This window comes from Paroedura picta, chromosome 6, assembly GCF_049243985.1.
Source record: "Paroedura picta isolate Pp20150507F chromosome 6, Ppicta_v3.0, whole genome shotgun sequence".
In the NCBI taxonomy this organism is placed as follows: Eukaryota; Metazoa; Chordata; class Lepidosauria; order Squamata; family Gekkonidae; genus Paroedura; species Paroedura picta.
Window position 1 is genome coordinate 5,650,533 of NC_135374.1, and position 207,508 is coordinate 5,858,040.

Sequence of the window (207,508 nt, forward strand, 5' to 3'; positions counted from 1 at the left end):
ACATGGGACTGAGGTCCCTGTGGGTGAGCAAGTAGTTGTGAATTTCCTGAATTTTGAAGGGAGTTGGACTAGGTGACCCTGGAGGCCTCTTCCAACTCTAGAATTCTATGGTTCTCAAACAGACATTCAGGGGTGGTTGGCTGTTGCCTCCCTCCAAGACACACCTTGGGCATACTTTGGAGGTCTCCCACCTGAATGATCACCCAAGCTGACCCAGCTTCTGAGATCTTATGAGAATGGGCTAGTCTGGGCTATCACAGTTAGAGGGGGGGAGAAAAAGAGGGGGGAACTCAACCCCAAAATACACCGATAATGTTGCAAGGGTCAAGCTACCTCAAATAAAATATTGTCAACATATGCATTTCCTATATGGTATAAACAATGGTGAAGATTTAAATCCGAGTGGGAAGGAGCCATAGAGGCCATCTAGTCCAACCCCTTGCTCAGGGCAGGATCAGCCTCAAGCATCCAGGAGAAGGATCTGTCCAGCCGCTGCTTGAAGACGGCCAGTGAGGGGGAGCTCCCCACCTCCTTAGGCAGCCCCTTCCACGGCTGAATTAGACTCCTAGAATCCTAGAATGGGAAGGGGCCATGCAGGCCATCTAGTCCCACCCCCTGCTTAATGCAGGATCAGCCTCAAGCATCCAGGAGAAGGATCTGTCCAGCCGCTGCTTGAAGACCCCCAGTGAGGGGGAGCTCCCCACCTCCTTAGGCAGCCCCTTCCACTGCTGAACTAGACTCGTAGAATCCTAGAGTGGGAAGGGGCCATAGAGGCCATCTAGTCCCACCCCCTGCTCAGTGCAGGACCAGCCTCCAGCATCCAGGAGAAGGATCTGTCCAGCCGCTGCTTGAAGACGGCCAGTGAGGGGGAGCTCCCCACCTCCTTAGGCAGCCCCTTCCACTGCTGAACTAGACTCGTAGAATCCTAGAGTGGGAAGGGGCCATAGAGGCCATCTAGTCCCACCCCCTGCTCAGTGCAGGACCAGCCTCCAGCATCCAGGAGAAGGATCTGTCCAGCCGCTGCTTGAAGACCCCCAGTGAGGGGGAGCTCCCCACCTCCTTAGGCAGCCCCTTCCACTGCTGAACTAGACTCGTAGAATCCTAGAGTGGGAAGGGGCCATAGAGGCCATCTAGTCCCACCCCCTGCTCAGTGCAGGACCAGCCTCCAGCATCCAGGAGAAGGATCTGTCCAGCCGCTGCTTGAAGACGGCCAGTGAGGGGGAGCTCCCCACCTCCTTAGGCAGCCCATTCCACGGCTGAACTAGACTAACAGAATCCTAGAGTGGGAAGGGGCTATGGAGGTCATCCAGTCCCACCCCCTGCTCAGTGCAGGATCAGCCTCCAGCATCCAGGAGAAGGATCTGTCCAGCCGCTGCTTGAAGACTGCCAGTGAGGGGGAGCTCCCCACCTCCTTAGGCAGCCCCTTCCACTGCTGAACTAGACTCCTAGAATCCTAGAGTGGGAAGGGGCCATAGAGGCCATCTAGTCCCACCCCCTGCTCAGTGCAGGACCAGCCTCCAGCATCCAGGAGAAGGATCTGTCCAGCCGCTGCTTGAAGACGGCCAGTGAGGGGGAGCTCCCCACCTCCTTAGGCAGCCCATTCCACGGCTGAACTAGACTAACAGAATCCTAGAGTGGGAAGGGGCTATGGAGGTCATCCAGTCCCACCCCCTGCTCAGTGCAGGATCAGCCTCCAGCATCCAGGAGAAGGATCTGTCCAGCCGCTGCTTGAAGACGGCCAGTGAGGGGGAGCTCCCCACCTCCTTAGGCAGCCCATTCCACGGCAGAAACTACTCTGACTGTGAAAATTCTTTTCCTGATATCTAGCCAACACCGTTCTACACATAGTTTAAACCCATTCTTGCAGGTCCTGTCCTCTGCTGCCAATGAGAACCATTCCCTGCCCTCCTCTAGGAGACAACCTTTAAAAGGCTTAAGGATAGCAATCCTGTCCCTTCTCCGCCTTCTCTTCTCTAGGCTGAATGTCCCCAGGTCCCTCAGCCTTTCCTCGCAGGGCTTGGTCCCCTTGCCCTGGATCGTCCTCATTGTTGTCCTCAGCACCCTCTCCGTTTTGTCCATGTCCTTTCTGAAGTGAGGCCTCCAGAAATACACACAGGGCTCCAGGCCGGGTCTGGCCAACGCGGTACACAGCAGGACTGTGACTTCTTGCGATTTCAGTACAATGCCGCTGTTGATATGGCCCAAGACTGCGTTCGCCTACTTTGCCACCACATCGCACAGATATATGAATTACATCATAGGGTTGCCAAGCCGAAAATACATCTTAAAGTATTAGCAACAAGCTTCTGTACTTAGCAACTGGATGCATTTCCTTGAGTGTATTCTTCAAAACGAACTATTGTTCTTCACAAAGCCCTTGAAAAGGTGACTCCACCTTCATGATGACCATTGTTTTCTCGGAGAAAGTCACAAAAGAACTTTAAAAAGCGCTCTTCACAGAGGGCTTTGCAAAGTCACTTGATACCTAATGAGACAATTGTTTCCCTTGAAAAAAAAAATAAGCGCTTAAAAACAGGTTGCAGGCTTCCAGTTCTTTCCTCAGAAGTATGTTATTTGCTGTGCCAGGGAGTTGGATTTGAAATGCTTTTTCGTTTCTCTCCAAAGGTGTGCAGACCAAGGACGCCAGTCTCCAGCTGGAATTAGACCTGATCTCTACCCCGCTCTGAAGATGGCTGCTGTGAAGGGTAAACTCTCTGGCACGACCCCCTCATGCTCTCCCTCTCTTCCCCAAATTCCGCCCTCCCTGGCCTTCACCCTCCAGGAACTCCCCAACCTGTCCTGAACCTGGTTCTCCCAGCACTGCTCTGCTTAGATGAAGGTCACATGTCCATCCAACTTGCAGGAGGCTGTCGTGTCCCGATACTTTTTCAAAGCCGATTTACTGCTGGGTGCTCTTGCAGGCAAGGGGTTGGGCGTCCTAATGGGTGAATATAAAATGCCAAAAGGGCATCACTGGCAGAGGATTGTCATTTTGACATCGCAGAAACTGCAGGGTCTCTAACCCTGTCTTGACTGTTTTCCAATTAGCTAAGGGCAAACTCCTCTTTTGAAGGGATGTCGGTCTCCCTGCTCCCATCAGCAGTTTTCTCACCTGCCCTTTCTGACTTCCACTGATGCGGTTTCCTTGAGCCTTCTCTCTCTGGGCACGTCTTCCGAGGGCCGTTAGGGTGCTCTTGGTGGATCTGGATATTCAAAACGAAACAGCAAACGTGCATCATGTTGGAAAGGAAGGACTCTGCGCTGTCCCCGGCCTGCCAGCCTCCAAAGGGAAGCCGGAGATCTCTTGCTGATTGGTTAAGAGTGGAGCCCTCAAATCTGGAGAGCCGGGTTTGATTCCCCGCTCCTCCACATGCCGTCAGCTGGGAGACCTTGGGCAAGTTACAGTTCTCTTAGAGCTTGTTTTCCACAGAGCAGTTATTCCAGAGCTCTCTTGGCCTCACCTATCTCGCAAGGGAGAGGAAGGGGGATATAAAAACCAACTTGTTTCTTCTTGATCTCCAGGGGACAGTTCACAGCATCATACCTAGTGTTGGCAGCTCCATGTTGCCAAACACCTGGAGATTTTAGGGGCGGAGCTTGAGGAAGAAGAAGAAGAGCTATTTTGGTATTTCCCAACCCAGACCTGGCAACCCTATTGGGGTCTCTAGCATGGTGCCCACCACCAAGTGAATTTAGGAAGTGGGCGTGGCCAGACAGCGCTTTTCTCTTGCAAGTTGGCTACTGGACATCTGATTGGATGTGATGTGAGGCAGCCATTTTGCAGTGGCCATTTGTGGCTGAGCTGTCTCTGTCTGGCCATCAGGAGGGGAGGGGGAGGCAGGATTGCAAATCCAGGTTGGGAAAGTCTTGGGGAGTTGAGGCTGGGACCTGGGTGAGTGTATGTGGGGGGGGGATACAATGCCACCAAGTCTGCCCTCTCTCTGGAGATGAGCAATAACTCCAGGTCCCATCTGGAGGCTGGCATTCCTCAGCTGCGCCCATCATGCCATGACAGAATTCCAAATGTGCCCTCAGGATCAAAAGGGCCAGAAATACTGCTAGAGATTCTGCAGCATTCTGTGCTTTGAGAACTCTGTTAAACTAATATTCCTGCATGCAGAACTGATTGGACAATATTGCCAGGCTGAGCAGAATTAGGAGGCGAGTCGGGTTGGCAACCCTACCAATGCCCAAGCATCAAGGTGGGTTTTAAGGAGTTGGCATTTCTGTGCACGTGGCCGCAGGGCTGTTTTTAATCTCCCTCGCACCACCTGGGAGAGCAAACAATAAACCGGCGGCTAGCATGTCTCAATAAAGCATTTGAGTGCTACCAGGGGCAACATTTGCTGACATGTCTGGATCAGGTAGACACCCTGAGAAACGCGAAGGTTATGCCACCCAAAGATGTGAAAAGTAATCCGTTTCCCCCCAGGGAAATATGTCTGAAGCTAACTGTAGATCAAAAACATCCAGAATTTCAACAAAGGGGGCTATAGAATTTTCCCTGGGAACTTTTCAAAGACATTTGGGTTGGCTTAGACTCACAGAATCCTAGGGGGGGAAGGGGCCACACAGGCCATCTAGTCCCACCCCCTGCTCAGTGCAGGATCAGCCTCAAGCATCCAGGAGAAGGATCTGTCCAGCCGCTGCTTGAAGACGGCCAGTGAGGGGGAGCTCCCCACCTCCTTAGGCAGCCCCTTCCATGGCTGAACTAGACTCCTAGAATCCTAGAGTGGGAAGGGGTCATGCAGGTCATCTAGTCCCACCCCCTGCTCAGTGCAGGATCAGCCTCGAGCACCCAGGAGAAGGATCTGTCCAGCCATCTGAAGACCTTAAATCAAAAAACAGTGGAACGTGTTTGAAGAAGCTAAGCGCACAAAACAAACACCGTCAAAGTTCAAAGCAGCTCTATTTGACACATACTTACAACAATATATCCTTATCAGTGCATTAAATGCTGCTTGAAGACCACCAGAGAGGGGGAGCTTAAGGTAAAGGTAAAGGTATCTCCTGTGCAATCACCGAATCAAGTCTGACCCTTGGGGTGACACGCTCTAGCGTTTTTATGGCAGACTCAATACGGGGGTGGTTTGCCAGTACCTTCCCCAGTCATCACCGTTTACCTGCTTAACAACCTTCAACTTTTACAACCTTCACCTGCTTAAGCCCATATGATGTACAGAAGAATCATAGAATAACAGAATTGGGTCTGGGTCATCTAGTCCAACCCCCTGCAGTAGGCAGGATACGCCCAACCCTCTCGCTCACCCACTGTCACCTGCCACCCCCTTGAACCTTCACAGAATCAGCCTCTCCGTCAGATGGATATCCAGCCTCTGTTTACAAATCTCCAAAGATGGAGAACCCACCACCTCCCGAGGAAGCCTCTGCCACTGAGGAACCGCTCTAACTTCCAGATGTTTATATGGAATTTCTTTTGCATTAATTTTATCCCATTAGTTCTGGTCTGTCCCTTTAGGGCAAGAGAGAACAACTCTGCTCCATCTCTACATGGCGGCTTTTTAAACACTTGAAGATGGTTATCCGATCCCCTCTTAATATATTACTTCTTGCGCCTCCCTTGTTGCTTCGTCTAAAAATCTGCACAGGGAGTTAAATCCCAAATGGCTGGGCAAAAGCCTATCTGGGCCCGCCCTTTTTCTAAAAACCCTTGCAGGGTGCCAGGAACACATGCACCATGGCGGTGCCCACTGCCACTGGTTTTGGGGACCCCTGGATTATGGGAATCTGCACTTTTCTTTCCATTAGGTCTCTTTGAAATGGTTCTTCCTCGCTAGCCCAGGACAATTTCCCTCTCTAACCTCTGGGGAGGAGTCGTTTTTTTTTGTTTGCAGAATATTCTACCGCTCTTGCATCTATTTAGTACTCCTGGCATGAAATAAAATCCAGAGAGAAGCAGGAGGGGGGGGGGGAAGAGCACTCAGATTTCAACAGAGCACAGAGCACCTTTCCTTCCCCTGCGAGGAAACAAAAACAGAACAAAGTGAAGCATTTTGATTTTTACAGCAGAGCGAACTTGGTCTCCCTCGGTTCAGCTCCCTCCTCTTCTCAGGGGTATCCAGTTGCATCCGACGGAGTCTTTTAGACGGGAACAGCGGGAAGCTCTAAAACGAACTCTCCTGTGATCAAAAGCCCAGCTTCGGAAACTTTCTGTACGGGAGTTTCCCCAGGCAAGAAATACATGAAGTAACCTGCCACAGGTGTTCTGGTTTTGGATAGGTGTACTGGGAATCTGGAAGTCTGTACACGGAAGGGGGGAGAGAGATGTTTGGGGGGGATTTTTGTCGTCAAGTCAGGAGAGGACACGCAGTAATGGGTTTAAACTTCAAGTACAACGATATAGGCTAGATATCGGGAAAACATTTGTCACAGTCAGAGTAGTTCAGCAGTGGACTAGGCTGCCTAAGGAGGTGGTGAGCTTCCCCTCACTGGCAGTCTTCAAGCAAAGGTTGGATACACACTTTTCTTGGATGCTTTAGGATGCTCTGGGCTGATCCTGCGTTGAGCAGGGGGTTGGACTAGATGGCCTTTATGGCCCCTTCCAACTCTATGATTCTATGATTGTACGTCAGACTTATGGCTGCTGTGTAGCGTTTTCAAAGCAAGAGTTGTTCAGAGGTAGTTTGCTATTACCTGCCTCTGCATAGCCACCCTGGACTGCCTTAGCAGTTCTACCCTAGGCCAACCCTGTTTAGCTTCCAAGATCTGATGAGATTGAGCTAGCCAGGATACCTGGGATTGTAGTAAATCTCAGGTATGAAAAAGGAAGGGAGGGAGGGGAGGGGAGGGGAGGGAGCAAGGAAGCAAGGAAGGAGCTGCTTTTTCTACCTCGCTTTTCACTATCCAAGAATCCCAAAGCAGGTTTTTGTTTCTTCTCCCCACAAAAGCTACCCTGTGAGGTAGGTGAGGTTGAGAGAGTTCTAAGAGAGTTCTAAGCGCTGGGAGAACTGTGACTATCCCAAGGCTGCATGTGGAGGAGCGGGAAATCAAAAATGGTTCTCCAGATTAGAGTCCACTATACTACGAAGGAAGGAAGGAAGGAAGGAAGGAAGGAAGGAGGGAGGGAGGGAGGGAGGGAGGGAGGGAGGGAGGGAGGGAGGGAGGGAGGAAGGAAGGAAGGAAGGAAGGAAGGAAGGAAGGAAGGAAGGAAGGAAGGAAGGAAGGAAGGAAGGAAGGAAGGAAGGAAGGAAGGAAGGAAGGAAGGAAGGAAGGAAAGGCTATGCAGAGTTGCAGACAAAACTGAAAGAAGGCGAATGCCCATGCTGAGTCAGATCAGCAGACTTCTTAGCTCAGCGTTCTCTCTGTCAACAACAGCCAAGATGCCTTGGCCTGTTTTCAGACAAGGCAAGGGAACGATATTCACCCCCCATGAACCCCAAGGATGGCGTGGGGCACACTGTCTCGGAAAATAAGAGGCCTGTTCTCCGGCTGTCTCCAGCGGGCTAACTCCTCTCTATAGTTATGTCATTCCTTTACATGCCATTTGCCATCGTGGTCGCTGGGCCTCCAACTTGTGGCCAGGAGGGCCACAGGCAAATTATGTGTTAGCAAGACACTAACAACTCAGCATGTAGAGATTGGGATTGGGGGGGTGGGGGTGGGGGGTGGGATCAGGTTCCAGCCTTCATTCCCTTCTCTAATCGAGAACATCGCTTTCCTACCTTCCTGCAAAAGGAATCTGAAAGCCTAGTGCAGAAATGGGGGTGGGGAGTGTGTGTGTGTGTGTGTGGGGGGGGACCATTGTGTTTTATGGCCATGCCAGCCCGGCCAGCCATAATTAAAAGACTGCTGGTCAGCAGTTTCTTGCTGGAGAGCTGGTTATCAGTCACACCACTGGGCCAGATAGGCCAATTTGTAAATGAATGGCCTCGGAATTCTAAACTCTTCCCTTTGTGCTTAATTGGGAAGGATTTTTTCCCCCTGATTAGGCAAGGCAAAGGGTCTATATACAGCAGGGGTAGTCAAACTGCGGCCCTCCAGATGTCCATGGACTACAATTCCCAGGAGCCCCTGCCAGCGAATGCTGGCAGGGGCTCCTGGGAATTGTAGTCCATGGACATCTGGAGGGCCGCGGTTTGACTACCCCTGATATACAGTATATGTATATATTGAGAGGCTGGCATCCCTTGACCTCAGTGGGGTACAATGCCTTTGAGTTCACCCTTTAAGTCCCTGGTTCTCAATCTTCCTAGTGCTTGAATACAGTTCCTCATGTTGTGGTGACCCCCAACCATAAAATTAGGCAAGGGTTCTTTCACAGAGATTAAACCGGAACTGACCCATGGCGTGAAGATCCCTTGTTCAGGATTAGATATAAATTGTTTTTTTTCTCCCCGGGGTTTCTGCCTCTTGTCCCACCATGCCGATCTCGCTCTTTTCCGCTGCTCCAGACAGACAAACGCTCTCTCTCGATCTACCCCGCAAGGCTGTTGTGTGGATGGCGCCCCCCCCCCTGGCCAAGCTGCTTGCCCTGCTGCAACCCCTGTGAAAGGGTCATCCGACCCCCAAATTTAGAACCACAGCTCTAAAGCATCATTTTTGTAGGGGAACCAGTCTCTCTAGTCTGCAGATGAGCTGTAATTCCAGGTGATCCCCAAGTCCTACCTGGAGAGAATTCCACATTGCTTGAAGTACTTTCTCAAATCCACTGGCAATCCCTATACCAGATCACTGTACCAATTGGCGATCATTCTGGGTGTATACCGAAAAGGACCCATTGCCCTGGAGATAGATTTACGTGGGGAGCCACGTTGGTCTGCAGCCGCAGAACAAATTTAGAGTCCCAGGGGCAGCTTTAAAACCAACAAAGTTTTATTCAAGCTATGAGCGTTCGTGGGCACGCACACTTCCTCAGATACACTGTCATGGAATGTCTTTCAGTCTTTCTTTTTAATTCCCTGATTCTCTCAATCATTGGCTTCCATCACTGGAGTCAGCTGATTGTTGTGGGTTTTCCGGGCTGCCGGGCCACGGCCACACAATCTGGAAAACCCATAACAATCATAGAATCATAGAATCATAGAGTTGGAAGGGGCCACACAGGCCATCTAGTCCAACCCCCTGCTCAACGCAGGATCAGCCCAAAGCATCCTAAAGCATCCAAGAAAAGTGTGTATTACTGCGTGTCCTCTCCTCTGCAGCCAGCAGAAACAGCGTCCTGCCCTCCTCCAAGTGACAACCTTTCAAATACTTAAAGAGGGCTATCATGTCCCCTCTCAGCCTCCTTTTCTCCAGGCTGAACATTCCCAAGTCCCTCAACCAACTCCCTATCTTCTCCTTTTAACTCCCTAGAGTTTTTTTTTAACATGCAAATATTTCTATCTGCTTGTCAACAAAAATGAGGCTGAAATCCCAATACAATATAAGCCTTAGCCCTGCAAATCAGATTCCCAGGGAAAACCCAGACAAGGGTAGGGAAAGCTTTTCAGGGGCTCAGACCCTGAATGGCCAAACAAGGAGAACTGGAATATAAAGGAATGCAAATAGCTTTTGTTCATCCATGCAAAGCCCTTTGAAGAAGGGGGGAGGGGGAGGCAGGGATGATCAGTGGCATGAGAAAGGAGAAACGTGTCATTTAACAGGCCAGCAACAAATATATCCATAACTTTTTTACAGTCATGCCCCCAAATTTGCCAGTGATCAAACCGGCAAGTTAGAGAGGCCCAAGTTCTGAGCAGACCCTGTGGAGTCCGTTTCTGCAAAGGTATATAGGATTTCGGGTTGCCAACCTCCTTTGGCATTACAACTGTTGTCCAGGCGTTAGTTCCCCAGGAGACAATGACTGCTTTAGAGGGTGTATTTCACAGCATTATAATCCACTACCTCCAGGAATTCTCCAGCCTGGAGTTAACAACCAGTGATGGAACACACCGTTAGGCATTAGGAAGGTCAAATGCCATGGATGTTACTTCCAGAATGGGTATCTTTCACTGCCACAGTCTTTCTCAAGTATCTCTCTAGTTAGAAGAGAAGAAGAGCTGGTTCTTATATGCCGTGTTTCTCTATCTGAAGGAGTCTCAAAGTGGTTTAAAATTGCCTTCCCTTTCCTCTCCCCTCAACACCCTATGAGGGAGGGGAGGCTGAGAGAGCCTTGAGATTACGGAAGAAGAAGAGTTGGTTCTTATATGCCGCTTTTCTCTACCCGGAGGAGTCTCAAAGCGGCTAACAATTGCCTTCCCTTTCCTCTCCCCACAACAGACCCCCTGTGAGGTGGGTGAGGCTGAGAGAGCCCTGAGATTCCTGCTTGGTCAGAACAGCTTTATCAGGACTGTGATTAGCTCAAGGTCACCCAGCTGGTTGCATGTGTGGGAGCGGGGAATCAAACCTGACTTGCCAGGTTAGAAGCCACCACTATGAACAACTACACCAAGCAAACACAAGAAACATCTTTCTGTTTGGGGCCACCTGTTCATGAGGAAGCTTGGCTCCCGAACTCATGTAAGATTTCAAGTCTGGTTTGGCCCCATTTAGTGGTCTTGCTTCCCATCCTGGCCATTGGTGAGGGATGGAGGGGTGGTGGTGGTGGTAGGGGTTACCAGGTTGGAAAACTCCTCCCTGAGGGATCTCAGTGGGGTACAATGCTATAGAGCACCAAATCAGCCATTTTCTCCAAGGGAAACAATCTCCCTAGTGCAGAGATGAACTGAAATTCCAGGGGAGCTCCAGACCCCACCTGGAGGCTGACATCCCCGCCTCAGGGTCAGAAAAGAAGAGTTGGTTTTTATACCTAGCTTTTTCATTACCCAAAGGAATCTCAAAGTGGCTTACAGTCGCCTTCCCTTTCTCTTCCCACAAAACTTATGTGAGGTAGGTGAGACTGAGAGAGCTTGGACAAAGCTGAACAATGGGAACTGTGACTAGCCTAAGGTCACCCAACTGGCTGCATGTGGAGGAGCAGTGAATCAAACCTGGCTCACCAGATTAGAAGCTACCACTCTGAACGACTACACCAAGCAGACACAAGAAACCTCTTCCTGTTTGGGGCCACCTGTTCATGAGGAAGCTTGGCTCCCAAGCAAGCATAGGCCTTTGCCAACTCTGGGTTGGTAAATTCCTTAAGATTTAGGAGCCAGGTGGGATTCTGGAGATTTTGGGGGGGAGGGAATCACTTGGGCATGAAATTGGGGTGACTGTGGGTAGACAGGTAGTTGTGAGTATCCTGCATTGTGCAGGGAGTTGGACTAGATGACCCTGAAGGTCCCTTCCAACTATGATTCTATGAGCAGATCCTGAAGAAGGCAGGGTTTGCGGAGGAAAAGGGACCTCAGCCAGATGTCATGCCAGAAAGCCCACCTTTCAAAGCAAGCGTGTTCTCCTGGAAAGCTGATCTCTGTAGTTGGGTGAAGAGCTCTAACTCCAGGGGATCTCCAGGTCCCCCCTGGAGGCTGGCAACCCTAACTGTGGTGCCCATTTGCACACCGCTTTCTCCCCCCAGCTTGACTCAAGTGGCTGAGTCACCCAACTTGTGACTAACACCCTGGCTGGGAACAAACACCTTCTGTCCGGGAGGTCCGCTATTTTTACCGGAGGTGGAAGGATTTATCCTGGCCACCTTCCCGTCAAAATTGTCAGCCACTCACATGGGGCCTTACATAACCGAGCTGTTATTTGAAGTGTTATGTGATGGGGAGGAGGGTGCGAGCAGACCGGGGAGCGCATGTTTGTCTGTAAGTTGGAGGCGGCTGGATTGGTTCCTTTGTTTGCTGCCTGATTGCTCCTCGCAGGGCACTTAATAGGCCTCCAGTGGAGGGCTGTCGTTTGAGAGGCGCTGGGATATTGTTGGTTGGCTGCCATTTTCTTTCTTTCTCTTTTTAAAGAACCCAGAGCGATGCTTATGCGCTTGGCAAACGCGACCGGGGGACGACAATGGAATGCATTGTCTCCTGCCAGCCGTCTTTGTCTCACTCTGCCGCACCGGTCACGGTGGATTTGGTCACCAGAGTCTAAATAAAGTTAATGTGAGGACCAGGCCAGTTTGTGGACCGGCAGGTGGCCCAAAGCAGAGCAGCAGAGCGGCACGTATGGAAACCCTCATGTTCCAGGGGAACTGGCTGGCCCCTGGGTGAGACGGGAGGCTGGACTGGGTGGACCACTGATCTGACCCAGCAGGGCTCTTCTTCTGCTCTAATAAATCAGCCTCTCTGCCCTGTTTATGGCCCTGAAGACGAACTGGTTGGGTGCTGTATGAGGCAGGATGCTGGACTAGATGGGCCTTTCCTGGTCGGATCAAGGAGGACTCTTCTTAGGTTATTCTAGCGATTGGCTGGAAGCACAATTAACACAGCAATGGTGCACAACCAGACGAAGGAGTAGATGAAGGTTTCTTTAGGAATAGGAAAGGGGAGATGCAGAGAAAGGTTCCTAACTACATCTCTAGATGAGAGAGTGGGTTAGACCGATTGCCCTAAAATTAGCCATCTGGAGACAGACAAGGAATGATGCTTCACAGGAGAGAGAAGGTACTGTCCTCACTAGGGATGGGCAATTCGGTGAAGCCCCAAAATACTTATATCAAGGGTGAGTTGAGTACTTTAAGGGCTTATCTGAGCCGAATCACACATCCCATCAGTTTAAACCAGCCAAATCAGAGAAGTCCAAAGTGAGTGTCCTGCATAGTGCGGGGGGTTGGACTAGATGACCCAGGAGGTCCCTTCCAACACTGTGATCCTATGATTCCATTCGGGCTTTCTTTCAGCTGATGCCTGATTTGGCTGACTGAGCCAGACCCCCTGGCTCAATCAGCTCTTTGGCAAGGACTTTAAATCTCCCTCACAGACCCCTCTCAAGCTGCGGAGAGTGAACCCTTCCCGGCCTCAGAAAGGTCTGTTAGGGAAAGTCTTTGTGTAGCACAACCAACTGTTTGTGTACCCAATGGGTATAAGAAGTATGGTCTGATAATTAAACCAAACAGAGAGAAACAGACCTATCCATTTATTGGCAATACAATAAATATATCCATAAAGGAAAGAAACGTGTCCTTTTTTGTAGTTTTCCCTATCTGTTTATTCTGTAGGACTTCTGTCAAAACGGAATCCGGGTAATATCCGTTTTCAGTGAGATTCTTTCATCAGTGACAAGTCAATACAGACTGGTATCCCCATACCTATGTGAGCCTGTGGCCAGTATTATATTATTATAATATATATAAGGTTTATATTCTCGATACTTATAAAATTGATAAAAATATTGAAGACTCAGAGGACTTGTCACTGAGGAAAGAATCTCACTGAAAACGGATATTACCCGGATTCCGTTTTGACAGAAGTCCTACAGAATAAACAGATAAGAAAAACTACAAAAAAGGACACATTTCTTTCCTTTATGGATATATTTATTGTATTGAAGAAGAGTTGAAGAAGAAGAGTTGGTTCTTATATGCTGCTTTTCCCTACCCGAAGGAGGCTCAAAGCGGCTTACAGTCGCCTTCCCATTCCTCTCCCCACAACAGACACCCTGCGGGGTGGGTGAGGCTGAGAGAGCCCTGATATTCCTGCCCGGTCAGAACAGTTCTATCAGTGCCATGGCAAGCCCAAGGTCACCCAGCGGGCTGCATGTGGGGGAGCGCAGAATCGAACCCGGCATGCCAGATTAGAAGTCCGCACTCCTAACCTCTATACCAAACCAAATTGCCATTGGATAGGTCTGTTTCCCTCTGTTTTGTGTACCCAATGGGGACAACATTCTTCTGGGACCTCTCCTCCCAATGCATTCTGTGATTTCTTCTAAAGACTTCAGAATACATGTCATCCTGCTTCACAGTTCAGCCACCGACGGAATTTCCGTGGCGGTTTCTTGATACATAGATTTCGAGGGAAATGTGATTTTTATCTCAGACTCATGTCCAATTTCTGTGCTTTGTTCCTGAGAAAACACCGTCCCTCCTTTCTGCTTGTCACTTCTTGTGAGCCAGAAAGCCCGCAGGCAAAGAAAAGAGCAATGCATGTTATTTTCGACTGAGCCGAGGGAATATTGCTGGCTTGAGGAGAATTGGGGTATTAAAGAGCCCTGGGAGCTAAAACACTTCGATGTGATTGATATTTTGGAGTTCAGCCTGTTGAAGTTTCTGCCGTTTTGAAAGCTGCTGCAGACATTTCATCCATCTGCGTCTGTTTACCAGCTTTGGTAAATTTGCAGCTCCTAATGATTGGAACCTATTTATTCTTACCCGCAGCACAATCTGGGAGTTCGCGACTGCCTCTCTCGTCTCCTGTCGGCGGTGCGATGACTTCTAGCTTGCATTGTGTCCTGTGTGAATTCACAGCTCTCTCACCACAATGAATGATCATCTCCGGTGGCTTCAGATGCTAGCTGGAATCACATCTTCAGCTGTGGGGAGAGAGGAGGAGGAGGAGGAAGAGGAGGAGGGGGAGGAGGAGGAGGAGGAGGAAGAATTATTAATTTTTTATGTCCCGTTTTTCACTGCCTGGAGAAGTCTCAAAGTGGCTTATTTGCATGTGTGAACAAGCCAGTAATGCCCCGGCAAATTATAAACAGGCCAAACACTTACCAAAGGAATAGTTTGGGGTACCCACAGTAAGATGACCAGAAGAGAACATGGGGAACACCCTGCCTGAAGCAATATTTATTTTATTTTATTAAATTTATGCACCGCCCTTCCCCCGTGGCGCGGGGCGGTTTACAGTGAAATTTATTTATTTTTAGTTATTTTTATTTATTTATATTTATATACTGCCTTCCCTGAAGGCTCAGGGCAGTTTACAGAAAACGTTAGAAATGATACAAGAAACAATCCATAACATTAATACTACTAACTGATAATTGTAACAGTGGTAACACTACAAACAGGTCCAGGAGCAGAACGCATTGATGGATTTCGGGGAGGGAGGGAGGGGGGCAGGGGCCCTGCAGATGTTGTTGGTTAGGCCTGGTCTCAGCCAAATGCCTGGCGGAAGAGCTCCCTTTTGCAGGCCCTGCAGAACTGTTTTAGTTCCATCATGGTATAATGACAATCTATGGTGGAGGCCCACTAAAGAATTGGCAGGGCCCAAGCCTGAACCAAAGTTTCAGGAACAAGATTTTAAGCTACTGTTTCACTACACAGGGTCGGCTGGGTGCCATGTTAGGTGGAGATGGTAAACCCTGGCTGCAACCAAATGCTTGGTGGAAAAATCATAGAATCACAGAGTTAGAAAAGCTGGGTCAGAAGCACAGAAGTAGAGAGTTACTGTTATTATAAGAGCCGCTTTGAAAATTCCCTATTTATGTTTCTTTCTTTTTTTGCCTTCCGCATGCAGAGACAGAAGGAAGAATAGATGGCTCTAATCCGGTCCTCTGAGAACAAAAAGGCAGAGGAAGTTGGGGCAGACTCTGCGTTAATTACATTACAAATGAATTAAGCATGCAGAGAGGGATTAAATCAAACTGCACGGGCCCTCCAGCAACAAAGGACTGAATGAGAAAGCATCTACACCAGGGGTAGTCAACCTGTGGTCCTCCAGATGCAAACACTGGCAGGGGCTCATGGGAATTGTAGTCCGTGAACATCTGGAGGACCGCAAGTTGACTACCCCTGATCTACACTACTGGAGAAGATAACAATTTCTATCCCTGTCAAAGACACTCTGTAGGGGAGAAGAAGAAGAAGAAGAGTTGGTTCTTATATGCCGGTTTTCCCTACCCGAAGGAGGCTCAAAGCGGCTTACAGTCGCCTTCCCATTCCTCTCCCCACAACAGACACAGAAACGGCTGCGTACCAGGGCTGGTGAAAGCTTTCATTGCACAGAGACAATAAGCAACCTTTGCTCAGCCCCAGCACCGTTTCTCTGAGCTCAGCGCCAAATTATGTCATTCCAACCCCACCAATGTGATGGCATGAATCATGAAAGGGAGGAAAAAATCTGTTTATGAAAACACATAAATAGCATCGTGCTAATGGGACAGCTTGGTGTCGAGGTTGAAGAGTGGCAGACTCTAAGCCGGAGAGTCGGGTTTGAGTCCCCGCTCCTCCTCCACATGCAGCCAGCTTGATGACCTGGGGCCAATCACAGTTCTCTCAGAGCTGTTCTTGCCGAACAGTTCTCTCAGCCCCGCCTACCTCACTGGGTATCCTTTGCGGGGAGAGGGAGGGAAGGGAATTGTAAAACCATGTTGAGATTACAAAGGCCAGTTCCCCGGGAGAGAATGGATGCTTTGGGAGGTGGGCTGCATGGGCATTGCACCCCACTGAGTTTTCCATCCCCCCCAGGGTCCATCCCTAGAAGAAGAAGAGTTGGTTCTTATATGCCGCTTTTCTCTACCTGAAGGTGGCTCAAAGCGGCTTACAGTCTCCTTCTCTTTCCTCTCCCCACAACAGATTCCCTGTGAGGGAGGGGAGGCTGAGAGAGCCCTTAGATTACTGAAGAAGAAGAAGAGTTGGTTCTTATATGCCGCTTTTCTCTACTCAAAGGAGTCTCAAAGCGGCTTACAATCTCCTTCCCATTCCTCTCCCCACAACAGACACCCTGTGGGGTGGGTGAGGCTGAGAGAGCCCTGATATCACTGCTGGGTCAGAGCAGTTTTATCAGTGCTGTGGTGAGCCCAAGGCCACCCAGCTGGCTGCACGTGGGGAAGTGCAGAATCGAACCCGGCATGCCAGATGAGAAGTCCACTCTCCTAACCACTACACCAAACTGGCTCTAAATGCCCAGGAGATTCCCAACTGAAGCCACCACCCCCAATCTCCCACCAGTGGTCAGCGGAGCTCTGGCAACCAGAAACCCCACACTTATAGCCCAGAGTGATACCACCAAAGAAGATTTTCACCTTTTCTCCCCCTGGCAAAGATATCAACTGGGCCTAAGACAAGAGCAAAGAATTCATCATGGTTAACAAAGCCTGAGATTTACATACTGATGGGACATAGCAGATTAAGACTCCTCCCTTTTTCACCAATTCAGAATAGCCGAAGGACATTCATTGAGTGACTTTGTTATTATTTAAATTTCTATACCTCCCTCCCATAATGGCTCAGGGCGGGTTACCCCTATTTTGAAAAGCTAAAAAGTGAGCCTATTTCCCAACTGGCTACTTCAAACAAGGGAGCACTTTGACAAATCTCCTTTTCAGTAAACAATTTAAGTTGTTACTGCTGCTATTAACAAGGCAGGTTCCAACCCCTAAAGAGGACATTTCCATTAGCTAAAAAAAACCCCAAAAATGAAAGAGGATGGACAACCCAAAAAGAAGACATCCCCTCTAAAAATGGGATATCTGGAAACCCTGTGATTATAATTCTGAATTGTAATTCTGAATTCAGAATTGTAATTCTGAAGACTTTTCAAAGGAGAAAGGGGGGAGGAGGTGCAGGCACACACGTTTATAACCCTGAATTAAACTTTGGTAGTCTCTAAGAAATCTTTGGACTCTATTCTATTGCTTCAGACCAACATGGCTAACCGCTTGAATTGTGACCGCGTGTTTCATTGTGATATGTGATTCCTGATTGGTTTGTAGTCTCAAGAATCTTCCAGGAGGGCCATATCTCCTCTGTATTTTGTTTCTTATTTGGAATAGATTGGAATAGTAATGTAACATAACAAAGAGTGGAATGCATTGTCATTTGGAATGGTCAACGGGAAAGGGAAAGGGAGACACAATGCATAGTCAATTGTCCCGCCTTAAAGAAATGGATGCTGTAAAGTCACCTCCACATTTGGGAAGAGACAGGGTCTCAGTTAATTACTCTCAGCAGGGTCTCAGGGCAGGGTCTCAGTTAATTACTCTCAGCATTCCACAATTAAGGATATACCTGCCCATCAATCTCCGATTTTGATAGATTTATTTCCTTAAATCCTCACCACCACCAATTAAACCCAAACAAGTGTAGACCAGATAAGCTTGTTATTCCTGTTTGGTCCTTGAAACTGTTAAACATCTTCATTATGCTGTATGCTAATTTACTGCTCAACTTCTATATGGTAATTCCCGTTTCTTTGGAGGAAGAGGAAGAGGAAGAGGAAGAGGAAGAGTTGGTTCTTATATGCCCCTTTTCTCTACCAGGAGTTTCATAGCAGCTTACAATCCCCTTCCCTTTCCTCTCCCCACAACAGACACCCTGTGAGGGAGGTGAGGCTGAGAGAGCCCTGATATTACTGAAGAAGAAGAAGAGTTAGTTCTTAGATGCCACTTTTCTCTACCTAAAAGAGTCTCAAAGTGGCTAACAGTCACCTTCCCTCTCCTCTCCGCACAACAGACTCTCTATGAGGTAGGGGAGGCTGAGAGAGCCCTGATATTACTGCTTGGTCAGAACAGTTTTATCAGTGCTGTGGCAAGGCCAAAGTCACCCAGCCGGCTGCATGTTGGCGAGCGGGGAATCAAACCCGGCTCCCCAGATTAGAAGTCAGCGCTCCTAACCACTACACCATGCTGCATCTATGTTCCTGCACACAGAAGCTTACACCCAGAATTAAACTTTGTGGGTCTTAAAGGTGCCACTGGACTCCAACTTTGTTCTCTTGCTACGGACCAAGACAGCTGCCCATCCGAATCTCTGAAGTGTACATGCACACAAAAGCTTACACCCAGAATTAAACTTTGTTAGCCTTAAAGGTTGTTCTTTTGCTTCAGACCAACATGGCTACACACACCCTGATCTCTAAAGTGTGGGTACACCCAAAACCTTGAATCAAACTTGATTGGTCTGAAAGGCGCCCCTGGACTCCAACTTTAATCATGATACATTATTGAATCTTTGCTGGCCTCTAGTGGGAATGGATTGCATAGTTCTAACACCACACACAGCAACGGTGACAGATGTTCTAAGGGCCACGTCTGTTGGGACTGTCTGTGCCCAAATATTTTTAATTTTACAAAGGTTACCAGAGAGCCGAATTTAGTTTGGGATTTCAAGAAGCTTAGCAGTTTTCCAATTTAAATCTTCCCTGCAAGCTGCTATTTGCTCCATGCACATATCACATATTCAAGGTTATTTTACAGGTGGTGAAATGAGCTGACTCCCTCATGGGGTTTCTAAGGTAAGGAATGAACAGAGGTGACGTGCCACTACCTGCCACAGTTTACTTCTGGACTTCCTTGGTGGTGTCCCATCTAATTATTAACAGATCCACGTGACACTGTTAAAGGTAAAGGTAAAGGTATCCCCTGTGCAAGCACCAGGTCATGCCTGACCCTTGGGGTGACGCCCTCTAGCGTTTTCATGGCAGACTCAATACGGGGTGGTTTGCCAGTGCCTTCCCCAGTCATGACCGTTTACCCCCCAGCAAGCTGGGTGACACTGTTACTAGTAGTCTAATAGGCTACTAGTTAGATTAGTGGTTTTGAACCTGGGGGTTGGAACCCCTTTCACAGGGGTCTCAACAGGGCAAGCAGCTTGGCCGGGGCGAGGGCGCCATCCACGCAACACCCTTGCGGGGTAGATTGAGATAGAGCGTTCATCTGTCTGGAGCAGCAGAAATGAGCGATATTGGCATGGTGGGATTAGGCAGAACTGAACTGAGAAACCCCGAAAAAAACCCAATTTATATACAATCACGAACAAGGGATCTTCATGCCATTGGTCAGTTTCATTTTAATTTCTGTGAAAGAACCCTTGCATGATTTTATGGCTGGGGGTCACTGCAATATGAGGAACTGGATTAAAGGGTCGCAGCATTAGGAAGGCTGAGAACCACTGAGTTAGATAATATCAGAGTCCAGTGGCACCTTTAAGACCAACAAAGATTTATTCAAGGTGTGAGCTTTGGAGTGCAAGCACCCTTCCTCAGACTTGCAGTCGAAAGCTCATGCCTTGAATAAATCTTTGTGGTCTTAAAGGTGCCACTGGACTCTGATTTTGTTCTGTTGTGCTGCTTCAGACCAACATGACTACCCACTTGAAACTGAGTTGGTTAGTTAGCTAAAGAGACTACTAGTCTCTCCTCTTTCTCTACATGGTTGTCTCTTTCCATAATAAAACTATTTTATTCTTACGCAGCCTGGTGCTTCCCTCCAATCTCTTTCATATTTAAACTCTGTCCACAGATAACCCCTTCAAATGCCCATGCCTTTCGTGTATTTCATTGTTATCTACCAACGTATTTCAAAAGCCAGTGAATTGTTCAGAGTGCTTGACTCAGGAGGTCAGTCCAAAGGTTAGGGTATGCAACTCTAAGAATGCTTTCCTGGCAGTAAGCCCCACTGGATACAATGGGGCTGACTTCCGAGTAGACTGGATTAGGCTTACTGCCTATGTGACCTACCCTGCCACAAATTTTGTTAGTCTTTAAGGTGCTGCTGGACTTTTGCGCTTTTCTACCGCTACAAACATGGCTTCCAATCTTGATCTATCTCCATGGAAGGCACCACATTTGGCTGTACAGAATGGAAATCCTTCAGCCTTGTGATATAAGGACAGATGCACTCGTGTTCTTGCTGTGAGGAAATGAGCAGGGGCTCACAAAATGTCATTTATGCCTGCGTTTGCGTTCAGACTGTTCTATGTATTACCCCTGCAATGTTTTCTGTGGACTGCTCTGAGCCATATGGGAGGGCAGTATAAAAAATCTAATAAATAAATAAATAAAAAGCTCCTGGCCTCCCAAGAATGTTAGTCTTGTACAGAATAAGAATCTATCAGCCATGTGATAAAAGGATAGATGGACTCTCGTTCTAGCTATATCTGGAGAAGGGAGCAGTGATTCATGAAAGCTTGCTATGATTTTTGGAAGGCACTCCTGGACTCTTAATCTTTTCTACTGCTTTAGACAGAACAACACAACTATCCACCTTGACCTATCTCCATGGAAGGCACTCCATTTAGCCCTACAGAATGGGAATCCATCTTCCTTGTGTTATGGATCATGCAATGTAAAATTTACAAGTGATATAAAGACAGATGGACTCTCATTCCAGCTGTATCTGAGGAAGGGAGCGGGGACTCATGAAAGCTCCTTCCCTGTGACAGATTTCGTTCAGCTTGACAGTGCTGCAGGACTCTGGCTCTTTTCTACTGCTGCAGACAGTCTACAACAGGGGTAGTCAAACTGTAGCCCTCCAGATGTTCATGAACTACAATTCCCAGGAGCCCTTGCCAGCATTCGCTGGCGAATGCTGGCAAGGGCTCCTGGGAATTGTAGTCCATGGACATCTGGAGGGCCGCAGTTTGACTACCCCTAGTCTACAAGGGCTGCCCACCTCAATCTACGTCCAGAAATAAAAACTGGAGCTTTGCTAAATGACTTTCTGTGAGGGGAAGGGTAAACATGGTGAACACCCTGCAGGAAATGTATCCTGCCCCTTTCACAGACTACATAGCGTGATGTTTAGTCTTGTGCCCTGAAAAGCCTCAACAGCCCATTCCCTCAGGTGAAGACAAATTTTAAAATCTCCATCTCCTTCCCAAGCCTATTGCCCTGAGCATCTAAATAAAGTAGTCGTTCTCCCCTCCTCCCCCCCCCCCCGTCTTTGCAATGGTGAGATCCCAATAGACGGCGGGTTCCTTGACGGACGCTCCCACCGGAGCTTTCAGAGGGGAGCCTCTCCCGTTCGGACCTCTATTGGAACCTCCCTTGATTGGTCCCCTCTCACCACCACGTGACCGGCCCCCTTAACGCTCGCGGGCGAAAGCACGCGCGGCCGAGGGACATTTAAACGGCAACCGCCTCGTTCGCTTCGTTCGGCCGCGCCTGCGCAGTCCCTCCCTCGCCTATTCGCCTCTGATGGGGTCAAGAACTTAGTCAGGGATTGAGAGAGCGAAGTAGAAATGGGGAGAAAATGTGAAATGTCCCTTTCAAGAGGCCAGGAAGGGCTTCTTCACAAAATGGGGCTTGTTTCTTCCCCCTGTTAAAAAACAGGCCTTGAGTGCCCCCTTCCAGTGCTGAGGTCCTGTGGTTAGACACAAAAGGGGTTTACAATTATATCTTTGCTTAATAATAAGTCCTTAGCAAAGGGGGACTCTTTGCTAAATTGGTGGCTCTTAAAGGGCATGAAAATTGAGGGTTTGTGGAGGAGGGTTGTAGCCATTTACCCCAGGGGGCAGGGAATTAACCTGGTGGTAAAAAGGAAAGCTTAGTTTCTCTAAGTGACACGGAAGAACTAGGTGGATGTAGGAAATTATAATACTACAATAATAATTTTATTATTATGGTGTGGGGCGAGCCATTTAGCAAAGAGGTCAGGAAATTAAACTAACTGGGAAGAAAGGAGGCCTAGATTTCCAAAAAGATGCTCTGATCACATCCCGGAAGAAATAGGTGGATGTTAGAAATTATAATATAAAAATTGGTGGCTTGTTGGGAAGGGGTGTGTGTGTTGGAGCCAGTTACTAGAGAGGGGAGAAATATTAAACAGGGATGAAAGAAAACATAGTTTTACAAAATGATGCTCTGATCGCATCCCAGAAGAAATAGGCGGATGTTAGAAATTATATTAAAAGTAATATTTGGTGGTTTGTTTGGGGGGTGGGGTTGGAGCAACTTACCAGAGAGGAAAGAAAATTAAATTAGCTGATAAGAAAGGAAGCCTAGTTTTCCAAAATGATACTCTGATCACATCCCAGAAGAAATAGGATGTTAGAAATTATAACAGCTGTTTTACGTGAGGTGAATCGGACCGGCTTAGAAGGGACAGAAGATTTGACCTGCCTTATAAACAAGGAGGGTTAGCTTTCTCTGGGGATGTGATTCTCTCCCTATTAAAAAAAAAATTAGAGGGGACTTGATTCAAAAAGTGGGCAGTTTGGCCCTTGGGCAAAATAGGAATACTGTCAGTTGCCTTATTCTGACCCTTGATGTGTTTTGATTCATTTATTAGAGGCCTCCATGATAAGAGGGAGAATATAGGTTCGAAAATTGGTCTCGCATAGTGCGAAACCCAGAAATAAAAAGAGTCTTATTAAATAAAAGTGCTGCTTTTCATGCCCCTGAAGAACATAGCCATTGTTTTTTTGGCAAGAAGAAGCAATTCTGGCTGCCTTCATAAGAGTGGGATGCATAGAGGAAACTTTTTACCCCTAGCAGTGTTTAAATTCCTTTTTAAAAGGGATTTGGAAGTCTAATGCTAGAGCTTTGGATGCAGAACAGGAGAAAATATGACCCAGCTTCTGCCAACAGGAGGGAGCTTATAGATTCCCCTAAAAAGCAGGCAGGGGCGCAGGGGAGAATCTGACAGCAAGAGGAGCTAAGCAACGTTATTGGACCTTCCCGGACCGGCGTGAAAACGCAATAGCTGCAAAACATGCAGAGAGAGTCTGCCTGGTTCTTGCTCCAACTGGAGGCTATTATTGTCCTCTTGGCCACGGGGGGCCGGATCCAGACCCGCAAGCGTGTGACTCACTTGGAAACACGACTGTTCCTGCTGGAGATGTTGGCCACCTGGCAGCTGTGCGCCTGCTCCGGCCTGCTGCGCATGATGGTCGACGTGGAGCCCAAGCCACACTTCTACCTTGCCCACACGTATTCGTTCCACAGTCTCCATTACTACCTGACTTTGACGGAGAACACTTGCAACCCTGCCTGGACCTTGCTGTGTATCTTGCGGAAGGGTATTTCGGTGACGCTGGGGGAGCTGAAGATCGCCGCTCAGTTTGTCGGGGCCTTTCTAGCCGCGCTTCTCTTCTCCGGCAGCTGGGTGGAGGCGATCGACGGCGCTCCCTCTCAAACCGAAGACTGCAGCAGCCGCATTCAAACAACCATTGGCCAGGCGTTCCTTACGGAGCTTGCGGTCGCTGCCATAGTCCAGTTGAGCATGATGCAAATCCAGTCGCAAGAGTTCCGAGTTCAAGTCAATGCTCTTGCTGCTACCGTGACTGCCCTGGCATATGCAGGTTAGTTACCCATCTTCTCTTTGCTGTCAGGAACTTACGTATATACCAAACTGTTATTGGGCTTGAAATATGGCCCACCCAAAGAGGAGGTGTGTTTTAGTAGGTGAACAAGGGCCAGCCTCAATTTCCCTAACCCAGCTGACTTTGGTCTACTTTTCATAGTATCATAGAGTTGGAAGGTACCTCTTGGGTCATCTAGTCCAACCCCCTGCACCAAGCAGGACACCAACAACCCTATAGTTCAGTGGTCCCCAACCTTTTTCCGACTGGGGACCGGCGGGGCAACTGCTCCATGCGCGGCCGAATTTGCGCATGCGTGGCACATAGCAGGGTTTGAGCTTTCCATGAGTCACTGCTGAAGAACTGATCAGTGAATCACAAAATCTCTCACCTGGCTACAAATTTGAATAGCCTCAAAGGTGCTCCTGGACTCCAGCTCTTTATTGTTGCTACCATCAGACTAACCCAGCTACTCATTTTGTTATGTTCATTAGCCTTGAGATATAAGGACACATGGACTCTCATTCAAGCTGTATTTATTTGTTATTTATTGTAGGACATTTATGTACCACCCTCCCTTTCAGCTCAGGTGGTTTACAGTGAAATTTATGGTGTACTACAAAGAACATTAAGAGCCTCTTCTGGCGCAGAGTGGTAAGGCAGCAGAAATGTTGTCTGAAAGCTCTGCCCATGAGGCTGGGAGTTCAATCCTAGCAGCCGGCTCAAGGTTGACTCAGCCTTCCATCTTTCCGAGGTCGGTAAAATGAGTACCCAGCTTGCTGGGGGGTAAACGGTCATGACTGGGGAAGGCACTGGCAAACCACCCTGTATTGAGTCTGCCATGAAAACGCTAGAGGGCGTCACCCCAAGGGTAAGACATGACCTGGTGCTTGCACAGGGGATACCTTTACCTTTACAAAGAGCATTATTTTATTTATTTATTCATTCATTCATTTGTTTATTTATTAGACTTTTTACCCGCCACTCCCAACGGCTCGTGGTGGGACAAGGATAAAATCCCCAATAAATATCCCTTAAAACAACAGGCATAAAATACAACAGATAAAGGACAATAAAATGCGGCAAAAACCATAAAATTCCCACTTCTGTCCCCGAAAAGAAGACAAGGAGAACACATAATTTTTCTGACAGGTCATAACAATAGAATGTTTTAAACCACACTGTTACCAACCCTGAGTTACTCAGGAACGGAAGGCCACAAAAATAAAGTGTATTAATTAATTAATTATTATTATAACTCTTCTCTGGTTAACAAAGATCAATTCACCTGGAGAAAATGGCCACTTTGGGAGGTAGATTCTATGGCAAGGGTGGCCAAACCGTGGTTCTCCGGATGTCCTTGGACTGCAATTCCCACAAGCCCCTGTCTCATGCTGACAGGGGCTCATGGGAATTATAGGCCATAGACATCTGGAGAGCCACAGTTTGGCCACACCTGCTCTATGGCATCATACCCCACTGAAGCCCCTCCCCTTCCCACACCATCTCAGGCTCTGCATCCAAAATCTCCAGGTTATTTCCCACCTGGGAGCTGGCAATTCTAAGATCTGAAAAAAGGGCACAGATCAGAATCACACCTGCCAGTATAAGAAAGATATTGTTTCCAGGGGAAAGGGTTTAGGAGCCAACACCCAGGTGACTGGAACAAAATTATGCTCCTGTCCTTTGTAGATTTCCTATAGCACCTGCCTCACCTGTGTCAGCCAAGTGGCTCAAGAAAGAGAAGGTAATCAAGCTCTAAAAGGTGTGGGGAGATTTTATGGGAGGTTTAATAGGCAATACAGAAATGAAAAAAAAGAAGGAACTGTTACAAGGAAGGGACTGTAACTCTACTGGATCACAACAGAAACACAGAGCTGGAAGGGAGGTCAAGAGTCACCTAGTACAATGCGCTGCACAGTGCAAGAAATTAACTACTTTCCTCCCCAAAACCCAGTGACTCCTGCTCTATGCCCAGAGGAAGGCAAAATGCATCCAGGGTCCCTGGGCCAAAATTCCATCCTGAGCCAAAAGTGGCGATCAACAGGTCTCTGGGCATGTTAGAAATGGCCATGAGAGCCAAGCACTGGCTCATCCCTTCCTGCTGCCCCTCTCGTGATCTGCCATGTGCTTTTCTTGCAAAACAACTCGAGTTCAAGTTCCAGTTTAAAGGATCGAAGGTAGCAAGCAAAGCCCCTGATCTGGATGGCTCTATCTTGGAAGCTGTGGGGTCAGCCCTGGTTAGCGCTTGAATGGGAGATGACCAAGGATGTCCAGGGTTGCTACACAGAGGCAGGCAACGACAAACCAGCAGTGGTCATCTAGGGCAGGGGTAGTCAACCTGTGGTCCTCCAGATGTCCATGGACTACAATTCCCATGAGCCCCTGCCAGCAAATGCTGGCAGGGGCTCATGGGAATTGTCGTCCATGGACATCTGGAGGACCACAGGTTGACTACCCCTGATCTAGTGCCTTGAACACTCTTTGGGGTGGCCATACAGCTAGCTAAAACAGCTAGCTGGAAGTCCAGTAGTACCTTAGGCGCAAACAAGATATAACCTTTTGACGATCAAGGTTCTCTTCAGCAGACCACCTCTTGTTTGCATGTTGCTCTGACCTGGATGGCCCACGCTGGCTGGATCTTGTCAGAGCTGGAAAGCAAAGCCCTGGTTAGTCCAAGCCTTGGACGGAAGGACCGAGCCCTTGGACGGAAGGACGGAACCAGGACCAAAGCCCTGGTTAGTCCAAGCCTTGGACGGAGGACCAAGGCCAGGGTTGCTCCACAGAGGCAGCTTAATGGCAAAGCACCTCTGAGCGTTTCTTGCTTCAAAAACTCCATGCAGGGTCAACCATAAGTCAGTCGCGACTTCATGGCCACCCAAAAAAAGAAGCAGCAGCAAATAACCTTGGTGACTGTATCTAAAGGCTAGTGGGGGTGACTGCTGCTGGTGGGATTTGGGGTTTTGCATTTCCTGCGGTCGTGCCCTCTCGCTGACATCTTGAAAACCAGCCGAATGTATCTGGCATGCCATCCGTCTATTTCTGTCTCCCGGCGCGGAAATAATTTGGCCGAGCGCCCACTGCAAAGGCCACTCTGCCGGACACCCTGCCCTGAAGGATTACGAGCAGCTCTAGACCCTAACTTAAGAAAAAGAAATTCCTCTCCCCACAACAGACCCCCTGTGGGGTAGATGAGGCAGAGAGAGCCCTGACAGGACTGCTCTGTGAGAACAGATTTATCAGGGCTGTGACTAGCCCAAGGCCATCCAAGCTGGCTGTATGTGGAGGAGGAGCGGGGAATCAAACCCGCACTGCCAACCACTACAACCAAGCTGGCTCTTTTTACAAGGAGAACAAAATCCGAGCCCAACAGCAACTTTTATGCCAGGCGTGAGCCCACTTCCTCAGACAAGGAATTGGGAGCCACCAGAGTCCAGGAGGAAACGGGCAGTAAATCAGTGACAGCCTCAGGAAGATATCCAAACAATAGGCTTAGATTAGAAGACCTCTGCCTTGGTGGGCGACAGGGAGGGGGTCGGGTTGCCAACTCTAGGTTGGGAAAGCCCTGGAGGTTCGGGGGGTGGAGCCCGAGGAGGGCGGGGCCTGGAAGGAGGCGGGGCTCCGATGGGCGCAAGGCCCGCTCTCCGAAGTATCAGCCGCGATCCCGGGAGCTCTCCGGGCGCCGCCTGGAGGCGGGCCGGCCTAGGGAAGAGGCTCTGCCTCCGCCTCGAAGGGGCCCTGGTCTGCCGACCCGCCGCTCTCGCTTCTCCCCCTGCGGAAAGGCCCGGCTCCTCCTCCCGGGCCAGCCTCCAAGGGAGCCGGCGGTCTGGCGCACGCAGCCCGCCCGCCCGGAAGCTTCCCTTTCGCTCGGCTCAGCCGGCAGCCCGGGCCGCGCCGCCGCAGCATAGGCAGGGACCGCAGAGGGGAGGGAGAGGAGAAGAGCGGCGAGTGGATACGCCGCTTTCCCTTCCCCGAGCGGCTTACCAAGCCCCTCTCCCTCCGCAGCCCGCGAGGTAGGTGAGGCCCGGAGAGCTCGAAGAGAACGGTTCCGGAGAGAGCTCTGAGAGAACTGAGATTGGCCCCTGATCCCTCCTCCCAGCTGGCTGCGGGGGGAGGACCGGGGAATCAAGGCCGGCTTTCCAGATGAGAGACCAGGCTGGCGCTCAAGGTGACACGGAGCAGCCGGGGCAAAATCGGAGCGGCTCAGTCGGCCGGCAACAGCTGGGCGCAGCAAGGGTCTTGATCGTGCGGAGTTCGGAGCACCCCCTGCCTGGAGCCGGACTTGGGGGAAACGCGGGGATCGGGCCCCGGAGGAGGAGGAGGAGCGGGTCTCCTCCAGGGGAAGACGCCTCCTCTTCGTACTGGTGAAATTGAACGAATTTGCAGGAGGGTGGCCGAGATTAGGGTCCAGCAGCACCGGAGAGAGGAACGCAATTGGGGTGGGGGGCGAGAGAGAGGTTTGGAGCTCCAGTTTGTGGGTGGTCTGCCCAGGGATCCGGAGCTGGCACCTCTGCTGACCGTAGCCGGGAGACACTGGGGAGGGGAGCTGAAAGGCCCCAGACGGGCAACTCCAGTAGACTGGGAAGAACAAGCCTGGCAGAAGGAAACGTGAGACCCCCTGACACTCTCTGTCGAGGACTTTCAGCAGGGCGAGGGGGGAGCTGCCAACCCCCTCCCCCATCCAGGGGCTTGTGGTCTCCCGGGCGATGGGTGCTGCCAGGTCATAACTGAGGCTGGGCAGATGAAGGGCAGGCAGGGGTGGGGCTGCCAGGCCCTCCCCAGGGCGTCAGCATCCAGAGGGAGTGCAGAGGCGCTTCCAGGAGCACGCGGAGAAGGCCAAAGGGCCAGAGCACCGATGCCTCCCCAGGGGACCGAGAGAAGAACCCGAGCGGGCAGAAGGCTCTGAACCTCGCTCGATCTCTGCTCCCGGCCTCCCCAGCCATGGCCACCTACGAAACGTGCATCTCGCTCCTCGTGATGGGGGGCGCTATAGCCCTCACGGCTCTCTGCAGGCGCCTGGCCCGCCAGTCCCTGCGCCGCAGGCCGTCCCTTTCCTCCTTCGCCCAGGAGCTGACCGGCGCCTTTCAGATCGGCGCCTGCACCAGCGAGCTCTGCCTGCTGGCCGACCTGCCACCCAAGCCTCACGTGGCGCTGGCCCTCACCTACCTGTTCACCGCCTTCCACGGCATCTTGCTGCCCAGCAGCGTCAACAACCCCGCCAGCAGCTTCCAGCTTCTCATCAGCCACAAGAGCAAGAGCACGGTCAAGGCCTGGGGCATCCAGACGAGCGGTCAGTTCCTCGGCGCAGCCCTGGCGCACATCGGCATCCGGGCCGTCTGGGCCTTGGGGACCGTGCCCGCCCATTCAAGGGCGCTGCGGGCGGCCTGCAGCGGCCCGATCCAAACGACCGTCGCCAACGCTTTCATTCTGGAACTCGTCTTCTCCTTCGTGTTCCATCTGGCCGCGCTCAAATCGGAATCGATGGATCCCAAGGCCAGGGTCCATCTCCTTGCTTTGCTGATCACCTTTTTGGTATACCAAGGTTTGTTTTCCCCTCTTCTTCCTCCTCCTTTCAAACCAGGCTTCAGTGAGGCTTAACTACAGAGTCCTGCATCCTGCCCAATGGTTTATTTACCATTTCTCCAGTCTGGACTTTGCTGTAGCTAACAAGGCTTCCCCTCAATAGAAGCCTTGGCTGGAATTCATTGGATGGGTGGGTTGCCCCTCTGGCAGCCTAAATAGCACAACAGTGATTTATTTGGTTATTTAGTGTTGGATGCTACGCCTTCTGCCAAGGGAAATACAGCAAGAGCACTAGGCAAAATCCACAGTTTGTAATATTCACACACCTTGGAGCTGCCCTATAACAGGGGTAAGTCAACCTGTGGTCCTCCAGATGTCCATGGACTGCAATTCCCATGAGCCCCTGCCAGCAAATGCTGGCAGGGGCTCATGGGAATTGTAGTCCATGGACATCTGGAGGACCACAGGTTGACTGCCCCTGCCCTATAAGGCAGGGAGGGGCTCAGGGTGAAGCATCTGCTTGGTGTGCAGAAGGTCCCAGGTTAGAATCCTAGAGTTGGAAGGGACCTATAGAGTCATATAGTCTAACCCCCTGCACAAAGCAGGAACTCACGGTGACCTGCCCACCCAAGTGATTCCAATTTCATGCCCACATAATCCCCCCCCCCCAATCTCAAGAATCCAGCTTGGCTTGGAGGAAATTTACCTATTACCCCACAGTGGCCACCTGCAATTCCCTGGGTGTGCAAGGGAGGACAAACAATGGCACATCACTTCCTGCCTCACAATCTGCCTAAGTACATAAAATCAGCCTCTCTGTCAGATGGCTCTCCAGCCTCTGTTTAAAAACTTGCAAAGATGGAGAACCCACCACCTCCCGAGGAAGCCGGTTCCACTGAGAAACCGCTCTGTCAAGAACTTCTTCCGGAGGTTTAGACGGAATTTAGAATCATAGAGTTGGAAGGGACCTCCTGGGTCATCTAGTCCAACCCCCTGCAAGACACTCACATCCCAATCGCTCATCCACTGTTACCTGCCACCCCCTTGAGCCTTCCCAGAATCAGCCTCTGTTCATAACAGAGCCTCATAAACCTCCTGTGTGCCATCCCTAATCTCCATTCAAGAAGCAAACAGGACGCTTCCGGGAGACCGTCCCTAGCGGTTCACCTTTGGAATCTGAACCCATGGGGAGTTGGTTCAGAAACATCTGAGCAGCTTCTGCACACAAGGTATATCGATTGGACCTTGACGCTCTGGTTTCGTTTTCAGGGGGGCAACAGCAGGGGTGTGATCTTGCCTGTACTTTTTCCCGCCTTGCAATGTTCTTTTCGAGAGACGATGGCCGGAACTATGAACCGCATTCAAAAGAGGGCCGTATTAGGGCGTAATATTACTGGCTGTTTTATTTTCAGCCCCTTTCCTAATTAGCTTTGGCGTGGAGCTTGCTTTTTCTTTTCGTTATTGTCCCAATGTTCTGATTCGGCATAGAATCCTAGAGTTGGAAGGGGCCACGCAGGCCATCTAGTCCAACCCCCTGCTCTACAGGATCCGTGGAAGACAGCTTCATGCGTTCGCAACTGGCATAAACTTTTGAGTTGTAAATTGTTGATAGAGCCAGATGGATGGTCTGTCCGTAGCAGTAGAAAAAAGCAAGTCTAGCCTTAAAGACGAACAAAATTTGTGGCAGGGGAGGAGCTTTCCTGAGTCACTGCTCACGTCTTCAGCCGCGATTCACAAAAGCTCACACCCGGCCACAAATGTTGGCAATTTTTAAGTCGCTACTGGACTCTTGCTCTTTTCTACTACCGATAGATCAGTTATACTATCAGTGTTAGGTCTAGAATACTGTCTGGTATTATCATGGGGTTTTAACATCAGAGGGATAATCTGAAAGACAAAAAATGACGTGTTTATTGGTTTGTTTTGACAGGAGGGCATCTCACGGGGGCAATATTCAACCCAGCTCTGGCTTTCTGTTTGCACTTGAGTTGTTTTCTGGACAAATTCTGGAATTACACGCTGGTATACTGGGTAGCACCCTGCATAGGTAAGTTTATGCTTGTCTTTGAGCAAACCGTAACATCCTTGGATATGACTAACCCGGGGGAAATAACCGTACTTTAAACCAAAGTTCATGCCCAGGAGCACTTTTAAGACCAAAAAGCTTCATTCTGGGTATAAGCTTTCATGTGCAGGCACACTTCTGCAAACTCTATCTAAAAAAGCGTGTGTGCACGTGACAGCTTATATGCTTTGTTGGTCTTCAAGGTGCTATTCGATGCCACTTTTGTTCTGTTGCTTCAGACCAACATAACGATCCACCTGAACCTTACTTTAGACCAGGGGTGGCCAAACTCTGGTTCTCTGGATGTCCATGGACTACAATACAGTACTGGCAGGGGCTCATGGGTATTGAGGTCCATGGACATCCAGAGAGCCACAGTTTGGCTACCCCTGCTTTAGACTTTTAAAGGTAAAGGTAAAGGTATCCCCTGTGCAAGCACCGAGTCATGTCTGACCCTTGGGGTGACGCCCTCTAGCGTTTTCATGGCAGACTCAATACGGGGTGGTTTGCCAGTGCCTTCCCCAGTCATGACCGTTTACCCCCCAGCAAGCTGGGTACTCATTTTACCGACCTCGGAAGGATGGAAGGCTGAGTCGACCTTGAGCCGGCTGCTGGGATTGAACTCCCAGCCTCATGGGCAAAGCTTTCAGACGGCTGCATTACCACTCTGCACCACAAGAGGCTCTTTTTCTTTAGACTTTTACTGAAGACTATTCCTTCCCACCAGATCGTTCAAGCTGCTGCACTGAAATTTACTGCAGAGTATCCCGGAGACACATCAGTGAGCCATTGCCAGGAAATTACTCTAATTTAATTTCCCACTTGTATCCCGCCCTTCCCTATTGTCTCAGGGCGGCTCACAACCAATTCAGTACAGTAGAAAATACAATATAATTTTAAACATGGAATATAAATACAATCAAATTATAACATTTAAAATTTAAATTAAAAATACTAAAGCCAACAAGCTGCCTCCTCCTTACAGTGGTTATACGTCAGTGTGGTGTAGTACTTAAGAGTGGCAGCCTCTAATCTGGCAAGCCGGGTTTGACTCCCCGCTCCTCCGCGTGCAGCTAGCTGAGTGACCCTGGGCACATCACAGTCCTGTTAGAGCTGTTCTCACAGAGTAATTCCCGTACAGCTCCCTGTACCAATCTTATTTATTTATTTGTTTGTTTATTATATTTATATACCGCCCTCCCCACAGGCTCAGGGCAGTTTACATCAAAAAGGAACTGTAGAAATCACTCCGTTTATAATAATACAACAATGACAGTGTTGACAATGGGTGTGGAATCAGCATTTATATGTCTATATACTTATCCCTATATACCAAGCAGGACCCCATCTCAAACACATTACTCAGTCACTGAATCATGTCGGAAGGCACCTACAGGGTCATCTAGTCCAGCCCGCCTGCACAATGCAGGAACTAACAACTACCTGCCCACCCACAGTGACCCCAATTCCATGCCCAAGTGATCCTGGCACCAAAAATCTCCAGAATCCAGCTTGGCCTGGAGAGAATTCACCCACCATCCCACAGTGGTGATCAGCAATTCCCTGGGTCTGCAAGGAAGGAGCATAAGACACAAACACTGGAACATCCCTTCTCCTCCCCCCCCCTTCCCCTCAAATCAGGGAATTCTTTTAAAAACTTTTCCTTTTACCGTTTCAGGGTCCGTCTTGGTGGCTGTCGTGTGGGATGAAATCGTTCCGCACATACACAGCCATTTTAACTCTCAAGGGACTTGACAAAATCGATGCGGCCGTCTTCTACGTGGACAGAAGCGTGGACATTCACAGCGCTTACTTCAGCAACGTTCAAGCTGCTGCTCGGGGGACCTGATTTCAGGATTTACCTGGACGGCAACTGTTTGTGCCATTAAAGAAGAGACTTGCTCTTCTGAGTCCATTCGCATCTTTCTGACCTCACAAGGGAAGCTGCAGGGACCATTGGTTCACTTCACACTGGGCACCCCATTCTGTGGTCTATCTTCCAAAGCCACCTAAGAAAAAGGATACTTCTCATTGTCTTATACTTATGGTTGCGAAATGATGGTATGTTTTACTCTGCTCTGGTTCGGCCTCACTTGGGAGTCCTGTGTTCAGTTTTGGGCACTACAGTTGAAAAGGGATGTAGACAAACTGGAGTGCATCCAGAGGAGGGCCACAAAGATGGTGAGGGGTTTGGAGACCAAGTCGCATGAGGAAAGGTTGGGGGAGCTTGGTCTGTTTAGCCTGGAGAGAAGGTGACTGTGATAGAGTAGTCATCTTCAGGTCCTTGAAGGGCTATCATATAGAGCAGTGGTCCGCAACCTTTTTTAGGCTGCGGACCGGTGGGGGGGAGGGCGATCCAGGCGCTGCGCATGAGCAGCAGGTCTGCGCATGTGTTTGCGCCATGCACAGCCACGAACGTGCATGCGCGGCAGGTCTGCGCATGTGTTTGCCATGTGCTGCCACAAACGCGCATGTGTGGCACTTTTGCACATGTGCGTTTGCGCCGGCAGCTGCACTTCCCTCTCCCCTCCTCCCTCAAAAAGAAGCTTGCCGGGCCGCAAGCTAATGGGCCACTTTGCTTGTGGCCTGGGAAGTTTCTCACTGCGGGGGGGCGGGAAGAGGGAGCTGCGGCCCGGTACCAGGCCGCAGCCTGGTGGTTGGGGTCCACTGATATAGAGGATGGAGCAGAATTGTTTTCTGTTGCCCCAGAATTAGTGGGCTGAAATTATTTCAAAAGAATTTTCAGCTAAACACCCAGAAGAAGTTCCTGGCAGTTAGAGCAGTTCCTCAGGGTTCCGCAGGACGTGGTGGGTTCTCCTTCCTCGGAAGTTTTTAAGTAGAGGCTGGAGAGCCATATGACAGAAATGCTGATTCTGTGCATTTAGGCAGGTGGGGAGTGGGTGGGCAGAAGGGATTGTGTCTGAGCTTGGCTCTCGGGGGCCTTTCTTGCATGCCCAGGGAAATGCTGATCACCACTTTGGGATCAGAAGGCAAATTTCTTCCCGGGGGGGGGGCATCATCTGGGCTTGGCCTTGGGGTCACTGTGGGTGGGCAGGTAGTTGTGACTTTCCTGCATTCTGCAGGGGGGGGGGGTTGGACTAGATGACCCTGCAGGTTCCTTCCAACTCTACAATTCTATTCCTGGAGATTTGGGGGTGGGGGTAGGTGGAACCTGGGGAGGGCAGGGGCTTCAGCAGAGTATCCAAATTGGCCATTTTCTCAGGGGAACTCATCTTGGCTATCTAGAGATTGACTATAATAGGTGGGAGATCTTCCAAAGTCCATCTGTAGGTTGGCAAGCCAACTGATATGAACCAGCAATCCCCCCATAGCATTTTTCACCCCTCAGTTGTGCTAGCAAAGAATCAGCCTTCCATCACTTACCTGCACATTTCTGTGGTCCCTCCTCCTGCTGCAGAAGAATCACGTTGACACCTGTGGCTACAGAGGCCAACTTCAACGGGAGACTGGCGATCTGAGCCTTTTTATCCCACTTGAAACGTGAGATGGGTGTTGTAAAGAATGCTTGGAAAGGATGCCAGAAGATGAACAGGCGGCTAGTTGATTTCACCAAACCAAGCAGAAGAAAAAAAATCAAAGTATGGGCTTTCCAGTAAAGAAACTCAAAAACTCTGTCTTCTCTTCTGGAGCAAACGTAGAATATACATCAAATCTCATATGTGACTGTACAAAAAATTATAGCCGAGTCTCATATACAGGTTCACAAAGAAGTTCTGCCAAAACGGGTTCCGGATATTTTCCTCAGTGGCAAAAACCCCATACAAAACGTATTATTTTTCATCAGAAAAGTTGTCAGCTACCTTATAATATAAATCTGTCCCACGGCTCAAAATTTCACAGAGAAATCGCATTTGTCAGAAAGGCAGGCGGAAAACAGGGCAGAAAACTAGCATCTCGAGTGAGAAGATTCCTACGTCCCTTTCCGCTGTGCTGAATTTGTGAATGAATGGCAACCTCATGTTGTAATTTTCCCTTAAAGCGTGGAAGGAAACAGGAAGATTAAAACGTTATCCCACCGCTTTTTTGTTGGGGTTTTGAAGGGTAGGTTTACATCCATCCTTGTTTTCCCCATGAGTCCCTGCTTCAGATACCTGAAGAAGCAAGCAGAGACTCCCCACCCCTCACTTCCCAAGCGCTCATCTACCGCAGGGGGGTGGATTTATTTTCTCCTTGAAGAGGACGGAGGCAGAAACCCTCCTCCCTCCATCACTCTGATAGGTCACTGACATGGCAATCAAACCTCGGTGTGTAGGGGGAGGGGGAGAACTGTCCCAAGACCAGAGGAAAGAAAGCTGCAAAAACAGCCAAGCAGTACGATTTTAAAAAATTATATTTATTGAACCATTTTTGTTTGTATTTGTAACAAAGACACAAGAAGATTACCATCCCTGGGACATTACAGGTGGTGCGTCTAAGCCAAATGGACTGCTAAAGCCATGAGAGACCGGAACATTTGAGGGGCACCCTAATTCCGTGGAAAGGGGGGAGAGGTCATGATGCATTGATATTTGGAGCTCTAAGATGCTGCACATTTCTAGCTAGGCCACAAGTGTTTCCCTGGCTGCAGAAAAGCAGGCATAAAAAAAAATAGGGGGGGGGGAATTCTAGGACAATCTAGAATTCTGTTCTAAGTACAAGTTTGTTCCTTAACCTCTAGCACTCTGGTCCAAGGCTGCCGCTAATGGGCCATGATTAACCCACGTCGGGTCTTATGACCGTCTCATAAGAAAGAAAAAAAAAGCAACCCCACTTTATCAAAAGCATTTTTAACAGCGCATGTCTAAAAAGCATCGACAGGCCTGAGACTCTGCGTTTAGGCCACGAATAGAGAAAAAAGACCAGTCCCACGGAAACATCTTTCGTAGAATTCATTCCAGAAAGCTGGGAGAAGCATCTAAAAGGAACAAGATGAGGAGAATTAAGAACGTAAGAGAAGCCATGTTGGATCAGGCCAGTGGCTCATGTAGTCCAACACTGTGTCACACAGGGGCCAAAACCCAGGGGCCATCAGGAGGTCCACCAGTGGGGCCAGAAGCCTTCCCATTGTCCCTCAAGTGCCATGAAGACAGAGCAACCCTGACCTAGGGCCATCAGGAAACCCCAGAGATTCACAAAACCCTGGTTGAGAAAGCCTGGACCAGAAATACACGGCCATGTAACAAGTAGTGATTGCTGTCCCATATGAATTAAAAAACAATGATATTTCATGCAGCAGCGATACATTTGCCCCGGGTCTGCTAACCAAGACACTGAATGACAGAAGAGAGAGCCAGCTTGCCATCATGGTTAAGAGCGGCCGCTTCTAATCCGGAGAGCCGGGTTGGATTCCTTGCTCCTTCACATGGGCTAGACACAGTCCTGTTAGAGCCTTTCTTACAGAGCAGTTCTCTCAGAGCTCTCTCAGCCACACCTACCTCCCTGGGCGTCTGTTGTGGGGAGAGATGGGGAAGGTAATTCAGTGAGAAATTGAGAGTGAAATGGGGCATTCTCAGGAATTTGGATTCAGCCATGCTCCATCCCATGCAGTGTGCAGAGAAACCCCAAAAGATCACTCTGGCTTCCTTTTATATGCATTTTTTAAAAGTATTATTGCAGTCACTTGAGCAGAGGATTGCTTTAAAAAACACACACACAATCTGGGTGTTTTTCAGTCTGCTAATGAGCTAAAAGGCCTCAGGAAAAGATGAAAATTACTATCGAGAAGGGAGAGAAAACCAGAAACATTAACCTGAACTGCTGCCCAAGTCCTCCTCAGTGATCCACGTCCGCGTCTTCAAACTGCCCGGCCACGGCTGGTGACGAGGCGTCCACCTCCATGCTGTCTGGAAGCCGAAAGCAAAGAGAAGTGGGCAAACGGGCAAGCTGCAGAAGAACCTGCACCCCCTGCTGGCAGACGCCCGTCAGTCCAAGTACTCTGCTGTCGCCAGTCTGTAAGTGGCCCAGAAGGTCACTGTCTAAGCCTGGCCCGACCCCCATATGGAGGGATGGGGCCGCTGACACAGAAGCATCCCGACCAAGCTGTTGTTTAAGGGAAGCTGAATTTTTTGCCACCATGGATCATATGGGAGAGCCAGCTTGGTGCAGTTGTTAGGAGTGTGGACTTCTAATCTGGCGAGCCTGGTTTGATTCCCTCTCCCCCACATGCAGCCAGCTGGGTGACCTCGGGCTAGTCACAGCACTGATAAAACTGTTCTGACCAAGCAGGAATCTCAGGGCTCTCTCAGCCTCCCCCACCTCACCGGGTGTCTGTTGTGGGAGAGGAAAGGGAAGGCGACTGTAAGCAGCTTTGGGCCTCCTTTGGGTAGAGAAAAGCGGCATATAAGAACCAACTCTTCTTCTTCTTCAGTAATCTCAGGGGTCTCTCAGCCTCCCCTCCCTCACAGGGTGTCTGTTGTGGGGAGAGGAAGGGAAGGTGACTGTAAGCCGCTTTGAGCCTCCTTCAGGTAGAGAAAAGCGGCATATAAGAACCAACTCTTTTTCTTCTCCATATATTGCATTTTTGAATGGGGCTTTTATTGGGGTTTTCATTGTACTCGAGGATTGACGTTGTAACCCGCCACGAGCCACTTGTCGGGAGTGGCGGGAAATAAATCAAAAAAATAAATTAGGCAGGCTGAGCGGATCTTATGAAGAACCTGTTCTCTGATACCTGGATCAAGAAGGGATTCTTGGTGGAAGAGCCTCCCGCAAACATCTCCTGGGCTTTCTCAGTGACCGAAGCCAGCTGACCGGCTTTGCCGAGTCTGCCTCGGATGCCCTGGCGCTTCATTCCTGCATTCAGTGCAAGTGAGAGTCCTCACCTTCGAAGTCTCTGGCGGAGTCTTCTGTCCGGACCCCGGCCATGTGGTACTGAGAGCTGATCGACTGTGCCAGCATGCCCTCCAGCCTCTCCAGCGTAGCCTGGCCCTCAGCCGTCAGATGAGACAGGCCTTCTTCGTACGTGTAGAACGACGGGATGTCGCCCTGACCCCGCTCTGCAGAGGGGAGGGAGAAAAGTTCTTAGTCGGCAGGGGCCCACCACAGCAGCGCTGCTGCACACGACAGCAGGAGCTCTCAGGGACTCTGGGCCCCTGCAGCCAACCTGCACTGCTTTTTGCACAACTAGCACAAGTATTTAGAAGGCTGCCATGTAGGGGATGGAGCAGGGTTGTTCTCTCTTGCCCCAGAGGGACGGACCAGAACCAAAGGGTTGAAATTAATGCAATAGAAATTCCGTCTCAACATCCGGAAGAAGTTCCTGACGGTTAGGGCGGTTCCTCAGTGGAACAGGATTCCTTGGGAGGTGGTGGGTTCTCCATCTTTGGAGATTTTTAAGCATCTGACGGAGAGGCTGATTCTGTGAAGGTTCAAGGGAGTGGCAGGTGACAGTGGATGAGTGAGAGGGTTGTGAGTGTCCTGCACAGTGCAGGGGGTTGGACTAGATGACCCAGGAGGTCCCTTCCAACTCTAGGATTCTATGTTTCTAGCGGGAGGGGCCGTGGCCCAGTCGCAGAGCCTCTGCTTAGCATACAGAAGGTCCCCAGTTCAATCCCCGGCATCTCCAGTTTAAAAAGGACCCGTCAGGAAGTGATGGGAAAGACCTCAGCCCGAGACCCTGGAAAGCCACGGGGAAAGAGCCCCATGTAGGAAATATTGACTGGACCAAGGGGCTGGTTACCTGATGGAGTTCACTTCTCTGCCTCCTCTGGAATGCTTAAAACAGTAAGATTCAGTTCCAGTTGCACATGGTCCCTGGTCCTTCAAGACCAGTATTGTCTACTCAGATTGGCAGGGGCTCTCCAGGGTCCTTCCCATCCCCTCCTGCCTGGTCCTTTTTACTGGAGATCCCAAGGATTGAACCTAGGACCTTCTGCATGCCAAGCTCTGCCACTGAGCCATGACCTCTCTCTATGGCTTCCCAAGGTCTCAGGCTGAGGTCTCTCCCATCGCCTCCTGCCTGGTCCTTTCCACTGGAGTTTGAACCGGGGACCTTCCACCTGCCAAGTAGAGGCTCTACCGCTGAGCCACACTCCTTTAGAGACCAACAAGATTTCGTTCGGGGATATGAGTGTTTGAGAGCCGAAACCCACAAGCAAAGAGAGCTTTTATTCTGGAAAGCTTGCAACCTTAAAAACCTGTCCATCTCTGGGATGTTACTGGAACTGAATCTCGCTCCTCTCCTGCCACCCAACACAGCTTAATCTCAAAGCGGCAGAATTCTAGGTTCCAAATTCAAGCACCACATTGATACACACACGCGGTTTCAAGCAGGGTGAAATGCACACCAGGCAATTCAACGTCTGCCATTCAAATATCATTCTAAGGTTTCTGCGATGGCAGGGGTGGCCAGACGGTGGCCCTCCAGATGCCCATGGACTACAATGCCCATGAGCCCCTGCCAGCGACTAAGAGTACTGCTTCCACTCTCCGTGTCACCTGCGCAGAGAGATCCAGATGGGGAGCTGTGTCAGTCGCAGCAGTAGAAAAGACCAAAAGGCCAGGAGCACACCAAACAATTGTAGGAGGGTATGAGCTCTCATGAGAGCCTGAAGACTTCCAAAAGCTCCTCTCCCGCTGAAAATCGTGTTAGCCCTAAAGGTGCTCTTGGACGCTGGCTCTTCTCTGCTGCTGCAGACAGACGGACCCGGCTACTCCTCTCGAACTGTCTCCCCCGAAGGCACCTCATTTAGCCATGCAAAATGGGAATCCATCAGCCTTGTGATACAAGGAGAGATGGACTCCCATTCTCTCCGTCTCTGAAGCAGCGAGTCACAAAAACTCCTCCCCTGCCACAAATTTGGTTAGTCTTTTAAGGTACTGCCGGAGTCTTCTTTTCTACTGCTCCAGACAGAGTAACACGGCTACCCATCTTGACTAATCGCCATGGAAGGCGCGACGTATAAACGTACAGAATGGAAATCCTTCAAACTTGAGATAGAAGGACAGGTGGACTCGCATTCCAGCTGTATCTGAGGAAGTGAGCAGGGACTCACGAAAGCTCCTCCCCTACCACGATTTTTTTGTCTGATGAAGAGTGCTTGCACTTGAAAGCTCACGCCTTGAATAAATCTTTGTTGGTCTTAAAGGTGCCACTGGACTCTGATTTCACGATTTTTCTTGTTATTCTTGAAGGTGATCCTGGACTCCGGCTCTTTTCTACCGGAGATGGGGGAAACCCTGTCTAACTCGGTGCCCCTCCCCCCCAACACCAAGGGACTAGGATTTCTCACTGGTCAGTGTCAAGGCATTACAGTAACCCACTCTGCCGTGGGAAAAGCAGCTTATGACAGGGCACCAAGCGCTGATCTTGAGTGGTTGACCCAAATAGCTCCGAGCTCCTTGTGAGCGTGCCCAGAAGAATGGGAACGGACCATTTCTGTACTTTACTTTTGAGCTGCCAAGATTCCAAGGATCAGAACAGGTCTCTACTGAACACAAGGTATAGAGACCAAAGTCCCTTTTCAGAAGTAACTCTCTATGTTGCTACAGCCCAAGACTGCGTTTGCTTTCTTTGCCCCCGCATCACTCTCTAAGCTTTTATGAGCTGCAGGCACTCAAGGAGGTTAAAGGAAACAGATAAAGGACTACTAAAAAGATCCGTTTTGATTTCCCCCGCGTTTGCAGGGAGGACGCCAAGCAGCCAGTTCTGACAGCCCCGGGATAAACCCTGGAATGCCGACCGCCGACTAACCGTGGGCCTCGACGTCATACTCGTCGCCGTCGTAGTTGTTGTCGGAGTCTTCGTCTTCGGGATCCGGGTGCAGGGCTTGGCACTCGCACATCGCCGAGAACATGGCTTCCACTGGGTACAAAAACACACGGGCACAGGGTTGGTTGGCTCTCTGCCCTGGGCTGAGGGAGAGCCACGGGAAGGTCGCAGTTCCCTACTCACGGGCCGACTTGTCGCTGGGTATGAAGCGGAACTCCGAGATCGGCTCTAGCTCATCGTCGCTGTCGTCTTCCTCTTCCGGCTCCCCGTCGCCCACGGGGGCCTCTTTCGATTCTTCTGCTGAGGGATGGAAATTGAGACTCTCGGGTGAATGAAACCGGACATTTCCGGCTAGCTTCTTGGATGGATTAATAGGGGTCCTCAGGGCAAGGCACGGCAAGCTGGTGAGACGGCTTCAGTGGAAGCCCACACTGAGTCCTGAAAGCAGGGAATGGGGGGGAAGGGGTGGGCATGATCTCATCTAGCCCATCTCAGACAGACTTACAATCACCTTCCTCTCCACAACAAACACCCTGTGGGTAGGTAAACTCTGTGAGAACAGCTCTATCAGGACAGTGACTAGGCCAAGGTCACCCCGTTGGGCCAGTCACAGTTCTCTCAGGACTCTCTCAGCCACACCTGCCTCACAAAAAGGAGGGGAAGGAGATTGTCAGCTGCTTCAGGGCTCCTTAAGGTGGAGAAAAGCAAGGTAGACAAACCTACTCTTCCTGTGATTTTACGTTTCATTCTTCAAAGGTTAAGGGCCACACGTCCTTCTCGCCTCTTAGCCGCCCTCACGTCATCGAATCGAGCCACACCAAAGATGTCGGGGGTAGTAACGCACATAAGATCGCTGCGCTTTTCCTGCCCAGGTTAAGCTTGGAGGCAGGTTAGGCTTAAAACCACCCAGCAAATGTCTGTGCTTAAGCGATTTCCACCCAGAACTCCTCTGTGGCGGGATGATTCTATCGGACTGGCCAAGGAAAACGTACCTTCAAACTTTGCATTCACCATGACGTACAGATGTTCCCATGGATAGGCGTTCAGGTCCCTGGAGATGGCATGCAAGCTGATGATGGGGTAGTCCAGGCAGAAGCCGAGGCCAGAGTCCTCTATCCATGACAGACGGCTGAGGGGGAGAATGAGAGGAGAACACCGTTTTCACTTAGAAGCACAGTCTTTCACATTTCCCTTCCCGGTCAGGCTGCTGGAATGAGCTCCCTCCCTCTGAGAAAAGCAAGAGGCAAGGAGAATTAAGGCCTCAAGTCATTAATGTCTTATAGCCCACAGCAATCTTTACTTCCCTCCTCGGCTGACTCTTTGAGGCTGCATGAAATCCACAGCTTTATCTATTTAGAATGGAACAGAATCATAAGAGTTGGAAGGGACCATCCAGTCCCACCCCCTGCTCAATGCAGGATCAGCCTCTAGCTCCCCACCTCCTCAGGCAGCCCATTCCACGGCTGAACTAGACTCCTAGAATCCTAGAGTGGGAAGGGGCCATAGAGGCCATCTAGTCCCACCCCCTGCTCAATGCAGGATCAGCCTCCAGCATCCAGGAGAAGGATCTGTCCAACTGCTGCTTGAAGGCCGCCAGTGAGGAGAAGCTCCCCACCTCCCTAGGCAGCCCATTTTATGGCTGAACTACTGTGATTTTTTTCTCCAGATATCTAGGCAGTACTTTTCTAAAATGATTAAACACATTACTGGGAGTCCTCTGCTGCCCACAGGAACCGCTTCCTGTGGCAACCCTTCTGATACTTCAAGAAAGCCATCAGGCCCCCTCTCAACCTTCTCTTCCCCAGGCTGAACATTTCTATAATTTCCAGCCCACTTTTCTCCCAAAGGATTCAAAGCAGGTTTTTAGAACATGAAATGTAAGATACATGTGGAATAGCTTCAACAAATAAAAGCATTTAAAATATCCGGGTGTGAAAGGGGATGGGTGGAAAAGATCTCTTGAGAATGAACACCTGCATCTCTCTGAGGCTTATAAGTACATCTCCGCCTCTGTATTACTAGCCCTAAATCATTCGCCAATTTAAAAATGGTGACTACCATCAAAGAGCCTAGATCTCAGTGAGGTGTTTGGATAGTACCATTTCAAATTGCAAGGAGTGAATACCTTAGCATAGAGGAATGGTTTATCATCTGGCTGTCTCATGATGAGATGAGGGCAGGACACAAGAATAAATAGCTTTAAGAGGATTAGAGATTCCTGCAAGACAAGGCTTATCAAGGGACACTAGGCATGGTGACCGAGGGGATCCCCTCTGCACTAAAGCTTCTGAATATCAGAGCCAGACGACCTCGGCCTCTGTACTCTGCTGCTGGCCATCCAGAGAAACTGATCTAATCCAACAGGATTTCTTATGAAGGCTTCAGCCTCTCTGCCCTGTTGCTGACCCTCCAGAGCAGCCGTTCTCAACTTTTTTTTTACCATTGAGAAACCCCTGAAACATCCTTCAGGCATTCAGAAACCGCAGACGTGGTGCAATCCTGCAGAATACGGTTGGGAAGCAGAGCTGTGGCCATGCCTACCTGGAGCCTCTCCCCACCCCTCCAGGCCCATCACTGGCCTTTTTTGTCTGTGTTTGTGGGGGGGGAGGGGGGAGTTAAACAATAAAATCCTTCCAGGGCCATCAAGGAACCCCAGGGTTTCACAAAACCCTGGTTGAGAAAGCCTATTTCAGAGGAACTGAGTGGCCACTGTGCAGAGGTGAAAGGAAAAGGAGAAAGGCTCAGATGAGGTGGGGAAAGGCAACACGAGTGGGATGAGGGATGCGAGACTCTAAAGCAGGGGTAGTCAAACTGTGCCATGCCCGTGGACTACAATTCCCATGAGCCTCTGCCAGCGATTGCAGGCAGGGGCTCATGGGAACTGTAGTCCACGGACATCTGGAGGGCCGCAGTTTGACAAAGGGTTGGCCCAGGTGAAGAGGAGATGATGGAGAAGTGGCATGATTGCCAGGAAGGGAGGGAGAGGACAGTGGGGAGGCCTCCTCCAGCATCAGGAGGCTGGACTGGACGGACCCTCCCTGGTCCGGCCCAGCAGGGCTCTTCGGAGGGTCATTTCTGAGAACAGGCCTGGTGCAAGACCAGCCTCCCCAACCCCTGCAATAAGGTAATAAGGACCTCAGCAGCTAAGCAGGGCCAGTCCTTGGAAGGGAGACCCCCACGGAAGGCCGCCCCAACCCACCCCCCGCGCAGAGGGAGGCCGAGCCCCTTGGCGTGTAGGCCTCCTCCTCCTCCTCCTCTCCCTCCCTCCCTCCCGGGCCAGGCGGTCACCTCTCGGCGACGTAGAGGCATCCGGAGCCCAGGCCCCTCCCGCCCAGCACGGCCTCGGTGTCGGGTTGCCGCAGCCGGACCCCCTCGCCGGGCGGCGCGATCCGCTTCAGGAGGCTCATGGCGGGCGGAGGCGCCGAGATGCCCGCGGCCGCTTCTGGGCGGACCCGACCGGAAGTCGAGGCGGAAGCGCTCCCGTCACCATAGAGACGCCGGGCGGCAGCTGGCCGCTCTATGATCCCCACCGGCGACGTCATCACAGAGCGACGGCCCCCTTTCCCGATGGTCGCGCTCTCTCTCTCTCTCTATCGCCGCCTTCAGGCGAGGTGTTGCATTGCAGGGGAGGCCGCGCTCGGGGCTCGCGTGATGGGAAAGGGAACGCCCCCTCTTGGGGCGTCCCAGCATAGGCTGAGGGGTTGCCAACTCTGGGTTGGGAGTGGCCTGGAGGTGGGGAGGTGGAGCCTGTGGAGGGCGGGGCCCGGGGAGGGAGGGAGGGACTTCAATGGGTAGAGTGCCAAACCATCCATTGTCTGGGGTGGCCACCTTTGGGTTGGATGTGAGCTGGAGACTTTGGGGGTGCAGCCAGGGGTGGGCAGGTTTTCGGGTTGGGGAGGGACCTCAGTGGGTTACAACCCAAGGCAGTCATTTTTTCCAGGGGAACTGACTGCTTTTATCTGAAGGTGGACTCCCAATTCCAGGGGATTCACAGGTCCCGTCTGGAGGTTGGCATCTGTAGGCCACCCTACAAAGCTGCCGTTTTGTGCAGCGGAACTTGCTGGAAGAAGAGTTCCTTTTGATACCCTGCTTTTCACTGGCCGAAGGTGTCTCAAAGAGGCTAACAATAGCATTCCCTAGGTGGGGGCTGAGAGAGCTCTGACAGAACTGTGACTAGCTCAAGGTCACGCAGTAGGCCTCGTGTGCCACAAAGTGACCTACAATCACCTTCCTTTCCTCTCCCCACAACAGGTACCCCGTGAGACAGGTGGAGCTGAGAGAGCTCTGACAGAACCGACCGGCCCAAGATCACCCAGTAGGCTTGTGCCTCAAACTGGCTTACAATCACCTTCTCTTCCTCACCGTGGCCTGCTGTCATTCGTTCTTGATTTTCTCGAAGCCTGAAGAATGTTTTAGAGGCTTTGTAAAAAGCTTGAGAAAGGCTGACTTAGGCCGACTGCTAATTGGCAGGAAGGAATGAGCCAGTTTTCGGCTCTCGTGGCCCTTTCAAATGTGCAGCAAGTCAAATCATCCAGCACCACTGGGAATCAGCAAAATATTCTTGCACAGGAATGTCCTATATAATCAGTAAAAGGCCAGCCTCCCCACTGTAATACCAGAAAAGCCACCAGTTTGAGGCTTATTTTCGACAGCTACAGCTCAACAAAATCTTCTTCAAACAGGTTTTCTACAAGAGAACACAGCTGTTATTATAGAGTGCCTCAACATTCAAACAAGGTAAAACAGAATCCAGTTTAAAATAGTGCTCTCGAAGGCTGGAATAATGAATTCCTAGGGCATTGCTGCACCCGTTAAATGTAGCGAAATGCTTACCTTGCATAGTTGTTGTATTCTGGCCCCTTCATATGATGTTTCCAACATCCAGCATCTGGGCAGGAACTGGCTGGCTACATCCTCCATCGCATGAAGTGGATCCCCCAACCTATTTAGCACGAACTACAGGAGAGTAACCAGCAGAGGAAAGGTATGGAGGCTCAAATGTGCTAAAGGCGCCTGTCTCGTCCCGCCCTTGCACATCCTGTACTCCCTCTCCCTTGTTCCCGGGCATGGGAAGGTCTTTTTTAAAATTGCTAACATCCTGGAGCAACAAAGAGGCAGACAAGTGTGCAGCCACTGCCAGAAATAAAAGAATTTCTTCCCAAAGTTGTAATACAAAGCATGCCTCTCTAAAGTCCGTCGCCCCAGATCAGGAACGAGATTAATTTTTTTAAGTTATATGCATAGGCGTTTCAACGGAGAAGTATGAATTTAAAAAAATTAGGTATCATGGGACCTTTTAAGCGTGGAGAAAGGGGATTGGTTGCCTGGCTTGATTGACAGGTGGAAGACAATCGTGGGTAAAGCATGTTGCTCTCTTCCGCCATTTCCAGCAGCCCCTGTGGAGGGTCAGAAGTGGGAAAAGGTGGCAGACGTGAGACAGGAAGAAGGTGAGAAGGGGCCGGGAAGCACGATAATGTTTAGCGATCAAGAGAGTTCAAAATATATGTACAACGAAGTACGATGTCTAAAATTAAATTCAAACCCGCTTCCTAACTCCTACGAATCCACTTTGTTCTAGATGAACAATCCAACAAGCCGGTCAACCAAACCGAGATGCACATCAGAAGAGTCTGGCTCAAAGAGGGGGGTAACTTGAGAGGAACCCCGTAATAGGGGTAGGTAGGGGTCCTAGGTAGATAGTTGAGAAGCCCAGACCTCAGCCAAATGTCCAGTGGAAGAGCGCCATTTTGCAGGACCATTGCAACATTGAGAACTGCCACATTTCTGACGGCAGTTCATTCTACCAGGTCGGAGCCACGGCCAAAAAGGCCTTGCCTATCAAGGCCAGGCACACCTCATTGGGGGTGGGCATATACAGAGATTGTTTGACTGGTATTATATTCTACACCTTCCTATACTTTTTTGATTACATTGTTAACCTTTCGGACATGCCCCAGGGTAACGCCGGTCACCACTCTGGGGTCAGGAATGAATTTTCCTCTAGGTCAGACTGGCTCAGAGATCCTGCAAGGTTTTTTTGCCTTCCTCTGGGCATGGTCACTGGAGGAGCGAGAAGGGGAAAGGTAGTTGTGAATTTCCCGTATTGCAAAGGGGGTTGGACGAGAGGAGGTCCTTCCGGCCCTGTTGGAATTTTGACAGCGTGATGGGCACAGCCAGAAAAATGGTAGAGGCAGAGGCAGACAAACCCGGAACATTCTTGTTCTGTGGCAACAGCCACTACCCAAGCAATATTTTCTGAAATCAGCACAGCCAATCAAGTCTCCAAAGACCAATCAAAACAATCTCCAAAGACCAATCAAAAGCCGTTCCAACAACGGCTGTTGAGCACCAGAAAAAGGGCCCGTGGTGCCCATGGCCCTCCCCTAACCCCTACATCATACGGGCGTCTCCGACGGCTTATTTAAATGTTTTTTTTTATTATGACAATTTACATGTCATATTTATACGAAAGAAATGACAGTAGATATTATAAACAAACAAACAAAAAAAAAACATTATGAAAGAAAAGGAAAAAAAAAAAGTTACACAATTAGGCCTCCGGGCTATAAAAAGGGAGGTGGCCTAACTTATACACAAAGAGCTCCGACCAGACCGTAGTGAGACAACATTGAACATTTTCATTAACAAAAATATTGGCACCAGCCGTTAACATTTTTTTTTTAAACTTCATTTACAAGGAATACAGTATTTAAACAGTCATGTACTGCAAAGCAAAACACACCAGCCGTTCGTCAACTGCAGTCTGCCCCCTGGGCAAAGCCGAGGGCGGTAGGCCTCCCTGTCCCGAGTCACAACGCGTTGTGGTTTTCCATGCAAGTACAGTTCACTAGCGGGGGGCGGGGCGGGGCAGGGAAACCAAAGAAGGGGGTGGGGGAAAGCAATTCTAACTTTATGTACAACAAAGAAGACACTTCCGGCTTGTTCCCCACCACCACCGCCAAGATTTTTTCGTTCCCCCTACGCTCCTACGGGCCACTTTGTAGACAACATGGTCATTCGCATTAAAATCATCTCCCCTTTATGGGGGAAAAACCCATGAATGCGTACCCCTTGGCATGGATCGCACGAATTCTGACACCAGTGCAGAGATTGCTAAGCGCGCATTGGGTTGTGGAACGCAAAAGGTCGTGGCCTTTTGCCGACGTGAACACAACTCCCGTGCACAACGGTTTTCCGTAGGAAGCCGGCCCTCCCACGACCGCATTTGTAAAACCTACAGAGTCCCTGCTCTCCGAGCTGTCGCCGAATCGGGATTTTTGTTTTATTTTTAAAAACGAAAACAACGAATTTACGGGAAAGCACATTCTGCCGGGATTTTTGTCGCAACTGCAGTTGTTCAGGAAGCTTACCGGTGCTGTTGTGTTTTTTAAAAAAAGGATGCAATTGCGAGAGAGGGAAAACACTGCAGAAATTTGGGGCATTCCTCCGGGTTGGTTGCTCTCCCGCGCAAGGAATGTCTGTGCTGCCGTCCAGCAAGAGGGATGCTGGGGCGCTGTTTCAGAGGGTCACCATCTGCGAACTGTCATGGTGAATCGCATACCCAAGGGGAGGTTCTGCTAAAAAATGCTGAATGCTGGAGAGCAGGATGGGGAAGGGACAAAAGCCATCCCACCAGGGAAGGAGCGAATCAGAGGGTCGTTCATGCAAACCCTTAAAACCCACTTCTGTTAGAAGCCCTTCATCAGAATGCATCTTGGGCTCCCCTGAGCGAGACCAACACACCTCCAAGGCAAACAAACCTTTGACCCAGCATGTGTCATGGATCCACAGGTTTCGATCGGACTTCACATCAGTCTGGGAAGGGGGCAAAACATCAACCCACAAAGGCTCTCTGGGAAAAGCGCCATCGGGAGAGTTTTGAAACCTGTTCGAAACAGGGATCTCCCTCCCTCCGTGCGGATCAGGGAAAAGGTCTCGCGGCCGTTTGTCCCAGCTCGTCTGGAAGAACCAGCTTGACAAACGCGGATTCTAACACAGGGAAGTGAAACGGCGGCTGTGGCCATAAAGTGCAGCTGAGCGCTCACGGCATGGAGATAGCGCAAAATCCTGCTCCTGTTCGGTTACACTCGAGTCTCGCGGATTTCAGCATGCCGGATCCTGTCCTACCTAGTACATTCTGCTTCTGTTGACATTTTTCTTCATGAATCTGAATCTCCCTCTTTCTCAGATCTCTAGGTCAGAAGCCGGGCCTTTGTGCACCGCGGCAGTGTACACGTACCCTCCGTTAACTGACCGCTCTCTTATTATGATCGGCAAATCACCGATCCCCTGGCTGGGAGCTCACCGTTTCGTTCTGCTAACCTCCGGAGCCTTCCTCAGGAGCAAAGAGGCTTCCGCGGAGAAGGGCTGAGTCGGCAGAGAGCATTTTGCACAAGAGTGAGCAGAAAGGATCCAGACGATTCTAATATCTTCGAGATGAGGAACAGGCTGGGGAGGAGGAGGGCCCTGTTGGAGACTGGAACAGACCTTGGCTCCATGGGCAAAAGTGGGTGCCAGGCAGGAGCAGAGAAGGGGGTTTAAGGGGAAGAGACCTCGGATGAGAAAGGGAGAGATGCAAATGTCAGATACAGAAACACGAAGAAGACTTAAGTGAGCGAATGGGAAGGTTTTCCCTCTGGCTGCTTTGATAGTTTCAGAGGGTACCCGTGTTGGCCTGCAGTAGAAGAGCCAGTTTCAAGTCCAGTAGCCTCTTTGGGGCCAGTGAGATCGTAAGCTTGGGAGAGCCAAAACTCCCGTTATCAGATACGAGTCAGAATAGAAACCCCTATCCGATAAAGGAAACTTCGACTCTCAAAGATTCGTGCCTTGAAAATCTCATCGGTCTCTTTTTGTGCTCCTGGAATATAGCCTCCATTTACAAAGGAACAGAATTGAGGAAACGCCAGCTTTGCTTCTAAATGCCAAGCCAGGAGAAGAATGAAAAAAACACTACACTTTATACTCTGAATCAGGGGTAGTCAAACTGCGGCCCTCCAGATGTCCATGAACTACAATTCCCAGAAGCCCCTGCCAGCATTCGCTGGCAGGGGCTTCTGGGAATTGTAGTCCATGGACATCTGGAGGGCCGCAGTTTGACTACCCCTGCTCTGAATCAATCCAGTGGACCGAGAAGGCGGAGGAGAAACTCTGAAGCTGAGCGAGAGACTTGAGCAACAGCCTTACTCAGCGTGTAAGCCTTACTCCTTGCCTGCAAACGGCCAAAATGGCAGGGACTTCCCACAGTCCATTTTATGCCACGATGCCACATTGTTCCCTAGTGGAAATCCTGTCCCTGCATTTCAAGTACTCTGTCCTGCCCAACTCCATCTTTCCCAAGGCAATTACACGATGTTCAAATGGGTGTGTTCGGGGGTCTAAATTTGGGTTAGGGATTGAAACCCACCAGGTTGCTCAAGGGCCGAACCGGAGGGGCATGGTTCGGCTAATGTCGCCGATAAGACTTTGCCGTGCAGAAGCGAAAGAAAGAGAAACGCCGCTCTGCAAGTTACACCCAATTTGGGACTAGGTAACTTCAGGCTGGACGTGGTGGGTCACGGCTGTGAACCCTCCCTGTAAGGACTAAATAAGCATGCGCGGGAGAACGTTTCGGTCTGCTGCACACCAAATTACTTTCAGTGGAGAAGCCGAGAAAAAAACACACCTCCCGCTTAAGTGCACGAATCCTGAATTCAAGCTCCTCGTTCTGTGCTGGCTCGTGGAACTGGCACAAAAAACTCCAAATCAAAATGACAATTCACTGTACCCTCCAATGTGCTTTCAAAAACAAAGATGCAACTCGTGAAAAGTCTTACACCCTCCTTGTCTTTACAAGCAGATTAGAAGCTGAATGGTAAAGTCACAGTCTCTTTGGCCGAGCCTCAAAGCTGGGAATTAAAACTGCCTCAACCAGCACGTGCCTGAGATCAAGTTTCTATCCCACCTGCGTGAATAATTTAAGCTACGGATCCTCAAAGAGTAAAAAAATCTGATATATATGTTAAGTTACGGTGCAGGTTCCGAAGCCTGGCTTGAAAGACGGGCTGTGCGTTATTTGCGGCTGTCTTTTCATTTTCCTTCCTTGTTTCTGTGGCTGGGCGGGAGGGGGGACAGTCTGTTTCACACATGTTCTGCCCCCTCTAGTGGTCAATTCGATATTACATAATTTTATGCCCAGCATGTCTCACTGCCTATTTAAACTACTGATTTTTCTGCCGGACGTAAAGCAATGTTATATCGAATTGACATCTAGAACAAGGGGGGGATGAGACAGACAGACCCTGAAGGGACAGATACACACAAACATAGGAAAGAAACTCTTCGGAACAAGAAAGGCAAAAGACGTTTGACTCTACAATGTCATTAACAACAACACAAAATTAGGATGCAGCCCTACGCGCGTCAGCCTGGGGGCAGGCCTTACTTCTGAGCAAATATGAAAGGATTGGACTTAGCTGCACAAACACCTCTTAAGGTACCAAAGGCAAACTTCTCCCATCTTACACTTTGGGGGAGGGAATTAGCTGGATTGTGCCACTGAAAAGGAACAAGTTCCCAAAAGAGTAAAATAACAGCAAGGGCCTCTCACGTCGGTGGATACCACGCACTCTTATGATCGTGGCTCATAAGTCTCTCTTCTTCATTGTTAGATGTGGACCCATTTTCGGGGAAATATTGACAGCTGCAATGGACATATTCCAAAGCGGCTTATTTTATTGTCTTGACACAAAGGCTGACCAACCGAGAGGCCAAGGCAGACATCAAGCTAAGATGATACACAGACATGCAGCGTAGGCCTTAAAAGGCAGTGGCGGGATGACCCCTCTCCCCTGTGGACTGACCCTGCGGTAAGTTAGCCCCCCAGTCAAGAAAGGCAGGCCAAGGAAAGAACTTTTCTCTCTTTCATGAGTTCATAGTCCCAGGTGGAGACTGTTGGGAAAATGGTATGTCAGGGTGGGATGAATGGCTAAAACCCCCAGGACTACAGTGCCAAAACAAAGTTTAGGCCCCCTGTCCTTGGCTGCTTTTGAAGGTTAAGATACATATGCGGTATGGGGGGGGGTCCCCCCTAGCTGGGTTCCTAGGAAGCTTAAGACTACAAATCACAACAAAAGCAGCAAAGCACTGTGCAATTTTGGCAACCAACTCCATGAAATTCCACCTCGCGACCAGCCTTGTTCAACCCCAGATGAGGGTAATTATAAAGCATCTACCGCCCCTTCCTCTGTCAATCCAACAAGTACAGTCGCCTCCCTCTTCCACAAAACGGAAATCACACAGCGGTTCCGCTCACAGAGCTACTACTAAACTCACAGCACAGGAGGCAAAAGTTGGCTAAGAGAACTCGCCCCTCCAAGCTAAACAATGTAATTTTCTCCTCGGTCCAGGTCCCTTCCTCCCTTCCTCTTTCCAACGCGACCTCTGTCCTTGAGTTAATTCGGGCACACAGCGGCCACGCGATAGTCGTTCGGATCCTTTCGAACGCTAGCCTTAGTAAGCGACAGCCAGACGGTTGCGCCAGAAGGGAGACCCCGTAGTCTGCTCCAAGTTGAAAATAAATCTTGTTTGGCGGCGTGACGGGATCGGAGAAAATGCCCGAGAGCGTTATGACACGATCAGATACCGTCTCGCTCGCAGGAAACGCTGGCGTGATTAGATGAGGAAGCCAAAAGACTCAAATGGCCCAAACCTGATAAAGGAGCAGTTGCCTAGAACCTGGAATGGGAACAACCTTTGCCTAAAGCTTGGGGGCGGGGGAGAGAAAAGGAAGAGAGAAAGATTAAGGGCAGGGGTAGTCAAAATGCGGCCCTCCAGATGTCCATGGACTACAGTTCCCATGAGCCCCTGCCAGCGTTTGCTGGCAGGGGCTCATGGGAATTGTAGTCCATGGACATCTGGAGGGCCGCAGTTTGACTACCCCTGGTCTATAGTTTAAAAGCCACATTGCTGTTGAGTGCAAAGAGGATAGCTTTGAGCAGGGCTCAAACCCCACTGAAGAAAACGCCGAGCGATGCAGATTCATAGACTGACATTAGCTTGCTGGGATGACCGTTCACCACAAAAGAGCAACACTTTCCTTAAAGCTCTCTTGCCAAAAGAAGTTACTGCCTTGTGCAACGGCAGGATTCACACACAAGCCAGCGCTCAACCGTGGTTCGGGTCATAACTGCTTTGGACGCAGGTCTGGCTCCCCACCAGCAGAGCCCCCTCTGCCCTTCCCTTCCCACACTTCAAGGAGTGCTTAGGGGGACTGCTGAAAAGCTACGGGAACCATCTGCCCTTGCAAAGGATCTGAAAGGCAAATGAGTGGAAGAAGTAGGGAGGGGGGGCACTTAGTCGGGGTGGGGCAACTTGATTGGGAGGGTACAAACGTCTCTAAAACAAAGAAGATTCCTACGGCTGGAGAGTTCCCTGTAATGCTAACGTGGTAATGTTAAAGGGATACAAGGGGCTATGTTTGGAGGGGGGAATCACGGGGTTTCCTACACAGGGGTTTCGTACAGACCAAACGGAATCACAATTAAAAACAGAAGTGCTTTGCTACAGACAAATTCCTACCGATATAATGTGCAAGGGCAAAGGGGGGAGGAGCAACGGCGGGGAGGCAGAGAGAAAACTCTGACCCAAATGCCAGCAGCAAGCCTGATGCCACCCATTGCCAGCAACGGACTCGGCACCAGAATCAATCGGGAAAGAAACAAAATCGAAGGAGAGAGCGGTGTGACCGTTCCGGATCCCAAAGCTGTGTAAAGGCAGACTTCGACACACACGTACTCCCAAAATCTCAAACAGGTGTGAAGTGGGAAGCAAGAGGGTGGGTCAAACCCTTGCTCGCTCACTACGCACTGAACAAGAGGGGATACGAATGTCGGCCTGACGTTATGCTGACCGTCTCCAAGAACGGGGACACCTTCGTGACAAAGTGCTTTCTCCCAAAATGCTCCCTTTTCAACAGCATAGTCGCACAGGGTAGTTTTGTTGGGTGTGCGACGGGACAGTTAGATTCGGGTCCGGTAGTGCCTTAGAGACCGAACAGAATTTCCCATCATCAGATGCAAGTAGGAATGTAGGTCTCTATCCGACAAAGAGAGCTTGCACTCGATACTTGAGTCATATCCCGAATACTCTGGTCGGTCTCTCAGACGCTTCTGGACATGAATCAAGCTCTTCTAAAGCAGCTGGCCACGTGACAATCGTTTTAAAAAATGCATGCTAGACGCATAAGTGGCCTGCCAACTAACACGGACGCTCAGAAACGGTACGCTCTGACAGATGCGCGAAGTCAATCGCTCTAAGATACGTAAAACGCCTGCAGGAACAGAAAACCGCTAAGATGGAAAACGGGTTCCCCAATGAACTTCAATTTGAAGTAGATAACGAAGAGCGTAAAAGGGGAAAGGGCTTTTTAGTCGTCTTCGGCCGTGACTTTACGTAAGACCGCCGGGAGGGATCCGCTGCGAATCCTGACCCTTTCGTCGCCGAACGTGCACTTCCCTCCCGACAGACAACATACACGGATTATAACGAAAATAACAGGCCAGTTTAGGAACTCACCGCTACTGTGGTTGTCGAAACATCATGATAATACACTTCTTACTGTACCCAATTTATATTTTTAAAAGCTATTTTATTAGGGGAATTGTGAATTAAAAAGATACGAGAGTTCCCGCCCCCCTCTCTTCTGTGCTACCTCCACTTCTCTCCGGCTTGGGTAATCCTCGGGGTCGACGCAGGCTAATTTTCCAGGAAGGCAATTACTAAAAACGATCTATGGTAAGTTAACCGACGAGTCACAAAACTGCAACGGTGAAGATGGTTAAATTCTTCCCCCTCCCCTTTAAAACTTGCAGGTTAAAATTGTCATCTAAGTTGTGAACATTTAAATATAATATATATCTCGTATGAAAAAGTCAGAGGACAAGTGCTTGACCTGCACCCCTGCCCTCCCGTTTCCCCCCGTACACACCCCAGATTGCGGGCCGAGGCCGACCTGGAATGCTTTCTTCCCGTCCGCCCTCCGTTTCTTCCCAGACGTTTCTATGCACTCGTGAAATAGAAAGTCGAAAAATATACAAATCTCTCATTTACTACAAGGTCTCTCTGTGGATGAAGTTACGTAGGACCGGGGAACTGGACGAAGGAGTGGAGGGAAGAAGAGAATCAGAAGAGGGGAATTGAACAGTAATTATCTTCAAAAGAGCTGCAAAAAGGACCGGTCGCTTCACGGGAAAACGGGGAAGGGGCGGTCGGGGGACCCGGACTGCAGGACTGGTGAAACTCTGACTGCTAAAAAGTGATACTGTAGTGGAGAGTTTTCTAGGAAAAATAAAACACCTTTTAATAACTGGCCCGCTGGTATGAGCTACCGTGGAATAAATTAGCACAAAAAAAAAATGGAAGTCTTATAACTGTTCACTGTTACAGACGTAGTCGACGAGGTCCGTCACTCGCAAAAGCTCGTCCTCGTCTTCCTCCGGCCCTACCGCCTCTTGGCCCCCGCTTGTCCCATTGGGCGCTAAGCTGGCATTGGCTGTGCTGTCCTTGGGGGCGGGAGTCTTCTCGCCAGGCTTGCCAATCAAGTTCTCGATCGTTTTCCCGGGGCTCTGCCCGTTGGTGGAAGGCAAGTCCACCAGACTGTAGTCCAACGGGCTTTCGACTTTCCCGACGTTGTCGAAGTCGTCGTCCTCGTCGCTTTCTATCCGGTAGCAGGACTTCTTCGGGGCGTCTTGGGGTGCGCTGGGGGCCGCGGGCTTGCTGAGCGGGGTCGCCTTGCCCGTGTCGCTCTCGCCTTCGTCTTCGTCGTCCGTTTCGATCCGATTCAGCCGCTTCCGGATGGGCCGCCCGTCCTCTTCCTCGGAGTACTCGTCCGTGCTGTGGCTGCGTTTCTGAACTGACCTCTTGGACGCCTTAGCGGGCTTGTCATCTTCGGAGTCCTTGCTCACGTAGCTCTCTGCAAATAAACAGCAGACTCAGAGCCATTAACATCATCTGGAGACACCCATGGCCGTACTGTTTCCTCCCCTTCCTCCCCTTCAGGTGAGGCCAAATGGTGGTTCTCTAGATGTCCGTGGACTACAATTCCCATAATAGTACATCCTTACTACTTAGTGGCTCTAATATTTCAGTAGAGCGACTGTGGGAGGAGCGTGTCCAGAGCGTATACGGGCTCTGTTTCTGGCTGTCCACTCACCACTTCCAGCCAGACACCCTCCATGGGCTAATCCGGGAGTGCCTAGCAAAGATGGGCGTGTCCGGATTGGGCTGGCCCCTAGAATGCCCGCCCCCAAAAGGCAGCAACCTGGCCACCAAGAGGAAGCATCTCTGGCACCGTGGCCCGGCCACAGTTTGCCAGGTCACCAGTAGGCTGGGCAGCTGCAGAGGTGTCGGGGGACCCACAGCACAGGACCGGTGGCCCTCAACGTCAAGCGGCCCACCCACCACGAGCACGACGAGCAGGTAGGGCAACAGCGACAGCGAGGCCCACTGCTAGCACCTACTGCATTCCTGAGTGCAACGGGCTTTCTGCCTAGTAATCCCATAATTCCCGTAATTGTAGTCCACGGACATCTGGAGAAGCACCGGTTCACCAGCCCTGCTATACACGTTGGAGAACTAGCCATTCATAACCCAAAGAAAAATAGCAATCGACGGCAATCAAAGCTGACTGCTAAATTTGCCCACCACGCTTCTGCAGCAACTGATGCAAGAGGAAAGCTTGGAAATATAGAATCATAGAATCATAGAGTTGGAAGGGACATCCTGGGTCATCTAGTCCAACCCCCTGCACTATGCAGGACACTCACATCCCAATCACTCATCCACTGTCACCTGCTACCCCGTTGAACTTTCACAGAATCAGCCTCTCCAACCAAGGGTTGGATCACTCCACTGACGGGGGTGCTCTTCTCTGGTACTAAGGCTGAGAGGGCCCTGAGATTACTGAAGAAGAAGAAGAGTTGGTTCTTATATGCCGCTTTTCTCTACTGGAAGGAGTCTCAAAGGGGCTTCTAATCACCTTCCCTTTCCTCTCCCCACAACAGGCACCCTGTGAGGTAGCAGAGGCTGAGAGAGCCCTGAGATTCCTGCTCGGTCAGAACAGCTTTATCAAGGCTGTGGCGAGCCCAAGGTCACCCAGCTGGCTGCATGTTGGGGAGCAGGGAATCCAACCCAGCTCGCCAGATTAGAAGTCCGCACTCCTAACCACTACACCAAGCTTGCTGTCTTTCGATTCCCTGCTCCTCCACATGCAGCAGATGGGTGACCATGGGCTAGTCACAGACCTGGTAATGCTGTTCTGACCAAGCAGTCCAGTCAGAGCTCTCTCAGCCTCACCTCCCTCACAGCGTGCCCGTTGTGGGGAGAGGAAGGGAAGGCGTTTGTTAGCCTCTTTGAAACTCCTTCAGTTAAAAGTGGGGTATAAAAACAAGCTCTTCTTCTTCAAGAAAATACTAAGAGTTCAGGAGCTGACCAAATTTGTGGCAGGGGAAAAGCTTTCATGAGTAGTAGCTCACTTCTTCAGAAATCCAGTAGCACATTAAGGACGAACAAAATATTTGTCACAGAGGGTGAGCTTTTGCGAGTTCCCGCTCCCTTCCTCAGATACAACTAGAATGTGAGTCCATCAGTCCTTCTATCACAAGGAAGATGGATTTCTGTATGGCTAAATGGGGAGCCTTCCAGGGAGACCAATCAAAACGGAAGGCGTGTGAGTCTGTCTCTTGTGGCGCAGAGTGGTAAGGCAGCAGACACGCAGTCTGAAAGCTCTGCCTATGAGGCTGGGAGTTCACCCCAACAGCCGGCTCAAGGTCGACTCAGCCTTCCATCCTTCCGAGGTCGGTAAAATGAGTACCCTGCTCGCTGGGGGGTAAACTGTAATGACTGGGGAAGGCCCTGGCAAACCACCCCGTATTGAGTCTGCCAAGAAAACGCTGGAGGGCGTCACCCCAAGGGTCAGACATGACCTGGTGCTTGCCCAGGGGGTACCTTGACCTTTACCTTTAGCAGTAGAAAAGGGCAAGGGTCCAGGAGCACCTTCAAGACTAACAACGTTTGTAGCAGGGGAGAAGCTTTTCTCAGCATCTGCAGTAGAGAGAAGCGACTTATGCCACAAATTTTGTTAGTCTTGAAGGTGCTCCTGGACTCTTGCTTTTTTTATTACTGAGTAAATGAAACGTCAACAGGGGACTCTACAGTACTTGATAGTCTCTCTCTTTCTCTCTCTCTTGCTGTCTTAGGGTAAAGTCTACTAGGGCCTGAGCTCAGCTCTACCTACAGCTGTGTTGGAGGGGCGTCACAAAAACAAAAACCCTTGCTCAGCAACTCTGTCCTTCTGCCAGCGGATGGATAGAGTCAGACAAACATGTGCTTCTGTTCTGCTCCACGGGTAACTTTATTCAGCCAATTTTGAACACCTACCCAAGATCTTCCCCAAAGGAGAAAATCAAGGTGCTGCTTCAAGACGAAGACAGGCAAAGAACTCTCTGCACAGCTAAATTTTGCACGGCCGCCATGAAATTGCTTACTATGTACGTGGATCAGAACATTTCTCTCTGATCCAGAGTCATTTGTCACTGGCAACTTAAACTATGTTCTAAATATTGAATGTAACACTTAACGTTTTTATGTTGTCAGATCTTTTAAAATGTTTATAGCACTATTACTGTTTTTTCTCTTTTTAAATTGTCTTAGTTTTTAATTGCTTGTATTTTAATTTTAAAAGGTATGGCGCAGAGCGGTAAGGCAGCAGACATGCAGTCTGAAAGCTCTGCCCATGAGGCTGGGAGTTCGATCCCAGCAGCCGGCTCAAGGTTGACTCAGCCTTCCATCCTTCCGAGGTCGGTAAAATGAGTACCCAGCTTGCTGGGGGGTAAACGGTAATGACTGGGGAAGGCCCTGGCAAACCACCCCGTATTGAGTCTGCCAAGAAAACGCTGGAGGGCGTCACCCCAAGGGTCAGACATGACCTGGTGCTTGCCCAGGGGGTACCTTGACCTTTACCTTTAGCAGTAGAAAAGGGCAAGGGTCCAGGAGCACCTTCAAGACTAACAACGTTTGTAGCAGGGGAGAAGCTTTTCTCAGCATCTGCAGTAGAGAGAAGCGACTTATGCCACAAATTTTGTTAGTCTTGAAGGTGCTCCTGGACTCTTGCTTTTTTTATTACTGAGTAAATGAAACGTCAACAGGGGACTCTACAGTACTTGATAGTCTCTCTCTTTCTCTCTCTCTTGCTGTCTTAGGGTAAAGTCTACTAGGGCCTGAGCTCAGCTCTACCTACAGCTGTGTTGGAGGGGCGTCACAAAAACAAAAACCCTTGCTCAGCAACTCTGTCCTTCTGCCAGCGGATGGATAGAGTCAGACAAACATGTGCTTCTGTTCTGCTCCACGGGTAACTTTATTCAGCCAATTTTGAACACCTACCCAAGATCTTCCCCAAAGGAGAAAATCAAGGTGCTGCTTCAAGACGAAGACAGGCAAAGAACTCTCTGCACAGCTAAATTTTGCACGGCCGCCATGAAATTGCTTACTATGTACGTGGATCAGAACATTTCTCTCTGATCCAGAGTCATTTGTCACTGGCAACTTAAACTATGTTCTAAATATTGAATGTAACACTTAACGTTTTTATGTTGTCAGATCTTTTAAAATGTTTATAGCACTATTACTGTTTTTTCTCTTTTTAAATTGTCTTAGTTTTTAATTGCTTGTATTTTAATTTTAAAAGGTATGGCGCAGAGCGGTAAGGCAGCAGACATGCAGTCTGAAAGCTCTGCCCATGAGGCTGGGAGTTCGATCCCAGCAGCCGGCTCAAGGTTGACTCAGCCTTCCATCCTTCCGAGGTCGGTAAAATGAGTACCCAGCTTGCTGGGGGGTAAACGGTAATGACTGGGGAAGGCACTGGCAAACCACCCTGTATTGAGTCTGCCATGAAAACGCTGGAGGGCGTCACCCCAAGGGTCAGACATGACCCAGTGCTTGCACAGGGGAGACCTTTACCTTTTTATTTTAATTTTGGTCTGAATGGCCGTAAATTAATTTCGATTGATCCTAGGGCCTGAGCATGGGGCAAGGATTTATTTTACCTTCGCTCTCTGAACTGGAAAGCCTGCGCTTATGGACTCTTCTCAGCTCTTTCCCGTATCGGAAGCTCTTCTGAGAGCCGTCGCTTTCCGAATCCTCCTTGTAGTTGACTTGTCTCTTCTGGTTCCGCCGAGACCTCCTCCGCCGGGTCTCCAGGTAATCCTCGTCGCTGTATTCCGAAGAAGCGTCGCTCTCTGCTTGGCGAAGGGTGGGAGGGAGGAAGAGAAAGAACCGCGCAAGTTAAGGCTGTGCAGTGGGGGAACCCGGAGGTGCGGACCCCCTTCCCCAAGGGTAAATGTGGCCACTACCAGAGGGGTAATTCGGTCTTTCCAATTCGTTCCCAGTGGGAAAACACACTTCACGGCAGCGATGCCCAAACTGCGCTCTCCAGATGTCCGTGGACTACAATTCCCAGGAGCATGTGCTGGCAGGGGCTCGTGGGAATTGTAGTCCATGGACATCTGGAGAGTCATGGTTGGGCCACCTGTGCTGTAGAGTCATTGGATAGAAATTGACACCTGGTTGTTAGGGATGGGGGGTGGGCACTTAAAGTAGCATAGCACCCAGTTCACCAAGAACTTTGGTTCCCACAGGGTCGCACGTAAGAAAAAACACTGGCTTGTTGACGGAAACTTCCTCGGCTGCCACCTTGCAGTCTTGCCACCTGAAGACTAGAAGAGCCCTGCTGGATAAGACCATGGTCCATCTCATGCAGCCTCCCGTCTCACCCAGGGGCCAGCCAGTTCCTCTGCAGGGCCAGCCACAGGGCAGAGAGGCCGAGGCCTTCCCCTGAGAAGACCCTCAGAAGAGCCCTGCTGGGTCAGGCCAGGGAGGGTCCCTCCAGTCCAGCCTCCCGTCTCACCCAGGGGCCAGCCAGTTCCTCTGCAGGGCCAGCCACAGGGCACAGAGGCCGAGGCCTTCCCCTGAGAAGACCCTCAGAAGAGCCCTGCTGGGCCAGACCAGGGAGGGTCCCTCCAGTCCAGCCTCCCGTCTCACCCAGGGGCCAGCCAGTTCCTCTGCAGGGCCAGCCACAGGGCAGGGAGGCCGAGGCCTTCCCCTGAGAAGACCCTCAGGAGAGCCCTGCTGGGTCAGACCAGGGAGGGTCCCTCCAGTCCAGCCTCCCGTCTCACCCAGGGGCCAGCCAGTTCCTCTGCAGTGCCAGCCACAGGGCAGAGAGGCCGAGGCCTTCTCCTGACAAGACCCTCAGAAGAGCCCTGCTGGGTCAGGCCAGGGAGGGTCCCTCCAGTCCAGCCTCCCGTCTCACAGAGGGACCAACCAGTTCCCTGATAAGAACACAAGATGAACCCTGCTGGATTAGACCAGCTATCCATCCAGTCCAGCATCCCGTCCCACACAGTGGCCAGCCAATTTATCTGGATGGTCAAGAACAGGGCACAGAAGCTCCCAGCATCCCACCTCGGACAGTGGCCAACCTATTTCTCTGGATGGTCAACAGGGCAAGGCTTCATAAGAACATGAGAAGGGCCTTGCTGGATCAGACCAAGGGTCCATCTAGTCCAGCGTCCTGCCCCACATGGTGGCCAACCCGTTCCTCTGGAGATTGAACAACAGGGCATAGAGGCCAAGGCCTTCCCCTGATAGGGACACAAGAAGAATCCTGCTGGATCAGACAAGCAATCCATCTAGTCCAGCATCCCGTCCCACACAGTGGCCAACCAATTTATCTGGATGGTCAGCAACAGGGCCCAGAGGCTCAGATCTTCATAAGAACATGAAAAGAGCCATATTGGATCCGACCACTGATCTATCTAGCCCAGCATCCCACCTCGGACAGTGGCCAAACCGATTTCTCCGGATGGTCAACAGGGCAGGCCTTTGTAAGAACATGAGAAGGGCCTTGCTGGGTCCAGCATCCTTCCCCACACTGTGGCCAACCAGTCCCTCTGGAGATCGAACAACAGGGCACAGAGAGGCTGAGGCCTTCCTGTGATGCTAGTTCCTGACCCTCGGATTCAGCGTCTTTGAACGTGGAGTTTTCCCTGAGTCACCATGGCTCACATCCACCGAGAAACCTGGATCTGTCCAATCCCCCTTTAAAAGCCATCTAGGCCTGGGGCCCATCGCTACATCCTCTGGAAGCAAATTCCACATTCTTATCAGTTGTGGCGGAAAATTGTTTCTTCTACCCAACTGGACAGACTCGCTGGGGAGAAGGGCAAGATCCCTCAAACAAATGTGCTCCCTGTGCTGTATGCTCCTGCCTTCAGTAGTACATAACAGCTTCAGCCATTCAGCTGGGATTTCATACTGTGCGCCGAGAAGAATCCAGCGGGGCGTTTGTCATAGGGGATGGATGGCTAAAGAGGCATAAGCGGGGTCTATGTTGAACGAGGGAAGCTCCGGTACACCCTTTGGGTGCACGGCTTGGGATTTAAAGGGGCACAGGCTTGAAATGCCTTGATCAAGTCGTCCATGGGACATTTTGACCCTCCAACATGATGGCTGCCTTTAAGTGTGTGAAAGGTTGTTACTTAGAGGAAGGCAGGGAAAGGTTCCTGTTAGCAGCAGAGGAGAGAACTCGCAGGAATGGCTTTAAATTGCATGGAGAATGATATTGGCTAGATATCGGGATGGGGGGGGGGAATTCCACAGTCTGAGCAGTTCAGCCGTGGAATGGGCTGCCTAAAGAGATGGGGGGCTCCCCCTCAGTGGCAGTCTTCAAGTAGCGGCTGGACAGATCCTTCTCCTGGATGCTTGAGGTGGATCCAGCATTGGGCAGGGGGTGGGATAGATGGCCTGGATGGCCCCTTCCCACTCTAGGATTCTAGGAGTCTAGTTCAGCAGAGGAAAGGGCTTCCTCAGGAGGTGGGGAGCTCCCCCTCACTGGAGATCTTCAAGCAGTGGCTGGACAGATCCTTCTCCTGGATGCTGGAGGCTGATCCTGCACTGAGCAGGATCTGGGACTAGATGGCTTCTATGACCCCTTCCCACTCTAGGATTCTAGGAGTCTAGTTCAGCAGTGGAAGGGGCTGCCTAAGGAGGTGGGGAGCTCCCTTCACTGATGGTCTTCAAGCAGCGGCTGGACAGATCCATCTCCTGGATGCTTGAGGCTGATCCTGCACTGAGCAGAGGGTGGGACTAGATGGCCTGCATGGCCCCTTCCCACTCTAGGATTCTAGGAGTCTAGTTCAGCTGTGGAATGGGCTGCCTCAAGAGGTGGGGAGCTCCCCCTCACTGGTGGTCTTCAAGCAGCGGCTGGACAGAGACTTATCCTGGATGCTGATCCTGCATTCAGCAGGGGGTTGGCCTAGATAGCCTGTCTGGCCCCTTCCAACTTTACAGCTCTATGACAAGAAAACCCATCCGTATTTAAACCATTTACATCCAAGAAATTGCCAGCCATGTTTTTTTGTTGACCTTCCTTTATTGAACAGTCTGCCTTTCTCGTCAAAGACTCAAAGCAGATTACAACATTGGTAAAACAATGCAGGGGGGGGAAGTGTTAAAAAAAACCAAACAATATAAGATACACGGCGAACAATGCGACAACCAGGTTACAAAAACTAGAAAAACGATTCGGGGCGAACATGTTTGTACATACAGCAAAGAGTGCAATAAACTACAGCCAGGTCGGCCCGGTTGAAGGGCCCCTTTTGACCAATTCCGTTTGCTAAAGCCCTATTTCCTTTATGGTCAACAGCCTCTTATACAATTCCAACTGTCCCGTGCTGCCAGGCGAAAGGAGGGTGGGAGGTATGTGCTGACCCGGGGAGTTTTCCTGGGAATTGGGAGAAGCAGCTATTTACCGACACCAGTTTGTTCCAACTTTCTACTGGCGACAACAATCCCAGGATCAACAGGCCCCCAAGGCCTAGTCTTAGCTTGGGGGTTGGTGGCGGTCAGGAACTGGACAATCTGCCCTGAACTGGATAGTCCGGGTTAGCCAATCTCATTGGATCTTAAGCCGGTTCGGCCCTGGTTAAGGACTCGGAGGGAAAACGAACATGGAAATGTAGGATTTCTATGTCGCGGCAGGCAATACCAAACCACCTCGTGAAGTCTGTTGCCCTGCCTGGGCTAACCTCATCTCGGCAGATCTGGGAACCTAAGCAAAGTCAGCCCTGCAAGGAAGGCCACGGTTGCTATGGAGAGGCAGGCCATGGCAAACCCACCTCTGCATGCCTGTAGCCCTAACCTGGATGGCTCACCTGATCTCAGCAGATGTGGGAACCTATGCAAGGTCAGCCCTGGTTCATACGTGCACACCTCTCAGGGTCTCCTGCCTTGGAAATCCCATGATGGGTTGCCGTATAGGACCATAGAGTGAAGGAGTTGGAAGGGGCCTCCAGGGCCATCTAGTCCAGCCCCCTGCCCAATGCAGGATGCGCACCACGACCTGCCCGCCTGCAGTCGGCTGCAGCTTGCTCGATTGGAGGGTCTAGGCCAAATCCCTGCAGCTGGTGAAGCAGCAAGGAGGACGCCGAATTACCCAGAGGGCCGGCCAGCAGGTCTGGTTTGAGGAGGGGCGGACTCTGGGCGAAGGCCGAGCGCTCAGCTCCCCGGGCTCAGCCGCAGGCGGATGGAGGGTCCGACTTACCAGAGTCCCCGCTTACATTCTCCTCGGAGTCGTCCTCCTCGTCGTCTTCGGAGTAGCGCTTCCGGACCGTTTTCCTCCGCAGCCTCCGGCTCTGCCGCATGGGCCTGGGGTGGGGCCGCCGGGGCCGGCGCTGGCCGAAGTCCGCGTCGCTTTCGTCGTGGGACGGCTGGTCCTCCTCGCTTTCGTCCAGGGGGTCGTCCGAGACGACAAACTCGTCCTGAGACCTGCGAGGGCAGAAGGCCAGTGGGGGACAGCCTTAAAGACAGAGTGTTAGAAAAAAAAAAAAAAGACAGCTTGACGTGGTCCAAAGAGCACCAGCTCTCTCTCTCTCTCTCTCCTCTTGGGCTATGCCCACGGCGGACGATCTGCATGGAGAGGGAAGGGGAGATGGCAGGGTCCCTTCCTCTGACCCCACTTTGTGCTGTCGTCAAAATTCTGAAGGCGCCCCCCTGATTCGGTGTCAGAGCGGCGGGCTTTAATCTGGAGAGCCAGTTTGATCCCTTGCTCTGCCACAGGCAGCCAGCAGGGGGTCCCTGGGCTAGTCACAGTCCGGATAGAGCTCTCTCAGCCCCACCTACCTCACAGGGTGGCTGTTGTGCGGATAGGTAGGGAAGGTGAGCATAAACCGATCTGAGGCTCCATTTGGTAGTGAAAAGCGAGGTATAAAAATCAACTCATTCTCTTCTTTTTCAGAGTCCTTTTTTAATTTTTTTTATTTTTTGCTATATATTCCCTGTCATGTAAGAAGATCATAGTCTGACGAAGGGTGCTTGCACTCGAAAGATCATGCCTTGAATAAATCTTTGTTGGTCTTAAAGGTGCTACCGGACTCTGATTTTATTGTGCTACTTCAGACCAACACGGCTACTCATTTGAATCTCTTCTTCTTCATTTTGCCATCGTTTTTACTGTGTGTGTTCTTTTTATCCTTAAGTATTCTGCAGGAGGGACGAATTGTTTGGAGAGCTTGGGAGTATGGGGTTGTGAATAGGTTCATTTAGATCTCTGTGTAGGCTACGGGCGTTGGAAGGAGAAGAAGCTTTGGTACTATGTACCTAGCACTGTCCTCGGAGCCGCAGAGTCTGGGGGTTGGGGGTTCACACCTGGGCGTCACAAATATGCCTGGGAAAGTGGGGGGGGGGGGCATTGCATGATGTGAAGGTGAAGCTGACGGGGAACATATTGGCCTGTACAGGGATTGCAATTTAGCCTTAGCAAATTTAGCCTGAACCTTAATTTGTTTCTTTATTGCTTTTGCTAAAGATGACAAGCCAGCTGATTAGAGAAGCTGACTGGGGATGTGATGCTCAGAAAAGTTAAGAGACCCCTGCTTTAAAGCGATATTTAAGAGAGCAGTAATATTCCAGCCAGTTGGACTAGATGGCCTGTATGGCCCCTTCCAACTCTATGATTATATGATTCTATGACTAGATGGCCTGTGTGGCCCCTTCCAACTCTATGATTCTATGATTCTATGACTAGATGGCCTGTGTGGCCCCTTCCAACTCTATGATTCTATGATTCTATGACTAGATGGCCTGTGTGGCCCCTTCCAACTCTATGATTCTATGATCAGTATCAGGATCCTGACAATTCCACAGCGCAGACTTCATTTTACCAGCATTAAAAAAAAAACCTCCTTGCAACTTGAAAACTAGCATGCTGGAGAAGGCCAGAACCCTTTTTTCGCCTACAAGCTAGATTTCTAGAGGCAGAGGACTTGATCAAGGTACGGAGGGAACACTCAAATATGGGTTCTTCTACTGACAAATTATTACAATTCAGGAAGAATCACTGCGTGAACTTATGTATTCATAAATTCAAATTATGGGCCTCCCATTCTGCAGCAGACTCAGGACGGCTAATAGTAACAACAGGAATAAAAATAATAGGAAACTGCTAAAACTGATAAAGTCTATGAGTAGAGCACTTGAGAAGGGGGAGCGGGGTAGACTAGGAGGTCAACGTCGGAAGACACCCAGTGGAACAACTCAGTTTTACAAGCCCTGCAGGCCCCAGATCTCTGCTGGCATAGCGTTCCACCAGGTTGTGGCCAGGGTTGAAAAGGCCCTGGTAGATGAAAGGTGCATGTTCTGGGCCAGGGACCCCCCAGGAGGTTCACTGCTTGAACCTGTGAAGCTTTAATAGATGCATAGAGTTGGAAGGGACCCCTGGGTCATCTAGTCCAACCCCCTGCACTGTTATTCACAGCCCTCTCGCTCATCCACTGTCACCTGCCACCCCCTTGAGCCTTCACAGAATCAGCCTCTCCATCTGATGGCTCTCCAGCCTCTGTTTAAACATTTCCACCACCTCCCGAGGAAGCCTGTTCCACTGAGAAACCGCTCTGACTGTCAGGAACTTCTTCCGGAGGTTTAGATGGAATTTAGATTCATAGAGTTGGAAGGGACCTCCAAGGTCATCTAGCCCAACCCCCTGCACTGTGCAGGACACTCACAACCCTCTCGCTCATCCACTGACACCTGCCACCCCCTTGAACCTTCACAGAATCAGCCTCTCCATCTGATGGCTCTCCAGCCTCTGTTTAGAAACCTCCAAAGATGGAGAACCCACCCCCTCTTGAGGCAGTCTCCTAAATGTACAAACCCCGTTCTCAGAGCTGCTATGGCTCAGGACAATGTGGGGGTCGGGGAGGGGGGGGAGGGGATTCAGCCAGAGCCGAGCACTCTTAAAATCACAGCCCATTCAGCACCGCAGCACAGCCCGTGTCATTCTAATCAAGCCCTCGCCGCAATTAGCACAGACACTTCCGAAAGAAACCCCAAATCGACAGCATGTCTGAATTTTCCAGCCGAGGCTCAGCTCACGCCCCCCACAGCCCCTCCACGGCAGGCCGCTTCTTACCCCTCGCTGATCCTGAACTCGTCCTCGCTCTCTTCCTCGTCCAGGTTGCTGTCGCTGTCCAGGTCATTGAGCCGCCGCCGTTTCTTGCGCCGAGCGGCGGCCGCCCGGGGAGGCCTCTTGCTTTCCTTCCTCTCTTCCTCTAGGATGGTGGAAATGTCCTTGCCGCGATGCCCTGTGATGTTGGACATGTCTTTTCCTCGGCCGCCGCCTGTGCCCCGGGAGGAGGAGAGAGACGTCTTAGACTGGCCTGGCTCCCCACATTGCTGCACCCCATGCCCAATTATCCACTCGCTCCCGTCTGCCCGTCCGGTGGGCCTGTGTGGGAATACTTTATTCAACCGCCATCATTGTGAGCGAGTCACTGCTTATGGGTTTTTTAATGGGGAATTTTTATTTCATTTATTATATTTATATACCACCCTCCCTGGAGGCTCAGGGCGGTTTACATAAGAACAAGGAACAATACATAAAACGGTCTATAAAAACATGTGAATAACCTTATAATAATAATAACTAATAGTTGTAACCATATAACAATGCAACAGTATAAACAATATAAGAATACAACAGTGCAACAATGCAAACAGGTCCAGAGCATACTGAGGAGGGCGGGGGGGGGGGGGGGGGAACAGGGGCCCTTCGGTCGCTGTTGGTTCTGCCTGGTCTCAGCCAAATGCCTGGCGGAAGAGCTCCTTTTTGCAGGCCCTGCAGAACTGTTTAAAGGGTTTTAATGTATTGGTTTGTATTGAAATACTGTGAACCGCCATGAGCCGGTTTCCGAGAACGGTGGTCATACAAATCAAATAAACAAACAAACAAAACAACAACAACAATAATAAACAATTTCTGGTTTGGGGGGCCAATATCTGGGCATGGAATTGGGGCTGCTGCGGGTGGGAAGGTTTTTGTGAATTTCCTGCATTCTGCAGGGGGTTGGACTAGATGATCCTTGCGGTCCCTTCCAACTCTAGGATTCAGGCCTATCGAACTTTGTACCCCGGTCTTTTCACTGGCCGCTTCTTCATTCCCCCCCCCCCAAACCCAAGGCAGCGGAGAACATAAGCTTTGCGTTCCTGCAGCTGTAGAAATATCAGGACAGACGGATGTGTCTCTTTCTTCGGCATTACGAAACTTAAAGATCAGCAGCTTTCATTTAAAAGAGGACGGATAAGAGGACAGCTCCTCGGCCATTTGATCTTCTCACTAAAAGGTGTTCGAGGCTGAGCTCTGCGGAGTGGCGCAAAACCAGAGTCGAAGCAGGATCCAAACCTCGGTCTCCCCGATCTGAGTTCAGCTAGCTGGAATTCTGAATGGGTCGCATTTCGCTATGAGCAAGTCTCTAGATTGGGCGTTCTCAACCAGTTTTGTGAAACCCTGGGTTTTCTTGACGACCTTGGAAGTTAACAAATGTTAATATATTTTTAAAATGTGCTGGACATTTATTGGGTGATATGACCATAATATGCTCTTGGGCGGGGGTAGTCAAACTGCGGCCCTCCAGATATACAGGGACTACAATTCCCATGAGCCCCTACCAGTGTTTGCTGTTCATTTATTGGGTGATATGACCATATATGCTCATGCCAGGGGTAGTTAAACTGCGGCCCTTCAGATATCCATGGACTACAATTCCCACGAGCTCCTGGCTCATGGGAATTGTAGTCCATGGACATCTGGAGGGCGACCCATCTCAAAATAGCCAATGATGGGCCTGCATGGGTGGGAAGGGGAGGGGCTCCAGAGGGGGCGTGTACAAAGCCATGATTCCCATCTCTATTCTGCACGACCACGACGCTTCTGGGACTTCGCAAGGGCTGACGGATGTTTCAGGGGGTTCTCAACAGGAGAAAAATAAAAGTTGAGAAAGGACGTTCTGGGTTTTTAACTCCCGCAAGGGCGATATAAATAACTTAAGTGTCTCTTGCAATAGGATGGGGGAGGCGGCCGACCGAGTCAAGGTGACCCATCTGTTCAGCCCCGCAGCGGCCCAGTGAGACTTACCCCCTCCATCTGCTTCCTTTATGTCATCCTCGATCGCTTCGTCGATGGCTTCGTCGAATTCATCGAACCTTCCGGAAAGAGCGAGAAAGAGCGCGTGACGGTGGGTGCTGCCATTCCAATGCGTTTCAGGGAAAGGGTTTGGGATTCTCAAGGTGCAAGCGGAACGTTAGCCAAACGCTTCGTATCTGACAAACGGCAATTCTCGTTCGGCTTCCACACGGAGAGGGGGAGGGACATGCTGCCTCCTCCACGTTCTTTCTAGCTCTGCTTTCTACTACTGGAAGGTTTATGAAGTCTTTCCGGCATTGAAAGAGCTACGCTAAGACCAAGTATTCCTGTTATTGGTATTACGAGGCAGAAAAATGCACGTCGTCTTAGCTTTCCTATCAGACACTAGATCAGGGGTAGTCAAACTGATGTCCATGGACTACAATTCCCAGGAGCCCCCTGGGAATTGTAGTCCATGGACATCTGGAGGGCCGCAGTTTGACTACCCCTGCACTAGATGATCGGTGCGAATATTCACGGAATGAAGTTTCGCTCACGTGGTTTTTAACACTGAGCTGCTTGCTGGCTCTCCTAATTTGACGGAAATATCCTGCACCAAAATTGCACGTTGTAGTAATGGGGCTAAATCCAGGCTAAATTTTCCAAGGGCGGAATGGAACCCTTCTAACTGGAATAGGCTGCCTAAGGAGGTGGTGAGCTCCCCCTCACTGGCAGTCTTCAAGCAAAGGTTGGGTACACACTTTTCTTGGATGCTTTAGGATGCTTAGGGCTGATCCTGCGTTGAGCAGGGGGTTGGACTAGATGGTCTGTATGGCCCCTTCCAACTCTATGATTCTATGATCTATGATCTAACTCTTCCTACCCACTGGTCTGTACAAAAGGGTGGGGGAAGAACAGGAGATCTTGAGTGCTCGCCTGAGGGCCATCTGCAGAAGGGAAGGGGAGAAAATCCATTTAAATTGACAGTTTAGCCTGGATCCAACCCACTGACAGCAAGGGGGAAAGAAAACGAGAGGAAATCCATTTGCATCTCAAGCTCCTTGGACAACCATCCCGTTCCCAATTTGTTTTTTCAGGCCTCCTAGCATTCACACAATGTTGCCAATGTGTCATCCTACACTATTGCCTGTCAAAATTTGATCAGAATTCTAACACTCTATGAGTCTTTTATAGCAGGGGTAGTCAACCTGTGGTCCTCCAGATGTTCATGAACTACAATTCCCATGAACCCCTTCCAACATTTTCTGGCAGGGGCTCGTGGGAATTGTAGTCCATGAACATCTGGAGGATCACAGGTTGACTACCCCTGTTTTATAGCACATACGCCAGCAGGCCAGTTGGACCTGAATGGAGATCGAGGTACAAAAATCTGGGCAGGGACCATGCTCCTCCTCATCCTTCGCAAAGGGACACCCAACTGCTCTCTGGATGCCTCCAGCAGTAACCTGCGTTCCATACGACCCTGCGGAATGGGTGAGCAGGGCTGAGGTTGTATTAAATCTCTGCCAAAATCCATCAGACTTGTCTGTTCTTTCCTTGGTTCACGGTCGGCTTCGAAGCAGCTGAACCAAACGACGCCCCAAAGCAAAACAAAGGCAGATGCCACAAAGATCGGGGGAGGGATGGGGGACTGTTCACGGCCCTGCGGCTGAGCACAATGCATTTCGAGCGTCCTCCCCTCTCCCCCCCCCCCCGACGTGCCGCGACCCGTTCAAAGTGCTGCGCTTGCAGAACGGTTTAATCCCCCCCCCTCCTGGGAGGACGGCTGGATATCCGAGCGCGAGGAGGCGATTCTGCTGGCTCATCAATTTTGGCTCGCCTGTCGGGGATGTGACGACTCGCCTGTGAAAGCCAGCCCGCTGCTTCTTCGTAACCGCAGCCCGGCTTCTCGTGCAAGGACGACGGGGCGGGAGCTGGAGTTAATGAAGGTTATGCCGAGCATGGCGGAAACGGCCCGAGGTTTGCTGCCGCGCTGATTGTCAGACCGCTGTGCCAGAAGGAGCGCGGACACGCGCCGCCGACACAGACGCCAAAGTGTCATTTTGAAGGCAACCCTGGAGTATTCAGGGGTAAGGTACATTACCCGCATGTGGGTGTCAAAGCGCCATGAGTTTATTTTTAATGAAAAGCCCGCTCAGGAGGTTGAGATTTCAACCAAGGAGCAGTGCAAAGCAGGTAATTAACCCCTTCGCTGCTGGCTGTTTTTCGGAACAAAACTGCCGTCTCCCTGGGCTGGGTTCCAGATGCTACTTTTCCAGGGGTAACTGTTGTCACTCCTCTAAGCGCAGTTGCAGCCTCTCACAGAGATTTTTCATTCTCCAAAGTCATCTGCCTGGCTTCAACAAGAGCCAGGGCCTTTTCGATGGTGGCCCCAACCTGGTGGAATGAGCTCACCCTCAGAAAAGCCCTGCTGGGTCAGACCAGGGAGGGTCCCTCCAGATCAGCCTCCCGTCTCACCCAGGGGCCAGCCAGTTCCTCTGCAGGGCCAGCCACAGGGCAGAGAGGCCGAGGCCTTCCCCTGAGAAGACCCTCAGAGGAGCCCTGCTGGGTCAGACCAGGGAGGGTCCCTCCAATCCAGCCTCCCGTCTCACCCAGGGGCCAGCCAGTTCCTCTGCAGGGCCAGCCACAGGGCAGAGAGGCCGAGGCCTTCCCCTGAGAAGACCCTCAGAAGAGCCCTGCTGGGTCAGACCAGGGAGGGTCCATAGAGTCCAGCCTCCCGTCTCACCCAGGGGCCAGCCAGTTCCTCTGCAGAGCCAGCCACAGGGCAGAGAGGCCGAGGCCTTCCCCTGAGAAGACCCTCAGAAGAGCCCTGCTGGGTCAGGCCAGGGAGGGTCTCTCCAGTCCAGCCTCCCGTCTCACCCAGGGGCCAGCCAGTTCCTGTGCAGGGCCAGCCACAGGGCAGAGAGGCCGAGGCCTTCCCCTGAGAAGACCCTCAGAAGAGCCCTGCTGGGTCAGGCCAGGGAGGGTCCCTCCAGTCCAGCCTCCCGTCTCACCCAGGGGCCAGCCAGTTCCTCTGCAGGGCCAGCCACAGGGCAGAGAGGCCGAGGCCTTCCCCTGAGAAGACCCTCAGAAGAGCCCTGCTGGGTCAGGCCAGGGAGGGTCCCTCCAGTCCAGCCTCCCGTCTCACCCAGGGGCCAGCCAGTTCCTCTGCAGGGCCAGCCACAGGGCAGAGAGGCCGAGGCCTTCCCCTGAGAAGACCCTCAGAAGAGCCCTGCTGGGTCAGGCCAGGGAGGGTCCCTCCAGTCCAGCCTCCCGTCTCACCCAGGGGCCAGCCAGTTCCTCTGCAGGGCCAGCCACAGGGCAGAGAGGCCGAGGCCTTATCCTGAGAAGACCCTCAGAAGAGCCCTGCTGGGTCAGGCCAGGGAGGGTCTCTCCAGTCCAGCCTCCCGTCTCACCCAGGGGCCAGCCAGTTCCTCTGCAGGGCCAGCCACAGGGCAGAGAGGCCGAGGCCTTCCCCTGAGAAGACCCTCAGAAAAGCCCTGCTGGGTCAGGCCAGGGAGGGTCCCTCCAGTCCAGCCTCCCGTCTCACCCAGGGGCCAGCCAGTTCCTCTGCAGGGCCAGCCACAGGGCAGAGAGGCCGAGGCCTTCCCCTGAGAAGACCCTCAGAGGACCCTGCTGGGTCAGGCCAGGGAGGGTCCCCCCAGTCCAGCCTCCCATCTCACCCAGGGGCCAGCCAGTTCCTCTGCAGGGCCAGCCACAGGGCAGAGAGGCCGAGGCCTTCCCCTGAGAAGACCCTCAGAAGAGCCCTGCTGGGTCAGGCCAGGGAGGGTCCATCCAGTCCAGCCTCCTGTCTCACACAGGAGCCAAGCAGTTCCTCCAGAGCAGTGGTCCCCAACCTGCGTTCCGCAGCCTTGTGCCGGGCCGCGAAGGCCAGGGCGCCGGGGCGCGGTTCCCTATCCCTGCCCCGCCCCCGCAGTAAAAAACTTCCCAGGCTGCAAGGTTGTGGCTCGGGAAGCTTCTTTCTCCGGGAGGGCGGGGAGAGGGAATCAGGGCCGCACCGCGCATCGCGCTTGCGTGGCCCGGCCGCGCATGTGTACAATCGTGCTGCACAGCCGAAATTGCGCATGCGTGGCACTTTTGCGCACGCGCAAAACTGCAGCGCATGTGCAATTTCGGCCACGCAGCGCACATGTGTGTATGTACGGCCCACACATGCGTGCTGCGCGGGTGCGCATGTGCGCTGCGCGGGTGGGGCTGTTGCCCTGCCGGTCCCCAGCCAAAAAAAGTTTGGGAACCACTGCTCCAGAGCACAGAGGCAGAGGCCTTGCCCTGATGTTGCCTCCTGACTCTGGGATTCAAAGGATTCAGCTAGTAGCGTCTTATTCTCCATGAATCTATCTAATTCTCCTTTTAGCTGTCAATTCTTGTGGCCATCACTACCTCCTCTGACAGCAAATTAATGTTTTAATTACTCTTTGTGCAAATAAGTGTTTCTTTATTTTTCCACCCTGAACCTGCTATCCAGCAGGTTCACTGGATGCCCTTGTGTTCTATTATTCTGGAGAGCGAGAAACATTTAGCTTTCTCAACTCTCCATCCCATGCACAAATTTATGAACCTCTATCATTGTGCCCCCCCCCCTCCTTCCTGGTAATCTCTTTTCTGGACAGAAATGTCCCGGATATTTCAGCTTTTCCTCCTCCGGAAGGGGTTCCAACTCCCTCGCCCTCTAAACCCCCCCCCCAACTCTGTATTTTTCCCAGTTCTGTGAGGTCTTTTAGGCCAGGGGTAGTCAACCTGTGGTCCTCCAGATGTCCATGGACTACAATCCCCATGAGCCCCTGCCAGCATTTGCTGGCAGGGGCTCATGGGGATTGTAGTCTATGAACATCTGGAGGACCACAGGTTGACTACCCCTGCTTTAGGCAATAAAGTGATCAGAACGTTGCAAATGGGGCCGCCCTCTATGCAGGGGTATTACAATGTTGGCCGTTTTATTCTTCTTTGAATTTATTTTCCGCCACTCTCAGCAGAGCCGGCTCGTGTCGGGTTACAAGATAAAAATAAAATATGAAGCCCCCCTAAAACCCCCACTAAAATTACAACAATTACAGAAATAGGTAAAGGTATCCCCTGTGCAAGCACCGGGTCATGTCTGACCCCTGGGGTGACGCCCTCCAGCGTTTTCATGGCAGACTCTATACGGGGTGGTTTGCCAGTGCCTTCCCCAGTCATTACCATTTACCCGCCAGCAAGTGGGTACTCATTTTACCGACCTCGGAAGGATGGAAGGCTGAGTCGACCTTGAGCCGGCTGCTGGGATCGAACTTCCAGCCTCATGGCCAGAGCTTTCAGACTGCATGTCTGCTGCCTTACCACCCTGCGCCACAAGAGGCTCTTAATTGCAGAAATACAGAGTCTAATAACGAGTGTGGCCGCAAACCAACCCCCCACCTACCCCTGCTGGGGACTAGAGGAGAACTGCTGGTCATCACTGTTAAACAAATGTGGTCGAATACCTTCCTTTGGGGGGGGGCCCAAAGATCTCTCCGCACTGGCCCCGACCACAGATCTGAAAGCCTTTCTGAATCCCTTTTCTAAAAATCCCTAACGTAGAGTTTGCCCTTTTCACCGTAAACAAACCTCCCTTTTCTGCCACCTTCCATTTCCCCCCCTCTCCTAGGCACGGGGTGGGTGAGGATGGGTCTGGGGCCCCCACATTTTGCTCAGCCGCCAACACCTAGGGGGAAAAAACAGTTGAGTCGAACTGGATGCTTCCCATTATGGCAGAACAGTCGTCACTGTCTGACCAAGCTGCTTTTCATTTTGGGTGGATTCACCTTGAGTCTCGCCCAGGAAGGTGGGCTAAAAGTGGAGTGAATCATTTTTTTTTTAAACATTCAGAACTTTCACTTACCTATAGCTTATGCACTTCCTTTGCCGAGTCGATCTCCGTTCGAGCAATTTTGCCTTTGCTTTCTTGGAATCTTTCTTCTTTTCGTCTAGGCTTTCGGGGATTTCCGGCTCCTGTTTCGAGGTCAGACAAAAGGGTTAGGCGCAGCAACGTCTGCAGTTATCAGAGGGGGAAAAAAACCTTCTCTCTCTCTGACTGTCTGAGGCCTCCAGCCTTTATTCGGATGTAAGCGGTGGTGGAGAGAGCTGCACAATGCAAACTGCCCAGGCATCTAGCTGTGGCAAAGCCATGTTCTGCAGGGCTGAAAAGTAAACTAATGCTCATTTTTAAATGTACGTTCAGCCTGGAGAAGTTTGTGAGTGGACATAATGGCTGTCTTAAAGTCTTCGAAAGGCAATCGCTTAGAGGGCAGGGAAAGGTTCCTGTTGACAGCAGAGGAGAAGACCCGCAGGAATGGATTTAAACTACATGGAGAATGATATTGGCTAGATATCAGGGAGGAAAATTATCACAGTCAAGAGTAGTTCAGCAGAGGAAACAACTGCCTAAGGCGGTAGTTAGGTAGTTCCCCATTGCTGACAGTCTTCAAGTAGTAACATATGCATGCCGCACTTTCATAAACCAGAGTGGGGGAGATGCAAGCCAAAAAGGGGTGGGAAATTAAGATCTCTAGATCTAATTCAACTAAGAACCATAGAATCACTGAATAATAGAGTTGGAAGGGACCTGCTGGGTCATCTAGTCCAACCCCCTGCACTGTGCAGGACACCCACAACCCTCTGGCTCATCCACTGTCACTTGCCACCCCCTTGAGCCTTCCCAGAATCAGCCTCTCCGTCAGATGGCTACCCAGCCTCTGCCTAAAAATCTCCAAAGATGGGGAACCCACCACCTCCCGAGGAAGCCTGTTCCACTGAGGAACCGCTCTCACTGTCAGGAACTTCTTCCGGATGTTTAGATGGAATTTCTTTTGAATTCATTTCATTTCATCCCATTGGTTCTGATCCATCCCTCTGGGGCAAGAGAGAACAACTTACTTGTGGTGGAATGATGTTTTCGATACTAATCCCCACGTACACGAGGCGTTCTTTCCTTTGGAGAGGAGGGAGAGGAAGAGAAAAAAAAGACACCTTTAAATGGAGGTTCTTCACAATTTTGGTGGTTTCCAGGGATCGGCACCTTTCCTGACCTGTCTTTATTCTCTATTACAAGCACCTGTTCACATTTATATAGATTTACGAACAATTTTTACTCCAGCCTTATTCCAAAGTGCTCAAATCACCAAACAGGGTCCCTCTCCTTCCTATGGTGTCATTGTAAGGTATCGAGAAAGTACAATGGCCACAAACGCACCCAGCAAGCTTTGTAGCAAAGCAGTGTCAGGATCTGCCGGGTTGCCAGCCTCCTGCCGTGATCCTGTCCAGGCCAGGCCTCAATACCCCTTGTCATTCTGTGTACTGTCATCTGTCAGTGGGAAGTGGGCCTGGGAAAGTTAACTGACAGTAACTGGTTTTATTGCTTTGCATTGCTCACTTGCTTGTGTCATCTAATTGCAAATTTTCTCTTGGGAGGATGGAACTGTGGGAGAGGGGAGCTTGGACGTTATCCGTGAGGCTGGCCTTGAGTTGGCTTTGTGCTCTCTCTCCGGGAACAGAGCGAAGCCTGCTTGTTGTCAGTTGAGGGTGGGGTAGCTGGGGTCATATTGATCAGTGTGTTGCCTATCAAATCAGTTTCAGCAAGAATAATCACGAGCTTCATACCTCACTTTACCAACTTGCCAATAAGAGTATTATGCAGAACCTTATCAAACTTTTTGCTGAAATCAAGGTAAACTATGTCCACAGCATTCCCATGATCTAGAAAGGCAGTATCTTTCTCAAAAAAAATAAGAGAGTCTGACATGACTTGTTCTTGAGAAAGCCATGCTGACTCATAGTAATTACAGCCATCCCCTCTAGCTGCTCAAGGTCCAAATATCCGATGATTTGTTCCAGAATTTTGCCAGCTATAGATGTCAAAAAACTGCGTACGAAAGAGGGCTGGCCAAATGGAGTAATCCAAATTTTTTAAAAAATTGACCAATTGGCTGGTACAAAAATGTAATCTTTTTCCAGTTTATTTTGTAGATATTTAGCGTGCAAACATCAACCAAAACGGCTTCCGGACAAACACAACTTTTTTTTTTCAATGGCCTGCTTTCAAGGATGTTCTCTTCCTCAGTAATTTATTATCTAAAACTGATTATTACAAAGTATTAGTAAATATTTACATGTGTAATGTTTCCTTGAATTAAACCAGCAAATTAATAGGAATCCCCAGGTCTCTCCTGGAGGCTGGCATCCCTACCCTAACACTCCACTTTATGTTCATCCTGGAGAAGAGGAGGTGGACAGGGGGACACGATTTTTCGGAATTGTGGGTATGTGGGCAGAAAGGGATGGACCAGTGTGTGTCTCTTGTGGCCCTTCCTTGCATACCCAAGGTACTGCTAAGTGCCACTGTGGGATGGTGGATGAATTTCCCCCAGGCCAGGCTGGATTCTGGAGATTTTTGGTGGAGAGGGATCATTTTGGCATGGAACTGGGGTCACTGTGGATCGGCAGGTAGTTATGAGTTCCTGCATTGTGCAGGGGGTTGGACTTGTTGAAATGTTGTTTTAGCTGAGATGTTATTGTTATATTGTTCTCTGTAAATGTTCTATGTCTTATGTAAACCGCCCAGAGCCGTAGGGAAGGGCGGTATAAAAATCTAAATAGATGGATGGGTGGGTGGGTGGATGGGTGGGTGGGTGAATGGGTGGATGATGGATGGATGGATGGCCCTGGAGGTCCCTTCCAACTCTATGATTCTATGCCATCTTTAATAACCATCCCCAGAATGGTGTCTATTGGACCTGAAAAAAACCAACATACCTGAAAAGACCCAACATACACATTACACACCCCAAATTTACAGACATGGCTGAAAACAGACAGTCATTTGCAACCTTCTGACAGGAGGCCCTTTGAGCTACTCCAAATTCAACAAATGTGTTCTTCTCAGGAACGGAAATGTCTGATCAAACTGCCTCTCTGCAATCCTGGAATTCCACCCAAAATCTAGCAGAGACCTGGGAACAGCCGAATATAAATAAAGGTACTGCCCCGACAGCACCACGTCTCTTGTTTTTGTGGGACCACGTTGACAACTAAGGGGCCGGCCAAGGAAAGAGGAACAGATACCTTCGCTCTGCGCGTTCCTTCTTTTTCAAGACGACGTCCAGGTCCTGGAGCTGCTCCTCTAACTTTTCACAGAGTAATTTCTATGGGGAATCGAATAAACCAAAGCGGGCGTTAGTATAAGTGATCCAGCTAATCCCTTAATGTACACCCCTCCCCATTATCCCGCAAAGCAGAGGCAGATGCTGCCAGAAGAGAGCTGATGGTTGTCCAGACTGCCCACGCTCAGAGAAGAAAGGGCGTTACAATGCCGGAATGAGGAAACGCAACATACCATTTTGGAAAGCCAACATGTAATGTGGGATCGAGGCAAGGGAGTCCGTTGTAAGATAGGATGAGACTCCAGGGGTCACTTTAAGACCAACAAGATTTAAAGGGTAGATGCTCTTGAGCAAGCTGGAATAGAGGTCCCTATCTTTGACATTAGACCAGGGGTAGTCAACCTGTGGTCCTCCAGATGTTCATGGACTACAATTCCCATGAGCCCCTGCCAGCAAACGCTGGCAGGGACTCGTGGGAATTGTAGTCGATGAACATCTGGAGGACCACAGGTTGACTACCCCTGCACTAGACCACCAAGACCTCCAGGATTGGTGTAGTGGTTAGGAGTGCAGACTTCTAATCTGGTGAGCTGGGTTCAATTCTGCGCTCCCCCACATGCAGCTAGCTGGGCGATCTTGGTCTGGCCACAGCACTGATAAAACTGTTCTCACAGAGCAGTAATATCAGGGCTCTCTCAGCCTCACTTCCCTCACAGGGTGTCTGTTGTGGGGAGAGGAAAGGGAAGGCAACTGGAAACCGCTTTGAGCCTCCTTCGGGTAGAGAAAAGCAGCATCTAAGAACCAACTCTTCTTCTTCTTCAGTAATCTCAGGGCTCTCTCAGCCTCCCCTCCCTCGCAGGGTGTCTGTTGTGGGGAGAGGAACAGGAAGGCGCCTGGGAAGGCAGCTGTAAGCTCCTCCTCCTCCTCCCCCTCCTCCTCCTGTGTTCGCCAGTCTATGGACATAATGAAGCTGTCCAAACTCATATGGACCTATGAAACCGGCATTGTCTACTCCATCTTGGGGTCGCTCTCTGGGGTCTCAGGCACAAATCTTCCCCATCGCCTCCTGCCTGATCCTTTCACTTGGACATGCCGGAACCTTCTGCATGGCAAGCAGATGCTCTCCCACGAATCCACAGCCCCTCCCTATGGCAGGCGATTGAAGGAGGCCGAAGAACAGAAGGCTGAGGAAAGCCAAAGCACGTACCGTCGCCAACAATGGATAAATAAGGTCTAGAATTCACGGTTCTAAGGTGGCAAGAAGTCTGACTGGTACAGATGGCTTTCTGAAAGGGAGCCGATGAAGATATACAGAGGTGGCTGGTAGGGTGGAGGGTCATGAGTGCTCTTGCCCTCCCCCACCAACTAAAGGCCAGGATAAATTACGTAAAGTCTGAAGAAGAAGAAGAAGAAGGAGGAGGAGGAGGAGGAGGAGGAGGAGGAGGAGGAGGAGGGGGGAGGAGGAGAAGGAGGAGGAGGAGGGGGGAGGAGGAGGAGGAGGAGGAGGAGGAGGAGTCTTCAAGCAAAGGTTGGATACACACTTTTCTTGGGTGCTTTAGGATGCTTAGGGCTGATCCTGCGTTGAGCAGGGGGTGGGACTAGATGTCCTGCATGGCCCCTTCCAACTCTATGATTCTATTATTCTAGTTCAGCAGTGGAATAGGCTGCCTAAGGAGGTGGTGAGCTCCCCCTCACTGGCAGTCTTCAAGCAAAGTCTCGATACACACTTTTCTTGGATGCTTTAGGATACTTTGGGCTGATCCTGAGTTGAGCAGGGGGTGGGACTTATACACCGCTCTTCTCTACCAGAAGGAGTCTCAAAGCAGCTTCCAATCGCCTTCCCTTTTCTCTCCCCACAACAGACACCCTGTGAGGTGGGTGAGGCTGAGAGAGCCCTGAGATTACTGAAGAAGAAGAAGAGTTGGTTCTTATACACCACTCTTCTCTACCAGAAGGAGTCTCAAAGCGGCTTCCATTCGCCTTCCCTTTCCTCTCCCCACAACAGACACCCTGTGAGCCGCCATGAGCCGGCTTGTCTGGGAGTGGTGGGAAGAAACCCAAGAATAAATCAAAAATAAATAAACAAACACACAAATAAATACATAAATATCGTGACTTTAAACTGCAGTAAGCAGGCACGAGCCATTGGTCCACCAGTAGATAGATAAACACATAGACAGACAGAGAGCATGAGATGGGCCCGAGGCCATCCCGCAAGTATCCGCAGCAGAGTAGAGATTTGAACTTGGGCCTCTCAGATCCCAGCCCAACACCCTACCCACTGCGCTCAATTGCAACTGAGTTTAAATGTCGGGGAGGGGGGGAGGAAGAGGGGGAAAGGCGAAGGGTTTCTTTAAGAATCCAAGATGGAACCTACGTGTTGGCAAGGAGGGCAGAACCACTCTCCATCGGGAATGATCATCAGCGGAGGCCGGAGGCATGCGGTGTGGTAGCCGCTGTCACAGGAGTCGCACAAGAGGATCTGTGGAAACAGCGCAAGGGGTTAGCATCGTTGTACCCATGACGCACCTCACAAGTTGTCAAACGTTTTTTGTCAGACCCCTGAAATCTCACTGGCGGAATCTCGACACAGGGAATGGGAGAAGCGCTTGGCTTCATGAGCGCGTGTGCTGGAATCGACCCGACCCGCTCGAATTTTATTTCATTTTGAATATCTATACCGGCCAATCTCCCAACGCTGTGGCCAGTGACAACCACTGACACGGTGGGGAAACGGAGGCATCGGTTAAATCTGTCTGTTCTATTCCTGAGTCAGGACCCTTCCCCAAGGGATGGAGAGAGGCATTTGCACGAAGAGGGGCAGTGCTGAGGATCACTGGCTCGGGTCAGGTGTTATATAGAACAAACCGTGGTTTGCGTTAACCGATTGAGGACTCGACCAGCTTCCAAACATGCAGATAGATAGGAAGCCGCTATTAAGAAAGTCTTAATTTCTGGCTTGTCCCCAGAGGAGGATAACCTCAGGGTGCAGGTCAAGAAAGTAGCCAGCCAGGAGTTTTTCCACCTTTGCCAGGCTCGGCTACTAGCGCCCTACCTGTTCTCTGAACACCTGGCCGTGGTGATCCATGAGACAGTCACCTCCAGAACTGATTCCTGTAACTCGCTCTACGCAGGCCTGCCCCTGTCCCTGACCCGGAAATTTCAGCTGGTCCAAAATGCAGCTGCCGGGATCCTCACAGGAACATCCTGAAGGGCCCACATCCAGCCGGTGCTGAGGCAGCTGCATTGGTTGCCGGTTGCAGCCCAGATCAGGTTCAACGTTTTGGTTATGACTTTCCTGGCCCCTGCCTGATGGAATGAACTCCTGGAAGAGCTGCGGGCCCTGGGAGAGCTTCCCGCTTTCCGTAGGCCTTGCAAGACGGAGCTCTTCCGACAGGTCTATGGATGCAGCCAGTGCTAGAGAGAGATCAAATCCCCCCTTGGAAAGATATGCCACTACACTGTTACCGTCATTGATGTGGCCGGTGTTGTACTCCCTCTCTGCCCTGGCGAGGAGTCATTCCGTTATAGGAGGGCTCGTATCTTTTATTTTTGCCGCCATGTTGCTGTTCTAATTTCTGTAAACTGTTATGGGTTTGTAAATGGGGATTTTACTGGGGTTTTATTGTATTAGATCAGGGGTAGTCAAACTGCGGCCCTCCAGATGTCCATGGACTACAATTCCCAGAAGCCCCTGCCAGCGAATGCTGGCAGGGGCTTCTGGGAATTGTAGTCCATGGACATCTGGAGGGCCGCAGTTTGACTACCCCTGTATTAGATTGTCGTGTGACCCGCCACAAGCCGGCTTGCCGAGAGTGGCGGGTAATACATTGAATTAATAATAATAATAGTAATAGTAATGGTAATAATAATATCTGCAACATTCACCCTCAATGCTGCCAAATGCAGCTAGGGCACCGAGCTGCGGTTAGCACAAGCTGCGGTTTGTCCACTCGACTCCCATCACAGCGTAAATTCTGCTCTGCCCATCCAACCGGGAGCCACGGCTGGCTAAATCGGATGACATGCCAAACCACAGTTGATTTTCACTTAGCCGTGGTTTACACATGACCTGAGCCATTCCTTCGTTTTAAAAATCCCCAGAAGAGTGCATTGAAGTGGTGCTTGCAGAAGCAAACTTCTTTTTTTTAAATGTCATCTATTTCATTTATCTTCAGCTTCCTCTCCTACGGGGAGTCCAAGTGCTTGACAGTTCTCCAATTTGGTGTCATGGTTAAGAGCGGCGGCAGCGGGAATATAAAATTAATTCTGTTAAATTCTATTAAATTAGTAAACTGTGTCACAACATCCAAATACTGCCATATGTTTTGGCAAAGAATTATCATATGGCTGTATTTGGATGTTGTGACAGAGTTTACTAATTTAAATTTATATTCCCACTGTCATGATGGTAGGTCATAGTCTGAGGAAGAATGCTTGCACTCGAAAGCTCACGAATAAATCTTTGTTGGTCTTAAAGGTGCCACCGGACTCTGATTTTATTGTGTTGTGTTGTGGGGAAAGGAAGGGATGGTGATTGTAAGCTGCTTTGAGACTCCTTCTGGGAGAGAAAAGCAGCGTATAAGAACCAACTCTTCTTCTGCTTTCCTCCACTTTATCCTCACAACGACCCTGCAAGGTACTCTCAGCTGAGTGTGTGACTGGGCCCAAAGTCACCCAGAGAGTTTCCATGGCAGCGGGGGCGGGGTTTCAACTTGGGTGTCCCAGAACCTGGTCTGACACTAGCCCAGGCGTGGCCAAACTGTGGCTCTCCAGATATCTGTGGATTACCATGAACCCCTGCCAGCATGTTGCTCATGGCAACTGTAGTCCACCGACATCCAGAGAGTCTCAGTTTGGCCACCCCTGCTCTAGCATGAAACTTCAACCGCTATTATGCTGTACTGTCTCTTTCTTTTTGACCACCATTCTCCAACTCCAGGTCACCGTGCCGGGGAGACGGCCCCTCAAAAAACCAGTGGGGATTATGCCAAAACAAAAGGGTGCTAGGACATAGTTGCTTTAGGATGCTTTGGGCTGATCCTGCGTTGAGCAGGGGGTTGGACTAGATGGCCTGTATGGCCCCTTCCAACGCTATGATTCTATGACTAGATGGCCTGTGTGGCCCCTTCCAACTCTATGATTCTATGATTTTAGGACTAGATGGCCTGTGTGGCCCCCTCCAACTCTATGATTCTATGACTAGATGGCCTGTGTGGCCCCTTCCAACTCTATGATTCTATGATTCTATGACTAGATGGCCTGTGTGGCCCCTTCCAACTCTATGATTCTATGATTCTATGACTAGATGGCCTGTGTGGCCCCTTCCAACTCTATGATTCTATGATTCTATGACTAGATGGCCTGTGTGGCCCCTTCCAACTCTATGATTCTATGATTTTATGACTAGATGGCCTGTGTGGCCCCTTCCAACTCTATGATTCTATGATTCTATGACTAGATGGCCTGTGTGGCCCCTTCCAACTCTATGATTCTATGATTTTATGACTAGATGGCCTGTGTGGCCCCTTCCAACTCTATGATTCTATGATTCTATGACTAGATGGCCTGTGTGGCCCCTTCCAACTCTATGATTCTATGAATCTATGACTAGATGGCCTGTGTGGCCCCTTCCAACTCTATGATTCTATGAATCTATGACTAGATGGCCTGTATGGCCCCTTCCAACTCTATGATTCTATGATCCGAGTCTCGGCCTTCCCCCCGGTTTCACCGTTCCCAAAGCCAACAACCTACCAGCTCCGGGTGGTTCGGGAGGCCGCACTTCTTACACGGCTCGTCGTCCTCGGCCGGCGCCGGTTCTTCCTCCTCCTCCTCCTCCTCCTCCCCCTCCCTCTCCTCCTCCTCGGAGTTTTCTTCACTCTCCGACTCCTCACTTTCATCACCGCTCGAGTATCTCCACCTGCCCCGGGTTCTAGTCCCGGCCCACCGGACTTTATTGCGTTGTACAGCCTAGAAGTCCAGTGACAAGAAATAAACCCAATTGGCCCGTGGCTTCGGAAAAGAGAAAAAGTAAAACCAGAAATTTCGTTTTTCTTTGTTTTGTTTTTTTAAAAGTCGAGACTGTTTCATTTCGCTTCCCGGGTCAAGAGGCGTCATACTGCAAAGTTCAAATGCGGCCTTCGTCCCCCCGTGCACGGCTCACGCTAACGGCGACGTTATTTAAAACAGGGGCCCCCAGCAGGGCGCCTGTGGGCACCACGGGGCCTGCTAACACTTTCACTTGTGCCCGCCAAGTGCTTTCGGAAAGCGGGTAGGGCCAAGTGGGTCTTCTGCCCAGCAAGACTTTCTGACTGGTCACTGGAGATTAGATTGCCGTGCAGGTTTTTAAAGACCACAGGGCGACTGAAGGTAAGCTGCGGCAGCCTTCGTCCAGCTGGCTCCGCCTCCTGCAGCGGCCATTTTATAGCAGCCGCTTTGTGGCTCCGCCCGCCACGCTGTGTCCGAAATCCCAAGCTGCCCACAGGCTCAAAAGAGATGGGGTCCCCTGATTTAAAGCTTAACCAAACTATATGGGTTCACAAAACGGACGGAGGGTGGATCAAAATGAACGCTCTATGGCCGAGGATGCCAAACTGAGCTCTCCAGGTGCCCAGGGACTACAATTCCCATGAGCCCCTGCCAGCCCTGTGGCTCATGGGAACTGTAGTCTATGGACATCTGGAGAGCCACAGTTTGGGCCCCCACCCTGCCGTATGTACGGCTAATACGGGTCCCGAGTGGAATCAGTAATGACCACAAGACGGAAAGAAACCTGGTTTTACCTTGCCAGCCTTCGAGTTGACCTCCTTCTCTTGTTTTTTCGAGCCCTCTTTCTTCTCCTGCTTCTGAACCGGGGCCGGTTTGTCTTCCTCTTCCTCGCTCCGCTTCTTCTCGGGCTTCTGGTCCCGGGTCTCCACGACCTTAGGGGTCGGCTTCGATATCCGGGGAGACCTCCTCAAGATGCGGCCGATGCTGACCACCTCCTCTTTTCCCGACTCCTCCGCCCTGCATGGGGGAGGGTCCGTTTTCTTCCTGCTGGAGATTCGGATGGTGAGCTTGATGCCCTCTTTCTGCCTCTCGGAGGTGATTTCCCGGTTGTCCGTCAGAGAGCTCTCCTCTTCGGAGATCAGCTTATATTTGCACTTGCTCTTTACGGGCTCTTTTTTCGGCTCTGAAGGCTCCTCGACAGGACAAGGGGAGTGGTCTGATTTAGGCGCCTCTTTCTCCGCAGCCTCGGGTGCCTTCTGGGGCTTACGATCCTCCTCGGGTCCAGTTTTTATATCAGGGCTTCGAGGGCCGGCATCCTCTTTTTCGGCAACGGGTTTCTCCGAGGAGGGGGCTGGGGCAGGTGGAGGGGTCGCCCCTGCTCTTGTTACGTCGGGTTTCTCCCTGGGCTGATCTTTGCTTTTTGAGCCCTCCTCGCCCGAGGAGGAGGCAAGCAGCTCCTTGGGGGGAAACGTCTTTGGGGACTTCTCTAGGCGTTCCTCGGGTGGTATCAGTCCATCTTTTGCTTTCTGGGGCTCTTCGGATTTCTTGAGCGACCCGTCGGCGTTTGAAGGTGCTTCAGCGATCGCCACTGACGTCAAGTCTTCCTTTCCCGGAAGACCCGCTTCCTCCTTCGAAGGCACTTTAGGAGAAATCTCGACAGTCCTCCCCTCGACCTCCTTCCCCGTATGCAAAATGCTTCTCTCCACATGGCCAGTTCTTACAATGGTGCTCACAGGTTCCGGGACCTTGTCCCCACTCACGCCGTTCTTCTCCTTCGGCAAGCCGGTGGCGTCGTCCTTGGCGCCCGTGCAATGATCTAACTTGTTATTTGGCACTATCTTCTCGCAGCTGACTTCCCCGTTCACGAGGAACTTGCCGTCGGTGATCGTGGGGACCCTCTTGAAAGCCTCTTCTTCGGGCTTCCCTTCCTCCTTCAAGACATCCGCGGTCGGGGTGATGCACTTCCGCAAGGGCCCTTTCAGCGGGCTGTCGTAATCGTCGGTCAGCTTGATCTCCCGTTTTTTCAGCGGGATCTTGGCCTGCTGGTCGTTTTTCAGCTTCTCGCTTTCTTCCGGCGTTCTCTCGGTGACTTCCTGGGGAGTCTTGACGGCGACGCAGAAGGCGAGCCTCTCGGGCTCGTGAGCGGGTTTCTCCGCATTGCTGTTCAGGTCTTTCAAATCTTTTGGCTCGAGCTTGTTCTCCTTCACCTCCACTTTGACGGGCTTCACGTTTTCCTTGAAAGAGTCGCTTTCTTCTTTGGTCAGCGGCGTCTCCCCGTAGTTCTCCGACGGCCTCTCCAGCTTCACTATCACCGGCAGCTTTACGATCTCTCGGTCTTCCACCTTCTCTATTTTCATTGCGTTCTCCCCTTCCGGAGCTGCAGGTGGCGGAAGCGGCTCCGATCCCTTTGGTGCGTCTTCCTTTTTCTCCTCCTTTTCTTTTACCGATCCCTTGGGCGCTTCTTCTTTGATCTCTTCCTTTTCTTTTACCGATCCCTTCGGCGCGTCTTCCTTTTTCTCTTCCTTCTCTTTTACCGCGGTGTTTTCTGTTTTCAAAAAACGAAAACAAACAGCAGGGTTAGGACGATTGTCACACAGAACCTTCTTCTGCTTTCCCAAGGCTCGTGAGTATGCCCGGCACTGGTTGGTCTAATGCTCGATGTTTTGCCGAAGAAATGATTCAGATACTTTTAACGGTGCAAGCCGGCAAAAATAGGTTCGTTTTACACCATCTTAACTTTTGTTTGTTCTCCTAAACTCATGAAACTGTCTTATAACTGAATCAGATGCAGGGTCCACCAAGGTCAGTATCAGGGGTAGTCAAACCGCGGCCCTCCAGATGTCCATGGACTACAATTCCCATGAGCCCCTGCCAGCATTTGCTGGACATCTGGAAGGCCGCGGTTTGACTACCCCTGGTCAATATTGTCTACTCAGAATGGCAGCAGCTCAGAACGGCAGGATCTCTGGTCTTTCACATCACCTACTACCCGATCATGGCATCTGGCCCTCTCATTTCCTGGCAAATAGATGGGGAAGAAATGGAGATAGTGACAGATTTTATTTTCCTGGGCTCCAAGATCACTGCAGATGGGGACTGCAGCAAAGAAATTAAAAGACGCTTGCTCCTGGGGAGGAAAGCTATGGCAAATCTAGACGGCATCCTAAAAAGCAGAGACATCACCCTGCCAACAAAAGTGCGTTTAGTCAAGGCTATGGTATTCCCAGTTGCAATGTATGGCTGCGAAAGTTGGACCATAAGGAAGGCCGAGCATCAAAGAATTGAGGCTTTTGAACTCTGGTACTGGAGAAGACTCTTGCGAGTCCCTTGGACTGCAAGCCAACAAACCGGTCAGTCCTAGAGGAGATCAGCCCTGGCTGCTCCTTAGAAGGCCAGATCCTGAAGATGAAACTCAAATCCTTTGACCACCTCATGAGAAGGAAGGACTCCCTGGAGAAGAGCCTAATGCTGGGAGCGATCGAGGGCAAAAGAAGAAGGGGACGACAGAGAATGAGGTGGCTGGATGGAGTCACTGAAGCAGTCGGGGCAAGCTTAAATGGACACCGGGGAATGGTAGAAGACAGGAAGGCCTGGAGGATCATTGTCCATGGAGTCGCGATGGGTCGGACACGACTTCGCACATAACAACAACAATAACAACTACCCGATCCTTAACTGGAGATCAACGTTTGAGTCCATTGGCACCTTTGAGGCTGACCACGATGTATTCAAGGTATGAACCTTCATGTGGATGCACACTTCTTTGGATCTGAAGTGTATCTGAAGAAGTGTGAATGCACACGAAAGCGTGTACGCTGAGTAAGACTTTTGTTCCTCTTAAAGGTGCCACTGGAGTTTGGCTCTGCGGCTTCAGACCCGCATGGCGACCCACCTGAAATTAACTGGAGATCGAAATTGGGACCTTCTGCATGCTGAGCAGAAGGTCTACCACTGAGCCAGGAAACCTTCCCTCTCATCCTTTACCCTTTACTCTGCTCTGGTTCGGCCTCCCTTGGAGGCCTGGGTTCAGTTTTGGGCACCACAGCGGAAAAGGGATGTAGACAAACTGGAGCGTGTCCAGAGGAGGGCAACAAAGATGGTGAGGGGTTTGGAGACCAAGATGTGGGAGGAAAGGTTGGAGGAACTTGGAGAGGGGACGACTGAGCAGGGATCTGATCACCACCTTCAAGTATTTAAAAGGCGGCCATGTAGAGGACGGAGAAGAGTTGTTCTCTCTTGCCCCGGAGGGATGGACCGGAACGAATGGAATGAAATTAATGCAAAAGAAATCCTGTCTAAACCTCCGGAAGAAGTTCCTGACAGTCAGAGCAGTTTCTCAGTGGAACAGGCTTCCTCGGGAGGTGGTGGGTTCTCCATCTTTGGAGATTTTTAAACAGAGGCTGGAGAGCCATCTGACGGAGAGGCTGACTCTGTGAAGGCTCAAGGGGGTGGCAGGTGACAGTGGATGAGCGAGAGGGATGTGAGTGTCCTGCATAGTGCAGGGGGTTGGACTAGATGACCCAGGAGGCCCCTTCCAACTTTATGATTCTATGATTCTTATGACTTATGGTCAGGCAGTGCTGCTCACTAGAAATCCATCCTCCCTCCTCCCTTCTCATCTGTCAGTGATGTGACTAGGCAAACACAACATTCACTTGAGTGCTTTTCAAAGCTATTGGGGGGTGATGGCTTCTCGAGCAGACAGCAGTAAACCATTCAGGGCTGTAATATGACCTCTTTGGGGAACTTTGTTCCACTCGTGTTGGACGAAAGCTGAGCATGTTCTCCCCACGACCACCGTTCCAGAGGGTATTTATTTTAAGGCCCACCCACACCCAATCCTTCAGTACGAATCTGCCGGAATAGCAAGGCCCAGGGACGAAAAGCAGTGAGACCTTGGGCTGACGTTTCTTCTTCTTTTTTGGCCTCCTCGTCTTCGATGCACGGACTCTCTCGGGAGGAACTGTCCTGCTGCTGGTTTTTCAGTAGCGCGGGATCAATTTGTGCTTTCAGGAGTTCGAGGGTTTCAGCCAGCTCGTTGCGGCTTCTGGATGAAAAAGAAGGGTACAGCATGACATGCAATCAGACCCCTGGTGTATCAAGGTCTGTATGGTCCAGGGGTGTCCTAAATGTGGCTCTCCAGATGTCCATGGACTATAATTCCAGCACCATGCTGGCAGAGGCTTATGGGAACTGTAGTTCATGGACATCTGGAGAGACTCAGTTTGGCCACCCCTGATTTTTTATTGTTATTATTTAATTTTTAGACCGCCCTTCTCCAAATAGGTCTCAGGGCAGTTTACAACATAAATAGTTAAAACACCATAAAATCCCCATAAAAACCCCAATTAACATCAACAAGTCACATATAACATATAAGTGGCGGTGGTCACAATTCTGATCTTAGTTACCTGACTTCCCCCCAAATTCAGCCTGGTGGGGAAAATAATATTCAGAAGAGGGTGGCACCAATACAATAGATCTAACCATGATCTCGGTGTTAGAGATCTCAATATTGGAGGGGATCCTCCGATGGATTAGTGGGAGGGCTGCCCTGGCCTCAACCATATGCCTGGCGGAAGAGCTCCGTCTTACAGGCCCTGCGGAAAGCTGGTAGATCCCGCAGGGCCCTTAGCTCACCTGGGAGCTCATTCCACCAGGTTGGGGCCAGGACTGAAAAGGCCCTGGCCCTGGTCGAGGCCAGGCGAACATCCTGTGGGCCCGGGACAACCAATAAATTCATATCCGCAGAGCAGAGTGCCCTGCGGGGGGCATAAGCAACCAAGCGGTCCCGCAGGTAGATGGGACCCAGGCCCCGTATAGCCTTAAAGGTCAATACCAACACCTTGAATCTGATTCGGAAACAGACTGGTAACCAGTGCAGATGACGAAGCACCGGCTGAATGTGGGCCCTCAAAGGTGTTCTAGTGAGGACCCTGGCAGCCGCATTTTGGACCAGCTGTAACTTCCGAGTCAAAGACAAGGGAAGGCCCGAGTAGTCTATTTAGACTGGCAGGGACTCTCCAGGGCAGGGATAGTCAAACTGCGGCCCTCCAGATGTCCATGGACTACAATTCCCAGGAGCCCTTGCCAGCATTCGCCTTTTGTAACCTTTTCCCAGTGACTTAGCAAAATGGCAATGGGGTGGTCTTGTGGGACCTGCAAGGGGTTGGAGACCCCAGGCTATTGGTTTGACCTGAAAAGCATAATCTTTCCCTGCCTTCAATGAAATATTATAAAATCTCATGTACAGTATTTGCTGTTGTATAAGACTACTTTCCCCCCCTGAAAAACATGCCTCCAAGTGGGGGGGTCATCCTATACACCGGGTGCACTTCAGTTGGGATAGACAGAGCTGCCCATAGTGGCCCATAGTACTGTAATGTAATGTAACAAACTCTATATTTTGAGTGGAAATGTTGGGGGGGTCACCTTATAAGCCCAGTCGTCTTATACGCCGGCAAATACGGTAATTCTTTGTTTGACACACAGGCTTTTCTGGGACAAACCCCCTGTGTCATTTTGTTCTGCAGTTGAATAAAATTATAAAAGGTTTTTTCAATGTAGTGGTCACTCTGTTTGGGTGCTGCACACTAGGCAAACAATTCCAAAATGCCCAGACCAGACCCTGGGCTATCAGAGGTGGAGGGTGTAGATACAATACAACTGAACCTGAGGAAGGGCCATGATATCTCTAGCACTAGCACTGACTTTGACCAAAAACCTGGCAAAAAGAGCTTTGTTTTTACAGGCCCTGAGGAACTGAGATAATGCTAACATCATAATGCTAAAGGTAGCTGCCGGTTCAAACAGCTCAGGGACCATTTGGCTTAGACCAACAGCCTCTCCCTGCGGGCGTGTTACACGACGATTGTAAACAACGAAATACCTGACAATGCACTTCCACGAAGACCCGTCCTGATCGTCCTGCTCTTCTACGTACATCCGGACGTTATGCTCTTGGTCCAGTTGGTACCAGTACGTCAGCCCGTCCTTGTCTCTGCCGATCGGCTGAAGGCGCATGGTGTCCGCATCCTCCTCGTTGATGATGTTCTTGAATTTTAGATTGTCATCAAACTGGCACTCGCAAAGATACTGAGAGGAAAATGAGAAGAGTTGGTTCTTTTATGCCGCTTTTCTCTACCTGAAGCAGTCTCAAAGAGGCTTATAGTCACCTTCCCTTTCCTCTCCCCACAACAGACACCCTGTGAGGGAGGGGAGGCTGAGAGAGCCCTGAGATTACTGAAGAAGAAGAAGAAGAGTTGGTTCTTATATGCCGCTTTTCTCTACCCGACGGAGTCTCAAACCGGCTTAGTCGCCTTCCCTTTCCTCTCCCCGCAACAGACACCCTGTGAGGTGGGTGAAGCTCCCTGAGATTACTGAAGAAGAAGAATTGGTTCTTATATGCCGCTTTTCTCTACCCGAAGGAGTCTCAAAGAGGCTTCCAATCACCTTCCCTTTCCTCCGGGGAATGGTAGAGGACAGGAAGGCCTGGAGGATCATTGTCCACGGGGTCGCAATGGGTCGGACACGACTTCACAACTAACAACAACAACCAGGATCCAAAGTTTTTACACTGGAATAAGCATTCACAATGTGCTGTTCCTCCTCTTTGTGGGAAGAAAAAGAAGAAGAGTTTGTATTTATACCCCACTTTTCTCTACCTTAAGGTGTCACAAAGCAGTTTGCAATCTTCCTTCCCAAGGGTGTTTACCTTTAAAATTCCCAGCTTGCATTCAATGCTCATGTCAAGGTATCCTTTCTTCTCCATCTCCCAGGCCCAGGTGCTGTTGAATTCTTGACACATCTATAAGACAGGACCAAGGAGAGATTTGACAGGAGCAAGTGTACACCGAGCATATCTTTGAGAATTCAAAACAGCACATTGTATCAGGGTGTACTAAACTGAGACAAGGATGAATGGAGATTCCAGTGGCATCTTTAGGAGACAGGGATAAACATTTGCTCCGGAGGGACAGAGCAGAACCAATGGGATGAAATTAATCCAAAGGAAATTCCATCTAAACATCTGGAAGAAATTCCTGACAGTTAGATTGGTTTCTCAGTGAAACAGGCTTCCTTGGAAGGTGGTGGGTTCTCCATCCTTGGAAATGTTTAAACAGAGGCTGGATAGCCATCTGATGGAGAGGCTGATTCTGTGAAGGCTCAAGAGAGTGGCAGGTGACAGTGGATGAGCAAGAGGGTTGTGAGTGTCCTGCATAGTGCAGGGGGATGGAATAGATGACCCAGGACATCTCTTGCAATTCTATGATTCTAAATTCCGTGTAAACCTCCATTGAATAATATATATATCAGCCTTTGGCTCTTCAATATGGGGATGCTACTTGGCATTACTAGCATAGAGTTTGAATTTCACAATTTAAGGACATTCATAACATTCACATTCAAAAAGGTGAGGTAGAGCAGTGGTTCCCAACCTTTTTCAGGCTGGGGACCAGCGGCAGCAGGGAGGGAGAAAGTGCTGCGCAGTAAGACGTTTGCCGGGCCGCAATTTTGCAGCCTGGGAGATGTTTCTTACTGCGGGGGGGGGGGGGGGATCACCGAGGTAGAGTATGGGTTTACTTGAAATTGCTTTCAATTTTGTAAGATATTAATTTGGAGTATTTATATCTAGGACAACCACTGAGGAAGATATAGAACGAAGAACCTTTTATTTCATTTATTCTGTATAATTTTATGACATCTATAGTAGCCTGAAAAGCCTCTTATGTGCAGAGTGGTAAGGCAGCAGACATGCAATCTGAAAGCTCTGCCCATGAGGCTGGGAGTTCGATCCCAGCAGCCGGCTCAAGGTTGACTCAGCCTTCCCTCCTTCCGAGGTCGTAAAATGAGGACCCAGCTTGCTGGGGGGTAAACGGTAATGACTGGGGAAGGCACTGGCAAACCACCCCGTATTGAGTCTGCCATGAAAACGCTAGAGGGCGTCACCCCAAGGATCAGACATGACCCGGTGCTTGCACAGGGGATACCTTTACCTTTTATAGTAGCCTTGGGATAGTTTTTTTCTCTTGTATTGTCCTGGGGAGCTGCCTGAACGATGCAGGGATGTCTGTCAGACACTTACTGTCCTACCGTGGCCAGTTTTACTGCCAAGTCCGCCTGTCTTCTGGACTCTCACCAGCCCTCAATGCTGCAGCCTCAGCCTCTCAACCAGCAACCGACTTCTTCGTTGCTATTCATACATAACCCCATATCACGATATCGGAATGTCAGAACAGCGTTACCTTCATCAAATACTTTTCCCACCGGTCTGCGGTGACAGACTTCCCGATCTTCCTCATCAGTTTCAGATGGAGTTCTACCAGTTCTCGGGGAACTGTAAACGGCAGGGAAAGAAGAAACGAATTCAGTTCTAATGTCGTACAGGTATAACATTGTGCGAACCTGCCTGATGTTACAGCTTAAGGGCAACGAAAACCTTACAACTGCAAAGGAAAAGCAGAGGAGCCAGACTCAAGTCCGATAGGGTCTGAAGACAGCAATGAGATTTTTGTGTTATACGCTTTGGGAGCCTCTTGTGGCGCAGAGTGGTAAGGCAGCCGTCTGAAAGCTTTGCCCATGAGGCTGGGAGTTCGATCCCAGCAGCCGGCTCAAGGTTGACTCAGCCTTCCCTCCTTCCGAGGTCGGTAAAATGAGTACCCAGCTTGCTGCTGGGGGGTAAAACGGTAATAACTGGGGAAGACACTGGCAAACCACCCCGTATTGAGTCTGCCATGAAAACGCTAGAGGGCGTCACCCCAAGGGTCAGACATGACTCCGTGCTTGCACAGGGGGTACCTATACCTTTACGCTTTGGAAGGCCGAGCTACCTTTGTCAGAAGAGAAAACGGTAACTTCGGACGCTCTTCACAATTATGCTGCCTTGAACTGAAAGGGACTGGAAATGACTGTTAGTTGAGGGGAAGGTAGATCATCTGTCAAATTTCTCTTCCGTCTGTTCATCCCTGGAATTTATATGCTGCCCTTCCCCTAAGACTCAGGGTGGCTCACACAAATTGAAAGTGCAATATCTGTTCCACAATTTATTTCCGGTAAGACCGAGGAGAAGGAGGAGCGTGTCTCATGGCTTAAGTACCACTCAGCGCTTAACACCCACTCAGGGCGGCTGTCCCGCCCCTGAGTAGCTGTCAGAGAAGCTGGGGGTGTGGATGGATGGCTGTCCATCAACAGATACAGCTGGGTGTCATCAGCATATTGGTTATGCCCACGGATGTTAAGTCACATCGGACAGAGAATAGCTCCCTGCAGAACCCCGCATATTAGGGTGTGTCCCTGGGAGGGGATGGAATTCTTGGAAAGAATGCTGGACTAGACCCAGCAGGGTCCTTCTAACGTTCTTAAGCGACCCTACAGTTCTTGGTGGGATCCACCAGGTTGTTCCCAAAGTTCTAAAACAACACGCCAATTCCAGAGCAGCGCTACAAGGGTCAGTGATTCACCCATGATGATGTGATCCAGGGCAGGGGTAGTCAACCTGTGGTCCTCCAGATGTCCATAGACTACAATTCCCACGAGCCCCTGCCAGCGTTCGCTGGCAGGGGCTCGTGGGAATTGTAGTCCATGGACATCTGGAGGACCACAGGTTGACTACCCCTGATCCAGGGCACATGCTGCAACTCTGTAGCCTACAGAAAGAACCAGCGGAGCATGCAGGATCCAAGATGACCCAACTCTATGCTCGATGTTACCACATTCGACCCTCTTGTGCCCAGATGACACCAGGCACAGGCCAACAGCTTGCAGGTCATTAACGAAATGGCCCCGACCTCCATCACCCCCCCCCCCAACCTCCAACAGCGGGTTATTCTTTTGTTCGCGTCTCAACCAGAAATAAAATGGCGCCATCAGGAGGCAAAAAGCACTGCAACATCTACGTTGCGCAATCCCGAACCAAGGTTCCCGAAAGGAGGTGGATCCTAATGCGATCCAAGGACAGCAAGTAGGAGAGCTGGGGAAGTAACGCCTTCTTGATTCTCCCACCCAACTTATGAATTCCAGACCCCCCCCCCCCCAACAACCCCACACAGAGATATTTCCGAAATACTCCTGGGAACTGAAATGCTTTTGTCTTACAATAGGCCTCTTTCTTCATCCTCTACCCACCCTGCTGCTTAAGGTAGCTTTGTATTTTGGGGAAGGGTAGCACATGAATGAATGAATGAATGAATGAATGAATGAATGAATGAATGAATGAATGAATGAATGAATGAATGAATGAATGAATGAATGAATGAATGAATGAATGAACGAACGAACGAACGAACGAACGAACGAACATGGGTTTTTTAAGAATATCTGCCTAGCAAAGCTCATACCCATCACAGTCTCACCATTTTAAATCTCTGAGTTTAAGTCTGGCAGCATCTTAAGAGGCCGACGAAATTTCCCGGGGGTGAACTTTCAAGAATCAGTGAGCTTTGGCTCTCAAAAGCTCGTCCCTCCCAAAAACTCATGGATCTCTAAATTGTTACTGAATTCAAATAAGGCTATTCTGCTGCAGACCGACACAGCTACCCTCTGCAAACATTTAGAATCATAGACCTGGAAGGGGCCATACAGGACATCCAGTCCCACACCCTGCTCAGTGCGGGATCAGCCAAAAACATCCAGGATAAGTATCTATCCAGTCACTGACTAAAGACCACCAGTGAGGGGGGGCTCCCCACCTCTTTAGGCAGCCCATCCCACTGCTAAACTACTCGGGACTGTGAATATTTTTTCCTTGCTAGCTAGCCGGTATAATTCTACACGTCATTTAAACCAATTACTACGGGCCCTCTCTTCTGCTGCCAAGGGGAAACTTTCCCTGCCCTCCTCCAAGTGACAACCTTTCGGATACTTCAAGAAAGCCACCCTGTCCCCTCTCAGCCTCCTCTTCTCCAGGCTGAACCTTCCCAAGTCCTTCAGCCTTTCCCCCTAGGGCCTGGTCCCTAGCCCCGGATCATTCCCGGCGCTCTCCTCCGAACCCTCTCCATTTTGTCCAGCTCCTTTTTAAAGTGAGAACCTTTTGCTTTAAACTCCCCCTACACACACACACACACACACACACACACACACACACAGACACACAGACACACACACACCCTCCCCTTTCATAAAGCCCTGCATTGACTCCACCCGTCCGTCGGAAGGTGTGCAGGTACATACTTGCTCCTTGACATCAGCCCTTCCTGCTTCCCAATCCCTCTTAACCTAAATGCGGGCGTTTCTATCAGCTCCTGGCTCGGCTGGTCTTGTATCTGCTCGTTTGGTGAGATAGTGGGAGTAGAGGCAGGGGGGGGCGGGGTGCTTGTCGAAGAGGCCAGAAAGACATGGGATCTGAGACCGGAGGCTTCTTTTTAAGGAACTGGGTTGGAGAAGGAAAAGAGAAACACTGAGGAGGGGGAGGCTGTGCGGTGTGGGCAGAAAGGATCGCCTGCCTGCCCCCGGTCGGAAGGAGGAGTTGAATGCATTGGGAGGAAGCCAGGCTGCGAGGGGAGGGAGGCCGTGCCTGGCACAGATGCCACAGCGGGGAGAGGAGGAGGGGGAAGAGAGAGATGATGGGAGGGAGAGCAGCTACCAAGCAGGCAAAATTAGCCGACGGCTGGAGAGAGTGTCGCTAGGCAGAGAGATTCAGTAAGGACTGGCCTGAAGAGGAGGGAGCCGAAGCCACAAAGCAAAGTGCTGATTCTGGTTGTGCTTTGAGCCTGAGTCCTCCTTGACACAGGAAGCTGAGAAAGGGGCCACGGCCTGCAGGGGGAGCCCAGTGGGAAGTGGCTGCTTCGGGCAACAGTTCTAACCAGGGGTTTGGAGACCAAGATGTATGGAGCTTGGTCTGTTTAGCCTGGAGAGGAGACGACTGAGAGGGGATCTGATCACCATCTTCAAGTATTTAAAAGGCTGCCATGGAGAGGATGGAGCAGAGTTGTTGTCTCTTGCCCTGGAGGGACGGACCAGGACCATTGGGATGAAATGAATGCAAAAGAAATTCTGTCTAAACATCCGGAAGAAGTTCATGACAGCCAGAGCGGTTTCTCAGTGGAACAGGCTTCCTCGGAAGGTGGTGGGTTCTCCCTCTTTGGAGATTTTTACACAGAGGCTCCATCTGATAGAGAGGCTGATTCTGTGAAGGCTCAAGGGCGTGGCAGGTGACACTGGATGAGCGATGGGGTTGGGAGTGTCCTGCATAGTGCAGGGGGTTGGACTAGATGACCCAGGAGGTCCCTTCCAACTCTAGGATTCTACGATTCTATGAGTGCTGCCAATGGCTAGCCACCTCTGGCAGCAAATTTCACATACATTGCTATGTAAAATAATATTTCAGTTTGTCTGCCTTGGAACAACCTGCCCACCAGCTTCAATAGATGCCCTCAGGTTCTAGTCATTTTGGAGGGGGAGAAAATTTTATCTTGGCTTTCTCACCGCTTTGCATGATAGGATAAACGTATATCATGTCTTCCCCTCAGTCATCTCTCTGTACTAAACTGAAAAGTCCCCGATTCTTTTGGCTTTCTTCATAGGAAAAGTGCTACAACCCCCTCATTTCCTTGGTTGTTCTCCTCTGTCGGTTTTTCCGGCTCTGCAATTTTCTTTTTGAGAAACAGTGAATAGACATTCCTCCAGGGAACCTGCTCAAGGTGGATTATGAAACGAGACATAAAAATATAAAAGTTTATTCACATCCAACCTCTCAAAGCACAACAGAGCATCGAATCATCCTAAAACATGAAGCTGTTTGAAATAAGCATGCTGGAAAGCTATGCTCAAGTGATGCTCTGGTTCAGGTCTGGGGAAACAGAACCAATTTTATTTATTTGTTTTCTTAGATTTTTATACTGCCCTCCCATATGGCTCAGGGTGGTTTAGAAGGAGGAGGAGGAGGTTCTTATATGCCACTTTTCTCTACCCAAAGTGGCTTCCAATTCCCTTCCCTGTCCTCTCCCCTCAACAGACACCCTGGGAGGGAGGGGAGGCTGAGAGAGCCCTGAGATTACTGAAGGAGAAGAAGAGTTGGTTCTTATATGCCGCTTTTCTCTACCTAAAGGAGTCTCCAAGCAGCTTACATTTGCCTTCCCTTTCCTCTCCCCACAACAGACACCCTGTGAGGTAGGTGGGGCTGAGAGAGCTCTGAGATTCCGGAAGAAAACGAGCTGGTTCTTAGGTGCCGCTTTTCTCTCCCCGAAGGAGTCTCAAAGCAGCTTCCCTTTCCTCTCCCCACAACAGACGCCCTATGAGGTGGGTGAGGCTGAGAGAGTCCTAAGATTACTGCTCAGTCAGAATCGCTTTGTCAGCCCAAGGTCACCCAGTTGGTTGCACGTGGGGGAGCGTGGAATCGAACCCGGTCCACACTCCTACCCACTACACCAAGCTGTCTCTTGAAACTCATTACACGGAACCTTATAGACATATATCACAGTCATAGAATCATAGAATCATAGAGTTGGAAGGGGCCATCCAGGCCATCTAGTCCAACCCCCTGCTCAACGCACGATCAGCCCAAAGCATCCTAAAGCACCCAAGAAAAGTGTGTATCCAACCTTTGCTTGAAGACTGCCAATGAGGGGGAGCTCACCACCTCCTTAGGCAGCCCATAACATTATACATCAACAACAGTTCCAACAGCGGTTCTAAGATTAACAGATTTACAGCAGGTTCGACTGAACAATACTTTAACAGGAACAACTTTAACAGAGAGGTTAGATTGGTTCAGCCATGGAGGGGATACCTGAGGACCAGGGAACCTGTGAATGCTGTTGGGTTTGGTCGGTTTCGGGCGAATGCCTGGTGGAGGAGCTTCCTTTTGCAGGCCCTGCGGAATTGTGGGAGTTCCGTCAGGGCCCTGATCTCCTCGGGGAGCTCGTTCCACCAAGTGGGGACCAGGACCGAGAAGGCTCTGGCCCTGGTTGAGGTCCGACGTGCTTGTTTGGGGCCAGGGATCACCAGCTGGTTGGCAGCGGCAGAGCATAGGGCTCTTTGCGGGGGGGGGGGGGGTAGGCAGAGAGACAGTCTCTCAGGTACGCTTGGTGCAGACCGCGTATGGCCTTGAAGGGAATTACCAAGACCTTAAGCCTGATCCGGAACTCAATTGGGAGCCAGCTGCACTGTTGAAGTACAGGCTAGATGTGCACTCTCCGTGGCGTATTAGTGAGAATCCTGCCCACGCCGTTCTGAACCAGTTGTAGTTTCCGGATCAAGGATACGGGTAGGCCTGCGTAGAGCGAGCTGCAGAAGTCCAGTCTAGGGGTGACCATTGCATGGATCACTGGGCTAGGTGTTCCGGGGCCAAGTAGGGAGCTACTGTTTGGCCTGGTGTAGGTGGTAGGAAATCTACCATGCTACTCTCGTGACCTGGGTCTCCATGGAAAGGGAGGAAGACATCAAGGATCACACACCCAGGTTTCTGGCAGTGAGCTACTGTTAGTTGCACACCATCCAGGGCAGGAAGATGTGCTTCCTCGCTTGGTCCCTTCCTACCCAGGCACAGGACCTCCGTCTTTGAAGGGCTGAGCTTCAGACGATTCTGCTTGAGCCAACTCATCACTGCTTCCAGGCATCTGGCTAAGGATTCTGGGGGAGAATCAGGGGGGGTCGTCTATCAGGAGGAAGAGCTGGGTGTCATCTGCATATTGGTCATGTATAGAGGGACTGGGATACCAAGGTGGCAAGCACAATATCCAAAATAGACTTGAATCTTCTGTTATTTCTTTATTCTTTATAGTACAAAGCAGTCCCAACGTGTTTCGCCCACTGGCTTTGTCAAGGGACATTAGCTAGGAATTGTTGTTGTTAGGTGCGAAGGGACAGTGGGCGAAACGCGTTGGGACTGCTTTGTTCTATAAAGCAGGGATCCCCAACCTTTCTGAGGTCAGGGACCACCTCCGGGGGTGAGGGGAGAGCCGACGGCCCGGGTGCCGCGCACATGCGCGGCAGCTGCGCGCACATGTGGGACTCCACATGTGAGCTGATGACGGCTAGATACTCTCTCTCCTATTGCTACCTTCTGTCCGCAACCCTGGAGGAAGGAGATCAGCCATTTGAGGGCTGTCCCCCGTATCCCAGCATTGGCGAGGCGGTGAGCTAAGAGCTCGTGATCGACTGTGTCAAACGCTCCTGACAGATCTAATAGTACAAGCTGTGCTGACCCGCCTCGGTCCAGCTGGCGGCGGAGGTCGTCCGTCAGGGCAACTATCTCTGTTTCTACCCCATGGCCAGGCCGGACACCCGACTGAAATGGGTCCTCCAGGAATGCTGAGATTTGGTCCCCAGCAGCCTGTTCAACCAACTTCCCCCGAAACGCTAGATGCGAGACGGGGCGATAGTTGTCAGACTCCTGCAGGATGGATTTTTGAGCAACGGGTGCACCACTGCCTCTTTTAATCCTTCCGGGAATTCTCCCGCTGTGAGGGAGAAGCTGATTATTTCCCAGAGGGGGATCAAAGCCTGTCCAACCCCAACTGCCATGCCTCTGTGCAATGCCAGACATGCTTGCCTCCACCACAGACAGAGGGCGGGCCTTAGAGGCTCACAAAACATTCCGATTGGCCTCCGGTGACAGCCACTTCCCGGCCGTACCCACCGCTGTTTCTGAGAAACCAGGAAGCGCCCACAGGCTTGGCAAGTTTAGGAAGTCCAGTCCAAACTCGTCGCTCACAGCGCGATCCTAAACCACGCATCAAAATCCATGGACTCTGACAGACTTGGAAGGCCCTTACCTGGATGGCCCAGGCTAGCCTGACAACATCAGATCTCAGAATCTAAGCAAGGTTGGACCAGGCTAATATTTGGATGGGAGACCAGCAAGGAAGTAACGCAGATGCAGGCCGTGGCAAACAACCTCTGAACAGCTCTTCCCTGGCTCCCTTCACCTCGCTTTCCTCGCCAGCTCAGGACTCAAAGCAGCTTAGATAACCATTCTTCCCTCATCCCTCCTCTCACAACAACCACCCTGTGAGGTAGGCCAGGATGAGAGATAGCGACAGGCCGAAGGGCACACAGCCAGAGTCCTAGCTCACCACTCTAAGCCAGAGAGCTAACTTCCAGACAGCGTTTCCTTAAAAGAGCTGAAGGAGGAGGAAAACTCTGGAAGAAGAACTTTCAAGCGCAAAAACTGTCAATGCTTCTTTTTTAAAAACTGAGTTTCTAAAGGATCTATCAAACTCCTCCATTTCTGGGACGCTTGAACAGCACAATGAATTGCATTTCTGTTACTTCAATATGACCATTACTCACATATGCGGCTTATTTTCTTTTAAAGCATTAATGTACCAATTCTGTTCCAGACGCACTTGCTTCAGCATTTGTTCACACATATATTGATGTTGCTTGGACGCACCGTTTCCTCCGCTCTTGTGATAAATCTCTCACTTGAGGCTGAATAGTGAGTCTCGTGACCATCTCGCTAGGCAGCTAGCAAACCCTGAAAATATGTCGGATAATATAACGGCCCTTCCAAATGTGCTTGAGGGGCTGGGGAGTGTTCACATGGCGGGATCTCAAAAAAGCAAATGCACAACTGCACAAAACCAGCCACCCGTCTCTTGCTTGGCCAGGTTCAAAATGGGCTTGTCGGTGAGCCAAACTGAGAGATGACAGTAGCAGACTAAAATGAGGAACAAGGGATCTAAATTTTAGAGCAAAAGACGGGTGAGTACTACATTCTCCGAGTCCATAAGTGTGTCCCTAAAGTCACCCCCTACAGTGGGTTGTTTCCCCTAGTGAGAACGCATGTGGTATAGTCACAACCGTTCCTTCCTTTTCAGTATGATGACAAATGGAAGCGTGTCCAGAGGAGAGCAGCAAAGATGGGGAGGGGTTTGGAGACCAAGACGTAGGAGGAAAGGTTGGGGGAGCTTGGTCTGTTTAACCTGGAGAGGAGACGACTGAGAGGGGATCTGATAACCATCAAGTATTTAAAAGGCTGCCATGTGGAGGATGGAGCAGAATTGTTCTCTCTTGCCCCAGAGGGATGGATCAGGACCAATGGGATGAAATTAATGCAAAAGAAATTCCGTCTAAACCTCTGGAAGAAGTTCCTGACAGTCAGAGCGGTTTCTCAGTGGAAAAGGCTTCCTCGGGAGGTGGTGGGTTCTCCATCTTTGGAGATTTTTAAGCAGAGGCTGGAGAGCCATCTGACGGAGAGGCTGATTCTGTGAAGGCTCAAGGGGGTGGCAGGTTACAGTAGAGGAGTGAGAGAGTTGTGAGTGTCCTGCATAGTGCAGGGGGTTGGACTAGATGACCCAGGAGGTCCCTTCCAACTCTTTGATTCTATGATTCTAAATCCAAATTTACTGATGACAGTCTTGAGGCAGCTAACATAATTTAAAACCCATAATTTAAAGCATGTACCTGCGGAACCGCCTGATTGAATATACTCCCTGAAGGGCACAAGGCTCAGCCAATACAAACAGGATGGTAATCCGTGGCCCCTCTTCCTGGTGAAATGAGCTCCCAGAAGAGCTGCAGGCCTTTCAGTCCCATTTCGAAGGGCCTGTAAAACGGAGCTCTTCTGACAGGCAGTTGGTTGGGGCCGATAATCTAGTTGCATCTTCACTGTCCCCCTCCTGCGATAACCGCCCCCCCTGAAATAAAGATATAGACTAGAAATTATAATAGATTGGCGGGCAACGGAATTTTAAAGAAATGCTTATTTGATTTTATTGTTAAGTATTGCATTGATGGTTTTAATGTTTTTAACCCTACGTGATTTATCCTATGTTGCTAGCTGCCACAAGCTGGCCTTTGGGAGGGAATGAATGGGAGTAAATTGAATGAATGAATGAATGAATGAATGAATGAATGAATGAATGAATGAATGACCAAAAAATATAACAATATTTAAAGCCATTTGCAGTTTAAACAAAATTCCTAACCGGATGCTCCACCACCACCTCCCAAGAACCTGGGTTCAGATTCAATTTATTTCCCCAGGTGCACAGGGAGCAGGTCAGGGGGCCACTAGGTGGTGCTAACGCGCATGCGCAGAGCTGCTGCGCGTGCGTGTTTTTGCCAGCAGGGGGCGCAAACGCTGCTGCTTCAACAACAACAACAACAACAACAACAGGTTCTTATATGCCGCTTTTCTCTACCCGAAGGAGTCTCAATGATCTGTTCTGGTACTGAAGTAGAAAAGAGCCAGAGGCAAGGAGCGCCTTCAAGACTAACACAATTTGTGACTGGGGAAGAGCTTTCGTGAGTCGCTGCTCCGTCCTTTAGACACAGCTGAAGTCCATCAGTCCCCATATCGCAAGGTTGATGGAGCCCCATTTTGCGCAGCTAAACGGGGTGCCCTCCACGGAAACGGAGACGGATCCAGATGGGTAGCTGTGTCAGTTAGACTGCAGCAGCAGCAAAGAGTGAGAGTCCAGCGGCACCCTTCGAGTCAAACGAAGGTTGCAGACAGCGTAGGAGCTTCTCCCCTGACGCTCCACAAAAGCTCCTCCTCTGACACAAATTCTGTTTAAGTCTTTAAGGTGCCGCTGGACTACTGCTCTTTTCTACTCCTACCAGATTTGGTACTGCGCGAAGGGTCAAGCCGCCTTTCCTAAGGTTGTCCTGAGACCAATCCTGAGCACAGCTGAAGCAGGACAACGATGTTCCCAGGAGTGCTATGTGACTGTCAGACCCATGAGGAGGGGGGGGGAATGGGCTACTGGCTGTCTGTCCTAGAAGACCCTAAGGCAGGGGTTTCTTGATGCCCCTGGAAAGGTTTCCCAAATGGATGGGGGTTAATTCATTTTTAATAGATTTTTGAAAATCTGTTAAGTATTTATCAGCGAATGCTGGCAGGGGCTCATGGAAATTGTAGTCCGTGGACATCTGGAGGACCACAGGTTGACTACCCCTGTATCAGGTGATATGACCATATACGACCAGCCCACCCTCACCCCTATGGCCACTGATGAGCCTGGAGGGGGTGGGAAGAGGAGGGGCTCCGGGTGGGCGTGTCCACAGCTCTGCTTCCAAACCATATTCTGCACGATTGGGCGACTTCTGGGCTTTCTCAAAGCCTGAAGAAGGTTTCAGGGGTTTCTCAATGATGAAAAAGACGCGAAAGGCTAAGGGAATGCTTGCATCTTGCTAGGAGAACTTGTAGCACACTGCAGATGGCAATGTCACATTCGTTCTCCGAGTCCAGCTTGGGTTCATCATTAACCTCTTGTGACCTGCTGAACTCTGTCCAGATGGATGTCTAAGGAACGCTGCATCGGTGGGAAGGAAGAACTCCTGGTTAAGGTGGAAAGCTAGATCCTCACCAGTCTACCTGTTCATGGGTTTCACATGGCAGGCTACCGCTTTTCTTCTTTGCTTTGTGGGGGAAATGATATTGGGCTAATGTAAAAAAAAACTTCATTTGTCTAGAAAGCAGAGAAGCTTTATACAGTATCCCCAATCCCAAATGTTTCCAGGTTAAGGGGGAAATACTGTTCAAGCTAAATGACAAAGATGATCTGACTACTATGGTAAGAAGAGAAAGAAATTTTACTTACAGACAGAAGCACGTCTTACATGACACATTCATGTAGATACGTTTAACTTATTGTGAACAGATTCACTTCAAAAAAAGGTTTACTTGCTACAGCTTCAAGCAGCAGCTGGACAGATCCTTATCCTGGATGCTTGAGGCTGATCCTGCACTGAGCAGGAAGAAGAAGAGTTGGTTCTTAGATGCTGTTTTTCTCTACCCGAAGGAGGCTCATAGCGGCTTCCAATCGCCTTCCCTTTCCTCTACCCACAACAGACACCCTGGGAGGAGGGTGAAGCTGAGACAGCCCTGATATAACTGCTCAGACAGAACAGCACTAACAGGACTGTGACTAGACCAAGGTCACCCAGCTGGCTGCATGTGGGGGAGTGCAGAATCAAACCTGGCTCACCAGATTAGAAATCCGCACTCCTAACCACTACACCAAGCTGGTGTGGTGGGACTAGACGGCCGGTAAGGCCAGCTCTACGATTCCATGGTTCTACTCTCCAAAATTTCCAATTTTTCCATCAAAAACTTCCTCAAAAACAAAGCAAAATCACTCTCACATTTCTTCTGTTGTCGCCCCCTCCCAACCCGCGCATCTCTAACGTGGAACTCAAATGCAGCCTGTTCGCTTTCCAGAATACTGCAAATCCCTCCTAAATGTTCTTTTGCCTCAGATATCAGCACGGTGCTGCATCCAGGATTGCAATCCCAAAGGGTTGCAGAAGGATTCCTTTTTTTTTGTCATCCGCGTGCTCTGCAAGCAGTTCTGTCCCTGCTCGCCATGGATGACTGAACGAAGCTGTACAGACCTCTGTGCTGCTTTGGCAAAAGAAAAGAAAAATCTGAACAAAAAAAGACCCTTTCAAACTGGGCCACCCAGCCGCCTCCGAGATGCACATTTGAAAAACATAAAGGGGGCTTCACCGGTTCACCAGCATCCGAGTCGCAAACCACAAGGATTTATACCGCACGGTGGATGATTAATCCCAGCGCATCTTGAGATTCTTGCCTCCTGATGACAAGCACATAGAACTGGAGACGGGATTAGTCACCCACAACTTCTACACCTTGCTGGCTTTCCGATTCTGTTTTCCAGCAAGCACCGTCGGCACAAGGTGACCAGGACACCTTTCCTGGGAAGGGGTCTGACTGAAGCCTCCCGGCTTCAAATCTGTCTAATTCTTAAAGTGAACGCAGCAATGACCTGCTTGGAAGGAGGCGTCAGAGAACAAAGAAAGTAAAATTGCTCTGGGGAGAAAGTCTTGGGTACTATTCTCATTTCACTTGCAGGAGGCATTTCTGCTCCTGGGATAGAGAATGATAGAATCATATAGTTGGAAGGGACGTCCAGGGTCCAACCCTCTGCAGAATGCAGGAGATTCACAAGTACCTGCTTACCCACAGGGACCCACAATTCTGTCTGATTTTTAACAGCTTTTTCCTCCCACTATAGATAGAAGAAAATAAGAGAAGTCATATAGCAGGGGTAGTCAACCTGTGGTCCTCCAGATGTTCATGGACTACAATTCTCATGAACCCCTGCCAGCAAACGCTGGCAGGGGCTCATGGGAATTGTAGTCCATGGACATCTGGAGGACCACAGGTTGACTACCTCTGCCATATAGTATTAGGCCAGTGGCCCATCCAGTCTGACACTGTTAGGTAAAGGTATCCCCTGTGCAAGCACCGAGTCATGTCTGACCCTTGGGGTGACGTCCTCCAGCGTTTTCACGGCAGACTCAATACGGGGTGGTTTGCCAGTGCCTTCCCCAGTCATTACCGTTTACCCCCCAGCAGCAAGCTGGGTACTCATTTTACCGACCTCGGAAGGATGGAAGACTGAGTCAACCTTGAGCCGGCTGCTGGGATCGAACTCCCAGCCTTATGGGCAGAGCTGTCAGACGGCTGCCTTACCACTCTGCGCCTCAAGAGGCTCTGTCACTGTTACATAGGGGCCAAAACCCAGGTGCCATCAGGAGGCCCACCCGTGGGGCCACAGCGTAAGACATTCTCCCATTCTCGCCCCACAAGCACCAAGAATATATAGCATCGCTGCCCCAGATGGAACAAAGCTTCAGTCCAGTGGCACCTTTAAGACCAACAAGGTTTTATTCAAGGTATTTCATACAATCATAGACCAACAAGATTTTGCAAGTCCAAGCACTCTTCAAATCTTGTAGGTCTTCAAGGCCTTGAAACCACTTCCTGCCGTCCTCCAAGTGACCACCTTTCCAATATTTAAAGAAAGCCATCCTGTCTCCTCTCAGCCTCGGCTTCTCCAGTTTGAACCTCTCAAATCCTTCAGCTTTTCCTCCTAGGGCTTGGTTCCATCACTCTCCTCTGAATCATAGAGTTGGAAGGGACCTTATGGGTCATCTAGTCCAACCCCCTGCACTATGCAGGACACTCACATCCCAATCGCTCATCCACTGTCACCTGCAACCCCCTTGAGCCTTCACAGAATCAGCCTCTCAGTCAGATGGCTCTCCAGCCTCTGTTTAAAAATCTCCAAAGATGGAGAACCCACCACCTCCTGAGGAAGCCTGTTCCACTGAGAAACCGCTCTCACTGTCAGGAACTTCTTCCGGATGTTTAGATGGAATTTCTTTTGCATTAATTTCATTCCATTCGTTCCGGTCCGTCCCTCCAGGGCAAGAGAGAACAATTCTGCTCCATCCTCTACATGGCAGCCTTTTAAATACCAGGCTAAACAGACCAAGCTCCCCCAACCTTTCCTCCCACGTCTTGGTCTCCAAACCCCTCACCATCTTTGCTGCCCTCCTCTGGACACACTCCAGTTTGTCTACATCCCTCTTCAACTGGGGTGTCCAAAACTGAACACAGGACTCCAAGGGAGGCCGAACCAGAGCAGAGTAAAGCGGTACCATCACCTCCCGTGATCTGGACACGATACTTTTGGGAGGGGGTACAATTTTTCGAGAGTCAAAGCTTGTACACAAAAAAAAATGTATTGGTCCCTGAGGTTCTACTACGAACCAACACCAACAGGGTGTTCTACTATGAACCAACCAAGGGACCAAGCCCTATGAAGATAGGTTGAGGGACTTGGGAATGTTCAGCCTGGAGAAAAGGAGGTTGAGAGGGGACATGATAGCCCTCTTTAAGTATTTGAAAGGTTGTCACTTGGAGGAGGGAAGGATGCTGTTTCTGTTGGCTGCAGAGGAGAGGACACGCAGTAATGGGTTTAAACTTCAAGTACAACGATATAGGCTAGATATCAGGAAAAAAAATTCACAGTCAGAGTAGTTCAGCAGTGGAATAGGCTGCCTAAGGAGGTGGTGAGCTCCCCCTCACTGGCAGTCTTCAAGCAAAGGCTGGATACACACTTTTCTTGGATGCTTTAGGATGCTTAGGGCTGATCCTGTGTTGAGCAGGGGGTTGGACTAGATGGCCTCTATGGCCCCTTCCAACTTTCTATGATTCTAACACAGTTACCTTCTGAATCTGAAGATCGCGTGCATCAGAAAGCCAGAAAGGTAAAATGTACTTAGGATGGATTTATCTTGCTCTTTCTCCAGGGAACTTGGAACGACATCCTTCTGTTTCTCTGCCCACACACACGCACGTCTTACCAGCAAAACAACCATGTGACGCAGGTTAGGCTGAGATACAGAAAGTGGCCCAATGACACCCAACAAACTTCAGAGCAGAGTGGTTATTTATTATCACAATTATTTATTTACCGTATTTGCCGGCGTATAAGACGACTGGGTATATAAGACGACCCCCCAACATTTCCACTCAAAATATAGAGTTTGTTACATTACATTACAGTGCTATGGGCCACTATGGGCAGCTATGTCTATCCCAACTGAAGTGCACCCGGCGTATAGGACGACCCCCCCACTTGTAGGCATGTTTTTCAGGGGGGGAAAGTAGTCTTATACACCAGCAAATACTGTTATTTCATTTGTATACTGCTGTCTCATGCAGGCTCAGGGCGGGGTACATCAGTGGCAATACAATTATGCAAATTAACATGAAAACATTAAACTAAAAATTGCATCTTCCATTTAAATTCCATTCAGCCGTGTCATTATTATTATTAATAATAGTAACACTCCCCAGACCTACCATCTTGCAGTGGCTGACAACAAATAAAACATACAGTGAAACACATTTATTTGTTTCTTTTATATTTATACTTGTTTACCGCCACTCCCGGAACTAGCCGGCTTGCGGCGGTTTACGTAAAAACCCACGCAAAAACAATATACGCAACGGTCCAGATGGCGGCAAAAACTCGATCTGCAAGACGTCCCCACCCTCACCCCACTCACATAGCCAACAGCCTTCCAGGGGCCAGTTCCAGCGATAACTGGCTGATATGAAAATGTACACTAAAACAGGGGTCCTCAACCCCCGGTCCGTGACCCGGTACCGGGCCGCAAAGGCTATGGTACCGGGCCGCCGCAGTGAGAGGAGGGGGAAGAGGCAGGCACGGCCTCTGGCACGCCAGCAACGCAAACGCCCACGCGCAGAGCTGCCGCGCATGTGTGTTTGTGCCCCCTGCTGGCAAAAACGTGCACGTGCAGCAGCTCTGCGCATGCGCGTTAGCGCCACCTAGTGGCGAAAACGCGCATGTGCGGCAACTGCGCGTGCGCGTTTACGTGCAGCTAAGGCGGCCGGCCCGCCGGCTCTCTTCCACCCCCGGAGGCGGTCCCCGACTACAAGAAGGTTGGGGACCGCTGCACTAAAACATTTGAGACTCCTTCGGGCAGAGAAAAGTGGCATATAAGATCCAACTCTTCTTCTTCTTCTTCTACTGAACTGAGCTATCAATTGTAGTCAAAGACTCATTCTAAAATACGTACAACGGCAACATTAAAACAAACAGGAAAGGCTGCGCAAAAAGTATTAAAACAAGCAGAGAATGTTCATTAACTTACTATAGAACAAGGATGGGCTAGAGCAGCTGTACAAAATCTATCCGCTTTACCCGTGACCTGTGCATGGGCTGAGAGAAGGAAGGCAAATTCTCTCTCCACACTGCAAATCCTCACTTTTTCGAAGAAGGGGAGCGACAGGGATCTTTGCTGAGATCACAGTAAAAAGGGCAGGGCAGTAATAAATGCCCAGCAGTTTAAAACACTGCCCAGCGCCTTCCCCGAGGCCTGGGGAGCATTTTGAAGATCGGGGGGGGAGGAAAAATGTTCCCCAAGCCCCAAGGAAGGCGATCGCCTTCCCCGGGGCCTGGGGAGCTTTTTTGCAAATCGGGGGGGGGGGGAAACGCTCCCCAGGCCCCTAGCGCCCGCTGAATTTTTGTTTCAGCGGGCTTTACTACTAGTATAATAATAAATAATAAATAAATAACATACATGGGCAGGAACTATGTCGGCAGAAGGATGAAGGGCAGGAAAGTCTCCTGTCTCCCCTTCTTAACCGCAGCGGCCAAAGCTGTTTGGGCCACGAGGCTCCCACAACCAACAGCATTAGCTTTCGGAGGATCCTCGGGGGTTCTGGGCAAGGAAGACACAGGGAAGATTCACATCCACCCCTGAGCGCAAAGTTCAAAAGACACAACTTCATGTTCGACCCTCGAGCCTCCGGGGAGAGGCAAGTAATAAATTTAAATATAATAATAAAATAATATATATATAATAATAATAAAGCGGATGTCATTTTCAGGCAGGAGCAGCACCGTGAAAGAGTCCACACGTAACCATGCGCCTCTTTATGCCCTCCTCAGGTTTTCCCACAGCATGCTGACCAGTTCCTACCTATCCTCAAATATCTCCTGCTTTGGCAGCTACTACATGAAGCCAAATAAGCAAACAAACAAATTGATTTGTAGCCTGACCTTTCTAAAAAGTTCAGGGCGGGTAACAGTATAAAACAGACGATTCATCAGAATAAAATCACATCTTCAAATCACAAAAATACCTACAAAATTATACAGCTGCCACTAGTAAACTGATTTAAACTGGGGGGCGGGGTCAATTCGTTGAAGTTACTCGATTTCTGGATGGCTTTTCCCCTCCGGCCAGTTTAACTCCTGGGTAATGAACACAAATGAAAAACAGGTCCCTTCTAATATCCCTTCCACTCTTTTACCTAGAGGGACAGCTGCAACAGCTTCTTAACATTTCTCTAACAGTCCATAACAACATAATCATTACGAAACCACAATGGACGGATCCGTTACTGGCAGACTGCTTTAAAGACTGGGGAGGATTTGAACAGCTTGAAACTGTCTTGCCAACGAGATGCTTTGAAATAGACACACTCTTTCCCTCGATCTTTTGCGTTTTCTAAGTCAGTCTCCCAAGGAGCCCTGGGCTTCAAGTCTGCCAGTATTGATCACATCATTTGGTATCCATCCTCCCCCCATCCTGTTAGGCTGAGCATTCTACCAAAGCAGTGCTAAAAGCCCAGTCTAGCTTGAGCTCATCAGAGCTCAGAAGCTAAGCAAGGTCGGCCATGTTGACTATTTGGATGGGAAGACATGGAGTTCCAGGGCTGCTATGCAAAGGCAGTCAGTGGCAAAACACCTCTGTTGACTATTCCTCGGAAATCCCATGGGACCCGTCAGTTCTCCCAAACTCCCATACTTGAAAGCCTGTTTGGTGTAGTGGGCAAGAGTGGCGGCCTCGAATCTGGAGAACTGGACTTGGCTCCCTGCTCCTCCACATGCAACCAGCAGGTCCACTCACAGTTCTCTCACGTCTCTCTCAGCACTCCCTGCCTCTCTGCATGCCTGTTGCGGGGAGAGGATTGTAAGCCATCAAGAAACATATAAGGCCTGTTGGGTGACTGTGGGCCAATAATGGTTCTCTTAGAACTCTCTCAGCTTCACCTCCCTCACAGGGTGTCTGCTGCAGGGAGAGGAAGGGAAGCTGATTAGCCATTTTGAGACTCCTTCCAGTAGTAAAAAGCGGGATAGAAAAAAGCTCTTCTTTTTCTATCTCTTTGTTGACCTAGATGACCCAGACTAGCCCTATCATGTCAGATCTGGAAAGCTAAGCAGGGTTGGCCTTGGCCCGTATTTGGATGTGTGAGGAGGGCACCAAGTAAGTCCAGGGTTGCTGTGCAGAGGTGGGCAATGACAAACTACCTCTGCTCACCTCTTGCCTTGGAAACCCCATAAGGTGGATCCATGGCGTCACCATAAGTCCCTTGGGATTTGAAGGCACGCTTTAACACTCTACTGCTTCCGATTTATTCAGCTGCGCGCCCAAAATCTGTGGCTCCTGTCAAGCTAACAGCATCAACATTCAATAGTTTTTGCTACTCTGATGGTTAGAAAAAGAGATGGGCAAGCACGTGTATCGGAACTGTATCGAACTGGACTGTATCACCCTAAAAAATGCCTCGACAGAGTTGCAGACAAGGCCAGGAACGGCTGTGGCTCAGCAGCAGAGCATCCGCTTGGCACGCAGAAGGTCGCAGGTTCAACCCCTGGCACCTCCAGTTAAGGCTCAGATTCCAAGTGATGCAAAAAAAAACTTCTGCCTGAGAACCTGGAGAGCTATGGAGAGGGACCATGGCTCAGTGGTAGAGCCTCTGCTTTGTAAGCAGGACAAGAGTCAGTCCCAGAGCAGGTCTGCATCTTCCCTTCCCGGTTCTCTTTCAGGGCTATCCGGAGAGAAACTTGCTTGCCCATACCCCCTTTTATATCCATAAGGAAAAGGACTAGGTGTGTTAGCTTTTTAAAAAAATTAAAGCTGAAAATTCAGAGAGGGAGCATTACCCCCACATATCTCTCTGTAAGCAGGGGCCTGCAGCTCCCACTATCCATGTGTTATCTTCACTACGCTGTGGTACCAGTGCAGTTCATACAGCTCCCTTCCTGAAGAGCACATTGGAAGAACCACGTTGTAACGTGCCGTCCTTGCAGCTCCACTGCATCCTGGATGGGGGCTCTATTCCTCACCTCTGCCTTTATTTAGTCATATTTATTTGTTACCAAATTTCTAGACTGCTCCTACTGGCACTGCCCATATGGGGCAGTTTACAACATTGCTAAAATACAGTAACTATTAAGATCATTAAAACAATTAAAATGACTTAACTGCAAGGTTAACTGCAATCAACCAAACAGCTGGTGATTGCCCCAATTAGCTCTTTCGGTTTGGGCAGGCAATCAGAGCTGTTAGATTGCCCATTACTGTTTGTGTGTAGATTTGTCGGAACAGGCCTCTTCTGCTGGGCCTACAGTTAAGAGCTCTGTCTTGCAAGCCCTGCGGAAATGGGTCAGTTCTGTTAGGGCCCTAATGTTCTCGGGGGTTTGTTCCAAGTAGGGCCCAGGGCCACAAAAACGCTGGCCGTGGTAGAGACCAATCAGACCTCTTTTGGGATGGAGATTACAAGGGGATTTGCTGTTGCAGAGTGGAGTACCCCCCCCCCCCGGGGACATCTTCAGACGGTCAGTCCCTTAAATACGCGGGGCCCAGACTGCATGTGCCAGGCTTTCTCAACCAGGGTTTTGTGAAGGTCCTGGAAGAGTTTCCTGAATGGGTGGCAGTTAATTTTTAAAAAAATTGTTAAACATGTATTGGGTGATATGACAATCTATGGTCATATTGACCCACCAATCCCCAGTGGCCAATGATGGGCCTGGAGGGGGTGGGAAGGGGAGGGACCACAGGTGGAAGTGTCCACAGTTCTGCTTCCCAGCCATATTCTATGCAATCGCCCCACTTCTGGAGGTTCTTGAAACCTGAAGAATGTTTCAGGGGTTCCTCAAGGTTAAAAAGGTTGCGAAAGGCTGGCATATGAAAGGTAAGAACCAAAACCTTGAAGTGAACCCAGAAGTCTCCTGGGAGCCTTGCTTGGAAAGCACACACCTACCACGGCAGCCAGAGAGTAGAGGTAGACATGTAGTTGCTCGGATGACAGGAACACCTGGAACGCGTTCAGCCCCGACCATGAGCGGTACAGATGTTTTAAATTTAATTCCCAAAGTCTTTGCTTCTCCTGTTCTACATCATCCATTTAAAGTTATAAACAGCCGCACAATTCTATCGTTGACCTCGAGTGAACCAACAACGTTAAAGGTTGCTTCTGCAACTTTTGAAGATGGGTTCCTTAAAGCAGGACAGGCACGCGAGGGGGGGCAAAATAAGATTGGGCCTCCTACAGTGACTTAGCTACTAAGACTATAATGCTGCATCAGAGCTGAGCTCTCCCAAAATATAGCTGGCAGACCTGGGTGGGAGACGACTCACTGCATGTCATCCACATATAGCAACATCAAACTTTGCCAAAATTGTTTATATATACTTGGTTCATAGGCAAAGTTCTCAATAAATCCCTCAGATATAGCAGTCCCAGTCAGTTTACAGAATATGCCTAGCCTACCTCGCAAGGCGGTTGTGAGAATTTGGAGGAAAAGAGGAAAATGGATACAACTTTGGGTTCTCACTGGGAAGAAAAGCAGAGTTTCAACAAAGTCAATATTTAGTAAGCTGTACATCAGAGCCTAGAGCCAGCTTACTGGGCGTGGTGGCATATAAATCAAATAAATAAATATATAATAGATCCGGAGCTGCCTAAGTCAACACAAATGTCTCCAGTTGCCAACTCGGTCAAGATGAACTTGGGACTTTGTCCAACTAATCCTTACTGAATACATAAAGTTACCTTATAGAGTAGCGATCCCCAACATGTGGGCCGCGGACCACATGTTATTATTATTATTATTATTATTATTATTATTATTATTATTATTATTATTATTTCGATTTATTTCCCGCCACTCCCAAATGGCTCGCGGCGGGTTACAATGTCTTAAAAAACCCATTAAAACTCCCATTAAAAGACTTTAAAATGTCACAACATGGCAGCACAATAATAAGATCCCCTTCCTACCCCCCTTCCTAAAAAAAGGGGGGGGTGGAGGAGAAGGAGGTCAACGATGTTCAAGAAGCCCGGGGGAGAGCAGTCGATGTACCCCGGCAGCCCCAGCCTCAACCATAGACCTGGCGGAAGAGCTCCGTCTTGCAGGCCCTGCGGAACGTTAAAGGGTCCCGCAGGGCCCGCAGCTCACCCGGGAGCTCATTCTACCAGGTGGGGGCCAGGACCGAAAAGGCCCTGGCCCTGGTCGAGGCTAGGCGTGCATCCCTAGGGCCGGGAACGACCAGAAGATTCTCACTCGCAGAGCGCAGAGCCTCCTTCGACTAATTGGAGGTGGGCCCCGAAGGACGCCTTCTCCCCGGCCCTTTACTTCATCCTCCTCAGTCCTTTACAACACACTTCATTGTTGTGGCATATCTGTATCTTATTTTGAAGGGATGTTTAAACATTACCATAGCGTTCAGAGAGCGCTAGGGCAGTGGTTGAGAGTAGAGGAGTAAACTACCCCCCCCCCCCCGGACCTCAGTAAAAGGCGTTGAGTGGCCCCCGGTGATAAAAAGGTTGGGGACCACTGTTAAAGATAAAGGTAAAGGTATCCCCTGTGCAAGCACCGAGTCATGTCTGACCCTTGGGGTGACGCCCTCTAGAGTTTTCATGGCAGACTCAATACGGGGTGGTTTGCCAGTGCCTTCCCCAGTCATTACCGTTTTACCCCCCAGCAGCAAGCTGGGTACTCATTTTACTGACCTCGGAAGGATGGAAGGCTGAGTCAACCTTGAGCCGGCTGCTGGGATCGAACTCCCAGCCTCATGGGCAAAGTTTTCAGATGGCTGCCTTACCACTCTGCGCCACAAGAGGCTCATGGGAACCACTGTTATAGAAGATCAAATGTCTGTACTGTCTACTCAGACTAGCGGCTGTGCAAGGTTTCAGGAAGTGGTCTTGCACATCACCTACTGCCGGATCTTTTAATTGTGGATGCCAGTTTGCCACACGGCACAGGTAACCATGAAGGTGAACGCCCCCATGGGCTCCTGGAATTAGTTTCATCAAGTTCTGGTCCTTGGCCTATAGAGGCAAAAACAAGGCTGTTCATTTTGTGAACTTATCAGACACTGCGCTTCAGAAAGTTTCTTCAAGGCCAACTGTACAGGAAGCTAACATTTACCCTTATATGCTGCTTTGACATAGACATTCCAAAGACAGTGTGCAAAAATCAGCATAAAACAAAATGACTACAAGAGACTGAGGCAGAGGTTGTAACCCATGTACGAATGACCTTATGGAAAAGGATTCTGGATCAAAAACTGGATTTGGCCCACCGCTATAAAAGATAAGAACATAAGAATAGCCCTGCTGGATCAGACCAGTCCAGCATTGTGTCTCACACAGTGGCCAACCAGTGCCTGTGAACTAACAACAAGGCAGAGAGGCCAAGGCCTTCTCCTAATAAAAACCTCAGAAGAGACCTGCTTGATCAGACCAGTGGTCTATCTAGTCCAGCCTCCAGTCTCCCACAGGGGCCAGCCAGTTCCTCTGCAGGGCCAGCCACAGGGCAGAGGGGCCGAGGCCTTCCCCTGAGAAGACCCTCAGAAGAGCCCTGCTGGGTCAGACCAGGGAGGGTCCATCCATCTCACACAGGGGCCAACAACAGGGCAGAGAGGCCAAGGCCTTCCCCTGAAGTTTCGTCCTGGCTCTGGGATTCAGAGGGTGACTGCCTCTAAATGTGGAGGCTCCCTTTAGTCACCAGAGTCACTGAAAGTCCCATCTTGGATTAATCTAACCCCCTTTCACAGCCATTTGTGCCTGGGGCTGTCGCCATACCCTCTGGCAGCAAATCCCACATTTCAAACACAGGTCGTGTAACAAAGCATTTCCTTTTGCCCGCCTCGAATCTACTGCCCACCTAGTGCTTCATCGGGGGCTCTCTAGTTCTAATATTTTGGGAGAGGGAGAAAAGGTTCCCTCTCTAATTATGTCCAGCTCCACACGTGGTGCTTTGTGGAACACCGAAAGCAAAAGGCTGCCTTCAGGAGCTTATTATCCAAATCTAGGCTGGAAAAGAGCAAGCAGCCAAGGGAGGACGGAGAGGCAAGACGCCCAAGAGGCAGCCAAGATCCAGCAAAAGCCCAATTTGATCTTGATCCTCTTTCCTCACAGCCCTCACCCCCGTCCACAATTCCCATCCCAAGGAGCTCTTTCAAACTGGGAAACAACAGAAGACACAGCTGCTGGGTGGGGATGGGAGGGGGAGGCCAAAGGTGTTGTGCGCATTTAACATTGAGGCTTTGCACATTTGAACACACTTTCCTGAATGTGGCCAGGCCACACCAGAGTACCGGGGCGGGCTAGAGCAATCTGGAGAAACAGATTTCCTTCCAGCGGTGCATCCCCTTTTTATTTGTTCTGCCACAAGCCATAACACAGTTCAAAATTTTTAAAAAACGCTCCGGTCAAGTTGAAACGTGTAACGGAGGCCGGAGTGCTACAGTCTTATTTTGAGAATTCTCTGACGCATCCGGCCTTATCGTCTTTTCCGGTGAGCCTTGACTTCTCAAAATGTGACCAGGAGCTTTCATTCCATCATTTTAACTTCTAGGGCGATTTTCTCAATCAGGGTTTCATGATGGCCCCCGGAAGGCTTCCCCAAATGGGTGGAAGTTAATTCTTTTATGGCCATGTCGAACCGCCGACCCCGTCCCCAAATGGCCAATGATGGGCTTCCCAACCATATTCTACACCAGGGGTAGTCAAACTGCGGCCCTCCAGATGTCCATGGACTACAATTCCCATGAGCCCCTGCCAGCATTCGCTGGCAGGGGCTCATAGGAATTGTAGTCCATGGACATCTGGAGGGCCGCAGTTTGACTACCCCTGTTCTATACGATCGCACCACTTCTGCGGGTTCTGGAAGCCTGAAGAATGTTTTAGGAATTCCTCAATGGTGAAAAAGTTGAGAAAGGCCAGACTAGGAAGAGTTCGGGCTTCATTTGATCTAGAACCCACTTGGGACTTTTTGGTGGGCCACCGTATCTGCAAAACTCTCCTCCGACGACACAACTCAAGCAAACTGATTTTCATTTCAAGGCCTGCCTACCTGCCTTCATACAAACATTCTTCTGCCCACAGCCTGTTCCCAATAACCCCTTCCTTCAAAAGCCAAGAGGGTGTTGAGATAAAAGAAACACGGACTTTTCTAGGGCATCACCCTAATTCCAGATGCTTACTTGGTTTTCATTTAAACTGCTAATAACTTTTTCCAAAAAACTGCCTGGATCCTTAGCAGCCTATGAGTGTTCTTTTAAAGGCCTCTTTCTGCTGGCTGAAAGGTTCTTGTTAGTTGTTTAAAATAACTGTTTTACTCTACTAGATACACATGGAAGCTGCCTTGGAGCTCAATATTAACTAAAGAGGCTGTGCCCCAGGATTAATCTCTGTCCCCCTCTCTCTCACACACACACAAACACACACCCTATGACTCCTCAAAGAAACAACAGGCAACCGTAAGAAGCAGAAATATCTGAAATAAGGGGCAGTGACTCACGAATGCTCCTATCTGACCAGCTTGGTGAGGAGGTTAAGAGCAGCGGCTTCAAATCTGCAGAGCGGGCTTGGGTTCCCTGCTCCTCCACATGCAGCTAGCTGGATGACCTTGGGCTAGCCACAGTCCTGGTAGAGCTGTTCTCACAGAGCAGTTCTGTCAGAACTCTCTTGGCCCTACTTACCTCACAGGGTGTCTGTTGTGGGGCGAGGGCGGGAAGGCGATTGTAAACCGCTTTGATACTCTGGGTAGTGAGAAGCAGGGTATAAAAAAATCAACATGCTGGCAAGGGCTCATGGTAGTCTATGGTTCAGTAATTGGTTGAACAACATTACCATGTTAACTATCCCAGGACTGGTCAGTTCAGAATTTAGTTCATGGAGAGGGGTTCTGGGGAGGCCTAGGAGATGTTATCAGTTCAGATGACCTCAACCAAAGGCCTGGCAGAAGAACTGCGTTTTGCAGGCCCTGCAGAACTGTGCTAGCTCCAGCAGGGCCCTGATCTCCTCGGGGAGCTCGTTCCACCAAGTGGGTCCCAGGACACAGAAAGATCTGGCCCTGGTTGAGGTCAGACGTGCTTCTTTGGGGCCAGGGATCACCAGCCAGCTGGAAGTGGTGGAGCGTAGAGCTCTTTCAGTAATATAGATAGCAAGGGGGTCCCTCAGGTACACTGAGCCCAAACTGCATATGGCCTTAAAGGTGATTTCCAAAACCTTAAGTCTGATCTGGAATTCAACTGGTAGCCAGTGCAGTGCAGTGCAGTGGTTGGAAAGAGGGCCGAATGTGGGACCTCAACAGTGTACTGCAGGGGTAGACAACCTGTAGTCCTCCAGATATTCATGGACTACAATTCCCATGAGCCCCTGCCAGCAAATGCTGGCAGGGGCTCATGGGAATTGTAGTCCATGGACATCTGGAGGACCACAGGTTGACTACCCCTGGTGTACTGTACTACAGAGGGGACTGTCATGGAGGTTCCGGGGCCAAGTAGGGTACTAGTTGTTTGGCTTGGCGTAGGGGGTAGCATGCCAGCTGCACTAGTCTTGTGATCTGTGCCTGCACAGAGAAGGAGGTGGCCAGGATCACACCCAGGTTCCTGGCGGAGGGCGCCACTGACAGTTGTGCCACGTCCAGGTCAGGCCATCGTGCTTCTTCACTTGGATCCTTCCTTCCCAGCCATAGGACCTCCATCCTTGAAGCATTGAGCTTCATTTGTATTTATTATCCTAGGGGCCAATCCCGTTGCATTCAGGAATAAAACGGGCGCTAGATTAGGGGGGTGGAGTGGGAGAACTCTGCAGATGGCCTCCCACTCCCCACAGGGACAGCTCTCACTCGGCAGGCATCTGCAGCCTCCGAGCCTCAGAGGGAAGTGGAAGGAGGAGGGGGTGGTCAGGGGTGGGGGATGGAAGGCAATTGGCTGGCCGCTGGAGAGACAGGCAAGCCGGTTGGAGGAGGAAGCACTCAGGGGCGGGACAGCTGCCCTGAGTGGGTGTTAAGCCTAAGCCATGAGACCACGCTCCTCCTCCAAGCCCTTACCAGAAATATATTGCATATATATGAGCCCTTCCAGGCAAAGCACAGTGGAGTGAGGAGATGGGGAGCTAGTTTTTACGTCCATTTGGATGTTTTAATTTGTATTTGTGGCAGGGGGCATGGCCAACTGACATCATTTCTGTGGTACCCAGAAGCCTAAAAAACATTTCAGGTCAAAAAGTTGAAAACAGTTGCCACCCTCCATGGTCAAAAAGTTGAAAACAGTTGCCACCCTCAGATATCATTTCAAAGCACGTAATAAACTGCTTATTGTATTAATTTACTTATTTTATTTGTTATCAGATTTTTAAGACACCTCTCCAAAAATGGATTTGGGGACAGCTTACAACGGGGTACAAAACAGGCAGAATGTAGATCTAAATAAAACAAGCTTTAGACAAATTGTCTAAAACAAGCTTTAGACAATATTAAAATCCTTGCTGTGATCGCTGTCTCATCAACCGCCTAACGAGCCAGGCATGCCAGCGATAAGAACATCTGAAGGGCCTGACTCAAGATGGGGGTCTTGCAACTGGGCAATAACCCCAGATGTGCGGTAAGGCAGTGGGGGGGGCTCTAGATGTTAGAGGTGCAACCCTGGAGCTCAACCTATGCATTGTCTGGAGGAGATCAGGGCCCAGACGGAGCTTAAACAGTTCCGCAGGGCCTGCAAAAAGAAGCTCTTCCGCCAGGCATTTGGTTGAGACCAGGCACAACCAACAGCGAATTAAGGGCCCCCGCTCTTCCCCACTCTCCCCCCTTCCTCCCAGAACTCCACCAGAGCGCTCTGTACCTGTTTGTACCATTGCACCGTTGCATTGTTTATACTATTATATCGTTATATTGCTATACTGTTACAGCCATTAGTTATTAATATTATTGTACGGTTATTTATATGTTATAGATTGTTTCATGTATTGTTCATATGTTCTATGTAAACCGCCCTGAGCCTCCGGGGAGAGGAGTGAATGAATGAATGAATGAATGAATGAATGAATGAATGAATGAATGAATGAATGAATGCATGCATGCATGCATGCATGCATGCATGGTGAAAGAGAATGGTCTTGCAGGTCCTCTTGCTAAGAGGTGCCGGGCGACGTCTTGTTCTGGTGAAAGACCTGGACGTTCATCCTATATAATAAATGTCCATCCTACCTCAGTACCATAAACTCGCACAATATGAGGCAAACTACAATTCCGGGTTTTATTCCTTCAGAATTGTTCAGAACAGCTTTTCGTTACAGACTTAGCAAGGAGTTACCCAAATAACAAGCTGCCCGCCAGCTTTCTCAAGCGTGGAAGAAGCCGTGTAGCGAACTCGCGGCAAAGGTAAGATTTGATTTGGGATATATTCCGCTCTTGTGCTTTGCAACAGACCCCTTAAACACACACACACAAAAAGATGTACAAGACACAGTGGGTCTGAAGAAAAGGGAGTTTATTGTCATAAGTGAGGGCCGTATGGTTCTGTGGCCGTGAATGGGTATCACATGCAGGTTCAGCATTCAGCATCTGCAGGTAGAAGCTGAGAAGACAGCTCGGATCTCCCCCCACTTCAGGTATCATGCCACTTCAGAGTTCCTGCAGACCCCCCGCCCTTCAGAATTCCTGTGGACCTCCAGGGAAAATCTAATACACCACAAAACACCTCATAGAATCATAGAATCAGAGTTGGAAGGGACCTCCTGGGTCATCTAGTCCAACCCCCCTGCACTATGCAGGACACCCACAGCCCTCTGGCTCATCCACTGTCACCTGCCACCCCCTTGAACCTTCACAGAATCAGCCTCTCCGTCAGATGGCTCTCCAGCCTCTGTTTAAAAATCTCCAAAGATGGAGAAGCCACCACCTCCTGAGGAAGCCTGTTCCACTGAGGAACCGCTCTAACTGTCAGGAACTTCTTCCAGGTGATTAGATGGAATTTCTTTTGAATTAATTTCATCCCATCAGTTCTGGTCTGTCCCTCTGGGGCAAGAGAGAACAACTCTGCTCCATCCTCTGCATGGCAGCCTTTTAAATACTTGAATACTTAAATACAGTCGCCTCCTCTCCAGGCTAAACAGACCAAGCTCCCCCAACCTTTCTTCATATGTCGGTCTCCAAACCCCTCATCCTCTTTGTTGCTCTCCTCTGTTGCCCTGGCTGCATAGTGCCAGCGAAAGGACACCTTTGCTTGTTGTGGTACCTTCATGCAAACAGCAGTGTGGGTAACTCTTGTTGGGTGACCTTGGTCCAGTCATACCCTCTATCCTAACTTGCAGGTTTGTGAGGCAGATAAAATGGAGGTGAGGCGAATGAGGAAACCCACTTTGAATGGGAGAAAGGCGGGATATACGCAAAGTGAACCTACATCGTTTTTAACCAAAAGCTTTCCCCAAAGAATTCAGGGAGTTGTCATTTGGAGAAGGTACTACGGATGCTTTTATTAGCTACCCGAAGAAGTCACGGCTTACAATCTTTTATTAGCTAAGCCCGGCCTCCCTCAAAGAACTCCAGTTCCCAGCATCCCCTGCAGAAAGGGATTAACTATTCAACCATTCATGTCAGTAGCAGGCGGGTGTGCAAAGCAGAAATAACTTCTGTCCAGTTGGACAAGCACTGCGAGGGAGCATGGACGTGCGCAGCCGCCTTTAACGCTGGCCTGGAAAAAAGCAACGCAAGGGAACATGGGAAGCACACTTCCCACCCACCCCCTTAGAGGAAATGCAAATTGGGGCCAAACCATGGAAAGCACGACTATTGACGGATGGATGGAAGTCAAGTGAAACCAGCACGCATCAAAAGCATAACCCCGCATCTGACATGATCTGGTAGACACGCTGTAACAGCAAGAACATGTTCAGAAGGGATAAAAAGTTATTTACGATATGACCAGAAACGAGGACCACACAACCAACCGATGCTCAAGCAGTTAAAGTGGGGGCTGAAGTTTTCAATTATTTCGACGAACTGTGTTACAAGCAACTAAAGAGGCTGTGCCCCAGGATTAATCGCCCACCCAAATTCAAATAACCAAGCAGCACTCCGTAACGGGGTCCATAACATAGAGATTGGATGGGGAAAGGATTAGTTCACACTAAGGATTAGTTCACATACCATTTTTTACCCCAGAGTTTTCAAAAAGTGGCATTTTGGTCTGAAGACATGTCAAGGAGCTTAAGGAGAGACGCAATACTGTCCTTGTTCCTTCAGAACTACTAATATAAAATGGGTCACCTCTGATTACCCTATGCCAGGGGTGGCCGAACTGTGACTCTCCAGATGTCCGTGGACTACCATTACTATGAGCCAGCAGGTACGGGAAGGAGCTCATGGACATCTGGAGAGTCACAGCCTGGCCACCCCTGCCCGAAGACTTCCCAAGAGATGACATTGATATCGCTTCCAAGTCTGGTTGGCCCTAAAAAGTAGGCAAAAAGTTGGAATTAACACCTTCTGTACACCACAGGGAACTAATCTGGTGGAATGACCTCCCGGATGAGCTAAGGGTCCTATCGGAGTTGTCAGCTTTCCACAGGGCCTGCGAGACGGAGCTCTTCCGCCAGGCATATGGTTGAGGCCAGGCAGCATCCCTGGGGGTACCATCTGAGACCAACGAAGATCAGCTAGGATCCTCGCTCCCAGTTTCCAGACCTACATGCTGAAGGGAAGGGGGAAAGTTGATGTTTTATGGCAGTGGTCCCCAACCCCCGGTCCGGGGACTGGGACCGGTCCGTGGATCAGTTGGTACTGCTCCTCGTCCTCCTCCCCAGCTGCTGCCTCGGGGGCTGCCCTGCCACTCTGCTCACCTTTGGTGCTCTCCGGTGGCCGCCATGGCTGGGGCTCCCCTTCGGCGTGGCACTGCGCAGCTGCTGCTGGCAGCGCCCCCCAGCAGGCGGCAGGAAGTCAGGGGCACCGGGAGGAGAGCAAGTGGAGCAGGGGTTCAGGCGGTGGCGACATCCCTCAGCAAAAACTACCCCCCCCCCCGGGCCTCAGTAAAATTGTCAAGTGTTGACCGGTCCTCGGTGATAAAAAGGTTGGGGACCATTGTTTTATGGTCCGCCTTCTTGTTAGTGTACTCTTATATTGTTTTTAAGGGTATTGTTGGGGATTTTATTGTATTTTAGTCATTTTTGTAAACTGCTGCGAGACACTCATGAGCAGCGGTATATAAATATGATAATTATAAATAAAGCAGACTATGCTGCTAATAATACGGAAAACAGCAGGCCTCTCGGGCGTACTCTCCCAGGCAACTCCTTCAAAATGCATGCTTCATTCATAACTGGGAATGTGGAGCTTTTCGCTTTGCTGTGGAACTTATGAAGGGAGAAGTAAGTAATTTTACAGCACGGCCGGACTTTAGTCTTTAGCAGTCTACTAGAAGAAGGTTTTGAGGTCCCAATTTTCACAACCAGAAGGAGTCTCAAAGCAGCTCACAATCACTTTCCCTTCCTCTCCATCAATTGATAACCTGTGTGGTAGGTGGGGCAGAGAGAGCTCTGAGAGAACAATGACTGGCGCAAGGTTACCCAGCTGGCATCATGTGGAGGAGTGGTGAATTAAACCTGGTTCTCGCGGTTCAAGTCCGCGACTCTTAACCACACCATCACACTGGCTGATGTGGTTCAAAATTTAAACTGCCATTGGTTCGCCGCTGGCCCCCCAGCGCATGGTAGGAAAAACTAACCCACCTAACTCCCATGATTTAATTTTACAAGACAAGAGTACATGCACAGGATCTTCGCTCAAGACAAAACTAATCTGGGTCAAAAATTCTTGAATATGGTCTCATGCTTAGGAAACTAAGCAACTGTGGTGTAGTGAGGTCCAGCATGGTTTAGTGCAGGGGTATTCAAGCTGTGGTCCTCCAGATGTCCATGGACTACAATTCCCATGAGCCCCTGCCAGCGTTTGCTGGCAGGGGCTCATGGGAATTGTAGTCCATGGACATCTGGAGGACCACAGATTGACTACCCCTGGCTGTAGTGGATATGCCCAGCGGACCTACAGAATTGGGTTTGATTCCCCACTCCTCTCCATGCAGCCAGCTGGGTGACTTTAGGCTCGTCACAGTTCTCTTACGACTCTTGTTAAAGAATACTGTGAAAGTTGTGTCCGCCCCACCTACCTTGCAGGGTGTGTTTTCTGGAGAGGCATAGAAAGATATTTGTAGCCTACTTTGGGATTCCTTCAGGTACTGAAAAACTGAGTATAAAAAACGAGGTCTTCCTCTCTCTTCTTCTTTAATAAGGAGTGCATTTGATCACCTTTGCAGGAGATCCAGCCGGCCCTCGGCCAACCATCTATGGTCTACCTCCTGGCCCCTCCTAGTTCAAGGAAAACAGCATATAATCTAGGGACTCTCATCCTCCAAGAAGCCATTCTTCTCTCCAAGTCCTGCTCCCAATTCATCGTTCTAGTGCAGAGAAGAAGAGAAGCAGGGACCATGAGTGAAGGATCAGGAAGAAGGGGGGGGGGGGTTTGCTATAAACATCAACAAACGGATTTGAGCCTGCAGTCCAGAAGGGGAGGAGACAGGGATAAAGATTCAAAAACCTTCCCACTTCTTCTGCCGGACAAAGATAAGCAGGGCACATGAACACACCCCCTACAAAGAAAGGAGGGAGGAACGCAGCATCCTCCCCAAAGACGAGTAAGGGGTGGGGGACAAAGAAGGCAAACCAGTAGGTGTTCTGGGTAGGGAAAGGAAAAAAGGGGGGGAGAGGGGGCCTGGCAGCAGGGGCAACCCTTCTCCACAAAGGAGCCCAAAGAGGCAGACCGAGCCTGTTGGAAGGGTGGGGGACGGACTCCAGGAAGAACTTCCATGACACAACACTGGGATGGGAAGCAGGGCGCCGGCCCCCCTCCCACCTAGCCCTTGCAAGCACAAGATCGATTGTTTTTCCTATAAAGACACGCACCGCCCCCCCTGCCCCTTCACAAAGACACACCTGATAGCGTAGGTTTCCTGGCAAACAACAAGGGGAAGGGAACCCCCTTTGAAAAGGCCAAGCACCCCCCCCAGGACCCCCCACCACAAGCCTGTGCCCAGATCCCCAGAGGTCTGGGAGGCGGGTCCCATTTCCATTCCCCGCCTTCCCCATGAAACCCCACCCACCCACCCATTCCACCCACCCCACTTCTTCCCTCTGCTCCCCTTCCCCCCAACTCCTCCTGCCATCTCCTCGGGGCAGAGACCTGCTCACCTCCCCAGAGCCTCCTGCAAGGGGAAGGCAGGCGGGGGGGGGGCAGGCATCCCTCTCCACTTCCCCCCTCCCAAGAAAGAGCCGCTTTCCCACTCAATGGGGGGGTAATTTGGGGGGGGGGGCTTATCCGTGCAGGCGGGGCCCGCAGACGCCCCCTCCCTTTCCCTGGAGGGTCCTGGGCGCCCCCCCCAAAGAGTCTCCCGGGGGGTTGGGAAGGGGCGGAGTGGGCCCCCCTCGGGGGGGGGGAGGGCGGCGCGTGCGCAGAGGCGGGCCGCTCGGGAGCCCCCTGCCCCAATGGAGGAGGCCTCTCGGCTTACCCTGCTCGCCGGGCTCCTGCGGCGGCTGCAGGACTCGCTCCAGCTCCGGGAAGGGCAGCTCGGGCAGGTCGAGGAGGGCGCCGTACCTCTCCAGGAAGGAGCACACGACGGCGAAGTTGGGCCAGGCGCCGGGGCCGGGCGGGGGGGCGGCGGGGGGAGGCGCAGGGGAGGCGGGGGGCGCCGCCGCCGCCGCCACGGCCGCCATCTTGGAACCTGAGAGGATGGAGGGAGAAGGCGCGCGGGGGAGGGGCCGCGGCGAGGAGGATCCTCCGGGCCGGCGGGGGGCGCTGCGGGAGGCGGCCCACAAGGCCGCGCGCGGGGGCGCCCCGAGGGTCGAGGGAGGCGGAGGTGGGAGGGGGGGAAGAGCGGCGGGGAGCGTCTAGGAAGCGGAATCTCGTTGGTCGCTGCTGCTTCTTTTTCTTTTTTTTTTCCTCTTCTTCTTCTTCGCCTCCTCCCCACCTGATTGACACAGGAACCAATAGGAAACAGCGGGCGGGTGGGGCGGAGGAGGCGGGCGCAGAACGCGGCCGGAGCCAATGGCGGCGGCGGGCCGGGCGAAGGACAGGGGCGCGGGGAGGTGCTGTCAGTCGCCGGGAGGGGGCGGGGCGGGGTTGGGGAAGGGGGCGGGGCGCGATGGGGTGGCTGTGAGTGGGCGCGGCTAGGGAGAGAGGGCGTGGCCTTCCGAAGGAGGGGGCGTGGCAGAGGCGCCGCCGTTCGGACTTTGCTGGGAGGCAGGTGAGTGCGTGGAGGCGAGGAGGGGGCCCTGCCGTTTGGCGTAGTGGGGCGGGCGGCCTGTTCGGAGTCGGCGTCGGGGGTCGACGCGGGTTCGAATCCCCACCTGGACCTCACTGACCAGCCGTCAGTTTCTCCCTGCTGGCAGGGCCTCATGGGAATTGTAGTCCATAGACGCCAAGGGGAACAGCTTACCCCCCTTCAGCCCAGCTTAGTCGCTTCCTGGCCTACCCTGCAGGGTTGTTGTGAGGTCGAACAAGAGGAAGGATGAATTCCTGAGCGCAACTGTAGTGGCTAACATCACCAAGGGTTCAGATGCCCAGTTGACTCCCTCTCAGCCTGGCCTGCCTCGCAGGGTTGTTGTGAAGCAGAACGGAAAAAGCAATGGGTTCTTTGTGGGAAATTGGTTCACGTCACCTGGCTACCATGGGATCCAATCCATGCTGTGCTGGTCAGTGGTTGGCTTTTGGCCTACCTCACAGGGGTGAACGGTGAGGTTGGGACTTAATCTTTCCAGACTGCCATAGGCTCAGTCCCTGACAGGGATCGGTAAGATTTAGGCCAGCCAAGCCCACCTCACAATTATAAACTGGGGTTGTGGTGGCCGTGGCTAGAAACCTTACAGGGAGTATTAAATATAAAAAATAACTCTTCTTCCTTTGCAAGGTGTTTTGAAGAATCGACTTTCTGTGTTTGGGAGAAGACCCCCCTCAACATTGCACGCGATACTGCCCCCTTCCCAGGTAACCCCAGAAGCAAAGTCCGAGTCCAGCGCCCCCTTGAAGACCAGCAGAGCTGAATTCTAAGGTTTCACATTTATGCACCGCTGCACATGCACACAAAAGCGCATGACTCAGAATGAAACATTGTTGGTCTTAAAGGTCCCTGTGGACTCGAACTTTGCCTCTGCTGCTTCAGACCCACACGGCTGCAAACCTGAATCTATCCTTGTCCCAATAAAAATCTTCACATTCTGACCCGAATCTATCCTGCCAGGAACGCAGAGGATTCTTGCGCATTCAATGCAGCGGGGAGGGAGGAAGGAGACAGAATAAAGGTGCCTTTTCATGCAGGGATGGCAGGTAATTGTCGTTGAGTTTGATTCCACCCACCCACCCCGAACGCCACTTGCTCTCGGCCTGACATTTGGAACTCCAGACTTGACACCCATTTCTTGCCAAGTTCGGGGAAGAGAATCTGCTCCCCCTGGCCAGCTGGCTGCTGAGTTTCACTTCTGGGCAAGGCTGAGAGGTTAGCATCGAGTTATTTGATCCTTTCTGTACCCCTCGGCAATGGTTCCTTGCAGCGGAGGCCAAGAAAATCTCTCTTTTTTTGCGATTGCTTTTGGCGAGACAGAGAAGTGGGTGTTTTTAAATCCCCCCTTACCGTCTTTGCAAAAGAGTTACGGGGTGGGTGGGGAGATAATAGGCCCAATTTAAAGAATGGCAGGAGAGGGCATATGCATCTCGGACTGAAATGCCAGGTGACCCCAAAGCAGAGCGATGAGTAATTCAGGCTGTTGAATTCTGTGTAAGGTTGCTAAGATACTCTTGCCCACCTGTATGGGGTGGGGGGAGAATGGTGGCCAATCCAGGTTGGGAGACACCTGGAGCTTGGGAGGGGGAGCCTGGGGACGACAGGCACCTCAGAGGGATCCGGTGCCAGAGAGAGGGATGCCAGCCTCCAGGTGGGGCCAGGGGATGCCCTGGAGTTACAGCTCATCTCCAGGTGGCAGAGATAATTCCCCTGGAGATACAAATGCCTTCATGTACTTTTTGTCTATTACTGTTCTAAGTACACCGTCCTGAGACATCATAGTGAGGGGTGGTATATAGAATTAATTAATACAATTAGGCTTGGGAATAGAGTTAATACTGTATGCTGTCATTGGGGACACACTGCTAGTTGCAATCAAGCCCTTCATGATCTCACTAAGGGCCAAACCCGTTGCATTCGGGAATACAATGGGCGCTAAATTAGGGGGGTGGGGTGCAAGAACTCTGCAGATGGCCTCCCCCTCCCCCCAGGACATGGAAAGGCTGCAGGCAGCTGTTAGCTCTCACACGGCAGGCATCTGCAGCCTCCGAGCCTCAGAGGGAAGTGGAAGGAGGAGGGGTAGTTGGGTGGGGGACCGAAGGTGATTGGCTGGCCGCTGGACGGACAGGCAAGCCAATCGGAGGAGGAGACACCAGGGGCAGGACAGTTTTCCTGAGCGGGTGTTAAGCTCTGAGTGGCACTTAAGTCATGAGACACGCTCCTCCTCCAAGGCCCGACCAGAAATATATAGTGGAACAAATTATTCTCATTCCAAAAACTAGCTGTGAAATTCACTACCCCAAACAGGGCTTCCAGTTTAGTTGGCTGTAAATGACAAAATCTGCGGAGGTCAGGCCTGATTCAGATCTAGATGTGTAGCTAAGAAACCCTCGTGATCTATGTCAGATCATTTAGATGAGATTAGATCTTTACAGTCCGGTCAAAGACCAAGAAATCGTAAGATCCAACTAGCAAAGATTTAAAGGACGGGGCTGGAGAAATATAACCAACTCGGCTTAGTATAAAACCCATAAAACCATCAGGTAAGTTTAAAATTCTACCCTTTTTATCCTAGCGTCGGATTTGCTATCAGTCGGCAGGTTTTACAAGCTATAGGAAGAAACTTTGCTACTTACACTGTAAATTGCCAGTTTCTGTCTTCCGGTCACTGCATGGGGTTTTCCAAGTTTGAGGGCGATTATCCAGCAGAGGAGGGTCGTTTAATATTTGGAAGGAGGTGCACCTCAGCCATGTGGATTCAGGTGGGCGTGCATATTGGCCTGAAGCAGCACTCGCAGCCCCTGAGCACACCTTGCATTAAATTTGGTCGGTCTTAAAAGTGCCATCGGACTCCAGTTTCGTCTGACTTCAACGATGTGTTCAGTTCCTTATGGGTGTAGCGCAGAAATAAACGGCCATAAATGTTTTTATTACCGGTTAACTGTTATGTGTTTAGAATCATAGAATCATGGAATCATGGAGTTGGAAGGAGCCATACAGGCCATCTAGTCCAACCCCCTGCTCAACGCAGGATCAGCCCAAAGCATCCTAAAGCATCCAAGAAAAGTGTGTATCCAACCTTTGCTTGAAGACTGCCAGTGAGGGGGAGCTCCCCACCTCCTTAGGCAGCCTATTCCATTGCTGAACTACTCTCACTGTGAAAATTTTTTTCCTGATATCTAGCCTATATCGTTGTACTTGAAGTTTAAACCCATTACTGCGTGAAACATTACCTAACATTTTTAACATTACCTAATTAGATTGTTAAAAGTCGTGGCGGGAAGGCAGGCCATGCAGATCTGTGTCTGTTTCCTTAATCTTTCAGACGTGTCATCCCCCCCTCTCCATCCGACTATGTCTTCTCCGGAAATCGCTTCCCTCTCCTGGGGCCGGATGACGGTGAAAGGCTGTTCCACGACATACAAGGACTGCAAGGTGTGGCCAGGCGGAAGCCGGACGTGGGATTGGAGAGAAACTGGAACAGATGTAGGTGTCTCCGTCACCCTGGCTTCACTCTTTGGGAGTCCCTGCTCGCCCCGAATACTTGCCTCTTATACCTCGGTCCTCACCCTTCTGCTATGCTTTGTCGTCCCCCCTGCTATGCTTTGGTCCCCCCTTCCATTTTCTCCTCACAACACCCCTGTGAGGTAGGTCAGGCTGAGAGTGAGCGACAAGCCGAAAGTAATCCAGCGAGTTTCCATGGAAGAACAGGGATTCGAACTCGGGTCTCCGAGAAGGGAGTCCAGCCTCCTAACTAGTGCACCACGCTGGTTTCTGAAATATCAGACAACGACTATTGGCTACGCGCCTTTTATATTCACATTTTTTACCCTTCCTGGCTCCACACTGCAGACGCAAAGCTGTTTACATTATTCTCCCCACAACAACCTTATGGGGCAGGGCAGGAAGAGAAGGTGTGTGTGTGGGGTGTCTAGATAGAGATGGTGGATGCCACCCTCCAGGTGGTGGCTGGAGATCTCCCACCATTCCAGCGGCTCTGCAGAGACGAGAGATCAGTTCACCCAAAGTAAACGTCTGCTTTAGTCCCTCCTCAAACCCCAATCTCCTCAAGTTCCCACCCCCCAAATCTCAGTTATTTCCTGGAGTTGGTAACCCTACCTTTATGTCCTACTGGTTCCCTTTTGGAGTCTCCTTTTGTGTCCTGTAATAGCTCCTCCACCTTTTGGAATGCTAAGCTTTGGCACTCTAGACCAGGGGTGGCCAAACTGGCTCTCTAGATGTCCATGGACTACAGTTCCCATGAGCTGTGGCCAGCAAGGGCTCATGGGATTTGTAGGCATTGTAGTCCATGGGCATCTGGAAAACCAGGAGCTCATGGGAATTGTAGTCCATAGGCCTCTGGAGAGCCTGGGGCTCGTGGGAATTGTAGTCCATGGTCATCTACGGAGCTAGGGACTTGTGGGAATTGTAGTCCATAGACATCTGGAGAGCTGTGGCATATGGGAATTGTAGTCCATGGACATCTGGAGAGCTGTGGCATATGGGAATTGTAGTCCATGGACATCTGGAGAGCTGTGGCACATGGAAATTGTAGTCCATGGACATCTGGAGAGCTGTGGCATATGGGAATTGTAGTCCATGGACATCTGGAGAGCTGTGGCATATGGGAATTATAATCCATGGGCATCTGGAAAGCCAGGGGCTCATGGGAATTGTAGTCCATAGGCCTCTGGAGAACCTGGGGCTTGTGGGAATTGTAGTCCATGGCCATCTGGAGAGCTGTGGCATATGGGAATTGTAGTCCATGGACATCTGGAGAGCCACAGTTTGGCCACCTATACCTGTTGAGTATGGTGTGTTCTTTGGGGGCGGGGGGCTTGAATGAGCAGCCGTGGGTAAAATGGGACCAGGGCCTTGAAAAGCATCCCACTGTTCTTGTCCCCGGCCCATCTCCCTGCACCTTGACTGTGCCCAGGAGAGGACAAAACTGCAGCAGGTTTGACGCCAGAAGGTTTCCATGACATCGAGGCAGTAGCATCATGTACCGGATGCCCTTTGCAAGTGAGAACAGGAAGGGGACTCCGGGGGGGGGGCCCTTCCCCTGCGCTGTGTCTGTCGCAGGCAGCTCTGACGTGTCGTCCTGTGACGCTCCAGGCATCCCCAGTGGACTTGGAATACGGTTGAGGGAGGATGCAGGATTCCCATGAAGGAGCCGTCCTCCTCTCTGCAGAGCCCATTTCTCATCTCCGGGGAGGAGACGTGTTCCTTTCCCAGGCTGCGGCTGGCAATTTTAAATTTTCGCCGTGGCAAACAGGCACCTTCACATCAAAGCTGGGGGCGGGAGAGGAATTCCCAGCCAAGATGCCAACGGGCAGTTTTTGTGCTGTTGATATTTCGTTGCTGAGTCTGCACTCAGAATTCTAATTTTTTTTTAAATGTGTTTTTTTTTTCTCTCCAAGGACTGTACTTTTCAGTCTAAGCAAGCCTTTCTTAACAGCCCTGCCACACATTTGGTTAGTCTTGAAGGTGCTGCTGGACTCCTGGCTCTTCTCCCCTGCTGCAAGCCAGGCTAAGATGGCTGCCCATTTTAATCTATCTCCCCGAGAGGCACCGCATTTAGCAGTGCAGAATGGAAATGTGTGCAGTTCTGGAGGCCTCACTTCAAGAAGGACGTAGATAAAATTGAAAGGGTACAAAGGAGAGCGACGGAGATGATCTGGGGCCAAGGGACCAAGCCCTATGAAGATAGGTTGAGGGACTTGGGAATGTTCAGCCTGGAGAAAAGGAGGTTGAGAGGGGACATGATAGCCCTAAGCATCCTAAGCATTCCCTGCTCTGCCCGTGAAGCCGGCTGGGTGATTTCAGGCAAGTCACAGTCCTCTTAAAGCTGTTCTTGCAGAGCAAGTTCTCACAGAGCTCTCTCAGCCTCATCTCCCTCACAAGGTGTCTGTTGCAGGGAGAGGAAGGGAAGGCGATTGTTGGCTGCTTTAAGACGTCTTTGGGTACTGAAATCAGGGTATAAAAACTGACTCTTTTGCTTCTTCTCATGGAGACCCTCTGAGTGAACATCCTCCAAATATTTTCTCCAGCAGTCCTAGTTTAAGGACTCATAGGGAACCCTTGCAGCAGATGAGAGGGTACATGAGAACCTTAAGTATTTGAAAGGTTGTCACTTGGAGGAGGGCAGGATCCTGTTCCCGTTGGCTGCAGAGGAGAGGACACGCAGTAATGGGTTTAAACTTCAAGTACAATGATATAGGCTAGATATCAGGAAGAAATCTTTCACAGTCAGAGTAGTTCAGCAGTGGAATAGGCTGCCTAAGGAGGTGGTGAGCTCCCCCTCACTGGCAGTCTTCAAGCAAAGGTTGGATACACACTTTTCTTGGATGCTTTAGGATGCTTAGGGCTGATCCTGCGTAGAGCAGGGGGTTGGACTAGATGGCCTTTATGGCCCCTTCCAACTCTATGATTCTATTCTATGAAATCCATCAACCTTGTGATATAAAGACAGATGGACTCTCATTCTAGCTATATCTGAAGAAGAGAGCAGCGACTCAGGAAAGCTCCTCTCCTGCCACCAATTTCGTTAGCCTTAAAGGTGTTCCTGGACTCAGGCTCTTTTCTCCTGCTACAGTGAGACTAAGATGCCTGCCTGTTTAATCTGTTTCCAAAGAAGGCACGACATTTAGCAGTGCAGAACAGAAATCCATCAACTTTGTGATAGAAGGACAGATGGACTCTCATTCCGGCTGTATCTGAAGAAGTGAGCAGGGACTCATGAAAGCTCCTCCCCAGCCACCATTTTCGTCAGTCCTGAACTCTGGCTCTTTTCTCCTGCTAATGACAAACGAACACAACTGGATCCATCAAACCTTCAGAATACCAAAGTCTAGGAATAGATTTGTTAGGGATTTTTTCTTTCTTCCGTTTTTTTACAGAGGTGGAACCTGAGATGCCTGAGAAGCCAATTTCGGGTGTCACTCCCACATTCTCCAACTTTTTTGTTTCCGAAACAAGGCGGGCGCACACACACAACCCTAGTCTTGTGCACAAAGCGCTGTAACGCAGTCACCAGGCTGATGCCATCGTTTTTTTTTGGGGGGGGGGGGGGTTCGCGATGGCCTAAGTTCAGGCTCTGTCACTCTGAAACTGCAACAGAGACCCTGAGCTGGCTTTCGCAGAGATGTTTGCTCCCCCCCCCCACACACACACACACACCGTGATTCAAAGGCATGCCTGGGATCATCGAATTCTGTCTCTCCGTTTTCAAACACAGCATTTCCCTGGTGTGCAGCCGGCCGACGTCGAAGAAGTTGTTCAGAAGGGCGCAAAAACCTTAGTGATCGGCCGCGGCATGAGTGAAGCCTTGCAGGTAACGGCGCTGTTTTTCGGGGTGTCAGAATCTAAGGACGTGAGAGCAGCCCGGTTGGATCATGGCCAGGGGCCTGTCCAGTCCAACACTCACACGGGGGCCAAAACCCAGGGGCCATCATTCCGCAGGGCCAGAATTCCAGAACCCCTCTCACTGTGCCCCCCCCCCCACCTAAGCCCCAAGAAGACAGAGCAGCACGGCCCCAGATGTAAGAAAAAAAATTGAAGCCCTTTTGAATCAGGCTAATGGCCCATCCAGTGCTATACTATGTGTCACACAGTGGCCAAAGCCCAGAGGGCATCAGGAGGTCCACCTGCAGAGCCAGAATTCCAGAAGCCCTCCCACTATGATCCTCCCCCCGTCACCAAGAATGCAGAGCACCACTCCCCCAGACATAAGTACAGAAGAGAAGCCCTGTTGGATCAGGCCAAGGGCCGGCTTCCGGGGGCATACCTTTCCACAGGGGAACTGACCTTTGTAAGGCAAAGGTAAAGGTATCCCCTGTGCAAGCACCGAGTCCTGTCTGACCCTTGGGGTGACGCCCTCCAGCGTTTTCATGGCAGACTCAATACGGGGTGGTTTGCCAGTGCCTTCCCCAGTCATTACCGTTTACCCCCCAGCAAGCAAGCTGGGTACTCATTTTACCGACCTCGGAAGGATGGAAGGCTGAGTCAACCTTGAGCCGGCTGCTGGGATCGAACTCCCAGCCTCACGGGCAAAGCTTTCAGGCGGCTGCCTTACCACTCTGCGCCACAAGAGGCTCTCTGACCTTTGTAGTCTGGAGCTAATTCCGGGAGAATTCCAGAGCCAGCCTGAAGCTCGGCCAGGCTACCTCCTCAAGGGCTTCAGCCTGAGATGTATTTCTACTTTAGGCACTAAAATCTGCATCCCTCCCTTTCCAAGGTGCCGCCCTCCACCGTGGACTATCTCAAGCAACACGGGATCGACGTCCGAGTCCTGCAGACGGAGAAGGCCGTGAAAGAGTACAACGCCCTGGCCACGCAAGGGGTTAAAGTGGGCGGGGTCTTCCATTCCACCTGCTAGAGCGTGAGGGGCCTCCCCTGCATCCCGCCATCTTGTGCCTTCGGCTGAATAAAGGAGACCCCCCCCCACCCCACCTGGGAGGTCGTGCAGAGTTTCCTGGTTTCCTTTCAGTTTTAAGCGCAAAATGCAAACACCTCCTCTAAAAGTTGTAATAAAAATGATTTATGGAACCACTTCCCCAGGGAGGCGTGCCTGATCCTCTGCTTCCGGAGGCAACTGGAGAGAGTTTTGTTAACGGCAGCGTTTGATTTAGGGCTGCCACCCCTGGGTTGGGAAACACTTGCAACCTTTTGGGGTGAAGTCAGAAGTGGGTGACATTTGGGGTGGGGAGGGACCTCAGTGGAGGATCATGATATAGAGTAGGGGTAGTCAAACTGTGGCCCTCCAGATGTCCATGGACTACAATTCCCAGAAGCCCCCTGCCAGCATTCGCTGGCAGGGGCTTCTGGGAATTGTAGTCCATGGACATCTGGAGGGCCACAGTTTGACTACCCCTGATATAGAGTCTGCCCTCTAAAGCAGCCCTTTTCTCCGGGGAAGCTGATCTCTCGTCACCTGGAGATGGGCTAGAATTCCAGGGGGTCTCCAGGTCCCACCTGGGGGTTGGCAAAAGATGCTTAAGGCATGGGGGGGGGGAGATGCTGTTTCTGGGCTTGGCGCCAGGCGTGCCTGACCCACCCAGCTCCTGCCAAACCAAGGGGGGGGGGATCTTTGCTTATCTCCGAGCAGCAGGGAGTGCCGTAGAAGCCAGCTGCAAGCCGAGTCCAGAGGCTCCTTTGCAAAGGCCGGAGACGCACAACTTGCACTTTGGCTCTCCGCGCTTAACACAGGCATGCACGGTTGGGCACTTTCATGCATGCTAAGGAATGCCGTTCCCATCCATTCCAGTTCCTCTTTGTAAGTGGCTGCTGCAGTTTTGCACGGTAAAATCCGGTTGCCACGTGCCTCGAAAGTGGTTCGGAAGACCGGGAGTGGTTTAAGGATTCAGGGGGGCCCTAATGGAATATGATTTTGGCAGGAGAAGCCAGAGTGGGGGCGGAAGGGCCCTCCGCCGTGGAAAGGGGGTCACTCTGAGCATCCTTAAAGAGGGGAAAGGCAGGAGGAAAGAAGCTACGGCCCTGATCCAGTGGGGGGAAGGCACCTTCTGGGACCCCTGGAAGTGTGGGGTCTGTAGCACATGCTAGACCAGGGTTTGGGGGAATCCTGGAGTCTCCTGAAGGCCCTGGAAGGGTGTCCCAAATGGGTGGGAGTCAGTTCATTTTTTTAAAATGTGCTAACCATTCATTGAGTGATATGACCATATATGGTCATCTCAACCCCCACCCTCCCAAATGGCCAATGACGGGCCTGGAGGGGGTGGGAAGGGGAGGGCCCCCGGGGGGGGGGCATCTACCAAGCTACCCCCCACGATTGCTAACATGTTCCATTACGTAAATTGGGGAGGGGGGAGGATTGTTTATAAGTGGAATAGTAGGAGCGATAATTTATCGCTAATCTTAAATCGCTGAGGAGGTTGCAGGCAGAAAAAGGTTGAATTGCAGGCAAGAGTCTTTTCAAACTCAAAAGAGAACACAAATAAAAAGCCGTGAGTTGTGTAGCTCGCTAGCACTTGGACACAACAGGTGGCATTATCCCCCCCCTCCTGTGAAAAAAATTCATTGTGTGTAATCTTGTAAACCTATGGTATCGCCCCTCGGTTGTCATTTCTCCAAGCTAAGGAGCTTTTGCCTCTTTAACCTTTCTTCTCCTTAGGAGTCCTTATCCCAGGGGTAGTCAAACTGCAGCCCTCCAGATATCCATGGACTACAATTCCCAGGAGCCCCTGCCAGCGAATGCTGGCAGGGGCTTCTGGGAATTGTAGTCCATGGACATCTGGAGGGCCGCAGTTTGACTACCCCTGCCTTATCCTCTTTAACCTGTCTTCATACGTTAGGTGTTCCACCCCCTTAAATCAGTTTTGTTGCCCTTTGTTTACACCTTTTCCGGTACTTCCAATGTTCATGTGCAGTAGCCAATAATGTTTAAAACTGCCCTAAAGAAAAAAAATCCTAGTCCAATCTCCCGCAGAATGCAGGAAATTCGCAGCTACATGCCCACCCACAGTGACCCCAATTCCATGCCCAGATGAGCCCCCCCCCCGAAAAAAAACAAAATTTCTTACCAGTCTGGCCTGGAAGTAATTAGGTTCCTGATCCCAAAACGGTGATTTGGCATTTCCTTGGGCATGCAAGAAAGGGCCACAAGAGCCAAGCATCGATACAGTCCCTACTGCCTGAGTTCGCAGAATCAGCCTCTCCGTCAGATGGCTCTCCAGCCTCTGCTTAAAAATTTCCAAAGATGGAGATCCCACCACCTCCTGAGGAAGCCTGTTCCACTGAGGAACTGCTCTGTCAGGAACTTCTTCCAGATGTTTAGACGGAATTTAGAATCATAGAATTACAGAGTTGGAAGGACCTCCTGGGTCATCTAGTCCAACCCCCTGCACTGTGCAGGACACTCCCAACCCTCTCGCTCCTCCACTGTCACCTGCCACCCCCTTGAGCCTTCACAGAATCAGCCTCTCCGTCAGGTGGCTCTCCAGCCTCTGTTTAAAAATCTCCAAAGATGGAGAACCCACCACCTCCCGAGGAAGCCTGTTCCACTGAGGAACTGCTCTGACTGTCAGGAACGTCTTCCGGATGTTTAGCCAAAAATTCTTTTGAATTAATTTCAGCCCATAGGTTCTGTCCCCGACCCCCTGAGGCAACAGAAAACTAAAGTGGAAGAAATGCTTCTGGCTACATCGCAGCCTGGGCACACGACCTCCAGCTTCGAACATTTTAACAATCGCCGCGTAAACCCAATTAATCTTTATTTTTTAAGAAAAAAAAGCTTCCCAGAAGCACGTTCACCGTCTGGCTGGCTTTGGCATGATGTACACCTTGACAGGCTTGCTGAATGGGATGGTCCCCTCGATGCTGTTCTCGGACGGCGGGAGGAGCTCCGGGCCGTCCCCCCAGGTGGGCCGAGAGAGCCTCCCGGAGCTTCTGGTTCTGTCAGAATTGTATGCCAGGAGGAGCCGCACTTCGATCTGACATGGCTCTGGGTGGGGGAGAAGGGGATAAAAACGAGATGAGAAAAGGAAGCGGTTAGGGCAGCCTTTTCCAACCTTTTGACCCCACGACCACGAAGTCGAGTTTCCCGCATTTGGGGAAATTGCAGGGGTTAGCACACCTGCAGTGCAATGGATGAGCCTCACCCTGGGAAAAACTCCTTCATGATCAAGGTGTCTCCCCTGCCAGGTAAGTACTTTTTGACCATGGAGGGGCTTCCCCATTTTGCTTTTGAAGGACCCTCAGATCATCCTGCAGCAAAACTCACAACTGCCTGTATGGCGCGCTTACTCCATCATCATCATCATGATTTTTAGCCCGCCACTCCCAAGAGGCTCGTGGCGGGTTACAACATTTAAAACCCCCCAATAAAATTCCCCTAAAAACAATATAAATTACACAATACATTACAATTTTTTCACAGTCAGAGTAATTCAGCAGTGGAATAGGCTGCCTAAGGAGGTGGTGAGCTCCCCTTCACTGGCAGTCTTCAAGCCAAGGTTGGATACACACTTTTCTTGGATGCTTCAGGATGCTTTGGGCTGATCCTGTGTTGAGTAGGGGTTGGACTAGATGGCCTGTATGGCCCCTTCCAACTCTATGATTCTATGATTCTAGTTCAGCAGTGGAATAGGCTGCCTAAGGAGGTGGTGAGCTCTCCCTCACTGGCAGTCTTCAAGCCAAGGTTGGATACACACTTTTCTTGGATGCTTTAGGATGCTCTGGGCTGATCCTGCGTTGAGCAGGGGGTTGGACTAGATGGCCTGTCTGGCCCCTTCCAACTCTATGAGTCTATGATTCTGATTCTGAGCAGGGGGTTGGACTAGATGGCCTGTATGGCCCCTTCCAACTCTATGATTCTATGATTCTAGGACTCTGGGGAATAAGCTGCCTAAGGAGGTGGTGAGCACCCCCTCACTGGAAGTCTTCAAGCAAAGGTTGGATACACACTTTTCTTGGATGCTTCAGGATGCTTTCGGCTGATCCTGCGTTGAGTAGGGGTTGGACTAGATGGCCTGTATGGCCCCTTCCAACTCTATGATTCTATGATTCTAGTTCAGCAGTGGAATAGGCTGCCTAAGGAGGTGGTGAGCTCCCCCTCACTGGCAGTCTTCAAGCCAAGGTTGGATACACACTTTTCTTGGATGCTTTAGGATGCTCTGGGCTGATCCTGCGTTGAGCAGGGGGTTGGACTAGATGGCCTGTCTGGCCCCTTCCAACTCTATGAGTCTATGATTCTGATTCTGAGCAGGGGTTTGGACTAGATGGCCTGTATGGCCCCTTCCAACTCTATGATTCTAGGACTCTGGGGAATAAGCTGCCTAAGGAGGTGGTGAGCTCCCCCTCACTGGAAGTCTTCAAGCAAAGGTTGGATACACACTTTTCTTGGATGCTTCAGGATGCTTTCGGCTGATCCTGCGTTGAGTAGGGGTTGGACTAGATGGCCTGTATGGCCCCTTCCAACTCTATGATTCTATGATTCTAGTTCAGCAGTGGAATAGGCTGCCTAAGGAGGTGGTGAGCTCCCCCTCACTGGCAGTCTTCAAGCCAAGGTTGGATACACACTTTTCTTGGATGCTTTAGGATGCTCTGGGCTGATCCTGCGTTGAGCAGGGGGTTGGACTAGATGGCCTGTCTGGCCCCTTCCAACTCTATGAGTCTATGATTCTGATTCTGAGCAGGGGGTTGGACTAGATGGCCTGTATGGCCCCTTCCAACTCTACGATTCTAGGAGTCTATGAATACCCATCCAAAGATCCAAGATACAATGAGGCGCTAAAACAACTAAAAAATCCCCCCGCTAGCCAAGACCTTCCTGGGAGGATATGGGAGAATAGATTTCCAGCTGTCAATAAGATGGTAAAAGAAAAGGAATGGGAAAGGGGGGGGGGTCCAGTTCTTCATTAGCATCTTGGCCTCAACCACAGACCTGGCGGAAGACCTCCATCTTGCAGGGTTGTCCTGTGGAACGGCCTGCCTGCGTGGGTCAGGAAAGCACCCACTCCACCAGCATCTGCAAGCTATGCAAAACTTAACTCTCTGAGTGGGTTATTCTGTGCAGGGTTGGGCCCTGACTGGGAGAGACCAGGCTAGCCTGACTTTCTCAGATCTCAGAAGCTACAACTGACTACAAGAAGTTTAGTTTGTTTCGTTTTGTCCCAGTTTGTGGCTCAAACCGTCTTCTCTTCTGCAGATCTTGGAAAATAAGCATGGTGGCCCCTGGTTCGTATATGTTTGTTTGGAGCTGAAGGATTGGCATGGTTCTGCGAGCAAGGTTTCTTACCAAGAGAGGCAGTTTGGTGTAAGGGTTAGGAGTGCGGACTTCTAATCTCGCATGCCGGGTTCGATTCTGCACTCCCCCACATGCAGCCAGCTGGGTGACCTTGGGCTCGCCACGGCACTGATAAAACTGTTCTGACCGGGCAGTGATATCAGGGCTCTCTCAGCCTCACCCACCCCACAGGGTGTCTGTTGTGGGGAGAGGAAAGGGAAGGCGAATGTAAGCTGCTTTGAGACTCCTTTGGGTAGAGAAAAGCGGCATCTAAGAACCAACTCTTCTTCTTCTTCAGTAATCTCAGGGCTCTCTCAGCCTCACCCACCCCACAGGGTGTCTGTTGTGGGGAGAGGAAAGGGAAGGCGAATGTAAGCTGCTTTGAGACTCCCTTGGGTAGAGAAAAGCGGCATCTAAGAACCAACTCTTCTTCTTCTTCAGTAATCTCAGGGCTCTCTCAGCCTCACCCACCCCACAGGGTGTCTGTTGTGGGGAGAGGAATGGGAAGGCGACTGTAAGCCCCTTTGAGCCTCCTTTGGGTAGAGAAAAGCGGCATATAAGAACCAACTCTTGTGCTTCTTCTTCTTCAGTCTTTTAATGGGAAAAGGAAGAGGATCAAGCACGGGCCATACGACGCTCTGGCTCTGCCATTCAGGGCTTTCTGCTTTTACAAGGGGGGTTGTAATTTAATCATTCTGCTCCTGAGAAACAGCTCCCAACATGAAACCTTTCACGGCCCTTCTCCGGCATTTAGTTGATGGTTTCCTGTGGGAGCCTGACAGTTGTGAAATAGATCTTTCTGGGGGTTTGCCCACCGTTTCCTGTGCCATCTGGGGCTTCTCTCGGCAGCTGGGAAAACAAGAGGACCACCACGGGACCCCCGGGGCTCCGGTTATTGCTCAAGTGAAAGCCACGTTACATCAGCCTCCCAGGCGCAGAACAAAAGACATACTGAATGAGGGAATGTAAATTCTCCTTTACCTGTCCAAGCGGTGTGTGAGAGGTACACCTGAGTAATTAATCTGTGCCTTCCCGGACCAGGATTTCGAAAGTCAGCCAGTTTCGGGTGGATCACTTGAGCCTGCCCATCCGGATACAATACCTAGAAGAGAGCAGAAGAGGTACAGAAGACAGAACTCCAAATAAAATCCCCCCCTTCCTCCAACTGTAGATCCTGCTATCTTTATTCAGCTCGGCTCCAGAACTCTATTTATATTTAAAACATTTCTGTGCCGCCTCTACAGAGCCGGCGTGGTGGCGTGCTTAAGGGCGGTGGCCTCAAATCTGGAAAGCCGGGTTTGATTCCCCACTCCGCCACATGAAGCCAGCTGGGTGAACTTGGGCCAGTCACAGTTCTGTTAGAGCTGTCTCGTAGAGCAGTTCTTCCAGAGCTCCCTCAGCCACACCTTCCTCACAGGGTGCCTGATGTAGGGGGAGGAAGGGAAGGTGATTATAAGCTGCTGCTTCTCCTCCTTGAGATGGTAATTGTTGCGGGGCTGCCTCCTCCCCAAAATCCCTTAAAGGAGCTTAAGATCAAATCAGCAGAACCTGCTTGAAGACTCTGCTCTGAAGAATGGTTTTTAACGTGAATTGTTGACAAGTTTATTGTTGTAAAACAACAGGGCCTGTAAAACTGAGCTGTTCCATAGATCACAGAGTTGGAAGGGACCCCCAGGGGAGGATGCACTCTGGGGAGGGCGGTATATAAATGTAGCAAATAATATAAATATAAATCTAGTCTAACCCCATGCAGAATTGCAGGAAACTCACAACTACGTAGAAGACAGAAATGACACTGGAATTCTGGCTGGCCTGCCCAAAACATCGGCCAAGCCCTCACTGCATCTATACCATCCCCCACTGAGAAATTAAAGGCCTTTTTCAGTTAGAATCATAGAATCCTAGAGTTGGAAGGGACCTCCAGCGTCATCTAGTCCAACCCCCTGCACAAGGCAAAAAATTCACAGCTACCTGCCCACCCACAGGGACCCCAATTCCATGTCAGGATGATGCCCCCTCCAAAAACCAGCTGATTAGAGGGCAGACTGATTTAACATATCAATAACATTGTTCTTATGTTATTGTTTTTATGTATGTTACTGGCCCTGAGCCTTTGGGGAAGGGTGGGTAAAAAAAATTAAAATTATCATTATTTTTTAAAAAAGCAATGGTGGACCAGAGAGAAAAGCAGCAACTTAAAGAAACCTCAGCGTTAGTGGCTTGCTCAGATAAGTTAAGAGTAACCTCTGTGACTTGCCACACCCTAACTCAGGGGTAGTCAAAACTGTGGCCCTCCAGAGGTCCATGGACTACAATTCCCATGAGCCCCTGCCAGCATTCGCTGGCAGGGGCTCATGGGAATTGTAGTCCATGGACCTCTGGAGGGCCGCAGTTTGACTACCCCTGCCCTAAATGTACAGACTCATAATTGCTAGTCTAAAGTCCTCCGTCACGGAAAAAAGCCACTGAGGGGTCTATCCAGCCACAGCAGCCCAAATGGAACCTCCATGTTCAGAGGCAGTATACTCCTTAAGCCAGCTGTTGGGAGGAGGGGTGGGGAGAAACAGGGCAAAGTTCCATCTTTCATGTTCATGCCCTGCCGATGTGGGCCAGTGGAATCGAAGGCTTCTGGAGAAAATCTCTGGCTCCTTCCAGGAAGGTGAATCTTCCATCTCTGGGATGAGCTGATGCTTAAGTTTGTCCCGCCTTCACCTGAACTTTAACTGTGCTCTGAGGATCCTGGACGTGTTCCAGAGTCGCGTCGACATCCAGGGCAACGACCAACCCTGACGTGAACCGTAGCGGGTTATCGGACTCTCCTGCTGGTTCGATAATGGTGGCGGTCGCTCGGTGGATCTGCAGAGAGAAGAAAGTGAGAAATGGGAGTCTGACCCAGCAAGGCTCTTCTGAGGGTCTTAACAGGGGAAGGGGCCATCCAGGCCATCTAGTCCCACCCCCTGCTCAGTGCAGGATCAGCCTCAAACACCCAGGATAAGTCTCTGTCCAGCCGCTGCTTGAAGACTGCCAGGGAGGGGGAGCTCCCCACCTCCTTAGGCAGCCCTTTCCACGGCTGAACTAGACTCCTAGAATCCTAGAGTGGGAGGGAGCCATGGAGGCCATCTAGTCCCACCCCCTGCTCAGTGCAGGATCAGCCTCAAACACCCAGGATAAGTCTCTGTCCAGCCGCTGCTTGAAGACTCACAGCGAGGGGGAGTTCTCCGCCTCCTTAGGCAGCCCATTCCACTTTTCCTGATCTCTAGCTGATACCCTTCGTCACGTAGTTTAAACCCCTTACTGTAGGTCCCATCCCCTGCTGCCAACAGTTCAACATGGCTGCTCTTGTGTCCTTATATAGCTGGCCCACAGGGACATACAGAAGAAGACGGAATCTTCTTTCCGTGCGAACACTCTCAGGTCCAGTCCCCGACATGTCTAGTTACAGCCCTCATAGGGTAGTGGTGCCCTGAATGGTGGTGAGAAATATCTATCCCTGCTTGAGATCCTGGCTCTTCCCCCGTCAATTTCCAGGCCTCGGTCAGTCACAGAACATGCAATTTGCACACGGAAGGTCCCAGACGAAAGGAACCCTGGGAAAAAGCCAGGGACAGAGATCTCGGAGGGCCGTTATGAATCCAGGTAGACAAAAATGGGCCCAACGGGCGAAGGAGGCATCAGAAGAAGAAGAGTTTGTTCTTATATGCCGCTTTTCTCTACCAGATGGAGACTCAAGTGGCTTACAGTCGCCTTCCCTTTCCTCTCCCCACAACAGACACCCTGTGAGGTGGGTGAGGCTGAGAGAGCCCTGAGATTACTGAAGGAGAAGAAGAGTTGGTTCTTATATGCCGCTTTTCTCTCCCCGAAGGAGTCTCAAAGGGGCTAACAGTCGCCTTCCCTTTCCTCTCCCCACAACAGACACCCTGTGAGGTGGGTGAGGCTGGGAGAGCCCTGAGATTACTGAAGAAGAAGAAGAGTTGGTTCTTATATGCCGCTTTTCTCTGCCTGAAGGAGGCTCAAAGCGGCTTACATTTGCCTTCCCTTTCCTCTCCCCACAACAGACACCCTGTGAGGTGGGTGAGGCTGGGAGAGCCCTGAGATTACTGAAGAAGAGTTGATTTTTATGCCCCGGCTTTTCACTCCCCGAAGGAGTCTCAAAGCGGCTTACATTTGCCTTCCCTTTCCTCTCCCCACAACAGACACCCTGTGAGGTAGGTGAGGCTGAGAGAGCCCTGATATCTCTGCTCGGTCAGAGCATTTTTATCAGTGCCGTGGCGAGCCCAAGGTCACCTTCTCTGGGAGCGGGAGGCTGAGGAAGGTACTCTGACGCAGCACCGTCTGGAGGATCTTGACGACCTCCGGAGGTTTGGAGGTCACCAGCCGCGGCATCAGGTCCAAGAGCTTGTCCACAAAGCTGTCTTGCATGTGAGGCAGCTCGGCAATGAAGCACCTGTGGAAGGAAGGGGGGGGGGACATCAGGACTCTCGCTCAAACCCGTGAGCCCTTCACCGCGGAGGTGAAACGCAGAATCCGGGAATCCCAAAACGCACACCCGCAAACCTTTCAACAAATCGACTAGAGATTGGAACCAGGCTTGTGCACCAGGGGCCTGATACGGACCGATTTGGCTTCGGCACCCATTAAAGTCAATGGCGCCATTGAATTTAATGGGAAGTCCGGTGTTGCCTCCTTTCCCGGGGCCTGGGGGGAGGGGGAGTTCCAGTTACGGCCTCCAAATTTTCTGGGTAGCTCCAGGAGGCTCTTCCCTGACTCCACTCTCAATTTCACAACGGTTGGATCACGGAGTCCATGTTCAGGGGTTCCGAAAGAGGGGGCCCCCAGCCGCGCCTTTCTACCCAATGGGATGGACTCTCCATTGGGTAGAATGGAGAGGTGGGGGGGCACCCTCTTTCGGGACCCCTGGATGCCGACCCCATGGTCCAATCGTTGTGAAATTCGGAAAGAGTGTCCCAGAGCTACCCTGAACGTTTGGAGCAGGGGTAATCAAACTGCGGCCCTCCAGATGTCCGTGGACTACAATTCCCAGAAGCCCCTGCCAGCATTTGCTGGCAGGGGCTTCTGGGAATTGTAGTCCACGGACATCTGGAGGGCCGCAGTTTGACTACCCCTGGTTTGGAGGCTGTAACTGGAACCCCCGCTCCCCCCAGACCCCGGAAAAAGTGGGAACGCCAAACTTCCCATTAAGGTCAATGGTGCCATTCACTTTAATGGGTGCCGAAGCCAAATCAGACCAGATCAGGCCCCTGGTGCACAAGACTAATTGGAACCACCTTTTTCACTGCTGAGAAACCCTTGGAACATTCTTCAGGTTTCAAAAAACTCCAGAAGTGGCACAATTTTGCAGAATAGAGTTAGGAATCAGAGCTATGAACACACACCCCTGGCGTCCCTCACCTTCCCGTCCCCTCCAGGCCTACCATGGGCCTATTTGGGGTGTGTGTGGGGTGGGGGTGGCAGGGTTGCCATGGACATATATGGCCATATTGTCTGGAAAACGTTTAACGAACTTTAAAAATGTATAAAAATTAATTAATGCCCACTACTTGAGTCCCTGCGGACCAGCTGGCAAAGGCTCATGGGAAATGTAGTCCCCGGACAGCTGGAGAGCCAAGGTTTTGGCCACCCTTGGAGTTGGCGGCTGGAAGTTAGTGTAGGCCTCAACCACCGGCCCCACAGAAGAGCTCTGACTTACAGGCCCCATGGAACTTCTACGGTCCTGTGGGGCCCTGATCTCTCGTGGCAGAAAATTCCTCCAGGTCAGGAGCAGGGCCTCCCTAGGGCCAGGGATCCTAAGTAGATTCTGATCACTGGATCTCGCTTGAGCAAAACAATCTGGGAGAAAAGAAAGGCGAAAAAGTACCTTTGAAAAGCGTCGACTTCTTTTAAGAATTTCTCACACATCCCAAAGAGAAGTTCCACCCTGAGGACACAAGGCAAAAGAACGGCTGTATTTAGAATCATGGAGTGGGAAGGAGCCATAGAGGCCATCTAGTCCAACCCCCTGCTCAACGCAGGATCAGCCCTAAGCATCCTAAAGCATCCAAGAAAAGTGTGTATCCAACCTTTGCTTGAAGACTGCCAGTGAGGGGGAGCTCACCACCTCCTTAGGCAGCCTATTCCACTGCTGAACTACTCTGACTGTGAACAATTTTCTTCCTGATATCTAGCCTATATCATTGTACTTGGAGTTTAAATCCATTACTTACCAAGGACCTTTTAGTTGACCCCTCCCTCCCATTATACTGACAGACATTCGGGGTCAAAATTCAAGCTTCCAAGCAGCACAATTTGAGGTGATTGTTGTTGTTAGGTGCCCGACCCATCGTGACCCCACGGACAATGATCCTCCAGGCCTTCCTGTCCTCTGCCATTCCCCGGAGTCCATTTAAATTTGCACCGGCTGCTTCAGTGACTCCATCCAGCCACCTCATTCTCTGTCGTCCCCTTCTTCTTTTGCCCTCGATCGCTCCCAGCATTAGGCTCTTCTCCAGGGAGTCCTTCCTTCTCATGAGGTGGCCAAAGTATTTGAGTTTCATCTTCAGGATCTGGCCTTCTAAGGAGCAGGCAGGACTGATCTCCTCTAGGACTGACCGGTTTGCTCGCCTTGCAGTCCAAGGGACTCGCAAGAGGTGAGTAGACAGAGCCAATTGCTAAGGTGGCCTTTGGCCTACCTTTCAGAGCTGTTGTGAGAGCAAAGCCAAAGGCACTATGTAAATTTAACCGCTGACAACTACTTTCTTACAATGGAAAACAGCAAGAGACCCGGAGCACCTTAAAGACTGACCAAATTTGGAGCTGGGGGGGAGCTTTCATGAATCACTGCTCACTTCTTCAGATACTAGGGGCTCCCAAAAGCTTACACCCTGCCACTGATTCTGTTAGTCTTTAATGTGCTGCTGGACTCCGGCTCTTTTCTACTGCTACAGACTCACAAGGCTGCCCATCTTGATAACTACTTTACAGGTGCTAAAGCCTAGATGGGAACCTTATAGTGCATGCATTCTAGGACTGTTCTCCAGTACATTTTACCATGGCCAATGAAAAGCTATTAACAGACCAGCTGGCTTCTCTCTCAGATCCTAATTCACAAACCACAGAGTGTACTATAGAAGAAAGGCAGGAAACAATCAATTTATGGTCCGGTACTGTGTTACATTTGCCTGCTACAATTAGGCCCCTGGGTGAGATGGGAGGCTGGACTGGAGGGACCCTCCCTGGTCTGACCCAGCAGGGCTCTTCTGAGGGTCTTCTCAGGGGAAGGCCTCGGCCTCTCTGCCCTGTGGGCTGGCCCTGCAGAGGAACTGGCTGGCCCCTGGGTGAGACGGGAGGCTGGACTGGAGGGACCCTCCCTGGCCTCACCCAGCAGGGCTCTTCTGAGGGTCTTCTCAGGGGAAGGCCTCGGCCTCTCTGCCCTGTGGCTGGCCCTGCAGAGGAACTGGCTGGCCCCTGGGTGAGACGGGAGGCTGGACTGGAGGGACCCTCCCTGGCCTGACCCAGCAGGGCTCTTCTGAGGGTCTTCTCAGGGGAAGGCCTCGGCCTCTCTGCCCTGTGGCTGGCCCTGCAGAGGAACTGGCTGGCCCCTGGGTGAGACGGGAGGCTGGACTGGAGGGACCCTCCCTGGCCTGACCCAGCAGGGCTCTTCTGAGGGTCTTCTCAGGGGAAGGCCTCGGCCTCTCTGCCCTGTGGCTGGCCCTGCAGAGGAACTGGCTGGCCCCTGGGTGAGACGGGAGGCTGGACTGGAGGGACCCTCCCTGGTCTGACCCAGCAGGGCTCTTCTGAGGGTCTTCTCAGGGGAAGGCCTCGGCCTCTCTGCCCTGTGGCTGGCCCTGCAGAGGGACTGGCTGGCCCCTGGGTGGGACGGGAGGCTGGACTGGAGGGACCCTCCCTGGCCTGACCCAGCAGGGCTCTTCTGAGGGTCTTCTCAGGGGAAGGCCTCGGCCTCTCTGCCCTGCGGCTGGCCCTGCAGAGGAACTGGCTGGCCCCTTGGTGAGACGGGAGGCTGGACTGGAGGGACCCTCCCTGGTCTGACCCAGCAGGGCTCTTCTGAGGGTCTTCTCAGGGGAAGGCCTCGGCCTCTCTGCCCTGTGGCTGGCCCTGCAGAGGAACTGGCTGGCCCCTGGGTGAGACGGGAGGCTGGACTGGAGGGACCCTCCCTGGTCTGACCCAGCAGGGCTCTTCTGAGGGTCTTCTCAGGGGAAGGCCTCGGCCTCTCTGCCCTGTGGCTGGCCCTGCAGAGGAACTGGCTGGCCCCTGGGTGAGACGGGAGGCTGGACTGGAGGGACCCTCCCTGGTCTGACCCAGCAGGGCTCTTCTGAGGGTCTTCTCAGGGGAAGGCCTCGGCCTCTCTGCCCTGCGGCTGGCCCTGCAGAGGAACTGGCTGGCCCCTTGGTGAGACGGGAGGCTGGACTGGAGGGACCCTCCCTGGTCTGACCCAGCAGGGCTCTTCTGAGGGTCTTCTCAGGGGAAGGCCTCGGCCTCCCTGCCCTGTGGCTGGCCCTGCAGAGGAACTGGCTGGCCCCTGGGTGAGACGGGAGGCTGGACTGGAGGGACCCTCCCTGGTCTGACCCAGCAGGGCTCTTCTGAGGGTCTTCTCAGGGGAAGGCCTCGGCCTCTCTGCCCTGTGGCTGGCCCTGCAGAGGAACTGGCTGGCCCCTGGGTGAGACGGGAGGCTGGACTGGAGGGACCCTCCCTGGTCTGACCCAGCAGGGCTCTTCTGAGGGTCTTCTCAGGGGAAGGCCTCGGCCTCTCTGCCCTGTAGCTGGCCCTGCAGAGGAACTGGCTGGCCCCTGGGTGAGACGGGAGGCTGGACTGGAGGGACCCTCCCTGGTCTGACCCAGCAGGGCTCTTCTGAGGGTCTTCTCAGGGGAAGGCCTCAGCCTCTCTGCCCTGTGGCTGGCCCTGCAGAGGAAGTGGCTGGCCCCTGGGTGAGACGGGAGGCTGGACTGGAGGGACCCTCCCTGGTCTGACCCAGCAGGGCTCTTCTGAGGGTCTTCTCAGGGGAAGGCCTCGGCCTCTCTGCCCTGTGGCTGGCCCTGCAGAGGAACTGGCTGGCCCCTGGGTGAGACGGGAGGCTGGACTGGAGGGACCCTCCCTGGTTTGATCTGTTATCACTGACTCTTTCCCACACTCCGTCTGCTTTGGCCAGCCCCGGCATCATCCTTACCCTCCGGAAGTCCTTGCCGTCACGATGAGCTGCAATGCTTTCGCCTGCAGCCTCATGTGGTGGATGATGACCACCTGCCTGTGCTCCACCCCGCTGTACATGAACTCCATCTTGTACGTTTCTTCCATGATCTAGGCGAGAAGAGATATATAATCAAGGTTGGCTTGCAGAGCCTTTCACCTTAAAGAGTCTTGTTTCGAATCCCGAAGGGCTTTTCAAATGGCTGAAACTTTATTGCAAGCAAACAAAAAACGTTTAGGCAATGAGTCCGACAAACTGAAAAAGGCACCTCTCTAGAAGGACATCAGCCTTAGGAAACCCCAAAATGCAAACATTGTGTTCTACCAATCATTGTGCAATGTTTTTGAGCGTTACGTTTGGCCTCACCCAAGGCCAGGACCTTCTCAGATGTGGCCCCGACCCAGTGGAATGAGCTCCCGGAAGAGCTGCAGGCCCTTCAAAAGCTAGCCCATTTTTAAAGGGCCTGCAAGATGGAGCTCTTCCACCAGGCATTTGGCTGGGGCCACTGATTAGAAACATCTGTATTGGCCCCCTCCTAGAATCACAGAATCATAGAGTTGGAAGGGGCCACACAGGCCATCTAGTCCCACCCCCTGTTGTCTTTTTAGGATGCTTAGGGCTAATCCTGCGTTGAGCAGGGGGTTGGACTAGATGGCCTGTATGGCCCCTTCCAACTCTATGATTCTGTGATTCTATGATTCAACGCAGGATCAGCCCAGAGCATCCTAAAGCATCCAAGAAAAGTGTGCATCCAACCTTTGCTTGCAGACTGCCAGTGAGTGACAGTGATGTGGCTTCCCCTGGATGTGGTTTCCCCTGGATATGAGCAATTATGATTAGCAACTGCTAGATACTGCTGGCAACGGAATTTTAAGAACTGGTTTTAACTGGGGTGTGTTGTTTTGCTAACTAATTATTTAATTGGATAATTGTTTTATCGAGTAACTTACAGAAAAGTCCATTGTACAAAAAAATACAATGGGCACTAGCCTTCCCCCTCTCTCCAACCCGGGCAGACCCACTGAGGCCTGGCAAAGCCATGATTGGGCTGCTCAGGCTGGGCACCACCTTACCTCACTGCCACCTCTCCGTCTGGCTGGAAGGCACAGGGGGGAGGCAATCAAGGATGGGACATCCCCTGTCTGATTGGTCCTCGAGTGCCCTCCTCGCGAGCCAATCAGGGAGGTGGAAGCAGTCAGGGGCGGGGCATCCCCTGTCTTGGCCATTTGAGGGGGCGGGTCAACATGACCATATCTGGTCATATCACCCGATAAATATTTAACAAATTTAAAGAATTAAAAAAATAAATCTCAAGTATTCGGGAAGCACTTCCAAGACTGTCAAGAAACCCTGGTTGAGGAAGCCTGGATTAAGCACAAGAACAGTTCCGGAAGGAAGCAGAGTTGGGTCGGAAATTCGCTGGAAACAAGGAAGCGTTCCGGACGATGGCTCAGAAAGCCCCAAGACTCTGCTTTTCTCTCTGGAATTCCTTCACAGGGGGCTCCAGAATTTTTCCTTTCCTCCTTATTAATATTGGGATTCGCAGCTGCCCAAAGGAGGTTGTGAGGGAATGGCAGCCAGGTGGGGAGAGGCCAGCCTCTCCAAAACACGCACTTTTCTTCTCCTCCCTTTATCGCCTTACCTGCTTGGCCGCTGCAGACGCCAGCGTGTTCTGCTTCAAGTACAGCGGGGCAGCTGCGTTCCATAGCTTCTCCTGAAGGGCCTGCAAGAGATACCCCGAAACCTTTGAGGCATGTTCAGGTAAAACAGAAAGAAATCCACTCCCTTGGGCCCTCAGGTGTAGAGAAAAGGTGGGTTTTTGCCTTCCACAGCCATGCCTGGGCAAGTGAACTGAACGCTCACAAGGACATTTCTGGATACTCTCATGCTAACCTGTGGGCACCTTTGGAATTCTGACACAGGGCGGTGGGTACAGCTTGGTGTGGTTAAGAGCGCAGCCTCTAATATGGAGAGTAAGGGTAGGTTCCCCACTCCTCCACATCCAGCCAGCTGGGTGACCTTGAGCTGGTCACAGTTTAGTGCTCTCTCAGCCCCACCTCCCTCACAGGGTGTCTGTTGTAGGGAGAGGTAAGGGAAGGCGAATAGAAGCCGCTTTGAGACTCCTTTGGGTAGTGAATAGTGTGGTGCGGGAACCAAGTCTTCTGCTGCTGCTTCTTCAGCCACAGAACAGCTTTCATGGGATTTGTAGCCACCTACAAAATGGCTGCCACTATCGAACCAATGTCGGGAAGGAGATCGAACCAATGTCGGGAAGTCAGGTCTAATAACTCCAACCGATGGTCCACCATGTCACGTTCCCTGTCAATTGCTCAAATAAACAGGCTTGGCATCTTCAGCAAACATGAATCATTTAAACAAAATGAACGAATGTCATGCAACTTTCTGCTAAGATTAAGTGGGAATATTTCTACAGATCAATATGCTTTCCCCTGATTCCACCTTTATAACACACCATGCCAACCAACATTGGAAGGTAACCCTTTCCCAGGTGCGAACTCTAACCGCCAGACTCCGTGGCTCCAAGGACAGTGCTGAGTAGAGAGTACTGAAGCTTCATAGAATCATAGAGTCAGAAGGGACCTCCTGGGCCATTTAGACCAACCCCCTGCACTGTGCAGGACACTCACATCCCAATTGCTCATTCACTGTCACCTGCCACCCCTTTGAACCTTCACAGAATCAGCCTCTCCGTCAGATGGCTCTCCAGCCTCTGTTTAAAAATCTCCAAAGATGGAGAACCCACCACCTCCCGAGGAAGCCTGTTCCACTGAGGAACCGCTCTGATTGTCAGGAACTTCTTCCGGAGAGTCTTCTCCTCCCAACACCCATAGCCTGCACAGAGCTCAAAGTGAAGCTATAAACAATACCATACTCCCAAATATTCCCCCAAGCTCCCCAAACAATTCTTCCATTCCCCTTCCTGCAGAGAACATAAGATGCCAAAGAATGCATACAGTGAAAACCAGGGCAGGATTCTGATGCCAGCAGAGCGCCTGACACACCCTTGGGACCAACCGCTCAGTGGAAGAAAAGTGCACCTTAATAAGCAGCAGCTGGCAACGGAGGTAAGCTGCAGAGAAGTCAGCCATCCCCGCCAACTCAGACTGGAGCTCCCCGAATCGCTGAAGGTCCCTTGAACAGAAGACGGGGGAAAGGGAAGGGGGAAAAGAAACCGGTTTGTTATTGAGAGAGAGGTCAATTCAAACTATCTTTCTGGGTTACCAAACACCTAACTTTACTTGGCCACCTGGTTTCCTGGTCCCCATACCTCCACATGCAGCCAGCTAGGTGACCTTGGGCCAGTCACAGTTCTCTCTGAGCTCTCTCTGTGTCACCTACCTCATGGGGCGTCTGTTGTGAGGAGAGGAAGGTGAGGTGACTGTCAGCCGCTTTGAGACACATGAGACCTGCTGGGTGACCTTGGGCCAGTTTCGGTTCTCTCAGAGCTCTCTCAGCCGCACCTACCTCACAGGGTACCTGTTGTGTGAGAGGAAAGGGAGGTGATTGTATGCTGCTTTGAGATCCCTTTGGGTAGTGAAAAGCAGGGTACAAAAACCAACTTTTCTACTTCAAAGTGGCTTACAACACGTTTCCCATTCCTCTCCCCACAACAGATCCCCTATGAGGCAGGTGAGGCTGAGAGAGTTCTGAGAGAACTGTACCTGGCCCAAGGGCACCCAACAGATCTCATGTGCCTCAACGTGGATTACAACACCTTTCCCTTCCTCTTCCCACGACAGACACCCTGTGAGGCAGGTGAGGTTAAGAGAGCTCTGAGAGAACCATGACTGGCCCAAGGTCACCCAGACGGCTTTCATCTGGAGGAGGAGTGGGGGAAGCAAACCCGGTTCTCCAGATTAATAGCCGCTCTTAGCCACCCCCACCATGCTGGCTCTCTTAAGACCCAAGGGATCTAGGGCCACTGAAAGAGCACTAAATGAGTCGCCGCAGAGGGGCCCAAAGGCCAAGAAGAAGAAGAAGAAGAGTTGGTGCTTATATGCCGCTTTTCCCTACCCGAAGGAGGCTCAAAGCGGATTACAGTCGCCTTCCCTTTCCTCTCCCCACAACAGACACCCTGTGAGGGAGGGGAGACTGAGAGAGCCCTGAGATTACTGAAGAAGAAGAAGAAGAAGAAGAAGAAGAAGAAGAAGAAGAAGAAGAAGAAGAAGAAGAAGAGTTGGTTCTTATATGCCGCTTTTCTCTCCCCGAAGGAGTCTCAAAGGGGCTTACAGTCGCCTTCCCATTCCTCTCCCCACAACAGACACCCTGTGAGGTGGGTGAGGCTGAGAGAGCCCTGATATTCCTGCTCGGTCAGAACAGTTTTATCAGTGCCGTGGCGAGCCCAAGTTCACCCAGCTGGCTGCATGTGGGGGAGTGCAGAATCGAACCCGGCATGCCAGATTAGAAGTCCGCACTCCTAACCACCACACCAAGCTGGCTCTCAAGAACGAAAGGCCAGCCCCGTTTCCTGACGCCTTACCGAATCGTGAACTGGAGCAGCTCCTGGGTGCCGGGCAGGTCTAAGTGCTGCAGGCTGAACACTCGCTCCAGGCTCTGCTGCAGGAACTCCTGCGAAGGGTCCTTCTGGAGGGCGTGGGCGGCCAAAGCAGGAGAGGACGCCAGCTTCTTCCCGGGCAGCTAGGCAGAGAGACAGAATGTCAGTTTCCAGCCAACTTCTCCAATTAGCAGACTCTTTGCTGCAGGAATCTCTTTATTGAAAGGATAACGAAACAGGTGCATGATGTGTATTGCTGGAACTGAAGCTAGCACCAGCACACCTGCCTACATGGCTGCTCCAAAGCCCATCTCCCAGGCACCCTTTGGCACCCAAAGCCCGGGTGCTATAACTTAGGACTTTCCACGCCATGAGTCTGCCAACACCAAAGCGAACAAACATACGGCACAAGATGGACTACAATCCCAGGGACAAGAGATAGCATGGAGACTCTTTGGACATGTATAGCTAACCTCCCTAGGGTTAAAAAGTTAGAATGACAAAATGAAAAGTTTGAATACCCCTGTTCCTTAAAGGTAAAGGTATCCCCTGTGCAAGCACCGAGTCATGTCTGACCCTTGGGGTGATGCCCTCTAGCGTTTTCATGGCAAACTCAATACGGGGTGGTTTGCCAGTGCCTTCCCCAGTCATGACCGTTTACCCCCCAGCAAGCTGGATACTCATTTTACCGACCTCGGAAGGATGGAAGGCTGAGTCAACCTTGAGCCGGCTGTTGGGATCGAACTCCCAGCCTCATGGGCAAAGCTTTCAGACGGCTGCCTTACCACTCTGCGCCACAAGAGGCTCTTCCTGTTCCTTGGTCAGGCACAAAAACCAAAACCCACTAGGTGTATAAGGCCAATCAACCCCTTATAGATGCTGACAGTATCTATACACATCTATATATGTGCCAGGAGAAGAAAAGGCTATTTGGGAGTGTTTTTGCACCTCTCTCTTTAATGGAATTTGCATGTTAAATATGAACTGACGACTTTCGAACTGTCATGCTAGCACACTGAAAAAGATTCAAAGTTCTTCCTTTATAAGATAAAACAGAAAAGGTCAGGGTTTGATACTTGGAAAAGAGTTCAGCAATTCCCTTCTTAAGCACTGTTTACTCTACCCTCCGTTTGGAGTGCATTCTACATTCCTGAGAGGAACATAAAGGAAACTAAACCTTTTATGCTTTGGCACCCTTGACTGAGATAAGGCTGTTTAGAAATCAATAAATTAAAGAACGGATTTTGGGTAGGGGTAGGAGAAAGGACAGAAGCATCCTGAAATACAACAGAAAAATAAGGAATCTTTCCAAGGCAATATTCTTGTAATAATATATTCAATTCCAATACAATTTATTTTATATATATGAAAAATCAACCATAACGGTTTCTAGATAATTTCCATTTTTAGTGACTTCTTCCGTGGTTGAGTCCTCCAATATTCCATTCCCCAATGATCTTTAACTAACATTCCCTGATACCTTTGAGCCAATGGCCTACTGATATTAAAACAGTAATATAAGGAAAGACTGTAGGATTTTTCCACTATTGTTACAACAGTCATATTGGAGGACTCAACCACTGAAGAAGTCAGTGAAAACGGAAATTATCTAGAAACTGTTATGGTTGATTCTTCATATATATATAATAAATTGTATTGGAATTGAACACATAAATTATTACAAGAATATTGCCTTGGAAAGGTTTCTTGTTTTTCTGTTGGCATCCTGAAATACAGAAAATCGGTTTGAAGGACAACAAACCAACCTTAAGGCTCATTACGCAAAGTCGCTGCAAGGACCTAGGTAAAAGGTAAAGGTATCCCCTGTGCAAGCACCGAGTCATGTCTGACCCTTGGGGTGACGCCCTCCAGCGTTTTCTTGGCAGACTCAATACAGGGTGGTTTTCCAGTGCCTTCCCCAGTCATTACCGTTTACCCCCCAGCAAGCTGGGTCCTCATTTTACCAACCTCGGAAGGAGGGAAGGCTGAGTCAACCTTGAGCCGGCTGCTGGGATCGAACTCCCAGCCTCATGGGCAGAGCTTTCAGACTGCATGTCTGCTGCCTTACCACTCTGCGCCACAAGAGGCTCATGCAAGGACCTAACATCCTTGCTAAATTGCCAATACTGGAAAAAGACACCTTGAGGATGTGGCTCCCTGTATTTCTTGTGCAACGGAACGATAAGGTTCAAAACGAAAACGCTTACCCTCAAGGGCGGTACTAGATGAGAGAGGCTGTCGTGTAGGTAAGCGTAGTGCCGGAACGTGTGGTCCGAGAAGAGGGCCAGCATCGTGGGGCAAGATTTGGCAGCGTTGAAAATCAGAACCAGGACGGCAATGTCTGAGGAGAAGTTTAGGAAAGCGGTGATCCCCACGGAACGGCTACCTAGAGCGGCCTTCCTCAGTTTTTTTACCACTGAGAAACCTCTAAAATGGTCTTCAGGTTTCGAGAAGCCCCAGAAGTGGTCCGATCATGCAACACATGGGTGGGAAGCAGAGCCCTGGACATGCCCACTGCGGTAGGGCCCCTCCCCTCCCCACCCACCTTCTCCAGGCCCATCATCGACCATGGGGAGGGGTCGACATGACCATATATGGTCATATCACCCAATAAATGTTTAGCCAATTCTATCTATCTATCTATCTATCTATCTATCTATCTATCTATCTATCTATCTATCTATCTATCTATCTATCTATCTATCTATCTATCTATCTAGAAGAAGAGTTGGTTATATGTCTGTCTGTCTATCTCTCTATCTAGAAGAAGAAGAAGTTGGTTCTTATATGTCTGTCTGTCTGTCTATCTAGAAGAAGATGAAGAAGAAGAAGAAGAAGAGTTGGTTCTTATATGTCTGTCTGTCTGTCTATCTAGAAGAAGAAGAAGAAGAGTTGGTTCTTATATGTCTGTCTGTCTGTCTATCTAGAAGAAGAAGATGAAGAAGAAGAAGAAGAAGAGTTGGTTCTTATATGTCTGTCTGTCTGTCTATCTAGAAGAAGAAGAAGAGTTGGTTCTTATATGTCTGTCTGTCTGTCTGTCTGTCTATAAAAATTATATGAAATTAATTCACTGCCACCCATTCGGGAAACGCCTCCAGGCCCATCAAGAACCCCCCGGGTTTCACGGAATTCTGGTCGAGAAACCCCAGGAGGTGAGACAAGCAATGCTCTTGAAAAAGCTCCAAGTGATAAGCCCAAATCCATAATTTCCCCCCACCCCAGAAAAACCAGGGGGAACTTCAAATACGGAACAGAAAACGATACAAGCTGGGTCATCCATATTAGGTTCCGGGGTGTCAAAGAAAGGGTGGGTCCCCAACAGTTCTGGAACGAGTGGGAGCACCAGCGTGGGGTGCCTGCCCCCCAGGAACTTCAAGCACCTGCAAAGACATCGATTAAGAGCAATGAGTCCCAAGAAACTTCCAAAGAGCCCTCCTGATAATGTCAAAACAGACGAGCCAGGAACAAATCCAGCAGTATCCAGTGAGTATGATTACGGGACCCAATGCTGCAGCCTTTCGAAAACCAAAAGGCCAAGCGCCCGATCCAGTTCCATGCGCAGGAATAAAAAGAGGAGCTGTTTTTTTATACCCAGCTTTTCAGTGTCCGAAGGAGTCTCAAAGCAGCTGACAATCTCCTTCCCTTCCCTGCAGAGGAACTGGCTGGCCCCTGGGTGAGACGGGAGGCTGGACTGGAGGGACCCTCCCTGGCCTGACCCAGCAGGGCTCTTCTGAGGGTCTTCTCAGGGGAAGGCCTCAGCCTCTCTGCCCTGTGGCTGGCCCTGCAGAGGAACTGGCTGGCCCCTGGGTGAGACGGGAGGCTGGACTGGAGGGACCCTCCCTGGCCTGACCCAGCAGGGCTCTTCTGAGGGTCTTCTCAGGGGAAGGCCTCGGCCTCTCTGCCCTGTGGCTGGCCCTGCAGAGGAATTGGCTGGCCCCTGGGTGAGACGGGAGGCTGGACTGGAGGGACCCTCCCTGGCCTGACCCAGCAGGGCTCTTCTGAGGGTCTTCTCAGGGGAAGGCCTCGGCCTCTCTGCCCTGTGGCTGGCCCTGCAGAGGAACTGGCTGGCCCCTAGGTGAGACGGAAGGCTGAACTGGAGGGACCCTCCCTGGTCTGACCCAGCAGGGCTCTTCTGAGGGTCTTCTCAGGGGAAGGCCTCAGCCTCTCTGCCCTGTGGCTGGCCCTGCAGAGGAACTGGCTGGCCCCTGGGTGAGACGGGAGGCTGGACTGGAGGGACCCTCCCTGGCCTGACCCAGCAGGGCTCTTCTGAGGGTCTTCTCAGGGGAAGGCCTCGGCCTCTCTGCCCTGTGGCTGGCCCTGCAGAGGAACTGGCTGGCCCCTAGGTGAGACGGAAGGCTGAACTGGAGGGACCCTCCCTGGTCTGACCCAGCAGGGCTCTTCTGAGGGTCTTCTCAGGGGAAGGCCTCAGCCTCTCTGCCCTGTGGCTGGCCCTGCAGAGGAACTGGCTGGCCCCTGGGTGAGACGGGAGGCTGGACTGGAGGGACCCTCCCTGGCCTGACCCAGCAGGGCTCTTCTGAGGGTCTTCTCAGGGGAAGGCCTCGGCCTCTCTGCCCTGTGGCTGGCCCTGCAGAGGAATTGGCTGGCCCCTGGGTGAGACGGGAGGCTGGACTGGAGGGACCCTCCCTGGTCGGACCCAGCAGGGCTCTTCTGAGGGTCTTCTCAGGGGAAGGCCTCGGCCTCTCTGCCCTGTGGCTGGCCCTGCAGAGGAACTGGCTGGCCCCTGGGTGAGACGGGAGGCTGGACTGGAGGGACCCTCCCTGGCCTGACCCAGCAGGGCTCTTCGGAGGGTCTTCTCAGGGGAAGGCCTCGGCCTCCCTGCCCTGTGGCTGGCCCTGCAGAGGAACTGGCTGGCCCCTGGGTGAGATGGGAGGCTGGACTGGAGGGACCCTCCCTGGCCTGACCCAGCTGGGCTCTTCTGAGGGTCTTCTCAGGGGAAGGCCTCGGCCTCTCTGCCCTGTGGCTGGCCCTGCAGAGGAACTGGCTGGCCCCTGGGTGAGACGGGAGGCTGGTCTACATGAACCATTGGTCTGATCCAGCAAGGCTCTTAGGTTCTTACCCACCTTAAGCCTAGGCAGGAGATGACGGGTGAGATCTCCAAGCAAGAGGAATTCCATCAATTCCTTTTAAAAGTAACATTAAGCAAAGCATCCGTTCTGCCATTGAGACCCCTTTTAAGCCATTCCAATTCCTATTGGGGGCTGGGGGGGGGAGAATGATGCTCACTTCCAGATGGAGTCCCTGTCCGTGGGATACTTGGTGAGGTTCTTTAGGAGTTCTGCCAGGGCGAGGTGGATTCCTTCTTTTGTCGAGACGTTGGTGCAACACAGCAGTTCGTGGAGGGCCTCTCGGATATCCCGAGAGGAATCCTAAAGCGAGACACACATAAAAAGAATGGTCAAATCTGTGAAAATGAGGGATTCCTATATTGGTCGGGAACAGAACCATGGCACGGCCCTCACAGGCAGCGCGTTAAAAGGCGTGGAGTGGAGAACTGGTTCATGCAAAGAAGGAAAGGGTCCAATGATACCATGGGGGGGAAATCGCTCGCTTGGGATAATTCTCCAGAGTGGGGAGGAGATGGGGAAGCCCAACGTATGTTCCTGAAATCCTCCAAGGAAACCCCACATGGCTCCTATGTTACCGCTGGTGTCTCCCACCCCTCTTCTCGCATGCCAAGTCCCTCCCCAGTTTTTAAGAGCCAGTTTGGTGTAGTGGTTAGGAGTGTGGACTTCTAATCTGGCATGCCGGGTTCAATTCTGCACTCCCCCACATGCAGCCAGCTGGGTGACCTTGGGCTCGCCATGGCACTGATAAAGCTGTTCTGACTGAGCAGTGATATCTGGGCTCTCTGAGCCTCACCCACCTCACAGGGTGTCTGTTGTGGGGAGAGGAAAGGGAAGGCAATTGGAAGCCGCTTTGAGCCTCCTTCGGGTAGAGAAAAGTGGCATATAAGAACCAACTCTTCTTCTTCAGTTATCTCAGGGCTCTCTCAGCCTCACCCCCCTCACAGGGTGTCTGTTGTGGGGAGAGGAAAGGGAAGGCGACTGTAAGCCGCTTTGAGCCTCCTTCGGGTAGGGAAAAGCGGCATATAAGAACCAACTCTTCTTCTTCTTCTCTTAAATTCCTGCCACTACCGCTTGCTGGGACGTCTGGATCAACAAAAGGGGGGGGGGGGGAAGGATCTGTCCAATAGGTTAATCAAAGAGTCTCTTTATTATTATAATTTCCCCCTGGACTCCGCCAAATCAGTCTCTAGATTATTCTCCGTTTTCAGTCCTTTCTCCAGAGGCAAAAATGAGTCCTCTATAAAGTAATATTAATAAATTCAATATATCCCCCTCAATGTTCCCTGTCGTATTTGTTAATCTTTTAAAGATATAATTAGGCGAAAAACAAGAGTCAGGAAAGGAATGAAAACGGAGTGTAATCTAGAGACTGTTTTGGCGGAGTCCAGGTGGAGATTATTATAATAAAGAGATAAGAGACTCTTAAAATTTTGATTAAGCCATTGGACAGATTCTTTTCTTCCTTTGTTGTGACATCTGGATCAGGCGGCTTTAGCTGGCGCCAGCCGTCAAACCGCGGTTTGCAAAAACGCTTCCAAACGTGGTTTCAAACCACAGTTTGGAGGTTAGCACTAACCGTGGTTTTCCTGGTTTGGAAATGATTGCGGACTATGGTTAGAAAGTGAGACGGGGGTGGGGGGTGGGGAGCAACAGTCAGGTTGGACCATAAAGTCAAAATTCCATGAAGGATTCTTGGACTAACAACGACGCAGGAAATGCTTCAAAGAGGAAAAACTCACCTCCAGCACCCCGAGCACCGTGTCCAGCTGGTCCTCTCGGAGAGTGATGTTGTTAGAGATCTTTCTCATGGTGTGGATGGACTGCAGCCGCACCTCTTCGATCTCGTCGTTGAACATGTCCACCAGGAAATCGAGACACTTCTCGGCGAAAGAGGGCGACGACTGGGCCAGCATGCAGAGGGCTTCCACGGCGGCAATCCGGACCTCTGGAAGTGGCACAGAGAAGAAGGGAGTGATGGCGAGAAAGGACGAAGACTCATAGAATTATGGAGTTGGGAGGGACCTCCAGGGTCATCTCGTCCAACCCCCTGCAGAATGCAGGAAGCCCACAATCACAGTGGCTCCAATTCCATGCCCAGATGATGCCCCCCCCTCCCCAAACCAGAATCCCTGGCCACTCTGGCCTGAGGAAATTCACCTCCCAATCCCAAACGGGTGATTGGCATTCCCCTGGGCATGCAAGAAAGAGCCACAGGAGCCAAACACCGACACCACCCCTTCCTGCCCACCCACCCCCAATCTGCTTAAATTCACAGAATCCGCATAAGGTGGTTAATCCAGTCTCCACTTAAAAACTTCCAAAGAAGGAGAACCCACCACCTCCTGAGGAAGCCTGTTCCACTGAGGAACCGCACTGACTGTCAGGAACTTCTTCCGAATGTTTAGCTGAAAATTCCTTTGAGTTAATTTCATCCCACTGGTTCTGGTCCGACCCTCTGGGGCAACAGACAACAATTTTGCTCCCTCCTCTATGCAACAGCCCTTCAGGTGCTTGAAGATGTCCTTCAAGAAGAATTGGCTCTTATTCCTTGCTTTTCTCTACCCGAAGGAATCTCAAAGCGGCTGACGATCACCTTACCTTCCTTTCCCCACAACAGACACCCTGTGAGGTAGGCGGGGCTGAGAGAGCTCTGCAAGAACTGCACTATCATGACTGTGACTAGCCAAAGGTCACCCAGCTGGCTGCATGCGGAGGAGTGGGGAATCAAACCCGGTTCTCCAGATTAGAAGCCACAACTCTTATCCACGTAGAAGGGGAGGAGGTGATGCCAGCTGTTTTGTGGCTTAGGTTTGACTGCTTGGAGTCAGGCATTAGATCTGAATTACCCAAAACACCAGGACGTGGAAATTAAGAACAGGATTTATTTGGGAAAATCAAGGTCCAGCATAAAGGGCAGGGTCCTGAATAAGAGTCGTATATTGGGTTATGTACATCAGCATGGCTTATTATATATACATTTATGAGAGCCAGTTTGGTGTAGTGGTTAGGAGTGCGGACTTCTAATCTGTCATGCCGGGTTCGATTCTGCGCTCCCCCACATGCAGCCAGCTGGGTGACCTTGGGCTCGCCACGGCACTGATAAAGCTGTTCTGACCGAGCAGGAATATCAGGGCTCTCTCAGCTTCATCCACCTCACAGGGTGTCTGTTGTGGGGAGAGGAAAGGGAAGGCGACTGTAAGCCGCTTTGAGCCTCTTTCGGGTAGAGAAAAGCATCTTATAAGAACCAACTCTTCTTCTTCTTCTATATTGAAAAGACAATATAAGGACAGCCTGCAAAATACCATTGGTCAAAGTTTGCTACAGGCTACAATTGGCTCTTGCGCAAGCAGGCCGTATCCTACGACAAAAATCTCCACGACAACTGGCCCTTATCCCCCTCTCTACCTTACTGAAAAGAGAGTTTTATTCTAGGTTATTCCAGGGCCGCCAAGAAACCCCGGGGTTTGAGGAAAGCCTGGTTGAGCAGGGGGTTGGACTAGATGGCCGCTTCCCACTCGAGGATTCCCTGATTCTGTCTCATGAAGGGAACTCCGCCTCTCGAAAGCCCATACCCGAAAAACTTGTTGGCCTCCGTGGAACAACTTGGATATTCAGCTGGGGCCTGAGAACCAACATGGTGCCCGATAAGGAGGGCGACTTTGAAAGGGGACAGAAGCAATTTTCAAAAAAGCATTAAAGACTCAGCGGGAGTTGGCGACCACGTACCGTACATCTCGTCTTCCAGGCCGTGGACAAAAGCTCCACACGCGCCCGATTCTATTAAGTTCACGGCCCCCGTGTCCACTTCTTCTTTGGGAGCGTCATCTCCCCATTTTCTGCCGCTCGAGAATTCTCCAGAGCTGTAGAGCTCCTTGGCTCGTTCGTGGGCTGTCAGCCTCCTCTGTCCACGAAACAGACACAAGAACGTAAGAAAAGCCCTGCTGGGTCACACCAGGGAGGGTCCATCTAGTGCAGCTTCCTGTCTCACAGAGTGACCAAGCAGTTCCTCTGGAAGGCCAAGAACAGGACAGGAAGGACAAGGCCTTCCTCTGATAACAGCACAGGAAGAGCCCTGCTGGGTCAGACCAGGGAGGGTCCCTTCAGTCCAGCAGCCTGTCTCAATGTGGCCAAACAGTTCCTCTGTAGAGCCCAGAACAGGACACAGAGGCCAAGGCCTTCCCCCCATAAGAAAATAAGAAGGGCCTTGCTGATCCTCAAACAGGGTGCTGAATTCTTCTTCCATGCAACAGCAGGAGCAAGATTTATCATCGCCGCTGGCTGGAAGCAACAGCAGGCTCCCCACATGGACTCACGGAGCGCTAAGCTTAGAGAATTAGCAGCAATGGCAGAATTAACAGATCTGGTCAGCCACAGACTGCCGTAAGACTTTCAAAAACACTGGGACAAATATCTGAAATATTTGTAAAACTCTTTATTTCTGTAACTCTTTGAAACTTTTCTGAACTATTGCTAAAATAATAATAATAAAAAGTATTAACAAAAAAAAGGGGGGGCCCTGCTGGCATGAGACCAGTCCAGGATCCCATCCCACAGTGGCCAACAAGATCATCTGCAGGGCCAGCAACAGGGCCTAGAGGGGCTGAGGCCGTCCCCTGATAAGAATGCAAGAAGAACCCTGCTTGTTCAGACTAATGGTCCATCCAGTCCCGGATCCTGTCTCACACAGGGGCCAAGCAGGTCCTTGGGGTTTCATTTCATTTATTTATTACATTTATATACCGCCCTCCCCTAAGGCTCAGGGCGGTTCACATTGCATAGCAAATAACAGGGCAGAGAGACTCTTCTTATGTCCTTAAAACCACCTCTGAACATCTCTTCCCTTTAAAAGCCTACAGGGTTGCCGGGAAATCTATGCCGTAAACAGCCTTGAGGTCCACAAGGAAGAAAAGCATCTGATCGATGTTTTAAATAAATAACAATACTAATTTTTCTAAAAACCTTGTGGACAAATCGTATGCCACGTTTCCCAAGAACCTGCTCTGGAGCAGGGGTAGTCAACCTGTGGTCCTCCAGATGTCCATGGACTACAATTCCCATGAGCCCCTGCCAGCAACCGCTGACAGGGGCTCATGGGAATTGTAGTCCATGGACATCTGGAGGACCACAGGTTGACTACCCCTGCTCTAGACAACTTACCCAAATATGACCCGGTCATAAAATAGTAAGCTCACAGAGAGCGCTTCTCATGAGCTGAAAAAGCAAAGGCATACACCCCCCCCTCCATCCAAAAGCTGTCACTTAGATGCGCATGGGCTCATTTCCCAGAAAAGGGGAGGGGTATTCATTCTGAGGCCACAAAGACTTCAGGAATGCAGATTCACGCTGCACCGGTTTCCAAGGGAGCTCAGAGACCCACACGGGGGGGGGTTCCGAGTTTGAGCCCGCCAGGACGAGGACCCCGCCCCCCTCCCCAACAAAGGAAGACCCACACGTTTCCGTACCCGGAGATCAGACATCAGCTTCTTATCCAGGGTCTGTTCTAAGAAGTGAGAGCTAACTTGCTGCATGGATCCCTAGAGAAAGGGGGAAGGGATAAAGTTAGAGCGGAGGGAATTCGGAGGAGAGGGAAGGTAAAGATAAAGGCCTGACATAGATGGGCCAGGCTAGCCCAATGATGCACAATATCATTCATTCATTCATTCATGCTAAACCAATGATGCACAATATAATTCATTCATTCATTTATTCAGGCTAACTCAATGATGACCAATATCATTCATTCATTCATACATTCATGCTAAACCAATGATGCACAATATCATTCATTCATTCATTCATTCATTCATTCATTCATTCATTCATTCATTCATTCATTCATTCATTCATTCATTCATTCATTCATTGGATTTATAGCCTGCCACTCTCAGAGACCGGCTCGCGGCAGGTAACAATAATACAGCAATAAAAACCCAACAAAACACCCATTAAACCCCCAATCGACAATAATACAAACCTAAATAGACAGCAAAAACTCCATACAGGGAAAAACCTTACGAGGACCACATAGGGGGAGACCAACCTGCATCAAGATGTTGGGTGCCAATATCAAGGGGGACCCGTACCAGCACCGGCCCCGTACCAGCACCGGCACCGGCCATATACCTGGTGGAACAGCTCCGTTTTGCAGGCCATACAGAAAGGAAAAAGCTCTCCGAGGGCCCACAGCTCCTCCGGGAGCTCATTCCACCAGTTAGGGGCCAGGACCGAAAAGGCCCTGGCCCTGGTCGAGGCCAGGCGAGCATCCCTAGGGCCAGGAATAACCAGCAGATTGGTACAACCCAAGCACAAAGCCCTGCAAGGGACATAGAGTGAGAGACGTTCCCTCAGATATAGAAGCTAAGCAGTGTTGGCTTGCTTAGTAGTTGGATGGGAGACCACCAAGGAACTCCAAGGTTGCTACGCAGAGGCAAGCAATGGCAAATCTCTTCCGGCAAATCCCAGGGGAGGGTCACTATAAGTCAGCTGTCACTTGACGGCTCTTCCCACCACCGTCATCTAAGGCAGGGGTAGTCAAACTGCGGCCCTCCAGATGTCCATGGACTCCAATTCCCATGAGCCCCTGCCAGCGTTCGCTGGCAGGGGCTCATGGGAATTGTAGTCCATGGACATCTGGAGGGCCGCAGTTTGACAACCCCTCATAAGGAGTCCAAACAAGGCGTTGTAAATGGTATATTTAAAAGGAGGTTTAAAATCTAAAAAGACAACCGTTTGAACAGCTGGACGGGGAGAGGCATCTATATCCGGGATGGGGCCAAGGGGGGAGGGAGGATGAGTTTCACTGATGGCCAGGGAGAAAAGGAGGAAGCCTGAGAGGGTAATCCGAGGATCAGCTCGTGATGAAGGAAAGGATCAGCCGCGAGGGGAGAGCCAACAAAGGGCTTTTGAAAAAAAACAAACCCTGCGGCGGGAAGCAATCAGGCGGAACAAATCCGGCAGTTCTTTTAAAAGATACGTTCCTAAATGCCGTAAGCTTTTTAAAATACTTGGAGACACAACAAAAGAAAAAAAAGGAAAGGCACGGACACGTTGCGTGGTTGAAACGGGCCCTGTGACACCACCCCCCCTGCAAGTTTCCAATTGCCCCCTTCCCACCTTGAGACACACAGCCCTGCCAAGCTGTGTACAGAAGCCATGGTTGCATTCTATGACCCGGACCCACAGCTGTGACGTGCCTACCCAACCTCGAATACTGGAGGGGACAGAACTCACCAACAGCTTAGCAGCCTGGACTCTCACTACCCACGAGCCGTCGCTGACCATGTGGCAAATCTTTCCAAACGCGTCGTCGACCAGGCGGATTTCTTCGTTAGATGAGAGAACTGGGACAATGCTGGCGGGGGAACAGGGGACAGGACACAGGGGTACGTCAGCCTTGCTGTTGTATAGACATATGGTGGCAAAACTGGTTCTCAGCTACCAAAGCAACGGAAAGCGGAAAGATCCTTTGTTTGGGGAGGGGCTGAGCATCCGCTTCGCATGCAGAAGAGCCCAGGTTCAATCCCTGGCACCTCCAGTGAAAAGGACCAGGCAGGAGGTGATGGGAAAGACCTCTGCCTGAGACCTTGGAGAGCCATGGAGAGGGGCCATGGCTCAGTGGCAGAGCCTCTGCTTGGCATGCAGAAGGTCCCAGGTTCAATCCCTGGCATCTCCATTGAAAAGGATCAGGCTGGAGGTGATGGGAAAGACCTCTACCTGAGACCCTGGATAGCTGTGCAAAGGGGCTCAGTGGCAGAGCATCTGTTTGGTAAACAGAAGGTGACAGATTCAATCCCCAGGATCTCCAGTTGAAAGGACTAGGTAGGAGACCCTGAGGAGCTGATGGCAGTCTGAGGAGACACTATTGACCACAACAGACCACTAAGCTGACTTCAGTTCATTGAGACAGTGGAAGAGCTTTTGCTTGGCATGCAGAAGGTCCCAGGTTCAATCCCCGGCATCTCCAATTAAAAGGACCAGGCAGGAGGTGATGAGAAAGACCTCCACCTGTGGCCATGGAGAGCTGCCACTGGTCTGGATAGATAGTCAATGCCCATCATCGTGCCTCTTCAATTAGCCCCTTCGCCATATCAAGGAATGCATTGTTAGTTACTGGCTTTGAGGAACTGAGAATCTGATTAAGTATAAGTCAGCGCTGTGGGTTTTAACTCTCAAAGAAGTCTGCAAACAGAAGCAAGGAGCAGGCAATGTTCCCTTGACAGTTTACCGATCCGCTTTTCTTTTACATTCATCTCCAGGTTACTGGTCCAGCAAAGAACTGGCCTACAAGTTTGAATGAATGAATGAATGAATGAATGAATGAATGAATGAATGAATGAATGAATGAATGAATGAATTAATGAATTAATGAATTAATTAATTAATTAATTAATACCTGCTGGCCCCTGGGTTTTGGCCACTGCAGGATACAGAGAATTGGACTGGAGGGGCCATTGGCCTGCTCCAACGTGGCTTTTTTTAGGTTCTTAGCGTGAAGCTCATTCCCCGCACCTGACCTTGGGTCGACATTATATTCCATGCCTACCTTTCTGGATAAAGCTCACTGAGAACCCAGGTGAGCTGGACTGCAGCGCTCCGCACCTGTTCATAGTCGTCCGTTAAGAGCTTACAGGCCTGAAACAAAGGGGCTAGTCAGATGTTGGCATTCCGCCCCATAAAACGGTAAACTGTACATACACGTTTGCAGCTGGATTCAAAACCAGCAGGGATTTATGGGACCAACCAGACTTTCAGGATATGAGCTTATAAGAGTCAACGTTTCCTTTGTCGGGTGCCAAAGCTCCGATGGAGGCACCTTTGACGCTCAAAAGCTAACACACACACACACACACACACCAAATCTTGTTGATGCTGCTAGACTCAAATCCTGTTCTTCTACTGCAAACCGACACAAAGAGTCACTCACCCATGGAATTTATTACTGCAGGAAGTGGGATTGGCTACAAGCATCGACAGCTTCAAGAGGGGACGGGAGAAACACTTGGGGAAGAGGTACATGAATGGCTCTTGGCCCCAAGGTCTAGATGGGAAACTCTGTCTAGAACAATGAGACTCTGTGTTCTTGGTACTTGGGGGGGGGGGGCACAGTGGGAGGGCTTCTGGAGTTCTGGCCCTGCTGGTGGATCTCCTGGTGGCCACTGGGTTTGGGCCACTGTGTGACACAGAGTGATGGACTGGATGGGCCATTGGTCTGATCCAACACGGATTCTCTTATGTTCTTATGCGTGGGGCAGTGATGCTCTGTCTCCTTGGTGCTTGGGGGGCCACAGTGGGAGGGCTTCTGGAGTTCTGGCCATGCTGGTAGTCCTCCTGATGACCCCTGGGATTTGGCCACTGTGTGCCCCAGAGTGTCGGACTGAATGGACCAATGGCCAGACCCAACACGGCTTCTCTTAAGTTCTTATGACAAAGGTCTCGCAGTACCGAAATAACGAGGCAGCACATCTAACCCCATGGATTTGCTATCACATGCGTGGTTTAGAAGGAGAGTGCAAGTCAGTTGCCAAGGCAAGAGGCTCCACAGGAATCTGCTCTGATTTTAATTTAATTATCTTCCTTTTTCTCTTCCCAGGGTGATCAGATGCAGAAGGCAGAAGGGAGTAAGGCTGCCAGATCTTGGTTCGTAAATAGTTGGAGGGGGTGGAGCCTAGGCAGGGTGGGAGTCTTTGAGGGTGGAGCCTAGGCAGGGCGGGAGTCTTTGAGGGTGGAGCCTAGGCAGGGCGGGAGTCTTTGAGGGTGGAGCCTAAGCAGGGCAGGAGCCTTTGGGGGGTGGAGCCTAGGCAGGGCGGGAGCCTTTGGGGGTGGAGCCTAGGCAGGGTGGGAGTCTTTGGGGGTGGAGCCTAGGCAGGGCGGGAGTCTTTGAGGGTGGAGCCTAAGCAGGGCAGGAGCCTTTGGGGGGTGGAGCCTAGGCAGGGCGGGAGCCTTTGGGGGTGGAGCCTAGGCAGGGCGGGAGCCTTTGGGGGTGGAGCCTAGGCAGGGCGGGAGCCTTTGGGGGTGGAGCCTAGGCAGGGCAGGAGTCTTTGAGGGTGGAGCCTAAGCAGGGCAGGAGCCTTTGGGGGGTGGAGCCTAGGCAGGGCAGGAGCCTTTGGGGGTGGAGCCTAGGCAGGGCGGGAGCCTTTGGGGGTGGAGCCTAGGCAGGGCGGGAGCCTTTGGGGGTGGAGCCTAGGCAGGGCGGGAGTCTTTGAGGGTGGAGCCTAAGCAGGGCAGGAGCCTTTGGGGGGTGGAGCCTAGGCAGGGCGGGAGCCTTTGGGGTGGAGCCTAGGCAGGGCGGGAGCCTTTGGGCGTGGAGCCTAGGCAGGGCGGGAGCCTTTGGGGGTGGAGCCTAGGCAGGGCAGGAGCCTTTGGGGATGGAGCCTAGGCAGGGCGGGAGCCTTTGGGGGTGGAGCCTAGGCAGATCGGGAGCCTTTGGGGGTGGAGCCTAGGCAGGGCAGGAGCCTTTGGGAGTGGAGCCTAGGCAGGGCGGGAGCCTTTGGGGGTGGAGCCTAGGCAGGGCGGGAGTCTTTGGGGGTGGAGCCTAGGCAGGGCGGGAGCCTTTGGGGGTGGAGCCTAGGCAGGGCGGGAGCCTTTGGGGTGGAGCCTAGGCAGGGCTTGATTTGGAAAGGGGGGGCCCTGCCACAGAATCCAGCTTCCAAAGCAGCCATTTCCTCCAGAGGAACAGGTCCCAGCTGTCCAAGAATCAGTTGGTATAGCGGGAAATCTCCAGGGATGATCAGCCGGAGCTGCAGCGGAGTTCTCCAGCTCCCACCTGGAGGTTGGCAACCCCAGAATGAAGCAATGCGAGACTGGGTGGGGCTTAAGCGCAATGGCCAGCGTACCTCCCAAAGGCCCACCCAATGCAAGAGCCCTTGTCAGACTTATAACGACGGACTTACCTGGCTGTAAATAGTCTGTTGCAATTTCAATCCCCTTTCGTGCAGCTGGAGCTAGAAATCAATAAAGGGAAAGGCCCAAATGACTTTTCTCCCCAAACAGTTATCACACTGCTTTGGCTCCCCCCGCCCCCCCACTGGCAGTCTTTAAGCAGAGGCTGGACAGATCCTTCTCCTGGATGCTTCAGGCTGATCCTGCCTTGAGCAGCGGGTGGGACTAGATGTCCTAGATGGCCCCTTCCCACTCTAGGATTCTAGGAGTCTAGTTCAGCCGTGGAATGGGCTGCCTCAGGAGGTGGGGAGCTCCCCCTCACTAGCTGTCTTCAAGCAGCGGCTGGACAGATCCTTCTCCTGGATGCTGGAGGCTGATCCTGCACTGAGCAGGGGGTGGGACTAGATGGCCTGCATGGCCCCTTCCCACTCTAGGATTCTAGGAGTCTAGTTCAGCAGTGGGATGGGCTGCCTAAGGAGGTGGGAAGCTCCTTTCACTGGCCGTCTTCAAGCAGCGGCTGGACAGATCCTTCTCCTGGGTGCTTGAGGCTGATCCTGCACTGAGCAGGGGGTGGGACTAGATGGCCTGCATGGCCCCTTCCCCCTCTAGGATTCTAGGAGTCTAGTTCAGCCGTGGAAGGGGCTGCCTAAGGAGGTGGGGAGCTCCCCCTCACTGGCCGTCTCCAACCAGCGGCTGGACAGATCCTTCTCCTGGATGCTTCAGGCTGATCCTGCACTGAGCAGCGGGTGGGACTAGATGGCCTGCATGGCCCCTTCCCACTCTAGGATTCTAGGAGTCTAGTTCAGCTGTGGAAGGGGCTGCCTGAGGAGGTGGGGAGCTCCCCCTCACTGGCCGTCTTCAAGCAGCGGCCGGGCAGATCCTTCTCCTGGGTATTTGAGGCTGATCCTGCACTGAGCAGGGGGTGGGACTGGATGGCCTCGATGGCCCCTTCCCACTCTAGGATTCTAGGATTTTATGATAGCGAAATAGCCTCAGTGCACCTACCATGGCTTTGATGGCTGCGGTCCTGACTCGAGGGTCCTGGTCGTTGAAGTGGTCTCCGATGATCTTCTGCACGTCTTTGGCAGGCTGGCCTTCAGCTTCTTTCGTGCTGCCTTTGTCCACGCTCCCGAGGAAGCCAATCAGGAGAAGGCATTTGTTCCGCACGCCGTGGGAGGAGTCGGGCAGATGCTGAGGGACCAAAGGTAAGATTGCTCGGGATAATGTATATGTATATATAAATGTTTAAATAATTCTTATTAAAACTTCAGGAAGGAGGGAGGGAGGGAGGGAGGGAGGGAGGGAGGAAAGAAGGAAAGAAAGAAAGAAAGAAAGAAAGAAAGAAAGAAAGAAAGAAAGAAAGAAAGAAAGAAAGAAAGAAAGAAAGAAAGAAAGAAAGAAAGAAAGAAAGAAAGAAAGAAAGAAAGAAAGAAAGAAAGAAAGAAAGAAAGAAAGAAAGAAAGAAAGAAACCTAATTTTAAATAAATATATATACCGATAAATAAAACATGCCTGATTTTCTCTATGGCAAATATAAGTAAAATTACAAACTCTGCAATTATAAAGGGAAAAAAATAAGTCAGGCGTGGCCAAACTCTGGCTCTCCAGATGTCCATGGACTACAATTCCCATGAGCCCCTTGGTCATCTGCACATTAGCCAGCCCTGTTTTAGTAAACAACCATACAGGAAAATAAAAGCCCGTCATGATGAGACAAGTTAGGAACCTTAAAGATTGAGCTGCAAAAAATATGTTTGTTACAGTTTGGATGGAGTCACTGGAGCAGTCGGTGCAAACTTAAAAGGACTCCAGGGAATGGTAGAGGACAGGAAGGCCTGGAGGATCATTGTCCATGGGGTCGCGATGAGCCAGACTTCACAACTAACAACAACAGTTTAAAATCCTACTATTATCATAGAATCCTAGAGTTGGAAGAGGCCATACAGGCCATCTAGTCCCACCCCCTGCTCAACGCAGGATCAGCCCTGAGCATCCTAAAGCATCCAAGAAAAGTGTGTATCCAACCTTTGAAGACTGCCAGTGCAGTTGTGTCTCAGTTGTGTCTACTATGACCGTTTATGCACTGGGAACTTGACTGCCCCAGCTCCTGTGCAGGAGCACAAATCAGGGGCGGACAACGTGCACCAGGCCAAGTGCTCCCCCATGTGGGTGCAGGAAGAGGTGGGACAACCTGCCCCGAGTAAAACTCCAGCCTGCAGCCAGGCATGAAACCTCCAGTGCATATGGTCGCTTTCTTTTTTCTCTTTCACTTTTCTGTAACTGCTTTACATAATAGCAATAAACAATAAAATTCCCCCCCCCAAAAAAAAGAGAGAGAGAGAGAGAGATCCGTCTGTCACTCATCTTCTGCCTCCTGCAAAGCTTCCTTAAAAGAACCTGGAAACGTTTCCAAAGCCGAAATCAAAGAGATTTAAGTTGGCCGGAGGCCTGGTTTACCTTGCAGGCGACGTCAACCAGGCGCAAGCGGACCGCCGGGCTGTCTTGCAGCTTCATCCCAATCGCCAGCAGAGTGTCCAGCAGCTGAGCCAAGACCTGGTGGGATTCTGTCGAGCGACACAGAGTCACAAAAGGCCGAGAAGAAAGAAAGCCGGGAGGGAAATACAAGCCCAGGGAGGGGCTACTTCTGATCAGGGGGTTGATGCGCCTTCCCTAGCCTGGGATTCTGTTGTGGGGTTTTTTTTGGAGGGGGGGCAGTATCATCTGGGCATGGAACTTGGGTCACAGTGGCCAGGCAGGGAGTTGTGAATTTCCTGCATTCTTTAGAGGGTTGGACTAGATGACCCTGAAGGTCCCTTCCAACTCTAGGATTTTACGGAAGGGCTAAAGAGCCTGGGACTTTTCAGTTTAGAGAAGAGACAACCAAAGAGGGATGTGAGAAAGGTTTAGAATATGATGCATGCGGTGGAGAGAGTGGGCAAAGAGAATATTTTCTCCCTCTCCCAAAAGTCTAGAACTCGAGAGCCTAGACCCAACCCCCTCAAAAACACCAATTTCTCCCCCTATTGCACACCCCCTATTAGCAGTTCTCTTACAAAGGAATCTCAAAAGGATATTAGGAAAGATGACCTGCTGAACTGCAACTGATTGTGAAGCTCAAGTCAACACATCCTCCTGGACTGGATTGAGATCTAGGTTTCCTGTCTCATTACCGGTGCCGATTTCTCAGTGCCTACTACCCCTCTGCATATCACACCCAATCACACCTCCCATTGTCACTTGCCTGCTAATATCATTCGGCATCACAAATCACTCCACTCTCCAAGGAATAAGGACGGAAGGACTCACATTCTAGCTGTATCTAAAGAAGTGAGCAGGGACTCATGCAAGCTCCTTTCTGCTGCTATAGAAAAACTAACACGACTACACACCTCGATTTATCTCTGTGGAAGGCACCCCATTTAGCCCTACAGAAGGGAAATCCTAGAATCATAGAGTTGGAAGGGGCCATACAGGCCATCTAGTCTACCCCCTGCTCAACACAGGATCAGCCCTAAGCATCCTAAAGCATCCAAGAAAAGTATGTATCCAGCCTTTGCTTGAAGACTGCCAGTGAGGGGGAGCTCACCACCTCCTTAGGCAGCCTATTCCACTGCTGAACTACTCTGACTGTGAAAATATTTTTCCTGATATCAAGCCTATATCGTTGTACTTGAAGTTTAAACCCATTACTGCGTATCCTTTCCTCTGCAGCCAACAGAAACAGCATCCTGCCCTCCTCCAAGTGACAACCTTTCAAATACTTAAAGAGGGCTATCATGTCCCCTCTCAACCTCCTTTTCTCCAGGCTGAACATTCCCAAGTCCCTCAACCTATCTTCATAGGGCTTGGTCCCTTGGCCCCAGATCATCCTCGTCGCTCTCCTCTGTACCCTTTCAATGTTATCTATGTCCTTCTCGAAGTGAGGCCTCCAGAACTGCACACAGTACTCCAGGTGTGGTCTGACCAGTGCCGTATACAAGGGGACTATGACATCTTGTGATTTTGATGTGATGCCCCTGTTGATACAGCCCAAAATGGCATTTGCCTTTTTTACCGCTGCATCACACTGCCTGCTCATGTTTAGTTTACAATTCACAAGTACCCCAAGGTCTCGTTCACACACAGTGTTACCTAGAAATGCATCAACCTTGTGATACAGGACAGATGGACTCTCATTCTAGCAATATCTGTACTGAGCAGTGACTCACAAAAGCTCCTCCCCTGCCACAAACTTAGTCTATATGGTGCTCCTGGACTCCCGCGCTTTCCCGCTGCTTTCTTCTACATCTCAGGCAGGTCCTCTACCGCTGAGTGACAGGCCTTCCCCCATTTTGTCTTTCGTTTGAAAGCAAAACACACAAAAACCTTATGAAAGAGCTGGGAGGGTTTGAATCCCGCACCCGACTTGGTGCGAAGACAAAAGAATAATCACGTACTCTCGTTCTGAAGGGTGTTGATGGCGTCGTCCAGAATGCAGTCAGGGGAAAAACCGGGGGACCTGGCGAGCAAACCCAATAAGGAAGCGACCTTCAGTCTGACGGAGGCGTCGTTCTCCTAGGGGGACAGGAGGGGATAGGGTAACGCCCGCCTCTTCTCTCCGGATTCCCCCCTACACCACCTGGGAGTTTGGGGCAGATGATTCAGGGGGCATTTGCGGCACAGTAAGAAGGTAAGTTGAAAAGTACTGAGAAATCCCTGAAATACTCTTCAGCCTTCGAGAAATCCCAAAATATGATTGGGAACAGGGGCGTATCTACCCAGTTGGGCATGTACATCCACCCCCTTCTGGCCCATCATTGGCCGTTCTGGGGGAGGGAGTCAACATGACCATATAAGGTCATATCACCCGATGAATGTTTAAAAATTTGAAGGAAAAAAAATTAATTAACTTCCACCCATTTGGGAAACCCTTCCAAGGCTGTCAAGAAACCCTGGTTGAGAAAGGATACTCTAAGCCAGGGGTAGTCAAACTGCAGCCCTCCAGATGTCTATGGACTACAATTCCCAGGAGCCCCTGCCAGCAAATGCTGGCAGGGGTCTCTTGGGAATTGTAGTCCATGGACATCTGGAGGGCTGCAGTTTGACTACCCCTGCTCTAAGCAATTCTTACGGAGGCATTTCCATCCCTCTAACCCAGGCTTAATCAACCAAAGTTCTGTGAAAGGCTAGAGTTTCTTGATGGCCTGGAAGGGTTTTATAAGTGAGTGGGAGTGAATTAATTTTCTATATATTTTTAAACTGTGTTAAATATTGATCAGGTGATACGATCAGCTAGACCAGGGTTTTCTCAACCAGGGTTTCGTGAAACCCTGGAGTTTCTTGACAGCCCTGGAGGGGTTTCCTGAATGAACTGGAATTAATTAACTTCTTAAAATATATTTGAAACTTGTTAAACATTTATCTGGTGATCTGGCCATACATGACCATGTCGACCCGCCCCCCACAATGGCCAATGATGGGCCTGGAGGGGGGTGGGAAGGGGAGGGGCCTCAGGTGGGCGTGTCCACAGCTCTGCTTCCAAACCATATTCTGCTCGATCACGCCATTTCTGGGGTTTCTCAAAGCCTGAAGAACATTTCAGGGGGGTCTCAACAGTGAAAAAAGTTGAGAAAGGCTGAATTACACTAAAGAAGAAGAGTTGGGTTTTATACCCCACTTTTCTCTACCGGAAAGAGTCACCTTCCAGTCACCTTCCCTTTCCTCTCCCCACAACCGACACCCTACGAAGTAGGAAGAGAGCTCCTTTTAAATGGAGTTGACGGGGATTGAACCGGGGACCATCTGTATGCCAAGCAGACACTCTACCACAGAGCCACGGCCCCCTCCCCAAGCGATATAGGATCCCTGCCCTTTCCGTACCTTGTAAAAGTGCTCCAGCAAGACCCGGATGACTCCTTCCACGCTTTCCGCCTCGACCGGCTTCCTGGCAAACTGCAGCAGATACTGGAGAGCATCGGCAGGTGACGTGGCCTTGCAGAGGTCCACGTGGAGGGCTGCGGACTTGCTGGGCTTGGTCAGCCGGAGTTTCTTCGCTGTGATTTCTTCATGCTGCTGTTGCTGAAATCAAAAGCGCAAGATGACACGGTCCCACTGGGCGCCACACTGATCAGACCCCACCTGGAGTCCTGTGGGCAGATCTGGAGGCCACACTTCAAAAAGGACATGGACAAAACGGAGAGGGTGCGGAGAAAAGTGACAAGGACGATCCAGGGCCTGGGGACCAAGCCCTAAAAGGAAAGGCTGAGGGCCTCGGGATAATTCAGCCTGGAGAAGAGGAGGCTGAGTGAGGACAGGATTTGTCTCTTAAAGCGGTGGTCCCCAACCACCAGGCCGTGGCCCGCTGCCAGGCAGCGGAGGCCCTGGCACCGGGCCACGGCTCCCCGCCCCCCCCCACAGTAAACTTCCCAGGCCGCAAGCAAAGTGGCTGCAAAAGGGGCCAATTAGCTTGTGGCCCGGCAAGCTTCTTATTGTGGGAGGAGGGGGGAGAGGGAAGCAGGGCCGCGCATGCGCGTTTGTGCCATGCGCGGCCACAAATGCGCATGCACGGCAGTTTCACGCATGCGCGGAAGTGCTGCGCCTGCGCAGCCAGGCGATCGCCCTCCACTGTGTTAAAGGATGTGAAAGGTTGTCACTTGGAGGAGGGCAGGGCGTGAATCCCGTTGTCAGAAGAGGGGAGAGGACCCACAGGAATGGCTTTAAACTATGTGCAGAATGACATCCTGCACCCTGTGAGGCAGGTGAGCTAAGAGAGCCCTGGTTTTACAGCTCTGTAAGAACAGCAGTGAGGAGCCCAAGCTCACCCGGCGGACTGCAAGTGGGGGAGCGGGGAATCAAACCCTAGGAAGCCCTCACAGTCTCCCTACTGCAGGGGGCGGCTCAATGAGGGCTCTCCAAAGGCCCATGGACTACAATGCAGGGGCTCATGGTCATTGTAGTCCATGGACCCCTGGAGAGCCCCCCCCCGGGCCGCCCTTTTCCTATTTCCTGGCAAGAGGGAAGCAGCAATTGTGAATTTTGCAAATCCTCACCTGCCTGCTGGCACCTGCCCGCCCTCCCTGCCAGCCCTGAGCTTTGGGCTCCCCCTTTCTGCCCTCCCTCCTCCCCTCCGCCATGCCCGGCCTCCCCGGGCTCACCTGCACCACCACCTTGGAGTACTCCTCGTAGACGCGCTTCTTCAGGTGCGCCGCCATGCCCGGCGGCCCCGGGAGCCCCCTGGGTTCCGTTTTGCACGCGCTCCTGAGCCCTCGCGGCCACCGTAGACGCCTCGCCTGCCCGCCGGGCGCCCGAAGATTCTATCCAGGCTGGAGCCGGAGGGGGGGGGGTAGGGGAGTTGTTTACTCCCAAGCGGTCGAGCGCAAGCGACGTGCACTTCCGGTTCCCCGTCGCCTCTCCTCGCCTGCCTCCATGTGCGGGGCGAGAGTTGGAATAAAAGCCCCAAGCCAGCGGGGATCTCGGTCAAATTTCACAGCTCGCCTCGAGGTTGTAGTTGCTGCTTTTTGCAAACCATCAAAGGCAGAAAATAGAGGGGGGAGTGTAAGTGTGAGCCCCCGACTCTTCCCCACCCATAAAGGACTAGGCGGGAGGGGAGGGACTTCAGCAAAGTGCGATGCTAACGCATTTTAGGTTTGCCAGCTCTGTGTTGGGAAGCTCTGGAGACTTTGGGGGTGGGTGGGATTTGGGGCAGGGAGTGACCTCAGCGGAGTATAAGGCTAGGAGCCCTCCCTCCAAAGCAGGCCTTTTCTCCAGGGGATCTGAGCTCTGTAGTCTGGAGAGGAATTGTAATTAGGGATGCCAGTTCTGGGTTGGGAAATACCTGGATGACTTTGGGGGTGGAGCCAGGATTTAGGCAGGAAGGGACTTCAGTGGGCCTCTTTTGCTTCAGGCCAACACAGCGACCCACCTGAATCTACCTGTACATAAGGCTTGAGAAAGTCTCTTTCAGTGTACCTGAAGATGTATGGCATCGCAGAATTTATGTTATTTTCAAACCACCTTGAGCTGCAAATGAAGGCTGTATATAAATCTTCAATCAATCAGAGTTTGTGTTGAGATCTGTTAAACTTCCCCTGCAATTGAGCGATGGGGAGCCGGAAGCGTTCCTGGAAAAATATCAACTCTTAACTCTTCGGGGTCAAAGTGGCTACAGTGACGACAGCACCGCCCGGCGGAGCACCGTCTAGCCGCCGTGGAGGACTAGGTGGCTGTTCTCTATGGTGCCGCAGCATGTGTCAATGGGGCAACCAAACAGGCGGGGTTCAGGCGCATTTATTTGTTTAAAATATTTCTTTTTCTGCCTCCCGCTAACCAGGAAAGTCCTGTGTTGCTCCCACCGGAGTAAAATAAAGCAGAATACAATCATTCATATATTTAATATCCAGCAACATTCAATAAACCAATTTGCAGCTCTCAAAATAACAAATATTAATGGGGGGAGGGAATTAAATGTGCCCAAAACAGGGTTGCCAGCTCCAGCCTGGAGATTCGGGGGATGGAATCCCCCTTCCAAGGCAGCTGTTTGGTCCAGGGGAGCTGATCTCTGTTGTCTTGAGATCAGCTGTAATAGTGAGAGATCTCCAGGCGCCAACTGGAACTTGGCAACCCTAGCAGCACAGCCCACCAGATGTAGTCCTGGTGTCAGTCCTCCAACCAGGTTTGACTGATGCAAACTGTAGGAGACGGAGGACAAAACTTCTTGCCGCTTCCCCAACCGAGAAGTCCTTGAATGATGAACAAATCAGGGACCCGTTTTCCCCCAGGGCCGTTGCATTTTTCTCAGATGGATTCTCCCCCTCTGCTCACGTTGGGTCAACACTACAGGGAAAGCACTGCGCTGTATAATACAATACAAAACTGATGATCAAATTCCCCCCTCTGCCATAGGGATGCCAGTCTCAAAACAGCATCTGCAGGCTGCCCTGCAGAGATTCTTATTACAGGTGGAAATGCACCTTATAGAGCAAAGAAACTGAGGTACAAAACTAAGCTGCAAACTCCCAACCGACCAGAGTCATTTCCAAAATCAGTCCCCCCCGCCCCGCCCCAAACAAACACAAACATCTTGTAATGCCCCTATGTAGATCTAGGGCAGCCTCATCTGGAATATCATATACACTTCTGCTCACCATATCTCCAAAAAGACATTGCAGAGCTGGAAGAAGCACAGAGGTGGAAAACCCAGAAGATGAGGGGGTTGGAGCTCCTTCCCTAGGAGGAGAGGCGGAAGAGACGGGGACTTCTCGGTTTAGAAAAAAGAGAGGTTTGTGAAATGATGCACGGGGTGGAGAAAGGTGACAGAACTTTTTCTCTCTCTCCTCAAAGATTGGAACTCCGGGGCACCCAATGAAGCTGAGGGGCAGCAGGGTGAAGATGGACAGAAGAAAACAGTTTTACCCAGTGTGGGACTTAAAATCAGAATTCACTGCCAGAAGATGTAGCGATCACCACAGGGATAAACAGCTTTCAAAGGGGAGGAGAGATTCATGGCGATTCATCCATCAATGGCTACTAGCCGTGGTGACTGAGAGGAGCCTCCACTTTCAGAGGCATTAAACCTCTGGAACCCAGACCCAAAAGGCGGCACGAGGGGGATGGTCTCAGTCTCTATACCCTGTCGGTAACTTTCCAGAAGAAGTGATTGGTCATTGTGGCAGACAGGATGCTGGACCAGGTGAACCCCTGGTCTGGTCCAGCAGGGCTCTCCTGATGTTCTTAGGAAAGCTTCAGCCTCTGCGTCAAATTTTTGGCCTTCCAGGGGAATCAGTTAACTACTGTATCAGACAGAATGCTGGATTAGAGGGATCATTAGTCTGACCCAGCAGGGCTCTTCTGAGGGTCTTCTCAGGGAAGACCTCGGCCTCTCTGCCCTGTGGCTGGCCCTGCAGAGGAACTGGCTGGCCCCAGGGTGAGATGGGAGGCTGGACTGGAGGGACCCTCCCTGGTCTGACCCAGCAGGGCTCTTCTGAGGGTCTTTTCAGGGGAAGGCCTCGGCCTCTCTGCCCTGTGGCTGGCCCTGCAGAGGAACTGGCTGGCCCCTGGGTGAGACGGGAGGCTGGACTGGATGGACCCTCCCTGGTCTGACCCAGCAGGGCTCTTCTGAGGGTCTTCTCAGGGGAAGGCCTCGGCCTCCCTGCCCTGTGGCTGGCCCTTGGGTGAGAACGGAGGCTGGACTGGAGGGACCCTCCCTGGCCTGACCCACCAGGGCTCTTCTGAGGGTCTTCTCAGGGGAAGGCCTCGGCCTCCCTGCCCTCTGGCTGGCCCTTGGGTGAGAACGGAGGCTGGACTGGAGGGACCCTCCCTGGCCTGACCCAGCAGGGCTCTTCTGAGGGTCTTCTCAGGGGAAGGCCTCGGCCTCTCTGCCCTGTGGCTGGCCCTGCAGAGGGACTGGCTGGCCCCTGGGTGAGACGGGAGGCTGGACTGGAGGGACCCTCCCTGGCCTGACCCTGCAGGGCTCTTCTGAGGGTCTTCTCAGGGGAAGGCTTCGGCCTCTCTGCCCTGTGGCCGGCCCTGCAGAGGAACTGGCTGGCCCCTGGGTGAGACGGGAGGCTGGACTGGATGGACCCTCCCTGGCCTGACCCAGCAGGGCTCTTCTGAGGGTCTTATCAGTGGAAGGCCTCGGCCTCTTTGCCCTGTGGCTGGCCCTGCAGAGGAACTGGCTGGCCCCTGGGTGAGACGGGAAGCTGGACTGGATGGACCCTCCCTGGCCTGACCCAGCAGGGCTCTTCTGAGGGTCTTATCAGTGGAAGGCCTCGGCCTCTCTGCCCTGTGGCTGGCCCTGCAGAGGAACTGGCTGGCCCCTGGGTGAGACGGGAGGCTGGACTGGAGGGACCCTCCCTGGTCTGACCCAGCAGGGCTCTTCTGAGGGTCTTCTCAGGGGAAGGCCTCGGCCTCTCTGCCCTGTGGCTGGCCCTGCAGAGGAACTGGCTGGCCCCTGGGTGAGACGGGAGGCTGGACTGGATGGACCCTCCCTGGCCTGACCCAGCAGGGCTCTTCTGAGGGTCTTATCAGTGGAAGGCCTCGGCCTCTCTGCCCTGTGGCTGGCCCTGCAGAGGAACTGGCTGGCCCCTGGGTGAGACGGGAAGCTGGACTGGATGGACCCTCCCTGGCCTGACCCAGCAGGGCTCTTCTGAGGGTCTTCTCAGGGGAAGGCCTCGGCCTCTCTGCCCTGTGGCTGGCCCTGCAGAGGAACTGGCTGGCCCCTGGGTGAGACGGGAGGCTGGACTGGAGGGACCCTCCCTGGCCTGACCCTGCAGGGCTCTTCTGAGGGTCTTCTCAGGGGAAGGCTTCGGCCTCTCTGCCCTGTGGCCGGCCCTGCAGAGGAACTGGCTGGCCCCTGGGTGAGACGGGAGGCTGGACTGGATGGACCCTCCCTGGCCTGACCCAGCAGGGCTCTTCTGAGGGTCTTCTCAGGGGAAGGCTTCGGCCTCTCTGCCCTGTGGCCGGCCCTGCAGAGGAACTGGCTGGCCGCTGGGTGAGACGGGAGGCTGGACTGGAGGGACCCTCCCTGGCCTGACCCAGCAGGGCTCTTCTGAGGGTCTTCTCAGGGGAAGGCCTCGGCCTCTCTGCCCTGTGGCTGGCCCTGCAGAGGAACTGGCTGGCCCCTGGGTGAGACGGGAAGCTGGACTGGATGGACCCTCCCTGGCCTGACCCAGCAGGGCTCTTCTGAGGGTCTTATCAGTGGAAGGCCTCGGCCTCTCTGCCCTGTGGCTGGCCCTGCAGAGGAACTGGCTGGCCCCTGGGTGAGACGGGAGGCTGGACTGGAGGGACCCTCCCTGGTCTGACCCAGCAGGGCTCTTCTGAGGGTCTTCTCAGGGGAAGGCCTCGGCCTCTCTGCCCTGTGGCTGGCCCTGCAGAGGAACTGGCTGGCCCCTGGGTGAGACGGGAGGCTGGACTGGATGGACCCTCCCTGGCCTGACCCAGCAGGGCTCTTCTGAGGGTCTTATCAGTGGAAGGCCTCGGCCTCTCTGCCCTGTGGCTGGCCCTGCAGAGGAACTGGCTGGCCCCTGGGTGAGACGGGAGGCTGGACTGGAGGGACCCTCCCTGGCCTGACCCAGCAGGGCTTTTCTGAGGGTCTTCTCAGGGGAAGGCCTCGGCCTCTCTGCCCTGTGGCTGGCCCTGCAGAGGAACTGGCTGGCCCCTGGGTGAGACGGGAGGCTGGACTGGATGGACCCTCCCTGGCCTGACCCAGCAGGGCTCTTCTGAGGGTCTTATCAGTGGAAGGCCTCGGCCTCTCTGCCCTGTGGCTGGCCCTGCAGAGGAACTGGCTGGCCCCTGGGTGAGACGGGAGGCTGGACTGGATGGACCCTCCCTGGCCTGACCCAGCAGGGCTCTTCTGAGGGTCTTATCAGTGGAAGGCCTCGGCCTCTCTGCCCTGTGGCTGGCCCTGCAGAGGAACTGGCTGGCCCCTGGGTGAGACGGGAGGCTGGACTGGAGGGACCCTCCCTGGCCTGACCCAGCAGGGCTCTTCTGAGGGTCTTCTCAGGGGAAGGCCTCGGCCTCTCTGCCCTGTGGCTGGCCCTGCAGAGGAACTGGCTGGCCCCTGGGTGAGACGGGAGGCTGGACTGGAGGGTCCCTCCCTGGTCTGAGGGTCTTCTCAGGGGCCTCCCTGCCCTGTTGATGGCCCTCCAAAGGAACTGGTTGACCTCTGTTTGAGCCAGGATACTGGACTATATGGACCACTAGTCTGATCCAGCAGGGCTCTTTTTTTAAATTAAGGAAAGGCCTCCGCTTCTGTGCCCTGTGGCTGGCCCTTCAGAAGAACTGGCTGGCCCCTGTGTAAGACCAAATACTGGACTAGAGGGACTTTCCCTGGTCTCATCCTGCAGGGCTCTTCTTAGGTTCTCATGTTCTTAGATTCATGCCCCCCCAAACCCACCAGACCTTTAGCAAAGCCTCTCCACCAATCATCCCCATCCAGGTGGAAAGTCAGTTATCAAAATTAGCCGAGCAACCAACCCTCCTTTACCACCAAGTGAAGAGAAACCTATAGAAGTAATCATTGGATTTGAAGCGGAAGCCCTTCTCCGGCGCGTAGACCTGGCAGGAGACCCGATACCCTTTGGCTTCCACGTCCATCTTGATGCAGTCCAGCAAGTCGGAGATGCTGGGCGAGGCCTTCCAGGGCCCAAACTTGACCACCGACTTCTTGTCCGTGTCCAGCCCGCTGAGGACATCTTGGCACTTGTTGACGTCCTCCTCGGTCTTCGCCACGCACACCAAGAGGCTGGACCGGCGAGAGGCCATGGCCTCAGCCCGGGCAATGCGGACCATGAGCTCAATGTTCTCCGTGTAGTGGGGCACCTGGGCGAGGAAATGTTTCCGGGCCACCTGCTCGCCAAAGATCTGCGGGGAGTCCTCCAGCTCCTTGACCAAGGGCTCGATGTCGTAAAAGAGGGCTTCCTGGTACACCTCTGGGATGCACTGCGTGGGCACCTGGTTGCTGCGCAGGTAGTCCAGGATGTATTTAAAGTAAGTTCCGGGCCGGTCTATGAAGTATCTCCCTTCAGAGTCCGTTCGCAGCTTGGGCTGGTCGGAGGCAAACATCTCGGCCAGCTTGGAGTGAGGATGTTTCTTCAGTGTACTCATAGTGGTTGTGAACAGCTCCCCGCCGACGTTTAAGGTGACAATTTGCAATGGCTAGATGCAAGGGGGGGGGGGAGGAATATGCATTATTATACTCTGAAGAAGAAGAAGAAGAGTTAGTTCTTATTTTCTCTACTCGAAGGAGGCTCAAAGTGGCTTACAGTCGCCTTCCCTTTCCTCTCCCCACAACAGACACCCTGTGGGGTGGGTGAGGCTGAGAGAGCCCTGATATCCCTGCTTGGTCAGAACAGCTTTATCAGTGCCGTGGCGAGCCCAAGGTCACCCAGCTGTGGCTGCATGTGGGGGAACCCGGCTCATCGGATTAGAAGTCCTAACCAGTACACCAAGCTGGCTTTCCAAGGCTTTCCGATTCAATCTCAAGCGTTAAGAGAGAAGAAGAAGAGTCGGTTTTTATAGGCCACTTTTCTCTACCAGAAGGAGTCTCCAAGCAGCTGATGATTGCCTTCCCTTTCCCTCCCCACAACAGGCACTCTCGGAGGTAGGTAAGGGTGAGAGAGCTCTGAGAGAACTGTGACTGACCCAAGGTCACCCAGGAGGACTTCTACCTTTGTTCTCCACACAAAAGGCACCCTGCGAGGCAGGTGAGGCTGACAGAGTTCTGAGAGAACTGTGACTGACCCAAGGTCACCCAGGAGAACTTCTACCTTTATTATCCCCACAAAGGGCACCCTGTGAAGCAGGTGAGGCTGAGAGAGTTCTGAGAGAACTGTGACTGACCCAAGGTCACCCAAGTGGCTTCATGTGTCTCAAAGCAGCTTGCACTCACCTAACTTTCTTCTCCCCACAGCAGGCACCCTGTGAGGCAGACGAGGCTGAGAGAGGAATAGGGGTTTAGGATTATCTGACCGCCATCTTTCTAGATTACTGTTTGTTTTGCTCTTTTATCTGGCTTTTTAGCTTGTATTTATGTATCTAATATTGTAAGCCACCACGAGCCAGATTATCTGGAAATGGTGAGATAGATTTTTAAATAATAATAATAATAATAATAATAATAATAATAATAATAATAATAATAATAATAATTCCACTTTACTCTCCCCGAAGGAGTCTCCAAGCGGTTTTCAATTGACTTCCCTTCCTCTCCCCACAACAGACACCCTGTGAGGGAGGGGAGGCTTAGAGAGCCCTGATATCACTGAAGAAGAAGAAGAGTTGGTTCTTATATGCCACTTTTCTCTACCCAAAGGAGTCTCAAAGCGGCTTCCAATCGCCTTCCCTTTCCTCTCCCCACAACAGACACCCTGTGAGGTGGGTGAGGCTGAGAGAGCCCTGATATCACTGCTCGGTCAAAACAGCTCTATCAGGGCTGTGACTAGCCCAAGGTCACCCAGCCAGCTTTCTGTCGGAGAGCGGGGAATCAAACCCGGCTCGCCAGATTAGCAGCCTTGGCTCTTAACCACAACGCCACCCTGTTCCACCCTCTCCAGCCGCCCTGGGAAAGCCGGTCACGAGTCAGGGTCCAAACTCACCGCTTGCAAGTGGCCGGCGTTCTGCTTCTCGGGAATGCTCATCCTTTCCCCTCGAGGATCAGCCTGCAGGACAGATTTCTGGGCAGTGCCCGGAGTGCCTCTTGGCCTCCCTCCCTGCAGCCAGGCTGTGACTCAGACGGGCACCTGACCGCTCTCCGCTCCACCCTGGAGCCACCCTCGTGCTTCGAGCTCCTCCTGGCTGCTCTCCAGTCGGACAGGTGGAAACCCAGCTTCGCTTCTGAGCACAGCTCTTTGGGAAGAGTGGCCCTCCCACATCTGCACATCAGCTGGGGCTAAGATCCAGGAAGGCTGCTTGCCCCACAGCCGACAGCTGTGCAGAATAAGGCGGCCTGAAACGCTCCCCAGCGAACTCTGAATAAGTTAGCTGCCCTAAAGCACTCCTTTGGCTGACTGTTCTTTGCCAAACCGGTTCCACCCTGATAGTTCTGCGGGTTTTCCTGGGTCCCTTGTCCTCCTTCTTTAAAGGTACAGCACGCCTCTTTTGTCTACAAAGGCCAGAAGGACTGTTTTTTTGGGTGGGAAGATCTAACCTGCAGAGTTCAGATTCATTTCGTCGGGGGCGGTGTGTGCCAAGCACGATAATATTGTAGAAGAAGAAGAAAAAGAGTTGGTTTTTCTACTCTGCTTTTCTCTACCCGAAGGAGTCTCAGAGCAGCTTACAGTCGCCTTCCCTTTCCTCTCCCCACAACAGACACCCTGTGAGGTAGGTGAGGCTGAGAGAGATTTGATATCACTGCTCGGTCAAGACAGCTTTATCAGTGCTGTGGAGAGCCCAAGGTCACCCAGCTGGCTGCACGTGGAGGAGTGCAGAATCGAACCCAGCATGCCAGATTAGAAGTCCACACTCCTAACCACTACACCAAATGTAGCATTCAAGAGCCCTGAGGCTCTATTATATATATGAATGCTTGCACGAACCAGGCACGTGCAGCCACAAATTCCTTGGGTTTAGAGACTGACATCTTCTAAAAAAAAAAAAGATATTTTAAAACTTTTTAATATGCAGAAAGATTAAAGAGGTCAGGGCATTCTATTGAAGAAATTCACAGGGAAATGCCGGTCAGCAGATGAACTTCCTCCAGGCCAGACTCTTTGATAAGACAGGCATGTGATGCGTTATACACACACCCGAGAAGTAAATAAAATGCCCAGCAAGTGTTTACAGACTCCACACCTTGACACAGAGAGATTCGTACCCTGCCTTATTTTACCTGGAAAGATGCTAGCCACGATTACTGGCAAAATGTCACGGACTAAAACTATTAGACCACACTGGCCACACAGGCCAAAAAACACAGCAACCAGTTGACTCCGGCGGTGAAAGTCTTCAACCATTCCTTATTTTCCAGTGATTTCAGGTTTTCCTGCAAATGTGAGAATTTATCTTGACTTAGGGCGGCCCCAATCTGCTGATCTAGATATCCACGGACTGAGTCGCACATTTCTTCTCTGTTATTTCTATTTCTATTAAAAACAAGTTTATGAGCTACTAGTAATCTTGGGCAAGGTGAACTCAAGGCACCATCATGTGGTAGAAGTAAGAAATGCAAGCAGCAAAATCAGGAGAAAATGCAGGGTGTTTCCGCACAAGGACCAATGTTGCCAATTGGTTCCACAAAGCGGAAACGCTATTTTAAATAGTGGAATCTCGGCGTTATGCATACCTGCACTTGGAGTGGAATCCAGTAGCGTTTCTTTGCCGGAAGTTCGGAGGAGAGAGCCAGGGGGAGGGACTTCGTTGGAACCGCAACAATGAGAATGCACAGGTCTTTTTCGCTAGTGTTGCAGATTGTTCGCTTTTCGGAGGGCGAATCCACTTTTCCCTAGAAGCGCTACAACGAATCGCTTTTCGCGGAACTGTGCGACGTCTTGCGGAACTGCAAATTAGTAGCGTTTACAATATGAAAGCCTTCTGCTACATTAAACTCGTGCGGAATGGCCCGCAGTTTCAGAGGGGAGCCAGAGACCAATTAGATTTGAGGGGGAGTTCCTCTGCAGGGCCAGCAACAGGGCAGAGAAGCCGAGGCCTTCCCCTGAGAAGACCCTCAGAAGAGCCCTGCTGGGTCAGGCCAGGGAGGGTCCCTCCAGTCCAGCCTCCCGTCTCACCCAGGGGCCAGCCAGTTCCTCTGCAGGGCCAGCCACAGGGCAGAGAGGCCGAGGCCTTCCCCTGATAAGACCCTCAGAAAAGCCCTGCTGGGTCAGGCCAAGGAGGGTCCCTCCAGTCCAGCCTCCCGTCTCACACTGTGTAAAGTAAACTTGCCATAGTGCAGGGGGTTTGACTAGATGACCCAGGAGGTCCCTTCCAACTCTGATTCTATGATCCTTGGGCTACTCACACACTTCCATCTGATCCTACCTTCTAGTGTTGCTGTGAGGGGACAGTGTGGCAGAGGGAACCCTGTACATTGCTCTGAAGTCATTGGAGAAAAAGCAGGATAAAAATATACCAGACCGACAAACTTGCCAAACTTGCAATTTTGCTGAGGAAACAAATTTCAGAATTTCCCAACTTTAGGGGCTGGGTCTTCCTCCATGTCCCATTCCCCTTCTGCTTTCAACTTCCCTGCTTCAGAGTTTCCTAATCAGGGGGAGAGGAGGTTAAGGCCTTGCTCAAAATTCAGTGGGAACTTTGCACCCCAGGCCCCGTCCGGAGACTCAGCACAAAAGCATGGGTTATCAATTTGCATCTGCAAATATCCCCACAGAGTCCAACGCTCCTTTGACCAAAGGCCAGCCTGTACAAAAATTCCCACTGCTAAACCCGAAAAGACAAGTGACCCACATCCATGGGTTTCCACATTTTGATTTGCTGAGAACAGAGGAGGGCGGTATAAATTGGCCTCAACAGGTTGAAAGCATCGATTTTCGGTTCATTCCCGCAGGGACCTCCGGCAAGGTTCAAATCCTCCCAAAAGCCCCTTCTTAAAAGCCATGGAAGAATATTTCTCCGCCGTCTGCCGGATGGAGCAAACAGTCCTGTTCCCCAGCCTACTACGGGGGATATCCTTGGACAAGGCGGACGACCCCACGGAGGCCGACTCTGGAAATAAAGACCTCTATGACTATTTCGTCCTACTGAAATCCATTAAGAGGCTGGTGGAAGGAGGTCTGGCCCCTTTGGAGGGGCAGGATCCTGACGTAGCGACGCGGCTGAGCGAGCAGGAGGACCGCGAACAGGCCGACCTGGAAGGGTTCTTTTATTATCACGTCTCCAACTTGTACCGCATCCTCGCCCGGCTGACCAGGAGGGCCGAGGCAGTGACCACAAAGTACAATGAAATTATAGGGCAGATTTACCAGCACTGAAAGACTTTCAGCCGGTAAGACATTTGCTATGAAGAGGAACAGGGAGGGGTTTCTAGATAGCATGCACGCTCTGCGGAATTTACTCCTGGGCCCATAGGAATTTTGCTAGTTTTGAAGGTGCTATTGGTACCTTGTGATAGAAGGACAGATGGACTCTCCTTCTAGCTGTCTTTGAAGAAGTGAGAAGCGACTCATGACATCTCCGGATACAGAGGGAGCGAGAAGGAGAGTCTATCTGTTCTTCTGTCGCAGGGTTGATAGAGTGGGGCCTTCCGTAGAGACAGATCAAGATAGATCAAGATAGTGGCAGAACAAGTATCCAATAGCACCTTCAAAACTAACAAAATTTGTGGCACAGGAGAACCTTTTGTGAGTCACGGCTCACTTCTTGGGTTATGTGAACCCTGGTGCCATCAAAAGGCCTGCCAGTGGGGCCAGAACTCCAGAAGCCCTCCCACTCTTGCCCCCCAACAATCCAGATTGTCATTGTCCCTGATATAAGACCATAAGACCACAACCGTCTTGCTCATCCACTGTCACCTGCCACCCCCTTGAGCCTTCACAGAATCAGCCTCTCCATCAGATGGCTATCCAGCCTCTGTTTAAAAATCTCCAAAGATGGAGAACCCACCACCTCCTGAGGAAGCCTGTTCCACTGAGGAACCTCTCTAACTTTCAGGAACTTCTTCCGGAGGTTTAGACGGAATTTCTTTTGCATTAATTTCATCCCATTGGTTCTGGTCCGTCCCTCCGGGGCAAGAGAGAACAATTCTGCTCCATCCTCCACATGGCAGCCTTTTAAATACTTGAAGATGGTTCTCAGATCCCCTCTCAGTCGTCTCCTCTCCAGGCTAAACAGACCAATATCCCCCAACCTTTCTTCATACGCCTTGGTCTCCAAACCCCTCCCCATCTCTTTCTCTGTCTGTCTGTCTGTCTGTCTCGGGGAGACCATCCCCATGAGCTGCTCAGAGAGAGGGTGGGATAAAAACATGGGAAATAATAATAACAAATTCACATCCATTTCATTATGCCCCTATCTTGGTTTGTGGGGGGTAAAGGAGCAAAGAGGGGGAAGAATGGGAATTGATTGAATGCCAAGCTGAAGATATTTGTTTTAACTATGTTCCATACAGTCCACCTTTATCTAGGGAACTCCAGGCAAATTACGTATAGTGAGTCAAGATTTATCTGAGCAGGGCGGGGTGTTCAATAAAGAATGCTGTCAAATTAGGGTTGTAGGATTCTGGAAGCAAGCAGAACTGAAGCCACGCATGAAGTGCAAAAAAATTAGGATTTTATTTACAACACAAACTATACAGAGCAGTATAGAGGCCACAGTCTCCAAATATTTATCCAGTTAAGACTGCAAAGGATTTTGTACGGTGTAACCCTATTATCTGGGCAGGATAGCATTCTTGCATAATTCAATTTTGCATGATCCAGGTGGGATTTGTGTCCAGGGGCAACAAAAGAAGAAGAGTTGGTTTTTAGGCCCAGCTTTTCACAGCCCGAAGGAGTCTCAAAGCGGCTTCCATTCGCCTTCCCTTCCTCTCCCCACAACAGACACCCTGTGAGGGAGGGGAGGCTGAGAGAGCCCTGAGATTACTGAAGAACAAGAGTTGGTTCTTATATGCCGCTTTTCCCTACCCAAAGGAGTCTCAAAGCGGCTTACAATCGGCTTCCCTTTCCTCTCCCCACAACAGACACCCTGTGAGGGAGTTGGGACTAAAAGAGCTCTGTCAGTAAAAAAAATCAGTTTGAAAAAGAGCTGTTTTTTGCACCCTTTTTTAAAAAGTTAATATTTGTATTTAATTTCAAGAAAGAACATCTAAAACGAAAGACATACAACAACAACAAAAAAGAACATGAAGAAGAAGAGCTGGCTTTTATACCCTGCTTTTCCCTACCCAAATGAGTCTCAAAGTGGCTTACAATTGCCTTCCCTTGCCTTCATTCCCCACAACAGACATCCTGTGAGGGAGGTGGGCCTGAGAGAGCTCTGTGAGAACTGCTCTGTGATAACAGCTATATCAGGACTGTGACAAGCCCAAGGTCACCCAGCTGGCTGCATGTGGAGGAGCGGGGAATCAAACCTGACTGCTCTTAATCATTGAGCCACATCTGAAATAACATATAAAGGTTCAATTTGTATTCTCTTTGGTATTTCTTATGTTCTATGATCCAAGGGACCCTCCCTTTTTCTCCCCACAACGGAGGTAGGTGAAGCTCAGAGAGCTCTGAGGGGGACTGTGACTATCTCGAGGTCACCCAGCAGGCTTTGTGTGGAGGAGGAATGGGGAATCAAACTCAGTTCTCTACTTTAGACTTTGCCACTCTTAAACACAGCCCCACGCTGGTTCTGCGCGCGCAAAACAGGGCCGACAATGATTTTGCCTTATTTATTCCACAGGTCGTTTTGACTTTTCCTGTCTGGAGGCTGCATTGAGATAACCTCTGCCCAGGCGCTCAAACGCCCTCTTGAGGACTCCCAGTCCACCTGTTACACCAATAATCACCAAGGATATTCCAAGTGTAATTTATTATTTCTGTCTCTGACCTAAAATGCTTTCGAACGTTTGCAAACGGCTTACAGATGGCCATGCTGTTTTATTCTGAGCACAGGGGATTATCTGTCAATAAAGTGCTGTAAAGAGCATGAATTGCAATGAGGCTGGTTTTGCATTATTTCCTTATTCTGCCTGCATTGGAGTTTTGTTATTGTGGTAGGAGGGTCAGACGCCAATGTCGGAAACTCAGGTCAGAAACTCCACTTGGCCATGGAAGTGGAAAACATAACAGCCTCAGAAGAGCCAGCCAGTTCCTCTGCAGGGCCAGCCACAAGCCAAGGCCTTCTGATAAGAACACAAGAGGAGCCCTGCTCGGTCAGACTGCTATGGCCTACCCTAGCCCCCAAGGCTACAAACAATGAACAGAGAGAAGCGATCTACGTTCTTGTCTTTGGCTTTCCATGTATAAAAGCTCACTTGCAGGCCGGCTGCCATTTCTTCAGGACCTCCTCTCTGTCGGATGGTTACCATAACTCTCTTTAACCGAAATCTTAATCTTAATTCTCCCTTCAGCACCGGAGCCTCTGGTGCACACAGCCTTCCCGGAGTGCTTTTCGGGGTTCTTGAAATTGCTCGTTCTGAGACGAATAAGCGACAACATGTTCATTTGCCGCAGGAAACAAATGCAGAATGTTTCTGTTCCCCCTACCAGCAGGCAAAAGGGAGGCTAATCCACCCTCCTGATGGACAGTGTAAAGGTCGGATTGGGGGACAGAAAATTGTATAGGGTGGCAGGGATGGGGCAGGTGCCCCCTATTGTCTCCTATATAAAATTCTTCGCCCCAATTGAAAACTAGAAGAAGAAGAAGAAGAAGAAGAAGAAGAAGAAGAAGAAGAGTTGGTTCTTATATGCTGCTTTTCCCTACCCGAAGGAGGCTCAAAGCCGCTTACAGTCGCCTTCCCTTTCCTCTCCCCACAACAGACCCCACAACAGGCTGAGAGAGCACTGATATCACTGCCCGGTCAGAACAGTTTTATCAGTGCCATGGCAAGCCCAAGGTCACCCAGCTGGCTCCATGTGGGGGAGCGCAGAATTGAACCCGGCATGCCAGATTAGAAGTCCATACTCCTAACCACTACACCAAATTGGATCTCTAGTACTGCGCAGGGGAGGTCTTCTCCTTCCTGGTTTTCTAATCGCAGAGATTTGTGACAATAGAAGGAAGCCATTGTAAAGGGTCACACACACCACACACACACACACACACACACACACACACTGCTCCCTTCCCCAATTCAAAGGCGTGTGCTTCATTCTGACATTTCCGGCATCTGCCCTATAGCTGAACCAGGCTTGTGTCTGCATCGCGAAGTTGGTGAGATCCTGGCCTTGTAGAGGAAGAATCAAGAATCCCACAGAGGTGGACAACTGCAGAGCTGCAGGTGGAGATGTTATGAGAAGAAAAACTGGGTGGGACAAACTCTTGTGCACTGTACAACCGTGCAGGAGCAAAGCAAGGGCCCATGGCTCACCTGTAGTGCCACCTGATTCTGTGCCAGTGCTGGAAGGGCTCTGATGTCGCTCAGAGCTATGGGGCTTCAGTTGCTCTAACAAAACCTGGCTAAGAACGGCAGCTCCAGTCTCTTCAATAGGGAGCCGTCCCTGCTTTAGGCTGCAGGGCGCCCAGGGCTACAGAGGTAGGGCAGCAAAGGTGGCAAACTGGAGAGATGCATAAAGAAAGCCGGAGGTTGAAACCTTCTGGCAGAACCTGGAACACCAAGGCTTGGAAGTGGCCTTTTGTTCCTAAAGCACCATGCCTCTCCTCGGGGGTGTTCTGCTATCCTGAAGCAGGTGCAGCCAGACCAATCTGTGGGAGGGTATACCATTGTGCAGGAATGTTCAGAGTGGTCCCTGGGAGGTCATAAAAATCATGCCACTGTCCAATCGATCTCACCCTCCCCCGTGTAGAATGAGACCGGTCCAGGTTCGATTCTGCACTCCCCCACATGCAGCCAGCTGGGTGGCCTTGGGCTCGCCACGGCACTGATAAAACTGTTCTGACTGCGCAGGAATATAGAATCACAGAATCCTAGAGTTGGAAGGGGCCATAGAGGCCATCTAGTCCAACCCCCTGCTCAACGCAGGATCAGCCCTAAGCACCCTAAAGCGTCCAAGAAAAGTGTTGCAGTCCTCTTTCCCTTCTCTCTGGGTCTGGGGGTTCCCTTCCTGTCTCTACTTTAAGGCGTTTGTCGTCCTTGGGCTGAACAGACTCTCTGATGTGGTTGTCCTTCAGCCAAGTCGTGCTCATCATCAGTTCGGTCTCCGACATCTGGGGCAGGGAACATGGACCTGCCCTTCCCCAAATAGGAATAGATCACCCCCCTGCCACGCTCTGGCTAGACGGCTTTCGCAAGTGGCTGAGGATTGAGGCCATCCGTCTGTCCTTGCCTCTCCCTGCCTCGCTGGAAGACGGCCAGATTGCTCAAGTCCCCATCGGGGTCAAGTATTATCCCAATATAACACCGTTCTATTCTGAGCCCAGTCTAGCCCAAAGAAAGTCCCGGTCATGCTGGAGACCATAAAGAGGTGACTGACTGGGCCGTGCAAAGGAGAATCATAGAATCATACAATGATAGAGTTGAAAGGGACCTCCAGGGTCATCTAGTCCAACCCCCTGCAGAAGGCAGGAAACTCACAACTACATGCCCACCCACAGTGAGCCCAATTCCTTGCCCAGATGATGCTCCCCCCCCTCCCCAAAAAACAGAATTCCTGGCCAGTCTGGCGTGGAGGAAATTCACCTTCGGATCCTAAAGTGGCGATTGGCATTTCCCTGGGAATTGAAAAGAGTGCCACAAGAACCAAGCAGAGACACAGTCCTTTCTGCCCACTCACTCACCATCTGCCTAAGTTCACAGAATCAGCCTCTCCGTCAGACGGCTCTCCAGCCTCTGCTTAAAAACTTCCAAAGAAGGAGAACCCACCACCTCCCGAGGAAGCCTGTTCCACTGAGGAACCGCTCTGACTGTCAGGAACTTCTTCCGGATGTTGAGACGGAATTTAGAATCATAGAATCATAGAGTTGGAAGGGACCTCCTGGGTCATCTAGTCCAACCCCCTGCACTAGGCAGGACACTCACAACTTTATTGCTCATCCACTGTCACCTGCCACCCCCTTGAGCCTTCACAGAATCAGCCTCTCCGTCAGATGGCTCTCCAGCCTCTGTTTTGAAATCTCCAAAGATGGAGAGCCCACCACCTCCCGCGGAAGCCGGTTCCACTGAGGAACCGCTCTAAATGTCAGGAACTTCTTCCGGATGTTGAGACGGAATTTAGAATCATAGAATCATAGAGTTGGAAGGGACCTCCTGGGTCATCTAGTCCAACCCCCTGCACTATGCAGGGCACTCACAACCGTATCGCTCATCCACTGACACCTGCCTCCCCCTTGAGCCTTCACAGAATCAGCCTCTCCGTCAGATGGCTCTCCAGCCTCTGTTTAAAAACTTCCAAAGAAGGAGAACCCACCACCTCCCGAGGAAGCCTGTTCCACTGAGAAACCACTCTCTCAGTTTAGGCGAAAATTCTTTTAAATTGATTTCATTCCATTCTTGTGTGAAAAGGAATTCCCAACCGCCGGTCCAAAATCAGTCACTCATCCACCCCTTGGGGAAGCCCTTATTATTTTAAATTCATTTTGTTCATTTTTCAATGTCTACCCCGCTCCTTCCCAACATGCTGTCTTGGAGCAGCTTCAAACAGTCCATAAAACAATACATGTTATAGGGTCTACCACCTTGTTCTGAACTGGGACCACCAATTTATATTCCTTCATCACTTAGAATCATAGAGTTGGAAGGGACCTCCTGGGTCATCTAGTCCAACCCCCTGCACTATGCAGGACACTCACAACCCTCTCCCTCATCCACTGTCACCTGCCACCCCCTTGAGCCTTCACAGAATCAGCCTCTCCGTCAGTTGGCTATCCAACGTCCGTTTAAAAATCTCCAAAGATGGAGAACCCACCACCTCCTGAGGAAGCCTGTTCCACTGAGGAACCGCTCTGACTGTCAGGAACTTCTTCCGGAGGTTTAGACGGAATTTCTTTTGAATTAATTTCATCCCATTGGTTCTGGTCCGTCCCTCCGAGGCAAGAGGGAACAACTGTGCTCCATCCTCTACATGGCAGCCTCCTACCTCCTTGTCTTGTCCCTCCCCCCTACAATCCCCCAATGTTTTTGTCTTCCCTTTTTAGGAAACAAGTTCCAATCCCTAGTTGATTCCAGTGGCTGAGCAGAGTAGACGGTTTCTGTCGGTAGCCCCAGTATCAACAAAACCTCTTCTGACGCCGGGTATTTAATTCTCAATCTTTCCCCTAATAAACCTTAACACAGACTGTGGCCCTTTCATTGCTGTGGCCCACTGAGACAAGGTTTTCATCAAGTTGTAAGCTCTGACCTCTTCCCTGGTCGGTCACCACCAGTTGAGACCGCATCTGTGTATTTAAAGACCGGGTGTGCTGTACTGTATTAGTCTATTATTCCAAATCAGAAATGAAATAAAAACTATGCAAAGCAGAGGAAGTTCAACCTAGCACCACGTGTAGCAGGTACTATGGGTCCCTGGGTGGTGTATGGTTCAGGGGTCTTCACACTGTGATTATTGGAGGGGAATCTTCGTATTTGTGTAGGTTGCAGACCACCAGGACAAATAAAAGAAGCTGCCAGTTGGTTCCAAAGTTCTGACTACCTCTGGGAAGAGTGTCCCATTGCAACAGTGCCGGTTGTGTCTCTTTCATAGACTCATAGAGTTGGAAGGGTCCATAGAGGCCATCTAGTCCAACCCCCTGCTCAACGCAGGATCAGCCCTAAGCATCCTAAAGCATCCAAGAAAAGTGTGTATCCAACCTTTGCTTGAAGACTGCCAGTGAGGGGGAGCTCCCCACCTCCTTAGGCAGCCCATCCCACAGCTGAACTAGACCCATAGAATCCTAGAATGGGAGGGTCCATAGAGGCCATCTAGTCCAACCCCATGCTCAACGCAGGATCAGCCCTAAGCATCCTAAAGCATCCAAGAAAAGTGTGTATCCAACCTTTGCTTGAAGACTGCCAGTGAGGGGGAGCTCACCACCTCCATAGGCAGCCTATTCCACTGCTGAACTACTCTGACTGTGAAAAACTTTTCCCTGATATCTAGCCTATATCGTTGTACTTGAAGTTTAAACCCATTACTGCGTGTCCTCTCCTCTGCAGCCAGCAGAAACAGCTTCCTGCCCTCCTCCAAGTGACAACCTTTCAAATACTTAAAGAGGGCTATCATGTCCCCTCTCATCTGCTGCTAGGGGTCCCTATGAGTCCTTAAACTAGGATTGCAGGAGAAAAAAATTTGGAGGATGTTCACTCAGAGGGCCTCCATGAGAAGAAGCAAAAGTGTCAGTTTTTATACCCTGATTTCAGTACCCAAAGATGTCTTAAAGCAGCCGACAATCGCCTTCCCTTCCTCTCCCTGCAACAGACACCTTGTGAGGGAGATGAGGCTGAGAGAGCTCTGAGAGAACTGCTCTGCAAGAACAGCTCTAAGAGGACTGTGACTCGCCTGAAATCACCCAGCCGGCTTCACGGGCAGAGCGGGGAATCAAACCCGGCTCGCCGGAGCAGAGGCTGCCGCACTTAACCCCCACACCAAGAGGTAATTTTCCTTCACGGCTTGCATGCACCCCGATTTCTGCAGCTTTACGAAATATTTGGTTTACAGCTGTTAGGCGGTTGCATCAGCGTCTGTTCTCTTGCTCGGCACGGGTCAGCCGGCCATGGATTGAGTGCCAGGGAGCGTGGCTTTACTCGGTCCCAGCACAGGGACAAAGTTCAGACCTATTTTGAGAAGATTTGCAATCTGTAAATAGTTCGGCCGTTGACCTCCGGGTGGGTAGGGAAAGGGTGGCCGTCTGAGCCACAAAAGAGGAGTGTTTCAAATTGGCACAGTTTCATCGGAGGGACTAACCCCCCCTCCGGTCTTGCTCCTTAAATAGCTGTCGGCGGATCTGGGACTCCTAACCTCTCTCCGCTACCAGGTTCCGCTTGTCCAGCTGCCTGCAAGGCCCCGAAAATCCTCCTAGGAAAGCCATGGAAGGGTACTTCTCCGCCGTGAACAAGATGGAACAGACCGTGCTGTTCCCCAGCCTCCTCCGAGAGGTCTCCTTGGACGAATGCGACAGCGGGTCGGAAGCGGGCTTGGGGGACGGAGACCTGTACGAATCGTACGCCCGGCTCAAGTCCCTCAAGCAGACGGCCGAGGGAGGCCTCTCGTCCCTGGCCACCTGGACCTCACCTGCCGCCCCCGGCCCGAAAGACCCGGAGGGCCGAGAGGAAGCCGACCTCGAAGGGCTCTTCTACTATCACGTCTCGGGCTTGTGCCGGGTGCTCACAAGGCTCACCGAGAGGGCCAAGACGGTGACCTCCCGGTACAACCAGATTGTGGGGCAGATCAACCCGGGCCTGGTGTCTCTCAGCTGGTGCGGAGCTGGAAAGGTGAGCGACAGTCCCATGGTGCATTTCCCAGAAAGTCTTCTTTCCTCTCTGCTTTCTCAGGTCTACGAAACTGCTTGACCACTTTTTTTTTGCTGATAGAAAGTAGGATTGACCCTCTTCAAGCAATGATAATTCCTTCACAGAAGGAGCAAACATTTTTCTTTCATTCCTTCATTTTATTTTTTCTTGACCTGTTTCTCAGAGGAGCGAGGAACGTTCAGCTGAGCGAAATGATCTGGAGATCATTTCAAATCTCAAATCTTCCCCTTTGGGTGTCCATAAACTCTTAGGGGGTCGAACATGGTCATTCCCTCATTCCTTCATTTTATTTTTCCTTGACCTGTTTCTCAGCTAGAGTGAAGGACATTTGGCTAGGCGAAACGATCTGGAGATTCCCCCGTAATCTCAAATCTCCTTTGGGAGTCCCTAATCTCTGATGGGTTTGACCGTGGTCGTTCCTTCGTTTCATTTTACCTTGAACTGTTCCTCAGTTGAAGGAGCAAAGAATATTCGGTTAGGCAAAATAATCCGGAGATTCCCCCTGACCTCAAATCTTCCCCTTCAGGAGTCCATAATCTCTGAGGGGTTTGAGCAGGGTCATTCCCTCGTTCCTCTGTTTTGTTTTTCCTTGACCTGTTTCATGGTTAAAGGAGTGAAGGTCATTTGGTCTACGGGATTGCCTCTTCTGTTATGCGGCCCAAAGAGCATGGAGGCCCAGTGATCAAATTCTGCCCCAAAGTGGTAAAACTAGCCTCAGTGAGGGCCAGGGCATTTTGGCCCCAGCCTGGTGGAACGCTCCCCTAGGGAGATCCGGGCCCTCTGGGATTTCAAGCAATTCCAGCAGGATTGTATGAGAGAACTGTTCTGCCAAGTCTATGGTTGAAGCTATGAAATAGCATGAAGCTGACCTCCCTATCTGAAAACCGTCCTCCAAAACAAAATCAGCACAAATATCATAGACATAGAATCATAGAGTTGGAAGGGACCTCCTGGGTCATCTAGTCCAACCCCCTGCACTAGGCAGGACACTCCCAACCCCATCGCTCACCCACTGTCACCTGCCACCCCCTTGAGCCTTCACAGAATCAGCCTCTCCGTCAGATGGCTCTCCAGCCTCTGCTTAAAAATCTCCCAAGATGGAGAACCCACCACCTCGCGAGGAATCCAGTTCCACCGAGGAACCGTTCTAACTATCAGGAACTTCTTCAGGATGTTTAGACGGAATTTAGAATCATAGAATCATAGAGTTGGAAGGGACCTCCTAGGTCATCCAGTCCAACCCCCTGTACTATGCAGGACGCTCACATCAGCTAACCCCTGCAGTAAGATTGTAATCATGATGAGAATTTGGCTTTTAATAGCATTTTATAGACTTTTTATTGTATATTGATAATTTATTGAAATTGGATGCTGGATACCCTGATATTACACACACACACCCCAAGCTGACTAAGGAAGGGTGAGATATAAATATAAAATTAATACAACCAAATAGAGTGAGATGGATATGATGTATAATTAGAGCAGCAATTGACTGGAAATTTGTTGACAGAATTTAGATATGTAAAGAAGCTCAGTGCAGATGGTTTAAAAGGATCTAATAGTCTGATTGCGCAGAGAAACAACGTTGTAAGTAAAAGAGGAGAGTGATAGTCCTAACTGTCTAACTGACTAAAGGTTCAGGAGGGAAAGTAGGCAGGAAATGTACTCAAAGGAGCAAACCTTTCCCAAGACCAATCAGGATGCAGGAGGAGATAATGTGGAAAACAGAAGGAAGTGTCTTAGCTAAATATGTTAACTACATAACTCCTTTTGTGCATGATATTCTTCCTATGATGTTACATTACGCACACTGAAGACCTTGCATATTGCAACAAACTTAATGTCTTCCTCTTGTGATTCTTTTCACAGGGCCTCTGAGGCTACGCCTGTCAGGTGTCTCCTGGAATGTATTCTGTGAAGAAATTGTCTAAGCGGCCGATACCCAGAGGTCTGGATCGCCTGCCTGCCAGACAGGGTTGTGCCCACAGCCGTTCTTTCTGAACATTTCCAGCCTGGACATTGAGGGATAAGAAGGAATTCACACCGGTGGACTCTGGTGCTCCTTCTGATGTTTCTGTCGTTGAAAGTCACATGTAATTTATAAAAAAATAAAGCTTTTTTTGTACCTGCGGGTGTATTATTAACACTGGGTAATAAGCCCAGAGAACTAATAAAACGGTTTGTTTTTCTTAAGGAACTTTTTGGTATTTTTATTGCTGACAATAGTAATTATTATTATGGAACAATGTTTGAGTCCAGGGGCACTTTTAAGACCAACCAATTTTTCTTCCAAGTATAAGCTGCCTTGTGCATGCACACTTCAGCGGACGCAAGAAACATGCCTGCACAAAGAAGATTATACCCTGAATAAAACTTGGTTGGTCTTAAATTTGCCACTGGACGAAAACTTTATTTTGCTATGTTGTTCTGATTCTGTGAACTTGGGCAGATGGTGAGCCGGCAGGCAGAAGGGATCATGCCGGTTCTTGGCTCTCGTGGCCCTTTCTTGGATGCCCAGGGAAATGCCGATCATAAAATAATAGAGTTGGAAGGGACCTCATGAGTCATCTAGTCCAACCCCCTGCACTATGCAGGACACTCACATCCCAATCGCTCATCCACTGTCACCTGCCACCCCCTTAAGCCTTCACAGAATCAGCCTCTCCGTCAGATGGCTACCCAGCCTCTGTTTAAAAACCTCCAAAGATGGAGAACCCACCACCTTCCAAGGAAGCCTGTTCCACTGAGGAACCTCTGTGTCAGGAATTTCCTCCAGATGTTTAGACAGAATTTCTTTTCTCTACTCAGAGTCTTAAGGCAGCTTACAGTCACCTTCCCTTTCCTCTCCCCACAACAGACACCCTGTGAGGTAAGCGGGGCTGAGAGAGCCCTGAGATTACTGAAGAAGAAGAAGAAGAGTTGGTTCTTATATGCTGCTTTTCTCCACCCAAAGGAGTCTCAAAGTGGCTTACAGTCGCCTTCCCTTTCCTCTCCCCACAACAGACACCCGGTGAGGTGGGTGAGGCTGAGAGAGCCCTGAGATTCCTGCTTGGTCAGAACAGTTTTATCAGTGCTCTGGGGAGCCCAAGGTCACCCAGCTGGCTGCATGTGGGGGAGCGGAGAATCAAACCCGGCTCACCAAATTAGAAGTCCGCATTCCTAACCACTACACTGAGCTGGCCCTTGACCAGAAAAGGAACTTCCGGGGAGTGATGGCATAGAAGTCGTCTGGCATATCCTGGGAGAGCTCTGAGGGGCAGATTAATTCGACCTTTCTTCAAACCGGACCCTGAAGACAACATCCAAGCATGGTTGCCAGGTCCCCCCCACCCAGCTATCAGCAGTGGTATTTTTTTGGGGGGTGGGGGTGTTGCCAGATCCAGGCTGGGAGCGTCCTGGAGATTTGAGGATGGAGTCTGGGGATGAGAGGGGCCCCAGTGAGGTACAATGCTATAAAGTCCCCCCTCCAAAGCACTCATTTCTTTCCCAGGAGAACTGCTCCCTGTAGTCTGCAGATGAGCTTTAATTCCTGGGGATCCCCAGGTTCCACCTGGAGGCTGGCATCCCTAGCTCCAAGTGGGACATGGTGATTTTTCCAGACAGCAGAGACCCATTTCTTGGACATTACTCAATTAATCCTGTCAGGCATCGTTTCAGGACCTCTGTGCACTGTTCCTAACCCCCAAGGTACGAATCTTGGCATAGAAAGGGAACAGAGACAAGCCATTGCTGTTCTTGTGTTTGGCTCTGCCTCACACAGAATGCAGCTTGCAGCCAACTGGCGGACCTCGGGCCAGTCAGAGTTCTCTAAGAGCTGTTCTTGCAGAACAGGTCTGTCAGAGCTCTCTCAGCCCCACCTACCTCACAGGGTGTCTGTTGTGGGGAGAGGAAAGGGAAGGTGACTGTAAGCCGCTTTGAGATTCCTTTGGGTAGAGAAAATTGGCATATAAGAGCCAACTCTTCTTTTTCAGTAATCTCAGGGCTCTCTCAGCCTCACCCACCTCACAAGGTGTCTGTTGTGGGTAAAGGAAAGGGAAGGGGAATATAAGCCGCTCTGAGACTCCTTCGGGTAGAAAAAAGCGGCATATAAGAACCAACTCTTTTTCGCTAATATCGGGGCTCTCTCAGCCTCACCCACCTCACAGGGTGTCTGTTGTGGGGAGAGGAAAGGGAAGGTAACTGTAAGCCGCTTTGAGACTCCTTCGGGTAGAGAAAAGTGGCATATAAGAACCAACTCTTTTTCACTAATATTGGGGCTCTCTCAGCCTCACCTCCCTCACAGGGTGTCTGTTGTGGGGAGAGGAAAGGGAAGGCGACTGTAACCCACTTTGAGACTCCAGGCAGTGAAAAGCAAGGCATATTAACCAACTCTGGACACATGCTCCAATCTCTGCTTCTTGGGAGTTGGTGCTGGGAACGGAGAGACCGTTTCCCAAGGACAGTTGCTCCACGAATGTAGACGGACTCATTACAACACCAGCTATTTGGTTTCCAGTCCCTTTCCTAATCACTCTTACCACAGAATATGCCCTTTTTGTCGCTGCGTGCACAGATACATGGTTTTCATCAAGTGGCACACTATGACCGCAAGACCTCTTCCCGGGTCAGCCAACATCTGAGTCCAGTGGCAACTGTAAGGCCAACAAAATTTTATTCAAGGTCAGGGGTGGCCAAATCGTGCCCTCCCCCAGGTGTTCATGGACTACAATCCCCATGAGCCCCTGTCAATTGGCCATTCTGGGGGACATAGTTGGCCATGCTGGGGGGCATGGAATACCTGGGGGGCCTAGTTTGGTCACCCGTGAGCAAGGGACAGGCTTTTGTGTCCACGCACATTTCTTCAGATACCTTTCTGAAGAAGTATCTGGAGAACAGAGCATCCACACTGGGAGCCAGAGTGGTGTGGCAGATAAGAGCAGAGGCTTCTAACCTGGTGAGCCGGGTTTGATTCCCCACTCCTCCTCCGCATGCAGACAGCCGGGTGACCCTGGGCCAGTCCCAGTTCTCTCAGATCTTTCTCAGCCTTACTTACCTCACGGGGTGTCTGCTGCGGGGAGAGGAAGGGAAGGCGATTGTCAGACGCTTAGAGTCTCCTTCCAGTAGGGAAAACAGGGTAGGAAAACCAAGAGCCAGATTGGTGTCCTGATTAAAGACTGGCAGCTTCTAATCTGGAGAAGCGTTTTGATTCCCAGCTGCTTCTCCACATACAGCCAACTGGGTGAGCCAGTCACAGTCCTGATAGATCTGTTCTCACAGAGCAGTTCTTCTAGAGCTCTCTCCCTCACAGGCCGGAAAAATATCAAAATATTAAAAGCGGTTGGCCTGCCTTCTGCAGTGCATCCCTCCTCTGGGTTCTGGTTTTATACTCATGGGCAGTGTTAGCCTCACAGAGGAGGATGCTGGGAGTTCATTTCAGCTCCTTGTAGTGACCCTAGCATGATGGTCCCAAGAGGCAAACACTGAACCAAAGAAACCCACAACCAGCCCCAATTGATACACCCAAGCGCCACAATAGATCTTCCTGCCAGTGCGTGCTCACAATCGGACCTCTGGTTCGGTCCTCGGAAGAACTAGGAACGAAACAGGCAGAATCTTTGGAATGATTTTAGGATCGTTTCAAACTGCGATTGGAACGTTTTGTCCCGCCGAGTCTGTTGTAGCCAAGAGGGCAGGTTATACATTTAAAGGAACACATCGAGAAATGAATTAATGGCACATGGGTTTCATGCGCCGGAGGTTTCCTGGCTGCGGGATTCGGTTTCACTTCGAACTGTTGCATCAGCCTCTTTTCCCGTGCTCAGCCTGGCTCGGCCTGGCCTTGACCAGTTGCCAAAAAGCACCGCCTTGTTCAGCTGCAGGATGAGGACACCGTTCAATCCTGTTTCGAGATTTGCAATCGGTAAATAGATTCTTGGCCTCTGAGCACGCAGGGAAAGGTTTGCCGCCTGATCCAGAGAAAACCAGGGCTTCTGTCTGGCGCTGAACCATCCCAAAGTGACTGACACCCCTCTGGTTGGGTAGATTAAATTGTCACTGGCCCAGCTGGGATTTCTGAGCTCTCTCAGCTGCCAGCTGCCTTCAAGGCCCCGAAAATCCTCCTCAGACATTGCCTGCTTCTGCATAGTAACCCTGCAGGGGTGTCCAAACTGTGGCTCTCCAGATGTCCATGGACTACAACTCCCAAGAGCCCCTGAAGTCCATGGACATCTGGAGAGCCACAGTTTGGACACCCCTAGGGACTGACCTTGTTTAGTTTCCATGATCCGGTGAGATCAGATTAGCCAGGGACATGCAGTTAAGGGGTGATAAGCAGAGACGGTTGGTCCTTGCCTGCCTTTTTATAGCAACCGTGGACTTCCTTGGAAGAAGAAGAGTAGCCTAGGCCAGGGGTTGTCAACCTGTGGTCCTCCAGATGTTCATGGACTGCAATTCCCATGAGCCCCTGCCAGCATTCGCTGGCAGGGGCTCATGGGAATTGTAGTCCATGAACATCTGGAGGACCACAGGTTGGCTACCCCTGGGCTATCCAGGAATGGGTACAGCTTCCTTCCAGCCTACAGTAATGTCCCATTTTATTGCCAAACATTGGAAACTTATTTTAGCTTGAGGGATCATCTGCCCAGTTGTGATATAATGGCTGTTTCTTCCATTCCTGGCATTTAGTGGCTAAGTAAAACACACCGTTACACGAAGCTCAAGAGCCTGGGACGGAACGTTTATGGCCGAGTTATTATGACCTGCTCGTTGCGACCTTATTCCCTTTCCCAGAACTTGTTAAACAGAGGCGTGGTTTCCACCTTGAAAAGTTCACCGAGATGTGTGTTTTGTGGATTTTAGAAGAACATCTGAAGGGCCCTGCTTGATGGGAATCAAAAATGATAAGAATTCACTTTGCTTGCGGTAACAATAAGGAGGTGACATCTCAGAGTCTCTTTTTACAAGTAGGGAATAAATAGCCTTTTTCAGCACCCATAGAAGAAGAAGAAGAGTTGGTTCTTATGTGCCGCTTTTCTCTCCCTGAAGGAGTCTCAAAGCGGCTTACAGTCACCTTCCCTTTCCTCTCCCCACAACAGACACCCTGTGAGGGAGGGGAGGCTGAGAGAGCCCTGAGATTACTGAAGAAGAAGAAGAAGAGTTGGTTCTTATGTGCCGCTTTTCTCTCCTTGAAGGAGTCTCAAAGCGGCTTACAGTCGCCCTCCCTTTCCTCTCCCCACAACAGACACCCTGTGAGGGAGGGGAGGCTGAGAGAGCCCTGAGATTACTGAAGAAGAAGAAGAGTTGGTTCTTATATGCCGCTTTTCTCTCCCCGAAGGAGTCTCAAAGCGGCTTACAGTCGCCTTCCCTTTCCTCTCCCCACAACAGACACCCTGTGAGGGAGGGGAGGCTGAGAGAGCCCTGAGATTACTGAAGAAGAAGAAGAAGAAGAAGAGTTGGTTCTTATGTGCCGCTTTTCTCTCCCTGAAGGAGTCTCAAAGCGGCTTACAGTCGCCCTCCCTTTCCTCTCCCCACAACAGACACCCTGTGAGGGAGGGGAGGCTGAGAGAGCCCTGAGATTACTGAAGAAGAAGAAGAAGAAGAAGAGTTGGTTCTTATATGCCACTTTTCTCTCCCCGAAGGAGTCTCAAAGCGGCTTACAGTCGCCTTCCCTTTCCTCTCCCCACAACAGACACCCTGTGAGGGAGGGGAGGCTGAGAGAGCCCTGAGATTACTGAAGAAGAAGAAGAGTTGGTTCTTATATGCCGCTTTTCTCTCCCCGAAGGAGACTCAAAGCGGCTTACAGTCGCCCTCCCTTTCCTCTCCCCACAACAGACACCCTGTGAGGGAGGGGAGGCTGAGAGAGCCCTGAGATTACTGAAGAAGAAGAAGAGTTGGTTCTTATATGCCGCTTTTCTCTCCCCGAAGGAGTCTCAAAGCAGCTTACAGTCGCCTTCCCTTTCCTCTCCCCACAACAGACACCCTGTGAGGGAGGGGAGGCTGAGAGAGCCCTGAGATTACTGAAGAAGAAGAGTTGGTTCTTATATGCCACTTTTCTCTCCCTGAAGGAGTCTCAAAGCAGCTTACAATTGCCTTCCCTTTCCTCTCCCCACAACAGACACCCTGTGAGGGAGGGGAGGCTGAGAGAACAGAAAGGCTCAGCGCCTATTTTACATCTGTTTTTTCCCACAGGTCAAAGTGTTTAGGCACATCTAGAGATGGCCGTAGCCAACGGATAGTGTCTGGGTGGCAGGTTAACATGGATAGAGAGGGTGTCGAGAGGCATTTAGCGGAACTGGATGAATTCAAATCCCCTGGTCCAGATGAAATGCACCCGAGAGTACTCAAAGAACTTTCCAGAGAACTTGCACAGCCCTTGTCCATCATCTTCGGAACCTCTTTAAGGACTGGAGATGTCCCGGAGGACTGGAAAAGAGTAAACGTTATTCCGATCTTCAAAAAAGGGAGGAAGGATGACCCGGGAAACTACAGACCAGTGAGTCTGACCTCTGTTGTGGGGAAGATAATGGAGCAGATATTAAAGGGAGCGATCTGCAAACGTCTGGAGGACAATTTGGTGATCCAAGGAAGTCAGCATGGATTTGTCTCCAACAGGTCCTGCCAGACCAACCTGGTTTCCTTTTTTGACCAAGTAACAGGTTTGCTGGATCGGGGAAATTTGGTTGATGTCATTTACTTGGATTTTAGTAAAGCTTTTGATAAGGTTCCTCATGATGTTCTGATGGATAAATTGAAGGACTGCAAGTTGGATTTTCAGATATTTAGGTGGATAGGGAATTGGTTAGAGAACCGCACTCAAAGAGTTGTTGTCAATGGTGTTTCATCAGACTGGAGAGAGGTGAGTAGCGGGGTACCTCAGGGCTCGGTGCTTGGCCCGGTACTTTTTAACATATTTATTAATGATCTAGATGAGGGGGTGGAGGGACTACTCATCAAGTTTGCAGATGACACCAAATTGGGAGGACTGGCAAATACTCCAGAAGATACAGAGGACTTGTTCACATGAAGAGCCGGCTTGGTTCAGTGGTTAAGAGCAGTGGCTTCTAATCTGGAGAGCTGGGTTTGATTCCCCACTCCTCTTCCACATGCAGCCAGCTAGGTGACCTTGGGCTAGTCACAGTCCTGTTAGAGCTGGTTACACAGAGCTCTCTCAGCCCCACCTCCCTCACTCAGTACTGGCGGGAATAGAAGGAACATCGGTGGCGAGTGAATTGGGCATTTTTGGAGAACCACTGTGGTGTAGTGGTTAAGAGCTTCTAGCTACATGATAATGAAAATACAACATAAA

General features: G+C 51.0%; 8 protein-coding genes and 1 non-coding gene across 16 annotated transcripts; 4 read left to right on the forward strand and 5 right to left on the reverse strand.

Moving 5' to 3' along the window:
* Positions 1-22,048: 22,048 nt before the first annotated feature.
* AQP11 (aquaporin 11) lies at positions 22,049-33,277 on the forward strand. 2 transcript variants are annotated; one of them, XM_077341274.1, is made up of 3 exons: positions 22,049-23,779; positions 31,233-31,349; positions 33,046-33,277. In XM_077341274.1, exons 1-3 carry the CDS (start codon positions 23,191-23,193, stop codon positions 33,120-33,122), a joined length of 783 nt encoding a protein of 260 aa, XP_077197389.1. In that variant the 5' UTR covers positions 22,049-23,190; the 3' UTR covers positions 33,123-33,277. The 2 variants fall into 2 exon arrangements, with proteins under 2 accessions (XP_077197389.1, XP_077197387.1); XM_077341272.1 differs by lacking the exon at positions 22,049-23,779 and adding an exon at positions 27,442-29,321.
* Positions 33,278-35,700: 2,423 nt separating this feature from the next.
* On the reverse strand, positions 35,701-44,570 carry CLNS1A (chloride nucleotide-sensitive channel 1A). Of its 2 annotated transcripts, none has more exons than XM_077341271.1 (7): positions 44,365-44,570; positions 42,069-42,205; positions 41,260-41,373; positions 41,059-41,169; positions 38,189-38,362; positions 37,117-37,210; positions 35,701-36,282 (listed from the first exon to the last, which is right to left on the reverse strand). In XM_077341271.1, the coding sequence occupies exons 1-6, from the start codon at positions 44,481-44,483 to the stop codon at positions 37,140-37,142; spliced, it is 726 nt and encodes a 241-aa protein (XP_077197386.1). In that variant the 5' UTR covers positions 44,484-44,570; the 3' UTR covers positions 35,701-36,282; positions 37,117-37,139. The 2 variants fall into 2 exon arrangements, with proteins under 2 accessions (XP_077197386.1, XP_077197385.1); XM_077341270.1 differs by having other exon boundaries at positions 41,260-41,376.
* Positions 44,571-52,967: 8,397 nt separating this feature from the next.
* RSF1 (remodeling and spacing factor 1) lies at positions 52,968-126,944 on the reverse strand. Of its 3 annotated transcripts, none has more exons than XM_077341275.1 (16): positions 126,559-126,943; positions 93,933-94,024; positions 92,402-92,494; positions 91,577-91,782; positions 89,583-89,734; positions 85,482-87,232; positions 84,454-84,669; positions 81,074-81,178; positions 78,659-78,738; positions 76,475-76,529; positions 75,441-75,550; positions 69,575-69,642; positions 67,574-67,781; positions 64,709-64,932; positions 60,153-60,344; positions 52,968-56,023 (listed from the first exon to the last, which is right to left on the reverse strand). In XM_077341275.1, exons 1-16 carry the CDS (start codon positions 126,761-126,763, stop codon positions 55,476-55,478), a joined length of 4,305 nt encoding a protein of 1,434 aa, XP_077197390.1. In that variant the 5' UTR covers positions 126,764-126,943; the 3' UTR covers positions 52,968-55,475. The 3 variants fall into 3 exon arrangements, with proteins under 3 accessions (XP_077197390.1, XP_077197392.1, XP_077197391.1); XM_077341277.1 differs by lacking the exon at positions 126,559-126,943 and adding an exon at positions 96,856-96,874; XM_077341276.1 differs by lacking the exon at positions 84,454-84,669 and having other exon boundaries at positions 126,559-126,944.
* A 235-nt stretch (positions 126,945-127,179) lies between these two features.
* AAMDC (adipogenesis associated Mth938 domain containing) lies at positions 127,180-135,873 on the forward strand. 4 transcript variants are annotated; one of them, XM_077341280.1, is made up of 5 exons: positions 127,266-127,293; positions 127,957-128,033; positions 130,652-130,812; positions 134,564-134,659; positions 135,563-135,873. In XM_077341280.1, the coding sequence occupies exons 3-5, from the start codon at positions 130,681-130,683 to the stop codon at positions 135,701-135,703; spliced, it is 369 nt and encodes a 122-aa protein (XP_077197395.1). In that variant the 5' UTR covers positions 127,266-127,293; positions 127,957-128,033; positions 130,652-130,680; the 3' UTR covers positions 135,704-135,873. The 4 variants fall into 4 exon arrangements, with proteins under 4 accessions (XP_077197394.1, XP_077197395.1, XP_077197393.1 ...); XM_077341279.1 differs by lacking the exon at positions 127,957-128,033 and having other exon boundaries at positions 127,180-127,293; XM_077341278.1 differs by lacking the exons at positions 127,266-127,293; positions 127,957-128,033 and adding an exon at positions 128,083-128,372.
* Positions 135,874-138,537: 2,664 nt separating this feature from the next.
* Positions 138,538-178,084, reverse strand: INTS4 (integrator complex subunit 4). The gene is made up of 23 exons (XM_077341282.1): positions 177,881-178,084; positions 176,607-176,804; positions 175,184-175,301; positions 173,205-173,311; positions 171,753-171,938; positions 170,759-170,809; positions 168,412-168,500; positions 167,100-167,220; positions 165,332-165,403; positions 163,596-163,770; positions 161,609-161,814; positions 160,027-160,169; positions 158,047-158,162; positions 156,990-157,123; positions 154,768-154,925; positions 153,326-153,419; positions 151,909-151,989; positions 150,246-150,376; positions 146,943-147,002; positions 145,352-145,511; positions 143,780-143,923; positions 142,049-142,169; positions 138,538-138,784 (listed from the first exon to the last, which is right to left on the reverse strand). The coding sequence occupies exons 1-23, from the start codon at positions 177,935-177,937 to the stop codon at positions 138,591-138,593; spliced, it is 2,916 nt and encodes a 971-aa protein (XP_077197397.1). The 5' UTR covers positions 177,938-178,084; the 3' UTR covers positions 138,538-138,590.
* On the reverse strand, positions 138,832-138,992 carry LOC143840844 (U1 spliceosomal RNA). The gene has a single exon (XR_013232440.1). It is a non-coding gene; the product is annotated as a U1 spliceosomal RNA (small nuclear RNA).
* Positions 178,085-181,637: 3,553 nt separating the features above from the next.
* Positions 181,638-186,233, reverse strand: KCTD14 (potassium channel tetramerization domain containing 14). The gene is made up of 2 exons (XM_077341284.1): positions 185,819-186,233; positions 181,638-184,379 (listed from the first exon to the last, which is right to left on the reverse strand). The coding sequence occupies exons 1-2, from the start codon at positions 185,858-185,860 to the stop codon at positions 183,705-183,707; spliced, it is 717 nt and encodes a 238-aa protein (XP_077197399.1). The 5' UTR covers positions 185,861-186,233; the 3' UTR covers positions 181,638-183,704.
* A 2,407-nt stretch (positions 186,234-188,640) lies between these two features.
* Positions 188,641-191,814, forward strand: THRSP (thyroid hormone responsive). Its single transcript, XM_077341285.1, has 2 exons — positions 188,641-189,159; positions 191,559-191,814. Exon 1 carries the CDS (start codon positions 188,771-188,773, stop codon positions 189,143-189,145), a length of 375 nt encoding a protein of 124 aa, XP_077197400.1. The 5' UTR covers positions 188,641-188,770; the 3' UTR covers positions 189,146-189,159; positions 191,559-191,814.
* Positions 191,815-197,617: 5,803 nt separating this feature from the next.
* Positions 197,618-200,418, forward strand: LOC143839380 (mid1-interacting protein 1-B-like). Its single transcript, XM_077341286.1, has 2 exons — positions 197,618-198,183; positions 200,095-200,418. The coding sequence occupies exons 1-2, from the start codon at positions 197,779-197,781 to the stop codon at positions 200,101-200,103; spliced, it is 414 nt and encodes a 137-aa protein (XP_077197401.1). The 5' UTR covers positions 197,618-197,778; the 3' UTR covers positions 200,104-200,418.
* The last annotated feature ends 7,090 nt before the right edge of the window (positions 200,419-207,508 follow it).

Excerpts from the sequence above, each read along its gene's own strand:
- AQP11 (XM_077341272.1), top strand. The coding sequence starts at position 28,721 with ATGGCCACCTACGAAACGTGCATCTCGCTCCTCGTGATGGGGGGCGCT. Across the intron at positions 29,322-31,232 it reads CACCTTTTTGGTATACCAAG|GAGGGCATCTCACGGGGGCA; the intron begins GTTTGTTTTCCC and ends TTGTTTTGACAG. Across the intron at positions 31,350-33,045 it reads CTGGGTAGCACCCTGCATAG|GGTCCGTCTTGGTGGCTGTC; the intron begins GTAAGTTTATGC and ends TTACCGTTTCAG.
- CLNS1A (XM_077341270.1), bottom strand. The coding sequence starts at position 44,483 with ATGAGCCTCCTGAAGCGGATCGCGCCGCCCGGCGAGGGGGTCCGGCTG. Across the intron at positions 38,363-41,058 it reads GTATGACGTCGAGGCCCACG|AGCGGGGTCAGGGCGACATC; the intron begins GTTAGTCGGCGG and ends TCCCCTCTGCAG. Across the intron at positions 37,211-38,188 it reads CTCCGCCAGAGACTTCGAAG|ACAGCATGGAGGTGGACGCC; the intron begins GTGAGGACTCTC and ends TTCGGCTTCCAG.
- RSF1 (XM_077341275.1), bottom strand. The coding sequence starts at position 126,763 with ATGGCGGCCGTGGCGGCGGCGGCGGCGCCCCCCGCCTCCCCTGCGCCT. Across the intron at positions 92,495-93,932 it reads GGGAAAAGTATTTGATGAAG|ATGTGTCAAGAATTCAACAG; the intron begins GTAACGCTGTTC and ends CCTGTCTTATAG. Across the intron at positions 91,783-92,401 it reads GCAAGCTGGGAATTTTAAAG|TATCTTTGCGAGTGCCAGTT; the intron begins GTAAACACCCTT and ends TTTTCCTCTCAG.
- AAMDC (XM_077341278.1), top strand. Across the intron at positions 130,813-134,563 it reads GGAGAGAAACTGGAACAGAT|CATTTCCCTGGTGTGCAGCC; the intron begins GTAGGTGTCTCC and ends TTTCAAACACAG. Across the intron at positions 134,660-135,562 it reads GCATGAGTGAAGCCTTGCAG|GTGCCGCCCTCCACCGTGGA; the intron begins GTAACGGCGCTG and ends TCCCTTTCCAAG.
- INTS4 (XM_077341282.1), bottom strand. The coding sequence starts at position 177,937 with ATGGCGGCGCACCTGAAGAAGCGCGTCTACGAGGAGTACTCCAAGGTG. Across the intron at positions 173,312-175,183 it reads CAACACCCTTCAGAACGAGA|AATCCCACCAGGTCTTGGCT; the intron begins GTACGTGATTAT and ends GTCGCTCGACAG. Across the intron at positions 170,810-171,752 it reads CCGCAGCCATCAAAGCCATG|CTCCAGCTGCACGAAAGGGG; the intron begins GTAGGTGCACTG and ends ATTGATTTCTAG.
- KCTD14 (XM_077341284.1), bottom strand. The coding sequence starts at position 185,860 with ATGAGCATTCCCGAGAAGCAGAACGCCGGCCACTTGCAAGCG. Across the intron at positions 184,380-185,818 it reads ACGCCGGCCACTTGCAAGCG|CCATTGCAAATTGTCACCTT; the intron begins GTGAGTTTGGAC and ends CCTTGCATCTAG.
- THRSP (XM_077341285.1), top strand. The coding sequence starts at position 188,771 with ATGGAAGAATATTTCTCCGCCGTCTGCCGGATGGAGCAAACAGTCCTG.
- LOC143839380 (XM_077341286.1), top strand. The coding sequence starts at position 197,779 with ATGGAAGGGTACTTCTCCGCCGTGAACAAGATGGAACAGACCGTGCTG.